This window comes from Macaca mulatta, chromosome 5, assembly GCF_049350105.2.
Source record: "Macaca mulatta isolate MMU2019108-1 chromosome 5, T2T-MMU8v2.0, whole genome shotgun sequence".
Taxonomy (NCBI): domain Eukaryota; kingdom Metazoa; phylum Chordata; class Mammalia; order Primates; family Cercopithecidae; genus Macaca; species Macaca mulatta.
The window spans coordinates 50,977,501-51,207,500 of NC_133410.1; the positions used below are offsets into that span (position 1 = coordinate 50,977,501).

General features: G+C 43.7%; 1 protein-coding gene and 1 pseudogene across 1 annotated transcript; one reads left to right on the forward strand and one right to left on the reverse strand.

The window, feature by feature from the left end:
• The first annotated feature begins 11,718 nt into the window (after positions 1-11,718).
• On the forward strand, positions 11,719-183,062 carry SCD5 (stearoyl-CoA desaturase 5). Its single transcript, NM_001193798.1, is given in 5 exon segments — positions 11,719-12,271; positions 107,323-107,453; positions 132,046-132,251; positions 177,131-177,363; positions 182,476-183,062. Coding segments are annotated over 5 exon segments (993 nt in total). The 5' UTR covers positions 11,719-12,039; the 3' UTR covers positions 182,667-183,062.
• Positions 118,509-121,588, reverse strand: LOC106998321 (solute carrier family 66 member 2-like; annotated as a pseudogene).
• Positions 183,063-230,000: the final 46,938 nt, after the last annotated feature.

Consider the following 230,000-nt stretch of genomic DNA (forward strand, 5'->3'; position numbering starts at 1 on the left):
GCTGGAATTACAGGCGCCCGCCACCACACCTGGCTAATTTTTTTTGTATTTTTAGTAGAGACAGAGTTTCACCATGTTAGCCAGAATAGTCTGGATCTTCTGACCTCATGATCCGCCCACCTCGGCCTCCCAAAGTGCTGGGATTACAGGCGTGAACCACCACGCCCGGCATATCTAACTATATTTTTGTACCCATTAACCATCCCCCTTTCTCCCCTGCCACACTTTCTTTCCCAACTACGCTTCCCTTCCCTGGTAACCATTGTCCTACTCTCTATCTCCATGAGTTCAGTCGTTTTAATTCTTAGCTCCCACAAATGCATGACAACATGTCAAGTTTGTCTTTCTGTGCCTGGCTTATGTCATTTAACATAATGACCTCAAGTTTCATTCATGTTATTGCAAAGGATAACATGAATGAAGGAAACTACGCTTCCCTTCCCTGGTAACCATTGTCCTACTCTCTATCTCCATGAGTTCAGTCGTTTTAATTCTTAGCTCCCACAAATGCATGACAACATGTCAAGTTTGTCTTTCTGTGCCTGGCTTATGTCATTTAACATAATGACCTCAAGTTTCATTCATGTTATTGCAAAGGATAGGATCCCATTCTTTTTTATGGCTGAATCGTACTCCATTGAGTGTATGTACCACATTTTCTTTTTTTTTTTTTTTTTTTTTTTGAGACGGAGTCTCGCTCTGTCGCCCAGGCTGGAGTGCAGTGGCTGGATCTCAGCTCACTGCAAGCTCCGCCTCCTGGGTTTACACCATTCTCCTGCCTCAGCCTCCCGAGTAGCTGGGACTACAGGTGCCCACCACCTCGCCCGGCTAGTTTTTTGTATTTTTTTTAGTAGAGACGGGGTTTCACCGTGTTAGCCAGGATGGTCTCGATCTCCTGACCTCGTGATCCGCCAGTCTCGGCCTCCCAAAGTGCTGGGATTACAGGCTTGAGCCACCGCGCCCGGCCCACATTTTCTTTATCCATGTGGACACTTAGGTTGCTTCTAAATCTTGGCTATTGTGACTAGTGCTGCAATAAACATGGGAGTACAGATACCTCTTCCGTAGACTGATTTCCTTTCTTTTGGGTATGTACCTAGCAGTGAGATTGCTGGGTCATATAAATATATTTATATTTTATATATTATATATTTATATTATATAAACATACTTATAAACATATATACAATAAATATTTCTGGAATATTCTATGAAGAAATGGGTGAATAAACCTTGAATACAATGCTTCAACCACTTCACATTTTTAATTAAACTATTAATTTTGAAGTAATTATTTATTCATATACAGTTGTAAGAAATCATAGAGAAATTGTACCTTTTACTCAGAGTCCTCAATGATATTATTAATAATTTCCATTTCCACCAACAGTGTATGAAGGTTCTCTTTTCTCCATATCCTCACCAGTATTCGTTATTGTCTGTCTTTTGGATAAAAGCCATTTTAACCAAGGTGAACTAATATGTCATTGTAGTTTTGATTTGCATTTCTCTGATGCTAATGATGTTCAGCATTGTATCATACACCTGTGGGTCATTTGTATGTCTTCTTTTGAGAAATGTCTGTTCAGATCTTTTGCCCATTTTATTTTATTTTATTTTTTTAATTTTATTTTTTTTGAGACGGAGTCTCGCTCTGTCGCCCAGGCTGGAGTGCAGTGGCCGGATCTCAGCTCACTGCAAGCTCCGCCTCCCGGGTTCACGCCATTCTCCTGCCTCAGCCTCCCGAGTAGCTGGGACTACAGGTGCCCGCCACCTTGCCCGGCTAGTTTTTTGTATTTTTTTTTTTAGTAGAGACGGGGTTTCACCATGTTAGCCAGGATGGTCTGGATCTCCTGACTTCGTGATCCGCCGGTCTCGGCCTCCCAAAGTGCTGGGATTACAGGCTTGAGCCCCCGCGCCCGGCCCTGCCCATTTTAAAATCAGATATTATATTTTTTTCCTGTAGCGTTTGAACTTCTTATATATTTTGGTTATTAATCACTTGCCAGATGGGTAGTTTGCAAATATTTTCTCCCATTCTGTGGGTTGCATATTCACTTTATTGACTGTTTCCTGTGCTGTGCATAAGTTTTTTAACTTGATGTGATCCCATTTGTCCACTTTTGCTTTGGTTGCCTGTGCTTGTGGGGTATTATTCAAGAAATCTGACTGGGCACAGTGGCTCACGCCTGTAATCCCAGCACTTTGGGAGGCCAAGGTGGGCAGATCACCTGAGGTCAGGAGTTTGAGACCAGCCTGGCCAACATGGTGAAACCCTGGACCCTACTAAAAATACAAAATTAGCCAGGTGTGGTGGAGCACACTTGTAATCCCAGCTACTGGGGAGGCTGAGGCAGGAGAATCGCTGGAACCCGGGAGGCAGAAGTTACAGTAAGCTGAGATTGTGCCATTGCACTCCAGCCTGGGTGACAAGAGTGAAACTCTGTCTCAAAAAAAAAAAGAAAAAAAGTCTTTGCCCAGTCCAATGTCCTGGAGAGTTTCTCCCAATGTTTTCTTATAGTACTTTGATAGTCTGAGGTCTTAGATTTAAGTCTGCAATCCATTTTGATTTTTTATACAGTAAGAGATAGGGGTCTAGTTTTGTTCTTCTGACTATGAATATCCAGTTTTCCCAGCACCATTTACTGAAGAGACTGTCCTTTATCTAATGTATGCCTTTGGCACCTTTGTCGAAAATGAGTTCACTGTAGATATATACATTTGTTTCTGGGTTCTCTATTCTGTTCCATTTGACTATATGTCTGTTTTTATGCCAGCATCATGCTGTGTTGGTTCCTATGGCTTTGTAAGTCAAGTAATGTGATTTCTCCAGTTTTATTCTTTTTGCTCCTGATAGCTTTGGCTACTCTGTGCCTTTTGTGGTTTCATATACATTTTAGGACTGTCTTTCTATTTTTGTGAAGAATGTCATTGGTATTTTGATGAGGATTGCATTGAACCTGTAGATTGCTTTGGGTAGTATGGACATTTTAACAGTATTGATTCTTCCAATCCATGTACATGCAAACCCAGGTTTTAGACTGCCAAGCCTAGATCATTTTCACAAGACTGTGATTTTGTCCTGTAGACAAAATCTACATTTTTTTTGAGAAATGCATAGATGTGAGAATCATCGTAAATTTTTAACTTCAAGAATGGACCTTTTCTGGCCGGGCGCGGTGGCTCAAGCCTGTAATCCCAGCACTTTAGGAGGCTGAGACGGGCGGATCACGAGGTCGGGAGATCGAGACCATCCTGGCTAACACAGTGAAACCCCGTCTCTACTAAAAATACAAAAACTTAGCCAGGCTAGGTGGCAGGTGCCTGTAGCCCAGCTACTCGGGAGGCTGAGGCAGGAGAATGGCGTAAACCCGGGAGGCGGAGCTTGCAGTGAGCTGAGATCCGGCCACTGCACTCCAGCCTGGGTGACAGAGCGAGACTCCGTCTCAAAAAAAAAAAAAAAAAAAAAAGAATGGACCTTTTCTTGCTCTTCCCTCCCTCCCTAAAACCTGCATTTTCTCCACAGGTTCTTGCTCTGTCACCCAGGCTGGAGTGCAGTGGCACAATCATGACTCAGGTGATCCTCCCACCTCAGCCTCCCAAGTAGCTGGGATTACAGGTGCACACCACCACACCCAGCTAATTTTTTGTATTTCTTGTAGAGACAGACAGGATTTTGCCATGTTGCCCGGGCTAATCTGAAAGTCTTGGGCTCAGGTGATCCACCCACCTCGGCCTTCCAAAGTGCTGGGATTACAGGCGTGAGACACTGTGCCTGGCCAAAATACAACCTTATCTAAGTGCTAGGTGTTTTGCTAGGCTCATCCCCATATCTAAGCTTTTTCTTAGGCTATTATCCAAGTGGGGGTCTCTGCAAAATCACCTATCTTCCAGGGCCTTGTTTGCTGCCACCTCCTCCATGAAGCCCTCCTGATCATACCAGACCACATGCCTCATCATGTTTCTCTCTCACACACACAGTTTTTGTAGGTAGCATTAACATATAATACTTTTTGTCTTATTTCTATCCTATCTACCAGAAGCAACTTCTACTCTAAGGTATGCACTACTGGCCAGAATCCAGGAATTCTGGCTGTGATGGTCTTGTCCTCATACATCTCAGAGCTGCTAGTTTGTATTTAGAATCTTCTAACTGTTCATTGACATTTGAAAGCTGTTACTTGTCTTTCTTTAGGAAGTCCCCTTGGGCACCCAGCTCACAATCTTCTCCAGCTAAATCCGGATGCAGCCCTATGATTTCAACCCCCTTTGGAGGTCCTGTCCATAATACTTCATCTTCCTCATTTCCAGGAACTGCCAACCCTCCACTATAATCCTGTGGCCTCACCTTGGAGCTTATCGTTGGAAACTCTTTCACAACCATAGGTCTCAAGTCTCGGATCCCACTCTTGGGGCACAATGGCCATTACTTCCTTTATTCTCATTCCCTAACAAATTTTCTCTTCAATTTCTTCAAAACCTTGGTTCCCTTGATTCCTCCACTATTTATAACATCTTAGCTTCCTTCTACTCATATTTCCATAAGTACCTGGATCCTTTGTCCTCCCATCAAACCCACCCTACAACTTCAATATGGATATTCCATCAGACCGCTGAAGGAGGCTGTGTAACCACAACAGTGCAGAGTAAGCCAGTTTAAACTTGTGGCAACCATTCTTAGTTGGGCCCTTAATTTGGCCAGGCAACCTTTTAAATGTTCTTCATCAGCTTCCTCTCTCATTTTCCTCAACAGCTCTTGGAGGCCTTCATCACTTTTTCCCAACTCTTTATCAAATTTCCACTCTGCTTGCCCAGCAGACACCTGATCTTCCCTTCAGAGCAAACAGGCCATCATGGCAACCTCCCTCACTTTATTGGCCCACGCTGCAAGCTCTCCTCATCCTCATTTCCTTCCAGTCTCCAAGGAAAAGCTGTTCCTCTGCTCTAAGTTAGCCCAACCATCCGTTCACCTGATCCCATCCAGCCCTAGAAAGCACACACTCAACTTTGTTTCTCTATCCCTCTCCTCTTTACTGCCAAGCACCTAGAAAAATTAACTTACATATGCATTCTATGCTTATCTCCTCCCTCTTTATCTTAAAGTCACCTCTGTGCAAGGTCTGTTCCCATCACTCGTTGAAAAGGCCTCAACAAATGTCAGCCATGACCTTTGTATACAGTGAGCTGTTCATTCCCCTTCTTTCCGGGCCTTTCCATAACATTTTCGACATTGTGAATCGTGCTCTCCCACACTCTGCTGATTCTTCCACTTCTCTCATTTTTCCTTTTCAGTTCACACCACTGGCTTCTTTTTCTTTGCTGTGTTCATAAATAGTGGTTCACTAGGATTCTATCCTGAGCCCTTTTCTCTTCTTACCTTTCCTGGCCAACTGTTTCTACTGACATGGATTTTACTATATTGAACCATGACTAAATTGTTATTTTCAGTCTAGACTTTTTGCCAAGCTCCAGGCACCTATATATTCAAACATCCACCCGAAGTTTCACTTGAATGTCTAAAACAGGAATTCCTTTTCTTCTTTAATTTACTTATTCAGTTCCTATCTCAAAAATGATTATAATGATTATGGTGATAATACTTACTAATTCCTTACTATGTGCCAGGCACTGTTCTAATCACTTCATGGATATTGACTTTAGTTGTCACAGGAATACTATAAGGTAGGTATTATTTTCACTTTACAAGAGAGGAAATAAACGCAAACTTAGTATTTCAGTGAGTGACACTGTTCTTCAGCTGAATACCCAGTCCAGAGACCCTAAAAGAATCTAGATTTTTCTTCCTCCTTTATGTTTAATCCAGCATCAAATCTCTTTGACTCTTCCATTTGAGTTTCTCTGGCTTGATTCCATCCTCTCTATCTATTGTTCTCCAGAATCTGTGCCCTTGCCTTAATTCAGGCCCTCATCATTACTCAACAGATTCTTAAAATAGTGTCCTAACTGAGCTTCACATCTTCAATCTTAGCTCTCTGCACCCCCAATGCAATCATTCCCCACTCTCTTCTAGAGTGGTCTTCCTGCAGTGCAAACTTGATCCCAGTACTGTGCTACATAAAGGCTTTCTGTGGCTCCCCTCACCTACCTCATAGCTCTGTCTGCACGGCACTCAAGACACCCACCTACCCTCATCTGCTGCCCACTGCATGGCATTTCAGTTTCATCTCCCACGCTTCCCTACTTTCACTTCAGATATTCCATATACCTCCCTGAATGCCAAGTGCAAAAACTTTACTCACGCTCTTTTCTCTGCCTGGAATATCCCTTACCCTTTCTTTGAACTATTCATACTTCAACAGTGCTGTCTTATATGACAGCCATTAGCCATATGTGGCTACAAGCACTTGTCGTTAATCTGAATTAAGGTGTGTTGTGTTGTAAGTGGAAACATGGACTTTTGAGACATAGTATGAAAAAAGTATAAAATGTGTCAATAATTTTATACTGATTTTACATTGAAAAGATAATATTTTGGATATATTGAGTTAAATAAAATATATCATTAAAGTTTTTTTTTTTGTTTCTTTCTACCTTTTTAATGTGGCTACATTAAAATTACACATGTGGCTTGAATTTGTGGCTCATGATATATTTTTATTAGACAACAATCTTTCAAAATCCTTACCCAGTAAATTTAACCAATAAGGCAAAAGACTTGTACACTGAAAACTACAAAATGCTGCTGAGAAATTAAGGAAGACATAAATAAGTGAAAAGACATGCTATGTTCATGGATTGGAAGACTTAATATCATTAACATGAAAATACTAATTAAAGTTATATACAGATTCACTGCAATCCCTATCAAAATCTCAATATCATTTTTTGCTGAACTAAAAAGATCCTGAAACTGGTATGGAATCTCAGTAAGCCCTGAATAGCCAAAACAATCTTGAAAAAAAAAAAAAAAAAAAAAAAGAGAACAAAATTGGAAGTCTCAAACTTCCTGATTTCAAAAGTTTTTACAAAGCTACAATAATTTAAACAATGTGGTACTGGCATAAAGACAGACATATAGACCAATGGAGTGAAATAGCCAAAAAAAAGAAAAAAAAAAAAACTCTCATATATACGGTCAACTGATCTTCAAACTTCCTAATATCAAAAGTTTTTACAAAGGTACAATAATTCAAACAATGTGGTACTGGCATAAAGACAGACATATAGACCAATGGAGTGATATAGCCAAAAAAAAAGAAAAAAAACCTCTCATATATGCGGTCAACTGATCTTCAACAGGGGTGCCAAGACCATCCAATGGGAAAAGGACAGTCTCTTCAACAAATGGTGCTAGGAAGACTAGATAACTACATGTAAAAGAATGAAGCTGGGCATTTACCTTATACAATACACAAAAATTAACTCAAAGTATATCGAATACCTAAATGTAAGTTGTATAGCTAAAACTATAAAGCTCTTAAAAGAAACTATAGAGGAAAAGCTTCATGACACTGGATTTGGCAATGATTTCTTGGATATGACATCAAAAGCACAAGCACAAACAATAAAAAGTAAAAATAGATAAACTGGACTACATCAGAATTTAAAATGTCAGTGCATCAAAGAACACAATCAACAGAGTGAAAAAGGAAACCTACAGAATGGAAGAAAATATTTGCAAATCATATATCTGATAGGTTGATATTCAGAATATGTAAAGAACTCCTACAACTCAACAACCACAACAACAAAAACCTTATTTAAAAATAGAGGACTTGAATAGACCTTTCTTCAAAGAGGGTATACAAATGACCAACAAGCACATGAAAAGATGCTCAATATCACTAATTATTAAGGAAAGGCCATCAAAACTACAATGAGATATCACTCCTTACTCACTAGGATGGCTATTACCTAAAAAACAGAAAAAGTGTCAGTGGGGATTTGGAGAAATTGGAACCCCTGGGCACTGTTGGTGGAAATATGAAATGGTGCAGCCACTATGGAAAACAGTATGACAGTTCCTCAAAAAATTAAACATAGAATTACCATAAGATCCAGCAATACCACTTCTGGATAAACATATATATCCAAAAGAATTGAAACCAGGGTCCTGAAGAGATCTTTGTACATCCATGTTCATAGCAACATTTATTTCCAGGAGCCAAAAGGTGGCGCAACCCAAATGTCCACTGATGGATGAATGGATAAATCAATAAAATTCATATCCATACAATAGAATATTATTCAGTCTTAAAAGGAAGGGAATTCTAATACATACAACCTGGATGAGCTTTGAAAACATTCTGCTAAATGCAATAAGTCAGTCACAGAAAGACAAATCCTCGGCCGGGCGCGGTGGCTCACGCCTGTAATCCCAGCACTTTGGGAGGCCGAGGTGGGTGGATCACGGGGTCAGGAGATCGAGACCATCCTGGCTAACATGGTGAAAACCCGTATTTACTAAAAATACAAAAAATTAGCCGGGCGTGGTGGCGGGCGCCTGTAGTCCCAGCTACTCAGGAGGCTGAGGCAGGAGAATGGTGTGAACCCGGGAGGAGGAGCTTGCAATGAGCCGAGATCGCGCCACTGCACTCCAGCCTGGATGACACAGCAAGACTCCATCTCAAAAAAAAAAAAAAAAAAAGACGCCGGGCGCGGTGGCTCACGCCTGTAATCCCAGCACTTTGGGAGGCCGAGACGGGCGGATCACAAGGTCAGGAGATCGAGACCATGGTGAAACCCCGTCTCTACTAAAAATACAAAAAATTAGCCGGGCGCGGTTGTGGGCGCCTTGTAGTCCCAGCTACTCGGGAGGCTGAGGCAGGAGAATGGCGTGAACCCGGGAGGCGGAGCTTGCAGTGAGCCGAGATCGCGCCACTGCACTCCAGCCTGGGCGACAGAGCGAGACTCCGTCTCAAAAAAAAAAAAAAAAAAAAAAGACAAATGCTCTATTATTTCACTTATGTGATGTATCTAGAGTAGTCAAACTAATTGAAACAAAGTAGCACAGTGGTTGCCAGGGTCTGGATGGAAATTGAAAGGGGAGTTTAATGAGAATAAAGTTTCAGTTTTGCAAGATGATAAAGTCCTGAAGATGGGTTGCACAATAATGTGCATATAGTTAACACTACTGAGCTGTACATTTAAAAATGGTTACAATGGTAAATTTTGTTACATATATTTTATGTTACATGTATTTTACCACAATTAAATATTTTTTAAAAATCCTTCCCCAGGTATCACTCCCCCTCCTCCCTGCTCCTGTGTGAATTAACAACTCCCTCCTTTGCACCTCTACATTATCTTGCGTATACCACCATTATGGCTCTTATCACACTTTTGGTAATTATGTGTTTGACAGGATAAGGGTTACTGTCCCATTTGCCCCCATCCTGGGACAGGTGAATACTCATTCACTCCTGGGGTCCTGACCAGAAGCTAAGAAAATATACTAGGGTCTTTGGCAAGACAGAGAAAAGAGGCAGTGACCCCGGTTGCATAATAGGCTAAAGGGGACCGTCATTATTAGCAAGAGTATATCTTGTATCTTGCAGATGTTTCACTCTGAGGCTGGACCTGGAGGGACCATTTTTCTTCAACAATCCTTTTATAGGCAGGCTCTGAAAAACCGAAATAACACTTCTTTCCTCCCTCAACACACAGAAACATCTTCTCCGTTATGAGGACAGCCAGCTGAAACGATTGGCCATACCTGGTCTGACCCACTGGAGGGAAGCAAGGAAGATGTTCATTCAAGATGGATTCAAGTTAGAGTAGCTGACCTAATAAACAAGGTTCGGGGTTGCGGGGTGAGGGGTGCAATAAAGAACTATTTTGCTGCTTCCCCTGGACTCTTTGTAAGTAAGTTTGATGCCTAATTAAATTTTTTTTTCTGATAATGGACTGTAACTTTCTGCCCTTCCAAGGTGATAGTCAAGAGGTTACATTTGTTTGATCCATCTTTGCTCCTAGATGGGAGCTCCTTTAGGGGCGGGACCATCATTCATCCTTGGATCCCCTGTGCCCACTAGTCCTGGCAAATAGCAGATGCCCAATAAATGTCAAATAAATGATTGAATGGTTAGAACAAGGGTCTTTACAGCATTGAGCCTTTCCAATAACCTGGAGAGAGGCTTTTGGCCGGGCAACTAGTCTACCACAGAGAAAAAGGACAGTCTGAACTAGAGAGCCACAGGGAGTACGAAGATCTGCTGGGTATGGGGAGCAGAGGGAGTATGAGAAGAAAAAGTGATTAATTACATAGCCCAGGTTGAGCAGGCTGATGAAATTCGCACCCTCCAGCTTCATGTTCCATTGTCTCACTGGTCATTATATAGCGCCGACATTTATCTGGTCTCCAGGCAAATTCTATAATTTCAGCTCCATCTGAAGCAACACAGTAACACCCACTCAGTGGCCTGGATTCCACAAGTGCCACATACCTTGCTTCAGCTTAAATCGGGCATTGTTTTGTCTGGCTGCTGGGACTGGCTCAGATCTGCTAACAATAAGATGCTTATACATGGCCCTTTCATGCAGTCAGTATTTAATTTTTTTTTCCCTCTCTTGAAATCCTGAAAATGATTCCTAACAACGGTTAATCTAAAAATCAGCAGGTTTTGGTCAACATAATGGCGCCCCTTCTAACTCACATTCATGGAATATGCAAGCTGGAAGTAAGAGTAGAAACTAGTTCTGCTTAGGTAAGGAAATCTGTGCCCAGAAAGTTGGGCTGGGTTCCAGCCAGTTAAAACTAGAACTCAGAGCTGCGGTCCTGAGCCCTTTTCCTTCTGCCGCCTGCCCGCAAGTGTGGTCACACCTGCTTCAGACACTTCCAGCTCAACCCTCCCTCCATTTTCTGTGCAACTAGGGTCCTCTCTGGAGAGTTCGTAAACCATCAGCTTTAGGAGAGAAGTGGGCAGACACAAATCTTTCACAGATTAATTTTCCTTGGAACGTTCTGGGTGATTTTTTGTAAAGCCCGATTCTCAATGGTGTTGATTTCAAGGTAGTGTTCCTCACTGGGAGCTAAGGAGACCGTGCAGAAGTGCGCTGATTAGCTAGAATTGACCATAAACAGAGTGGCGCGGCTGATGGGCCGAGCGGGTTGGCAGGGCACCGATGGCAGCGAACTGGCCTAAATCATCTGTGCATCACCTAACAAGCACCAACTGAGCACTTACTGTGTGTCTGGGTCATCCACAGCTGCCTAATTCAGAACCAGCAGCTGCCCTCCAACCCTCCCCTGGCCTGAGGAGCCCTCCTAACTGGCAGACTCAGGGACTTCTGATTCTCATCGTCTGCCTGGCCTTAACTAGTGTCGCGACTCCAAGCAAGTATTTAAAATTCTCCAACCCAGGTGGCCTGAGGCTTGAGAAGAAATAAAAGGCTTCTCAAAGGGATGATAGTTTCAGGAAGTTTTTTTGTTTTGTTTTGTTTTTTTGTCAGGGGGAGGGACTGGAAAAATACCATAAAAGGCATTTTGGGGGTCACACACACACAAAAGCAGAAGCGCTGTGAGCCGCCCTGCAGGCTCCCTGTCCCGGGAGCTACCTCCCACCCGCCCCCGGGCGGAGGCGGCCAACCCCAGCCTAATGGGCTCCCCAGTTCGGCCCAGAAGAGCCCGGCCGCGGAGGCCGGGAGGCGCCCTTCTCCTTAAGAGCCGCACGGGCGCTCCTGATTGGCTGTAGCTATGCAGGGTTTTCTTCCACGCTCCCTCGGAGCTCTCCCTCCCGCGTCACCGGTCCAGCTCCGTTTCCACAGCACCCCTCCCCGGCCGCGCGCCCTTCCCGCCCCGCGCGCGCCTGCTCTTTCTCGCCGCCGAGTTCAGCCCAGGCAGCCGTATGGGGGATACGCCAGCAACAGATGCCGGCCGCCAAGATCTGCATTCCTAGGCCACGCTAAGACCCTGGGGAAGAGTGCAGGAGTCCGGGAGAAGGGCTGGAAGGAGGGGACAGGACGTGCGGAGAATTCCCCCCTAAAAGGCAGAAGCCCCCGCCCCCACCCTCGATCTCCGCTCGGGCCGAGCGCCTGCCTGCCTGCTGCTGCTGCTGCGGGCGCCCACCTCGCCCAGCCATGCCAGGCCCGGCCACCGACGCGGGGAAGATCCCCTTCTGCGACGCCAAGGAAGAAATCCGTGCCGGGCTCGAAAGCTCGGAGGGCGGCGGCGGCCCGGAGAGGCCAGGCGCGCGCGGGCAGCGGCAGAACATCGTCTGGAGGAACGTCGTCCTGATGAGCCTGCTCCACTTGGGGGCCGTGTACTCCCTGGTGCTCATCCCCAAAGCCAAGCCGCTCACTCTGCTCTGGGGTAAGTCCCGCCGGCGCCCCCTGCGCCCTGGGCTCAGTGGCCAGGCCGCGCTGCGGCGCGCGAGGTCGCCGCTGGCCCCTCGGCTGCGGGAGGTGCGCAGCGACCGCGGGTCTCTCCTCGCCTCCCGCTGCGCGCCCCGGGCCCCCTTGGCATCCAGTTCTCCGTCCCTTGGGACGGGCAGGTGTTTTCGTTCCGGTATTTTCAACTTCCGCGCCCCCCTACCCCGCCGCGGTCTGCGTAAGGAAGCGCATTTGCCGGCTTCCCTATGGAGAGCCGAGGGGACCCGGAGTCCTGCGGCGCCACAGCTGGCGCAGAGGCGCGCGAAAGGAGAGGCTCGGCACAGGCTGAATCGGTTCTCAGTGAGAGAGGACGGGCGGGTGGTTGTTTAACCCGTGCAGTCCATGGGTCTCTCCTATCCCCGTCTCCCTCCCCCATCACCTCCGCGGGCCACGGACCTTGGGGGCTGAGATGAGGACAAGAAAGGGAGTTGGACCAGGGAGGAGAGACCCGGCACAGGATAGAATCTTGGTTTACGCGCACCAGATGGAAGATACCGGTTCCCCTCTTGCCTCTCCAAGGCCCCTGTCCCTGCTCCCACCGCAATCTTCTATGCCCATTTGCAGTTCTTCGGAAGTTTCTCAGTGAGCAAACCGAGCCCATGGCGAGAGCGGTCTGACCCTAGCACGAAGCTCCGACTGTGGCTGTGCAGAGCCTTCTCCAAACCCTGTTACCGTCTGGCCAGGGCGGGTCTGTTCCGCACCTGTGGCTCTCCTGGTACCCTCCTTCCGTACACCCCCACTCCTGCCAGTAGGGAAGGGAGCCCAGGCACCGACCACTATTCCCCTTCCCCTAGGCTCCAGGGGCTCCGTGCCCACCCTGCACGACCCCAGTCGTTGATCTTTGAACCACTTCGCAGCCGCCCTGGCCGCAATAACTGGTTTTGGCCTCCTTTACTGAAGCGGCAGTAGCCAGGACAAAAGGCACAGACATTGATATGCTGAGTGAGAATTTGACGAGGTAATTCAAGATGCCCTTCCAGCTCCCGTTTCCCTGATCTCTAAGAAACACAACCTACTTTTATTTCCATAGGGGAAGAAGAAGGAAGAAAATAAGACCTCTTTCTGCAAGGCTTTTTTGGCATGGTGCCAGCTGCAAATGCCTAGGTAGATAATGGGGCCACTATGGTTCCAAGCCTTCCTTTGAAACCCTGCAGTCCCTGCTCTTGGAAGCAAACCCATCCAGAAGTGGGTACCTCTTAGGGGGTGTGGCTCAGGGAGGGCACAGCAGAGTTGAGGGATGGTTAGAGAGGTAGGATCTTTCGGGATCCCTAAAGCCTTTAAAGTCTCCCCAAAGCTCTGGGAAATCTGCTGCTTTATCTTTCCTTCTCTCAGTGCACCTCCTCATTTCTGTGTCCTTTTTACCATCACCTTGTTGGTTTAATTCTTCAACTGACTAGACTATGAGGTTCTGCTGTTGCTTCATGAACACTCCCACGCTGCCAACCAAAGCCCTTATTGCCCAGAGTTCTCCAGCAAGCGCCCTCCCCCCCGCCCCAGGCAGGGCTGGGCTTGGTCCTCAGAGCCCCGCGGCCTCTAGGGGATTGAGGCTTATCTTTAATAGCTGTGGTGTTCAGAGAGTGCTCAGGGAACAGTGAGCACTTAAAATATTATCTTACATGCCTAGGGCTCACAGGCTCCACTCCTTACAGCCTCTGAGCCCCAAGACCCTGGCATGGGTCCAGGAACCACAAGGACAAAGCCCTTCTCTCCAAGTTTGCCAGGTCACCCCTTTCCAGACTGCACTCTGTGGTGAAGATAGTACCTTTGTTCTGAAAGACTGGCTTAGAGGACACCTCCCAGGCCCAGGTCTCCTCTAGCTTCCTTAGAGAAGTTAACAAACTGAAGGAATCCGGTTTCCCCTTTGTGATGCATGTCCCAAACCCCATCCCATACCTCCCTGGATAAATTCTGCCTTTGCTTCATCTGCTACTTCCTAAGTCTTTTTTTTTTTTTTTTTTTTTTTTTTTTTGAGACAGAGTCTCGCTCTGTTGCCCAGGCTGGAGTACAGTGATGTGATCTCGGCTCACTGCAAGCTCCCTCTCCTGGGTTCACGCCATTCTCCTGCCTCAGCCTCCCAAGTAGCTGGGACTACAGGCGCCCGCCACCACGCCTGGCTAATTTTTTGTATTTTTAGTACAGACAGGGTTTCACCATGTTAGCCAGGATGGTCTTGATCTCCTGACCTCGTGATCCGCCCTCCTTGGCCTCCCAAACTGCTGAGATTAAGGGCGTGAGCCACTGCGCCCAGCCCGTAAGTCTTAATTCTCTGCCCACCTTCATTGCCTCCCTAAAAAAAAAAGAAAAATAGCAGACAATGGTAGATATTAGAGTTTTAAGGTCCAAAATTGTGACTTAGAAACATTCCAAACAATGGGTCTTATCTGATGAATAGCTACTGCTTCTGCTGCCTTTTTTTTTTTTTTTTTTTTTTGGTGAGACAGGGTCTTGCTGGAGTGCAGTGGCACGATCATAGCTCACTGCAGTCTCAGTCTCCTGGGCTCAAGCAATGCTCCCACTGCAGCCTCCCAAGTAGCTGGGACTACAGATGTGCACCACCACACCTGGCTATTTTATTTTTCTTTTTTTTTTGGTAGCAGTGGGGTCTCACCATGTTGCCCAGGCCGGTCTTGAATTCCTGGGCTCAAGCAGTCCTCCCAAAGTACTGGGATTACAGGCGTGAGCCACTGTACCCAGTCTCATGAATAGCTCTGAGGGAAGGAATGAGGGACAATCAGAGACCAGCTAAGATCAGCTGTGCTCATGGCTAGGCTACATAGGGTAAGCAGAGGGACTAGGCAGACGACTGACTCAGGGTTATTTTCAGTGAAAGCCCTGGTGCCTTGATCCACAAATGTCCACCGCACTGAAGGCCCTTTTTCATCACCTCCCTACCAGTTATGTGTAGCATTAGGGCCAAGCTCATGCCCTAGTGGTCTGCTCATGCACTTCAAGGACCTGACTTGTAGAGGAAAGAGGTCAGCCTGTCCATTGCTTGCCACCCCCCACACCAGATGAAGTTGCGCTGGAAAGGGGAGGCCTCTATGCAGTGCACCCAGCAGGGGATGTGTTGGATGTGCAGTGTGCGGAGAGTAATTCGCGTGGTGGTAAAATGTCATCCGTGAAAGAGCCATCAAATTGTTAGTTCATCAAGTTGTTAGTTCTCCCTGGGGCCAGAGCATGTTGTTTTCCTTTTTTATCCTTTTCGTTTTATGAGTGGGCAGGCGGTCAGAACAGAATGCTCTTGGTGCCCCTAGGTCCTCAGCAATGAGTTCATGACTTTCAAGGACCGAAAGCAAACTCCAACTAGACGAAAAGCCTGCATCTGAAGGCTTGAGCTCACAAAAATGCCTGCTTGGGAGTTTCTTGCCAAAGAGACAGTTAGTCAATGCCCTGAATCCCAAGATGGGTAGAGCAGGGAGTGATGCCTTGCAGTTACCGTGTGGAGGTGTGAGTCCTGGGGCTGCTTCCCAGCGGAGCCTCCCCTGATGGCCTCCAGACATCTAGCTGATGCCTCCCAGAAACATCAGGGCCTTTTCTGTTTTTTCCCTAAATGTCATCCGAGTCCCCTAAATGTGTCCCATAGTGACATCATCACTATTTTCCTCATAACTTCAGTGACAGCACCAGGCATGCAAAGCAGTAATTTTCCCTGTTTCCTTTGATAGATCAGCCATCCTTCTATCCTGTCTTGGGGCAAACGTGACTATTGTTAAGGCAGATATAGGGTTCTCTGGTGCCCTGCTGGATTCTTGGAGCATCTGCACCATCCTATGTGGGATTCAGTATATGCCAAGGAAGCTGAGAAGTGGTGGAGATTAACAAGGCAGTGTGGGGTGATGAGGTGGTCAGTAGAAGCTGGGGCTTGGAAGGCGCTGGTCCACCAGTCACATTCTGAAATGTGCCCAAAGATGAGCTGTCTTCCGTTGGGTATCAGGTAACCTGTATCTGGTCCTGATGTCTTCACTGGGTTGTGCTTCTTTTCCATCAAGTCCCTCAGGTTGTTGAGGAGCCCCAAGAATGCATGGTCATGGACTTCTGTCTTGCCCCAAGGTTTTCTAGAGTAAGCAAGGCTCAGTAGACATGCAGATCTGAATGTGAATCCCTGCTCTTCTATTTACTTACCAGGTGAATGGCCTTGGACAAATTTACATCTCTGAAGCAGTTTTCTCACCTTTAAAATGGATATGTTAATACTGTTTGTTCCTAAAGTTGTGAGAATCAAATTAGATGATGTGTGTAAATCACTGAGCACAGTGCCTGGCTCTTGGTTGGTGTTAATTATTCACTGTCATTATTATTGGTCCTAATACTGGCCCTTTTTCTTTAGCAGAAGAAAAAAAACTCTTCCGGAAGCACAATAAATTCCACAACGCTGGCACAGAACTTGGCTTCAGTGCCTCTCTTGCATAGAAAAGATAGATTTGGCCTTGGAAATAAGGGCTCTTTCTCAACGTTCCAAAGAGAGATGAACACAAATCCCTTCTGTACTTCCTCCCTCCTTCATGCCCTTCTCTTTCATTCCATCTTCCTCCTATTTTCCTCCAAAAGATCATTGTTTTGTAGCTGGGATCTTTTTGTTCAGCTGACAACTCAGCTGGTCTTTAGCATTTTCTTTGGGATTTTTGAGCACAGCCAGTTACAATTGCTACAGAAACAGGGCCACATCATTTCTCTGAATCTCTTGGAGTCTCAGTTTTGACTTGTTTTTCTCCCTCCCTCTTCCTTTGACTCATCATTTTAAAAAATCTTTAATGCTCAATTAAACTACTAAAAATCTAAGAAAAGTGAATGACTCTTCCTTTCAAACCCTGTAATTCCAAGCCCATTGTTGTTACAACTCTTGCATTTTTAACAAATGGGCAAGCATTAAGAGCCTTACCCAAGCCTGGATTGCAGCTAGACCGCAGGGAATAGAGTGTGCTTTTGCTAATAGTCCCAACAAGTATGAACATAGATTGAGGTTAACATTATTGACTCAATTTTAAAACAAACAAACTGATCAAGGTCACTGCAGACGGCACTGTGACCATGAAATGAGAAAGAGAGCTGCAGAGTAGAAACTGGTGCGAAGCCTGACATTGCTAAGTTCAACTTCAGACTCGTTTCTTTACAGTTTGTGAGCCTCAGTTTCCTCATCTGTAAAATGGATACAGTAATACTGAGTTGACAGTTATTTGAGAATTGGGGCATGTGTATTTTCTTTGAGACAAGGTCTTGCTGTGTCACTTAGGTTGGAGGGCAGCGGTGCCATCATGGCTCACTGCAGTCTCAACCTCCTGGGTTCAAGTGATCCTCCCACCTCAGCCTCCCAAGTAGCCAGGGCTAGAAATGTGTGCCACTGCACCCAGCTTTTTTTTTTTTTTTTTGTAGAGATGGGGTCTCACTATGTTGCTAGTGCTGGTCTTGAACTCCTGGGCTCCAGCGATCCTCCTGCCTTGGCCTCCCAAAGTGCTGGGATTACAGGCATGAGCCACTGTGCCTGGATAGGGCATATGCTAAAGGCCCTGCTAAAGAGTAGATGCTCAATGCTATCTACTATTATTACCTCCCAAGGTAGGGGCCTGGTCATGAAACCTGCACTGGCTTACTGGTCTGTCTCAGACTTGGAGTACTTGTGACTCAAATGTAAGGCACAGCATTTTTTTTTCGAGATGGAGTTTCGTTCTTGTTGCCCAGGCTGGAGTGCAAGTGCAATGGCGTGATCTCAGCTCACTGTAACCTCTGCCTTCCGGGTTCAAGCGATTCTCCTGCCTCAGCCTCCCCAGTAGCTGGGATTACAGGCATGCACCACCATACCTGGCCAATTTTGTATTTTTAGTAGAGACAGGGTTTCTTCATGTTGGTCAGGCTGGTCTCAAACTCCTGACCTCAGGTGACTCGCACGCCTGGGCCTACCAAAGTGCTGGGATTACAGGTGTGAGCCACTGCCTGGCCAGGCACAGCTTTTAAATCCAAATATTTAATCATGACCTTGCTATTTTAGTTTTCACCTTACCTAGTTTTGTGTGTGGCATAAAATTATAATAGTTGCTTGGAAAAAGTCAGTGATAGATTTGCAAAAGGGTGACACAGCCGTGTTTTTTTTGTTTGTTTGTTTTTTGCTGTTGTTTTAAGGATCTATAAAAGTGTCTTTGAGTAGCATTTTTTTTTTCATTGAACATTTATTTTGAAATTCTGTATTCTCTGGAATGCAGTCTACCCATTCCTTTGTCCCATGTTTCTTTGGAAGTGCTACAACCTTGGGTGTAATAAGAGTACAACCAGCATTAGGCTGTACCTGGAATCAAATGAAACAGTGCAGTAAGTAGCTTGCCTGGAAGTCGGCACAGAGTAAATGTTAGCCTTCCTTTTCCATCCACACGTTTCCTTAGTGTTTCTCTTCGCTCATTCCCTCTGTTCAGCTCTCTTCCTTTGGAGGGCGAGACAGTCTAGCCAGCCCTCTGGAAGAAAGCTCCGTGGTTATCAGGAAACCCTGGTCCTGGGTAAAGGCAGGGTTTGTTTTTTTTTTTTTTTTTTTTGAGACGGAGTCTCGCTCCGTTGCCCAGGCTGGAGTGCAGTGGCCGGATCTCAGCTCACTGCAAGCTCCGCCTTCCGGGTTTACGCCATTCTCCTGCCTCAGCCTCCCGAGTAGCTGGGACTACAGGCGCCCACCACCTCGCCCGGCTAGTTTTTTTGTATTTTTAGTAGAGACGGGGTTTCACCATGTTAGCCAGGATGGTCTCGATCTCCTGACCTTGTGATCCGCCCGTCTCGGCCTCCCAAAGTGCTGGGATTACAGGCTTGAGCCACCGCGCCCAGCCTAAGGCAGGGTTTTTTGTTGTTGTTGTTGTTTTACCCCAGTTGTGTTTCCCCTGACAATGGATTGGTGGCCACAACAACAGGTACCAGCTGTTTTCCCTCACAAATGCCTGTTGTTTGTTCATTACATGTGTGAATGGTCACAAGAGAGATCCTCACAGTCGTGCCTGCAGGCACATATTCATTCATCCACTAATCTTTTTTTATTTCTTTTTTTTTTGAGACGGAGTCTTGCTCTGTCGCCTAGGCTGGAGTGCAGTGGCGCGATATCGGCTCACTGCAACCTCCGCCTCCCAGGTTCAAACGATTCTCCTGCTTCAGCCTCCTGAGTAGCTGGGACTACAGGTGCATGCCACCACAGCAGGCTAATTTTTGTATTTTTAGTAGAGATGGGGTTTCACTGTGTTGGCCAGGATGGTCTCAGTCTCCTGACCTCATGATCCACCCGCCTTGGCCTCCCAAAGTGCTGGGATTATGGGCGTGAACTACCACGCCCAGCCCACTAATCATTTTTTACATTCCAATGATTGTCAGAAATAGTGGCACATCAGAATCACTTGGGTAGCTTTTAAAATTATCAGAAGGCCGGGCCTTTCTTTACCTAGGCCTGATGAATTGGAATGTCTAAAAGAGATGCCCTGGCTTTTTCTTTATTTTAAGCTATTCAGGTGTTTCTAATGCACAGCGGGCTGAGAACCATTATTCAATTTCCTTATTCAACAATATTTCTTACTTACTCATTACCTGCCAAGCACTGGCACCGTCCTTGACTTCATGGCACTTACAGGGCAGTTGGAGAAACAGGTGCACAGGTGACACCCCTCAAGGCACCATCCATACTCGGGTGCTGTGGGACCGAGAAGCAGTGCCAGCTTAGGGGGAATTGGGAGGCTCCCCAAAGGTAGGAGCCAAGTGGAGCCTGGCAGGTACAGGGATGGTTGTGGGGAGGCTGGGTGAGCTGGCATCACAGCCTGAGCAAAGGTCCCGAGGAAAGAGAGACAGGGCAGGGCAGCTCAAGAACTCAGTTGTTCAGCATGGCTGGTGAGTAGAGTAGAGAGAGAGGAACATGACGTGGAGAGGGAGACGCGCTGGAGGTCTCTGCTCAGAGGTGAGAAGATTCAGCAGACCTCATCTGGTTTGTGGAAAGAGAGGCTGCCCAGGGCTCCCTGCAGCCTTCCCACCGGCTCTCACCTCCTCCTCTCAGCCTATTGTATGTACCCATGATTTCTAGTGTGGAGGAACAGTCTCAAGCCCAATTTCTAGACCAGCACTTGTCGGTGGGATGTGTGAAATTGTTCAGGAAAGACGCTGGGACAAACATCTCATTGGGTGCGAGTGTCCCTGACTCTTAAGTGGGCTTGAAGTGGGGCTGGTCGCCTGCCTCAGGCTGCATGGAGCTGAGGGGAGGCTTGGAATAAAATCTCAGTTGGGCATTTGATTTCACAGACTCAGACTCAGTCCTGGGGGAAAAATTACTAACAAACAAATACACTAACAACAACAACAACAACAACAACAAAACCCTAAGGCTATCACAAACTCAGACCAAACCCGAGCCCGTCCTCCTTCCCCTTCCTTCCTTTATCCTGTACTCTTTCTCCTGTTTCTAAAAGGTACATGTGTGGAGAGGGGGTTGTTCCCATTCCCCCTCATTCTTTCTTTGAAACTACCTTTTAGCAGCTGATTCCCACGAGCCCACGTTCCAGGGAAGAAGGATCTGTCCTTTTTCATCTCGCTCCCCATTTTTGCAGGTGTTGGGGCTACTGCAGGGCCTGCTGCTTACTAGGAAGGTTGGAGTACTCTGTGGGTCTTGGCACGTTGCTGGTTTCTCTCTGGAGACGTTCCAGAGCTTTAGAACAAACATGCAGACAGTCTTACAGCTGCAGTTGCCTGAGCCTTAAGGGCCTTGCTACTCAAAGTGTGGTCCTCGGACCACCAGCATCAGCATCACCTGGGAGCTTGTTAGAGAAAACAAATCCCAGACCTCACCGACCCCACAGAATCACTATCTGCATTTTAACGATATCTCCAGGTGATTCATCTGCACACGAGTTCAATCACAGGCTGACCATTTAGAGAAGCTGGACTTGAGTGGGATTTTGCAGTTTTTCCTTTTGATGGCCTCCTCCCCTTTGCTTCCCCTCCTACCCTTCTGACTCCTTGTAGCTTATTTTAGAACATGTCAGCATCCTGCTTCTCTGTCAACAAAAGGCTGTTGTTAAAATCTTTCAGCCGGCAGCAGCAATGTTTAATTCATGGACTAGAAAATTAATTTTGTTTTCACGAACAGAGCTGAGGAAAAATAGCAAGGAGACTGTGCATGGCCCTTGGGAATCCAGCTTGTCTATTTAACAGATGAACGGGCAACAGTGGAGAGGCCTGAGGGGAGGGCTGCCTTCTGCAAACTTGTGTAGCAAATTGTATTAGGATGCTTTTGGCTCCAGGTATCACAAAATTCAGCTTCAGATGGCTTAAAAGGAAAATTTCTAATTTCACTGATAAAAAATCTGGAGATAGGGCACTTTTAGGATGACCCAGCAATGCCATCAAATAGCCGGTTTGTTTTCGCCATGGTCGCTTGTCGCATTCAGTTTTCCTCATGGTTACAAGGTGGCTGCCAGAGTTCCGGGCAGCACGTGGAGTTGTAACAATGTCCTATGGAAGGAGAAAGAGGTGGCGGCCCCTTCCTGAAGTTTCATTTTATCAGAGACAAAATCTTTCCTGGTTACCTCACAGCTGATCCTCACAGCTGGTGTCCTCTTAAATCTCACTTGTGGCCAGGCACAATGGCTCATGCCTGAAACCCCACCACTTTGGGAGACAGAGATGGGTGGATCACTTGAGGCCAGGAGTTCCAGACCAGCCTGGCCAATATAACAAAACCCCATCTCTACTAAAAATACAAAAATTAGCTGGGAGTGATCATGAACACTTGTAATCCCAGTTACTCGGGAGGCTAAGGCACGAGAATTGCTTGAACCCAGGAGGCAGAGGTTACAGTGAGCCGAGATCATGCTACTGCATTCCAGCCTGGGTGACGGAGCAAGACTGTCAAAAAAAAGATTTTTTAAAAAAGTCTCACTTGTAGGATTGTGTCATGTGTCCCTTGTTAAACCAATTATTGGGAAGGGGATGGATTACTATGGGTGGTTCAGCCTGATTAGGGTTGGACACTTTCTTTATCTGTTCAGGACACTATATCATAATACCACAAACTGGGTGGCTTTTAAACAGAAGAAATTTATTTCTGAGTTCTGGAGGCTGGGAGGTCCACAAACAATGCATCGGTAGATTGGTGTCTGGTAAGGACCCACTTCCTTATTCATATATGGTGCCTTCTTGCTGTGTCTTCACATGGCAAGGGGTGAAGGGTCTCTTCTCTCTCCAGCCTTTTAAAAAGGATTGATTGATTGTTTGATTGATTGACAGGGTCTTGTTCTGTGGCCTAGGCTGGAGTACTGTGGTGTACTCACAGCTCACTCTAACCACAAACTCCTGGAATCAAGGGATCCTCCTACTCCAGCCTCCCAAGTAGCTAGGACTACAGGGGCACACTACCATACCTGGTTAATTTTTTACGTTATTATTTTTGTAGAGAATGGGGATCTTTTTATGTTGTCCAGGCTGGTCTCAAACTCCTAGCCTCAAGTGATCCTTCCACTTCAGCCTCCCAAAGTGTTCGACTTACAGGCATGAGTCACTGAGTCTAGCTCAGCAGCCTTTCCTTAGTGCCTTAGAGGGCACTAATCCCATTCCTGATGGTTCCATCCTCATGACCTAATCACCTCCCCAAAGCCCCACCTCCTAATACCACTACCTTGAAGGTAAGGATTTCAACATAGGAATTTTGGAGGGAAGACAAACATTCAGACCATAGCAGCCACTGAGTCACATGAGGCTAGGGCAAAAGAGCCAAACGAAACAGAGGTTCTGGCTTGAAGGAAGCGGAGGGTGTGGCTGTTGAGACAGCCAACACCTCTTCTCCATGGCCTTCCTTGGTGTTGCCTCCATTCCCTGGAAAGGTCTGGCTTCTGTGTTTTACATTTCAGTGTGCTTTTCTCAGTACAGTGGTAGGTTACTCTGGGCACAGGTAATTTTTAAACACCCTTGTAAGAGGGTTCCTGGAACTGAATTAGAAGAAAAAAAAACAAAAAAAAAAAGAGGGAAAACCAGTGACTTAGAATGGGTTCTTTACCAAGGTTCTCCATGGTGACATACTTTCCCCAGACTGATCATTTTCTTGGTTGGTCATTTTCCACGTCTTTCAAGTGACAAAGAATCTCACTGATGAAGTCACAACCAGATTTCTGTTCTCTTGCCTCAGATTTTGCTTAAAAAGGGAGTATTTATAAGGCCAGCACATCCTCACTTAACCTCACACAGCAGGTACTTTTTATTTGCACAAACAATCTAGGAACAAAGATCTTGCTTAGGAGGAGGGCGTAACTGTGTGAAACAAAACAATAGCTTTTGGCTGGAGAGGATGGAAAACTTTACTTTAAAGGGCAGATGTCAGAAAAAATGTGTAGAGCGGGAATGTGGCATAGCCATTGTATAAAACCTTTCAGTCAAACAAAGCATGTAAAGTGCCTACTTAAGGTAATGCTTGATCTGTGTTGCTCCTGGTGGCTGTTGGGTCTTCTGGGGTGGAAGTTTTTGAAGATTGCCTTTTTTTTTTTAAGGTGAAGTCTCGCTCTTGTCCCCCAGGCTGGAATGCAATGGTGTGATCTTGGTTCACTGCAACCTCCACCTTCCGGGTTCAAGTGATTCTACTGCCTCAGCCTTCCCAGTAACTGAGACTACAGGCAAGCACCACCAAGCCCGGCTAATTTTTGTATTTTTAGTAGAGATGGGGTTTCACCTGGTTGGCCAGGCTGGTCTCGAACTCCTGACCTCAGGTGATCCACCTGCCTTGGCCTCCCAAAGTGCTGGGATTACAAGCGTGAGCCACTGCGCCTGGCCAAAGATTGCCTCTTAAATAGAGAAAAAAATCAAATGCCAATGAGCTTGAAAATGAAACAAGACATGAATAGAGTTTAGAAATCAGGTTTAGGCTGGGCGTGGTGGCTCAAGCCTGTAATCCCAGCACTTTGGGAGGCCGAGACGGGCGGATCACGAGGTCAGGAGATCAAGACCATCCTGGCTAACACGGTGAAACCCCATCTCTACTAAAAAATACAAAAAAAAACTAGCCGGGCGAGGTGGCGGGCGCCTGTAGTCCCAGCTACTCGGGAGGCTGAGGCAAGAGAATGGCGTAAACCCGGGAGGTGGAGCTTGCAGTGAGCTGAGATCCGGCCACTGCACTCCAGCCTGGGCGACAGAGACAGACTCCCTCTCAAAAAAAAAAAAAAAAAAAAAAAAAAAAAAAAAAAAAAAAAAGAAATCAGGTTTAAATTTATTTTTTTCCTGTATCACTACCTATTCTATGAACATTGTCACACACTTGCTGTTTGGGCTGTGTTGGTTTTAGCTTGGTTCTCTGAAGAGACAATGGCTTACAAATGCAGCCTATGACCTAAGTTGGAAAGGCCATCTCTAACAGCACCCTCCTTTTTAACATCAAAAAGCATTTATTAAGCAAATATTTAATTACTTACAGCCTGGGGCACCCATTGTGTAAGAAAACAAAGATCAGGTCTCTACCCTTCTCCCTTTCATTACTGAAAGGAACAGCTGTAATTTCCCCCAGTACCCTAACCAACTTACTGTTCTTTAGGCAGAGGTAGATAATGGAAAATATTCTTACTTTCAAACTTCCATGCATGAAGTTAGAAATGAATTTCTAAAATGTAATTGTCCCGTGGAGTAGTTTATCAACCCACTCCTCTAATAGGTTCATAAGAAGCTTTTGCAGATGGTTACAATAAAGCTCATCTCTATTCTCAGCCTGTGACTCACTTGAGTGTCCCCAGAAACATTCGTTTTGCCCTGGAGTCTCTATTAGCCAAAGGAGATATTTATTAGTAAGTGTGAATAATGCGTACATATCTCCCCTCTTTCACCTCTCAACCCCAAATCCATTGTTTGGCTCTGTAGCAATTGAAAAGTGGGTGAGTCATTAGCATTTTTTAGCTATACTCAAGTTACTTTAGACTCTGTAGAGGGAGAAAAAATAATTTTCTATCCACCCTTTGTCATTTTTAGTGGGGACAGACCCCCTGTAGCAAAAGACAGACTAGCAAGAGAAAAACAAATGGAAGTTTATGGACATACATACCTCATCAGGTATACATGAGAGAGAACCAGGGAACGAGTAATTCTCAAGGAGGTGACTTTGCATTTAGGCTTACGTAACCATTTTCAACAAAGAACAGTAAATTTATAAAGAAGTGACAGGACAAACAAAAAGGACTTTGAGTCTGGAGGGAAGGCAAATTGATAAAGGGTAGTTAGTAAGGCTTGTTATGTAGATTCCTTTGATGTCTCAAGGCTGCTAGGGGTCTGACTTTGTCTTCCATGGTCATCCTTTGCTTTTCCCGGTAAAGAGGGGAGGAAGACCCTTTTGCCTTTGTAAATTTATGTCCCACTTTTAGGCAAATAAGGGGAGGGCAGAGAGCTCTTCTTGTATCTGCTTCTTTTCAGTTGCTTTCAGCTCAGAATAATCCTTATGCCAGAGTAGCATATTTTGGAGCGGCATATTCTGGTTTCCTACAGCGTCATCTGGAGCTGGGAGGGGGGTGGGGGGCGGCGAGAGAAGCCACTACCCTGTAAGTATAGATGGAATCTGCACTTAACTTGGCAGAGCTCCCATGAGAGTTGGAACAAGCCACAGCTATTAGAACTACTATTCCCTACGGACAGAGCTGTGCCACTGTGTGTGCACAGTGTGTGCCACTGTGGCCCTACTAGTTGTTAAAATATTGAAATAGTGAATAGCTGCTGCCTTCCCTGGTACTCCTGGAATCGTCAACAATCCAGGAGCTAAAGGGTTAATGCCTGGACCAGCTGCAGGGCTTAAATCTACATCTGTTCTGACTGTTTTTGATTGGCTGGTGCCCTGTGGGTTGTCAAATGTTTTTAATATCACCTCTGCATTTGCATCCTCTTCTTACATAATCCATATAATCTTCAGCTTCTATCCCTTTCACAGTTCTAATTTAATGAGAACTTAAAAAAATCAGTCTGTTATTCTGGCTTAAATTTATGTCCCAAAACCATGTAAAGAAAGGCATTAGAGCACTGTCTAAATTCTGGGGCTTTCACTCACTTGTCTTAATAGAAACTCCTTTTGTGATAGAGGCAATGTGTATCTAAAATGTGATTTTATTTTCTGGTTTACAATTGCCTTTGCATAAGATTTCCTCCCCCCAAAAAGAATTGATATTAATTTTATCATCAGAGAGAAGTAACATCGTAAAGATAAAATGGTGAAGCTATTTCTTTTTGGTGTTAGGGGTTGGGAATATGATGTGGAAGATGGCACTGCAGATTTAGGTGTACTCCTCACTCACAATTCATTTTCCCATGAGGCTGTAAATTGTGTCTAGGTTCTCCAGCTAGCCTGGGGTGAGCATCACTCAAACCATCACCTGAAGCCTGGTATAGGTAATTTTTTTTTTAATTATAGAAAGTGTTAAACATATACAAAATAAAGAGAATAAAGTCTGTTACCGCTGCCTCACATGCATCTGGGGATTTTTTTTCTTTGTAACTGTTTTACTTTGATGTGTAATTTCAAGCTCATAGAACAGTTGTTAAGAATAGTACCAGGAACTCCCGTAGACTCTATCCAGATTCACCAGTTGACATCTTGCCCCATGTGCTTTATCATTTCCTCTATGTATGTATATAGGTGTGTGTGTGTATATATATATATATATTTTTTCTGAACCATTTAAGAATAAGTTGGAGACATCTGTCCTTTTATCTCTAAATATTTTAGTGTATATTTTCTGAGAACAAGAATATAACCACAGCACAGTTATCAAAATCTGGACATTCTTTCTTTTTAAAATCTTTTTCCTTTATTTAATTTTAATTTTTTTCTTTTTTCTTTTTTTTTTTTTTTTTTGAGACGGAGTCTCGCTCTGTCGCCCAGGCTGGAGTGCAGTGGCCGGATCTCAGCTCACTGCAAACTCTGCCTCCCGGGTTTAAGCCATTCTCCTGCCTCAGCCTCCTGAGTAGCTGGGACTACAGGCATCCGCCACCTCGCCCGGCTAGTTTTTTTGTATTTTTAGTAGAGACGGGGTTTCACTGTGTTAGCCAGGATGGTCTCGATCTCCTGACCTCGTGATCCACCCGTCTCGGCCTCCCAAAGTGCTGGGATTACAGGCTTGAGCCACCGCGCCCGGCTTTTTTTTTTTTTTTTTTTTTGAGACAGAGTTTCGCTCTTGTTGCCCAAGCTGGAGTGCAATGGCGCAATCTTGGCTCATGGCAACCTCCGCCTCCCAGGTTCAAGCGATTCTCCTGCCTAGCCTCCCAAGTAGCTGGGATTACAGGCATACGCCACCATGCCTGGCTAATTTTGTATTTTTAATAGAGACGGGGTTTCTCCATGTTGGTTAGGCTGGTCTTGAACTCCCAACCTCAAGTGATCCATCCACCTCGGCCTCCCAAAGTGCTGGGATTACAGGTGTCAGCCACCGCGCCTGGCCAGTTTTTTTCCTTTTTAAATCTGGCCTTGCTGAGTAAAAAAATCTGGATATTTACTTTTGATATTCTCTACTGCACAGTGGAAAGTCTAATGCCATCAGGCATCTTTGCCATGTCCTCTTTAGCTATTTTTTTCAACCTTTGGATTCAATTGAAGCAAATTCCAGGCAATTGTATCTGTAAATTACTAAGTGTCAAGTATTGGCAGAGGTCATTCTGGCTACAGTGTCCACATGGAAAACTTTGGGGGCAACATCTTCCCTACTAACTCCCTGGTCCTGGGGATAAACAGCTGTGAGAGGCTGCAGATGGGTGGAAACAGAGAAGCAGGAATCGGTCATGACTGAGTCGTACTGAAGTGCACAGTGTGGTCTATGGCTGTCTGCATCGGAGTCATCTGAGTTGCATGTTGAATATGCAGATTTCAGGGCTCCATCCAGACCTACAGAATTAGTATCTCTGGGGGCCAGACCCAGGAATCTGCATTTTATCAAGTGTTGCTGGTGGTTCTTACACTTCTTACACCCAGGGGATTAGAGACATTCAGGCCCAGGAGCAGGTGGCCTGGGAGTGATGCTGTGTCCCCATCAGTTGGACATCACCCATCTCCCACCTCAGTGTTGTGTGGCTCTCCTTAGAGTGACTGAAATTCCAGCCCAGATTCCTTAGGGTTGACGAGAGGCACAATTTTAGGAATGTGAATAGCTGTGGGTGTGTTCCTTCCATAGGAATCCACACGTTGGTGTGAAGTGCTTTCAGCACCTATTTTCTTCCAAACACAGGGCTGACACCTTGAGGGAATGGGAGTTTCACAGGAGCAGGGAGAGTATTAGGACCTGGAATACTTTATAGGGGTGGAGTAACTTGTTTTCTGGGGGCGCATGGGGGTGGGGAAGGGAATAGGTACTTGGATCGTCCCTTAGATGTCTGGGGAAAAGCTGTTAGGAAGTAAGAGGTGAAAAAGGACCCTGGAGAAAGCCTCAAATAAGTAGCTTTGGGCAGAAAACTTAACCTGCACCTTGGGTGAGGAACAGGAAACCTTCTTTTCTAGGATTGGTGTGAGGACTAAATTAGGTGCAGCAGCTGCTTCCCAGGAAGGACCAGCCCTGCTATGGGAGCAGTTATTACCCCCAGAACCAGATAAGCACACTGGTGCTGTCATTCCACTGTATTTCTGGATTTCCGCTGTATTTCTGGATTTCTGCTGTATGTCTTTATTCTAACAAATTTGTTAATTCTAAATATGGAGGTTCATAGTGCTCTTCTCTAAGGTCCCTTTTTCTCTCTGGGGACTTGATAATCACCTCATTTGGAGAGGAGCAGACACTTCCCTCCATCAATCGTGCCCCTTTTTCAGGCAGGCCGGAGACACAGTGCAGTTCTTTAGAGAACTAAATTATCTTTAGGGGCATCCTAGAGCTAGTCTCCTCTGCGACCCAAGATACAAGGGCCCTTTGTAAACGTTTCTGCCACTGACAAATGGGCGGAAAGACAGCCAGGCTCTACATGTTAAATGCAACTGAGGGGTGGGGAGGACTTAATCCTCACCTGCATCCTGTCGACAGTGGCCACATGACATAGGTGATTTTGTTCACCCACAGGGTGATGAGGGCTGATGACCACCCTCACCTAGGACAGTAATCTGTCTTAGTCTGTTTTGTACTGCTATATCAGAATACTACTGGGTAACTTAAAATGAACAGAAATTTATTTTCCATAATACTGGAAGCTGGGAAGTCCAAGATTGAGGGGCTGATATTTGGTGAGGGCCTTCTTGTTGCATCATCCTATGGTGGAAGGGCAATGAGAGGGAGAGAGAGAGAGCAAGAGGGACCCCAACTCATCCTTTTATAACTAGTCCACTCCCGCAATAATGGCATTAATTCCGTCATAAGGGCAGTGGCCCAGTAACCCAAACACCTCCCATTAGGCCTACCTCCCAACACCGTGGCACTGGAAATCGAGTTTCCAACACATGAACTTAGGGAGATACATTCAAACCACAGCCTAACCCAAGTGGATGTTTCCATTCCTTCTGCTGTTGGATCTCTCCCCTCCCTTCTCTTGAAAAGGAGATGCACTTTCCAAGTCCTTTTTTCTTTCTTTCTTTCTTTCTTTTTTTTTTTTTTTTTGAGATGGAGTCTCACTCTGTTGCCCAGGCTGGAGTACAGTGGCGTGATCCTAGCTCACTGCAACCTCTGCCTCCTGGGTTCAAGTGATTCTCCTGCCTTGGCCTCCCGAGTAGCTGGGACTACAGGTGCATGCCACAGTGCCTGGTTAATTTTTTGTATTTTAGTAGAGACGGGGTTTCACCCTGTTGCCCAGGCTGATGTCGAACTCCTGAGCTCAGGCAATCCGCCTGCCTCGGCCTCCCAAAGTGCTGGAATTACAGGCATGAGCCACCGCACCAGCGCTCAAGTCTTTTTTTCTTTTAGTGTGAATGATTCCCAAGCCCTAGCTGGTACTTGTTTAAATTTTAAGGCTTTTCCAGCCTTCCTCTGGGGGGCCCTGCTCCATTTCTCTCCCTCTCAATTATGTGAGTGTGAGGAGGCTGGTGGGGGCCCTCTAGACTTAGCCAGGGTCCACCTCTAACTGTTGGTGTCTTCATAGGGAAGAGGAAATGCAAAGCACTGTGAAAGCAAAGCTGCCCCTTGGCCCTGTGCCCAGACCTCCCAGATGCTGTGGAAGCAGCAGGCCCTGGAGAAGCAGCGGTCCAGCCTGGCCCCCTGGGGCCTCCTGGGGTGGCCAGGTGTTTCTTCGGTCTAAGGGTTGAAGGGAGAGATTTTGGACTCAGATAAATTTTTGCTGAATAGCTAAAGTGTTAATTAATCTCCTAAGTCTCCCCTTGGCCAGGGCCATTTCTGGTGGATATTAATTGGGTTTATGAGACAGATGAAGTATTTAAGGTGCCAAAGAAGTTCTCCAGGCACTGTTGTGATGATGCTGAATATGCATATTGGTGTTTTAAATCTCTGTCAAGATTCAAGGGCAGCGAGGGAGCCGTTTTTGGGATGTGCTTTTCTGCACCTGCTTGGAGACTGGCAGGCTGAGAGATTTAGGTGTCTGATTAAATTCCATTTTCCACACATTTGTGGACATGTGGACATAGCACTTAGTGTGTGCTAAGTGCTAAGAATACACAGGTAAGCAAGCTATCATTGCTACCCACAAGATCTAGAAGGGGAGATGGACCTAGGCCGGTTATAATTCAGTGTGATGAATGCCAGCAGAGAAGTAGGCCTGGGGTGCAGGCATGACTAGAGGAGTGGTCAAGGACACCTGCATGGTGGGGGTGGCACTGAGTCACCTTTGAATAGGCAAATGGGAGTTCTCCAGGCAGAAACACCAGGGAAAATGCATTCCCAACAGTTGTAACAGCACATGCTACACAGAGAATGTAGAACTGTACAAGAAAATTGGCTACAGATGTTCCTAAACGTGCTTTCTGTGCATCAGGCATGGGCCTAAATGCTTCCTGTATTGTAACTCTTGTAATCCACATAATAACTCTATGAAGTAATTATCAGGCCACAGTATCCTTGCTGTAGTTATGAACAACAACAATAATTTTGAGAACAAAAGTTATTTTATAACTAATTTAGATTCACTTGACCCAGTGAATCCATTTAGTGGCAAAAACTGACCTATTTAGTCTGAATAGTCATATTGTGGTTGATGACAGACTCACTGTGGGCATTACTGTAGTGCAAATGCACTATCTAAAATCTGAAAAATTCTGCACCTTGAAGCACATCTGACCCCAAGGTTTTGGATGAGGAACTACGGCCTTGTCCTGGTGTCATCCACGTTTTACATTTGAGGAAACAAAAAGACAGGGAGGAGTGATTTGACCAAGGTCACAGAGCTGGTAAGGGTTTGCACAGAGGTAGTTCTGGTTCCTGAGCCCTGCCTAACTCCTTAGGCAACACAGCCCTGAAGGTTCTGACTTCCTACAGAGGAGTAATTTGAGCACTGCATGTGTGGGCAGCTCTGGGACAGCATTGCCCACTGATGCATTCCTCGTGGCTGAGCCCTGACAACTTTCAGCAGCACAAATTTATTATTTCCCACAGATTGGAAACCTGACCTAGGTTTCACTGGACTAAAATCAAAGTGTTGACATTCAGGAGGCCCTCGTGGGGAATCTGTTTCCTTGCCTTTTTCACCTGGTAGAGGCTGCATGCTGTCCTTGGCTGATGGGCCCTTCCTCCATCTTCAAAGCCAGCAAGAGCATGTTGAGTCCTTCTCACATGACATCACACTGGTCTCCTCCTCTGCTTCTCTTTCACTTTTAAGGACTCTCATTATTACATTAAGCACACCCACATAGTTGAGGATACTATTGGTAGTTTAAGATTAGCTAGTTGGCGGCCGATCGCGGTGATGGTGGGTGGATCACCTGAGGTCGGGAGTTCGAGACCAGCCTGACCAACATGGAGAAACCCCCATCTCTACTAAAAATACAAAATTAGCTGGGCGTGGTTTCACATGCCTGTAATCCCAGCTACTCAGGAGGCTGAGACAGGAGAATCACTTGAACCTGGGAGTCGGAGGTTGCCAAGAGCCAAGATTGCACCATTGCACTCTAGCCTGAGCAACAAGAGTGAAACTCTGTCTCAAAAAAACAAAAACAAAAACAAAAAAAAAGGCCGGGCGCGGTGGCTCAAGCCTGTAATCCCAGCACTTTGGGAGGCCAAGACGGGCGGATCACAAGGTCAGGAGATCGAGACCATCCTGGCTAACAAGGTGAAAACCCGTCTCTACTAAAAAATACAAAAAACTAGCCGGGCGAGGTGGCAGGCGCCTGTAGTCCCAGCTACTGGGGAGGCTGAGGCAGGAGAATGGCGTAAACCCAGGAGGCGGAGCTTGCAGTGAACTGAGATGGCCACTGCACTCCACCCTGGGCGACAGAGCCAGACTCCGTCTCAAAAAAAAAAAAAAAAGATTAGCTAGTTGGCAAACTTAATTCCACCAGTGAGCTTAATTACCTTCTCCTCTGTAATGTAATACATTCACAGATACCAGTATGTGGGCATCTCTGGGAGCTGTTATTCTGCTTACCATACCCAGACACTGAGGAAAGCTAATCTGCATTGGTTCCTGTAGTTATCATAGGTACTACCTGGACAGAAACGCTGTTATTTAAAGCCTTTCTCTGAGGAGAGCTTGTTCTTCTGAAGGGGACATCAAAGGGTCATCAGAGTGGCAAGTTTGCTGACCTTGTCCTCCCCTCCCTGGGGGATGGTCTGGCCAGCTCACAGATTGAGGCCCACTGGCCAGGAATAGCCTCCAGAGCATGCGGCCCTTGTAGGGACCTTCCAAAGGTCTACTAAAAATCCAAGGATCTACTAAAAATCCTTCTAAAGAATTGCAGCGCAGCCACACCTGGCTCAGGCTTCTAATCTGTAGAACTGTAATAATACATGTTTGTTGCTGTAAGTTACTAACTTTGTGACAGTTCATTACAGTAGCAATAGGTGTCAGTGTTTGAGCACAGGTCCCTGGGGTGACAGGTTTGCAAAATGTGGTTGGAGGCAGGGTGGGTTCTCGAGGCTGTTGACCTATTGACCCGTCCTCTGAGTTCCCTCCCTTCACCCCCCATCCTCCAACGGGCCCTGATGTGTGATGTTCCCCTCCCTGTGTTCTTGTGTTTTCATTGTCCAACTCCCACTTACGAGTGAGAACATGTGGTGTTTGATTTTCTGTTCCTGTGTTAGTTTGCTGAGGTTGATGGTTTCCAACTTCATCTATGTCCTTGCAAAGGACATGATCTCATTCCTTTTTTTGGCTGCATAGTATTCCATAGTACATATGTACCACATTTTCTTTATCCAGTCTATTATTGATGGGCATTTGGGTTGGTTCCATGACTTTGCTATTGTAAATAGGGGGCTAGGGTTTTGAGGGGGAAATGTCTCAAGGGCGCAGCATCAGCTTTCAAAGGGGGAGCGTTGCTCAGTGAGGAGACTTTATTGTTTAGTTGTATGAACTTGGGGCTTCTGTTTTTTTTTGTTTTTTTTTTTTTTTTTTTTTTTTTGAGACGGAGTCATGCTCTGTCGCCCAGGCTGGAGTGCAGTGGCCGGATCTCAGCTCACTGCAAGCTCCGCCTCCCGGGTTCACGCCATTCTCCTGCCTCAGCCTCCCAAGTAGCTGGGACTACAGGCGCCCGCCACTTCGCCCGGCTAGTTTTTTGTATTTTTTAGTAGAGACGGGGTTTCACCGTGTTAGCCAGGATGGTCTCGATCTCCTGACCTCGTGATCCGCCCGTCTCGGCCTCCCAAAGTGCTGGGATTACAGGCTTGAGCCACCGCGCCCGGCCGGGGCTTCTGTTTTGTTTCGGTTTCAAACACTGGCCGAGAAAACATCCCTTACTAAGACTCTATGGAGTCCTGGCCCCACAGGAAGCCCCGTGGTTGGGAATGGGGAATGCAGGGAGGCGACAAAGATACTTTCCCAGAAGCAGGACCAGCTACATAATTTATAGGGCCCAGTACAAAATGAAAATGTAGCACCCCTGTTGAATGATTATTAAGAATTTCAAGATGGTGCTGGCAGCACATTTAACCATGCATGAGGCCCTGCTAAGGATGGGGCCCTGTGTCACTACACCAGTCACACACCTATTAAGCTGTCCTTGACCAGAAATAATGTCCCCTGTGTGTGTCCTCAGCACTCTCCGATGTCATGAATGTTTTCAATGCTTGTTTCCCCGGGAATTGACTAAACCATAGGCCTCAGCCCTGAGGACTCACTTTCTTATCACAAAACTTGCGTTGATTGCACTGGATATCTGATGCTGTTTGAAAGATACTTTGCTCAATTCTTGGGGAGAAACCACATTCCAGGGTTGGGAAGGGAGAGGAGGCCGAGGAGGGGAAACTTGACACTTTCTCAGAGACTTTCTGGCTGTGTGACCTCGGACAAGCAACTTAGATTCTTGCCGTCTCAGTTCTTCATCTGTACAATGGAGATCATGTTGCTGACCCCAACGTGATGTCATGGGGCTAATTAAGGTGCTCAGAGAGAGGGCCACTGTCTGGCATGTAGGAGCTAAAAGGAGGGCTCTCTGGCTCCTCATCCATCCAGTTTTCTGCCCAGAACGAGTGGTCAGAAGTCTGCAGAAGAGCATGGGTGCAGCCTGTAGTTTAGCACAGCTCCCCAGATAAGTTTGGTTTTGTGTTTTTCAGCACAATGCATGTTGTTAAAATCTCCAAGCTACAGGGTTAGCTTTAGGAAACACATATAACCTGTGTGGCAAAGTCAGCCCCAACAATCCACTCCCAAATGGATTTCTCAGATTAACATAAATATGTATCCCTAGTTAACTTTCTTATTTCTGAATTCTAGAACACATAAAACATACCATTGTCACACAGACAAAATAAAGCGTAGACTTTTTCCATAGTTTGTGGAACTTCTTCCTCTTGTGAGACTCCCACAAAGTTTCTAGAAATGCCTCTGGTGTCTTGGACTTTTCTGTCCATAGAGAAGCACCAGAGAAAGATGCGCATTGGAAGAGGCTGGCTCACCGCAGGCCAACTCCAAGCAGGAGGTTGAGGATCTGCATATGAATCCTTGAGTATTCATGGCTCTTGGGTATGGCCTAGGAGGGCATTGGCATAGGTGTAGGTGAGGTGTGTGAGTGTTGAGGGCAGATAAGGGAAAGCGGGGGAGTAAGAACATCTGGGGCTCAAGTCCTCACTTGCAAGATGACAGAGAAAGAGGAAACAATGGTTGGCTCGGCGTGGTGGCTCACGCCTGTAATCGCAGCACTTTGGGAGGCCGAGACAGGCAGATCACGAGGTCAGGAGATCGAGACCATCCTGGCTAACACGGTGAAACCCCGTCTCTACTAAAATTGCAAAAAATTAGCCAGGCGTGGCGGTGGACGCCTGTAGTCCCAGCTACTTGGGAGGCTGAGGCAGGAGAATAGCACGAACCTGGGAGGCAGAGCTCGCAGTGAGCCGAGATCGCACCACTGCACTCCAGCCTGGGCGACTAAGCGAGACTCCGTCTCAAAAAAAAAAAAAAAAAAAGAAACAACAGTCATGCCCAAAAGGGCCATGCCATGTGCAACCTATTTGCTGCATGAACTGCACCTGATGCATGTTCAAGGATGAGGCTATTAGGAAGTTTGTGGCCAGGTGTGGTGGCTCATGTCTGTAATCCCAGCAGTTTGGGAGGCTGAGATAGGAGGATCACTTTAGGCCAGGAGTTTTGAAGCTGTCCAGGTCATGCATTTCCTAGGAAAGCCTCCAGCAGGGGTATGAACACCTCTAAGTCACTTCCTAATGTGCTCCTCACTCAACCATGTTCAGTTTTTCCCTAGTCTCCTAGACAATCTTCACCTATTTTTAGGATACTAACTTAAATTCGGTCAGGTCAAATTAACACAACATTCACAGATGCCTAAATGACCTTTTTTTCACACAGCTGTGCAAACTGGGGAGGTCAAGAATATATTGCAGAAGAGTTAAGGTTTAATGTTCGTGGATAAGCTTTCTTCCCCATGAAAACACTATGTGGCACTTTACGCTAGAGTGCTTGGTCTAACACACACAAACTCCCCACCATATCTGGCACAGATACGCTCCACATGCTATATTAAGTATAATTTCCATTTTTTTCTCCCAAAAATAGTTTTTCTTCATTCCTTAAGGACTCAGCTTCATCCCAGCACTTTGGGAGGCCGAGGTGGGTGGATCATGAGGTCAGGAGATCGAGACCATCCTGGCTAACACAGTGAAACTCTGTTTCTACTAAAAATACAAAAAATTAGCCGGGCGTGGTGGCAGGTGCCTGTAGTCCCAGTTACTCAGGAGGCTGAGGCAGGAGAATGGCATGAACCCAGGAGGCGGAGCTTGCAGTGAGCGGAGATCACAAAGCTGCACTCCAGCCTGGGTGACAGAGTCTCGCTCTGTCTCAAAAAAAAAAAAAAAAAAAGGACTCAGCTTCTTTTTTTTTTTTTTTTAATTTATTTATTATTATTATACTTTAAGTTGTAGGGTACATGTGCATAACGTGCAGGTTTGTTACATATGTATAAGGACTCAGCTTCTTACATGGGCTTTCATGGAGGTTGTGGAGCAGCACTTGCAGATGTAAATCGGGGTGGGGTGTTCGATTCTTGGTCCTTTCGGCCTTCATGAGATAAATTCTTGACTACCTTGCTGTGAATGGCACAATTGACACAGTGATGTAGCTTCACATACAACTTAGAAAGCACATAGGCGTCGAAGATGCTTGCTTCAGAAATGTCTCTGAAAGCTGCAGCCTCTACCATGTTTCAAATGATGAACTTTTTTTTTTTTTTTTTTTTTTTTGACGGGGCCTCTCTCTGTCACCCAGGCTGGAGTGCAGTGGCATGATCACAGCTCACTGCAGCCTCAACCTTCCAGACTCAAGTGATCCACCAGCCTCAGTCTCCTGAGTAACTGGGACCATCGACATGTGCTACCATGCCAGGCTAATTTTTAAATTTTTTCTAGAGACAGAGTCTCACTATGTTGCCCAGGCTGCTCTTGAACTCCTGACCTAAAGTGATCCTCCTGTCAGCCTCCTAAACTGCTGGGATTACAGACATGAGCCACCATACCTGGCCACAAACTTCTTAAGAGCTTCTTCCTTGAACATGCATCAGGTGCAGTTCGTGCAGCAAAGAGGTTGCACATGGCATGGCCCTTTTGGGCATGACCGTTGTTTCTTCTTTCTGTGTCATCTTGGAAGTGAGGACTTGAGCCCCAGATGTTCTTACTCCCCTGCTTTCCCTTATCTACCCTCAACACGCATACACCTCACCTACACCTATGCCGATGCCCTCCTAGGCCATACCCAAGAGCCACTGAACAAGCCATTGAACTGAGCTTCCATAGCCCCAGCCTTGCTCAGAATCCATGCCTACAAGCAGCTCCCAGCCAGGGTGTGAGTGAAATAAGGAGTGAACAGGGGAGGGAAGCAACTGTGGTCCAGTGAATCCAGGGGATATCCACAAACTCATCCTGACCAATGCTTGCCTCCTCTTTCCCAGCAGGCTGTTCGCTAGCAAAAGGCAGAAGCAATGGCTTTGCTTCTGTCCACCCTGTCCTGGCTGAGCTGGAGGTGCTAATTAGCAGTGAAGTGGCAGGCTGTAGGGAAGAGGAAGGGAGCCAATGGTCTGAACTCCCTGGCCTAGAGAATCTGGAACAAGCCAGAGGAAAGACTGGCCGCTGCAGAGAGTGGGCCGTTGGTGAGCTGAGGACAGTCAGGCAGGGCAGGGTTAGTTCCAGGGAATGGGTTTAAGGACTTCTCCTTCCCTGTTGGTGCCTCTAAAGCTTTGCTGATGGTCAAATTCCAAATTCCTCCATCAGTCTCAAAGCTGGTATCAGTCACTTTAATTGGAATCCGGGGAAGACAGAGTGGGTGGAAGAGAAGCGGGCAGGGTGGGAGAGAAACAGAACCAAGAGACTTTGGGTCTGTGTAACAGTTTTCTTCAGGCAGTAAGTTCCTCTTACATGCTGGGAGGAGCAAAGGCTGAGGGAAGAGGGAAGGCCACTTTTCTCCCAGGGAGAGGTGGTTTGTGGGTTTCTGTGCTCAAAACCTGGGGCTACTCTTTCTTTTCGAGGAATTTTATCTTACATTTTATAAATTAAGAAGTACTTGTTCATTGTTGACAGCCTAGGAAACACAAGCAAGCAAAAGAAAAAGAAAAAAGTTACTTGTATCTCTCCATTTTAGAGATTGCTATTATTAACAGTTTGGGCTATAGCCTTTCATGCTTTTTTCTCTATGCATAATTTGTCTCTCTGTCTGCAATTATACTATGATCTTGTTATCTGTTTTTTTATTTGTATGCATCGTAGACATCTTTTCATGTCCATAGATGTGGATCATGCGTTGTTTTTTTAATGGCAGTATCATATTCCAAGGTTTAGATATACTTAACCCCCTATTGTTGAAATTTTAGGATTTTTTTTGTTGTTGTTGCAGTGTTGATGTTATCAAGCTACATCCTTGTAGCTTCATCTTCATGCACATCCTTAATAATTTCCTCAGAATAAATTTCTAGATGCATTTCCATAGGATATATTTCTATGTGCTTTTTTTTTTTTTTTTTTTTTTTTTGAGATGCAGTCTCATTTTATTGCCCAGGCTGGAGTGCAGTGGCATGATCTTGGCTCACTGCAACCTCTGCTGCCTGGGTTCAAGCTATTCTTCTGCCTCAGCCTCCCGAGTAGCTGGGATTACAGGGATGTGCTACCATGCCAGGCTAATTTTTGTATTTTTAGTAGAGACAAGGTTTCACCATGTTGGCTAGGCTGGTCTCAAACTCCTGACCTCAAGTGATCCACCTGCCCCAGCCTCCCAAAGTGCTGGGATGAGCCACCATGCCCGGCCTCTATGTGCATTTTCAAGGCTTTATGCCAGTGCTGTCAACCAGGACTGAGCCCTCGCCCCCAAAAGGCATTTGGCAATGTCTAGAAATGTGTTTGAGTGTCACAACTGGAGGGGGAGGTTGCTGCTAGCATCTAGTGAATAGAAACTCCCCACATCAAGGAATTATCAAGTCCAAAATGTTAATAGTGCCATGGTTGAGAAACTTTGCTTAGACATGTGGGTATTTTAATTCTTTGAAATATATGTGGGGCTGGAGATTCTAAGCCTTGGAAGAACATGAGGTGGAGGTACTCAGTTTAGCTGGCTGAAGCTCAACCAAAACCAACCCAATCTCATCCTCCCCTCCACTTGCAGAAGGACTTGGGTGGCCCTGCTGATTTGGAGTAGGGAAATCATTGATGTGTGCTACTTGGAGCCTGTCCCTGCATCTATGAGACAAAAAGAGGCAGGATGCCCTGGGAGGAGGGTGCAGAAGTGAGAGAGGCAGAGAGAGAAGGAATGGGGAGGGTGTGTGGTGTGGTGCTGAACAATATAATTCTTGTTGCAATTAAAAGAGGATTGTATGTTGTCTTTAGGGACCTGAAGGCCAGTTCCCAGCACCGAGGACCCAGGCAGGGAGGACACATGCAATTGCGGAATGCAGGAGGAGGGAGTGACCAGAAAGACTCTATTGTCCCCCTTGAAGCTGGCATAGGGAGTGTGAAGTCCTGTGTCCTGGGGTGCTGGCCAGGGCCTGCAGGATCAGGAATGAAAAACACCATGCATTGTAGTTCTATGAGATCTGAAATGTTGCCCTATCCATCAAGTCTCCTTCGCAAGGAAACCTATGACTCGCTGAACTGGCCACTTTATTTGTTCATCTTTGGAATGCATCACAATCATTCATTCACAACCCATATAATTACTGAGCACCTACTAGATGCCAGGCACTATGAGAGGCAATGAATAAAATAGAAACGGTGTCTGCTGTCATGGAGGAAACAGTCTCTGACAGTTCATCAAGCAGCAAAAATTCTATGAAGAGGGCATACAGGGTTGAGGGGAGCTCAGTGGGGGAGCACCCCACCTAGGGTGCATGGGGTCCTACAAGAGGTGCTTCTGCTCTTGTCACAGGGAACCTTTCTGCCTCCATGTGAGAAAGCCCAGGCCAGCCAGTAGAGAGAGAGGCCCAGCCCTCTCAGCTGAGACTAGACATGTATGAGGCCATCCTAAACCATCCAACCATAGCTAGACCATTTCAGATGGGAACACCCACCCTGACAACCCATAGAATTGTCAGAAATGGTAAATTGTTGTTGCCTCAAGCCACTGAGTTTGGGATATGTTTGTAAACAAAGCTAACCAGTGCAAGTCATGTGGCTGCTCAAGAGGTATTGACAGAAGGGTGGGGTGCTATAATTGGCCAGACCTGGGTCAAATGCCCACTTATATGCCCAAGAGACTCTACTCTGTAACTGAAGACATGTTGGGAAAGCTTACCTGGCAGATCCAAAGGATACTTGTCACTGTCTGATGTAGTGATGCATGGACAAAAATGGCCTCAGCATCTTCCAGTCTGTTCTTTCTCCTGTATTCTCTTTTTTTTTTTTTTTTTTTTTGAGACGGAGTCTCGCTGTGTCTCCCAGGCTGGAGTGCAGTGGCGTGATCTCGGCTCACTGCAAGCTCCGCCTCCCAGGTTCACGCCATTCTCCCGCCTCAGCCTCCCAAGTAGCTGAGACTACAGGCGCCCGCCACCACGCCCGGCTAGTTTTTTTTGTATTTTTAGTAGAGACGGGGTTTCACCATGTTAGCCAGGATAGTCTCGATCTCCTGACCTCGTGATCCACCCGCCTCGGCCTCCCAAAGTGCTGGGATTACAGGCTTGAGCCACCGCGCCCGGCCAACTCTCCTGTATTCTCAGTCTTGGTTAGTAGCACTACCTTCCATCTGATTGCTTAAGCCAAAAGTCTCATTGTCATTCTGGACTCCTTTCTTTCCCTCAACTCACACATTTATTCAATCACTACCTTCTGCTGGAATTGCCATCAAAATTTTTTTTTTATTATATCCCTGGATATTCTTTGCCCTTTGAGACTCAGCCTGGGCTTTACTCCACCAGGAAACTTTCCTGAAACCCCAAGTTGGGCTAAATAACACTCTTGAATGCATATCCGTGCCTTACTTAACACATTCTATGGCTGCTTTTGATCATGGGTGTGGCTCCCTCACTGGACTGGAAGCTCCCTGAGGGTAGCGACTATTCACAAGATGTGGTTGGGAGTGATCATGCAACAGATGTGTGTGGAACTGAAACAAATTCCTCTGACACAGATGTCACCTTTTTTTTTTATTAACTTACGTTTCAGAAAAAAGGAATGAACTCAAAGCTTTTGTCCCTGAAGGATTTGAGGGGAAGTTGGTCCGTAGTGGCCTGCCAGGGTTAATGAAGGGATTCAGGAGGCAGGTGGAGAGGTAGGCATGGGACTGTGTGGCTGTAGATTTGAACACTACAGCCTCCCCAGCCTCCCCAAACTGTGTGATCTTAAGCGAAATATTACTTCTTTGAGTCACCTTCTCCTATCTGCGAGAATAGAGTAATTGTATTTTTCTAGTAGGGTTGCTGTGAAAGTTGAACAAAGATAACATAGGCATAGCATCCTACACCGTTGGTAGGTCCTTAATGAAATTAGTTTCTTTCTTTTCTTCTTGAAATACCCCCTATCTTGCAGCAGGTTCCCTCAGAATCAGAGCCTGAGAGAACACTTTAAGTAGTTTACCTGGGAGGTGATCCCTGAAAGCAATGAGAAGTGAGATGGAGATGAGAAAGAACCCAAGGTATGTTAATAAACCAGCTACCAGCCAGCTCAGTGGCTCGTGCCTGTACTCCCAACACTTTAGGAGGCTGAGGCAAGAGGATTGCTTGAACCCAGGAGTATGAGACCAGTCTGGGCAATATGGCAAAACCTGGTCTTTACAAAAAATGTGAAAACATTAGCCAGGCATGGTGGTGTGCACCTGTAGTTCCAGCTCCTCAGGAGGCTAAGGTGAGAGGATCACCTGAGCTCAGGGAGGTTGAGGCTGCAGTGAGCAGTGATTGTGCCACTGCACTCCAGCCTGGGCGACAGAGTGAGATCCTGTCTTGAAAAAAAAACAACAACAAACAAACAAAAAGACCAATAAACCAGCTATCACTGTGGGCGACTGGGACCATCTGTCTGGGGACATCTGGGCTGTTGTGTAGATTAGAACATGCCTCAGAGGACGAGAGAATAGGAGGCATTTATCCACCCAACTCTGTCCACCATTGGCTCATGGATGCTGTCAGGGCATTATCAGACCAGCTGTCTGTTTTGCCTCCTGTACTGGGAAAAGCTCTCAGGCGGCCGGGCGCGGTGGCTCACGCCTGTAATCCCAGCACTTTGGAAGGCCGAGGCGGGCGGATCACAAGGTCAGCAGATCGAGACCATGGTGAAACCCCGTCTCTACTAAAAATAGAAAAAAATTAGCCGGGCGCAATGGCGGGCGCCTGTAGTCCCAGCTACTCGGGAAGCTGAGGCCGGAGAATGGCGTGAACCCGGGAGGCGGAGCTTGCAGTGAGCCGAGATTGCGCCACTGCACTCCAGCCTGGGCGACAGAGCGAGACTCCGTCTCAAAAAAAAAAAAAAAAAAAAAAAAGAAAAGCTCTCAGGCAGAGAATCAGAAGAGCTTGCGGTAAGAAGCCATTGGCACAGATAGGAACGGTGAGAACCAAGGGGACATGTGCAGAGCCCTGGCAGCCTTGGCTACACTGCCTTTTTGCTGAAATGATATTCTTCATTCCCATACTTATTATTTCTTATACTTAACAAATATTTCCCTGCATAACGAGGATTAGAAATAAAATGCAAGTGGGCTGTTTTCTATTATCACTATGAATGGATGAAATCTCTAGAAATGCAACTGCTTGCTTACTGTACTCTGGAAGTATAGTAAGAGCAGCAGAACTGTCAGCAGTGGTTAAGCGGATGATCAGCTGCAACTCGTCAACCCTTAGGGCTTTCAGGTACTCCTGCTCTGACAATCACAGCTATCAAAGAGAAGGGAGATGGGGAAGGGAAAAATACGTGGGGAAAAATGTCATGAATATTCTCTTTTATATTGGGGTGTGACAGGAAGTTTACAGAAAGGGTGTGGGAGGGAAAAACAAATGCATTTCAGTTAGGTATTTTTCTGAGCATTTTTTGGTTTGTTTCTGTAAGTTTTTATTTTGATATAGTTTTAAACTTACAGAAAAGTTGCAAGAATAGTACAAGGAACTCTCTTATACCCAGAAACGTCCTTTATCTAGATTAACCATCTGTTTCCAATTGACCCCCTCCCTCCCTCTCACTCTGTAGTACTTAGGTATAAATACATATTTTTAAGTCATTCAGAGTAAGTTGGAGACAATGGTAAAGACCCTTTACCATTAAATACTTCCAGATGTATTTCCTAAGAGCAAGAATATTCTTTTATATAACCATATTCAGTTATTTCTGAGCATTTTTAACCACTTTGCAGTATTTTCAAGTGACTCTCAACTGCAGGAAATTCTTTACCAAAAAAGAAAAAAATGCATCAATATGGACTGAATCAGTACACTTGTCAAGTTTCCCCCAGTTCTATACTGAAAGGCAGGTTAAGGCTTATGGACTACCAAAATGTTACTGATTTTTGTATCAATTTATTTTTAAAAAATCTCTAATCCTCTGTAAATTGGTGAAACATTATGGACTCTGGAAAACACTACCTACTTGGCTAATTTTTTTTCCCCTAATAGTCTACTGCGATGTGATGGCCCTTTTTTAATTTATTAACCATCAGAGTCCTATTAAAGGACAGAGTATTATAGCTGGAGGGGCTCTTAGGGATTCCTCTAGTCCCACTTTATAGTTAAGCAAACTGAGGATCGCAAAGGCATTGCCCTCACAATCTCAGGGCAGTGGCTGGGAATGGAGTTCAGAGATCTTCACTCTAGACTCAGAAGACCCTTCAGGGAGAATCAGTCTAATGTGCTTGAGGGGAGACCATGGGGGCTCCTAGGGACCTGCTGAGACCCAGAGTGGGAGATGGTGAGTTGGGGAGAATGAGACCTCAGCCTCCAACCTCCAGCCCCCATCCGACAGTCCTCTTTTCTTCTCTGTTTCATATGTTGAACATAAGGTTTTCTGTGAAAAGGGGGCCTTACTACTTAAAAAAAAAAAAAAAAAAAAAAAAAAAAAAAAAAGAGTCTTAGGTTTCAAGACAGGCTCAGTATTACCTGAAAAGTTGATGCCAGACCGGGGCTCAGGCCTGAGCCTTCCACCTTCACACTACACCTCTCATAATCTGCCTGCACCTCGTCTTTCAAAGGACAAATCAATGCCCTGGGGGACAAGAGGCAAAAACTCATTTAAAAAATTCATCCTATCGGCTGGGCGCGGTGGCTCACGCCTGTAATCCCAGCACTTTGGGAGGCCAAGACGGGCGGATCACGAGGTCAGGAGACCGAGACCATCCTGGCTAACACGGTGAAACCCCGTCTCTACTAAAAAATACAAAACACTAGCCGGGCGAGGTGGCGGGCGCCTGTAGTCCCAGCTACTCGGGAGGCTGAGGTAGGAGAACGGCGTGAACCCGGGAGGCGGAGCTTGCAGTGAGCTGAGATGGCGCCACTGCACTCCAGCCTGGGCGACTAAGCGAGACTCCGTCTCAAAAAAAAAAAAAAATTTCATCCTATCAAAGGATGATTTCGTTTTTCTAAAGCCACCTCTCTACCATTCGTTCTTCTTTGACTCGCACCTTGACTTTACGCTCAGCAAGACGCCACACATAGCTCCACTGATGTTTTCCAGAGCCAGGACACTAATCTTACTCTCCCTAGATGATCAGTGTTCTTATAATTTTAATTGCAAATAATGCATTTCATTACAGATAATTCACATAACTCTAGCTCTGATTTGTAATGCCAAGATCATCAACTTTGCCTTACCTCCACCCTTCACTAACTCACTTAATAAAAGATGAGGTCTTATTTTCATTACTTTTTTCTTCCTAATTTTTGGTCAGACTTTTTTTTTAACTTACTAGAATATTGTTCACTATTTTGAAAATTATTATCCTATTAGTTATTTTAGGCCAATGTTATTTTTCCTCTGTCAGGCAACAGTGTTTTCAATTTATCAGATCACTCCTGTGTATAATGGAGTTTAGTGCCAAACAGACTTAGGTTTCTATTTCTGTCATAAGCCAGCAAGTGTCCGTTAATAAGTCTTCAATCTCAGTTCCCTCATCCATAAGTGGGAATGATAATTGTAGTATTTATTTTATGGGATTGCTTTGATTACTAAATTGTAATTTATACGAAGTACTGAGAATGAGTATCTGATATGTAATGAATATTTGCTAGTTATTATTTTTACATAGGAGAAATTTTTGATTAATTTCAGTTAGCCAAATAAATGAGACAGGTGTGATCTTTAAAATTTAGTTTTTTTTTTCTTGTAAGTTGACACTTGAGTCATATAATATGCATAAAATTATTATTATTTTCCTTCAAAAAGAGGACAAGTGGGAGTATGTTTATGCCTCATGCTGTGGGTAGCCCAGTAGAACCAGAGGGTCCTCTGTAGCATGCATGTGAACATGTCAGCCTGATCAAAGTGTCATTATTATCTTGTGATGTGGGTTTTTAGTGTGGCATTCCTTTCCATGTATCTTTAGTTTTTAGTATTTATCAAGAAATGTAGAGGAAAAGAAAATGTATCAAATTTTAATAAAAGAAGTTATTTTAAATAGAAGAAGTTAAGAGAAAAAGGGAAAAAGCCAGACACATGACAGAAAGTTGTAGAAACACTTTCCAGCAAAATTCTCTGGAGACAATATAGGTTTCTGCTTCCAGCCATGATGGAGTAACAGGGCCTGGATTTATCATTCTGTCTGAAACAATTAAAAAACTAGACAAAATATATGAAAGATGGGTTTTCAGATATTGGACATCAGGCAGAACAGGACAGAGATCTCCAAGAAAGGAGATGCAAACAAGGTGAGCCTACAGTTGCCCTGATTGACTTCCTAGAGAGAGTTTTCAGGCTGCAATGCCAAGCAGAGCTCAGCCATGTCCTTGGGTCGAGGAGACGGAGCTAGAAGTTTGGGGAGGCCAAAATGGCTAGAGTTCACAAAGAAGAGTTCCAGAGAGAAGACAGCTGCAGAGAGAGGTGGAGAAAAGAGCTGCAGCAGATAGAGTGAGCTACAAGAGGAGACACAGAGAGAGAGAGAGAGAGAGAGAGAGAAATGCTGTGGAGATGTGCAGAGAGTCTCCTTCAAGTATTTTAGGTAGTACTACTCAGTGCATGCATGTGAGAAAACTGCCCAATGTCAGGGAAATAACCATTCCAAAGGAACAGAGGGAACAACCCCACAGGACTGGGAAGATTGTATTCTCACTAGCCAGAATGGAAAACCTCATAATTCATGGGGCATTGGATAGAGTACTCAGAAGGATATTGCCTTAGTATTTGGGTAAAATTATCCCTAGAATTGGCCAGGCATGGTGGCTCATGCCTGTAATCCCAGCACTTTGGGAGGTTGAGGTGGGCAGATCGCCTGAGGTCAGGAGTTTGAGACCAGCCTGGCCAGCATGGTGAAACCCCGTCTCTACTAAAAATACAAAAGTTAGCTGGGTGTGGTGGCACATGCCTGTAGTCCCTGCTACTCTGGAGGCTGAAAAAACTTTTAAAATAAGCCTTGAGAGAATCAAACTATTTTCGAGTAACTTAACTGCATTCCAGAACAAAGCTCAACAGTCTTTATAGGAACACAAAAAACATGCAGCACTCAACCATGCAAAATTCACAGTGTCTGACATCCAATAAAAAATTACAAGGTATGCAAAGAAGCAGGAAGATACAACCCATATTGAAGAGAAAAAGCAGTCAATAGAAACAGAGTCAGAAATGACACTTATGAAAGAATTAGTGGACAAGACCACTAAAGCAATTAGGATAATTATATTTTATGTGTTAAGAAAGTAGAGGAAAATTGAGCATGAAAAGTAGAGACGTGGAAGTTATTAAAAAAAAAAAAGACCCAAATCAAGCTTCTAGAGATGGAAAATACAGTATCTGAGATGAAAATACATTGGATAGGATTTATTTACACACTGCAAAAAAAAAAAAAAAAGTTATTTTGAAGACAAAGCAATAGAAATTATCTATAAAAAGCACACAGAGGGGAAAACACTGGAAAAAGAAAAAAACAGCAAGTACCAGTGTGCTGTGAGACAACATCAAATGGCTTAATATGAGTGTAATGGAGTCCACAGAATGGTGGTGGGAAAAAAAATATTTGAAGAAACACTGGCCAAAATATTTTCAAATTAGATTTTTAAAATTCCACTTATTCAAGAAGCTCAACAAACTACAAATACAAGTAATATGAAGAAAACCACACCAATGTACACAAGAATAAAATTGCTTAAAGCCAGTGATAAAGAGAAAATCTTAAAATAACCAGAGAGAAAGGAACAGTATAGTTGGCCCTCTGTATTCATGGGTTCTGCATCCATGGATTCAGTCAACTACAGATCAAAAATATTTGGTGGGGACATGCACAGTGGCTCATCCCTGTAATCCCAGCACTTTGGGAGGCCAAGGCAGGCAGATCATTTGAGGCCAGGAGTATGAGACTAGTCTGGCCACCATGGTGAAACCCTGCCTCTACTAAAACTACAAAAATTAGCCAGGTGTGATGGCAGTGCACACCTGTAGTCCCAGCTACTCAGGCAGCTGAGGCATGAGAATCACTTGAACCTGGAAGGCAGAGGTTGCAGTGAGCCAAGATCACACTGCTGCACTCCAGCCTGGGTGACAGAGCAAGACTCTGTCTCAAAAAAAAAAAAAAGGAAAAATAACAATGAAACAATAAATAATATAAAAAGCAATATAGTATAACAATTATTTACATAGCATTTACATGGTATTAGGTATAAGTAATCGGGATAATTTAAAGTATATGGCAGGATGTCTGTAGGTTATATGCAAATACTATGCCATTTTATCTAAGGGATTTGAGTATCCTTATGGAGTCCTGGAACCGATTCACTGTGGATACTAAGGGAAGACTATACTGTAGACAGAGGAAAAAAACAAGGATGATGACAGCAGACTTCTTGTTGGAAACAATGCAAGCCAGAAGGCGGTGGAGTAATATCTTTAATGCACTGAAAGAAAAACATCCTATCAACTGAGAATTCTATATCCAACAAAAATATCTTCCAAAAATGAGGATAAAATCCTTTTCAGACATACAAAAATGGAAAGAATTCATTTCCAGTAGACATGTACTATAACAAACTTTAAAGGAAGTCCTTCAATTAAAAGGAAAATCTACCAGCTGAAAATCTTGATCAAAATAAAGAATTAAACAGCAACAGAAATGGTAAATTGTAGATAAATATAAAATAAATTTTCGTATTTTAAAAATATCTTAGCCAGGCATGGTGGTTCATGACTGTATTCCCAGCAATTTGGGAGGCCAAGGTGGGTGGATCACCTGAGATCAGGAGTTTGAGACTAGCCTGACCAACATGGTGAAACATTGTCTTTACTAAAAATACAAAAATTAGCCAGGCCTGGTGGCACATGCCTGTAATTCCTGCTACTTGGGAGGCTGAGGTAGGAGAATTCCTTGAACCCAGGAGGTGGAGGTTGCAGTGAGCCAAGATTGCACTATTGCACTGTAGCCTGGGCAACAAGAGTGAAAGTCCATCTCAAAAAAAAAAAAAAAAGAAAATCTTTAAAAGATAGTGTTTAAAGCAAAAATAGTAGCAGTGTATTTTGAGGTTTTTAGATATAAAATATTTGAAGTAATTTCACAAAGGCCAAGAAGGGGAAAATGAAGTAGATTGTTGTAAGATTCTTATATGATATATGAAGTAGTATAGTATTACTTGAAGGTAGATGATAATAAGTTAAAGATACATACTATGAGCCCTAAAACAACCACTAAAAACAAAGAGTTGTCATTAATAAGCCAATAAAGGCAATAAAATGGAATCATGAAAAATGCTCAACTAATTCACAGAAAGCAGAAAAGGATGAAGATATGAAAAAGAACAATTAGACAAAAAGAAAATATGTAGCAAAATGATAGATTTAAACAGCCATATTAATAATAGCACCAAATGTAAATGATCTAAACCAGGGCTGTCCAATAGAACTTCCTGTGATGATGTGACTGTTCTTTTTGTCTGTGTTCTTTTATACTTAGTCACATGTGGCTCTTGAGCACTTGAAGTATGGCTTGTGAAGTGAATTTTTAATTTTATTAAATTAATTTAAATTTACATAGTTGTAGGAGGCTAGTGATGTAATGGACAGTAGAGTTCTAATACCCCAGTTAAAAGGCAGAGATTGTCAGCTGGTTAAAAAAGCGAGACCCAATGATAAGTTGGCAAAAGAAACTCTCTTTAAACATAAAGACACAAACATTAAAAATAGGAGGATGGAAAAAGATACCACATGCAACATCAGTCAAAGAAGGCTGGAGTAGCTCTATTAATATCAAAGTAGATATCAAGAGGACATAACCACTCATCTGGAGATAAACATTTTATGTAGTCATCCTTGGGATTATATTGTTGCTGCTGGGGGCAGCTGAGGATAAAAGGGAATTGTATTGGTTTGCTAGGGCTGCTTTAACAAAATACCACAGACTGCATGGGTTAAATAAAGAGATGTGTCTCACAGTTCTGGAGGCTGGACGTCCAAGGTCAAGATGTGGGAAGGCTGGCTTGCTGGGAGGCCTCTCCTTGGCTTGCAGATGGCTGCCCTCTTGCTGCTGCTTCGTGTGGTCTTTCCTCTGTTCCTGCACACCCCTAGGTCTCTCTGTGTGTCCACATTTCTCCTCTTATGATGCCAGTCAGATTGGGTGAGATTTCACCTTAACATCTAATTTTAACTTTTTTTTTCTTTTTTTTTTTTTGAGATGGAGTCTCGCTTTGTCACCCAGGCTGGAGTGAAGTGGCGCGATCTCAGCTCACTGCAACCTCCGCCTCCTGGATTCAAAGGATTCTCCTGTCTCAGCCTCCTGAGTAGCTGGGACTACAGGCGTGCACCACCACGCCCGGCTAATTTTTGTATTTTTAGTAGAGACAGGGTTTCGCCATGTTGGCCAGGCCGGTCTTGAACCCCTGACCTCAGGTGATCCACCTGCCTTGGCCTCCCAAAGTGCTGGGATTACAGGTGTGAGTCACCACACCTGGCCACTTAATCACTTCTTAAAAGGCCCTATCTCCAAATACAAAACAGTCACATTCTGAGGTACTGAGGTTAGGCTTCAGCATATGAGTTGGGCGGGAACACAGTTCAGCCCGTAACAGATAGGGACATTGTCTATCACAGCTGTCCTCCCCAGGAACAGTGCCTTGGGGCTCCTGTGGTGTGCTGTAATTATTAGGCAGCAGGCTGTGCCTCCCCGACCTCATGATGACAGTGAGGCAATGGAGAGCCCTCAGAGAGGGACCAGGAAGGCTATGGGGCTGTGCTCCACTGCTTCGGAGAGGTGTGGAGGGAAGTAGAATGGGGAGGAAGGGAATCCGCGTTCACCCAGAATCCTGAGTTGCTGCTACTGTCTCTGTTGAAACTTCTGACAACACATTCGTGCCTCTCAGATATATCCTTTTTGTTAATTAAAGTGTCACTATATGTTGTTTTCCTTTTGAATTAATGAAAGATGAACTCCAAGTAAACAGTGTTGTTTCTTCAGATACCCAGGAGAACCACTGCCTGCAAACACTGACGCTTCCTCAAACCCACCAACTCGCTCCACCCACAAGTGGCCTCTTACTGTCATGGCAACATTTGTTTTTATCTAATGTGGAGGTCCTAGTCTGGCTTTGCTTTGCCGAACATTAGGAGACTGGACCTAAGTCATCAATTTAGCCCCTAGAGGCTGGATGCAATGGCTCGTGCCTGTAATCCCAGCACTTTGGGAGGCCGTGGCAGGTGGATCACCTAAGGTTGGGCGTTCGAGACCAACCTGGCCAACATGGTGAAACCTTGTCTCTACTAAAAATACAAAAATACCTGGATGTGGTGGGGCATGCCTGCAATCCCAGCTATTTGGGAGGCTGAGGCGGGAGAATCGCTTGAACTCAGGAGGCGGAGGTTGCAGTGAGCCGAGATCACACCACTGCACACCAGACTGGGTGACACAGTGAGACTCCATCTAAAAAAAAAAATTAGCCCTTAGAGTGTAAGGTCTCTCTCCTCCCCTCCCCTCCCTTCTCCTCCCCTCCCCTCCCCTCCCCTCCCCTCTCCTCTCCTCTTCTTTTGAGACAGGGTCTCACTCTCACCCAGGCTGGAGTGCAGTGGCGTGATCTTGGCTCACTGCAGCCTCCACTCCCCGGGCACAACCAATCCTATCACCTCAGTCCCCCATGTAGCTGGGACCACAGGCACATACCACTACTCCTGGCTAATTTTTGTATTTTTTTGTAGAGATGGGGCCTTGCCATGTTGCCCAGGCTAGTCTCAAACTCCTGAGCTCTAGCAATCTGCCCTTCTTGGCCTCCCAAAATGCTGGGATTACAGGCATGAGTCACTACACCTGGCCATGGAGTGTAAAGTTTCTAGGTGAGGTTTGGAATTTGGAAGAGAGATTAGAAATGAGGCTGGGAGAAGGTGCTGTGGAAATGGAGGCTTCAGGGGCCCTGAGCTACATGATCTGTAAAAGAAGTTAGGGTGAGTCTATAGAGCAATCTAAAACAGATGGCTTTCCTGAAATCACCACTGTCTCCATGGCAACAGCTCAGCTGGCTCTGTCAGTTGCTATGAAGTGTTCTCTCCTTGGTGTGGACAGAATCTTGGTGTTAGTGGAGGAAGAGGACCCAGGACAGAAGATATTGGACTAACCTTAGAAGGGAGAAGACAAGATTTGGGTTAGCTATTAGAGGCTTAGAAAGATTCTCCCAAGTGTTGGGGAGATGCCAGATGTTGCCTGGTCTAATGATTTTTTTTTTTTTTTTTTTTTTTGAGACGGAGTCTCGCTGTGTCACCCAGGCTGGAGTGCAGTGGCGCGATCTCGGCTCACTGCAAGCTCCGCCTCCCGGGTTTACGCCATTCTCCTGCCTCAGCCTCCGAGTAGCTGGGACTACAGGCGCCCGCCACCACGCCCGGCTAGTTTTTTGTATTTTTTTTTTTAGTAGAGACGGGGTTTCACCATGTTAGCCAGGATGGTCTCGATCTCCTGACTTCGTGATCCACCCGCCTCGGCCTCCCAAAGTACTGGGATTACAGGCTTGAGCCACCGCGCCCGGCCTAGGTCTAATGATTTTTATGAGAATAGTGGCAGCAGTCTTGAAGTTGGAAGGCTTTGGCACCTTTCTTCCTGCTGCTAGACTTTGATAACCAGAGGACACCTGCCAACCTGTAATTGATTCCTTTGATGAAACTTTTATAGCGTACCTAGCATTGGATTATGTCAAAAGCATCCATCATGCTGGTGAAATACATGCCTGTCCTTGTGAATGTCCATTCCTTATGTTTCCTGTGATAGATTTGCCACAAATAAAGGCTAATGTTCTGAATTATCCCAATGGCCAACTGCTTATTTTCACCCACACTCTTGTTATGTGTGTGCTATGCTCAGGGCACTGTGTTAGGTGTTGAAGTTATAAAAAGGAATGAACCAGGCACAGGCCCTTCCTTGGGAAGCTGATGGTCTAGATAGGGGTATGAACTGTGGTGTGTCAAGAACGAATGGCAATACAAGGTGGTCTATGCCCCAAATTAATGGTCCAGACCGTGAGCTCCACAGGAATCCAAAAGGGCAGGCTTGCTTCCAGGGATGGGGGAGGTTCTAATGGAGATCAGGCTTGAATGGGCTTGACTGAAGGCAGGACTTGGGTAGGGAGAGTGGTAGGGTCTTGAAAACAAGTGAGTTAGAGACCAGCCTGGGCAACATGGTGAAACCCTGTCTCTACAAAAAATACAAAAATTAGCTGGGTGTGGTGGTGCACCTGTAGAACCAGCTACTCGGGAGGCTGAGGTGGGAGAGTCACTTGAACCCGAGAGGCAAAGGTTGCAGTAGCCAAGATTGTGCCACTGCATTTCAGCCTGGGCAACAGACAGATTCCACCTCAAGACAAAACAAAACGAGTGAGAAGGAGAGTGGCAGGAGAAGTACAGTGACCGGAGTGAGTGTAGGTGGCTGTTCAGGGGAAAGGAGCAGACTTACTCAGGGGAAAGGAGAAGAAGGGTTCAGGGCATGGATAGTGGAAAGTCAAATCAGCAAGGGAAGGTAGGGGCTCAGGTTGTCAGGACTATGAAGGTTAACACAGGGAGTTTAGACGATCCTGTAGGCAGTGGAGGACCGAGAAAGGTTTTAGAGCAGACTACAGGTGTGCACCACCATGCCTGGCTACTTTTTTTTTAGTTTTTGGAGAGACAGGGATCTTGATATATTGCCCAGTCTGGCGTTCAACTCCTGGCCTCAAGTGATCTTCCCACCTTGTCCCCCCAAAGTGTTGGGATTACAAGCGTGAGACACAGCATCCCACTGGTTGTAGGGTTCTGTGGGCCTCCCACTGTCCCGGGAGGTGAACAGCTTGCTCTGGATTCACTGTCATCCTCTGAACATCTCCAGAGTCCTCCAGACTGTTTCCACCTGCTCCTTACAGAGATGCACGCACTAACCCAGTCCCTTGGGAATGGGGTGCAGTCACCCCACCAGCTGATCTGTTTTCTGTTGCTTACTTTTTTGACTTCTCCAGAGCAGCCAAATGAACATCATCTTCAAAATTATCTTGGCATAGCCATTAATGGATTCTGCACTGGAAAAGTGTTAAAGCCAGTGGCCATACTTAAAAAAATGCATCCTGTTGGTATTTTTCATTTGTTAGGACTCTCTTATCCTGAAGTTTATACAGGGCTTAGGATGTTCCAGGTACAAAGCTAAGGACCATATGTTAGTTTTGTTCATTCTTCATAATGCCTCTGATGGAGGTACTAAAATCATCCCCACTTTGCCGATGAGGCTCTACAAGATAAGTGAGTTGACCGAGGTCACATGACCAGTAAGTACGGGAGCCGGGATATGTGCCTAGCACTTTCACTCCAGAGTCCATGTTCTTAACCACCTCGCCCACAATAATAGACTTGGGTTTGAATACCAGTGCAGCTTACTAGCTGTGTGGCTTCAGGCAGTATAATTCCTGTCTCTGGATTTTGGCTTCCTCAGCTGTAAAATGAGACTAGAAAGACCTGCCCCACGGGGCGATTCAGTTCAGTTCAACAACCCACCACCTGTGCAGCGGCCCCATGCTAGGCAGTGAGGGTCTAAAGATGTGAGAGATGAGCCCCGCCCTTAAGGCCCACAGGGTCTCAGTGTGTTCGGGTGAGTGTGAAATGCACAGGGCTATGGGAACCCAGGGTAAAGAGCCTGCCTGGGTTTGGGGTCCTGGGAAGTCATCTGAAGGAAATTATGACTAGATTGGGACCTAAAGGACTTTTCCACAGAAGAACCACACAGATAAAGGCATAGAACTTTGCAACAGCAGTGTGGAGATGGATTGCAGCTCAGTGTAACCAGAGTGTGATGGGAAAGGAGAGGGGAGAGGAGGGACTGAAAGCGAGGTTGGAGAGAGGGTGGGAAAGGCTCCTTATGTGTCACACTAAGAAGTTTGGGTTTTAAACTCTGTGGAAGGTGAGGTGCCATGGAAGGGTTTTAAGAATGGGAGTGGGGTCACATGTAGTGGCTCACGCCTATAATCCCAGCACTTTGGGAGGACAAGGTGGGAGGATCACCTGAGCCCAGGAGCCAGAGGCTGTGGTGAGCCCAGATTGCGCCACAACACTCCAGCCTGGGTGACAGAGCGAGACCCTATCTCAACAACAACAACAACAACAACAACAACAACAACAACAACAACAACAGTTTGGTTTCATGTCTTGATACACTGTGGTGGCTCTGTGGAGGATGGATTTGAGAGGGGCAAGACTACAGACAAGGAGACCAAGGAGGGAGATGTTGTGTTGGTTCTAGTGAGAGATGGTGAGGGGCTACAAGTAGGAAAGAGCCTGGAATGGAGAGGACTTTGAACTTGACAGGTCCTGATAATTGCATGGACAGGAGTTGGTGGGGGGCGGGTGAGGAACAGGAAGTCTTAGCTAATGCTGCCTCAGCTTCCCGAGTAACTGGGATTACAGGCACACACCACCACACCCAGCTAATTTTGTATTTTTAGTAGAGATGGGGTTTCACCATGTTGGCCAGGCTAGTCTTGAACTCCTGACCTCAAGTGATCCACCTGCCTCAGCCTCCCAAAGTGCGGGGATTACAGGTGTGAGCCACCTTGCCTGGCCTAAAGAGGTTTTATAGATAAGAAAGTTGAGGCATAGAGAGGCTAAGTTACTTGGCCCAAGGGCACATGGCTAGCAAGTGACCAACTGGGACTCACAGCCATGTAGTTTAACTCCAGCGCCTGCTCTCATCATCACTGTGCCATGCCTGTCCTGACTGGTCCAGGGGGGCAGGAGAGGGAGTCTCGATGACCCACCTTCCCCACCACTGCTGCCACCAGTGGGAATTTTACTTGGGTGACCAAGTGAGTGATGGTGCCATTGACTGAGGATTCTAGAAGGGAGTGGAGAGAGATACTGGTTTACATATTACACCTGCTTGGTGTGAGGTGCCTGTGGACACCCAGAGGAAGAAGCTTCCTCAGGCTGTGCCCTTCCTCCTGGAGCCTCTTGTCACTGAGCCACAGGGCCTCTAAACCAACACTAAGTCACTATACTGCTTTCCATTTAGATGACAATTTGATTAAAACAAATTCTGGTGGTGCAAGGTCTAAAATTTTTCATAATCTGAAATGATTTTTCTCAGTTTTCAGTCCCCTGACTGGATGGCAGATTAAAATGTAAGGGTTTGACAAAAAAATAATGGAGCTGTGCCAACCTTGAGTGTTTCAGGCATAAAATTAAATTTAACATGCTATTATGCATTTGAAGACTTGTCATCATAAGGCTGGCCAGACAAATATGATTTAGAGGGTGAGGTTTTGAGAAATGAGTAGGAGAAATAAAATATGAAATATGATAATAGTGGAGACTAGACACATTTTGAAAAGCATTATCTGATGGTGTTAAGGCACGCTTTTTGAGTGCATTGTTTAATGCTGCCTTCTTTTCTGCTTATTTGACCAAGGGACGCTGATGTGTTGGACAGGTTCCACTACTGAAATATGCAAATTCAACATTCCCTCTCCCCACACCCACACCACCACTTTCTTTCTTTCTTTTTTGTTTTTTGAGACAGAGTCTTGGCTCTGTCACCCAGGCTGGAGTGCAGTGGTGTGATCTCAGATCACTGCAACCTCCATCTCCCAGGTTCAAATGATTCCCCCACCTAAGTCTCCCAAGTAGCTGGAATTACAGGCATGTACCACCACGCCTGGTTAATTTTTGTATTTTTAGTAGAGACTGGGTTTTCCCTTGTTGGCCAGGCTGGTCTCAAACTCCTGGCCTCAAGTGCTTTGCCCACCTCAGCCTCCCAAAGTGCTGGGATTACAGGCATGAGCCACCATGCCTGGCCCCTTTCTTTCATCTCTCCGAATTTTCTCGACATTCTCCTACCCATTTTCTCCTTTCCTGGGCTTTCAATTTGTACCCACCTCCACCCCCATCCTCATCCCCCATCTTGTTAGTTGCATAGTTTGACCTGGCTATAGACTTTCCAAGTTCTAAAGGTAAAACTAACATCGGGTTCTTCCCATCTGGTCTACCCGAGTGCACCCTGCACCCCTCGCCTAGGCACTCTGGCACCTTCTGTTTTAGCCGCTGTCTCTGTCCGTGGTGGGGGCTTGGTGTCTTGTTGCTTCTGTTGCTCTGAGTGAAGTGTTCAAAGCCTCAGACTCCTGAGGCTCAGCTCTGTGCCCTGGCCTTCGCGGCTTGTCACTTCTGTCGATAGAAGAAATGAAATATAGGTCAGCCTCACAGATCCCAGTGTTAAAAATGAAAGCTTCATCCCCAGGCTCTGCAGGTCTGTAGATTGGCATGGGTTCCCCCACTTCCCAGCAACCACCCTTCTAAATTGTTTCTTGGAGCTCAGTACTGATGCCATCCGCTCTGCAAGAGGGAACCTGAAAATAGAAGAGGAGCTGAGATGTCTCCCTTGGCAAACGCCATTCCAAAATGTGAAGAGTGCCTGAGTGGAAATTGTAAAGGGCAACACTGATCCGGCTTCCTCCCTGTCGGGTTAGGAGGGTGGGCTGCTGGTGAGGGGAGGGTGGGTCCTGGGGGAGCCTGGAAGGAGTCCCTCTCCCTCGTAGGACCACCCAGAGCCCCCTCCTGTGGCAGCCAAGTGAGCACAGACTGAGATTCCTCAATATTTTGATGAAAGGACCCCTCCTCCATCTCTCTGCTGTCCCGTTCCTAGTCCTTGCATTTGAGCTTTCTTAGAGGATTTAGCTGCTTTTCTGTGACATGAAAACCCAGGAGGGGAAAAGCAAGGCCTTTGAATTTATTTTTAATATCCGCACATTTCTCTCCTCCTGCATTCTCTCACTTTCTTCTCTCCCTTCTGCTTTCTCTTCTGATTTCCCGCTTTCTCTCCCTGCGCTGTCATTCCCTTTTGCCCTTCTTAACTCCTGCAAAACCGGGAGATAAGTTTTCCTCCACATAAGAAGCCAGGGCCTCTAAGAAGCTTGTCTTTGAACAGATGCCGCACCCTTGCCCCTTTCTCAGGTCTCACTTTTCGGGCGAGTCTGTACTTGACAAGAGACTGCGTTATCTTGTGGGAGGACCCTAAGGAGCCAGAGTACTGGACATTTAAAGCTTTTCATAAACAGTGTCTTCATTGCCTGGCAAACCTTGAACCCTCCCAGCTGGCAGCAGCGAGGCTTTCTCATCAGGACTGGCTCAGCCTCGGATGTGACATTTTCCCAGGGCCTCAAGGAAATGGAATATACCCTGTCTGCCTTTTAATCCCTCTCAGTTGGATTTTCACAGACTTCTGTCAGGGGGGTGTGTGCTGGCTGCTTTTCCTGTACACTGGAGTCAGGGGAAAGGGGGAAGATGGCTGAGCGGGGAGGCAAATATGGATGCATTTAATACACATTTGGCAGGTCAGGCAGAAATATCATTGGTTACATAGTTTTTTGACGCTATCCTCCAGGTCAAATTAAATGACTTCTTTGGGAGTAGAGAAGGGCTTAAAAACAGTGATTTGGGTGACCTCCTATGAACATTCTAACCCTTCCCCACAGGTGACTCGGCCCACAAAGAGCCACACTCCTGGCAGATGTGGCAAACGGACACTACCACTGTCAGAGTCCACCCGCGTGAAGGACCCTGGGGCACACTGCTTTGTGCCTTGAAATTCAGCCCTGCCACTGGCTTGTGTCATCACCTTGGGCTAGTTACTCAGGCTGTTTGCAAAATGGGCTAGTTGGACAGGAGCAGTGCCACTCAACTCTGGCCGTAAACAGAACCTCCCACCCCCACCCCAGGGAGCTTTTAACACACATCGACATCTAGAGAATGTGGATTAATTTGGTCTCAGGTGAGGCTTGGGTGGCTGTAAAAGCTCCCCAGGTGATTCTCACATGAAGCAGATGAGACATGCTCCCTAGACACATGTCTCTGAAACTGGAATGTGCACAGGAATCACATAGAATCTTGCTAAAATGCAGACTCCAGTCCTGTGGTTTTCAGTGGGGCTGGAGATTCTTCTCTTCCAATGTGCTCCTGGGCAAAGCTGATGGTGCGGGTCCCCAGAACACACTCTGCACAGCCAAAGCCTGGATGGTCGTTAAGGTCCCTGCAGTTCTGATATTATATGGTTCCTTACTGAGTTTTCTTGGTGAGCAGAGGGCAGGGAATTAAGTAAAAGATATATTTTAATGGTAGCAGAGAGGATACCTCCCTTTTATCCCTGGGGTAAAGTGATGTCATTTTTGGGAAAATGTGATGCAGTATTTGGTGGGTAGGGTTCAATTTGTATCCATTTTCAACCCTGGAGTAGGTTTATTTAGGGAGAAAAAGGGAAACAGATGTAGCTGTGTGTGTGAAGAGTGGGGAAGAGGAGAGCACGGAAGAACTGAGTGGATGTGTGTGCTCACAGGGTGAGGGTTCCATGCAGACAGATACATAGGCTTCTCCAGGTCCAGTTTTGGTGAGGAGACAGGAAAAGGGGCAGAATTTATTCAGCTAGGATTTAAGGTGAAGATCATGCTCCCTGGAACAACCCAAAGGCTGGAAGATTCCATCTCCTCAGCCCCATCTCATTCTGGAGCTAAGCAGCCATTTGCTCCAATTATCCGTGAATTATAGTGACAGCTTTTGGTTTATGCAGGCCTTCAAATCATCCTAACCTAGTAGAGGAAGAAAATGATGCCTTTCTCAGCCAGAACATTTCAGCTGGCTGCTTTTAAAAGACTCTCTTCTTCCCACCTATTCCCACGTCCCCACGCTTCCCCCTCACTAAAAGCCACAGACACCACTTTGGAGTGTTAAGATCTTACCTGATTCTGCATGTATATATAAATAATTTTTAAAAATTCAAGGTCAACTTTGAGAGATATTGCTTGTATTCTGCCTTCTGCTTTCCTTAATCCTTATAGAACTACAAATTCCCATACATGAGCAGATTCTCCTGGTTTAAAATTGTATTTAACTAAAGTTAAATACTTCAGGCCTTGTGGTAGTGATTCTCCTGCCCACAGACTTACGGGGATTTCTTTTGCTTTAAAGCAGGTCTTTCACAGGGCAGTATTTCTTGCTGAAATCCACAATCCAGGATTTTGTCACTGTTCGATTTTTAGAAATTCTTCCAATTTGTAGTCTAAAGGAGAGGAATGTTTTTCTAACAAAGATATTTTCCAATCTAGAGAAAAGAGGCCGGGTGCGGTGGCTCACGCCTGTAATTCCAGCACTTTGGGGGGCTGAGACTGGCGGATCACGAGGTCAGGAGATCAAGAGCAGCCTGGTCAACACGGTGAAACCCCGTCTCTACTAAAAATACAAAAATTAGCTTGGCGTGGTGGCACGTGCCTGTAATCCCAGCTACTCGGGAGGCTGAGGCAGGAGAATTGCTTGAACCAGGTAGTCAAAGGTTGCAGTGAGCCGAGATCACGCCAGTGAACTCCAGCCTGGTGACAGAGCAAGACTCCGTCTCAAAAAATAAATAACGAAATAAATAAAAGTAAAAGATTCAAAATATTTTAAAGTTACTAATCCTTGTGCTCTGAAACAGACATTTGTAATTTGAAAACAGCATATATAGGGACCTTACCTCCATAACTGATGTACATAGGGTTTGGCTTTTCTCAGTCCTAAGAGATTTAAAGATTTAGTGAAACATAAAGAACATATTTTAAGCAATATCAATACGCAGGCCCAATGTAAATGTCCCCATGAAATGTTGGACGCAAGTAGTCAGTCCTCAAACTCCTCTTCTCTTAGCCGGGTGTGGTGGTGCATGCCTGTAGTCCCAGCTACTAAGGAGGCTGATGTGAGAGGATTGCTTGAGGCCAGGAGTTAGAGGCTGCAGTGAGCTATGATCACACCACTGCACTCCAGCCTGAGCGATAGAGTGAGACTCTGTCTCTAAAATACAAGTTAAATGAAAAACTCCTGTTCTTTGTCACACATTTGTTGATTTTGTTCATTTATTTATTCCTCTGATATTTATTATGGGCTTATTGTATGCTTTATGATGGGTTTACACAGCTCTTTGTGAAGCTCTGGAGATATCCTGGAAAACAAAAACAGACCTTGTTCTCATGAAATTTGAAGACTGGGGAGGAAGACATAGTCACAGAGGTTAATATATAAGTGCTGTGAGAGGAGGGAACACGGATCTGAGAGCATATAACCAAGAAACCAGCCTAGCCTGGGCTGACTTGCTGAATGTTTCACTAGTCAGGGACCTCTGGGAAAGACAAGTTCTTTGGCGTTTGCTGCCCAAGGTTTAGAGGAACTCTGTGCTAGAGAGCCCTTGGCAAACAATTTCACTTTGGTCTTAAACATGAGATTCACTACATGTAAAATGGACTTCTGAGCCCTCCCTACCTGTCCACATAGCAGACCATTTTGTCAGAGCTTCGTCTTCTCCTACAGTGCTTTCTTTTAGACAGACATAATGAACTGCCTTTTGGTTTCACTTTTTTTTTTGCTACAAGCAGCTCTCTTCCGGCTGGCAAAAGTAAAGCCGTATTCTCAAGGACTCAAAAGACTCTCTATGACTTCCCTGGATCTTTAAGGACATTTTTCTGGAAGTAATTTTATTAGCCTGGGTGAACACTTACAGTCATTGTCACCATTACATTCTTTCTTCTTTTTTTTTTTAGACAGAGTCTCGCTCTGTTGCCCAGGCTGGAGTGCCGTGGCGCAGTCTTGGCTCACTGCAACCTCTGCCTCCTGGATTCCAGCAATTCTCCTGCCTCAGCCTCCTGAGTAGCTGGGATTACAGGCACATGCCACCACGCCCGGCTAATTTTTGTGTTTTTAGTAGAGATGGGGTTTCACCATGTTGGTCAGGCTGGTCTCAAACTCCTGACCTTGTGATCCACCCGCCTTGGTCTCCCAAAGTGCTGGGATTACAGGTGGAAGCCACCACACCCGGCCACCATTACATTCTTAATCTTTACACAGTGTGCTTATTTGCTTCTAATTTTGAATGTCTTTTTATTCCCTTTACCGCTTGCATGTGTGAAGAAGTCATTGTTACACAGATGTTTTGGAGAGAGTGTTTGGTCCTGTGTTACTCCTGCAGGGTGTAGGCAGCTCCTCCTCGTCCTCAGTCTGTTCACTCATTTACTTTAAACACAGAGGATGGGGAGATGGATCTCAAAATTATCAACGTGGGAAAACATGTCTGTAAGTGCCCCGGTCCTCCCAATGGCCATCCCATGCCAACTCTGGCTCTCAGCGTGCTTACTTGATAATATTAATGAAAGCAAATATTTTTGTGGGCAGACTGCATGCAATCTCTTGAGTTGTGTACTTTATGGACTATTTTGTATAATACCCACTACAATTGTTCACAGTAAATCCTCTTAATATTCCCACTTTTCTCAATAAGGAAATCAAGGCACAGGGAAGTAACTTGCTACAGTTATACAGCTAGTAAATGTAGAGCTGGGATTTGAACCCATGAAGTCTGATTCCAGAGTTCCTACTCTTAGCCATTATACTTAACATTGCCTCTGAAATAAATATAAAACGTGCTTGGGGTATAAAGCCTAAAGTCCTTTCAGATAAGTAACTCCCAAATCAGCATGAGACTAAAGTTGACAGCTTTAAACAGCATATAGTTCTTTAATGACTCTAAGGCAATGATTTCTAATGTGTTAGTATCACAACTGTCCTTCAATTGAATCTGTGAAATAGTTGGATGATTTAGAGTGAAGTTGTATAATGTTGGCATTTGAGACTATTTCTCTGAGTCTAGTATCATGATATGGTTTCTGTCCACCAAGTGGGGTGTGTGTTTTTGTAATATGAAGACACTAAGCTGTTTCTAAGAAGGAACATTGCCCATTTGGCCCAACTTGTGTTGTTGTTTACTTTTCTATTTATGTAAATGTTTTACTTCTTAAATAGTAAAGGAGTGAAGGATGTGTCACCTCCAAATATCCCATTTGGTGTATTCATTATTTTGATCTAAAAACATTGGAGAAATTGTAGTTTTTAAGAAAAGGCTAGCTGGCCTATATTTTCCTGCCTGTAGCCATAAAGATTCTTTTGGGAGGGGTACCTTTTCCCTGCCAGGGTGAGAGACTATTCCTAATCACCTGGGACTGGGATTTGGTGTTGCAACAGGCCTGAATAAATAGACTTTCTGAAGTAACCCCTGTATTCCACTAGCTCTACACCCTCCATATAGCTCCTAGTGACTCCCTAGAGCTTACTGTCTCTATCCAGAGCCCCTTGTCATTTCTTCACAAATGTATCATTCTTTGTCTCAGAAGTATAAAACTAGCTTGCCTTGGCCACTTCTTTGGACTTTGCTGTCTTGTGAAGAGCCTCATGTACAAGTAAAACTAATAAAAACTTGTATGCTTTTCTCGTTCACCTGCCCTGTGTCAGGCTGGTTCCCAGACCTAGATGAATTGCCCCCGTGAGAGCTCAGGGGCGGCGGAGGTGATCTTTTCCTCCCCCACAGTACACTGTAAGCTGCTTGAACGTGGTGTCATTCAGGGACTCACGCACTGTGGTGAAGAATACTCATTGGTAATGGTGGTGACAAAGATAGAGCCACTGCTGTCTTCTTCCCCTGGCCTTTTCCACTGAAGTTCAGAGTACGTGACTGGATGCCCCACTAAACCGGACCAGTTCTGCAGTCTCCTGATCAATGTAGCAAACTGAATTATTCGTTTCTCCCCATTTTGTTTTCTTCTTCCCCTAACTTCTGTAAACTCACTTGTACCGTTTCTTGGGCCTCAGGGTTGTTTAGGACCATCCATGGTGGGTAACCATCTGCAGACTTAAGAACATACTCTTTAATTCTACTTTTCTGGAGTAATAAAGATGCTTTGCAACTTTTTTGCCCTTGTGCCTCAGGGATTGCAGCAGATGTGTTAAGTCTCAGCTGGGCAGGTGTTAAGACTAAACACCATTGCCCATTGATTATTTAAACTTACATTTAAAATCCTGGCATGCTTGGCTTGGCTAAGTAGAAATAAACACAGCTGAATGTGATGTCCTCATCCAGCTGGTCCGAAGAAACACTGGGTAGAAATAATGAAGGTTCTTTGGAGTGTCCCCTCCCCCATGTCTCCCCTGTGCCCTGTGCTTGCTCAAAGTCGAGGCACGCTTAGGCCTGAGCCTGTCATTTCTCCCAGGGGCAAGTGTTTCCCTCTTGTTTCTGGACAGTGGATGGGCCCTTTCCATCGTTTCCCTATCCCTGCTTTGACTCTGTCGAGATTCTAGTTCCCATTTAAGACTTGAAATTAATTGATTCTCTTTTAGGTTAAAATGGGCTCAAGGAACTGATTAAATTCCTCCCAGCCCTAAGTCCTCTGCTCTTCTGTGGGACTACTGCTTCATACAGCAACATGAACAAACGCTTTCACTTAAATCCCCCAAGTAATTCATTTTTTCCTCAGCAGTAATCTTCCTGCCTTCCACAGTTGATTAAATTTGTCCTTTTTGAGAATAGCTCAACTGTGGTCTCAAAAATCAGCTCTTCCTCTCTCTTCCTGATTCCATAGGTCTGAATTGCAGCCTTTCCGTGGCTGCTGGTTTCCTTGTTTTAACCCTACTCTTCCAAGCTTTTGCCCTCTGTGATTCTTGTTTTCTCCTAGTGCCAATGGCAGGAATGAAGTACTATGGGAAATCCTTTTTAGAAAGAGAAGTGCAAAGACAGTTGGCCAATGGTGTATTGATGACTGCCTGGTCTGCTGATTGTAATCCATAATGTTTGCAATTATAGGAAGCCTTGCAAGGGATGGCATAACAAAAATAACAGCTGGTATCTATTTGATCACTTACTATGTGCCAGCCACAATTTTAAATACCTTAATAAATATCTCATTTAATTTTCACAAAATCCTGTGAGGAAGCTACTGTTATCACCCCCATTTTATGTAAGAGGACATAAGTGAGGTTTGGAGAAGTTAAGTAGTTAATATGTGGTAGAGCTGGAATTTAGACCCAATGGGTCTTGTTCTAAAACCTTTGTAGCAGTGGGTAAGAGAAAGAGATGAGCTTTGGAGCCAGGAGTCTAAGTCTGAGCGCTGGCTCTAACATTTATTAGCTGTGAGACTGAGGCAGGCTTTAACTTTCCCAAGTGCCAGTTTCCTCATTTGCATTTATAAAGAATATCATTGATCCTTCAGAGTCATTGTAGAAAGTATGGTTATAAAGTGCTTAGCACAGTGCCTGGTACATAGTAGGTGCTCAATATACATCTTTATAGTAATATTGAAATGGGGGAGTTCCCTTTTCCCCCTCACAGGGAGTGTGACAGGAGTGATGGACAGCGAGACGGATGGGGAGCCAGAAGCAGGAGATGGAGTGGGAAGGTGGTCTTCCCTGGAGTCGGGCTGCCCCCGGCCAAACTCTCCTTGGCACCTGTGTTATTCTGCCGTTGTTGGTCTGCTGGTATCTGTTGGTGTCTTCCTCTGTTCCTCTTGATGCCCAGCCTCTTGTGTCTGTGTCCACTTAAGGTCTCGGGTTTATATGGGCACAGGATTGGGGGTGTGGCAGGCCAGAGTGGTCTTGGAAAATGCAACTTTTGGGTGTAAGAACAGGAGTGCCTGTTCTCACTTGGGTCCGTGGGGCACAGGCCTGAGGGTGGAGCCCTTGCCAGGGACCCCGCTTTTCTCTACTCAGCACCTCCTTTGCTCTTTCTCGCATCAGTGTTACTTCTGCTTGGATATTGACTCTTTCCATTTACTTTATCATATCTTTTTCAAATGTCTTCAGAACCTTTAGTCTCTTGCCTCTACCTTATCAGTCACCTTTTGTTTGTCCAGACTTCTGTGGAATAGAGAAAAATATCTGAAGGAAGGGCTTGTGGTATGGGATGCAATAATCAATTGGTGCAGCTGATACGCTTCAAGAAATTAAGACAAGGACCTGATTGATCTGAAGAGAGAAAATTAAGGTTTAACTAGAGGACAAAAATATGTCATCATGGTCTCAGATGAAAGCCAAAGAGAGAAAAAAAGGCAAAGTGTACATCAGACAATGAGAATTCTCTCTGGGAAAGACATATTTATGGCGTCTCATCTCATCAAAAACACTTTTCCTCTTAATTGGCTGAAAACCACTCCTCAGCCTAAAAGGGCTCTGGCCTGGTCATCTGGGATGTCCTTTTGAATATTTTCCTCTGGTTCCCGTTTTCCTGCAATCTGGTATTGCTTCCATAATTTTTTAATTCAGTGACACTGGAAACCTTTCAGTCCTCCACTTTCTCTCCTGTACTGCTCAGCATGTGTGACTCCAGTTGTCATAGCATCTCAGTTCTGGTATTTTGGACTGTGGGTAACAGTTTCATAAAGCAATTTTTAAGAAAAATGAAAACTCATATAGCACTTATTGTGAGCCAGGCACTGCTCTACACCCTTTATAGATATTAAGTCATTTAATTTTTAGAACAACCCTAGGAGACGGGTACTATACTTTTTGCCATTTTGCAAACAAAGAAACTGAAGCATGGAGAGATTCAATAACTTGCCCAAGGTGATATGGCCAGTATTTGGCAAAGTGAGAATTTGACTCTATTTAGCCCGCATTTAGTGTCCAGTCTTTTAACCACCACTCTGTACTGCCTCTTGCCTACCTCAGTGATATGCCGTATTCTCTGATACTTTCTATTCTACTCTATACTTTTAATTTTAAAAATGGTATCTGGGTGTGATTCATGAAATGATCTCACCGCTTTATAATGGGTACCAACACAAAGTTTAAAAATCATTGGGCAGGAGTGGGAGGAGGGAGAGGATCGGGAAGGATAGCTAATGGGTGCTGGTCTTAATACTTAGGTGATGATCTGTGCAGCAGACCACCATGGCACACATTTTAACTATGTAACAAACCTGCACATCCTACACATGTACCCCTGAACTTAAAGTTGGGAGAAAACACACATTGGGTGAGACCCTCTCTGTTGTGAGATGGACACATCAGCCTGCCTTTGTCTAGTGCCTGAAACATTCCATTCATGTCTCTCCTTGTTCTGAGCCATGCTCACCCAGCAAGTCAGTGCTTAGGATTTGGCCTCGCACTGAGGACTGCCTGCAGGGTAATAATGCATTGGTTACATGGACTTTTGAGTCTCCTGGTGAATTTGAAAACCATCTCTCTAGTTTAGGCTGTGAGGCTGGATAATGTGAATCTTCCCCAAGAAATGGCTCCTTGAGAAATGGAGTCACCTGATCAGACATCATTGCCACTGAGGCTAAGGACTGTGAGGACCTTGAAGATTTTGTCAAGGTCCACCCTGTGACATCTTTTGTAGGATAGCTTGCAAGATTTCTTCCTGGGGTGGTGAATCCTAGCCCTGAGGACTGACTGTGGGAGCATGATTTAAATGACTACAGAACTTAGCATTTGCTCCGTAGCCAGAAATAGGGCTCAATATCCCTGTTTTTTCTCCCTGTCCTCGTTTACTCACATATCTTTCTACAGAATAGAAATTGGTGTTACTTTCCCACCTCAGCTTTATTATACTGCATGAATAAATGTAACACATCACCTCCAAATAATTGATTGAAATGCAATCCCTTTCCCTCTCACTCCAGCCAGTCTCTTTCCTAAGATGGTATCTAGTGGGGCCATGTCTTCATGCATTATGCATCTCTATGATTATGCATTAACTTCTCGAGAACTAGCAAGTGATACCTAAATTCTTCAAGCATGTTTGGTTATGCTAAATAATTGATTACATCTTTTATTTATAAAAATTTGCTTGCTGGAAGTTCAGACATAAGTTCTGCCAACGTATCTTCTCTATCAGATTTCAACTTCCCGGCATGAAGTCTGAAAACTCACCTACAGATTTCAGTCTATGAAAGCCCTTAGGCAGGCGGCCAGAATGAAGTTGGGCATTCCAGACAAGTGAGACTGGCTTTAAGCCAACAGGTACCTGTACTGACCTCTTCCCATGGTCGTGGGGATACAGCTTGCCAAGGCCTTAAGTGCCTGGGGAAACCTATTTCCAACTTCAAGGCCTTAGTAACTGCTGTGTCCTAAATGATGAGCAGTTAGGGACTTTTTGTACCCGAGTAAATGTAATCAGGTGATTGGAGAAGTTATTAAACCTTCCTAGTATGTATGAGTGGGAGGATAATATCAGTAAAAAGAATTATGGGTAACTGTCTGGGGAACAGACTGCACAATGAAAACATTTTGTTTTGTCTTTTAAAACATATTTGGGATAAATTACAAACAGACAAAATAAATGTAACTATCATGGTCAACAAATACAATTATTGATGTAATCAAGATATAACTTTTTTCAGCCAGGCGCCATGGCTCACACCTGTAATCTCAGCAATTTGGGAGGCTGAGGCAGGCGGATCAGTTGAGCTTAGAACTTTAAGACCAGCCTGGGCAACATGGAGAGACCCCATCTCTACTAAAAATAGAAAAATTAGCCAGGTGTGATGGTGCGTGCCTGTAGTTGCAGCTACTCAGGAGGCTGAAGTGGGAAGATGGCTTGAACCTGGGAGTGTTGCAGTGAGCCGAGGTGGTGCCACTGCAACCCAGCTTGGGTCACAGAGCCAGACCTTGTCTCAACAATGACAACAACAACAAAGAAGTTAGTGGCCGGGTGTGGTCATGCCTGTAATCTCAGCACTTTGGGAGACCAAGGCGGGGTATTGCTTGAGGCTAGGAGTTCAAGACCAGCCTGGGCAACATAGTGAGACCCTGTCTCTACATAAAAATTAAAAAATTAGCCAGGCATGGTGGCACGTGCCTGTAGTCCCAGCTACTTGGGAGGCTGAGGTGGGAGGGTCTCTCAAGCCTGGGAGGTAGAAGTTGCGGTGAGCCCATGATTGCACCACTGCACTCCAGCCTGGGTGACAGATTGAGACATATCTAAAAACTATATATATATAAAAAACTTGTTTCCTGTTGCCCTTTTATACTTTAATAGGCTGGAATGCAGTGGCATAATCACAGCTCACTGCAGCCTTGACCTCCTGGGCTTGAGAGATCCTCCTGCCTCACCCTTCTGAGTAGCTGGGACTACAGGTCTGAGCCACTATACCCCACTAATTTTTATTTTTTAATTTTTGTAGATACGGGCATCTCACTGTGTTGCCCAGGCTGGTCTTGAACCCCTGACTTCAAGCAGTCCTCCCACCTCGGCCTCCCAAAGTGCTGGGAGTGCAGGTGTGAGCCATTGAGCCTGGCTCAACTCATTTTTAGGAAGTAAACTATCCTCCTGTCACTCTAAGTTATAAGCTCAGTCTCAGTTCAGAAATTAGAATGACCAGCCCAAGCTGATAATCCAACCTTTGAACTTGATTTAATGTTTATCATCCCGTTTCTCATCTCAGGCCTGGATCCAACTGGGAGTCTCAGTGGGAAGGGCTGGGGGCTAGGTGGGAGGCTCTCTGTAGCTTCTCTCTGTTTATGCATGTTTCTCTCCTTACACATTCTCAGTGTGCTAGCTAGTTTCTGAATCCCCAGGATTCAGGTAGGTAGAGAGTTAGGGATAAGGGAACTAGAAAGGTTGGCTTTCCACTCCCTGAGCCCGGCCGGCGTTTGACATGTTGGACATTGTGGTGGGTTCTTCAGCTACCCCCATCATTGGTGATCTCTCGCCTGTGATTGTCTGGACATATAAAGATGCGTGTTGCATGTTTTTTTGTTTGTTTGTTTGTTTTGTGTTTTGTTTTGTTTTGTTTTGAGACAGAGTCTCACTGGAGTGCAGTGGCACAATCTCGGCTCACGGCAACCTCTGCCTCTCAGGTTCAAGCGATTCTCAAGCCTCAGCCACCTGAGTAGCTGGGATTACAGGCATGAGCCAGCACACCCAGCCGATTTTTGCATTTTTAGTAGAGGTGTGGTTTCACCATGTTGGCCAGGCTGTTCTCGAACTCCTGGCCTCAAGTGATCCACCCACCTTGGCCTCCCAAAGTGCTGGGATTACAGGTGCAAGGCACCATGCCCGGCCAGAAAGATGCATCTTTATTTCAGGTGGTCTCTGGGGATTTATTCTAAGACCCCAGCAATCCTGTGCCCACCTCTAATTTCTTGCTGCTGGGGTCTCTGCCCCTCCAGTAGGTGGCCCTGTGAGACAGGACCCAGTCTGACCTCACACAAGCTCTCTGTTCTGAGTGGCCACCTTTGGTCCCCACGGCACACTCAAGAAAACCCAGAAAGGCCTAGCTCCCGCATGCCCCTCTGTCCTGCTGTCATGGCCCACTCTGGGTGTCACAGGCATGCCTCTGGGACCTGTATGTCTGCTGGTTCCAGCTGTAGTGAAACTGCTTTAAAGCTCTCCAAGTGGTCCACACAAGCAGCCTGACTGGACTTGGAATGAAGAAGATACAACTCTTGCCCATCTTTCTTTTTTTTTTCTTTGAGATGGAGTCTCGCTCTGTCACCCAGGCTGGAGTGCAGTGGTGTGATCTTGGCTCACTGCAAGCTCCGCCTCCCGGGTTCATGCCATTCTCCCACCTCAGCCTCCCGAGTAGCTGGGACTACAGGCGCACCCATCTTTCTTTGGGGAATTTTAAGGGGGACACTACAGCTCATTAACGGCTCCCCCAACAAAAGCTCTTCGCCTATCTGCCCCCAACTCCCCACACTCTGACCACTTTTCATATCCTTGATCTGGAGGAGGCATCCAAGAGTGACGGAGCCAGGTCTCAATAATTTCCTTTGTGAATTCTGTGTAAGGGGGTCTGTTTCACAGTCATGTGGGTATCTGATATCTATCGTATTGGTGCCTCAATTGAAATGGAGGCAGAAAGAGTCCCATTCTAATATCTCATTCCATAAACAATAGAGAAAAAGGCAAAAGTGTGTGTTTTAGTTCTCTCTTGTTGCCTACCAGCCAGAAATGTGGAGTGGTTTAAAACAACATTGATAGACTATTTCTCATGATTCTTTGCTGGCTGGTCAGCTTCTCTGCTGGTCTCACCTAGTCTGGCTGGCGCAGCTGCCGTCACTCACACGGCTGGGGGTTGGCACTGACTGTTGGTTGGGCGCCTTGGTTTTCTTTCTCATTCCCTGGTAGGCAACAATGGTTTCCTTTCAGAACAAGCATGGCAGTGTTTCAAGGGACCAACGTGCAAGCTTCAAGGCCTCTCAAGGCCCAGGCTCTGAAAGTCACACAGCATCACTTTCATACAGTCTATCAGCCAAACAAAACCACAAGACCAGCCTATTTATAAGAAGTGGGAAAAGAGGCTGGGCGCAGTTGTTCATGCCTGTAATTCCAGCACTTTGGAAGCCAAGGCAGGCAGATTGCTTGGTCCCAGGAGTTTGAGACCAGCCTAGGCAACATGGCAAAACTCTATCTCTACAAAAAAAAAAAAAAAAAAAAAAAAAAAAAAAAAAAAAAAAAAATTAGCTGGCACACACCTGTAGTCCCAACTACTTGGGAGGTTGAGGTGGGAGGATCACTTGGGCCTGGGGCCTGGAAGGCAGAGGCTGCACCACTGCACTCCCGCCTGGGTGACAGAGACCCTGTCTCAAAAGATAAAGAAATAAAGAATTGGGAAAAGAGACTCCACCTTAGTCTTAAGTCTTTCACCCTCCCCTGTAGTTTACAACACAGAATTCTGCCTCTATCAGTTCTGGTTCTAGACTTTTTCTGAGCAGATTTGGGGTAAAGGATTAGGGGAAGAATTAAAAGTTATCTCTACATTGGTTTACATTTTGCTTACATTTGGAAGGGTAGAAGGAAGAGAAAAGAAAGTTTCAGAAGTTGAGAGGAGGGAGGAGAGAAAGTAGAGCCAACTGTGACTGACCTTGGAGAAGCACTCCAGGGGACAGCACAGATTGGGAACTGGGAGTCCTTGGTTTACAGAATAGGGTTCCAGGTCAGGCAGGTGCTTTCATTAATGAAGTTATGAGTAAGTCAATATGTCTGTCTGAGTTGGGTGAATGACACCCTCCAAAGCTTATTGTGAAAATGAACTTCACTATAGATTGGTTTCCCCCTTGGGGCCTCGCTAAAGCCACACTATAAGATGTTAGCCTGATACTGCTCCGTAATGCCCAAACCCAGCCTGAGATCCTCCCCGTCCACCTGCCCCAGCGGACAAACCTTGCACTCCCATCCTTTCTCCCCTCTGATATTTGTGCTCCTAGGGAAGGTGATCAACAGCAAGCAAGGTGCTGGGTGCTGGCAAAACAACCTTGCCTTCAGGTTCCAGGTTTTTGAAAGAGTGACAGAAGCAAGGGAATCAAGTTGATTATTTCCTCTATGTCTCTGCTCTGCTTTGGGCTCTACATTCAAAGCTTAGGTTTTTCATTTTAAAAATAATTGCTAAAGTCCTTAGGGGGTGGGTGCTTTATGTGTGTTTATCTCGAGTTTAAGTTGAAAGGACCTGTGTTTCCCATCAGATGCCCCCAGCAGGAATGGCATTGGAGGCTGGTGATATTGGAAGGGCAGGTCAGATTGCTGAAACATGAAGTGCCCGGGGCTGGTGTTGAGCCGATACAGGTGAGCAGGCTCAGGCTGCAGATTGTTGAAGCAGATAAGCACGTGGTGGGGATGGAGAGGGGTCGGGACCTGCGCTCACTTTAGATTTTAAACACATCAAGTCCAAGGAAGAATTTATTTTCTACTTTCAGAGAACAGATATATGCCTCTCTTTAAGAGAGTACTCTGTGCTAAAAAAATTATTAAGTTTTCATTGTGGCTTTTCATGATCAACATGGCTAAAGCAGTAGAAGGCTGTCCAGGCGTGTCTAACTCTATGTACTGTAATCCTCTTGTCTTCTTACAAGCCTTGGCCCATCTGAATCCTAGTGCATTTCTTTCAGCACACACATGGTAATAGATACTTTAGAACAGGGTTGGGGTGAGTTTGGTGTGCGTGGAAGCCTGTGCCCTGGCCTGGGCCACCCCCGCAGAGGACCAACAGGCGGAGTGCGGCTCTACCAGCCACGACCTCCTTCCAGGGCAGTGCAGGGAGGCCACCGGCAGGGGGTGCTGCGCCCACACCGCTGGCACCAGTACGTGGGCATTATCAGGCTTCATAAATTGCTGGAAATTTAAAGCTGGAGGGGATGTCAGAAACCGTATCATCCACTGGTTTCCATTTGCTCGTGAGGAACCTATGATCCCGAGAGTTGAGTTTGTGGTGGAAATGGAGCTAAAATAGAGCCCTCTCAGCTTCCAGGCCAGGACCTCCACCTTTCACATCCCCACTGCCTTCTCCTGGCGTGACTACAAATGTCTTACCAGTGTTGAGAGGGAAATGATTTGCATGTAGAAGAATCAGCAAGAACAAGAACAGGTACTTAGTGCTATTTGCCTGGAAAATCGCAGATTGAGGCTTTTTGCCTTTGGCCCCAAATAACAGTCAACTCACAACTAATAGGGGTAAGATGATTATTTTTTAATGATATTTAAAAATAGCACACTTGTGGAAAAAATTACAATTTGCTACAAATCATCAAAACATTAGCCCATCCTCTGAGAGGCCATATGTTGTAGTGTCAGTCCTCACCTCTGTTATTACTAACTGGGTGATCTTGGCCAAATTTCTAAACTTCATTTTGCCTCATCTGTAAAATGGGATTGGTGAAGATCAAATGAGATAAGACATAGAAAGTGCTTTTTTGGGTCACAGCATATCCTAAGTACTCAACAAGTGCCAACTGTAATACTAATAGGAGCCAATTGGCATTTATAACTTGGAACTGCCATGTAGTTGTATCTGCTACAATGGAGAAATGTTCTCTCTCACCAGTTGGATATGTAGCTGTTGGGTGTAGCTTCTCTACGGTCTACCAGGATCCTCTCCAGAGACCATAGTCGGGGTTTCACTATGTCGGCCAGGATGGTCAGTCTCCATCTCTTGACCTTGTGATCCACCCGCGTAGGCCTCCCAAAATACTGGGACTACAGGCGTGAGCCACTGGGCCCGGCTGTGATAACTTTTTTTAAGGTAGAAATCTTTTGGTTCTTTTTTTTTTACCAAGTATTTTATATGATGCTTACAGAATACGTTTATTAAGTATTTTGTATGGCTCTTATTTTTTGTTGTAGTTTTACAATTTGGGTGATGCATGCAAAAGGTAGATATAATTCTAGATAGTGGATTTTTTTTTTTTTAGCTAATTAGATTGGCCTCAGGTCCAATCTGTAATGTGTTTCAAATACTTAAGTTTTGTTTAGATTTGTTTAATCTTATCCATGACCTTTTTTGCCCCCCAGCCCTCCTAACTCATTGTGCCATTGATATCAACTTGACGTTGGTTTCTTCTCTTTTCATAGTTTGATCCAGTGGTTGTAAAATGCTTTCAGATCACGACATGAAACTCTGTCTTAACAGAAAGGCACAATATAAATCAGAGATGGCCAGAAAGGCAAGCATGAAAATAGTATCCCTGATTTTTTTTCCAGTAGCACATGATACAAAATTGAATAATTGCTGGGTATATTTGACAAATTGGGAATACAGTTCATTAGGGAGCTGGGGAACTTAAAAATCAGGCTGTCTTCAGGAAAATTGATGAGGGGATTACAGTGTGCAGCCACCAGAAAATGGGGCAGCAGGAAGCTCGGCTGGATTGATGATCTGCCTGAGTGGGAGCTGCATCCATTGAGCAAAACTTTCTTTAGTCAAAGTGACTTAGAAGGAAAATTGTGATCAATAGCATGAATGAAAAAAAATTAACATCCTGAATATCTAGAGAATGGAATTAAATCCACAAGGGCAATACTATTTCTACTGCATTAATAGGCAAAAAAAATCTGAACATGTTCTTCACATAAGCGACATTACAACTAGAAAACAAATCCTTGAAAAAGGACTCAGCCTCCTTAGTAATTATAAGAAGTTAAAACACAAAACCATGCAATGCCGTTAAACTGGCAAATTATAATTATAAAATCAAAACCTGGCAAGGCTTTTGAGAAATTTATATCCTCATACTAACATAAATTAGTACAATATTTCTGGAAAGCAACTGGAAAAGTGTAATAAACCATGAAACATCATATCTTTTGAGCTAGTATATGTTTGAGACTACATCCTGGAGAAACAAAGAAAGAAAAATGGAAAAAAAAAACCCTAAAAATTATTTTAAAAAATTAAAAACAAACTATGGTCTGGCATGGTGGCTTACACCTGTAATCCCAACACTTTGAAAGGCTGAGGTGGGAGGATCACTTGAGCCCAGGAGTTTTGAGACTAGCCTGGGCAACATGGCAAGACCCCATGTCTACAAAATTTTTTTAAAAAATTGGCTGGGCACGGTGGCATGCACCTGTAGTTCTAGCTACTCAGGAGGCTGAGGTGGGAAGATCTCTTGAGCCCAGAAGGTCGAGGCTACAGTGAGCTGAGGGTATCACTGCACTCCAGCCTGGGCAACAGAGCAAGACCGTGTCTCAGAAAAAACCCCCAAAATTATGGTGTAAAATGAACTATAATATTACTATTAAGAATGATTTTTTTTTTTTTGAGACAAAGTCTCACTCTTGTCCCCCAGGCTGGAGTGTAGTGGCACGATCTTGGCTCACTGCAACCTCTGCCTCCCGGGTTCAAGCGATTCTCCTGCCTCAGCCTCCTGAGTAGCTGGGATTACAGGCACTTGCCACCATGCCCGGCTAATTTTTGTATTTTCAGTAGAGACGGAGTTTCACCATGTTGACCAGGCTGGTCTTGTACTTCTTACCTCAGGTGATCCACCCACCTTGGCCTCCCAAAGTGCTGGGATTGTAGATGTGAGCCACTGCGTCCGGCTGAGAATGATAGTTGTTGTTGTTTTTTGTTTTTTTTTTCTTAGACAGAGTCTCACTTTGTCACCCAGGCTGGAGTGCAGTGACACAATCTCATCTCACTGCAACTCCTGCCTCCTGGGCTCAAGTGATCCTCCCACCTCAGCCTCCAGAGTAGCTGGGACTTCAGGTGCACACCACCACGCCCTGCTAATTTTTAAATATTTTTTGTAGAGATGGTGTTTCGCTATGTTGCCCAGGCTGGTCTCGAACTCCTGGGATCAAGTGATCTGCCCACCTTGGTCTCCTAAAGTGCTGGGATTACAGGCCTGAGCCACTGTGCATGGCCAAGAATGATAAATTTGTGTGTTAAAAAAACAAGTAGAAAGGTTGATATTGACAAGTTCTTGGAAACTGTGCCTTTAAGTGAAACGATGGATAGTGAAACCAGTTTAACGAAGGGCTAATTGATGTAAATACAGAAATAAATTCCTACGACTATTTCTAGTCAGGAAAACATCACCACATTTCTAGATTAAGACCCAAAACACTTCTATTAAAAATGGAAATAACTGTGAGCTATACATGCATTTCAGAAAGATTAATAAAAACAAGTAAGATAATTTTTTACCCAGTTTTTGGTGAATCAGTGAGTGACAGCAGTCACGTGGTGGATAAGTCAAGGAATAAGTGTTTGCGATGAGAAAACTGTCAGGAGCCCTCCTTCCACCATGCAGTTGAAAAACGAGCAGTAACAAATGTGGTGGCTCCTTGAGCACTTTCCCACTGCATCGTTTATTGTCGTGTATCTGTAGGATTATTCCCTACCTTACACATTTTTATTTTCCTGTAATTTGTATTCATTTATTACCCAACCAGCTTATTCCCACTTCAGGGTGGGAGGTAGGCAGAGCCTATCCCCAGAAACTCAAGGCACAAGGTGGTACCCAACCTTGGACAGGACGCCGTTCCACCATAGGGCCCACACACTCACACACACACAGTCGCTCAGATCTGGACCGTGAGACACGCCAACATGTACAACACACGTCTTTGGGATGTGGAAGGAAACCAGAATTCCCAGGGAAAGCCCACACAGACATGGGGAGAACTTGCAAACCACACAGACAGTGGCCCCGGCTGGGAATCAATTTTTTAAAATCTCATCAACATTATAACAAAACCATGTTGATCAAAATGACACTTTTTTGAGGACCTGCTATAATGCTAAATGAAAAATAGTTGAGCTCAGGCTGGGCGTGGTGGTTCACGCCTGTAATCCCAGCACTTTGGGAGGCTGAGGCGGGCGGATTGCCTGAGCTCAGGAGTTCGAGACCAGCCTGGGCAACATGATGAAGTCTCTACTAAAAAAAATACAAAAAATTAGCTGGGTATGGTGGCACACACCTGTAATCCCAGCACTTTGGGAGGCTGAGGCACAAGGATTGCTTGAGCCCGGGAGGCGGAGGTTGCAGTGAGCTGAGGTCATGCCACTGCACTCCAGCCTGGGCATTAAAGTGAGACCCTGCCTCAAAAAAAAAAAAAAAAAAAAAAAGTTGAGCTCAACTTTATAAATATTGACTATAGGTTTGTTTTAAAAAAAAAGCACAAGCAACAATACAGCTAAAAAGAGATAATTTGTTACATGGCAGGATGAGAGGTTAATTTGATTTTTCTGTTGCTTTCATGTTTTGTATTTATCTCTCATTACAAAATTGGTTAAAAGCACAGTTTTAAAGGCTGCACTATATATTGTTAAACATCAAGGACAGAAAAAAGGTAAACCCTTGCATCTTCATTGTGTGGTTTCTCACAGCTGTGCGGATCTGAAACACAAGCTAGAGCAGCACAAAAACTGCATCTCGGAGCTGCACAAATTTCCTCCCGATTATACTTAGAGGAAAAGTGTGATTACCAAGAGCTTTGAGTGGGTGTCGGAGAAAATCATGTCGGGTTAACTATCTGGTTGGCTCATCTGATGACAGAGCTTTACCCACTTGGATCTGATTCTGGGATTGTTTTGTTTTGTTTGGGTTTCTTTGGAAGTGAGGGAGGCCAGTATCGGATACAGGAAAGAGGCAAAGCATTGACTCCTTTCCACTAGGAAGCATTTACTTTCTTCATCAAGCCAATGCCACATTTCCACATCCTTCGGCTTCCTTCTTCTGGTCTGATCCTTCTTGCCCCATAAGCTTGGCATTCTCTGATTTTTTTTTTTTTTTTTGGCTGTGTTATCTACCTCTAACAGCAATAGTAATCTTAATAAAATATAGTCTCGCATTTCCTCCAAGTAGCTAGATGTTCTTAAGGCTCTAGACACAGCCTTCATTGTATGTAATAGTAGCCGTTTTTCTTTTTGTCCTTGCACCTGTGTAAGCAGAACACTAAATCTAGTAAGTCTCGCCCCGATCTGCCTCTTTACAGCAGCAAAGACACCTGAGTCTCTGTACTTTGACACAGATTTCTGCTTACATCGGGCAGTTGTGAGTCAGAGGGTGGTGGGCCTGAGTCAACACCATCTGCTTTCATCAACCATGTTCCCGAGACCCAGAGTGGGGAGCTTCCCATGGCCCCATTCGGGCACACACAGAGGCTTCATGAGCATGTGCTTCCCCAGCAGAGGTGAGAATGGCACAGGGACCCTTGTGAATTTTTACTGGAGAAACGGTTACAGAATTCGCAGGCTGTTGTTGCCGAATTCTTTCTTCCCTCTCTTCTCTTTCCCATATATTTCTTTGTTCCCCTCCAGACATTAGAAGGCTTCAAGATAATAAGGTAATATTCATTGGGCACATGATGTGTATCAGGCACACTTATGCATATTAACCTGTTTAATCTTCACAACCACCCTATGAGGTAGGTGGATACAGCTATTATCCTCATTTTACAGCCAGTGAAATAGGCAGAGAGGGTAACTTCTCCAAGCTCACCACATGGGAGGAGCAAGCTTCAAACCCAAGGAGTTGGCCCAGAGTGCAGGCTGTGGGCCACTGTGCTCTGTGCATCGTAACAGGGAACCAGGCCTAGCTTGCCTGTGCTCTGGGGAGGGCGCTGATGTGAAGGAGACCAAAGCTAGAGTGAAGAGTGAGGTGTGGGAGTGCGTGCTGGTGGTGTGTGGGGCATGTGCGTGGAGAGCCTGACCTGTTGTCCTGTCATCCTGTCATTTACTCTGTGAATATGCCCAGTTACTTAACCTCTTTGCTTCTCAGTTTCCTTGTTCGTAAAATTCCAGGAATATGAATAGCGCTTAACCCCTCATAGGGTTGTTGTGATGATTAAATGTGTTAATGAACCCCCTAGGACAGTGGCTGGTCCATGAATGTTAACCATTATCATCAGCATCATCATTAATTTGGGAACCACTCTACCTTCTCTTTCTCCTAGACTGGTAGTGACAAAAATAGCGTTTCTAGCAAGTTCCAGGTGGTGCCGATGCTTCCTGTCTGGGAATCACACTTTGAGAACCACTGAGGTGGAGGATCTGGAAGTTCTTCCTTTCTTAGCACCCCACATTCCATTTCTTTCCCTGAGCTCTGTACCTGGGTTATTTTCACTTTCTGTCTTTACCTAGAGTGGCCAGCTTGCATGGCAATCAATAACCAGTGAGAGGAACTTCCCTGGAACCTCGCATTGACTCCTTTCAATGAATACTGTAATTTGTATTCATTTATTACCCAACCCGCTTATTCCACTTCAGGGTGGGAGGTAGCCGGAGCCTGTCCCCAGCAACTCAGGGCACAAGGTGGTACCCAACCTTGGACAGGACACCGGCTTTCAGCAGGATCTGATGGGTAGGCCTGTTTCCACGAGAGAGAGATGCAAGCCAGTGAAAAGACAGAGGTTAGCAAGTGTTGAATGCGTAATAGGCACAGAAACATACCTGAGTGAGTGGATCCATGAATAAAGACAGCAGATGATTTTGAAAGTAATAGAAGGCCAGGCGTGGTGCCTCATGCCTGTAATCCAAGCACTTTGGGAGGTCAAGGTAGGCGGATTGCTTGAGGTTGGGAGTTTGAGACAGGTTTGGCCAATTTGATGAAACCCTGTCTAAAAAATACAAAAATTAGCCAAACATATAGTTGTAGTCCGAGCTACTCAGGAGGCTGAGGCAGGAGAATCACTTGAACTCAGGAGGCAGAAGTTGCATTGAGCTGAGATCACACCACTGCACTTCAGCCTGGGTGACAGAGCAAGACTCCATCTCAAAAAAAAAAAAAAAAAAAAAAAGTAATAGAAAAGTAGAGAAAAGAATCTTCCTCCCTGGAAGAAAGCAACCTTTGAGCAAAGGTAATGGAGGAAAGTGGGGAGAAGAGAGAAAGGGGCCCTAATGATCACGTTCATGGTTGGAATCGTGAGGTTGTAAGAAGCAAAGGCTACAGGCACCCTGGTCTGACCCAGACAGATGACAGCTTGCCTTTCACAAAGTAAAAGGTAATAGTGTATAAATGAGGACAAAGTATGAGTTCCAGTCACTTTACTACCTCTGGGGAGGGGAGGGAATGGGGAGCAGGCCTGGGGTTCAGTATTCGTGTGACTGCTGACTTCAGAGGTCTGAATTCTGTCCAGCTCACTTGCTGTCTCAGTGGGTGGGGTGTGAGGGGACTTCCCCTCCAGGACCCTAAACTCTAGAATCCATCCTCATTAAGAACTGTGCTGCCTCTGAGCACCTGGCCAAGCTCTGTGTGGGATGCAGGTACTCGGCGAAATAAGGGCTCTGCATCTTTTAGGCTGCAAGAGCAGAACTGGGATGTGAATTCAAGCCCAGGGCATTTTGCACCCTGGATCTGGTTTATGCTCTTACTTGCTGCAGCTGTGATGGTGGCTATTTCCCCGGGGTCTCCCAGCCCAATTCTGGTCCCGGAGACTTGCTCACACCAAGTCTCATTGCCCCGAGGCAGGAAGGCTGCAGAGAAAGTTACTCCTGGAGTAGGGAGAGAGGAGGGGAAGCCAGTGCTCTCTTCAAGTGGCCTGCTCTGTGTTCACAGGCCCGATGGGCTCCCCAAAGCTGTCCTAGCCAGGCTGGATCTGTGCCAGGCCTTGGTCCAGCAGCTGTGTTCCATACGTTGGATTCCTGACAAAGGCAAAATAATTGCTGCTTCCAGCTACAACCAGCTGGCTACCAGGAGAAGTCACCAGGGAGAGCTCTGCTGTATCCTCTCTGCCCCTACCCCCAGCTTGCTGTTCTCAAGAATGACACTTTGTTGGTCCTCTGCATGTCAGTCCCAGAGTTGGAAATGAAAACAGGAATTGAAAAAAACTAAAATATCATAATGAGGTGGTGCATTTCAGAATGGTTGTTGATGAGTCTGGGGGTTTCCTGTGCACCCCAAGCAGGAAGTTCCGACTTGAGACTGTCAGCTCGTGATTGGAGCCTTCCCTGGAAGAAGCAGTCGTTCAAGAGTGTGAGCTCTTTGTGTTTGTGGAAGAGAAAAAAATACGTATATTTTCCTTTGGGAGGCCAGAGTGGGCAGATCACAAGCAGGAGATTGAGACCATCTTGGCTAACACGGTGAAACCCCGTTTCTACTAAAAATACAAAAAATTAGCCGGGCATAGTGGCACGCACCTGTAATACCAGCTACTCGGGAGTCTGAGGCAGGAGAACTGCTTGAACCCGGGAGGTGGAGGTTGCAGTGAGCCAAGCCACTGGACTCCAGCCTGGGTGACAGAGTGAGACTCTGCCTCAAAAAATATATACATATAAATATATATTATTAATATAAAAATATAATATAATATATAAAATATATAACATATAAAATATATAATACATATATTATATTATATAAAATATATAAATATAATATTATATAAAATATATAACATATAAAATATATAATACATATTATATTATATTATATAAAATATATAAATATATATATTATATAAAATATATAAATATAATATATAATATTTAAAATATATAAATATATAAATATATAATATATATTATATTATATAAAATATATAAATATATAATATATATTATATAAAATATATAAATATATAATATATATTATATAAAATATATAAATATATAATATATATTATATAAAATATATAAATATATAATATAATATATATTATATAAAATATATAAAATATATAATATATAATATTATATAAAAATATATAATATATATATTTTCCCCTTATCCTCCTAGGTTCCTCAGCTGGGGTCCTGTAAATCAGATTGACAAAAGACAGATTAACAAGAGAAACATAAACAAGTTTATTAACATGCACATCACAAATACACACGGGGGCACTCAGAGATGAGTAACTCAAAGGGGTAGTTACACCTTGGCTTATATAGCATCTTAAAAGAACAGTAAAGTTTTAGAGAAATGACAAAGACAAAGGAAAAGGACTTTGAGTTTCTTTTTTTTTTTTTTTTTTTTTTTTTTTTGAGACGGAGTCTCGCTCTGTCACACAGGCTGGAGTGCAGTGGCCGGATCTCAGCTCACTGCAAGCTCCGCCTCCCGGGTTCCCGCCATTCTCCTGCCTCAGCCTCCCGAGTAGCTGGGACTACAGGCGCCCGCCACCTCGCCCGGCTAGCTTTTTGTATTTTTTTAGTAGAGACGGTGTTTCACCGTGTTAGCCAGGATGGTCTCGATCTCCTGACCTCGTGATCCGCCCGTCTCGGCCTCCCAAAGTGCTGGGATTACAGGCTTGAGCCACCGCGCCCAGCCAGGACTTTGAGTTTCTAAGGCAGCAAGTTGTGGGAAGGTAAATATGTGGGGGAGCTAATGGAAGATAAGGGCTAGTTGGGAAGGTTGGTTGTACAGATTCCTCTGGTGCCCTCTCTGGCTGATAAGGGTCTAGAGTTATCTCTGGTGATTCACTTCTGTCCTTCCTGGTAGAGAGGGGAGGACAGACACATTTACAGATTTATGTTCTGCTTTTAGGTAAATAGGGGGAGGGCTGAGAGCTCTTTTGTATCTGCTGCTGTGTAATTGCCTTCAGCTCAAAATAATCTTTATACTAAAAAGGCATATTTTGCGGTAGCATGTTCTGCTATCCTTCATGTTCAAGAAGATATGTTAAAAATTCTTTCTCTTAAACATATCCCTTCCCCCTTTTCCATCAATTCAGAAAATATTTACTATTCCATTGACAAACTTGTATTTGGTTAGACTTGTGGGATGCAGAGCTGTGTGCTGGGGGATGCTGTGGGGAGGGTGAAATCCAGAGCTTAGTGCTGCTTTCAGGAGGCTTATAGTTGAGCTTATCAGTCAAGGTGTAAACACAAGAAAGCATCACTGACTGTAATCCTCACCAGCCCAACCTCTAGCTCCAGGCCAGCCTCCCTTCTCCTCCAGAAGTCCTTGGCCCTCCTCACCACCATAGGTACAACCGCTCCTTCCTTCTGGGGAAACCGTTCCTGACCCTTCCATCCCAAAACGTTTGCCTTCTCAGCAACCTACTTGTCTTCACAGACTTTGTAGTTTACCACAAACCCTTGGAATGCCTCTTGGTGACTTGGAGTCTTTAATTTTGGTGTTGCCATTTCAACTTTTGGAGGCTCAAAGAAGGCTTCTTCAACTTGTGAGGTGGATTGGTGAGGCTGGCCACACATAGAACTTTTGTCCTTTCTCCAAATACTTCTATACCTTTCTCCCTCTCCTCTGCCTGGAAAATTCCTATTCCTTCTTAAAAATCCAGGTCAGAAATCACATCTTCTTTGCAGCCCTCCAGACTCCTTCAGAGAGGCAAAGTCACCATACCCTGTAGCCCTTCATTCTCCTGTAATTGGCTGGTGGGTTCTTCCTGCCCATTGCACAGACAAAATCAATCCACTGAGACAACGGCATTGCGGTAGAGAAGGAGTTTAATTGACATGAGGTAGCCCACATGGGAGAATCAGAGTTGTCATTCACATTGGTCTCCCTGAAGGCTTGGAGGTTAGGGTTTTTATGGGTAATTTGGTAAGCAGTGGTTGGGGGCTAGGGAATCGGCGCTGCTGTTGGTTGAGGATGAAATCATAGGGGAGTGGAAAATGATCCTTGTGCACTGAGTCTGCCTCTGGGTGGGGCCACAGGATCAGTTGAGTCATGAGTTGCGAGTCTGAATGGGGTCAGTCTGAAAGATATTTCTAAAAACCAATCTTAGGTCCTACAGTAGTGATGTTATCTATAGGAGCAATTGGGGAAGTTAGAAATCTTGTGACCTCTGGCCACATGACTCCTGAGCAGTAAGGGATTGTAGAAACTATGCTATCTTATCAGAATTCAGGCCCCTCTCATAATCCTAACCTTGTGACCTTTCCCTAGTTTTACAAAGACAATTTAGTTTTGGGAAGGGCCATTATCATCTTCGCTTTAAGATAAAACTAGAAACTAAATTCCTCCCAAAGTTAGCTTGGCCTACATGTGGCTGGGAATGACCAAGGATAGCTTGGAGGTCAGAAGCAAGATGGAATCAACTATGTCAGAATTATCTTTCTGTCATAACTTTGCAAAGGCAGTTTCGCTCCTTTATGACATCTTTATTTTTATTTTTAAATTACTTATTATTATTTTTAGAGACAGGGTTTCACTCTGTCACCCAGGCTGGAGAGCAGTGGCATACTCATAGCTCACTGAAGCCTTGAACTCTCGGGCTCAATTGATGCTTCTGCCTCAGCCTCCTGAGTAGCTGGAACTATAGGCTTGCACCACCATGCCTGGCTAATTTTTAAATATTTAAAATTTTAAATATTTTAAATACCAGCCTGTTCCTCAGGCTGGTATTGAATAACGGGGCTCAAGCAATCCTCTTGCCTCAGCCTCCCAAAGTGCTGGGATTGCAATTGTGAGCCACCACCCCCAATTTTGTTTAACATCTTAATCCTGGTGCCCTAAGGGTCTGGTCATCAGTGACAAAATCTCCTGGGTGCCAGAGCTTCCAATGCTGGAGCACAGGCTGGGTCCTCTTTGAGAGTGACATCTTCATGCTGAAAGTTGGAGCTTCTGCTGTCCCACTGGTTGCAGAAGTGTCTTAAACATGGAAACATATTCCGTAAATGGGAGTAATAATGGGTTTCAAGCTTGGCTGCATCTTGTAGTTACCTGGAGGGCTTTGAAAATAGCAACACTGGGCCCCCCTCCAAGAGGCCCTGATTTAATTGGTCCGAGAGCAGCCTGGGTTTAAAGCTCTCCAGGTGATTCTAATGTGCCACTCAGTTTGAGAACAGCTGCTTTGATGGGCTCCCTGACCACTGTCTGAGGAAAGGAAGAGACCCGTACTTGGTAATGCTGGGGAACATGCAATGTAAGAGAAGACTGTGAGAACTACAATATACTTGTTTAAAAAAAAAAACAAAGACAAAACCAAGACCTGCAGAAGTAAATTTAGGATGTAATTATAAAATGGCCTAACACATAGACTCACTTAAGACAGGAAAAGGATACAGAAGAGACAAGAGCTAGTCTTGCTCATTAAAAGGCTCAAGACTAGAGGCGGGCCATGGTGGCTCACGCCTGTAATCCCAACACTTTGGATGCCGAGGCGGGCAGATCACTTGAAGTCAGGAGTTCAAGACCAGCCTGGCCAAGATGGTAAAACCCCGTCTCTACTAAAAATACAAAAATTAGCTGGGTGTGGTGGTGTGTACCTGTAATCCCAGCTGCTCGGGGGGCTGAGGCATGAGAATCGCTTGAACTGGAGAGGCAGAGGTTGCAATGAGCTGAGATCGCGGTCACTGCACTCCAGTCTGGGCAACAGAGCGAGACACTGTCTCAAAAAACAAAATGAAACAACAAGGCTCAAGGCCAGAAAGGGGAGACCAGGAGAAGCTAGACTTTCCTAGAGTCAGGGAGACACGAGTTGTAAGGGATTTAGCTATGAAGTCAGAACATTTTGACTGCCTGTCAATGGGAGTGTCCAAGGAGAAGACAGGAAAGACCCTTGTTTCTGAAAAGACCTAAAGAGAACCAAAGCGTGGAGCAGCAGCTGTCTCTGGGAGACAAAGGGAAGAAACTTTACGGAGGCTGGGACTGATGGATGGACCATAACCTCTCATTTGGAGACGTAATTCCAGGAGTGGGACCTGTGTACTCACAGAGGGTGAGGATGAGTATGTTTCTGAATGTTTGAAATATGTTTAACTCCACAAGGGTAGGCCAGGGTACATACCTTTAAGGAGCATACATACTCTCAGTATAGTGTTCTATGCAGATGGCATCCCTTAGTGACCTTTTCCAGAGACAATGTAGGTGGTGCAGTTGTACAGGACCAAGGCCTTGTCCACTGCCTATCATTGTTACACCCGAATCCTTACATCCTAAAGTCAAGTTTGGGGTTTCATTTGAACCTGAGTGGAGGAGAAATGAATTCAGAATCTGATGGGCCTTTCTGGTGGGGAAATCTCTCCTTCCTTAGATATGAACGCAGGAGCCTCAAGATGTGAGATGGGGTGGCCTTTTCCGTAGCACACCTCTATATTATCCTGTGATGATTATTTTAAAAAGAAGCTTCATCCCATTAGAGGTGGAACAGCCCCCACTCTGCAGGATGAGCTTGGGCAGCAATTGACATGTGCCCTTCAGAACTTAGAAAATGTAAAGGAGAAAGGAGGTGTGTCTCCTTTTCTTGACCAATTAGGATAGCTTTGTGACAGCTCCAGGGGAAAGGAACACGACGAAGAGAACTGTGTATGAGACGGGAACGTGCCAAGAAGCGTAGGCTTTATGCAGTCCAGCGTGTCTCACACTGCACACTGTGGCCTCACAGGGCGTGTAGAACACTTCAGTTTGGATCGTGACCAACATTTAAAGTATAATAAAACAGAACAGAAAGTGTCAGTGCATTGAATTTAGTAAGGATTAAATATTGTTTATGAAAAGTGTAGTTCAGTCATATTTGTGTGTGTTCTAGGTTGCAACGTATATTATATTACTTAGTGCAGGTCTCTATTTAAAAAAAAAAAAACAAAAAACCAGCCGCTTCCTTAACAAGCAGAGTGAAAATAGTCTTTTAATCTCAATGTCCGGCTAACTCAAGTTTGCCTAGTTGATAAAGTTCCAATTCATCTTGCTGTAAAAATCCAAGGTTTTAAATTTATTTTATTTTATTTTTTTGAGACAGAATTTCGCTCTTGTTACCCAGGCTGGAGTGCAATGGTGCAATCTCGGCTCACCACAACCTCCGTCTCCCGGGTTCAAGCGATTCTCCTGCCTCAGCCTCCCAAGTAGCTGGGATTACAGGCACGAGCCACCATGCCCAGCTAATTTTGTATTTTTAGTAGAGATGGGATTTCTCCATGTTGGTCAGGCTGGTCTCGAACTCCCGACCTCAGGTGATCTGAGTGCCTTGGCCTCCCAAAGTGCTGGGATTACAGGTGTGAGCCTCTGCGCCTGACCCAAGGTTATTGTTTAGTAACAAACATTCTGGGAGCAAAAAGTTGTTGGATGTGCCTCTGTTTAACAGCCTTCTGGAAAGACAGTCTCCACTGGGCTAACACAGAGCCTCTGCAGCCTCTGCGGCCTGTCAGTGGAGACCCTCCAGGTGGTGTTTTCTCACTTAGGTTCCGTGACTCACCTTGTCACTTGAAATCCTGCTTCCTATGGGATTGGGCCAAAATCAAATGCTTCTTCCCAGAGCTTTCTTTCTTTTTTCTTTTCTTTTTTTTTTTTTTGAAACAGGCTGGAGTGCAGTGGCATGATCTCGGCTCACTGCAACCTCTGCCTCCCAGGTTTAACTGATCCTCCCACCTCAGCCTCCTGGGTAGCTGGGACTACAGGCAGATGCCAGCACGCCCAGCTAATTTTTGTATTTTTTTGTAGAGGTAGGGTTTCATCATGTTGCCTAGGCTAGTCCCGAACTCCTGGTCTCAAATGATCTGCCCCCCTCAGCTTCCCAGAGTGCTAGAATTACAGGCATGAGCCACCATGCCCGGTCCAGAGCTTTATTTTCGAAAGGTATCATGTTTTAGAATGTCCATGGGTGAGCTAATGCTGTGACAGTAACACATGGAAGAAAAAGTACACTCATGCTACCCATAGCTGTCATTTTTGTTTGTTTAGTGAGACAAGTGGAAGCTGCTGGTACAGTACTGTGAGTGGCTGATAGTGAAATGAAAATAAAACTCAGGTATGGCTTTTACCCTCTGGAAGTTAGTGTGGACGGTGCTGACAGAGTGATAGCTTTCTTTGGGCTTGAACTGAATTCACATTCAAAGTTTTATTCTAACCATCAGGAGCCTGTACCCTTGAGCCCCGTTAGCCCCCTTCTACATTGCATATCAGCTGGAAAGGTTCATTTCTGAAGTTCAGGGGAGTTATTTATGAAAGCCACAAAATATTCCGAGGATATAGATTACGGGAAAACTTTGGGCTCCTTACTCTGGAACTATTCCGACTTGGTTTTCCTTTTTTGTTGTATTTGGCCTTCAGAAAACCCTTCCTGAATTCTTCCTGTTATCATCCAGGTTGATAACCTTGTTGGTATTTAAGTGTGCAATTTGAAATATAATCAACATATGTCTACCATTTTCTTTGCGTGGGAGAGAGTGAAAATTGTTTCTTATTAATAGTTACCTTTATTATGCTCATTAGGAAAAACAAAATGCCATGTTTGCTTGCTCTCAGAGGCAGTGGAGGACGGGGCCTGGGGCCAAAATGTCTAGGTTCGTATCTTCCTACTGCCACTAGCAAGCCCCACTGCTCACAGGCACAACAACAGCAGTTTTCAGGGTATATATCACCTATCCACCACTTACCAGGCACTTGACATTTCTTATCTTTAATCCTAAAAACAGTTCTTCCAGCTTTGTTTTGTTCTTCCCATTGTACAGATGAGGAAACAGACTCAGAAAGCGTTAGGGAAGAGCTAATCACGGCTACCATGTGTATCTTTTTATATTATTCTTTTAATTTGATACTGTCTTTCCCACTTACTCTAGGGCCTACTTATTTGTGGGCAGGAAGAGGATGTATGCATGTATTTAAGTTTAATTAGTTTGATATTAGAAAGCCTGTACAACGCAAGGTCTATTTTATTTATTTATTTTTTCTAAAGATGGGGGTCTCACTATCTTGCCCAGGCTGGTCTCAAACTCCTGGGCTCCAAGCAATCCTCCTGCTTCGGACTCCCAAATTGTTGGGATTACAGGTGTGAGCCACCATGCCTGGCCCAAAACAAGGTTTAGCCCGTCCTTTCTCATGCTAGCCATCTATGTTCTGGTTCTGACATTTGTGTGGTTGGTGTTAATTTTAGACCTTAAAAGAGAAAGATGAAATTTGGTATTTGTTATCAACTGTTGGAGACACTTATTTTCCCCAAACTTTTATTTTCAAACATACAGAATTTTAAAGAGTAATACAGTAAACACCCACATATCCACCACTAGATTCAATAGTTATTAACATTCGCCATATTTGCTTTATCTACGTGTAACTTTTTTTCTCAGTCATTTGAAAGTAAGTTGCAGATGTTGTGGCCATTTACACCTAAATGATTCCATACGCATCCCCTAAAAATAAGGATATTATCGTAACCTAATCTAATATCTTGTCCATATTCAGATTTCTTGTGTCCTCAGACTATCTTTTGTAATTGTTTTTTGTTTTGAACTAGGAGCTAGTCAGGCTTATCACATTGTATTTGATTGTTATTTGTTTTCATTGTCTTTGAAACAGACCCTCACCTTTGACATTGACTTTTTGTTTTAGTTTTCTGTAGAATGTCCCACATTTTTGTGTGATTGTTTCCACCTTCCCTCTGTGTTCTGTAAGCTGCGAGGTCAGTCTTACCAGCATGCTTAGGTTGAAGTTAAGCTAATTTGGTAAGAATGCCTGAAGGGTGATGCTGTGTGCTTCCTATTCATCATCAGAAGGTGTCAATTGCCTGCTTGTTCCACTTTAAATTTTTTTTTTAAATTTTTAAGCTTTATCACTCTTATCAAACATATCGGCGCATCTTACGGTAATTGACAAAACTGAACAAGGTAATTTTGTTTACAGAAAAAAAATTTAGCAAAAAAGTATATAGTACAGTCAATTGAAATGCAGTGTTCATACTTCTTAGGTATACAAGAAAATAGAAAATAAAAGTTCTCTGCTGCCCAATAAGAAAAAACAAGTCTTTTAGAAGACTTGAATGGAAATCAGAAATTTAGGGATTTGGGAAAAGAACTTCTTGGTGTGGATCCACATCTATATTTAGAGTTCCACTTGGTTATTTTTAAAAATAAATAAACCTCACAAACAAGACATCACAAAGAACAGAGAGCCCTACTGCCAATAATTGCCAGGACCAATATGCTATTGAAACAACTGGTAGAAATGTTACAGACACCTCTTCACTATGTAATGTTCCTGTAGTTCTGAGGTGAAGGTAAACCAACAGGAGAGAATCCTTTATTTTTTTTTTTTTGAGACAGAGTTTCACTCTTGTCACCCAGGCTGGAGTACAATGGCGCGATCTCGGCTCACTGCCGAGGTTCAAGCGATTCTTCTGCCTCAGCCTCCTGAGTAGCTGGAATTACAGGTGCCTGCCACTACGCCCGGCTAGTTTTTGTAATTTTTGTATTTGTAGTGGTGACGGGGTTTCACTACGTTGGCCAAGCTGGCCTTGAACTCCTGACCTCAGGTGATTTGTCCACCTCGGCCTCCCAAAGTGCTGGGATTACAGGCATGAGCTACTGAGCCCGGCCAATAATACATTTTTTTTTTTTTTTTTTTTTGGAGATGGAGTTTCACTCTTGTCACCCATGCTGGAGTGCAATGGCACAATCTCAGCTCACTGCAATCTCCGCCTCCTGGGTTAAAGTGATTCTCTTGCCTCAGCCTCCCGAGTAGCTGGGATTAGAGGCACCTGCCACCACACCTGGCTAATTTTTGCATTTTTAGTAGAGACCCAGGATTTCACCACATTGGCCAGCCTGGTCTTGAACCCCTGACCTCAGGTGATCCTCCCACCTCGGCCTCCCAAAGTACTGGGATTACAGGAGTGAGCCACCACGCCCAGCTGGGAATACTTTTTTAAGTAGCTTTGGATTAAGTGATCTTTCACATTTTTTTCTAACTGTACCATCTTATCAAAAACATAATAATTACTTATTACTGAGTAAAAATAGTAGTAGGTTTTAATATTCACAACCAACCACTCTAGTGCTAACATAGGAGGGTACAAACTGTTAAAAATTTTTAATCATAACTAGATGATCAAGATGGAGCCCTTTTTGGCGGAAAAAATTCCTTCTACTCCAAATTTGACACTGTTGAGAGGATATAAAGGAAAGTTAAATTATTTAAGATTTTTCACAAAAGATTTAAGAACGAAAGAATAAATCCTGCTGAAAAAAATATGACAGCCATACCATCTGCAAAGTAAATCTTCTACAGAGGTGCAGCTTGACTCTTTTTGTTGTAATAAATAAACACTGCTTAGTTCCATAGGTGCTGTCACTGCAGCTAGTGCATGCTAGTGCCACCCACTGTCCCCAGTGTGCAAAGAGAAGGGTGGAGGTGTGTTCCAGTATTACTGACGCTAAGCTCCATCTCTTGGTTAAGTGGTGGCTTCCAGATGCTTCCTTTGTAAGATTCTATTTTCCCCTTTGCAGTTAGGAAGCAATTTAAGAGGTGATACTTCTCCCAAATCCTTTCATCTAATGATTTTAGCATTTGTATTCGTTTGCTGCTATAACAATGTACTACAGATGGGGTGGCTTAAGCAACAGAAATATGTTGTCACACAGTTCCAGAGGCTAGAAGTCCAAGATCCAGGTGTGGGGAGCTTCCTTTGAGGGCTGTGAGGGAAGGATCTGTTCTAGGCCTCTCTCCTTCACTTATAGATGGTTACCTTCTCCCTGTGTCTCTTCACAGTGTTTTCCCTTTGTGCATATCTGTGTCTACAGTTCCTCCTCCTATGAGGACACCAATCACGCTGGACTAGTCAACCCTTGCCTCCCCGTGACCTCATTTTAACTTGATTACCTCTGTAAAGACCCTACCTCCACGTCAAGTCACATTCTGGGGCACTGGGGGTTAGGATGTAAACTTTTAAATTTGGGGGGGACACAATTGTGATTCTTGCCTGAATCTGTTATTTATTGGGGTCTTTAGATTTCTGTGAAACAGATTCTGAGATGCAGATTTGTGTGCTGGCATATCTAGTACTGTGCTTGGAAACATCTGTGGGGGAATAAGAAGCAGAATTGGACAGAGGGAGAAGCTGAATTGCAGTGCAGTTGCAACAGAGGCCTCAGCCTATATGCTACAGGGAGCTGCGAAACTGGGCAGTCCTTTGAGTTTTTTTGTTTGTTTTTGTTTTTGTTTTAAGATGGGATCTCGCTCTGTCACCTAGACTGGAATGTAGTGCCATGGTCACAGCTCACTGCAACCTCAAAATCCTGGGCTCAAGAGATCCTCCTACCTCAGCCTCTCTGAGTAGCTGGAACTACAGGCATGTGCCACCACACCCAGCTTTTTTATTTTTAATCATTTTGTAGAGATGGGGTCTTGCCATTTTGCCCAGGTTGGCCTAGAACTCCTGAGCCCAAGAGATCCCCTCACCTCGGCATCCTGAAGTGCTGGGATTACAGGCATGAGTGACTGTGCCTGGCCTGGACTGCCCTTTGGAGATGTTCCAAATTGAGACAAAAGGCCAGATTTTGTACCCCTTTATCTACTAAGCATTGAATGCAGCCTGCCGCCAGGGAGGAGGCAAGTCAGGGGCTGTGCAGCTTCCCGGGTAGGGCAATGCCTCGGGAGAGACTCAGTTGTGAGCTGTTAGGCACCGACAGTCCCAGTAGTTGGGGAACGAGTGCCTGGACCTACAGAGGGTTGGGGCAGTGCTCAGCGGCATCAGACACAATTGGGGATTGCAGAAGCGTGGTTTTCCCCTCTAACCTGCATTAATTATTAGGTGGCACCTTTCTGAAAAGAAGCTCTTTCCTTCATCAACTAGGAATGGATTATAGTTCTAAAAGGACAGGATAAATAGTTCTTTGTCTTTTGCCTTTTTTTTTTTTTTTTTTTTTTTTTTGTATTTTTGCCTTTTTTGAGGCAGCATCTCACTCTGTCACCCAGGCTAGAGTTCATGATTACAACTCACTGCAGCCCCGACCTCCTGGGCTCAAGTGATCCTGCCACCTCAGCTTCCTGAGTAGCTGGGACTACAGGCATGCACCACGACACCCAACTAATTTTTAAAATTTTTTTTGTAGAGATGGTGTCTCACTATGTTGCCCAAGCTGGTCTCAAACCGGGACACAAGCGATCCTCCCTCCTAGGCCTCCCAAAGTGCTAGGATTACAGGCATGAGCCACTGTGCCTGGCCATTTCTCTTTTAATTACAATTTTCCAAGTCATGAACGATGTTAATTCATTTATACTCAGGGTTGCATTATGACTTTTGCCTTCGTAGGCCCCTTCTCTATGAAAATATATTAAAAATCATTTTACAACTACCAGCCTGGCCAACATGGCGAAACCCCATCTCTACTAAAAATACAAAAATTGGCCAGGCATGGTGGTGTGCACCTGTAATCCCAGCTACTCAGGAGGCTGAGGCATGAGAATTGCTTAAACCCAGGGGCTGAGGTTGCAGTAAACTGAGATTGCACCACTCCACTCCAGCCTGGGTGACAGAGCAAGACCTTGTCTCAAAAAAAAGAAAATCATATTTTACAACTGTATTGGTATAAAGACAACTATAATCTAGGCTAGATTCATGATTATGTACTTATTACTATATTCTCTTTTTTTCTTTTTGAAGAAAACATATTGTGGGCTGTCAGCACTGTGCCTACTGTGTCTAGTGGGTAAGTTAGCCCTGGTTATGCCCTAGATTGAGGCCAGGCAGGTAATACATGAAGAGGGTTGATTCAGAGTGCATGTACTACTGTATGGGGTAAGCAGAGGTGTCATGTGTAGCTGTCTCAGTGGAAGGGGTATGTAGTTCCTGGAAAAAGTTGCCATGCAAGAAAGAGAGGTGGCCTGATATTGCCAGATCTTTCCATGTTTCAGGAGAAGCCAGAAAAAGAGATTTTAAAATTTGAAATTCCCTATTTTTAATTGTTGGATCAGTTTTTTAAAAAATCCATGGGCTGGTTGTGGCCTGGGGGCTGCCAGTTTGGGAACTCAGCTAGCAGGAAGCCTCCTGGGAGGGAGGCTGCCCACCCTGATACTCCGAACCATGGAGGAAACTGGCACGTGGAAGGCGCTCGTACATGCTTGAGAAGGAATGAATGAATAATTGGATTTTGATAAGTCAACTCATTAAAATTAGGTTGGAATTTATGCATAAGAACCAAGTGAAGGTCAGAAAACCAAGCCCTGGAATATGCTGCAAAGAAAAAAAAAAAAAGTCTGCCTTGGGGTTATTCACAGCAACTTAGAGCGATTTGGCAAGAATAAAAATGTGTGAAGAAACCTCTTGAAACTGGAGTTTGTGAACTAGGTCAGGCTGCCTTAATGATGCAGTCCCTAATTAAAGAGTTGAAGGGGGTTTCTTGGTATCGTGAAAGAATATTGCATTACGAAATTTTATCTTTTATTTTTTTCTGTTTAAGCCAGAAACATTGTGATAACAACAACCTTGAAAAAAATGTGTTTCTTAACTTTTTGGTGGGGGAAGCAGCAAGTATACCTCGCTGCCAAATAATTCTTCATGTTTGTCCGTGGCCTGTGGCTGCCAGATAGAGGAGCGTTTGGTTGGAATCCACTGGGTTCACACCGATCACCGTGGTGAGGGAGGGTCTGAGTCAGAAAAAGGGATGAGAGGAGGATGAAGAAATCAGGACGGAGAGATGAGGATGGAGAGAAGAGTGCTTCCCAAGACGCTTTCCCGGACTTTTCACTTTAATTTTCAGCTCTTTTGGCTCAGAAATAAAAGCAACAGTGATGGCTAGGGCCTCTCTCCATAGAATGTTCCCAGAGATGTCCCTCCAGAGCGCAGCGCTCAGCCCCCTGAGGGTCTGGTTATTGTGGTCTTTATGCTTCATTGCTGCAAAGGTGCCTGCCAGCTCTTCTGTGAAACCTTGGATTCCTGGACTTTGACCAGCAACTGTCTTTACTCCCTTAGAGAGACTGCTTATTTGAAAACAAAAACAAAAACAAAAAAAGGTGATAATGACCCATAACTACTCAGTTCAGATGATGACAGCAGAAATTATTCTTTTTTTTTTTTTCCACTTCCCTGAAATTGACCAGTTTTGGTACTGTTTTTAATTTTTATCTTCCTTCAGAGGGACCAACTTTTTTTTTTTTTTTGAGAGGGAATCTCACTCTGTTGCCCAGGCTGCGGTGCGGTGGCACCATCTCGTCTCACTGCAACCTCTGCCTCCTGGGTTCAAGCGATTCTTGTGCCTCACCCTCCCAAGTATCTGGGATTACAGGTATGCACCATCACGCCAGGCTGACTTTTGTAGTTTTAGTAGAGATGGGGTTTCACCATGTTTGCCAGGCTGGTCTCGAACTCCTGACCTCAAGTGATCTGCCTGCCTCGGCCTCCCAAAGTGCTGGGATTACAGGCGTGAGCCACTGCACCAGGCCAGAGGACCAACATTTTTGATATTAGTTTCCTATTTAAAGGCAGAGATATTAATGAGCATGCAAATAGCTATTGCAATATAAAATGTATGCACATCTTCCTGTAACACACACAAACTTACTGCCCAAGATAAAATAAAAACTGAATAATTAATGAAAAGGAAATTCAGTGTGTCCGTAGTACAGTAAATTATTCACTTTGTTCTCAATTATCTTTAATTGTGATTTCGATAGTTGTATAAGATGGAGAGAGAGAGGTTGTGATGGGAGTTATCCTGAATCAGAAACAATGAATGTGTTTGCTCTTCCCCATTTCACCTCAGAGAACCTGAGCAGTCTGAGGACCAGGTTCAAAAAAAAGTCTCTGTTGAGATCTGGGTCATCTTTTCCCTAGAGCCTCTGCTTCCTAGTCACCCAGCCTCAACCTGGCAATGTCTGCCTAGTAATAAAAATAATGGTGTTTGCAGTAATATTTATTGAAATATTGTTATGTGCTAAATACCCTATACAGTGATCCTTCAGTATCTGTAGGGGGTTGGTTACAGGAACCCTCCATGGCTACTAAAATTCACAGATTCTTGAGTCCCTTATATGAAATGGCATAGTATTTGAATATAACCTTTGCACATCCTCCCATATACTTTAAATCATCTCTAGATTACTTATAATACCCAAAACAATGTAAATGCTATATAAGTAGTTGTTATAGTTATTGTTTAGGGAATAATGACAGGAAAAAAGGCCTGTACATATTTAGTGTAGACATAAATATCCATTTTACTTCCTCAGGTATTTTCTTTCTTTCTTTCTTTCTCTCTCTCTCTCTTTCTCTCTTTCTTTCTTTCTTTCTTTCTTTCTTTCTTTCTTTTTCTTTCTTTCTTTCTTTCTTTCTTTCTTTCTTTCTTTCTTTCTTTCTTTCTCTTTCTTTCTCTCTTTCTTTCTCTCTCTTTTTCTTTTCTTTCCTTTCTTTCTTTCCTTTCTTTCCTTTATTTTCTTTTCTTTTTCCTCCCTTCCCTCCCCTCCCCTCCCCTCCACTCCCCTCCCCTCCCCTCCCTCTGAGTCTAGCTCTGTTGCCCAGGCTGGAGTGCAGTGGCAAGATCTTGGCTCACTGCACCCTCTGCCACTCAGGTTCAAGTGATTCTCCTGCCTCAGCCTTTTGAGTAGCTGGGATTACAGGTGTGCACCACCGTGCCTGGCTAATTTTCGTAATTTTAGTAGAGACGGGGTTTCGCCATGTTGGCCAGGCTGGTCTTGAACTCCTGGCCTCAAGTGATCCGCCCGCCTCGGCCTCCCAAAGTGCTGGGATTACAGGCATGAGACACCGTGCCCAGCCTTCTTGCTAAAATATTGTCAGCCCACAGTTGAATCCACAGATGTGGAACTCATGGATAAGGAGGGCTGACCGTATGCATTTTCACTTTAGGCCCCCAACAACACTTTGACGTAGTCTTTTGTTTGTTTGTTTGTTTGTTTGTTTACAGATAAAAGAACTGAGACTAAGAGAGAGAGTAAGTTGGTATCACCCCAGCTGGGAAATGGCAGAGGCGCAGTTCCAGATTCCCTGTGAGCTCCCTCCCTTCTGTGTGGAAGGAGCTGACATTCTCCATGGGTTCTTCCAGGGAGCTTTGATTCCCATGCCTGGTAAATGATCTCCCCCACACCCGGAAGGGAAGCTTTGTGTTATTTGAGGGAAAGGAAGAGGCTTCGAAGAAGAAAGGAAGAAGCCACAGGGGAAATCATGGAAAGCTCTCAGGCTGAACTAGTTTATGCTATCAAATAGTTTTTTCTCAAGAGCTTGCCTTGGTATCATTGTACTGAACAAATATTAGCAGATTAAAAAAATAACATTGACCTTTTTTTTGTAAAATATTGCACCATTGACAGCTCCAAATATAGCTCTTCTTATACTTGCGTGGCCACAAGTACCAGTTGCCAAACATTTTCAAAAGTGGACTGGAAGCAGAACAGCCTTAGTCTTTGTCATTTTCTTAAAAACAAAAGAAAACACCCTTCTCCTGCCTTCCCCAAACCATTCAGTTGAGTCACCTTGTTTTACGTGCTGTTGGCCAAGAGCTGGGCTGTCAGCATCATCCTGTGACAACTAAGAGTTCTTAACTTTCTGGCCATCAGGTTTTTCCTCTCATCACTGCATCTCTTCTCCTTCACAAGACCTCATTTCCCACACCAAAGCGTGAAGGTACAAGCCAGAGTTATGACCCCTGTCTTGTCAGTATGAAGTTCTAGAATATATGTATGTATTTTAAAGCTCCTCAGGTAATTATGATACAGGTAACCTGGCGCCAGAATGGTGTTTGGGACATCCTTGTTTTTTTTATTAATGAGGAAATTGAGGCCCAGAGTGATAAGTAACTTGTCAAGGGCCTTCCAATTCCTAATCTAGGCTCTGGATGCTGAAAATAACCCAGATAGAAGCCAGAGGAAGCCCATCGGTTCGGCATAGGCCGGCCTCCTGGGGCACAGAGCAGCATGAGAAGGGAGGGTGTGTGTCTGCTGGGGGTGCGTGGAGAATACTCAGCCCAACGTCTTCTATTTCCGTTCATTATCACCCATCTTCCACAGCCTTCAGATCTGTCATAATCTGATCACATGATTTTTTTTTTTCGAATGGAATCGCGCTCTGTCACCCAGGCTGCAGTACAGTGGCGTGATCTTTGTGCATTGCAACTTCTGCCTCCTGGGTCCAAGCAATTCTCATGCCTCAGCCTCCCAAGTAGCTGGGATTACAGGCATGTGCCACCACACCCGGTTAATTTTTGCATTTTTGGTAGAGGCGGGGTTTCATCATGTTGGTCAGGCTGGTCTCGAACTCCTGACCTCAAGTGATCTGCCTGCCTCAGCCTCCCAAAGTGCTGGGATAACAGGTGTGAGCCACTGCGCCTAGCCTCACATGAAATTCTTTATGGTATCCTATTGTTCTCAAGATCAATTCTCTCTCTCTAGCATTATATACAGGTTGAGTATCCCTTATCCAAACTGCTTGGGTTCAGAGTGTTTTAGATTTTATGTTTTTTCAAATTTTGGAATATTTGCCATATACTTACTGGTTGAACATCCCTAATTCAAAAATCTGAAATCCAAAATGCTCCAGTGAGCATTTCCTTGAGCATCATGTGGATGCTCAGAAAATTTCAAATTTTAGAACATTTCAGATTTTCAGATTCAGGATACTCAACCTGTATGAGTCCCTTCCAGACCTGGCTCCTTGCCTGTTTTACTCCCTTCATTTTACCCCCACAGCCCCCCGCCCCGAAGCCAAACCAAACCACTTGCTCCTGCTTGAACACACACAGCCTTCACACCTCCATACCTTGCTCACAGCAGTCCCTCCTTCATGAGCTCATGCTTCAGGTGCTCCTGTAGTACCTGGGTCTCTTCTTTAGAGTCCCTGTCATCCAGTAATGATTTGTTCAGTGTTTACCTAGAGATTGCCCACAAGTAAAGGGGCTACACCTGTCTTGTCTGGACCTGGATAAGAGCAGTTTTGATTGGGTTAGCTATGAGGGAGAAAGACCAAAACCTGATTGAGTGGGTTTAAGAGAGAATGGAAAGAGAACTGCAACCAGTGATTAGAGACAATATTCAGTAAGTTTCACTGTAAAGGGGAACAGGGAAATGGAATAGGATCCAGATGGGGAAGTGGGGTCAAGAGAGGTTTTTAAATTTTGCTTTTTAACATAAGAGAAATAACAGCATGGCTGTAGGCTCGTGGGAATAATGTAAGTATGTGGAGCAGTGTTGATGATACAGATGGGAATTTCTGAGTAATGTATGAGTAGGAGGAGTGGATATGATGCACAAGGGAAGGGCCAGACTTAAAGAGAGTGTGGCTTGGCCATGTGCAGTCATGTAGCGATCATAGAGTACCCAGGCTCAGATGTTGGATGGTAGGTAGAGGTGGCGGAGCCTGGGGAAGTTCTGATATTCTTACTGAAATCAGAAGCAAAGTTACCAGGTGAGTAGGGGAGGGAGGTGTCAGGGGTGAGGTGATTGGAGCAGGTGTGAGGTCAATGTCTAGGACAGAGGGACCGCATATGGATCAGGGAAATGTAATATGGTTGCTGGGTAATATTAAAGCCCAAATGAGGTTAGTGGTCATGATTTTAAAGTGAGACCAATCAACATGGTTGAGTGTTTTTCTCTGGTTGAGTTAGTTGCACAGATGCCAGCTGAGAATACATGGAAACACAGACAGGCAAAATCCCTGCCCTCGTGGAGATTATGTTTCAGTAAGGGCAGATAGCACTGGACCAATAATTCCTTATTTAATAACAACATGATGATTGCTGTATTGGTCAACACAGAGGGTAACAGAGCATCTAACAGGGGTGCCTGTCTGAAGTGAGCCATGTATATACTGAATGAAGTCCTGGAACAATCCAAAATCTTGCCTTCTTTTTTGTTTGAATTTCAAACTGTGTGGTGCAGTAGCAGAGCAGTAACAACATATGCTATAATTTTGTGTTTCTTAGTGATCTGCTATGACTTTCATGCTTATTGCTATATAAGCTGTAAATCAACCAGGAAAAGTAGCAGTTGCCCAGTATGTGAGAACCATGTAAATGGACCTAACCCAAGGCAGGAAGGACACTTGAGGAAAGTAAGCAGTATGTATAAAAGGCATGAAATATATCCACTCTCTCTCCTGTTCTATCCCCTTGTCATTTAATCTTCCTAGATGTGGGCAGTTGCTTAAAGATTCATGCTGTGGGATGAGAGAACATATCTTTCTGCGGCTCATATGCAGCACAATAGATGGTGGCTTAGTGGAGGGAGGTAGATGGCAGAGAGGGGCTGCTGGTTATTTTAAGTGTAATAGAATTTAGAAGATTTTAATAGTAAGAAGAAACCCTTTGCTTCTCAGCTTGCAGTCTCCAACACCCTTGAAAATGTTCTGATTTTGAAAGAATTGTGGAAACAGTACCTACGTGGAAATCACCTCTGAATCTTGAACCTTGTATACCCAAACTTTTCAAGGGAAGATGTAAGATTTAACTGAGGTTCTTTGTGGTGCTATTCCATGAGATAAGTAGCCGTAGAGGTCCTTGCCCTGTCACTGGCAACCCTTAATCAGACACACACACATGTGCGCATGCACACACACATACACACATTCATTCCCTCTCTCTGTCTCTCTGATCTGGCTGGTCAGAGAAACACTCGGACTCTGGGCCAGCAGCATTAGCACCTGCCACAAGCTCGTTAGAAATACAAGTTGAGGTCAGGCGCGGTGGCTCATGCCTGTAATCCCAGCACTTTTGGAGGCCAAGGTGGGCAGCTCACAAGGTCAGGAGTTCGAGACCAGCCTGGCCAACATGGTGAAACCCAGTCTCTACTAAAAATACAAAAATTAGCTGGACATGGTGGCACACGCCTGTAATCCCAGCTACTCAGGAGGCTGGGGTGAGACAATGGCTTGAATCCCGGAGGCGGAGGTTGCAATAAGCTGAGATCACACCATTGCTTGTACTTCACCCTGGGCAACAGAGCAAGACTTCATCTCAAAAAAAAAAAAAAAAAAAAAAATTATGTATATAAAGTTAGTTGGTCCCTCCCCAGACCTATTGAATCAGAATCTCTTGGGCTGGGGTCCAAACTTTACTAAGATCCCCTTCCTTAGATTGTATCCTGGTTCTATCACTGTCAAGTTTTCTTCATCTATAAGATGGAGATCATAATGGTACCTACCCCCTACCTACACTTGTGGTGAGTATTAAATGAGTTACTGTGTATCAAGTGCTTAAAGAGGGCCTGGCACATAGAAAGCTCTTAGTCAATGGTAGCTCTTATTGTTATAGGGCACATGAAAATGTGAGAATCAGTGATGCTATTGATCTCACACCATAGTCCTTTGTTTCCAGCTTATTTGTGAAATAATATCAGAAATAAATTACTCCTGCTTCTGCAGCTCCCCATGAAACTAGAGAGGTGTGAAGAAGCAAGGACAGCTGCAGTCAAACCCAGAGAATGAACAAGGCTTGGTTTCAAGAAGAGCTTTCCTAAGAATTTAGAGATTCTCTACCTTGTCACTATTGACATGTTTGACATTTAGGGCTGGATTGTTTTTGTTTTTGTCTTTTTAAGGCAAGGTCTTACTTTATCACCCAGGCCGGAGAACAGTGGTGCGATCTTGGCTCACTGCAGCCTCCACCTCCTGGGCTCAAAAGATCTAGCTACCTCAGCCCCACAAGTAGCTGGAACTACAGGCACATGCTACCACGCTTGGCTAATTTTTTGTAGATACAGTGTTTTGCCTTGTCATCCAGGCTGGTCTCAAACTTCTGAGCTCAGGTTATCCACCTACCTTGGCCTTCCAAAGTGCTGGGATTACAGTCTTGAGCCACCGTGCCGTCTTGGATATTCTGTACATAGGCAGTTTCCGTGCATTGTAGGATGCTGAGCAGCATACCTGGCTTCCACCCACTAGATGCCAGTAACATCCTTCAAGTTTTGGGTTGCAACGCTCAATAATGTCTGAAAACATTGCCAAATGTAGGGGGTCAGAGTGGGGAGGGGAGGCAAAATCTCTACCTCCTCATCAGAACCACAAGTTTATAGTGATGAAAAGTGTGGGTGTCTTCAGAGGGGGTTATCAGGGAGGGGACCTTTTCAGAAACAGAGCATGGCATTCATGCATGGGGCAATAATATGTGCCAATGCTTACTGCTTGTCAGGCACAGTTCCAATTTTGCATGCAGTACCTCTTTTAATCTTTACAACAAACCTAGGGGGCAGGTACTATTTTCCCTACTTTATACATGAAGAAACCAAGCTTTAGAGAAATTGTCACAGTGGTAAGTGATTTAACAGGGAATCAGTCCCAGGGCCATTTTAGCCATTATGCTGTATTGCTGAGCCCTACATATATGTGCTTCTCTCTCTCTCTCTCTCTCTCTCTCTCTCTCATTTTTTCTCTCTCTCTCATTTTCTCTCTCCCTCTCATTCTCTCTCCCTCCCTCCCTCCCTCCCTCTCTCCCTCTCCATCAATGGGGCTGTAGGCCTTTCCCTATCTATCTTCAGAACCTGGGAAGGACTAGAGAGGAGAAACAGTCACTAATTGGCCAGAGCCCAGAACTGACTTTCAAAACACTTGAGCTGACTGCAAAAGCAGACATGAAAGCACAGTGCCTTCTTCCATGTTCTCTCTCCTCACCCCAGGTGTCACCCTCTCCCAAGAAGCCTTCACCCTGTGTTGGCTTCCCCCTCCTCTCCTCAGTTCCCTGGGGGAAAATCGCTCCCCACTGCACACCCTGAGCCACAGCCCAGCACCCAGATATCAGACTCTGCAGCTGAGAGACTAGGGGGCAGTTCTCACCATCAAAGGGAGCTGGTGGGGAGGTGGGGCAGGTGGAGTGTGAACAGGACTCTGAGTTCACTGACAGGATGACATTGTCTCCTGATCCGAGGGTCACTTTGCATTTACTGAGGCCCAATGGAGAGTCAGCAACTGGCGGTGGGTTGTAGAGAGCAGTGCTCTCTGGATCTCATCTCTCTGTTTGTAAATTGAGAGGGTGGGGCCACATGGTGTCTAAGAGAGGGTGTACCTTACGAGGCAGGAGTTTCTCAGCCTGGTGTTGCATCAGAATCATCTGCTGAGAGAGAGATGCCTGCTGTCTGGCCCCCATTTCTGATGCAGTCGGATGTTTAAGATCTCAGGTGACTGCAGTGCGCAGCCAGGGTGGAGAACCACTGCACTTGCCTGAAAGGGCTTGGGGTTGGACTGATCTGGTGTTGGAGTTCTGGCTTTATCACTTGGAGGTCCCAAGGCATTTATTTAATGTCTCTGGGTCTCAGTTTTGCAAATCTGTAAAATGGAAATTATGACATCTACCTCATAGGAGTAAAACAGGAAAATTAGGTACATTGGTAAAATGACACCCAGGGCAGGCTGTCAGTGAGTCTCCACTCCCTTCTGACTTTCTGTTAGGCAGGGATGTTCCTCACCTGTTGATGGACACGTGGATTATTTCTGCCTTCTGGCTATTGTGAATAATACTGCTATGAACATGGATATCTAAGTATCTGTTTGAGTCCTATCACTGCTCTCAATTCTTTTGGGTAAACACCTAGAAGTGGAATTGCTAGAACAAATAAGTTTATGTTTAATGTTTCCTTCTGTCCATCACATCCTCTTTTCCACCCACAGGGCTTTGCATCTGTGAGTCCCTCTGCCTGATCTTGCCTCCTCTGAACCTTGCTCAGTTGACTTCTCATCGTTTAAGTGTTAGCCTAAATTCTTGCTTCTTCTGCAAAGCCTTCTCTGGTCCCCCAAACTAAATTACCCACTTTTTAATCTCGCTTATATTATTGCGTTCATTTTCTCTGTAACACTTTCCATACTTTGTCATTGTATAGCAAGTAACTTACTTTTCAAATTCCTGTTAAACTCCCGGTTCTGAGCTCAGTGGCTGGTACATAATAGCAGCTCAATGAAACTGTCTCATAAAGTCTCGGCTCTCCTGACACTCATGTTTATGACAAGCCGAGGCTGAATGGGATGCAGAATGATGGTGTAGGTATTACAGGCAAAGGAGTAACTTGGAATGGCAGAAAGGAAAACCAGAGTTTTGACTTTCAGCTTGTGTTTCGAGCTGGCTAAAAGGACGTGATTCATTCAAGTTCCTCCTGATAGGATGAACTCTGCTTCCAGGGCACAGGCAGTCAGCAGGGGCATTTAGAATGTGGGCCCTTCCTGCCTTAGATTGTATCCTGGCTCTATCACTGTCTAGTTTTCTTCATCTGTAAGATGGAGATCATAATGGTACCTACCCCCTACACTTGTGGTGAGTATTAAATGAGTTACCATGTATAAAGTGCTTAAAGAGGGCCTGGCACATAGAAAGCTCTCAGTCAATGGTAGCTCTTATTATTATTATTTATTAACGTTCACTCTGATGCTATAGATATATAGATTATAAGCAAGGGTTAGAGAGCTCTGCCAAGTGCTTCCTTCTGTCGAGCACTCAGGGATGGCTCTTGAAGGGGGCTGTCCATCTCTGTCTCTGATCAGGTCCAGGATTAAGGGAGTTTTACTTTTTGCTTTTTAGCATCCTTCTAGGACTGTTCTCTGTCATATAGTTAGGAGGGGGTCACTATAATCATTATCAAAACAGTGTACCAAACAGGGAAATCAGGACAGATAGGAGGTTGTGTCTTCCACACAGAAGCCAAAGGAGCTCTGGACTCTGCCTCTTCCCATCCCTGGCTGCTGGAGCTTGGGTTTGTGATCTAAGCATGGGCAACAAGGTACTTCTGCCATGGAATCCTGGGTGGTCTTGATAGCTTCAGGCTTAGGTGTAGGGTCATATAGAGGTTCTTCTTGGCCTCTATGGAAGATTCAAGGGTCCAAGTTATGACACAAGTATCCAGGGGTGGTGATGCCTGTGGGAGCATCAAAAACCAATCAAAAACCATCACTAGGCCAATGGTTGGTTTTTGATTGCTTTGTTCTGTTTTGGGACGGGTCTATGTTATTTTACAGTAAGAAAATATATATAATAACAAAATCCAATAGGAATTCAGTAATTGTTTCTTTAAATAATGCATTTTTGAGCTCTAACTCATACTGTACAACTCACCTATTTTAAGGTATACAAGTCATTTGTTTTTAGTATATTTGCAGAATTGTGCAACTATCCCTAAAATAAATTTTAAAACATTTTTATTCATAGAACCCATTAGCAGTCACTCGCCTCTTCCCCTTGCCTCCACCCTCTACCCCATGCAACACCAGCCTGTTTACTTTCTCTATAGATGATAAACTATTCTGCAATCAGGATTTAAGATGTACCTTCCTTCCATGAACGAAAGGTTCCTGCTTATGTTTTGTATTCAGGTTATCTATTGTTGCATAACAAATGACCCCCAAATTTAGCAGTGTAAAACAAAACGTATTTATTTTCTTACAGTTTTTGTGGGGCAGGAGTCCAGGTACAGCTTAGCTGGATCCTCTGCCCCGAGATCTCTCACGAGGCTGCAGTGTGTTGGTCAGGGCTACGATCTTGCTTGAAGGCTCGACTGAGGAAGGATCTGCTTCCAAGCTCACTCATATAGTTGTTGGTAGAATTTGGCTCCTTGAGAGCTGTTGGACTGGGGGCCTCATTTCCTTACTGACTGTTGGCTGGAGGAATCCTCAATTCTTTGCCACGTGGACCTCCCCAACATGGCAGCTTGCTTTATCAAAGCCAGCTCAAGAGAGAATCTGCTAGCAAAACAGAAGTCACAATATTTTGTACACTAATCATGGAACTGACATTCCCTCAATATTGCTATATTCTTTTGGTTAGAAGCAAGTTACTAATAGGGAAGAGACTACACAAGGCCATGCATGCCAGAAGGTGGGGAGCACATGGACCATCTTGGAGGTGGCATAGCCTTTCCTGCAGGACCATCCCTGAGGCTTGTCCTGCAGGACCATCCCTGAGTTCTCTAGGCTGCTCCATATATTTTTTAATTCCTGCTTTTGTTTTTGTTTTTGGCTTGAGCTAACCAGAATCAATGACTCTTGTTTGCATCCAGACTGCCATACTTGTTTGTTGCTTATGATTCTGTCATCTTGTGATTCTGGTTTCTATTGATTTAGCACCTTTCTCTGTGAGGTATGAGCTACTTGGTAAAGTATTTGGCATTACCCATTACTCCTTTTATCCCCTTAAAGTCACCAGTTCTGTGTCTGAATATTTCATTACCTCAGAACCAGCTGGTAAGCATCCATCTGAACACTTGTTTGAATATGAGTCTTCACAAAGATCATAGAAGAAAAATTAAGAACAGAATTAGCACTGTCAAAATAGGAAAACTGAATCCTGTTAATGGGAGAGCCCATAAATCCTCACATTCATCCCAGAATGTGTTTTTGTGGTTTTTCCTCATTTAAGCCATGACCAGAGGGTTGGTTTCCTCCCCAGAGCTTCAGCAGAATTTAAGCATCAGAAATCCAGTGCAAGCTAGTTTAAGCAAGAAAATGAAGTCTGTTGGCTCGGGTAACTAGGACATACTGTGGAGGCTCCCAGGATCAAAAGAAGAATGACAGAGCTCCTAGGTCAGCAACCAGTGACTCAAGACAGGTTTAGCTCTTGTGGGCATCTTCATTGTCTTCATGTCTCACTTTCTTGGCCTCAAGATTTGCTGTTGTAATCAGGTTTTCTCAGCTTGGTAATATGTAATGTTTGGTAAACCCTAGCTTAGACTTTGAGCCACAAGAGAGAAAATCATTGGTTCAGGTGTTTATTCTCATGTCCCAGAAGACAGGGCACTATGCTAGGCAAGGGCCAGGTCACATGGCCAAATTCCAGTTGTTAGAAGAAGGACCATGGGAAACCAACAGCCACTACTGCACAGAACAGGCGCTGCTGTGAACCATTGTCGGTGCCATAGGGATAGACAGAGAACCATGCAAATGACCCCTAAATTATTGGAGATTCCCAAAAGGACAAGACAATGTCAGTGGTAAAGGCCTGACTGGCAAATGTAGATTAGAGTGATCCTTTTTTAGACAATTGTCTTCATGGAGTCTTGGAATTAATTTTATTGCACCCAAGGTCCAGCCTACTGGTGAAATAGAATCACACTGAATTTTTCCATTCTAGATTTTACTTGTTCCCTGACTACTTGATAGTTAAAACAGAGACAAGAAGGCCAGGGATGACAAGGAAAATGTCCATTTCATGGACTCATGACCAAGGTTAAATTACAGTAACAAAGGAGGCCAGAGCTTTTTATTTGCTGCTGCATTCTGTGATTCGTGGGCAGATTGTTGTTTGTTTTTTGCTTTTAACCTTTCAAGTAAGGAATGATTTGTCATGTTCATGAAACCCACATATATTCAGGGACCGCTTATTCTTAGAGTTAAGGGTAAACCTTGTTTTTAGAACCAAATCAATATAGATTGAGATCAAGATTGGTCAAACACTTCTGGAAGATGTAATATTGTGCTCTCTTTAAATATGTTTATTGACACCAATAATGGGCACTGCCACTTAGAAATATGCTCTTCATATATCTCTCACCCTTTAATGGGTGCCAATTAAGAGGTGACGTAGAGCTCAATCTCTGCCCTGCTGAGAGTGTACGTGTGAGATTGAATTGCGAATGTACATTGACATGGTTGTGACTTTGCATCAAGACTGGCAAGAAACATTAGCAAATAAAAGATTTGCTGTAGGGAAAAATATTCAAAGGTCAAAGTTTGCTGAAGAAAGTTCTCTGCTTATGCATGGTACTTGGATGCTACAAATCAAAAGGGCTGCCTCCTCTCAAGTTGTTGATTCTTCATGTCGCAGATTTCTCCCCTGACACCATTTCATGTGAGTCCCTGTTCAGGAGAGAAAAAGCATGGGGGATGTTTGAAAGCTCGGGGACCATTGTTGATGTTGTCCCTGCTTGTGTCTTGCAGCCTACTTCTGCTTCCTCCTGGCCGCTCTGGGTGTGACAGCTGGTGCCCATCGCTTGTGGAGCCACAGGTCCTACAAGGCCAAGCTGCCTCTGAGGATATTTCTGGCTGTCGCCAACTCCATGGCTTTCCAGGTGAGGATGGAGGGTCCTCTCTGTGTTGGGGGACCCAGTGCAGAAGGCAGTGTGGGAGGAGGGGAAAGATGGGTTGACACCCCTCCATCCCGTCCTAGACTCAGTGTTCAGGCCCCAAGCACGCCCAGTCTATCCCAAGTTTTTATCTCTTTGTAGCTTTTAGATACGGTAAAATGTCCCCTGGGGGGTTTTGTGCCCTAAGGCATGCTGAACTACTGAGGGGAAGGGAGACTCCTCTATCCAGAGCCCATGCTGTGAACATACCCTGAAAGCCTCAACATTTGTCCAGCCCTAACCAGGGGCCAAGTTCTGTGATAAGCACACTGGTACACATATAGTATTTGATCCACACAGTAGCCCTGTGAGCTAGATGCTACACATCTCCATTTTACAAATGAGGAGAATGAGGTTCAGTGAGGTAAAAGAACCTGCCCAAATCACATACCTAAAAAATAGTACATTCAGGGCTAGGCGAATGCAGGCCAGCCTGACTCCAAGTTATTGCTCTTCCAAAACCGAGTCCTGAGGTAGCCCTGCGAGGTCCTGGTGGAAAGACTATTCCATCTGAAGTTTGAAGACTCAGGGATTTTACTCTGATGGGTGCTAGCTGTGAATCACTTCCTCAACTTCAGTTTCTTTATCTGTAAAAATAAGAACAAAACTTCATTCTCAGGGTTGTTATAAACTCAATGAAAACTGCAAGGGGCTATAAAAATGTAAGAGACGGTCATCACTGTACTAGGATTGGGCCATATTCTTTAGGACTATTCCAGCCCTAGGCCATTCCCCACCTCCTTGGGTACTTTCCTTGGGTACTTTTGGTTTGGTCATGGATCTCTGTTTTCCCAATTCCTAATCTGAGTGAGAACAACTTGTTTTCAAAATTTCTGCCCACATATGAGTGTAGATGATTCTGGGCCCCATGCATTTTCACTCATTGGGAAGGAATCATGATTGCCAAAAGTGCTCTAGGGTCCAGGGAAACAGGTGACCCAGGAGCTTCCCTGTGGCCCTCAGACACACAGCTCACGTGGCCACGTCTGCCATGGGCTTCCCACTCCTACGAGACAACCTGATGTGGAATATTTCTCTAAGTGCTCTTGTAGCTCAGAATTCATTTCCTTATTTTAGGCTTCTCTCATACAGTTTGACTTTTCATAAGGTAAATAGGATATAACACAATAGGTCAATTAGGGAACACAATTGGTGATGTGTATATATACTGCTTGTAATTCAAGCACAGTCAGGAATTAGTACTGAGGTTCTAGGAAATAAGCTATTAAGCATAAGGGAGCAGTTGGCAGCTTCCTGGTTCCATGTCCATGTGTTCACCACTGGCAGTGTGAACTATGCTGCACTTTATTTTGACTTCAACCATCTTATTTCAGTGTTGTGCTTTCAAAATAATAATTGACTTAGGCCTTAGATGACGTTCAGGACCTAACTTGATAATTTTCATTTCTTGTGTTCAAGCAATCCTTTCTTAATAGCCTCCAATGACACACTCATGTAGTTATAAAACATTTCATTATTGGACTTTTTTTCCAAGATAAGTAACTTGTAGCTGAAGCTTAAAACTCTGATTTTTTTTTTTCTCATGAAACTATTTGTTTATAACTCAAAATTTGAAAACCTAAGTTTTCTTAACAAAACACCACATAACAGAATATTAGATTGTGATTTAAAATTTATTTTAAGGAGAAAGTACACTGTAGATGGAAGTACCCAGGTCCTAGAATAAATTCTTGGCTCTGCCATTTGCTAGATGTGAGCCTTTCTGCAAGTATCAGTTCCTTTATCTGCAAGGGGGGCAATAATAATATTTGCCTCACAGAGTTGCTGGGAAGATAAAATAATGAATAAAAAGTACCAAGCTTATGGTAGCACCTGGTGAATATTGTTCTCACTTTCTCTTTTATGAGAATTGATATATTGTTTAATTGGTTTCTGTATGCTAATGTCTGTCATATAGAAAACAATACATGATTGTTAGGTAAATAAAAAAAATGAACAGCTTTAAAATGTAGTTTTAGAAACTATCCGATTTGAACTATGCATACTTTTTCAAGGCCCACATTTGTAGTGGATTTTAAAAATTCATTCAACAAATACTTATTGAGCACCTACTATGTGGCAGGCACTGAGAAGGCACAGTGAGAATAACAATGAGCAAAGAGTCACAAGCCTCGCCTTCATGGAGCTTTTCTGTCTAGCAGGATACTAGAATCCCCACAGGTTCCCAGTGGAAATTTCAGTGTTTCATGGGCCTGGGGTTTTATAACAACGTCTCGTAGACCTAGGTGGAAGGTACCTCTGTAAGATCAGCATAGGGCCAGTTTCCATAACATGCAGAACTGTGTCAGTGGGAGAGCACCAGAACAGAACTAGAACTAGTCAGTGTCTAGAACAGTTTCTTTAAACCACTTAACCCTGTGAGGAGAACAACCTGGGGAAGTGAAAAAATGCTATGATTTGCCAGTGTAGGGTGGTGACTTATAACCCTGACTTAATGCAGTCATTGATTTAGTTGCCCTTTGATAATCCATGGGTTTTTAAAGATAGTTTCAAAGATTCTCTCTCTTCTCTCCTTCACCAGAATGGTCATGCCATTGGCCAAAATGGACAAGTCATGCCATAGCTGTCTCTGTTTGGGAGCAGCAGGGCTTTTGCTAGATGCTACAAACAAGACCTTGAGCATTAAGAACAGTGTTCTTAAAGTTGAGACTTAAACATTTTAAACTCCTTTTCTTTTTCTTCTGTAGAAGATGTATGTGTGGGGCTGAGAGGCAACAGTAGGAAAGGTGGAGATACTTTTAGTCTAAAAAGATGATGATGGGCTGGGCGTGGTGGCTCATGCCTGTAATCCCAGCACCTTGGGAGACCAAGGCGAGTGGATCACCTGAGATCAGGAGTTCAAGAGCAGCCTGGCCAACATGGCAAAACCTCGTCTCTACTAAATACAAAAGTTAGCCGGGCATGGTGGTGCATGCCTGTAGTCCCAGCTACTTGGGAGGCTGAAACAGGAGAATCACTTGAACTCAGGAGGCAGAGGTTGCAGTGAGATGAGATCATGCCACTGCACTCCAGCCTGGGTGACAGAGTGAGACTCCATCTCAAAAAAAGAAAAAAAAAAAGATGATGATGAGGCAGGAATGCCTGACAAGGAGCTATATAAAATCCTCTGTCCCCTCTGAACCCTTGTATTCAGCAAAGATCCCCTGAGTTCCTCTCTGGTCTATCCTCCTTCCTTGCCAGTAGGATGAAGTCAACCTAAAGACTGCTTGCAACTTCCTTATAATTTGCTCCAAGTCAAAGATGGACCCAGGTGACATATTCCTGTTCTCCAAGAGTTAAGTTTTCACAGGCAAGAGCCAGGATTCGGATTTGTGCTGTCACGCTCATGCATCTGCTCCTACTGGCTGCATCTGGGTCTCTCATGGATCCAGTCCAATCAAAAGCACCTACTAGATGCTTCAGCCCACTCCCTCATGGCTCATATTTCCTCATCAAGTCATGGTAATGAGGCATTGGATTGAGAGCTGGAAGAGAACTAAAGGGATTTAGCTTAAGTTCTGTATTTTGCAGAGGAGTAAACAGAGAATACCAATGACTTCTCAAAGTTCACACAGCTAATTAGTGGATAGACTGAAAGCCCACTCTCCTGATTCAGGCCACCCATTAGATATTCTTATATGCTGCCCTACAGCGTGATTTCTAAACAATACAGAATTGAGTCTTTTTTTTTTTTTTTAATCCTCTCTGACAGTCTGTCTTTTAATTGGTGTATTTAGACCATTCACACTTAAAGTAATTATTGATATAGTTGGAGTAATATCTACCAAGTTACCAATTATTGATATAGTTGGATCAATATCTACCAAGTTTCTGTTTTCCATTTGCTGCCCTTTTTCTTACTTTTAATTTGTGTATTCTACTCTTTTTCTATTTTTATGTGGTTTCAATGCACCATTTTGTATAAGTCTATTTTCTCTCTTCTCTTTTTTTTTTTTTTTTTTGAGACGGAGTCTCGCTCTGTCGCCCAGGCTGGAGTGCAGTGGCCAGATCTCAGCTCACTGCAAGCTCCGCCTCCTGGGTTTACGCCATTCTCCTGCCTCAGCCTCCCAAGTAACTGGGACTACAGGCGCCCGCCACATTGCCCGGCTAGTTTTTTTGTATTTTTTTTAGTAGAGACGGGGTTTCACCATGTTAGCCAGGATGGTCTCGATCTCCTGACCTCGTGATCCACCCGTCTCGGCCTCCCAAAGTGCTGGGATTACAGGCTTGAGCCACCGCGCCCGGCCTCTCCTCTCTTAACATATCAATTATACTTCTTTTTAAAAAAATTTTATGGATTGCCCTAGAATTTGTAATATACACTTACAGCTAATCTAAACCCACTTTCAAATAACACTATACCACTTCATAATAGTATCTGTAGTAACACAAGGACCTTATAACAGTCTATTCCCAATTTCTCCCTCCTGTCTTTTAAGACGTTGTTGTCATTCATTTTACATATCCATAAGCTATAATCACTAAACAAATTGTTACTATTCTTATTTTGAACAAATTGTTATGTGTTAGATTAAGAATAAGGAAAATAAAAGTTTCTATTTTACCTTCACTTATGTGGATCCGGGTTTCTGATATAATTTTCCTTCTCTCTGAAGAACTCCTTTTACCATTTTCTGCAAGGCAAGTATACTGGTGACAAATTCCCTCAATTTTGGTTTGTCTGAGAATGTCTTTTTTTTTTTTTTTTTTTTTAGAGACAGGATCCCACTCTGTCACCCAGGCTGGAGTGCAGTGGAGCAGTCATGGCTCACTGCAGCCTTGAACTCCTGGGCTTAACCACCCCTCCCACCTCAGCCTCCCTAGTAGCTAGGACTACAGGCACATAGCACCACACCCAGCTTGAGAAAGTCTTTATTTCTACTTCATTTTCAAAGAGTAATTTTGCTGAGTACAGAATTCTAGGTGGGTGGATTTTTCTGTTTTAATATTTAAATATTTTATTTCACTTTCTTCTTGCTTGCACGGTTTCTGAAGAGAAACCTAGTATAATTCTTCTCCTCTCTCCTCTATAGGTAAGGAGGGATTTTTTCCGCTCTGGCTTCTTTCAAGATTTTCTCTTTGTCTTTGATTTTCTGCAGTTTGAATATGATAATACCTAAGTACTAGCCAGGCATGGTATAAACCCTAAGTGTAGGGTTTTTTGGTGTGTATCCTGTTTGGGGTTTTCTGAGTTTCCTGCATCTATGGTTTGGTGCTTGTCACTAGTTTGGAAAATTCTCAGCCATTATTACTTAAATATCTTCTTTTTCTTTTTTATCTTTTTTGAGATGGAGTCCCACTCGGTTGCACATGCTGGAGTGCAGTGGTGTGATCTTGACTCACTGCAACCTCTGCCTCCTAGGTTCAAGCGATTCTCTTGCCTCAGCCTCCCAAGTAGCTGGGATTACAGGTGTGCGCCACCACACCCAACTTATTTTTGCATTTTTAGTAAAGACAAGGTTTCACCATGTTGACCAGGCTAGTCTCAAACTCCTTTCCTCAAGTGATCCACCTGCCTAGGCCTTCCAAAGTGCTGGGATTGGGCCAGGCGTGGTGGCTCAAGCCTGTAATCCCAGCAGTTTGGGAGGCTGAGGCCGGTGGATTATGAGGTCAAGAGGTCGAGACCATCCTGGTCAACATGGTGAAACCCCGTGTCTACTAAAAATACAAAAATTAGCCAGGCGTGGTGGTGCACACCTGTAGTCCCAGCTACCTGAGAGGCTGAGGCAGGAGAATTGCTTGAACCTGAGAGGCGGAGGTTGCAGTAAGCTGAGATCGTGCCACTGCACTCCAGCCTGGTGATAGAGCAAGACTCTGTCCCCAAAAAATAAAATAAAATACAAAGTGCTGGGATTACAGGCATGAGCCATTGGGCCATTGCACTCCAGCCTGGGGAACAAGACTGAAACTGTCTCAAAAAAAAAAAAAAAATTAGCCAGGCATGGTGGCATGTGCCTGTAGTCCCAGCTACTTGGGAGGCTGAGACATGATAATCGCTTGAACCTGGGAGGCTGAGGTTGCAGTGAGTTGAGATTGTGCCACTGCCCTCCAGCCTGGGCGACAGAGCAAGACTCCATCTCAAAAAAAAAAAAAAAAAGTCATTGATAATGCCCCTACAAAGTAGGTACTATTATTTTCCTCATTTGATAGGCTAGAAAACAGAAAAGTGGTTATGTAACCTGTCCAAGGACATTCGGATTTATGTGACAGAAGAGGGGTTGAAATGTAAGCATCTGGACTCCAGAAGTCACCCTGTTACTGCTGTGCTGTAATGCAATAGTCCTCAGCCTTTGTGGCACTAGGGACCAGTTTCATGAAAGACAATTTTTCCATAGATGGTGAGGTGTGGGGTTGGTTTCAAGATGATTCAAATACATAACATTCATCATTAGATTCTCATACCAGTCCATGGCCCGGGGATTGTGGACCCTGCTCTAATGCCTCTCCCAGTGTCCAAATACACATTTATCCTTTCATTCAGCAAATACGTGTGTTAAGCATTGTTCCAGGCACAGGAGAACAAGACAGACAAGGTCCCTGTCCTCATAACGTGTGTACTACAGTAGGAGAGAGCGCAAAAGAACATGTGAGCAAATGAACAAACAAATGTATTCAGAGAGAGAAGGATATAAAGAATTAAACAGAGTAACGTCACATGGAGGGCACCTTTAGAAAGTGTGATCAGAGAAGACCTTGCTGAGGAGGTGGCATTAGTGCTGAGACCTGAAGGAGAGGAGGTTAGAGGGAGAGCATCCAGAGGGAGGAGTCAAAGCAAATGCAGGAACTAGGATGCTGTGTTCAAGGAGCAGAAAGATGGCCAGCATGGCTGGTCCATGTGAGTGCAAGGCTGGAGTGGGTGACAGGGGCCACATCAGTGCAGGGCTTTGTCAGGCAGAGTTCAGATATTGTTCTACATATCACAGGAAGGCACTGCCAGGTCTTAGGCAGGGAGTGACATGGCCTCATGCATTTCCATGGCTTGAGTAAGCCTCAGACCACAGTCAGGAGACCCCAAAGAGTTTGTGCCAGGTTCAGGATCATAGGCCATACCCCAAGGCTGGGTCTCTGTGGGGTGTGCCTGTCAAGGAGGGAGACTTGTATGCGAGGCAGCATCCTCAAGTACAGCTCGTGCTGTTAGCAGCAGCATGCAGTGGCAGTTGTGTAGAAGAGAACAAAGCACCAGAACTTTAGTGCAGCTCAGGAATCCTTAACCTTATGTGGCTCTCTGTGGCTTCTAAGTCTCCCTTCAGAAATCCTGCTTCAGTGTTGCCACCTTTCCTAGCCATGAGCCCAAGCTTCAGAAGTGGTCCTGACCCGGATGTCCTGACAGGTTTTCCTGGTGTGATTTTGGAAGGTGATTTGCACATCATGCCTCACATTGTCTTCTTCCACAGCATTTCACCGTCCTAGGCACATTTGGGACATTTGGAAGTCATGTGCAAAGAGCAAATAGCTTGGTGGTCTCTAAGCAATGATGCCGTACGGTGATTTATCAGTTCATTAAAGCGTTGTCATTCCATGCATGCTGCATTGTAACCCCTTCCATCACGCGGAATACTCCGACAGCCAAAGTGGTGCAGGTGGGAGGTGGCCTAACGAGTGAGTGAGAGAGCAAGGAAGAGAGAGAGAAAGGAAACCAGGAAACTCTCCAGAGGCTGCTGAGTGGGGTACGGCATTTTCTTTCTGCACTTACCTGGTGGGATTAATTATACTTTCTACCAACAAAAATGAACCGATTTTTAAGGTGGAAAATAAAAAGTGAACCGATTTTTAAGGTGGAAAATAAAATTTCCCCACCCCTAAGATGCCTTACTTGCTTATTTGTTGGGGATCTAGGTCAGTGAAAGTAGGTGAGATGAGAGAAATCACCTAAGAAAATGAACCTCAAGGGGATGAAAATGTGACAGTCTGAGCAAGAGGGTGATTAGACAGATGGACAGACCAACCAACGGGGCTGGTCTGTTTCTCACAGCACCATCTCCAGATACGCTGGGAACTCTTTAATGCAGACCGTACCTGCTTTGTACAATGGGTATATTTCTAACCACTTTAAGGCGATTAGATTTTTGTAAACCAAAAAAACCACAATACTTTAAAGAGTTTTTATTTAAAGAAATATTTGGTAGAGATAATTTTTATAAACAAATACTATCAGATTTTATGTTAATTTAGCCTGGCATCTGTATTGGAAGAAAGATACTGTTGTTGGAGGTGAATTCCGCATGCTGTCCTGTCAATTGGGAATCTATTTGGAAACACATTTTCAAGCTTTGTGTTTCATTCTGTCTGCTCTTCCTGAAGATCTTTAGAAGTGCTGCACGCAGTGAACCTCCTTAATCATGTATTTTCTCCCAACCTTTCTTTGTCTTGGAACCACAGAAGGTTAGAGCTGGGATCACAGGCGGTTAGAATTGGGGAACCTTAGAAGCCACGAGTCTAATTCTTTTCCAACAGCTGAATAAACTAAGGACCAAATGTCTGAGCTTATTTTGTTTATTTTTCCCAAACCGTCTCCAAAAATGTTTATGGACATTGAAGAACACTGTATTGCAATGCAATTCTTTGACAGGTCATTTCTCCCTGTACCTGTCACTAGCCATTTGGGCTGAGACAGCACAATGTCATTGCATATTCTTTATTCCATTGCTAGCCTTCCAGACACTCTTACGTTGCTGCTTTCTAGATTTCCCAACCCACTGATTATTTTGCATTTTGGATGATTTCTCCCCCAGCTGCCTTCATTTGCATTTTTCCAAAATCAAATCTCATTGTGATAATTTCTATTCATACTTCTAACCTCTTTAGATCCATCTGTGTTATTCCTCTGTGCTCAATGATGTCTGCAGCACCTCCTAATTTAGTACCAATCAGAAATGTTATTAACAAAATGTGTAAGCTTTGTTCCCAGACATTAATGAAGATATGAAATGAAACAGATCTAACAGACACAGTGAGGCCTTCTGTTAGTGGCCTCTTCCCCACACCCTTATTAGATATTGAACTGTTTTTCATCATTGGTCCTTGTTTATCAAAGTTCAGGCTTTTCAATCATCGTGTTCCAATTCCTATTAATGCCAGCCAGCGCTCTTGTCACAGGATTATCTCAGGAATGCCGCCTCAATGCCTTATCAAGCTCCAAAGATACATGTCTACAGGAGTCATTGAATCAGCAATTTTAATTAATGATAATATTTATTGAGTTTCAGATGCCAAATGGAAATTTCTAGCTTTGTTTTTAAAAACTCTTTTAGAAGGCAGAAACATTTGATTATTTTTACCTTCTTCCATTTGAATCTTTCATAGCTTTTCATGTAAATCTGCTGTTTAATTACCATTACATTTAAAAGTGCGTAAGCCACTATGTGCTTGTGAGGAACACAAGTAATATCTAAGAAGTGGCCCTTGGATGAGGAGCTTATAATCTGAAAGAGCTGGCTAGACTTGTGTGCAATAAAGACTCATAAAAAGACAACGTAGAGTTAAATTGCTCAAAAGTGTCACACTGACTCTTAGGACTGCAGAAATTTGAATATGGGCTAGAATCGTTGGACAAAGCCTACTGCAGAAGGGGAGATTTGAGCTGCACGTGAAAACGATTTGTCTAGGCAGAGAAGAAGAGGAGGGTAGGGACACATCTGAGCAAAGGTAGGGAGAGAGGAATGATTAGAATATACTGTAGGAGGTCACAGCATAGTTAGAAAATCACCCAGATTGAAGAAGTAAGCTGACAGGGTATAGTGTGTTACAAATCTGGCTACCTGTGTGACGTGTCTCATTGGATGTCTCTTAGGCTTCTCAAACTCAGCATGCCCCAATTCAAAGTTGTGACTCTACCTTCTCCCCGAAACTGTTCTTCTGTTCTTCTCCTAGCTTTCCCACCAGAAGTCTGGGTGTCATCCATGATTTCTCCATTTCCCTAATTATCCCTCACCAATTTTTAAGCCATTCTCTTCAGTTCTACCACTAAATTACATCTTTAGTCTGCACACTTCTCATTTTTACCACCTTTTAGTTCAAGATCAACTTTTTCCTAGGCTACTGCAAAAGCCTCCTGAACTGGTCTTCCTGATTCAATGCTTGCCCCTCTCTATATTACAGCCAGAGAGAGCTTATTGGAAATTAAACGACTCTCCAGCTAAATAAATAAATAAATATTTCAGTGGCTTAGCATTGTATTTGGAATGAAATCCAACCTCATTATTATGTTCTATGGGGCCCTGCGTGATCAGGGCCTTGCACACCAGTTCTCTGTGTCCACCCCAAGTTGGTGTACTTCAGTGTAATTCTGACTATAACCACCCAGGGTGAACATCGGATCCCACAAGTTAAAGGCTGAGTGCTCCGCATGGCTGCCCCCGCTTCAGACGCCTGCTGCAAGGGTTGCAGGACAGTAGTGGGGTCCCCACGCTACCTGTACTTCTGAATGACCAGTGGTAAGTTTGGGGTTTCCACAATCTTCTCAGGTTTGATAATTCACTAGAACAACACACAGAACTCAAGAAAGTGCTATACTTACAAGTATAGTTAACCCTTGAACAGAATGGGTTTGAAACTGCGCAGCTTCACTTAAATGCATGGATTTTCTTCTGCCTCTGCCACCTCTGAGACAGCAGGACCAGCCCCTCTTCCTGTCAGCCTACTCAATGCGAAGATGATGACGATGAAGACCTTTATGATGACCCACTTCCACTTAATGAATAGGAAATATATTTTTTCTTCTTATGATTTGCTTTTTTTTTTTTTTCCTGGATCTGCAAAGAGTTATTGATTCAAAGTCGCCACATGGTGGGGGTACAAACATTCATCAGTCACTGCGCATGCAATTGGTGACATTTTCATGTGGAGGCAATTACCACCACAGATATCTTCTTTCATTAAAAAATAAAGTAAAATTTTCAAAGCCTCTTACAGGCCAGAGGGCTAAGAACAAGATCCTCACTCAAATACTCAAGAGTTTTCCTGAGGAAAACTCAGGAGTTGGAAACAGCTTTGAACATTTTCTCACCGGCCACAGCAAATAACGCTAAAGTCATAGAGCTTTGGCACCAACAGCATCAACATCTGCACAGGAAGTGGCCCCTCTGCCCAGCAGAAGGGAACATGATGCCTGTGGGAGCCGCGGGGAAGCATCTGAGAACTCCAGGGTCTGGAGTCAGCACAGAGCTGCTAAGCACGGTGTGGGCTTGTGTTAAACTGAAAAGGTGGGGAGTGGAGATTTGGGGTGACCAGTGGTTCCCACCACAGCCAGAGGCAGCAGACTCAGAACTGTGGGACCCAACATGCCTGGGTGGACAGTGGACAGAGGACGGTGGCAGAGGCGCCTGTGGCTAGGCTGCTGCCCATGCTCTGGAGGTTGCCTCGGACCCGAGACCCCAGGACAGCAGTAGCAGAGTGTGAGATGGGCCATCCCAGCAGCCAGACCCTGCATAGGGTGCCACGCACCCTGCCCTCCACATCCCGTCTTATGACTGGAGGACGCCTCTGTGTCCTGGACGATGGACATCAAAGCTGTGTCCGGCCAGTGTGTGCAATATCCAGAGGAAAAGGACTCTTCCCAAATGGAATCCTCCTCAGGAATGTGGCAGGGCTGTGTCTATACAGCCTCTGCCCTCAGCCCCCTCAGCCTTCCCACGCACCCAGGAGGACCTCTTTGTCTGTCTGGGGGACCCCTAGCACTCGAAGAGAACCAGAGGCTCTGGCTGGAACACCCCCAAGCATGCTCTGGACAATACCCAGCAAGCTCAGACATGGGCCTGCCTCTCACCCCAGGGGTGTTCCAACACAGGGCCCTGTAGAACATAATAATGGGGTTGGATTTCATTCTAAATATAATGCTAAGCCACTGATTTATTTATTTATTTTGCTGGAGAGTCGTTTAATTTCCAATAAGCTCTCTCTGGCTACAATATAGAGAGGGGCAAGCATTGAATCAGGAAGACCAGTTCAGGAGGCTTTTGCAGTAGCCTAGGAAAAAAGTTGATCTTGAACTAGAAGGTGGTAAAAATGAGAAGTGTGCAGATTCAAGATATAATTTAGTGGTAGAACTAAAGGCATTGGCTTAAGGATTGGTGAGGGATAATTAGGGAAATAGGGACACCCAATGAGAGATGTCACACCAGCATCTCCCAGGAAGAGGCCAGCCTAGAAGCTAGGCACGCAGATCCCACTGTTGGGCAAGGTCAGAGGCACCAGAGCCGAGTATCAGGAGGCACTCATTCTGCAGGCCCTTGAGATGCCAACTCTGGCCAGAAAACCCAGAGCACAGGTGCCACTGCATCCCTACAATCGGGAGCAGAGCAGACTCAGCCCTGCCCTCTGTGCCCACCCCACTGGGCAGCAGAGGCCATCCCCATCCTACCAGGGTGTCTGATCAGGGTCACACTGAGTCCAAAGTCTCTTCTCCCAGGACTTTCAGGGTCTCCTGATACCGGGTCTCCTGATACCAGGTCTCCTCCTCACTGCCCCAGCCCCAGCCCCAGCCTTGAGACTTGCCTGGGCCCCCCCGGCACGTGGATCCTACTTATCCCCAGCTGCAGCCTCTCCCCCAGGGAAGCCGTCTTGTGGGCTGAGGCAGATCTGAGAGGCTGGGACCAGGACTTGAATAAGATTGGAGAAGGTTCCTGAGGGCTGCTGCTCCTCAGCGGACTGGAGTTTGCCTTCTGGTGTGTTTATGAACACATCTCAGGTTCAGGCTGGGTGTCTTTTGAGAGGAAGTGGGAAAAGACATTTGCCTTTTCCATCACCTTAAAATCACTGGAGACCCAGCCCTTGGGTGTGAAATCCACTGTGGCCACCCCCAGCAGTGGTGAGCCAAGTGTCGGCCTGGCTGCCCTGAGAGCCCCACGCAGCCGCTGATGGAGAGCCTGACATGGGATACCGCCTCTCCACTCAGGGGCTGCGACGCCTGCTCTCCACATAGGGAGAACAGACGCCAGCCGGCAGTCACACATCTTTTTCCTCCCTGGCCAGCTCAGAAGTGCTTTGGCCATGGTGGGGTGTGTTGCGTGGAGCGCTGGCTTCTCAGGGTGGTGGGTGAAGGGTCCCAGGAACTAAGAAAAGGCCATTGTGTAGGTAGCATGGTGCTAGGACAAGCCTGGTACGAAATGAGGTCTGAGACACATGATGCTATAATAAAGAATATATCTGGTCTTCGTGCCTGGATGGCAGGTCCACCAGCACCTGCAGCAGGCGCAGTCCAAGAGCTGCATGGGCAGCTCTCAGCAGGAAGTAGGTGATCCTGAGGGCACTGCCCTTGTCCTCATGAGTGCTCTGGATGCTCATGTCCTCAGGACCCGTGGCAGTGGTTGCAATAGAGCTGGGGCAGGTCCATCATGGCCTCGGTCAGCACGGACAGGAAGCCCAGAGTCTCCACAAACAGGGCCCAGTCGATGGACGGGTCCTGATCTAGCCTGCCATGTCGGCAAAGGCCAAGACACACTCCACATAGTCCAGGAAACTGCTCCGGTGCCAGGAGTGGTGAAGATCCAAGGATTTTATGCTCAGCTCCTTTGCCATGTGGATCTCAGGGCAGAGTTTCACCATCAGCAACATGGACAACATGATTATGCTCTGCTACAAGAGAGGTGACTCAAAATGCCTTCCAAACCAGAAGAATGTCAGTAAAATATTAGCCACCAGTAGCACCAGACACACCTAGATAGAGAAGCCATCAGCATTCTGAGTCCTCTGGATGTGCCTGCACTGCAGGATCTACAGGACCACCCCTCCGAAGACCATGGCCCCAGCTTCCCCCCAGGAAACCAGCTGGTGCAGTGGCACTAGAAGCCAATCTAGGTCTCTGCTTCTATCCGCGACACTTGTGGTGCCCTGTTGGCTAGCCAGCGCCCACCTCTCTAATCACATGGCTGGTCTTTCTGGTGATCTGCTCCCATCCTGAGGCTATCTAGGGACCCATGAAAGTCACCACTAGCATAAGAGTGGAGGAATTTCCTATCACTCAGGAAATTCCAAGAGTTTTTAAAGCTCTGTGTCAAGAACCAGACACAAAGACCAGATACATTCTTTATTATAGCATAATGTGTCTTAGACCTCATCTCGTACCAGGCTTGTCCTAGCACCATGCTACCTACACAATGGCCTTTTCTTAGTTCCTCAATTGTTACAAGTCCTTCCCTCTACCTGGGACAATTCCCCTCTTCCTCCCACACCTCTGCCACCAACTCCTCTCAACCTGAAGATGACCCAGTTAAGAATGGCCTTGCTGGCCAGACGCAGTGACTCAGAGCTGTAATCCCAGCATTTTGGGAGGCCGAGGCAGGTGGATCACCTGAGGTCAGGAGTTCGAGACCAGCCTGACCAACATGATGAAACCCCCGTCTCTACTAAAAATACAAAAATTAGCCACACCTGGTGGCAGGTGCCTGTAATCCCAGCTACTCAGGAGGCCGAGGCAGGAGAATCACTTGAACCTGGGAGGCGGAGGTTGCAGTGAGCCGAGATCACACCACTGTGCTTCAGCCCGGATGACAAGAGTGAGACTCCGTCTCAAAAACAAAAACAAAAAACAAATGGCCTTGCCTATATTAAGGTCCTTTTTTGTTCAGCTCCTTTATTGGCTTCACAGCTCTAATCCCAGTCTAAAATTATTTCACTTATGTTGACTTGATTTACTTTATGTTAGTATTTGTCTCCTCCATAAACTATAAACTCTTTGAGGACACAGCCTCAATTGTCCTGTTTGTTCTTTATCTTCTAGTGCATACCGGTCAGTAAATATCAGTCAAATTAAGGATAAAATGTGGGAAAGATAAGGTTTCTTCCAGCCGAAGAAACCTGTCTGATTTTCAAGAAGAGGAAAAGTTTAGATTTTATAAGAAAAGTAATACACAGAGATTGTCAAATAATAAGCAAAAGAATGATAGATTTTGGGGAGCATGAATGGAAAGAGGATGTTACCAGTATGCCGAATGTATTGTGGAGAGGAAAATTACTGCAGGTGGGAGGCAGTTAGAAGGTTATTACAGAATCCAAGCAAATTGATACAAGCCTGAACAAGGGTGGTAAAGTAGAAATGGAGTGGAAGGGGAAAAGCTGAGATTGTAAAGAAGAGTGCCCATGAAATTTTTGTTTTTAGCTTTCACTTTTATTTTGAAATAATTTTTTCAGGTCTTTTATTTTGAAACTTAAAGAAAAGTTGCAAAAAATCATGAGCTTGTGTATAGCCTTCATGTAGATTCACCAACTCTTAGAGTACTGCTCATTTGCTTTATTCCCTTGCTCTTTCCTCTGTACATGCATGTGCATTTTTATGTATTCTTTTTTTACAAATCATTTGGGAGTAAGTTATAGATATCATGCCCCTTTATTCCCAAATACCTCAGTGTGTATTTCCTAATGACAAAGACACTTTCACATAGACAGAGTACACTTACCAAAGTCAGGGATTTAATGTTGATACCATGCTGTATCCAGGATTCTATAATAGTTCAGGGTCCATTTGAGGATTATGCATTACAATGAATTATAATGTCTCTTTAGATTCCATTCATTTGGAATAGTTCCTTGTTTTTTTAATTTTATGCCATCGATATTTTTGAAATGTACTGGCCAATTAAGTTGTAGAATGTTCCTCCATTTGGGTTTGCTCATGTGATTAGACTCAAACTCTGCGTTTTTGGTGGGAGTACATTAGCATTCTTGTGTCCTTCTCAGCATCGAAAAAGAGGTACATGACATCACTTTGTCACATTATTGGAGGTATGAACTTTGATTATTCGGTTAAGGTGGCATCTGCTAAGTTTCTCCACTATAAGATTGCAATTTTTATTTTGTAATTATTGAACTAATTTATGCAAAGATTATGAGCCTATATAAATATTTTATCTTCATCAAACTTTTACCCAATAGTTTTAGCAAACATTGGTGATTCTTGCCTGAATCAGTTATTGCCATGACAGCTGCAAAATGGTGATTTTGTAACTCTATTATTTCTTCTACATTTGTCAATTGGTATTTTACTGTAAAGAAAAGTGTTTGCTTCTTCCCATGTATTTATAACCCACGGACTCTTTTTTGATTACATGGATTATAATCCATTACTGTTATTATTCATTTTAATGCCCAAATTACCCCAGTTTGTTCAGTGGGAGGCATTACAAATGGACTCCTCTTTCTTTTTAGTATGATGTGTTGCTGTGTTGCCCAGGCTGGTCTTGAACTCCTCAGCCTCCTAAGTAGCTGGGATTACAGATGCACACCACCACACCTGGTTCCTCTGTCATTTCGACATGCTCCATCATTTTTTAAGCACTTCCTTTCCCGCACAACAAAATATACTGAGCTCCCTGTGTACTTTTCCTACCCCAGTCCTGGCACCAGCCATTTCTCCACAGTCCTGATTCCTTTTAGTGGAGAATGGTATTTTAAAAACAAGTTGTGGGAACTAAATATGTTCATTGCTATTGGGTCATCATTGTTTTCTAGGCCCTTTCTTCCCCCTCAATTTTTAACTCATGGAGTAAAGGAGATCTAGCTCAGGAGACTAGAATAATGGTCACATCACTGACCAAAAACCCTCCAAAGCCCAAGTTGAAAAGATTTCCAGAAGACCAACTTATTTACCAAGATTAATGTCTATGCCATTTTAAAAGTGTATGTTAAATGTATGTTTTTTTTAAAAGTGAAAAGTCTTATTTGAATACATTCTCATTGTTAAGAGATTTAAACAAAAGAGTAATAGAAGAAAATATTAAACACTTCTTTCCTTATTTTAAAACTTTAAGTTTTATTGGCACTTTTTAAACTACTAAGGTTGACTTTTCAACACTTACCCAGCTTCTAAGACCTATGTAGACCAAGTGCTACATGAAGGCAAGGCAGCAGGTGGCAACTTGTCCTCTCAAAGCCACAATTTGCCAGATGGTGTGAACTGCTGCCAGGCCACTCTTGGGGACTTTCTGGGCCATTCTTACAGATTAGCCTATTGTCTGGAGAGAAATAAGTACTGACCTAGTATCAACAATGGGGAAAGCACCCAACGTTGTTTTTCAGTCTGAATTGGCGTCTAAACAGGAGGAGATTAAGGTTAGGCCCCGGAGACAGAGATAAAGCCTATTTCTAATGAGCCTTACAGTTTCTAAGGAGTGGAGACATCAGTATCTTTTTCTGTTTGACCCTCTTGATAGAACAGCTCCTTTCCCAGAAAGGATGCCATTCAGACACACACATACCACATGCACGCACACACACATGCACATGTACATGCATATGCATGCACACACATATTTTCTACTCTAAAACCTGCCTGTTCAAGCTGACATGTTGACATGTTGGTCCTGGTTTCTTTTTCACTACTGACTGGAAACGAAGATGTGTTATGAATACAAGTGGAATTCCCTTTGACTTTGTTTTGAGACTGCTTGGGAAGTTTTTTGTTCTGGAACTTTAAACAGCCACAAAATTGAAATAACGGACAGAAAGACCATCTTGGTGTCTGGTTGGGAGCAAGCATCTGTTTCCAGCTAGGCTAGGGGAAAACCAATCAATGATTCTGGTTTCAGATCTGCTGAATGGGACAAGCTAAATGCTGTTTACATTTAGCCTTCATCTTGCTAACCAGTGGAAATTATGTGAACCTTAAAAGACAGTGTCCTCTATTGCCATTTAGATGACTGGATTCAAGAATTTATTTTGAGCATAAAAGGACGCTGGGGAGTAGTTCTGAGGGAGCAGGTTGCTTCATACCTCACTTCAGTGGACTCTTGAGATTGATGACTTTTGCTCAAGTCACAGATAACACTCAGGGGCTGCGCATGTGGAGAAAAATCACCTCATGATCAATTTCAATTTCTGCAGTCTCAGTGGAGACCCCGCTTAGGGACATTATCAGTGATGGATAGTGAAGTAATGGAGGCACAAAAGACAGAATGGGTTCAAGCGAGGGCACTGCCACACCACTTGAGGTCTGATTGGTTGATTAGTTGCTAATGAGAATAAAGATAGACGGGTGACATAAAGGTATATTAACAGACAGGATTGCCAGATGAATCTTACTGCTTCATCGAGCAGAAGCTGGGTTGTTTTCATTCAGGAATATAGAAATGTTTTCAAAAATAACTTGTTTATCCTGTATTGCAAAAGAATAATCTGTTTATTATAAAAATTTACAAAACACAGACAAAATAAAAAAGAGTCACCCACAGTTCCAATTCGTAGAGAGAACTACTGCAAACAGTTTGGCTAAGATATTTCCTTTGTTTTTCCCATGCTTAAACATACATTTTTTTAAAAATTAAAAATGGATTCATAGTGTTTTGAGAAGTACTTTTCTTTTCTCTTCTTCTTCTTCTTCTTCTTCTTTTTTTTTTTTTTTGCAGCAAGATCTCACTCTGTTGCTTAGGCTGGAGTGCAGTGACGCAATCTCAGCTCCCTGCAACCTACGCCTCCCAGGTTCAAGCGATTCTCCTGCCTCAGCCACCCAAGTAGCTGGGATTACAGGTGCCCACCACCACGCCCAGCTAATTTTTGTACCTTTAGTGGAGACAGGGTTTCACCATATTGGCCAGGCTGGTCTCAAACTCCTGATCTCAAGTGATCCTCCTGCCTTGGCCTCCCAAAGTGCTAGGATTACAGGCGTGAGCCACCACGCCCGGCCAAGTACTTTTCTTTTAACTACTTTTACCTTCATCTTTCTAGGTCAATACTACAATAGCCTTTTTTTGTTAATTAGTTTTTAATACAACACTAATAGAATTCTTTTTAATAGTTTCAGAGTATAGGATCAAGCATAAAAGTATTTCTCCTCATTCCTACCTTCCAATTTCACTCCCATGAGGTAACTCTAAGACTTTTTCTCTTACTATTTCTTTCATGCATATATAAACTTTTACTGTGTGTATTTACACACACAAGTAGTATTTAATTAATTTATCACAAAATATTTAATCAAATCCTGTTATGGGGAAATGCAGGGTCTTTCCAAGTTTTTATTGCGGTTAGCATCCTTGTGGTTAAATCTCTGCACACAACCATGATTTCCTTAAGATAAATTCCAGAAAATGAATTGTTAGATTAAAAGATATGCACAGTTTTAGGGTTTTTGATATGTAGTGCTCATTTGCGCTTCACAAACTTTCTGCCCATTTCACATTCTCACCAGTAGGCAGCACTGAATTCTTAATTCTTCAAACTTTTAAATTTGAAGTAAATGCACACATTGAAAAACGTACAAGTGGCTGGGTGCAGTGGCTTACGCCTGTAATCCCAGCATTTTGGGAGACTGAAGCAGGAGGATCCCTTGAGCCCAGAAGTTTGAGACCAGCCTGGGTAACATAGTGAGACCCCATCTCTACAAATAATAAAAAAATTAACTGGGCATAGTGGCATGTGCCTGTGGTCCCAGCTACTGGGGAGGCTGAGATGGGAGAATCGCTTGAGCCCAGGTGGCTGAGGCTGTAGTGAGTCATGATCACACCATTGCACTCCAGCCTGGGTGACAGAGAGAGACCCTGTCTCAAAAAAAAAAAAAAAAAAGTATGTGAGCCATGAGTTAGACTTGCACTGCTCAATGTGGTAGTCACTAGCTACATGTGGCTACTGAGCACCTGAAATGCAACTAGCCCATGGAGGTGTGCTGCAGGTGAAAAATTTCTAAGACTAGGTACAGAAAAAAAAATAATGTACAGCATCTCAGTAATTTTTGTACTGATTATACATTGAAATGATAATATTTGGGTATGTTACACTAAGTAAAATATATTATTAAAATTAATTTTACTTGTTTCTTTTCACTCTTTTTTTTTTTTTTGAGACAGAGTCTTGCTGTGTCACCTAGGCTGGAGTGCAGTGGTGTGATCTCAGCTCACTGCAACCTCTGCCTCGCAGGTTCAAGTGATTCTCGTGCCTCAGCCTCCCGAGCAGCTGGTATTACAGCCACAAACCACCATGTCCGGCTAATTTTTGTATTTTTAGTAGAAATGGGGTTTCACTATGTTGGCCAGGCTGGTCTCGAACCCTGTCCTCAGGTGGTCCGCCCATCTCGGCCTCTCAAAGTGCTGGGATTACAGGCATGAGACACCGCACCCAGCCTCTTTTCACTTTTTATTTTATTTATGTTTTTCTGTAGCCCAAGTTCAATCAAGGGTCATTTCACTTTTTTAGTGTGGCTACTAAGAAACTATTAGTTATATTATGTGGCTTGTGTTATATTTCTGTTGCAAAGTAGGACTACAGTATGGTGTCTCTGATAATGAAGCCTACCACCTGAGCTGTACACTCCGGATTTGTTCTGTTCCTACTCCTCTCTTGCTCGCCCACCTACCTGTGCCTCATTTATGCCCAGCGTTCTTAGAACTAATGTAGCTCCCTTCAACATTCCAATTTTTGATCAGGAATAATCAATTAACATGTGGCGAGAGTGCACTTTTGATGGATTGCTGAGTGAGACTGTGATCTACTGGAACCTACAATTCAGTATAAACTCTAAGTTGCAAATTTAATACAATAATTTGTTAATTGATTTGTTTGAATGTTTGAGTATTTGGCTTCAGGCATTACTGCTGATTTCAACATCATGTCCCTACCAGAATATGTACATGGAACATGAACAGACGGATTACCTATACTTGACAGTCAGTTCATGATGGGCATTTGTCATCTCTGTATGCCTCAATATTGTTTTTGTTAACTGTGCAGCAAAGGTGATGGAGTGGCACACATAGTTTTAGACAAGAGCTATCAGCATCTTGAAAACACTAAGAAGAAGAGAGATTATCAGATTATACCGATGGGGGTACAGCTTCCAGCACAGTCGATCTCCATTCACTCCCCGCCTCCTGAGGTTGAGACGGTTGGGCCATCTCTCCCTCCTCATTAATCCTCAGCTTTCCCTTCTGCTTGTTGCTAAAGCAGATACTGACTGTACGAAAATAAGCTCTAGGTCCCCACACCTTTTCAACACAAATATATTCACAGGTAGGTTCTTTCCCTTGCCCATCCACTCCCAATCACTCCAGAGCAGACAAAAGTGCAGGTAAGTAGGAAAGAAAGGTGATTGGGTAAGCAAATAAATGTTGCTCTCTTTCTGCTCTATTGTTGACACACATCTTGTTTTTTAATTTCTTTTTTAAAGAAATTATTGCCAAGTTCCCACGAACTAGAAAACACATCTTATTCTTTGAGTCACTTTTTCACTGGACTCAGCTTTACACTTGAAAACACAGCAATAACAAAGGATTAAAAAATACATCAAATTATTTTTGGCTTGATTACGTGCTTGATTATTTGGAATGTGGCCAAAACCCTTGCTGCATTCCACTATTGCAGTCAAGTGGCTTCTGTTGGAAACATATCCAGGTGAAAGGAATGAAAATAAATATCTCTGTTTCAACTCGTCTTCATCATCATGGGTCTTTTTGTTGTTGTATTATAATTAATTTTGTGAGAATAATGTTTCTAGCTATTTGAAACTCTTCACATAGAGTTTCTACAAGATTGCATGGCATTGAATTAAACAGCCATGTATTAGTTCATGATCACACTGCCATAAATAACTACCTGAGACTGAGTAATTTATAAAGAAAAGAGGTTTAATTGACTCACAGTTCCGCGTGGCTGGGGAGGGCTCAGGAAACTTCCAATCGTGGTGGAAGGGGAAGGAGAAGCAAGGTATGCCTTCCTATGGTGGAGCAAGAAAGAGAGTGAAGGGGAAACTGCCACACACTTTTAAACCATCAGATCTCGTGAGAACTCACTCACTATCATGAGAACAGCATGGAGGAAACTGACCCTATGATTCAGTCACCTCCCACCAGGTCCCTCCCTCAACACGTGGGGATTACAATTACAGATGAGATTTGGGTGGGGACACAGTGCCAAACCATATCAGGCCAATATAACCTTTTAACAAGATGAATGAAAGTTTTCTATAAAAGACCCCTCCCTGCAACATTTGGAGAATAAGGGAAATATCTTGTTGATAGGAATGTGAACTGAGAACCAAGGAAGTGCCATATTTATTCTATTATTGTTTTGATTTGTTATATGAGCTTGTATAAATGTCCTCTAAGCTTTAATTTTGCCATCTGTGAATAGGGGACAGAGTGTTCTTTCTATGTTATGTTCACATGGGCACTACAATAAAAGCAATAAACTAATGCAAAAGGAAGACATTATTTCTTAGACCACAGTAGTCTTGATTGACATCTGAAATTCTTTTACAGCTCCAAATTCTGTGATTCTAAATAATAAAATGTTTTCACTCTTTCCAACCACCATGTTTAAATACACTGCAAAATCTAAAGACCTCTTTCATATTACAGTAAGCCAGGGTATAATTTTTGATATACATAAACTGCCAGGCTCCTGTTTTCTCTCTTTAAAGTCAAAGCTGAACATATACTTCTTGGAACTTTCTGCCTCCTCTCTCTCTCCCCTAAAACCCAAGGATTAGGTGGATTTTTAAAATTTTCAACCAACCTGACCAATGTGGTGAAATCCCGTCTCCACTGAAAATGGAAAAATTAGCTGGGTTTGTTGGCGCATGCCTATAATCCCAGCTATTCAGGAGGCTGAGGCAGGAGAACTGCATGAACTCAGGAGGCGGAGGTTGCAGGGAGCGAAGATCACACCACTGTACTCCAGCCTGGGTGACAGAGCAAGACTCCATCTCAAAAAAACAAACAAACAAACAAAAAACGATTAGCTGGGCATGGTGGCATACACTTGTAGTCCCAGTTACTTGGGAGGCTGAGGTGGGAGGATCACTTGAGCCCAGAAGGTCAAGGCTACAGTGAGCTATGTGATTATACCACTGTACTCTAACCTGGGCAATAGAGCAAGACTGTCTCGAAAAACAAACAAAAACAAAACAATTTCTTCGCTTCTCATCAGAAGGATGATGCCAATCTCTATGAAATGGTAGACTCCTAATGAGAACATTACCCAGTATTGAATATTGTGGTATAGAACATTATTACTATTGTCATAAAAAGAAAAGGCTAATGCAATATAATACTTAAATTTATTTTTATTTTCAGATTTTCCTGTTGAAAGCACTACTTCCCAATTTAATTCGTCTTCTCAAAGCTTTGAAAGCATCATCAGATTAAAAAAAAATTAGTGTAAATTGAATGTCTGTTGATCTCACTGACCCATTGCTATAGCTAAGTTCTCATTAATTGTAACAGACTAAATGCCATCAATTCTTGCCCCTGACAGCTCAGCCCCCTGACACCTTCCCGTGTCTCCCATTACGAGAGGTCCAATAGGGTGTGCTCCCCACGTGCGCTGAGCCCTACTTCAGCTCTGTGGGCTGGGCAGACTCTGCTGCCTGTCCTTCTAGGGGTACCAGAGTCTGTCTTGGGGCTCCAGTGAGTGTTGTCCCGCTCCTCAGTCACTGCTGCCTCTCCACTTGGTGGATTGCCAATACACCCAAGGAGCCAAAGTTGTCCCCCTTCCGTTTCTGTTATACTCTGTTAGAGCAGTCCTAAAATGATGCCACTGGTGCCTTGGTATTTTGCAGAGATTTGGGGAAGTAGCCATTTGGTTTTTTTATCTGCTGGCTTCCTGACCTATGTGAGTCACACATGAAGAACATCAAAGTAGGGAGAGAGGCAGAGACATCTGGGCCAAAAACCGGCACCCTTCATACTCAGGACTGCCCCTCTCTTCTGACAACCAAGATTTCATCCTAAGAAGATGTCTCCCTCATTTTTTTAAATTTTTAACTTCAGGGGTACATGTGCAGGTTTGTTACATAGGTAAACATGTGTCATGGGGGTGTGTTGTACAGATTATTTCACCACCCAGGTATTACACCTAGTACCCATTGGATATTTTTCCTGATCTTTTCCCTCCTCCCACCCTCCACCCTTGATAGCCCCAGTATGTTTTTTTCCCCATGGGTCCGTGTGTTCTCATCATTTAGCTCCCACTTGTGAGAACAGTGGTATTTGGGTTCCTGCATTAGTTTGCTAAGGATAATGACCCCCAGCTCCATCCATGTCCCTGCAAAGATCTCGACAGAACTACAGTTCAACCCAGCGATCCTATTACTGGGTATATGCCTGAAGGAATATAAATCATTCTATTATAAAGACATAGGCACATGTATGTTCACTGCAGCACTATTCACAATAGCAACATGGAATCATCCTAAATGTCCATCAGTGATAGACTGGATAAAGAAAATGTGGTATATTTACACCATGTAATACGGTGCAGCCATAAAAAAAGATCTCTCTTTTCTTGACACAAATGATCTAGGGACTTCAGTCGCCCCCACCAGAGCTTTCCTTCAGGTCTCTGTACTAATTCACCCAACAAGCCTGAACTTCCTGCAGTGGTTACGTCCCACACATAAGCTGAGATCCCTGCTAAGTGAAGATTTACTCTTGTTCTGATGGAAACCACTCCAGACCACAGGGGATTGAACTTGAGGTTGAGGAACTGTGGGTTGAAGATAGGAGGAATGTGAAACCAGCAGTGAGGACTGGTGGGGGAGGGGAGGCTGGGAAGATTCCCAGGAGGACGCCTGGCGGTGCGGTTCGTCTCTTCACTCAGGCTCTCATTCTCTCTGCAGAATGACATCTTCGAGTGGTCCAGGGACCACCGAGCCCACCACAAGTACTCAGAGACGGATGCTGACCCCCACAATGCCCGCCGGGGCTTCTTCTTCTCCCATATCGGGTGGCTGTTTGTTCGCAAGCATCCGGATGTTATTGAGAAGGGGAGAAAGCTTGACGTCACTGACCTGCTTGCTGATCCTGTGGTCCGGATCCAGAGAAAGTAAGTGAATGGGCATGACAGAGAGCTGTCCCTCAGGGGCCAGGACATAGAAACAGCACAATGAGGTGGACTCATAACCCCATAGCAATCTTCTCAAGCATTTGCCCTAACAATTGGGCCATATTTATAAGATTTATCTCTATTAATTTCCTTTTGCTCATTAAATTTTGCCCATTGGCACATTTGTTTTGAGTTATAAGTTTCATTTGTAATGGATTTCCTTTAAGCCCAGTGTCATTACCTTCAGACTAATCTTGCATGGCTGATTTCATGGAATCTGTTTCTGTGTTTCCCCACTGCCCCATTCGTGATTCTCTGGAGTAGCAGAAGAGGGACTTGCTTCATTTTAGTGACACACTTGACTCTACTTGACTCCAAAAGGACTGGACTCTCTCCAGGTATCCTACTCCTGTTCTGAAATTCTCTTGTAGTGAAACCTCTCCCCCGCCCATCACTCATGGAAACGTTACACTAGTAGTTTCTGTGCAGAGAAAATGAGACCACTCAACAGAGGGCCTCAAAGCACTCATATGCCCTCATGGTGTCGGCTGAGCATATTGAGTTGGCCAGCATTTGCAGGATGAAACTGCTTTCTATAAGCACATGAAGAAAGAGTGCCTATAATCGTGCTGGCAAGTAGAGAGTGACCTTTGTTCTCAGGTTGGTCTGGGTCTGCAAAGTTTGGCTATGATGAGCTTTTAGCACCTAAAGCAATAGATTTATGTGCAAAGATGGGCAATATGTGAACCACGCTCTAATTAGAGCCTTGAGACAACATGTTGAATAAGTGGTTACTAGTGACCGTCTCCACTGATGGGTAGGAGTTGTCCGAGGACTTACCTAAACAGAATCTCCTTTTCAGTCTGAAAATAGACATGGAGGCCATGCCTTTGTTCAACACAAGAATCTTTGCGTGAAAGGAAAGATGGCTTAGGACTGTGCTCTTTTCCCCCAAAGCCTCTCCTTTTACACTGGGGGGAGCAGAGACATAGTGAGAAACTGGCAGACCATGGAGACAGACTGCTGGAATCAAAGTCTCTGACTCCTCCACTTACTAGCAATGAATTAACCACTCTAAGTCTCAGCTTCATCTATACAATGCAAGTGACAGTAATACCTATCTCCTACAGCTTTTATGAAGATATTTTAAAAATGTGTGGAAGATGCCTGGCATATAGTAAGAGCTTAGTGAATGTCAGCGATTATTATTATTACACAGGCAGTTGCTAGACTAGAGAATTCTCTGTGTTTCCATCACTGCTTTCTGTTGGTTTCACTGTAGGGTTTTCTCTATACATCTCAATACAGCTCTTTTAGGTGAAAACACCCAGTATCAATTCAGCTCTTTTAGGTGAAAATACCCAGTATCAAGTTTTAAAGCAGAAAATAACAAGATTTTTTTTTTTTTTTTCTGGAAATGGAGTCTTGCTCTGTCACCCAGGCTGCAGTGCAGTGGCGTGATCTTGGCTTACTGCAACCTCTGCCTCCTGAGTTCAAGCGATTCTCCTGCTTCAGGATCCCAAGTAGCTGGGACTACAGGCATGCACCACCATGCCTGGCTAATTTTTGTATTTTTAGTAGAGACAGGGTTTCACCATATTGGCCAGGCTGGTCTTGAACTCGTGACCTCAAGTGATCCGCCCTCCTTGGCCTCCCAAAGTGCTGGGATTACAGCCATGAGCCACCACGCCCAGCCAACAAAATGTTTTCAATTAACAATTCAATGATTTATTGATGTTGATTTTCATTGTGAGTGTAAAATATTAAAGATCATTAGAGAAAAAGCTGAAAAATTCAGAGAAGTAGAAAGAAAATCATTCACAGTCTTAACAGATAAACAGACACTATTAATATTCAGTAGTATCTCTTTCTATTTCATATATGTTGCATGATGGCAGTCATATCACATATATAATTTTATGTTTCACTCTTAACCTCAGATTGTATTGTAGACACCATTGTCAAAGGCTGCAGAAGATTCCATCTGTTGAGCATGTCATAGTTTATTTAACCATCACTCTGGTTAGCTATGTATGTCATTTCCAATTCTGTGATACAAATGATGTTGCTGTATATAGTAATGCTTTGGGACAATCAGACCTTAGATTAATTTGAAGAGCTCAGATGAGAAGGCAAAAGATTTTCTGTTTTATTAATGAGAAATGAGCCGGGTATAATAGTCTGGGTTTCTCTGACCATAAAAATGGAAGATTTTTTTCATCCTTTCTCATAAAAAAATGTAATCTGATTCATTATGTGTGTACTGGCAGCACATATGTCTAAAGACTATTTCTAAATGCAGGAAGAAGAACAAAGACTATTTCAGCAAGTTCCCTGAATAGTCATCTGAGAACATCTTTCATCACCAGTTCAGTGACTAAAGGAGGCTTTGGCTATCAGAAACCATTCATTCATATCATCATGTCACATATATCATTGAGCTCCTGCTGGGAATCAGTGCTAAGGATACAGCCTAAAATTTAGAACACGTTCTAAACTATAGAGGTCACCCCTAGTTGCCTGGTCTAGCCCCAGAATGATTAAGGTAGAGGAATACTGCTCTTTGAGAGTACAGGCCAAACAGGGGAGATATGGCTCTGGATCATGTAGTTTGCATGTTAAAAGCATGCTCCTGGCGGGACCCTTTATTATCTCTAAGAATTGCCTAGGCCCAGGAAGGCCAGGCTTTCCCCAGCCAGAAAGGTTTTTAAGATGTCAAAACGTCCTAATATGTATGTGTGTGTTTGTGTAATACATCCTGTGAGCAAACTAGTAAAATATAGATAGAAAGATGAAGCTAGAAGTACATGCATCTTAGATTATTCACTCAATGTTCTTGTGATTATACTTTACTGTTTGAAAGGGGCTCCAGCAGTCCTCAGATGTGTGGGTGAGCACTGAAGTCCTGTGGTAATTATACAGCATAGAGAACATAGAGATCTGTAATCCAAAATAAGGTTTAGAATCACTGAACTAAATGAAGCAAGTTTCCAAGATGCACAGAGGCAGTCAACTGTTCAGATATTTTCATGTTTGTGAAGCTGGCTTTACCGGTCCTATCAGTTAGGCGGTGGAGAAGAGAGAGTTCTCACAGGAATCAAAGTCATTATATGTGGGGATATGAGCTGAAGGGGTGGATCCTGGTGTCAGGCACTGTCACAGCAGATCTCAGTTCTTGCTACCCTGGGCTGAGTGGAGAGCTTCCTGAGTAACAGAAAAAGGTGTCCAGCTGCATTTGGGGCCCAGACTTGGGTCATTTCAGTGGCACACTTCTCATGGGCTGAATCTCCACCTGCTCCTGTATGATTTTCCTAGAGGAACCGTCCCTATTCCAGTTGGAGGCAATCAGAATTCATAGCTGACTCTACCACACTCCCAGGGCTCAATGCTTGTGCAGATCAATCAGCTAAGTGCCTCTTGGAGAGTTTACTCAAACAGGTGATAGAGACTGAGGATTTGGAGACTCCTCCTTCAGTCCACTCAGGACACTCACACTGATACTGTAGTTGATTGATAAACTTTTGCTGAGCCATCCTAATAACAACTTACTAAAGAAAAGCCTGGCAGAGAGTCATTCTTAATCAGCTTTCCATTGTACTGTCTTATGGAAGAGAGAAGGTAGGAGCAGGAAAACAACACATTTCAAACTATACTTCCAGACCCTAAAAGATAATCTTACCAAGGCTGTCATAACAAGTAGTTAACTGGACTAAACCACATTTTGCTGCACTGTCAATGTGTAAATTGTGTAAAGGCAGCCATTAGGAGGTGCAAGGGAGAGAAGCCAGTGGTATTGCCTCTAGGCTCTGACAACTAGGGCCCCTGTCCTAGGTCTTACGACTTAAAGGGCCACACTTCTTTCCACAGAGTGAGGAGATCACAGGGCCAAAGGAACATGCCACCTGCCTAAACCTTCCTTGACTTCTGGGCCATACCCTGGATTCCTAGGGTCCTCGATTCCTGCCTGAATGCTCTGAGCTCACTTCTAGAGCCTATAGCTGCCTCCTCCTGGGATGCGTCCTCCCAACAGGACATACATAGAGCCTAGGCCTGAAGAGTGGCCAAGGGGCAATGTTAGCACAGGGACTTAAGCTTAAAAGTGTGAGCTCAGATATCCACCTAATGGGACAGAGCAAAAGGGGAAAGGAAAAGGAATGAACCACAGGCTGGGGATTTCCACCTATACTCCTGGCCTGAACCCTGCAAATGTTGGGGTGAACCTATCAGTGAGCCATTCATAAGGTTGAGCGTGGATCCATCAAGAATTGTGTTTGGCTTAAACGAGACAGAAGGTTATTTCTCTTATATATAAAAGAATTCTGGAGACAGGCAGTCCCGGGAGGACATGGCAGCACTGCAGGGTCAGTAGAGAACTGAGATTCCTTTATCGTTCTGCTCTACCATCCTTAGCAGGGGACTTTCATTCTCAGTGTCATTTCATGGTGCAAACTGATCACTAAAGCTCCAACCAGAAGGGGAATCAGGGAGGCCAAAGGGAACACATTGCTGAGTTGAGTCGGTCGCCTTTAAGGAGTCTTCCTAGAAGATACAACCTATCCACGTGTCTCTCATTGACCGTATCTGTACCCAAGGAAAACAGGGAATGCATTGTCTTGGTTAATACATTGGACCCTTGAATAAAATCTTGGTTTTGTTTCTAAGGAAGGAAGGGTGAATAGATATGGGGTGAACAATTAGCAGTCTCTGCCATAGCCACACAGTTGTTCTGCCTTAAGCAAAGCAATTAGTCGTCTCATATTCCTCAGTCATATTTTGTGAACCAAGTGGGTAGCCTGCCTGTCTCCATTAATGAACAGAAACTGGAGTCTCAAATCATCTTTCTCAGATGGCAAAATGAAGATAAAATCCAGAGACTGTTTCTCCTAATGCTTTGCTTATTCCATTGAGTCCCATTTTAGGGAAGACATTCCTCTAGAGGTTACATGTAAACACTGTCATGCCTTTTTAAAGTAACCAGGGAGGATGCTAGTCCAGACACATAAAAACAAGGTCCTTGCCTCATTGCCATGGTGATGAGATAAACTGAGAGAAAATGGATGGAATGGTTCAAAAGAGCAAATCACTTCTGTCCTGGTGCCTTGGGAAGAGATCAAAATGTATAAATATTGCCATTCCAAGAAGAAAGGCACTCGAATATCTAGAATCTTTTTGAGGCCTGTTTCACCTCAATTCGTCCCCTAGTCTGTTACCACTAGTCCTCTCTCCTGCCTCCCAAGAATGAGCATCACATCTCTCAGTGATACCCTCTTTTTTGTTGTTTTTAAAGGCTCATTTTTTTAAAGAGCAGTTTTAGGTTCAATTTAGCAAAATTGAGAGGAAGGTTCAGAGATATCCCATGTACCTCCTGCCCACACACATGCATAGCCTCTCTCATTATCAGCATTCCTTACCAGAGTGAATATTTGTTACATCTGTTGAACCTACATTGACACCTCACTGTCACCCAAAGTCCATGGTTTCCATGAGGATTCACTGTTGATATTGTATAGTCCATGGGTTTGGACAAATGTATAATGACAAATGTATCCACGATTGTAGTATCATACCGAGTATTTTCACTGCCTAAAAATGCTCTGTTCTCTGTCTGTTCATCACTCCCTTGCCCCAAGCCCTGACAACCACTAATCTTTCCACTATCTCTATAGTTTTGCTTTTTCCAGAATGTCATATAGTTAGAATCATATTGTATGTAGCCTTTTCAGATTGGCTTCTTTCACTTAGCAATATGTATTTGTGCTTCTTCCATGTCTTTTCATGATTTCATAGCTCATTTCTTTTTAGTGCTGAATAATGACCAAAATGTGGTCTAGATCTATTGAAGTTTATTTATCCATTCACCCAGTGGAGGATATCTTGGTTGCTTCCCGGTTTGGTAATAATAAAGCTACAGTAAACATCCATGTGCAGGTTTTTGTGTGGACATAAGTTTTCAGCTCCTTTGTGTAAATACCAAGGAGCACAATTGTGGGATTGTAGAGTCAGAATATTTTCAGTTTTGTAAGAAACAGCCAAATTGTCTTCCAAAGTGGCTGTATCGTTTTGCATTCCCAGCAGCAATGAATGAGAATTTCTGTTGCTCCAAAACCTTGCCAACATTTGTTGTTGTCTGTGTTCTGGATTTTGGCCATTGTAATTAATATGTAGTGGTATCTCAATGTTGTTTTAGTTTGTATTTCCCTGATGACATACGCTTATTGTTCCATCTATATATTTTCTTTAGTAAGATGTTTGTCAAGATCTTTGGTCCATTTTTAAATCAGATGGCTTTCTTATTGTTAAGTTTTCAGAGTTCTTTGTATATTTTGGATAACAGTCTTTTATCAAATATGTCTTCTGCAAATATTTTATTCCTGTCTGTGGCTTGTCCTTTTGTTGTCTTGACAGTATCTTTTGCAAAGTAGAAATTTTAAATTTTAATGATGTACAGATTATCAATTCTTTCTCTCATGAATCATGCCCTTTGATGTCATATAGAAAGTCATTGTCAAACCTAGAGTCATCTAGATTTTCTATGTTATCTTCTAGAAGTTTTGCAGTTTTGTGTCTTACATTTAGAATTATGATACATTTTGAGTCACTTTTTGTGAGGTGTATGAAGTCTGTGTTTGAATTCATTTTTTTTTGCACGCAAATGTCCAGTTGTTCCAGCACCATTTGTTAAAAAGACTACCTTTTCTTCATTGTATTCCCTTAGTTCCTTTGTCAAAGATCAGTTGACTATATTTATGTGGGTCTGTTGCTAGGCTCTCTGTTATAATCCATTGATCAATTAGTCTGTTCTTGTGCCAGTACCACACTGTCTTGATTACTTTAGCTTTATAATAAGTCCTGAAGTCAAGTAGTGTCAGTCTTCCAACTTTGTTCTGCTCCTTCAATATTGTGTTGGCTATTTTGAGTCTTTTGCCTCCACGTATAAACCTTGCAATCAGTTTGTCAGTATCTGCAGAATAACTTGCTGGGATTTTGATTGGAATTGCATTGAATATAGATAAAGTTGAGAAAAGCAGACATTGACAATATTGAGTCTTCCTATTTACGAGCATGGGATAACTCTTCATCTATTTAGTTCTTCTTTGATTTCTTTCATTAGTGTTTTATGATTTTCCTCACACAGATCTTGTACATGTTTTGTTAGATTTACACTTGTTTCATTTTTATGGTGCTAACATAAATGGTATTGTGTTTTTAATTTCAAATGCCACTCGTTCATTGCTGGTATGTGGGAAAGCAAATCGACTATTGTATATAAACCTTGTACTGGCAACCTTATTATAATAGATTATTAGTTATAGGAATGGTTTTTTATTTTCAATTCTTTCAGATTTTCTACAAAGACAATCATGTCATCTGCAAACAAAGACAGTTTTATTTCTTCCTTCCCAATCAGTGTACCTTTTACTTCCTTTTCTTACCTTATTGCATTAGGTAGGACTTCCATATAATGTCAAAAGGGAATGATAAGAGGGTACATCCTTACTTTGTTCCTCATCTTAGGGGAAAAGCATATAGTCTCTCACCATTATGACATTAGCTGTATATTTTTTGTAAATATTCTTTATCATTGAGAATTTACTGAGAGATTTTATCATGAATGGGTGTTGCATTTTGTCAGATGCTTTTCCTGCATCTATTGATATGGTCATGTGATTTCTCTTCTTTAGCCTGTGATGTGGTAGGTGACATTAATTGACTTTCAAATTTTGGTGTTTTTGTTTGTTTGTTTGACTTTCAAATTTTTATTTATTATTTATTTATTTATTTATTTATTTATTTTTTGAGACGGAGTCTTGCGCTGTGGCCCAGGCTGGAGTGCAGTGACCGGATCTCGGCTCACTGCAAGCTCCGCCTCCCGGGTTCACGCCATTCTCCTGCCTCAGCCTCCCGAGTAGCTGGGACTACAGGCGCCTGCCACCTCGCCCGGCTAGGTTGACTTTCAAATTTTTAACCAGCCTTGCATACTGAGTATAAATCCAACTTAGTTGGAGTGTATAATTCTTTTTATACGTTGTTGGATTTAATTTGCTAACATTTTGCTGAAGATTTTTAGCATCTGGCTCATGAAAAATATTGGTTTGTTGTTTTCTTTTCTTATAATATCTTTGTCTTGTTTGGGTATTATGGTGATACCTCATAGAATGAGTTAGGAAGTATTCCCTCTGCTTTTATTTTCTAAAAAAGAGAGTTTCTCTTTTAGAAATTATACCAATTATCATAGAGAATTAAATATGTGGTCAGATTCACCAGTGAACCTATCCTGGCCTGGTTCTATTTTGGAAGGGTATTAATTATTGATTCAATGTACTTAATAAATATAGGCCTATTTAGATTGTCTGTTTTTTCTTGTGTGAGTTTTGGTAGATTGTGCCTTTCAATGATTTGGTCCATTTCATCTAGGTTATCAATTTTGTGGGCACAGAGTTGTTCATACTATTTCTTTATTATCCTTTTAGTATCCATGGGATCTGTAGGGGTGTCGCCTCTTTCGCTTATGATATTAGTAATTTGTGCCCTACCTCTTTTTTCTTAGTCTGGCTAGAGGTTTATCAATTTTATTAATTGATTCAAAGAACCAGTTTTTTGTTTCATTTATTTTTAAAATTGATTTCCTGTTTGTAATTTCATTGCTCTCTGCTCTAATTTTTATTATTTATTTTCTTCTTCTTACTTTGGATTTAGTTTGCTCTTCTTTTTTTAGTTTCCTAAGGTGGAAGCTTAGTTAATTGATTTTAGATGTTTTTTTCCTACGTATGTAGTTATGCTGTAAATTTTCCTCTAAGCACTGCTTTCATGGCATCCCACAAATTTTGATAAGTTTTGTTCTTATTTTAACTTAGTTAAAAATATTCTTAAATGTCTCTTGAGATTTTTTTCTTGGCCCATGTGTTATTTAGAAGTGTGTTGTTTGATTTCCATGTATTTTGGGGTTTTCCAGTAGTCTTTTTTTTTTTTTTTTTTTTTGAGACAGAGTCTTGCTCTGTTACCCAGGCTGGAGTGCAGTGGTGCAATCTCAGCTCACTGCAACCTCTGCCTCCCAGGTTCAAGTGATCCTCCTGCCTCAGCTTCCTGAGTAGCAGGGATTACAGGAGCACACTACCACGCATGGCTCACTTTTGTGTTTTTAGTAGAGACAGGGTTTCACTCTGTTGGCTACGCTGGTTTCGAACTCCTGATCTCAGGTGATCCGTCCACCTTGGCTTCCCAAAGTGCTGGGATAACAGGTGTAAGCCACTGCACCCGGCCTCCAGTTGTCTTTTATTATTGATTTCTGGTTTAATTCCATTGTGGTCTGAGAGCAAACATTGTATAATTTCTATTCTTTTAAATTTGTTAAGGTGTTTTTTATGGCCCAGAATGTGTTCTATCTTGGTGAATGTTCTATGTGAGCTTGAGCAGAATGCATATTCTGCTATTGCTGGATGAAGTAGCCTATAGATGTCAGTTATATCCTGTGGATTGATGATGTTGTTGAATTTAACTGTGTCCTTACTGATTTTCTACCTGCTGGGTCTGTTTGTTTCTGATAGCAGGCTGTTGACATCTCCATTTATAATTATGGATTCATCTATGACTCCTTGCAGTTTTATCAGTTTTTGCTTCGCATATTTTGACACTCTGTAGTTAGGTGCATACACATTAAGGATCATTATGTCTTCTTGGAGAATTAACCCCTATATCATTATGTAATGTCTCTCTATCCCTGATAACTTTTTTTGTTTTGAAGTCTGCTCTGTCTGAAATTAATATAGGTACTCCTACCTTCTTTTGATTATTATAAGAATGGTATATCTTTCTCCATTCATTTAGTTTTAATCTGTATGTATCTTTATATTTAAAGTGGGTCAGTTTCTTGTAGACAACATATAGTTGGGTCTTGTTTTTTGATCCACTCTGATAGTCTCTGTCTTTTAATGGATACATTTAGACCATTGATGGTCAAAGTTTTTATTGGTGGAAATAAATTGATATTTCCATCCAATTGATATTTACTGTATCAATTGATATGGAATTGATATTTACCATATCAATTGATATGGAATTGATATTCCATCCAGTTGATATTTACCATATTTGTTACTATTCCATTCAATTGATATTTACCATATTTGTTACTATTTTCTATTTGTTGCAATTTTTCCTTTTTTCTGTTTTTGTCTTTTATTCTTTTTCTGCCATTTGTGGTTTTATTTGAGTATTTCTTCTCATTGATTTTTAGTTTTGGAAGTTTCTATTCATATTTCCTCAAACTCAGATTCTTTCCTCAACCATGTCCAGTCTACTTATAAACCTATCAAAGGTATTTTTCACTTCTGTTACAGTATTTTTTATCTCTATCATTTCTTTGTGGTTCTGTCTTAGGATTTTCATCTTTCTGCTTATATTGCCCATATGTTCTTGCATGCTAACTACTGTATCCATTACAGACCTTAGCACATTAATCATAGTTATTTTAAATTCCTGTGTGACAATTCCAAGGTCCTTGCTGTGTCTCTTCAAGCTGTGTTTTGTTTTGCTTGGGTTTTTGCCTTTTATTATGCCTTGTAATTTTTTCTTGATATCTGGACATGATGTCCTGAGTAAAAGGAACTGCTGTATATAGGTCTTCAGTAGTGTGGTGGGAGGTGTGTCGGGGGAGGAGATGCATACTAGAGCCCTGTGATTAGGTCTCAGTTGGTTAATGAAGTTATGCCTCCAGACTGTGAACTTCACAAGTGTTTCTTAATTTCTTCTCTCCTCATTTAGGTGGAACAAGATGGCTAGAAAGGGGTGGAGTTGGGTATTTTCCCTCCCCCAGGTTGGTTAGGCTGTAAGTAAAACCCCAGCAGGTCAGGCTCTGGCCTACTAGTTTCTCCTGAAGGTAGATCTTGTTAAGAACAGAATACTCTGGTATATGTCGAAGTGGTTCTTTTCCCCTCCTCCTGGTGGAAATACAAGGGAATTTCTTTTTCTGGTATTTACTCTGAGAACCTGGTCAAGCTCCTGGAAGGAAAAGTCACAAAAGCATGGGGGACTCCCTATGACTAGATCCCCCTTGGTGATTTTAACCTTCAGACTTGTCCACACCTAGCCTCCAGCAATTCATCAATTAAGGTCAGGTTTTCCTAACACACCACTAGTTCCTGTGAAGGTTTCTGCTCCCTATGTTGTGATTCTCTGTATCTACCTGTCTGTCCAATTTTGGGAACAGTGGTTTTCCCTGTAATCTCACATCTCTTACTAATGTAAGAGTTGCTGACTTTTTTTCAGTTTGTTCAGCATTTTACTTCTTGTTAGAATGAGTGGCAACTTCTGAGCTCTTCATGTGGAACCAAACACTGGAAATTGATACTTTCCTTTTTTTTTTTTTTTTTTTTTTTTTTAAACTTTATGTAACCATGTCTGTCTAACCCCTAAGTGTATTTTTCCATTTTGAGCATCATATATCTATCCAGGGCAGGGTGGTTAGACAAGACAATATTTGACTCATCTTTGCTTCTCTACCCCACCTTCATCTTCCACTTTAGGGATTCTCAGTGAAGTGGGATGAATTGTCTGGGGCTTTGCAACCAACCTGACTCCATCTCCCTTGACTGAATCCATTGCTCTTTGATCATGGTTTTATGTAGGGCTTTGGGGAGTCTCTTTTTGTTCTGAGTCCATTTGCCATGAAGACCCCTCTACTTGTTGCTAATAGAACAATTCTTCCCTAGATGTTAGTGATGTTGAGCACATTCAAAGCCTTGGTTGGTTATTTGTATTTTGTGAAAAACTGTGTAGAAATCATCTCAAAGGAGAGACCCTAGATGATGAGACATTCAAACATCTAAACATGTGTTTGGAATTTGGGGAGAGACATGGAGACAGGGGCTTTTAAGTACAACCACGCTCAGCCACTCCCTTACTACTCAGTTACCCTGGGTTTGGTGACCGCCTGTTTTACTCAGGTTCTTTACTGGTCCTGCAACAGGGAAACCAAACTTGGCCCTAAGGTAAGCATCACTTGGCCATGCTATAAGCAGAGCTCAGTTCTTTGGTATCCTTTCTGCCAACTCACAGTTTAATAACAGATGCCATGAGGCATGTGGCATTTTCTCAGCTGACTCAGCTTCTTTCTCTTTTCTACATGTGTCACTTATTCATTTGACAAATATGTCAGGCAATGTTAGATGCTGGAGATTGAACAGTGAAAAAAAGAATAAGATTCTGGAGAGTGCTTGCCCTATCTTTCTAGAGCTCCCCAATTTGGGTCTGGGAATGTGGGAAGAGGAAACTCCAGCACACATCTGCCCACTACCTGACTGGGCCCCTCTCTCTACAGCCACCTTTGCTCCTCCCCATTCAATCTCTCCTGTTACTCAATCTCCTGTTCCATTGATCTGTTTTTTGGTTCACTCCCCCTTGTTTATTTGCCTCTTTCTCTCCCTATAGTCTTTGTCTTTTCACATGCCAGACAGCTTTGTTCCGTTTTTTGTCCCCTTCTCTGCATGGGGACACTTTGCCTCATGTATCACACTGTGTTCTTAATGCCATGATGTTCTTCTTCTCTCACAGTTTTATAAGAGAACAAAAGCTATTTAACATATCCCTCAGCAAGACTCTTTTTGTTGTTGTTTTTGGTGGGGAAGTGAGGAATTTTGTCCTCTTACATTCTCTCCTTACTTCATCATCCTGCTTTGATTTATTCTTTTCAAACATTCCTTGTGAATGTAAATATTTCCTCTCCTTGAATCTTACCTCCCATGTTTGAGAGGCAGTATATCTTTGGTTAACAGCTTGAGCCCTGGAGTCTGTTACTCTGCCCTCACCTCAAACCACTACATCTTATCCTGGCTCTGCAAAAATTTTGAGAGTGTCCCTGAAAATGAAAGCTACTGTTAAACAAACAAAAAAAAATTGAGAACAAATTATTTTTTTTCTTTGAATGATTCTCCCTGCCTCCAGCTGTAGTAGGCAAAAATTAAAATTCTGAATCTTCCAGTTTCAAGAACTTGGTAAAATCAACTAAAGAGGTGTGAGCCGTGTTTAATTTGATACCTTTTGTTAAAAGTAAATGCAAAAGGTAAAATATCCTTTAACTATTTTTATTACACTTTTGACCTTTCTAAAGAGACATGACTGTTGTAGCCAAACAGCTGAATTATATTCTGGGATACAAGACAGAGATGATTCAATATTGAGGTTACAGCATCAACACCAAAATTTCCCTAATGTAGTGGTTAAAATATTGGGTGGGGGAAAAATCAGTGTGGTACATAATTAAATAGCTTTTTATGACTTTTAAAAATTTTCCAAGTCAAAATGTCCATTTTTTTTGCCTCTGTAAGAGGTACTTTTCCTACTAGAACTTTAGGAGAATTTGCATGTGTGTGTGTGTGTGTGTGTGTGTGTGTGTGTGTGTGTGTATAAAAATACACCAACTGCATTAGCAGTCATTTTTCTTTCCCCACTTTGACCATCCCATTTCTATGTGCAAGAAATTCCCCTGGCAAGATGAGGAGACAGTTGCTCAAAGTGCTGGAACCTGAGTACTTCACTCACTAGTGTGGTAAACATGTTAGTAAACAGGTGTCAATGGATTCTGGCACTGCTGTTTGTAAAGTATTAACTTGTTGATGGCAATAAAGGTATCCTCATGCATCTTTGATTCACTTCAGTAGCCAATAATAGCTGTTATTTTAAAAATACATTTATTTATTTTCCCCAGATTGCTATAGTTGCTATTTATTAACTGCTTACTATGTACTTACATTATGTCTTTACACACATTGTCTCTTATCCTTTCAGTAACTGTCGTATAGATGGTGGTACCTGGATTCTGGACTTGAATTCTAAATCTTGGCTTCCCATAGCCTTGATTAACCAAGTCAAAAGAAGAACAGTATATGTTTGCGCTAAATTGTTCTTTCTGTAGTAAAATGCTACTTTACTACCAAAGCTAAGGAGAAAACCTAGCTAGTTTTTATGCAACATTTAAATATTTATGTAGAAGTTAAAGCAAGGTTAAATTTTACAAAAGAGATTTTGATGCAAATAGATACTGTTCTCACTAATATTTAGATATTGTCGAGTCCTGGTTCTCTTTCTAGGCTATGTAGAGAGTAATCTTTTAATCTACCCTGGACATTTTCTTAAAATAAAGAGACTTTCAAGAAAAGTTTATGGCTGTAGCTCCAGGGCATCACCCAGTAATCAACAGTACTATAAAAGGTTTTTATTCAGTCGTTATTCATGTTCTAAAGAATTCAATCTATTATTATTGGTTTATGCGTCAGAGAAAACAGCTCTTCTTATCTTTTTAGTGTCTCTTCTTCTTTCCCATATGGTAAGACATAAAAAGTAGAGAAAGCTTTTCATAACAGAAAATTCATTTTCTAGGTATTATTTCCTCTAACAATTAGCTTATAAAATTTCTGTAACCCCACAGCTCTTGAAATATGTATGATAGAAACAGAATGTAAGAATAAAATTAGACTTTTTAGCATAAAATGTAATATAGGTTCATTGTAGAAAAATTTTTAAATGCAAATCAGCATCAAGATTAAAATGAAATAATTTGCAATCCTTCTACTTAGAAAAAAGGTCAGTTAAAATGTTGCTGTATGTTTTTCTAAAGTTTTTTATGTATCATGCTAGCTTTTTAAAAAAGTATGCATATCCTATATACTATTTAAAAGTGATTAAAGAAATTTACATTTAATATTTACCTTTATGATTTCATTTCCAGCTTCTTTATTTTTGTATGTGTGTATCCTAATTTCCACTTGATATCTTCCTTCTGCCTGAAGAACTTCCTTTACGTTCCTTGTAACACAGGTTTATGGGCAATAAATTCTCAGCTTTTGTTGTCTGAAGGTCTTTATTTTACCTTCATTTTTGAAAGGTATTTTTACCAGGCATAAAATTCTGGGTTGTCAGGTTTTTTCTCTTGATATTTTAAAGATATCAGTACCTTGTCTCATGCTTTACATAGTTTTTGATTTGTATCACTGTGTGATTTGTATTATTGTCCCTCTGCACATAATGTTTCCTTTCTTCTCACTGACTTCAGTATATTTTCTTTATCTTCAGTTTTCAGCAGTTTGATTGTGATGTATCTAGATTCTTTTTTTTTTTTTTCCCAAGGAGAGAGGTATTCTTGAGACTCGGGGCTTCTTAGATCTGCAACTTGTTGTCTTTCATTAAGTTTGGAAAATTCTTAGCCATTATCTTTAATTTTTTTTAACCTGTTTCTCTTTTTCTTTGGAACTTTTTTTTTTTTTTTTTTGAGACAGGGTCTTATCACTCAGGCTTCAGTGCAGTGACATGATCATAGCTGCTTACTATAGCCTCAAACTCCTGGCTCAAATGATTCTCCTGCCTCAGCCTCCTGAGTCAGACTATAGGTACACACCACCATGCCTGGTTAATTTAAAATATATATATATATATATATATATATATATATATATATAGAGAGAGAGAGAGAGAGAGAGAGAGAGAGAGATGGGATCTTGCTGTGTTGCCCAGGCTGGTCTTGAACTCCTGCCCTCAAGTGATCCTCCTTCTTTGGCCTCCCAAAGTGCTGAGATTACAGGCATGAGCCACAATGCCTGGCTTCTTCTGGGACTCCAATTACATTTTATTTTATAGCATTTTATGTTATCCCACGGATACTGGATGTGCTTCACTCCTTTTTATTCTTTATGTTTTGGTTTGGATAATTTCTATTGGCATATCTTCGAGTTTACTAATTCTTTCCTCAGCTATATCTAGACTGCAAATGAACCCATCAAAGGTGCTCTTCATGTCTGATTTTGTTTTTATTTACCAGATTTGCATTAGACGTTGATAAAATCTCCCATCTGTTCATGCATGTTCACCTTTTCCATATCCCTTTAACATGTTCATTGTCGTTACTTTAAAGTCCCTACCTGATAGTTGTAATATCTGGGCCATTTCTGAGAATGGTTCTATTAATTACTTTATCTCTTGACAATGATTTTTGTTTCCCCCACTTTCACTTTTTTTTTTTTTTTTGAGACGGAGTCTGGCTCTGTTGCCCAGGCTGGAGTGCAGTGGCGCGATCTCAGCTCACTGCAAGCTCCGCCTCCTGGATTCACACCATTCTCCGGCCTCAGCCTCCTGAGTAGCTGCGACTATAGGCGCCCGCCACCACGCCCGGCTAATTTTTTCTATTTTTTAGTAGAAACGGGGTTTCACCATGTTAGGCAGGATGGTCTCGATCTCCTGACCTTGTGATCCGCCCGCCTTGGCCTCCCAAAGTGCTGGGATTACAGGCGTGAGCCACCGTGCCCGGCCCCCTTTCACTTTTGTGTGACTCAATTTTAATTGAATGCTAAACATTATTTCTGTAAGAACAGAAAGACCAAGGTAAATATTATGTATGCTTGAGAATAGGCACATCTCTTCTTCTTTCAGGCCTTCAGTATGTGTGGGTGGAAGAGGTTGGGGCTGGGTCAATTAATCAGAAGTTGAGCTGAGTTTAGATTTTACTGTTGCTATTACTATCCTTGGTGCACCACAGACTTCAGTGGATGACTGCCCTTGCTATGTGCTTAGAGCCTGATGTGCCAGAGGAGTTTTCTAAGTATTCATTCTGTACCCTCAGCTTTTAGCTGTCCCAGCACACCTGTGTCACAAAGTAGATCTTTCTCTATGCTCTTACTCCTACACTAAGGATGGACTTCTACTGCTTGTTTCTCTGTGCATGGCTGTTTATAAGAGTATGGGGTTTCTTCATTGTCCTGGTCCAGTATCAGTCTTAGGCAAGGCTCCTGTGCCTGAACCTTGGGGGGTCAAGGGTTTCTCAGCATTCCTGCAGTAGCTGACCTCTGCTTTTGAGCAGTGCAAGATCCTGGGCACAAGCAGGTTTCCTGCTCCTCGTCTAGGGGGCAGAAGATTTTTGCTTCTAGCTCTCCCTCAGCAGCAATGTTTCTTTGCCTATGTCTGGGGTGAGGGTTTCCCAACACCTCCCCCAGAGACAAACAGTTTTGCTTCAGTTGCCCTCCCAGAGCAATAGACTTTTGCCCAGTCCTAGGGGCCAGAAGGTGTTCTGTATTCCTCCAGCAGCTTAAACACATTTATGCCTCGTGTTCCATTATTGGAACGCTAAGCTTGTGGAAGTTATTTATATCCTACTGCTCAAGGTCATCACCAAGGTCTGATTGCAAAAATTCAAAAAATTACAACCTCAGGCATAAATGGGTTAAGACTTTGCTTTGTAAGAGAGGGTCTTGGGGAAGAAGGCAAGGCTTTGTTCTTGTTCCCAGTAGCAGCTGATCAACTCCTCCATGTCTATGTGGCAGAGAGGGTCCTGGGTCTCCTACCCTGTCCCCAGCCTTCCTTGTGAGCACCCAGTGAGGGGCCCTAAAGAAAAGCTTGAGAGTGAGTACAAACTCCTTTCTGTCTGAGGCTTGAGGCTATCCCATATTGACCTTCAAGGATTTGTTCAATTTTTAGCTGACTTCCTCTTATCTACTTGTGTGGTAGTCATCTCTTTCTCCTTGCTTTGACAAAATTGAAGCCATTCATATTCATGTGTACTGCCTCTCCTTGGATGGGTGTATGACTCTGTGGAATTCAGATTACTTAGTAGCTCTTGATGAGTTAAAGTAAAGTTATGGTTGTGTGTATTAATCAGCTTTTTCTCATTGTTGGGATGAGAGCAATATTCCCTAGTGACTCTGCATCTAAGCAGACACAGAGCTCTGCATCCTATTTTATAGTCTGCATTTTTGATCTAACAGAATACCGTAAAATCTTTCTAGTTTAATGGTTGCTTAATATTTCATTGTGAGGATGCATCATCATTATTTTTGATGGACATTGAAGGATTTCTACCTTTTTTTTTTTTCAAGACAGAGTTTTGCTCTTGTTGCCCAGGCTGGAGTGCAATGGCATGGTCTCGGCTCACTGCAATCTCTGTCTCCCACATTCAAGAGATTCTCCTGCCTCAGCCTCCCAAATAGCTGGGATTATAGGCACCCATCACCGTGCCCAGCTAATTTTTGTGTTTTTAGTAGAGACAGGGTTTCACCATGTTGGCCAGGCTGGTCTCGAACTTCTGACCTCAGGTGATCCACCTACCTCAGCCTCCCAAAGTGCTGGAATTATAGTCATGAGCCACCATACCCGGCCCCATCTTTTTTTTTTTTTTTTTTTTGATCATTATAATAGTGGTACGATGGTCAACTTTGTATATAAATCTTTGACCACAGCTATGATACTTTCCTTCAGCTAAAATCAGAATTGCCAAGTCAAATAATACATAAAACTCTTAGCTTTTGATACCTGTTTTCATATGAATTTCAAAATCTTTGATTACAGTTTTATGTTTTGGGCCATTTGTAGCATTGCCTTTTAAAACAGATAGCTGGGTGTGGAGGCTCATGCCTGTAATCCCAGCACTTTGGGAGGCCGAGTTGGGAGAATTGCTTTAAGCCAGGAGTTTGAGACCAGCCTCGGCAACAAAGAGAGCTCCTGTCTCTACCAAAAGTAAGAAAATTAGCTGAGCGTGATGGCATGTGCTTATAGTTCCAGCTACTTAGGAGGCTGAGGCAGGAGGATTGCCTCAGCTCAGGAGTTTGAGGCTGCAGTGAGCTGTGATTGAGCCACTGCACTGCAGCCTGGGTGAGTGACACAGGGAGACCCTGTTTCATAAATAAATTAATAAATAAATAAATAAGATACACTGTTCTATTCTATACCCATGGCCAAAGTCAAAGACACTGTCTCTTCATTTCCCTCCTTTTTTGTTGAAGAGAAAAATCTGACGTAGTGGAAACATCCCCACGTCCCTGTCCAGAATCCTCCCGCCTCTCAGTGGAAGAAGAAGGTAGAATGGTCACAAAATCTGGTGTCTACGTAGGTAAATTAACAGATGGGGTATGTTGCGTATTTCTCATGTTTACTCTCTCCAGCTCTCTGTGCTAGGACATATGACTCCATAATGCATGAATGTCATCTTAGTCCTGGTTTACAACATGACTCTTTTTCTAAAGAATCTAGTTAACGCTGGGCTAGAAAGAGAGTGGCGTAGGAGAAATATTTGTTTAAACAAGAGGCATCTGAAGCCATAAATGCATGTACTTAAGGCAAGACACGGAGTGATTAACTTGAAACACATCCATTACTTTTGCTGTCCAAATTGTTCTTTCCATAAGATGATTTGTGAGGTTGATGTCCTTGTGACAGCAATTTTCTGAAAATATTAAATAAGACTGAGTCCCTGTTAAAAATCGAGAGCATGATTCATACGTATTTGTGAAATGTGAGTATCTTTTCTCTCTTACTGCTGCAAACTGCTGACAGCGATGTATTATGGAGACCCCTTGTCAGTTGACAGTTGAGTGGAAATATTGTTGTAAGTAATGAATTTGTTGATAGCTGTTCCATTACCCAGAATGAATATTTAGATTAGTCATGTGCAGGCTGTCATGTCAGAACTACCAGGAGCTTTTCCTTTTATCTAATTTACTCTAATTCCTCAGTCCCCATCTCAGCATGTTATATCCTATTGAATGTGTCAAGGGATGATTAGATTGAGAGATGCGAGGTTTTGTTATCGACACAATTTCTACAGGAGCACTGGAGAAATTAAACCCTTGCTGAACAAACCTGGGTGGAACTCTCAGCCATTTTCTTTCTTTTTTTTTTTATCAGTACATAGCACATCCAGAGACAAGAAAGAGCCCTCAGTCGAGAGGCCGCATGTGAGATGCTTCGTGAATGGCACCAAGGGCATATATTGAAAGTCACCCTTCCCGGATTACACATTTTAGCTTTGTTACATACTCATTGAAACCACTCTGAAAAGTGCTGCTTGATGCTGCTTGCCCTTTCTGTGTCCCTGGAGGTATTCTGAAGGTCAGAAGAGAGATATACAACAGTGAGGCTTGGTGATACCATATAGAGTAACAGACGGGATTCCACACCCAGGCATTTTTTAACGGTGTGAAGCATAGACAGAACTGCAGTCTGTGCTAACATTAGATTATTTATTCATTCAGTCAGTTGACACAAGGAGGTAGCTACGGGGGGTAAAATATGGTCCTAAAATCAAAAAGATTTCCGTTTTGTCATTCTGTCCCTGAGATTCTGATTCCACATCTAGAGCAGGGTAATGATGATACCTACCTTACAAAATTATTGGGAAAATACATTAGTTAATATATGTGAAAGTACGGAGGAGATGTGCAATAAATATTTGTGTTATTAACTACACATACAGCACTCTATAGGAGCTATTCCATTTATAAAGACTTTAGGTTCTAAAAGGCTGTACAGGTGTTGATTATTTTTATAAGTCAAAAGTGACGGCCGGGCGCGGTGGCTCAAGCCTGTAATCCCAGCACTTTGGGAGGCCGAGACGGGTGGATCACGAGGTCAGGAGATCGAGACCATCCTGGCTAACACAATGAAACCCCGTCTCCACTAAAAATACAAAAAAATTAGCCGGGCGTGGTGGCGGCACCTGTAGTCCCAGCTACTCGGGAGGCTGAGGCAGAATGGCGGGAACCCGGGAGGCGGAGCTTGCAGTGAGCCGAGATCGCGCCACTGCACTCCAGCCTGGGTGACAGAGCAAGACTCCGCCTCAAAAAAAAAAAAAAAAAAAAAAAAGTCAAAAGTGACTAAGTGGAATTTAAGCTATCATTTCCAGATGCATTTCTATAAATAAAAACATAAGTATATTCTGTTTATTTGGGGTGGAGAGTTCCATAGATGTCTATTAGGTCCACTTGGTCCAGAGCTGAGTTCAAGTCCTGAATATCCTTGTCAATTTTCTCTTGTTGATCTGTCTAATATTGACAGTGGGGTATTAAAGTCTCCCACTATTATTATGTGAGAGTCTAAGTCTCCTTGTAGGTCTGTAAGAACTTGCTTTATAAATCTGGGTGCTCCTGTATTGGATGCATACATATTTAAGATAGTTAGCTCTTCTTGTGGCATTGATCCCATTACCATTATGCAATGCCCTTCTTTGTCTTTTTTGACCTTTGTTGATTTAAAGTCTGTTTTACTAGAGACTAGGATTGCAACCCCCCCTTTTTTTTTTTGCTTTCCATTTGCTTGATAAATATTCCTCCATCCTTTTATTTTGAGCCTATGTGTGTCTTTGCACATGAGATGGGTCTCCTGAATACAGCACACCGATGGGTTTTGACTCTATCTAATTTGCCAGTCTGTGTCTTTTAATTGCGGCATTTAACCCATTTACATTTAAGGTGAATATTGTTCTGTGTGAAAATCAACAATATACATTCTTCTCAGCACCACATCGCACTTATTCTAAAACTGACCACATAATTGGAAGTAAAACACTCCTCAGCAAATGCAAAAGAACAGAAATCATAACAAACAGTCTCTCAGACCACAGTGCAATCAAATTAGAACTCAGGATTAAGAAACTCACTCAAAACTGCACAACCACATGGAAACTGAACAACCTGCTCCTGAATGACCACTGGGTAACAAAATTGAGGCAGAAATAAGTAAGTTCTTTGAAACCAATGAGAACAAAGACACAACATACCAGAATCTGTGGGACACAGCTAAAGCAGTGTTTAGAGGGAAATCTATAGCACTAAATGCCCACAGAAGAAAGCAGGAAAGATCTAAAATCGACATCCTAACATCACAATTAAAAGAACTAGAGAAGCAAGAGCAAACAAATTCAAAAGCTAGCAGATGATAAGAAATAACTAAGATCAGAACAGAACTGAAGGAGATGGAGACACGAAAAACCCTTCAAAAAATCAATGAATCCAGGAGCTGTTTTTTTGAAAAGATTAACAAAATAGACCACTAGCCAGACTAATAAAGAAGAAAAGGGAGAAGAATAAAATAGACACAATAAAAAATGATAAAGGGGCTATCACACAGAAATACAAACTACCATCAGGGAATACTATACACAAATAAACTAGAAAATCTGGAAGAAATGGATAAATTCCTGGACAGATACACCCTCCCAAGACTAAACCAGGAAGAAGTCGAATCCCTGAATAGACCAATAACAAGTTCTGAAATTGAGGCAATAATTAATAGCCTACCAATCAAAAAAAGCCCCGAACCAGAGGGATTCATGGCTGAATTCTACCAGAGGTACAAAGAGGAGCTGGTACCATTCCTTCTGAAAGTATTCCAAGCAATAGAAAAAGAGGGACTCCTCCCTAACTCATTTGATGAGACCAGCATCATCCTGATACCAAAACCTGGCAGAGACACAACAAAAAAAGAAAATTTCAGGGCAATATCCCTGATGAACATCGATGCAAAAATCTTCAATAAAATGCTGGCAAACCAAATCCAGGAGCAGATCAGGAGATCGAGACCATCCTGGCCAACATGGTGAAACCCCATCTCTACTAAAATACAAAAAAAAAAAAAAAAAAATGCTGGGCGTGGTAGCGCGTGTCTGTAGTCCCAGCTACTCGGGAGGCTGAGATGGGTGAATCACTTGAGCCCGGGAGGCGGAGGTGGCAGTGAGCCGAGATGGCGCCACTGCACTCCAGCCTGGTGACACAGCAAGACTCCATCTAAAAAAAAAAAAAAAAAAGGCTTATCCACCATGATCAAGTCGGCTTCATCCCTGGGATGCAAGGCTGGTTCAACATATGCAAATCAATAAATGTAATCCATCACATAAACAGAACCAATGACAAAAACCACGTAACTATCTCAATAGATGCAGAAAAGGCCTTCAATAAAATTCAACACCTCTTCATGCTAAAAACTCTCAATAAAATAGGTATTGATGGAACATATCTTGAAATAATAAGAGCTATTTATGACAGACCCACAGTCAATATCATACTGAATGGGCAAAAGCTGGAAGCATTCCCTGTGAAAACCGGCACAAGACAAGGATGCCCTCTCTCACCACTCCTATTCTACATAGTATTGGAAGTTCTGGCCAGGGCAGTGAGGCAAGAGAAGAAATAAAGGGTATTCAAATAGGAAGAGAGGAAGTCAAATTGTCTCTGTTTGCAAATGACATGATGGTATATTTAGAAAACTGCATCGTCTTAGCCCAAAATCTCCTTAAGCTGATAAGCAACTTCAGCAATGTTTCAGGACACAAAATCAATGTGCAAAAATCACAAGCATTCCTGTACACCAATAATAGACAAACAGCCAAATGATGAGTGAACTCCCATTCACAACTGCTGCAAAGATAATGAAATACCTAGGAATAAAACTCACAAGGGATGTGAAGGACCCCTTCAAGGAGAACTACAAACCACTGTTCAAGGAAATAAGAGAGGACACAAACAAATGGAAAAACATTCCATGTTCATGGATAGAAAGAATCAATATCAGCCAGCCGTGGTGGCTCACGCCTGTAATCCCAGCACTTTGGGAGACCGGGGTGGATGGATCACAAGGTCAGGAGATCGAGACCATCCTGGCTAACATGGTGAAACCCTGTCTCTACTAAAAATACAAAAATTAACCTAGCGTGGTGGCAGGCACCTGTAGTCCCAGCTACTTGGGAGGCTGAGGCAGGAGAATGGTGTGAATCCGGGAGGCAGAGCTTGCAATAAGCCGAGATCGCACCACTGCACTCCAGCCTGGGTGACAGAGCAAGACTCTGTCTAAAAAAAAAAAAAAAAAAAAAAAAATCAATATCATTAAAATGGCCATACTGCCCAAAGTAATTTATAGATTCAGTGCTATTCCCATCAAGCTACCACTGACTTTCTTCACAGAATTAGAAAAAACTAGTTTAAATTTCATATGGAACCATAAAAGAGCCCATATAGCCAAGACAATCCTAAGCAAAAAGAACAAAGTTGGAGGCATCACACTACCTGACTTCAAACTATACTACAAGGCTACAGTAACTGAAACAGCATGATACTGGCACCAAAACAGACATACAGACCAGTGAAACAGAACAGAAGCCTCAGAAATAACGCCACACATCTACAACCATATGATCTTTGACAAACCTGACAAAAAACAAGCAATAGGGAAAGGATTCCCTGTTTAACAAATGGTGTTTAGAAAACTGGCTAACCAAATGCAGAAAACTGAAACTGGACCCCTTCCTTACACCTTATACAAAAATTAACTCAAGATGGATTAAAGACTTAAATGTAATACCTAAAACCATAAAAACCCTAGACGAAAACCTAGGCAATACCATTCAGGACATAGTCATGGGCAAAGACTTCATGACTAAAACACAAAAAGCAATGACAATTAAAGCCAAAATTGACAAATGGAATCTAATTAAACTAAAGAGCTTCTTCACAGCAAAAGAAACTATCATCAGAGTGAACAGGCAACCTACAGAATGGGAGAAAAATTTTGCAATCTATCCATCTGACAAAGGGCTAATATCCAGAATCTACAAAGAACTTAAACAAATTTATAAGAAAAAAACAACCCCATCAAAAAGTGGACAAAGGATATGAACAGACATTTCTCAAAAGAAGACATTTATGCGTCCAAGAAACATATGAAAAAACGCTCATTATCACTGGTCATTAGAGAAATGCAAATCAAAACCACAATGAGGTACCATCTCACGCCAGTTACAATGGTGATCATTAAAAACTCAGGAAACAACAGATGCTGGAGAGGGTGTGGAGAAATAGGAACGCTTTTACACTGTTAGTGGGAGTGTAAATTAGTTCAACCATTGTAGAAGACAGTGTGGTGATTCCTCAAGGATCTAAAATCAGAAATACCATTTGACCCAGCAATCCCATTACTGGGCATATACCCAAAGGATTAGAAATCATTCTACTATAAAGACACATGTACACGTGTGTTTATTGCAGCACTATTCACAATAGCAAAGACTTGGAACCATCCCAAATGCCCATCAATTATAGACTGGATAAAGAAAATGTGGCACATGTACACCATGGAATACAATGCAGCCATGAAAAAAGGATGGGTTCACGTCCTTTGCAGGGACATGGATGAAGCTGGAAGCCATCATTCTCGGCAATCTAACACAGGAACAGAAAACCAAACACTGCATGTTGTCCCTCATAAATGGGAGTTGAGCAATGAGAACACATGGACACAGGGAGGGGATCATCACATACCCTGGTCTGTCCGGGGGAGTGGGGGGGGTTAGGGGAGGGATAGCATTAGAAGAAATACCTAATGTAGATGACGGGTTGATGGGTGCAGCAAACCACCATGGCACATGTATACCTATGTAACAAATCTGCACGTTCTGCAATGTATCCCAGAACTTAAGGTATAATACTAAGTAATAATAATAATGATAATAATAATGAAAAAATACATAAGTAGTCTTTATCAAAGCTTTAAAACCAAGAGTACTCGTCTCTTCCTTACATTCTATTAAACATTTTCCCCCATTGTGGACCTCTGATGTCTAGTGTTTTCATTTGCCACCCACTGACCAGCTGATGTTCTGCTGATTTGGGTGGTCTCTGAACACAGCAACTTGGAACTCATGGAGCCACCCTTGGCTTACAGCAGACATGTCGGCAACAGCTGTTTCACTGTGCTTAGGCTTAAGTTCCCTCATAAACTCCTGGCCTTCACCAGCATTAACAAAGTGTAGGCCCAGAGGGTAATGATGATATCTATCTTACAAAATTATTGGGTGACTAAAGTAGTTAGTACATGTGAAAGTTAATTGTTGCTAACATTTAGCTCCAGTCTCAAAAAGTTTCCTTTTTCATTTTGCCAATCCCTGTTCCTTCCTCTTTGATCACTATTCACTCCTTAGCCTTAAGAATTCTTCCTGCTGTGCCATGAGCCCCCTGCAACACTTGGCATTCTGTCATGCTTTCAGTTTGAAAAACTATTTTTACTTTTGTTTTCATCCTAATTATGTGCCTCTTTTTAGCAGCATCTTAAAGACACTCACTACTTTTATACTCTTCTAACTGATGATGTTACTGCTGTTCATAAAATATCTCAGAACTTTAGCACAAACCTAGCTAACACACCCCTGACTAATGAACAAAACGGCCACATGCTTGCTTGTGGCCACTAATACCATCTACTGGTGATAGGTAAAAAGGTTGAAGCCTTTTTCCACCCTGCTTTGTTCATACCTCTGAACTTCCTTAAATGGAAAATTTATAAGTAGAGGCATTTCTATAATGAGGGGTATGGAAGATACAAAGGGAAAAAAAGAGAGTCCTTGCCTTTATATATCTTGTAATTTAATTGGGAAGAAAAGGCACACACTTATGAAACAGCCAGGGACTCCCAAATTTGTATATGAAAGTGATACTGTAGTAGATGAGGATATTAAGAACCAAAGGGGATTCACAATTTCGGAGGGAATGATAGGATGAGGTCCTACATGAAGTGATGGTTCTTTCTGACTGGCAGGGTGAGAGTCTTCTGACGGCTCTCATTCTTCAGGAACAGAGTTTATTCTCAGTTAAGACTTCTTTTATATATCTCAGTAAATGCTAAAAATTCTCTGTGTGTAGGTCTTACATGTTTCTTTTTTGGTTTATTTTTAGACATTCTGCAATTTTTGTCATTATCATCAACAGGAATCGCTGAATTTTTATCGCAGACAGTGAGAGGGACTGTGAGTGGATGCCCAGACATCCAACCTTCCCTCCCTAGGTATCCTAGGCTAACAGCGGGAAGTATCACGTTGACCAGACAAGTTTCAGAGTGCCACTGGGAGCCACCTACCTGGAGAGGACATTATCTCGGTTGTTGCCCACGGGCATGCTGGCCAGAGGCAGGGGGTCCTGATGGAGAGCCAATGTCCAGATATTTTATGTAATCCCACCTTGGAAATTAGAAGTTCACATTCTCCCCTTTTTGCTTTTCTTAAAGAAATGCTTTCATGGTTTCAAAAAAAAATTTTTTTTTAAAGTAAAGCATAGACTAGCTCCCGTCTTGTGGAAAGCTATCTAACTGCAAAGGGTGGTCTAAGAGTCAAATTCTTAATCTAAAATATGAAAATTACCAAGAGTAAAAGGAATGAATTCCCAGTGAAATAGAGACCAAAGAAATCATTGTCAACCTACCAGCCAAAGAAAATTCTTGTCAGAAATTGGCTTTGGACAGGCTCCCTGTCTGAGTCACTTACTTCTCTTCACACTGCCTGTTTTCCTATAAAACAATAAAAAAACTGTCACACCGATAAGATCCTAGTGCTGAGATAATGTGATTTGTCAAAACATGCTCATTCACTTTGGGAGGCCGAGGTGGGCGGATCACCTGAGGTCAGGAGTTCAAGACCAGCCTGACCAACATGGCGAAACCCCATCTCTACTAAAAATACAATAATTAGCCAGGGTGGTGGCAGACCCCTGTAATCCCAGCTACTTGGGAGGCTGAGGCAGGATAATTGCTTGAACTTGAGAGACAGAGGTTGCAGTGAGCCGAGATTGCGCCATTGCACTCCAGCCTGGGTGACAGAGCAGGACTCTGTCTCATTAAAAAAAAAAAAAAATGCTCATTGACTCAACTGAAATGTGCTGACTCTTCTGCCATTTGACTTTCTTTTATAAACCTACTGTTATTAGTCTTCCATTTTATTTTATTTTGTTTTATTTTATTTATTTATTTTTTTTTTTTTGAGAAGGAGTCTCACTTTGTCACCCAGGCTGGAGTGCGGTGGCGCTATCTCGGCTCACTGCAAGCTCCGCCTCCCGGGTTCACGCCATTCTCCTGCCTCAGCCTCCCAAGTAGCTGGGACTACAGGCGCCCGCCACCGAGCCCGGCTGATTTTTTGTATTTTTAGTAGAGATGGGGTTTCACCGTGTTAGCCAGGATGGTCTCGATCTCCTGACCTCGTGATCCACCCACCTCGGCCTCCCAAAGTGCTGGGATTACAAGCGTGAGCCACCATGCCTGGCCTAGTCTTCCATTTTAAAGAAGAGAAAAGCAATTACTCAGATGTCCTAACTGTCAAGAGATTTGGAGAAACTATATACATATATAGTTCTTAGCTGGGCATAATTTGGAAGCCTATCTATTATCTAGCTAGCTAGCTAGCTATCATCAACTTTCAAATTCTGTCCAACTAGTTCTGCCCCACTGAGAACATGGATTTCTGTGATAATGAAAACTTTCTCTTACAATCAGAGGGCCAACAATTGTTGTAAAGGACTGAGAGAGCTACATGTCATATGTGACTGTAATAACCAACATTTTAGGGGGAAAATGTGATGTTAAGAGTCTTAGAATCCCAGGTGGTGGTGAGGGGATTTCTGGATCCTGAAGGTCAAGTGTTTCCAGAAAAAAAGAGGAATAGAGATTAGGAAACACCTTCTAATGTGGGAGCTCGAGCAGGGAGAGATTCTACAACTGTGGTAGCTCTATTTAATATGATAATGCATTTCTTTTTCTTTGTGCCCTTTGTGTGTTTGCTGATTATTAACTGTACCAACTACCAGGAAAAGAGAAGAGGGTGTGGGGGACCAAGATTTAAACCATTCAAACTTCATATTGAAAGTCTGGGTACAAGTTATATTAGAAGAAGGGATGATTAACTTGAGGGGTCTGAGGTCTTTCTCTCTCTCTCTCTCTCTCTTTTTTTTTTTTTTTTTTTTGCGACAGGGTTTCACTTTGTTGCCAAGGGTGGAGTGCAGTGACATGAACAGTGCTCATTGGAGCCTCGACCTTCCGGGCTCAAGTGATCCTCCTGTCTCAGTCCTCCCAAGTAGCTGGGACTACAGGCACATACCACTACACCCAGCTAATTTTTGAATTTTTAGTAGAGACAGGATTTTGTCATGCTGCCCAGGCAGGTCTTGAACCCCTGAATTCAAGGGATCTGCCCACCTCAGCTGCCCAAAGTGTTGTGACTACAGGTGTGAGCATGCCTGACTGAAGTCTTTCTCTTCTAATTGTCACCAGCATCTAATGTGTCTCCATCTCCTCTGTTACTGTGGACAATTATGAGCTGACATTGCCTTGCATATACATAGGCAAAACATTTACTTTGAAGTGATCCCCCTCAGGTATTCTTTTTACTCTTGAAAATTTAAAATTCTAATAAGCCCAGTGTAAGTCTATATCTAGTCTTAGAATAACAATAACAGCTTCCAGTTGTTATTTTTTATAATTTCTATAGCATTCTTTATCATGTTGATGTTAGTGTATTGAGGACCTATTGTGCACCAGACACTTCCTTGTGCATATGAAATTCGTCTTCCTTATCTCTATGCATGGTAGACTCTGAGGCTCTGAGAAGTTGACTCAGTAATATTTTGTAAACGGTAGAATTGGAATCTGAACCCAACTCTGTCTTGGTCCAAAGTGCATGCTCTTTCTACTGAGTTACGCTGTCATAATATTTATAGGGAATAATGTCTTTCTTCTTCCTCCACTTCACCCTATTGCCTGCTTACTTTGCTGGTATGTTTTATATTTTATTTCATTTCTGAGTTATTCAGAATAAGAAACTGTGCTTGCTTAATTATGAGTCAGAGCTGTCTCCTGCATAAAACTTTTTAACAACTTCCTCTTGGGAAAAAAAAATTGCAACTGTTATGTCAATGCCATGGCCACGGTTACCCTATCTCTTGGTTTCTGTTTTGTACCTCACTTCCTACTAATGCCATTCCCCTCACACTTCAGGCTATTTCGTGACACTGTGCTTTTGCTCATGTTTCTTTGGCTTAGATCCTCACTCCTCGAAATGTAGTTCCAGGACCAGCAGCATCAATGTCACCCAGGAGCTTGTTAGAAAGGCAGGATCTCATGCCCCACTCCAGACCCCAGGTGATTCAAATGCACAGTAATGGTTTTGAGAAGCACTGACATAGAATATTCTTATTATGTTTTTCACCTAGTTAATTTTTTCTTACATTTTATTATATTTTGTTTTGTTTTCACTCTTGTTACCCAGGCTGAAGTGCAATGGCACAATCTCAGCTCATGCAACCTCCGCCTCCTAAGTTCAAGCGATTCTCCTGCGTCAGCCTCCCAAGTAGCTAGGACTACAGGCTTGTGACAACATGCCTGGCTAATTTTGTATTTTTTGTAGAGACGGGTTTTCACCATGTTGGCCAGGCTGGTCTCAAACTCCTGACCTCAGGTGATCTGCCCGCCTCAGCCTCCCAAAGTGCTGGGATTATAGGCGTGAGCCACCACACCTGGCCAATTTTTAAATTTTTTATTTCAATCGGTTTTTGGGAAACAGGTGGTGTTTGGTGACTTGAATAAGTTCTTTAGTGGTGGTGATTTCTGAGACTTTGGTGCACCCATCGCCCAAGTAGTGTACACTGTACTTAATGTGTGGTCTTTTATCCCTCACCACCCCCCACCCTTTCCCCCAAGTCCCCAAAGTCCAGTGTATCATTCTTATGCCTTTGTGTCCTCATAGCTTAGCATCCACATATAAGTGAGAACATATGATGTTTGGTTTTCCATTCCTGGGTAACTTCACTTAGAGTAATAGTCTCCAATTCCATCCAGGTTGCTGTGGATGCCATTCTTTCTTTTTTACACCTAGCCAACTCTTAATCGTTCTTCAAAACTCACCTCTAAGAAGCTAAGGTCAGTAGTTCTCAAAATATAGTCCAAAGACTCTTGGTCAGGGGGTCCCCAAGACGCTTTCAGAAGGTCTGTAAGGTCCTCTTGTCCAGCTACACATCTGTGCGAGACAGACTTTCTTCATAGACTTCAACCAAAACAACATATTGCAACAGACTGCCTGCAGCAGCAGAGGGGTGAATCCAGCTGCCTTTCATAAAGCCCGGCTTCCAGAAGATCTGCAAAGATACCACACAGTGTCATTCTTCACGCTGAATCTTTTTGTTGCATTGAAAAATACAGTTATTTTTCCTAAAAATATGTAATTTATTTAGCATGTAATAGGTTTATTATTTTAATGAATTGATATATTTAATATTAATTTTATATTAACAAATACACATATATTTTATATGTAATCTTTTAGATATAATTTTATATAATTAACATATTAACATTTGATATTTAATGAATTAATAAAACATTTCCCAGTTTTAATTTCCCATACAGTAAATAGCAATAGCTCTAACCCCCGTAAACAAAAGGTCTTTGGCATTCTCAATAATTTTTTTTTTTTTGACACAAGTTCTCACTCTGTCACCCAGACTGGAGTGCAGTGGCACACTCACGGCTCACTGTAGCCTCAACTTCCCCAGGCTCAGGTGATCTCCTACCTCAGCCTCCAGAATAGCTGGGACCACAGGTGTGTACCACATTCCTGGATAATTTTTGTATTTTTTGTGGAGACGCAGTTTTGCCATGTTGCCCAAGCTGGTCTTGAACTCCTGGGCTCAGGTAATCCACTGGCCTTGGCCTCCCAAAGTGCTGGGATTACAGGCATGAGCCACTGTGCCTGGCCTCAATATTTTTTTAATGTAAAAGGGTCCTGAGACCAAAGAGCTTTGGATCAATTTTCCGGGGGGTGAACGAAGTGCCTTCCTTAGCAGGTCTATGATATCATGGGCATAACTCACCGTTATGCTTATCATTTTATATTAAAATAATCTGCTCATAGAGCTCTCTCATTAGACAATAAGCTTCATGAGGACTATGTGCTATTCATCTTTCCATTTACTGAACCTGATGAACTACCTAACAACCCCTCCCACTCCCGTCCAAAAATAATTGAGGACCAAGGAGTATGTCCACTATCTAGTTTATAGAGAGCACTAGACAACCTACAGCTGAGACCTGCAGCTTTAGCAGGGATGAACTGTGCATGATGCTGAAGGAAGCAGCACATGGACATCACCACTCGTGGAGTTTCATCCCCTCAAAGTGTGTTTCACCAGCCTGGAGTTCTGTCTCCCGGGATGAGGCAGGGAAGCTCTGTGAGCATACTACCCATTCATGCACCGTCATGCCAGATGAACAGTAATCTCCAGTATTCATGGTGCCTTCAAAGGCCCAGTGACCCTCAAAGATGCAGGGAGAGGACTACCTACAAAGATGTGGATGTTTCAACAGGAGACCCGTTTGGCCATGTCTTCTGTCAATTACCTTGGCCAACTGCAGTGTGAGAGGAGGAAGGCATGGGTCTTCCCTACACCAGAATCCCATGTTGTCAGACCAAATTCTACCACAAGTAGCAGTGTGAGACTTGATGAAGACCTACCTCTGCCCTTTGGACACCCTGACAGCCCCTTGCATGGAAGTCATGATAACGGTAGTCTCCTGAAGGCACACACAGCTCACCTTCTATTCAGAATCCAGCCGCAGAATCCTGTCAGTGGTGGGGCACAGGATGGAGCAAGGCCCTAGGTAATGCCCCTCTGAAAAATGTTTGCTACTGGGAGGTACCCTTACAGTATTTTTAGCCAGTCCAAATATTTTGAACACCCTTTTTTACCAGTGAAAATTCATTTCCCTTATTCTAATTACAAATTATTTAGGGGTGATTGGAGATACAAATAGTTGGAGCCTTGTAACAGACCTCTGGTATGTGAACTGATTAGCTCGCCAGGTGCTCGCTAAGCATACCCGAAATATGGATTTTTTTGTTACAGTACTTCATATTTTAATGAATGCCACTAAGGTGAAAAATCACTCTCTCTCTCACACACACACACACACACACACACCCCTCTCACCCTATTTATGCTGGAGAATCTTCAAGTAAATCACAAGCAGTATAACAATGTCATTAAGTTCAAATACACATAGTGGAGCGAAAACTAAATAGTGTCTCACTACTCAGCTATCTAGGAGTTTCATTTAACTGGAATAAACCAAGGACCCGTAAATAAACGAAGAGAACCATTATTAGACACTATATGCCAGAATGATATACATTATTGCATGGAATCCTCGAAACTCCAAAGCACATGTTCCACCCTGCAGCTCCGTATAAAGAGATCTTCGAATCTATGTCACAATCCTCCTAGGTTTTCATTCTTAGTCTCGGCACGACCGACTCCTTCAGGTCGCACCCAGAACCCAGGTGTTCTTGATTTGCACACAAATTGAGTAGTCTTAGTTGTCTGGTTTACAAACCCTTCACAGATAAAGAGAAGTTAGAAGGAACAAAGAAGCAACTGCTGGTGGCAACACTGACAGAAATGACAGCTGCTCAGGGTAGACCTGAAATTAAGGGATGGGCCAGCAAAATTTAGTAAGTAAATATAAGAACCCAGTTCTTACAGTAACTGACTCATATATAATGACTCAGATAAGATCGAGACTCATACCTCAATAGACCCTGCTGGCAAAACACAGAGCATCCACTGTTGTTTCTCTAGATCATGCTCATGCCATGAGATACCTCTTAGGCACCACTGCAGACTCTCTCTGGACTTCCTCTGTCCTAAGGCATTTGGCCATTTGCTCTGAGCAGCTCTCTGTGCACTCCAACTGGCTTTGGTAGGTTCATCCCAAGACACCCTCTTCACACCTGCACATGTGGGCCTCCTGCCTTGGGACTCCTCTGTTGGTGCTGGAGCCTGAGGCACCTCTCAGCCTCCAGGTTTGCAATCCAGAAGTTTGCATGTGGTGGAGGGGCTGGGATGAAGGCGGGAGCCGGTGAGACATTCTTCCCCCAAACATCTCCCAAAGGGAATGTCCTGAGGTTCAGTGGCTCAGATGGCCTCTTGGAAGATGGTCCAGCCCGACTAAGATAGCAAATAGTGGCTAGTGCAGTAACACACTCTCCTGTTAGCTGCCCCACCTCCCCTGCCTCCCACACTCTTGCCCTGGACTTGAGCTTTGTTTATAAAATAATAGCACATAAGCTTTTGCCTCGAGTCCTGCTGTCTGGGGAACCCAGGTTAAGACGTTCCTCACTACCAAGGAAGGTCAAGTTTGTTTCATGATCTCTGATTAAGAAGGCAAAAAAATGAGTAATGATTTCCATATACAGTTTCTGTATTTATCTTCTCCTCTTACTATCATTCCCAATATGAACAGTTTTTCTTTAAGTCCAGGTAATCGAATATGTATATCTTCAACTAGGAAGAAAACTCAGCTACGTGAAATGATTATCTTCCTGAGTTTTTACAGCATGGTTGTACTGAAGGGACATCAAATGATGCGATAATCATAGTTGAGAGGAGATCTATCAGGGTAGGCGGACTGGAGAAAATCAATCTCGAGCTGATTTCTGAAGACTAGAGAGCATGAGGAGGACAATGCAGCTTGAACACAGGGAGGGAACCCGTGTAACCTTTAGAGCACATTGTTGTGCACAAGGGTCATATCTTTTACGTGAGAAACGAAGACGCTGTGTTATATCAGCCTGTCCATTTTTACCCTCAACAAGAAAACTGGTCAGCCCACCTAATCCATTCAGCTACCTCAGCTGATATTGATCGTGAAGGTGGCTAAAATAACTCCATTGGCTGTTTTCCCCAGTGGAGGCTGACTGGCTGCTGGTGTGTAGCTTATTATTGATAGTTGTTAGAGTTTTGGAATTAAACTTGCTCCCTTGAATGGGTTGGAGGATTGTACTCTGTCTGTTGTCCTTTCAGCAAAAGATCTACATATATGTAGGCTAAAACAATCAGGGGAGCACACCTGCACACATACATGAACACACAGGCACACATGCACATGTGTACAGGCACTACTATCTAGTGTCACTGTCATTCCTTTAAAATTTTCCTACCAAAAAAAGTAGAGATGGCTGGGTGTGGTGGCTCATGCCTGTAATCTTAGCACTTTGGGAAGCAAAGATGGATGGATCACTTGAGACCAGAAGTTCAAGACCAACCTGGCCAACATGGTGAAACTCTGTCTCTTCTAAAAATGCAAAAAAATTAACTGGGCATGGTGTTGCATGCCCATAATTCCAGCTAATGGGGAGGCTGAGGCAGGAGAATCACTTGAACCCAGAAAGCAGAGGCTGCAGTGAGCTGAGATTACACCACTGCACTCCAGCCTGGGTGACAGCGCAAGACTCCATCTGAAAAGGGGCAAAAAAAAAAAAGCCAAAGCCAGAGAAAAATATCTTTTCTCTGCTGCATTTCAAGGTTGTGAAGAAGATGCTTTTGTGAAGTAGTGGTCTGCCCTCTGCTTCCTCCACAGGGAAGGAGATGCATCCAGAAGATGCAGGCCATGCATCTGGATGATCCAAGTAAAAGGTTTTCTTCCACAGAACGCTTATCATAGAGTAGCACAGGGGAGGAGATGTCAAGACTAATTCAGAGTCAAAGCCAGCTCTGGAGTAGTTCGATTACAACTTTCAGAGAATACTTCAAGCATAGCAGTCCTAAGTGCTTTCGCTTAAAGACACTGCACACAGGAGAGACAAAACCCATTTTCAACTTAAACAATTCAAAAAGCTTGGAAGATTTTCGGCAAAATTCCATAGAGCTACCCCCAAAATGGGCTTCCATTTTCAGATGTGCATCCACGTGCATCGCATATTTCACCTCCCTGTGGGCAATGCCAGAGGAGACAAAGGAAGGGGGAGAGAATGTTCCATGCATTTGCAAACTGTCAAGGCATATCATTTGTCCTCTAAATAAGTGTTTACTAAGCATCCGCATGATTTTTCTTTGTCCCCTACAAGATGCAAAAATTGTAGGGAAAATGAATTTCTGGCCAGGCTTTACATGAAATAAAAAAACCAAACATGTTTAATCAAGATGCCAGTGACAGCTCATCGCTCATCATTACGGTGCATTTGTGGGGCTGTAATTTCTTTCTCACCCGTTGTGGTGTTTGCTTCTTTTCACATTTCCTCAGGCTGGCCCCCTTGGAAGTCGGCAGGTCATTTCCCCCGCTTCATGCTCTAATGGATTTCACTCTCAAGATCTCACACACCATCAGCTCTGGATTGCTATGTTTAGGGTTAGCAAAGCAGTAGGAAAACGCTTGCAGACAGAGAACGGTGATTCCTTTTTCATCCGAAGAAAAATGAGAGTTTGAAGATATTTATCACACCCAGATTTGGGGAAATAAAAAGAAATTCCAAATTCTTTCTTCTCTACAAAACACATTTTTTGTTTCAAGGCTATTCTTAGTGTTTCAGTGCTCTTTATCGATCCAGTTTATTGGAGTTGAAGAAATTGAAAGGTTAGCACCCATATCTGGATTTGTGTTCTGTGTCCAAGGCTTACTTGGATTGGGGTGCTGTTGTGTGCAATGCCTTTTGATTGTGTAAAAATGGACTCCTTGTCCAGAACTAAATGCTGAGGAACGTCTTCCCAATTGTGGTTTTGGTGCAATGAGAATTTGGGAGGGGTGGGCAGTGGAAAGGCTTTCAGCATCCGTTGTGGACCTGTCCTTATCAGTTGTCACCTTCAAGCTATAGAAAGCTGCTCTAGAAATACCTGTAAAGTAAGTTTGACTGCTTTTGCCTTTGTGTTTTTGACAAATATTTGGGTCTATGGTCTCAAATCTGTGGAGGAGAGCCAGTCTATTTTTTGGGTCACTCTTGGGTTGATCCCACCCCTTCCCTCTAGTTCTTCCTCTTTTTTTTTTTTTGAGACAGAGTCTTACTCTGTCACCCAGGCTGGAGTGCAGTGGTGCGATATTGGCTCACTGCAATCTCCACCTCCCAGGTTCAAGCGATCCTACTGCCTCAGCCTCTCTAGTACCTGATACTACAGATGTTCACCTCCACGCCCAGCTAGTTTTTGTATTTTTAGTAGACATGGGGTTTCACCATGTTGGCCAGGCTGGTCTTGAATTCCTGACCTCAAGTGATCCTTTCACCTTGGCCTCCCAAAGTGCTGGAATTATAGGTGTGAGCCACTGGCACCTGGCCACTCTTTTGCTGTCTTGATGAGTTTAGGCACCTTCTCCTATCCCAGGGTCTGAGTGTTCATAGGTAGGCAGAGAGGAAGTCGCTCACATTCCAAACCAAGACCGAACCTGTTAAAGTGGCTGTTAATCTTAAATATTGTCAAAATTTTACCATAATTGGAAGCTCAGGGAATGACGTAAAAGCTCAAGCTCAGAAATTGTTCATTTAAACTAGGGGTAGAAACCCTCACAGTGAAATCTGTTGCTACCTGGGAGTTGGGTCCTGATAAGCAAGAATGTCTTTAATTAAGTTCTTGGCTTTATGTACACAATCCTACATGGGCACCAATCCAAGAGGTAAGCATCTTATGAAGAACCTAAAAGCAGTCTGCACAGTTATCGCATGGTTGTGGTTTTTGGGAAACCTTGGGATTGTATCTCTCATACTCCTTGCCTTACTGAAATCACTGTAGTGTTTTTATTTTCTTGGGAAACCAAGACTCATCATTTGTTAACCAAAATATCATTCAGTTAGTTATTCTACAAATATTTAGGAGTGCTTGCCATGTGGGATTCTCTCTGTGAGACCTTGGGGAGTCGGCCTTTCTGCTGAATTCTGCCAGCCCAGCAGTGTATCCATGTCATAGGTCTGGTTACCCTAGAAACTGGCTCTGAGATGGATATTACACTGTAGAAAGTTTACTGGAGCAGGTCCTTGGGATCAATACCTGTGGAAGAAGGGGCAAAAGCAAGATGGGTAAAGGGAAGAAGCTGGGCTTTGAACAGTCTCAGTGGAGACATTAGTCAGCCCAGTGGGGACCAGGCCTGGACAATGGGCTCCTCTGGTCAGTCACCGATGTGCAGTCATTAGGGGAGGGGCATGACCTCGGGCAAGGCATCTGTCCACCAGAGGCGGCACTGCCAGCTACTGGGAGAGTAAGTCCTTTAATCCTAAGTGGCGACCTGGGTGGCACATCACAATGTCCACTACAGTGTGCTAAGATGCTTTTAGCTACTCTACAGAAAATCTTGACTCAACTGGCTTCAACAATAGGACATTCCTTGCATCTCAAAGTAAGACATCAGGGATAAAGCACCTCCAGGATTGGTTAGTTCCGTGGCTCACCAGCTTATCTAAGGAGCTCTCCATCCATCTGCTCTGTCAGCCTGAAGAGGCAACTTGGCTTCTCAGGCTTCTTCCTTTCATAGTCACAGATGGCTGTTGCCGGACTGGGTGTCACTGCAGGAAAGAGAAATGATTTCTGCCCTTGTGCTCTTTCTATTGTTGAGGAAGATATTTCCTTGTATTTCTCTTTCTTTATTGTGGTGAAATATACAAAACATAATATTCATAATTTTAACCATTCATAAGAGTGAAATTCTGTGGCATTAAGTACACTAATGATAATGTATAACCGTCACCACTATACACAAAACTTTGTTATCATTCCCAACAAAAACTCTGTTCTTATGAAATAATAACTTTCTCTTCACCCTCAGCTCCTGGTAATTTCTATTCTCTTTTCTGCCTCTATGAATTTTCCTATTGTAGGTGCCTCAAGTATAAGCATACAGTATTTGTCCTTTTGTCTGGTTTATTTTACTAATCTTAGTGTTTTCAAGCTCATCCATGTTGCAGCATATATGAAAATCTCATTCCTCTTCATGGCTGACTACTGTTCTATTGTGTATATGTACAACATTGTTTGTCTACTCATCCACTGAATAACGTTGCTACCAACATGGGCATACAGATATCTGTTCGTGTCCCTGCTTTTTATTCTTTTGGATACATACCTGGGAGTGAAAATCCTGTATCATATGATAACTTGACATTTAGCCTTTGGAGAAACCATCAAACCATTTCCTGCAGTGGCGGTGCCACTTCACATTCCTCCATCAGTGCATGAGGAGTCCAGGATTTCTACATCGTTGCTAACATTTACTTCCCTTTTATGAGGTACGGCCGTCCTTTCCCTCGAGTCTTATTGGCCTCTATTGTGTCACATGCCCACTCCTAAATTAATTATTTGCAAAGTGAAGGAGATTACCAAAATTGCTTTAAACCAATCAGGACCAGGGCCCTGGGTAGGGTCTACATTCCCCTAAAGGAGGACAGTTAGATACCTGAAGAAAATCCAGACATTCCAGCAAGAAAGAAAGGATGGGACAAGGAAGAATAAAGCGAAGCTACCATCAATGTTTGCAACAGGGTGGCTTTAAAAATAGAAACGCCCAGACCAGAGATTCTGATTCACTTGGTCTGCAGTGGGTGCTCAGCATCAGTCATTTTTAAATGTTCCCAATTGATTCTAATGTGCAGTCAGGGCTGTGAGCCCTGATCCAGCAGGTTAGGCTGCCCATTAAGCCAGCATGTGTGAATACTGAGAGATGAGAAGGACAACATGCTACAGGAACGCTGTGCAGTGCACCTTGCCTGGTCCAGGGGGACTGAGGAAAACCCCTGAGAGGAAGTGATGTTCAGACTAATACTTGGAAGAGGCAAGTCAGCCAGGGCTGGGGAAGAGTGTCATAGACACAGGGCAGCGTGTGGTCCAGTTTAAGAACAGGAAGAAGCTCAGTCTATCTAGAGTGTACACAGTGTCCACTTCTAACCTTGAGGGGACAATATTTTTACTCAAATATGTGCAACTCATGGGGCAAGGTCTATGTTCAACACTCTAGCTGCATTTATCTCTGGTAAGTTTCCCTCTCTCTGTGCCATGTTCTTGGTTGGCTGAGTGAGCAGCAGGTTATACTAGAGGCAGCAGACATTCAGGGTTTAAGAATTGAGTTTGAAACCTTCCCATGCTCTATACATCCGGTGTGGCTGTGGGGAAGGCCCATGACCTCTCTGGACCTCTGCACAGTTCCTGCAAAAGAGGTTATAAAAACTACGGCATAGGGCCATTATGGAACTCATTAAAAAATGTATGTGAGCGACATCATAAATATGCTGATGAGTTGCAAACTTCTACTCCCATCCCCACCTCTCTCTAGGGCACATCTCGACTCCAGACCTATATGTTGATATCCCCTACCTGGCAGCCCCATTTGGAAGTACATTGGGCATCTCCCGCTTACCGTGTCCAAGACGGAGCTCTTCATATGCCACTCCAAACCAGCTCCTCCTCCGTTCTCCCCTACATAGGCTTAGGGCATCTTCATCCTTGGTGTCATCCTTGACTCCACTCTTTCTCTCTAACATGGAGTCTGTTAACAAGTCCTACCACTCTACTTTAGAAATATACCCAGATTCTGACCATTTCTTACCACCTCCATGACTATCCAGGTTCAGGCCACCATATTCTTTAACCTGGATCATGTGACAGCCTCCTACAAGGCCCTCCAAACTTGATCCCCCATCATTCCTACTTTATCTCCTACAACCCTCCCTCTTGTTCATTTGCTCCAGCTCCAAGTCTCATGCAGCCCCAGTCTGCATGACTTCAGGGCCTTGCTATTTGTGGGTACCCTGCCCCCAATTAGCCAGATGGCTAACTTCTCACTTCCTCAAGCCTTTAGTCAAAAACCATAGTGTCGGCAAGCCCTCCCATAGACACACTATTTAAAATTTCGGTGCCTGCCCTTAATATGTCATATTCTCCTTCTCTGCTTTTTTTTTTCTTCCTGGTATTTACCACTAATGTGCGTTACAATTTGCTTACTTATATTGTTCATTGTCTGTGTTCCCTGCCAGAATATACCAGATATAGAGATCTCTGCCAGTATACCCCTGCTCCACAAAGCTGGGGATTGTCTGTTTTATTCACCTTCTTCTTTTTTTTCATGGAGTTTCGCTTCTTCGCCTGGGCTGGAGTGCAATGGCGTGATCTTGGCTCACTGCAACCTCTGCCTCCTGGGTTCAAGCAATTCTCCTGCCTCAGCCTCCCCAGTACCTGGAATTACAGACATAAGCCACCACGCCCGGCCTTGTTCACCTTCTGTCTCAGTTCTAGGGCAGTACCTGGCGTGTAGTAAGCACCCAATACATTTATTAGTACAGCATTTTATAGAAGAGAAACCTGAGGCTCAGTGCGATTAAATAATTCGTTCAAGGTCACACAGCTAGAAGGCATTGTGTAGTTAAATGTTCTGTGATGCTTTTCAACAATAACAAAAAACCCATTTAGCAAAAAGACAGGGCAGCATCAGTGACTCCTCTCCAGCCCTCCTCCCTAGCACCAGATGAAGAAAGGAAATCTAAAAGAGGGCGCTGTGGAGTTGCTCTGTGGCCCCTTGGCGAGACCATTCAGGTTTGAGTGTTACTAGATGAGGAAGCTGGGGAGCCATCTCAGCACTTCTTCTGAAGCACAAAGGCCAGTGACTGTTATTAAAAGGAGACCAGCTGCTGGAGGCTAAAAGTGCACAGGAGGAAGAGGTACTCCCTACTCAGGAAGGATTTGCTAAGTCGGCTTGAGATGGTCAGGGAGGATTTTTAGACCGTTTTCAGCATCAAGACCCATCTCACTGGCTATCCTACACAGACTTACTGTGCCCCCTAAAAATTCCTTCTTTCATCCATTCTACTGAACATACAAAGAGGAATCCTAGCCGATTACAGGGAGGACAATCAGGGAACAACTCTAGAAGTAGATCTCTGCAGCATCATTGGAATGAGGACAGGGATTATTATTTTTTTTTAAGAATGTCTTTTTTGAGGAAGAGGAAATGTGCCTGGACCATGGGAGTTCTAGTTGGGGAAGCCCGGGCCTTTTTCCTCCTTACCCTTGGGAAATCACATTGCTATTGCTCTCTGTTCACAGGGACCCACCCGCTTGGCAGGGTAGAGCTTCTAGAAGCAGAGCCAAGGCAGGCAGGAGGCTCTTCAAACAGTTCAGAGGGAGGAGGCAGGGGCAGGGTCTGAGTGGAAGCTGGGTGCTACAGGCTGGGGTCAGACTAGAGAAGGCCAGTTCCACAAGACTGGGGTCAGACAGCAGGAGCCAGAGCAGGGCCTCGGTCTCTCCCTGGGAGGCCACGGCATCTCCCTCCATCTGGGGCCTTCGTTACTCGAGGGTGTCTACTCCAAACCTGCTGCAAACATTCAGAGAGAGAAGTGCCCAGGGCCCGGCAGAGAGCAAGCCCTCCACACGTGTTTCTCCCTCTTCTTTCAGAAGCAAGATGGGAGTGGGGATAATGGCTCAGAGCAGGACTGGGAGAGGCTCCCTTGAAAGGCCTGGCTTGTAATCCAGAGAGCGGAGGAAGGAGAGGAAGCTGCTGGAGTTGCAAGATGGCTTCTGTTGCCATTGTTCAGTTGCTTTCTTTCCTCCTCAGAGGTGCGAACAAGAAGTAACAGAGCCAAGTCTCTGGGTACCTCTTCCATGTTCCCTCCGTAGCCCCTTCCTCCTTACATGCTCACCACCAGCTCCCAGGTCCTTGGCCTGTGCAGGGCCTGTGCACTCCACACAGACATCCTCTTCGATAATGCTCCCAGGTCTTGGCTGTGGTCCTTTCTGGAAATGGCCCTTGGCCACAGACAGCTGCCTCGCCCAAACATTTGCCCTCCCAGGGGCTCCCTGAGGCCAATGCCCAGATGATGCAAGGATAATACCTTTCAATTTCATACAGGTCTTAAGATCATCTGGCCCAGAACGCCCCATCGGATCTGCTGAAACTCACTGTGGGTGACCTCCCTCCGCCTAGTGCTGCCTTCCTCCCTTACTCACAGATCATCTGGAGAGAACTCCCTAAGAGCCTTCTGCCCATGACTCTAGAAAGCCAACTCTAAGGCGCTGAGTCCCTTAGTTGTCTTTGGTCTTTGCCCCTCCAAACACAGCCCCCTCATTTGACTTCCTTGGGCACCCACTATCCACTAAAATGCAGCCATCCTGTATCCCAGTGACTGGAAAATGGGTGCTGATGGGTTAATATGGTGCCCAGTAAAAATATTTACCATGATGGGAGCTGACACACGCACAGCTAGCAGTCTGCAAAGCACATTGAAGTACGTTATTTCAATTGCAAGGCAGAATAGCATGGTGGTCTCTGAAGTGACTCTGCCTGAATTTGAATTTCTGTCCCACTGCTTATGAGTCTTGCGACTTTGGGCCAGCTACCCCTTTCTGTTGCTCAATTTCCCTATCTGTAAAATGGGGATAATAGTCCCATCTTCAGAGAATGTTTGTTAGAATTAAATGAGTCAATACATATAAAGGTCTCAGAACTGCCGTAGCATATGGCAAGCACATAGTATGCCTTAGCGATTAGTATTTGATCATCACAACAACCCTGCGGTACTACAGTTTCTACCTGTGTTGGGTACGTCTCAAGACACTCATATTCTCCGCCCAGCTTTTCACTCCAGCTGTTTGTTCAGCCACCTGCTGGCACGGGTGTAACAGCACCTTACTGAGCTGTGCGGCTTCTCTTACTTCCTGCCTGAGATGCCTGCAGAGCCCACTTGGCTGTTCTGACTCAAGCAAACCTGGAAGTGTGAGGGAGCTAATATCCCATGTGACACCCCTTGATGCCAAGGAGGTATTGGAGCCAATGGAAAAACAGTCCCTTCTTTTATTCCCTGAGAGGATAATCTAGAGGTATATCGTGTCCCATCAAAATCCAAGTTCAGTTGCCCCAGCAGTAGCCACTCCAGTAATGCATGCAGTCACCGCCCTCCCCCATTCCCCATTCCTTGAGCCCATTTGCCCATCCATGCCTGTCAATGGAGCTCACATCCCAGAGTAAACTGCCCAGACACAGGCCATTGCCTCGTGGTCTGCTTTTTTTTGGGGGGGGGCGGGGGCAGGGCAGGGGGCGGGGCATCTAATTGTGCATAGGAGAAGAGTGAAAGAATAAAAAGAGGCATGTTCTAAACACCATGGAATACTATGCAGCCATAAAAGGAAACAAGATCATATCCTTTGCAGGGACATGGATGGAGCTAGAAGCCATTATCCTCAGCAAATTAACACAGGAACAGAAAACCAAACACCGCATGTTCTCACTTATAAGTGGGAGCTGAACAATGAGAACACATGGACACAGGAAGGGGAACAACACACACTGGGGCCTGTTGGTGGGGCAGGGAGGGGAAAGCATCAGGATAAATAGGCGATGGGTTGATAGGTGCAGCAAACCAGCATGGCACACGTTTCCCTATGTAACAAACCTGCACGTCCTGCACATGTGTCCTGGAACTTAAAATAAAAAATTTTAAAAAGAACCATACAATAGAAGAAAGAAAAAAAAAAAGGCATGTTCAACATACATCATCAGATCTGGACTCAAGTCAGAGTCTTCCACCTACCAAATTTCATGCCCTCACACTGTGCCGCACATCTGTTAAGATGCATAAGATACATATGCATCTTAACAGAGGCCTTCCAGAAGCTTGATTAGGCTGCTAGAGGCCGAGGAGGAACACACTGTGAACAGGTAGCTTCAGATACTTTCATGTTCCAGCCCTTCTCCTGTCCCTGCCTAGAGGCAATCCTGCATGGTAAGAGGGCAGTGAGCAGTGGCTCCACTTGGCTGAAGCCTGGGGTGGGGGCTGCACCTAACTTGTCTTTGTATTGCCAGCACTTAGCTCATGTATCAGTAACACTCAGGGTCTGGCACATAGCAGGTACTCAGTAAATGTTTGCTGGATGCATAGGTCCAGAACTCAAACTATGGGTGATTTGCTTCTTAATGATGACTTTCTATGTGGCCACGCCTGTTTCTATATTTATTTTTTTGTTGTTGTTTGTTTTTTTGTTTTTTGGGGTATTTTTGCTGGTTTGGAATGTATATCTCTGATGGACAGAGAACTTTTTTGGGGTGGAAGATTGTCTACCTTTTTACCAAGGTGAGTTAGTACAGAATTATGTACCTAAAATTATTTAAGAAGCATTAAATATTTCTCAAAATTATCTGAGAAAACCTGAATATCAGGTTGATTGATGAAAGAAATCTCTAGGTGCTATCCGAACTGGTGCCTGTGGGATAAATGTCGCTCTAAGATACATGGGTTTGGCCAGCACAGTGTTGATTATACTGAAATTCTTCTGAGGTATGCCACAGGGCCTACCACTTCCTATAGCATTCTACCTGTCCCAACTCTCAAATTTGTGTCGCCTGCTTAGCCCTTGCAGGTATATGAGTCCTGTGAGCCCCACACAACAGGCTTCCGTATATAGAAAGTGTTGAAGGAGCTGACTGGCACACTTCCCTCCTTGGGCTTTTTTCTGACTTTCCCTGTGACTTGCCCAGCCCATCCCCTGTCCCATCAGCGGGTCCTCGTGGTGATACAGTGTCTTGCCCTGTAGGTACTATAAGATCTCCGTGGTGCTCATGTGCTTTGCGGTCCCCACGCTGGTGCCCTGGTACATCTGGGGAGAGAGCCTGTGGAATTCCTACTTCTTGGCCTCTATTCTCCGCTATACCATCTCACTCAATGTCGCCTGGCTAGTCAACAGCGCCGCCCACATGTATGGAAACCGGCCCTATGACAAGCACATCAGCCCTCGGCAGAACCCACTCGTCGCTCTGGGTGCCATTGGTAAGTAGGGGTGGTGAGGGCCAGTGGGGAGAATGGTGGCCCAGGTTTTCTTGGCCTCTCAGTAGTTTTGTGGAATCAGTAAAGAGAACCAGTGGAGTGGAGTTCAGTGAACTTGAGCTTTTATTTTTTTCCGAAACGGAGTCTCACTCTGTTGCCCAGACTGGAGTGCAGTGGTACAATCTCGGCTGACTGCAGCCTCTGCTTCCTGGGTTCAAGCAATTCTCCTGCCCCAGCCTCCTGAGGAGCTGGGATTACAGGCATCCACCACTATCCCTGGCTAATTTTTTTTTTTTTTTTTTTTAGTAGAGACGGGGTTTCACTATGTTGGCCAGGATGGTCTCGAACTCCTGACCCCCAAGTAATCCGCCCTCCTTGGCCTGCCAGAGGAGCTTTGGCTTTAGGATCCTGACTCTTGGACAAGTCATATGATCTCTCTGATTTACAGTTGTCCTATCTGTGAAATGGGACTAGCAATGCTTCATAGGAATATGTAAACCGCTTAGTACAGTGCCTGGCATGTAGCAGGTAATCAGTAACTACTAGTTATTCATCATGACCATGGAAATGTTCTAAAGGAGAAGCAGCAGTTGACTCTTCTCTCAAACTGCCCTGACCATTCTGGCCTCAGCTGTCCAATCATTTGGCAGAGCTTAAGAAAAAAGGCCTTCAAGCAAAGACGTGGGAAGGAATGAGACTTGGCATTTCACAGGACCATAAAACAGTTACGAGCGAGGCCTCTGGAGTCGGTGACTTTGGTTGAGTCCTGTTTCCTCCACTTACTCTCTGGGAAAGTCACCTGTTCTTCTACCTTTTGCGTCCCCATCTATAAAGTGGGGGTAATATTAGCACTTACCTCCTCCTGGGGTCATTAGAGGGCTAGATGAGTTGATACAGAGATACAGAGTGTTCCTGCCAGTGCTTGTATGAAACAAGCCTTCATGATGTTACTTTTTTTTTTTTTTTTAAATGGAGTCTTGCTCTGTCGCCCAGGCTGGAGTGCAGTGGCACAATCTCAGCTCACTGCAAGCTCCGCCTCCCGGGTTCACGCCATTCTCCTGCCTCAGCCTCCCAAGTAGCTGGGACTACAGGTGCCCGCCACCGCGCCCGACTAATTTTTTGGTATTTTTTAGTAGAGACAGGGTTTCACCGTGTTAGCCAGGATGGTCTCGATCTCCTGACCTCGTGATCCGCCCGCCTCGGCCTCCCAAAGTGCTGGGATTACAGGCGTGAGCCACCGCGCCCAGCCCGTGATGTTGTTTTTATTGCCAGTCATGTGTTCTTAGGCACTTACTTGTCCCTTCTGTGCATTTAATGTCCTTGTTTTAATCATAGCAGGAATAATCATAGCAGTTACTTCGGAGACCTCAGGCTAGAAGGAGTTAACACCTGTTAAAGCACTTAGCACTGTGCCTGGCACATGACAGGTGATTAAGAAATATTAGCTCTACCTTTATAGAAGCAACTCAGACTTGTTGGTAAGCTGAGCCTTGAGCACAGAGATCAAACACAAGAAAGTTCCTACTGTTAAGTAGAAATGGTCTCTGTGTCACTCGGTGATGAGATGCTGCATCACTTCATTAGGGCCATCTGTTTTTCAGACCCCAGGGATCCCAAAGTTCTTGTCAACTTGCATTGATGGCAGCAATAGAAGGTGGAGCAAACACTACATTTAGCCAGGGAATAACTGCATAAGCAAGGAGAAAGTACCTTGGAAAACAGGAGGAGCGGTGCCCCGACCCTTTCTATAGCTTTCCCCTCCTCTTGCCCTACATCTTCTGAAAGGACTGTAATGCAGGGAGCTGTGGGCAGTGTTGATTCTGTGAGTAGACAGAAATGGGGACAAGATGGACCGTCATCATGTAGGGATGGGTGAGCCGGGAGACTCAAGCAGTGTGGCCATGACACAAGCCCAAAGGAGCTGGGCATTGGTTATAAGTCTATCCAGGTCAACACTGGACTCCCAGACAGTTTGCCTCCCAAGAGTCCTTAGAAAGCTCTTGCCATACCCAACTGTGCAGTAGAGTGGGGAATACATCATAGTGCCTATTTCTGAAAATAGGGTGAAGAAACTTTTCCATACTGCTCTTTAATCCAGGAAAAACACTAAAAATGATGAGGCAGGGAGGTGGTGTGCAGGGTAGGGATGTCCTAAATTTAAAAGAAAATTGCAGACCACGCATGGATCCATCTTGAGGTACTCATTATAGAACAAAATCTTCCAAACAGGGTCAATAGGAGAACTATATGATGACTAGTAGCCACTTAAGAAGTAAGAGAAGAGTCTGACAGTTTCTCAAACAGTTAAGAATAGTTACTGTATGATCCAGCAACTCTACCCCTACATTTATACCAAAGAGAAATGAAAACATATGTCCACACAAAGACTTGTCTATGAATGTTCATAGCAACATTATCCATAATAGCTGAAAGTGGAAACAACTCAAATGTCCATCACTGATGAATGGATACGCACGATGTTGTACATCCATATAATGAAATACTGTTTGGCAATAAAAAGAATGAAGAGCTGATACTTGATACAACATGAATGAACCTTGAAAACATTTTTTAAGTGACAGAAGCTAGTCACAAAGGACTACATATTGTATGATTTTATTTATATGAAATGTCCAAAATAGGCAAATCTACACAGATAGAAAACAGTACTGGGAGGGAGTAGGAGGCGGTTGGGGGTGATGGTTAAGGAATGTGGGTCTTTTTAGAGAGTAATGAAAATGTTGTAAAATTCATTGTGGTGATGGATGCATAACTGTGAATATATTAAAAGCCATTAAATTGTATACTTCAAGAGGGTGAATTATACAGTAAGTGAATTTTATCTCAATAAAGCTGTTTATGAAAATCAAATGAACTAATTCATTAGAGAAATGCAAATTAAAGCCACAATGAGATATTACCTCACACTTATTTGAATGACTATTATCAGGATAAAATATAACAAGTGTTGATGAGGATGTGAAAAAAGGGAACCCTTGCACACTGTTGGTTAGGATGTAAATTAGTATAGCCATTATGGAAAACAGTATGGAGGTTGCTCAAAAAATTAAAAATAGAGCTACCATATGATCTAACAGTCCTACTTCTGGGTATATATCCAAAGGAAATGAAATCAGGATGTTGAAGAGATATCTACACTCCCATGTTTAAACAGGATTATTCACAGTAGCCAAGATGTACAGTCAAATTAAGTGTCCATCAACAGATGAATGGATAAAGAAAATGTATCACATATGCATCATGGAATACTATTCAGCCTTAAAAAAGAGAGAATCCTGTTATTTGCAACAACTTGAATGAACCTGGAGAACATTACGCTAAGTGAAGTAAGCCAAGCACAGAAAGACAAACGCTGCACAATCTCACTTCTATGTGGAATCTAAAAAATTTGAACTCATAGAAGTAGAGTAGAATGGTGGTTACCAGAGACTGGGGCAGGGGGGTTGTTGAGAGAGATTGGTCAAAGGGTTGACACATTTACAGTCTGACTAGAGGAACAAGTTCAAGAGGTCTATTGTAAAACATGGCGATAGTGACTACAGTCAATAACAATGTATTGTATTATTGAAAATCACTGAGAGAGTAGATTTTAAGTGTTCTTACCACAAAAACATAAGTATGTGAGGTAATGCACATGTCACTTGGCTCAATTTAACTATTCCAAAATTGATACATATCTCAAAACCCCATGTTGTACATGATAAATATATACAAATTTTATTTGTCAATTAAAAAATAAGTAAAAGAAATTTTAAAAATCAAATCAGAGAAGCCATGAGAGCTCTCATGAGTACATCTTTTAAAAGAAGTGAGAGAGTAATGCAAATCAAAACCACAATGAGATACCATCTCACACCAGTTAGAATGGTGATCATTAAAAAGTCAGGAAACAACGGGAGCTGGAGAGGATGTGGAGAAATAGGAACACTTTTACACTGTTGGTGGGACTGAAAACTAGTTCAACCATTGCGGAAGACAGTGTGGCGATTCCTCAAGGATCTAGAACTAGAAATACCATTTGACCCAGCCATCCCATTACTGCGTATATACCCAAAGGATTATAAATCATGCTGCTATAAAGACAGATGCACACGTATGTTTATTGCGGCACTATTCACAATAGCAAAGACTTGGAACGAACCCAAATGTCCATTAATGATAGACTGGATTAAGAAAATGTGGCACATATACACCATGAAATACTATGCAGCCATTAAAAAAGATGAGTTCGTGTCCTTTGTAGCGACATAGATGAAGCTGGAAACCACCATTCTCAGCAAACTATCACAAGGACAGAAAACCAAACACCGCATGTTCTCACTCATAGGTGGGAACTGAACAATGAGAACACCTGGACACAGGGTAGGGAACATCACACACCGGGGCCTGTCATGGGGTGGGGGGAGTGGGGAGGGATAGCATTAGGAGATACACCTAATGTAAATGATGAGTTAATGGGTGCAGGTCACCAACATGGCACATGTATACACGTGTAACAAACCTGCATGTTGTGCACATGTACCCTAGAACTTCAAGTATAATAAATAAATAATAATAATAATAAAGAAAAGCTACATAAAAAAAAGCAAGAGGGTAAAAGCTGCCCACTGACCACTGGAAAGGGTAGAATAATATATAATTACATTCTAGATACTTAAAGATATTTAATTTAGTTACCTTTTTGAATGATTCTCATTTCTCTCTCCTAAGCTCTTCCAAAAAAGATTTTTAAATCACTCCAGCCCACAGAGATTATGTTTTAAAAACAATTGTACATCAAAATGATGATCTGTTATCAGCCATTTAGCATTTACCTTAAGAGGGATAGCTCTGAGGTCATAGCATCATGTCTACAGTTCACACAGGAAAGCTAATCTTGTGGCGATGTGCTAACTTTATTGCTATTTTTTCTGTTCATGTTGTTTGTCTAGCTAACTAAGTCAATGCCTTTGGAGGCAGTAACCAAGTCTTTTGCTCCTCACCGAGCCTGACACCATGTCCTGCACATGGTAAACCCTGAAAAAATAGGTGATGCAAAAAATCTATGCAGAGAGGTGGTGATTGAATTATTTCAATGCCCGCTTTGTCTTCCAGGTGAAGGCTTCCATAATTACCATCACACCTTTCCCTTTGACTACTCTGCGAGTGAATTTGGCTTAAATTTTAACCCAACCACCTGGTTCATTGATCTCATGTGCTGGCTGGGGCTGGCCACTGACCGCAAACGGGCAACCAAGCCGATGATCGAGGCCCGGAAGGCCAGGACTGGAGACAGCAGTGCTTGAACCTGGAACAGCCATCCCACATGTCTGCCATTGCACCCTCGGTTCATGGCTTTGGTTACAATAGTTCTCTTGTACATTGGATCGTGGGAGGGGCAGAGGGTGGGGAAGGAATGGAATTATGTGGCTTGGGAATTTTTTTGTTTCTCTCAAAATAATGTTGAAATACAATTATCAATGAAAAAACTTTTTTTTTTTTTTTTTTGAGACAGAGTCTCACTCTGTCACCCAGGCTGGAGTGCAGTGGCGCGATCTCAGCTCACTGCAGCCTCCACCTCCCTGGTTCAAGCAATTACCCTGCCTCAGCCTCCGGAGTAGCTGAGATTACAGGAGCCTGCCACCATGCCCAGCTAATTTTTTTGTATTTTTAGTAGAGACGGGGTTTCATCATGTTGGCCAGACTGGAGACCAGTCTGACCTCAGGCAATCCACCCGCCTCGGCCTCCCAAAGTGCTAGAATTACAGGCGTGAGCCACCGCACCCGTCCGAAAAACTTTTTCCTTTTTTTTTTTTTTTGAGACGGAGTCTCGCACTCTCACCTAAGCTGGAGTGGAGTGGCTGGATCTCCGCTCACTGCAAGCTCCACCTCCCGGGTTCACGCCATTCTCCTGCCTCAGCCTCCCAAGTAGCTGGGACTACAGGCACCCGCCACCACGCCCGGCTAATTTTTTGTATTTTTTTAGTAGAAACGGGGTTTCACCGTGTTAGCCAGGATGGTCTCGATCTCATGACCTTGTGATCCACCCGCCTCGGCCTCCCAAAGTGCTGGGATTACAGGCGTGAGCCACCGCGCCTGGCCGAAAAAACTTTATAAGTCAATATTACTATAGTTTAACATTAGAATGTGGACATGTGATTTAATCGCTGTAGCTAAAATACGTCACATATACATTGTCATGTGCTTAAACATGATGCTAACCCTGACAGGAGGAAGGAAAGTAATATTCTTTCAGTGTGGTTCCGGAGAGCGTTTCTTTTATTTTCTACCAATTAACCCAGCATTGCTTTTAAACAACCATCTGAAGGAGCAGAGAGGCAGGGTAGAAGACAGAAAGGGGGTCTATGTGGTAACTAAAGAATGTTTCTGTTTTGTAATTATTGTGTGTGTGCGTGTGGTTTTTTTTTTGTTGTTTGCTTAAGAGAATCAAAAACTGAAAAAAATGAGAATACAGGAAATGGCTCTTGTATATATTTTTTTGCCATGTTTACCACTTGTGAATGCTCTGCTGTCTTTGCTTCAAGAGAGATTTGTTCACTGCCCAGCTCGTTTTGTGTCCTGAGCCCTATGCCCAGCCCACCTTATAAATCATGCCTGTTTAGATGTTTGATTTTGTTCTGTGTGCCATTGTCATCTTAAGGGTGTATAACTCAGACATGCCAGACATCAAATTAAGCTCAAATTAAGCTCTCGTTTAAATGTTTAAACACCTAATTTATATTCTAATTGATCCCAGCCACTGATGCATGTACTTTAGCTACTTCTGCTAAATAAGCATATTAATTTTCCACATCAGACCATCAGATCTTAAGAACCAACAGTTATCTAGAATTCCGTGTCTACTAATGTTTCATCTGCATGCAGCCTTTATTGATTTTGTAGCAAAATATAAAGTGATCATTATGTAGCTTCTAGATTAAAAAATTTTGTGCGTGAAGTTGCTTTGTAAAGAGCATGTGAAATTAATGGGACAGCGTGTCCTTTGTGTTAGATGTTAGAGCAAAAGAAAGGGCTTATAGTATTAGTATTGGAGCACTTTGAAGATAGGTATTTTCAGAAACGATGTAGGAGTTAAAAGTTACATTTTAAATTTTAGAAAAAGATATGATGGCAATTGGAAATAGTCACAATGAAGTTCTTCATCCAGCAGGTGTTTAACAGTGTTATTTTGCCATTGATAATGTGTAAACTGTGAGTGATTTACAATAAATGATTAAGAATTCATTGGTGTTCTTGTCCAGATACTTCAATGCTGTTTAGAGGGTGTTCTTTCCAAGTGCTTGATGCGTTCTGATGATTGTATGACTCGCATTGGGATTTGGGCTCTGGGCTAACAACAGCCCCTGAGACCAGGCCTGTCCTATCCTATCGGCCTTAGGCAACAGCCAGGGGAAGCCAGCAAGTTTTATTTGGAATGTAGAACTCCTAGTGGTGGTGTTCCCCGATCCTCACTCACCAGCAGTCACTGGGAGTGCTTATAGATGATAAATGGGAATCTACTCCTATATGTCACCCAAAGGAGCGTGAAGGACACCTTCCCCTCTCCAGGCCCCACCAATAGTTACCAGAGCTGGGGGAGATGGACTCCTGTTTTCACTCTACTGCTGCCTCTCTCAACCTCACGTCTGCACCATCAAAGTCTCTACCCATCTTTTGCCCCAAAGCAGCTGTGGCCCTGCTGTCAGGTAGAACTTTCTTAACCTGTCTGCAGTTGAGTGGGATTCTAGCCATTGACAGGTACCAGGCCAGATTTCACCATGTAAGGACCCTTTGGATGTGACCATAGCATTTTTCAGCTGCTTCATATCCCAGTCACACATTGCTAAGATCCTGTATAGAGTGCAGGTGGAGGGTAGTCATATTCCAAGACAAGTTTGTATCAGCATGATGTGAAATGGCCCTTCATTGGGAATGTATATCTTTGACTCCTACAAGTACTAAACTTACTTACTTGTCCATTAGTCAAAAAGATGATATTTGGAACAGCTATTTGGAATCTTTTCACAAAAGGAGGGTATTTCCCGGCTAGACCAAATAAATCTAGAACCTCCCCGCTCTGAACCTGAGCGCCATCTTTTTTTTCTGCAGCAGAGCCCATGAATGACCTCGGATTGGAATGATTTGGAGGAAGAAGTGGACAAACGTTACATTACACTAGTGTCTTCCCTGTTAACGTTCCTTTCAGGTCTCAGCAGCATCTTAACAGAAAGTAACTCTGTTGTTATTTCCCAAACCTACCCAAGGTAGCCTTAGACTGATACACTGTTTGAAAGTTTCAGTTTAAGATAAGAAAATGATCCCCCCATGTCTAGTCTTTAATCTCCTCATCCCCACAAGGCTTATTTCAGAAGCACCCACCCCTGCATCTAGGTGAGGGGAGCCCAGGGAAAGCAGTTCCAATAGCATGTGTCCCACAGGCGTCATGGCAGACTCATGGAGCCAGCCTGGGACAGTAGAACCAACTCAGGTTCACCTGGAGTCCCCGGCTCTGCTACTGGCCAGCTCTGTGGCCTTGAGAAACATCAGCCTTTCTGGATTCAGATTCCTTCTCTGAAAAGAGAGGACTCTTCTCTAAGTTCCCCTTCAGCCCTAACATTCGACCACAGCAAGAGATGTGTGAATCCACCTCTCAAGTTAGCACTCATCCTTTCTGGACATAGAAGGTCAAAAATTGGGAGTGGGAGGGAATAAATGAATCTGAATGGGAGAACACAGACTGAGGCTGGAAGGATAGAATGTTCTTGGTTTTAAAAAATCTGCATGTATTTTGCACATTCCCAAAATGCAATGAAGCAATTAAATATAACCCATCATGAAAAACAATTTAATGAGATAAATTATTACAGAAAGCTCTATGGCTTAATGGGGTAGTAGAAATAGCACTGGACTTGGAGTCCTGAGACCTGGATTTGAACTCTAACTCTTGATCTGACTGGCTGTGTTACCGGGGACCCAGGTTAAGTCTGAAATATGACATATGAAATTGTCATTTACTAGCCTACAGAGCCTCTGTGAGCCTCAGTGTCCTTGTCTACACAACAGGAAGAGCAACATTTATGTGTATTAGATGAATCTAGAAGCCTCATCCCAGTGCCTGGGGCATTGCAGAGCCCCAGGAGACATCAGTTGAGGATGAGTAGCGTGCCCCGCACACAAGCCAGAGACTGCGATATGGTGTAGAGTGCCATAGACCAGAAGTGAGCCAGCTTCTGGGCCTGGTTTTGCTAACTAACCAGATGACTCTAACCTCTGGGAACTTTGGTTTCACTTTCCGTAAAGGAACCAACTGGATTGGATTAACCTGTCCAGCTCTGCCGTTCTGGGGAGTCTTTGCAACCGTGTGCCTCCCTCAGTTCCAGGCCTCTGCGTGGCCCTCTGCACCCCTGGCCTCCTTCTGCGCCTCGCACCTCTATCAAAGGACAGGTCTGGCCTGCAATGTCCCTACACTTCAGTCAGCTTATCAGGACCTGGAATAGAAGATTTGTGGAGGGGAAAGGTTGAAACTCATGGATGAGAGTAAGCTTTGGGGATTATCTGTGAGGTTCGTTTGTCCATTTCACTCCTGTCCCCAATTACAACGGGGACTGAAAGCCAGTTGTGTTGTCAGTGGCTGAAAGAAATCTCTTAACCTTTATAATCCTTTAAAAAATTTTCCCATTTTTGTCTGGGTGTGGTGGCTCACGCCTGTAATCCCAACACTTTGGGAGGCCAAGGTAGGTGGATCATGAGGTCAGGAGATCGAGACCATCCTGGCTAACACGGTGAAACTCCATCTCTACTAAAAATACAAAAAACTAGCCGGGCGTGGTGGTGGGTGCCTGTAGTCCCAGCTACTCTGGAGGCTGAGGCAGGAGAATCGCTTAAACCCAGGAGGTGGAGCTTGCAGTGAGTTGAGATTGTGCCGCTGCACTCCAGCCTGGGCAACAGAGTGAGACTCCGTCTCAAAAAAAACAAAAAAAACAAAAAAAAAACAAAAAAAAAACAAAAGACTCCCATTTTTAGCTTACGGTGTTAATCAAACTCCTTCCCCTTCCTCTACGTCAAGGATGTGCTATAAATGAACTAGAAACTCCTTTCCTTGTTCCCTCTGCTATTTCCCTGTGGACTGTAGAGGCCGAAGCCCCCATCCCACCCCAAGGATATTCCTGACTTCAACATTTGCAACAGGAGGGAAGACCTGTCTCAGGGCAACAAGCCTGGCTGCCCCAGCAGCTTCTGTGGGCTCCGACACAGCCTTCTTTCCCTCTCCTTTCACCGCCCCCCCACCACCACCACCCCGTGGTGCCACAACTTCGCATCTGGAAGAGCAGTCAGCCACATCCTGCCCGTGACTACTTCACACGATGCAAAAGGAAAATATCAGCCAACAGCAGCCTGGGCTAGCTGGGGCTGTGAAGGCTTCGCCCTGGAAAAGAGTACCCTTCCTTACAGCTCCTGGCCTACGTTTACTATGGAAAAAAGATGGCATTACCTTCAACCAGCCATCTGAATCCCTCACATAGCTGCCCTCTTCCCCACTTGTTCTCAATCCTCTGTGGAGCAACTCTCAATGTTACCATTGAGAGGAATCTCAGAAGTTGCTTGCTTGCTTTCTTTTCGTTCTTTCTTCCTTTCCTTTTTTCTTTCTTTCTTTCTTTCATATAAGGTCTCGCTCTGTCACCCAGGCTGAAGTGCAGTGGCGCGATCTCACCTCATTGCAACTTCCCCTCACTGTAACCTCCACCTCCCAGGTTCAAGCAATCCTCCCACCTCAGCCTCCCCAGTAGCTTGGATTATAGCTGCATGCCACCACACCTGGGTTTTTTTTTTTTTTTTCGGGTGGAGATGGGGTTTCACCATGTTGGCCAGGCTGGTCTTAAAACTCCTGACCTCAGGTGATCCGCCCGCCTTGGCCTCCCAAAATGTTGTGATTACAGGCGTGAGCCACCGCACCCAGCCAGAAGTCTCAGAAGTTGCTTTCTTCTAGAGGCCCCCACTGTGAGACAGAGGCAGCAGCCCCTGTGCTGCGGGTGGACAAAATGACTGGGCCCACCACAGCAAGGGTGTGTTTGTAGTTTTATGACCAGATTTCACATAAGCCTGTGCTCACAGCACATGTATCGCAAAACACAGGAGCTGTGTGTAAGGGTGCGTCCTTATTCTGAGCTGTGTGGCAAAACTGCTGCTGCGTGGGGTGGGGGGAGCTCCCTATAAGGTACATGATGTGAGCATTGGTGATGAACCAGGCTAACTGGGATCTCCGATGTCTCAAAGACAGATGGAATGGTCATGTAGGCAATGTCTTCCAGTTCCAGTAAACGGGTTCTGACACCCGAGGCAGAGGGATACGGAAGATTCACTTCAGCTCCTTCCTGGCCCTGCAGTTGCTGCCCATGAATCCAAGAACGACTCTGTTAGAACTGACTGAGTGCCTTCTATTTCCTCCTCGGAACTAAAGGGCACTTTCATTTCTAGCATCATAAAGTGCTTATTTCGGATGTACCAACCAATGAGCACATCTATTTGCACTGTTGTTCACAGCTCCGGCTGGACTGCACTATTTGCAACACACGGGATCCAAACTCTTAAAGTCAGTGTGTTAGAATGTGCACAAAACTGCACCATGGCCAACCAGCGGATGAAGGATCTCAATGTGAGCACTTTGGCCTGGATGATTTCAAATAATTAACAGTGAATTTTTTTTTTTTTTTTTTTTTTTTGAGGTGGAGTTTCGGTCTTGTTGCCCAGGCTGGAGTGCAATGGCACAATCTCGGCTCACCACAACCTCCGCCTCCTGGGTCCAAGCGATTCTCCTGCCTCAGCCTCTGGAGTAGCTGGGATTACAGGCATGCGCCACCATGCCCAGCTAATTTGGTATTTTTTGTAGAGACGGGGTTTCTCCATGTTCGTCAGACTGGTCTTGAACTCCCAACCTCAGGTGATCCGCCCGTCTCGGCCTCCCAAAGTGCTGAGATTACAGTCATGAGCCACCACGCCCGGCCAACAGTGACTATCTTGATTTTGCCTCTATGTAGAAAATCTTTAAGCAATGGCCCTTTTCACCACCTTTTCAATCCATTTGAAGTCAGAAGCTTGGGTCAGTCTTAAGACACTGAAATGGACAGGCCTTTTTGATGTGGTTTTATATATACATTACCCGATTCTTTGGCCTACCTCTATACCACAGAGGAATATTCAGATTGTTACCTTGTTGGGAGACAAACTGCCAAAGGAAAAATATTGAAAACCTCTGTTCCGTCATCTATATATGTAAGAACTAGAACCAGTGACTGCTTTGGTCTCTTCTATCAAAAACTATGGGAATCAGTAGCAAACAAGCTCAGAAAATGCAAGCTTCTGCTTTACCCAAGCAAAAGATATGGCCAGAGGCTATACTAGCGTTATATCCCATAAAAGAAAAAAACCGGCCAGGCGCAGTGGCTCACGCCTATAATCCCAGCACTTTGGGAGGCCAAGGCAGGTGGATCACTTGAGGCCAGGAGTTGGAGATCAGCCTGGCCAACATGGTGAAACCCCGTTTCTAGTAAAAATACAAAAATTAGCCGGGTGTGGTGGTGGGCACCTATAATCCCAGCCACTGGAGAGGCTAAGGATGGAGAATCACTTGAACTGGAAGGCAGAAGTTGCTGTGAGCCAAGATCACACCATTGCACTCCAGCCTGGGCAATAGAGTGAGACTCCATCTCAAAAAAAAAAAAGAAAAGAAAAGAAAAAAGAAAAAGAAAGAAAAGCAGGGAAGAGGCTCAAGGCCAGAGTGTTGAGGGTTGTTCCGCTAATCGGCCCCATGGTGAAGGTTTTCTTTATGTAAACAGCTGTAGGTTGACATATAATCATGAAGCTGGTAGATATTCATGGCATGCCATTTGGATGGCCAGATAGTTCTAAACAATGTCACCTATTTGTTTTTGTTTTGCTTTGTATTGTTTTGTTTCTTAAATTTCTATCTAAAAGATGTCCTTAAAATGAGCATTGCTATGTCCAAAAAGTTGCAGCATTATAATTCTTGGAAGTAATAATTTGCTTCAAAGTAAGGTCAGTCACCATCAGATGCCATAGTGATTTGTCTGCCAAAGTTCTATGCACCATGTTAGAACTTGGCTGAGTGTGCACAAAGCTCAGCTAATTAAAACCTTCCCAACAAACTTGTCTTGGTTAGTTTGTTTGATACAATATATTTTGTTGTAACATTCAGTCTGTTGTTTTTCCATTTGCTTTAAATTTAGCACTGCCACATAAAAAAGAGACAGAGAAAATAGGACAGCTTGAAGAGGTGTAAAAATATAATTACTCTTTTGAAAGTATGCATATTTATCTATTTTTTGCTAACCCCCATCTCACTTATCTTTCCACTTGGCTAAATAGACGAATGTTCCTGGCTCATGGATATATAGCACTTATGGGTTACTTCAAATTGAGAACATCCCTTACTGCAATTTCTATGCCACTGATTTTAGTACATTTTTAAAATTTATTTTGCATCAAAAAGGAAATCAAATGAAAGCATATCAGGCTTGAAAGACCACTGGTGGTACTGTAGAACTTCCACAAGCCAATCTGCAATAATAATCTGCAATCTGCAATAAGGAAGGAAGGAAGGAAGGGAGGGAGGGAGGGAAGGAAGAAACGAGGGAGATTCATCAAGAAGCATTTTCCCAAACTACACCTAGTTGTGACAATATTTGGCTCAATTTTATAAATCTATTACAGCTGCATCTACAAAACAATAGGCTAATAATTCACAACTCATATGTAAGAGCCATGCAGACCATGACTGTCTTCTTCACCAGTGTTTTCCCTGCCCACATGACAAGGCCTGAGAGGTGGGATGTGCTCACTAAAAATTTACTGAATGAGCCGGGTGCGGTGGCTCACGCCTGTAATCCCAGCACTTTGGGAGGCCGAGGCAGGTAGATCATGAAGTCAGGAGATCGAGACCATCCTGGCTAACACGGTGAAACCCCATCTCTACTAAAAAATACAAAAAATTAGCCGGACGTGGTGGCTGGCGTCTGTAGTCCCAGCTACTCGGGAGGCTGAGGCAGGAGAATGGCATGAACCCAGGAGGCAGAGCTTGCAGTGAGCCAAGACTGCGCCACTGCACTCCTGCCTGGGAGACAGAGCGAAACTCCGTCTCAAAAAAAAAAAAAAATTTACTGAATGAATGAATGAGTGAATGAATGGGTAGGTGCACTGTACTATAATGCAGAAAGAAAACTCTGCCAGTCCTGGTGGCTCACACCTGTAATCCTAGCACTTCAGGAGGCCAAGATGGGAGGATCACCTGAAGTCAAGAGTTCGAGACCAGCCTGGGCAACATAGCAAGACCCCATCTCTAAAAAAAAAGAAAAGAAAAGAAAGAAAATTCCATTTAGTATTTCTGTGTCACATCTTCTGTTTGCCCTGTTAAATATGAAACTGCAAGCAGGCAGGGCCCGCATTTGTCCTGTGCACAGTTGTATCCTAAGCTCCCAGCAGCAAGAGATTACCATGTAGCAAGACCTCCAAAATTTTTGTTGAGCTGTTGGTGTTTAGGAATATGGATAGGCCCTTCTCTTGGAAAATTGTTGACCCAAGCTGGGCACGGTGGCTCATGCCTATAATCCCAGCACTTTGGGAGGCCGAGGAGGGCGGATCACCTGAGGTTGGGAGCTCGAGACCAGCCTGACCAAAGTGGAGAAACCCCGTCTCTACTAAAAATACAACAGTAGCCAGGCGTGGTGGCTCATGTCTGTAATCCCAGCTACTCGGAAGGCTGAGGCAGGAGAATCGCTTGAACCTGGGAGGTGGAGGTTGCAGTGAGCCAAGATCGCGCCATTGCACTCCAGCCTGGGCAACAAGAGTGAAACTCCGTCTCAAAAAAAAAAAAAAAGAAAAGAAAAAAGAAAATTGTTGATCCAGAAATCTGAATTTACCAAAGTAAATAAATTAGAAGACAATTCTGAATTTTACAAAGTATTTATTACAGGTTTCCTTTCATAAGCAGGCCTTGAAAATATGCCTTAACTGTAAAGTCTTCATGTAACTTTTAAGAAGCACATGTGCCATAGGATACAAGATACGGCTGACTCTGCCAGGACTGTGCAGTCACAGCGCCACTTCCAGATGGTCAGAGTTAGAAGGCTGCGCCTCCCTGCCACTAGATCAACCACTAAGCCACAAACAAAAAACTGTGCTAAGAAGTGAAACAGGCAATGGCAGTGTTACGGGCTGGATTTTGTCCCCTCAAATTCTTATGCTGAAGTCCTAACCCCTGGTACCTCAGAATGTGAATGGAGATAAGGTATTTAAAGAGGTAATTAAGTTAAAAAGAGTTCATTAGGATGGGTGCTAATCCAATCTGACAGGTGACCTCACAAGAAAAGGAGATTAGGGCACAGATACACACACAGGGAAGAATGCATGAAGTCCCTAGAAGGCAGCCATTTACAAGCCAAGGGAAAGGCCTCAGGAGAAACCAGTCCTGCCGACAGCGTGATCTCTCGTCCTCAGAACTGGTAGGAAATACATCTGCGTTGTTTCAGCCGCTCAATTGGTGATCTCTATTATAGCAGTCCTTGGCAAACCGAGGTAGACAGATACGTGGAAATGTCTTCTTTTAGACTCCCTTCTACTGTTTTATAGACTAGAAGGATAATGCAGAGGTGTCCAAGTCCCAGACGAGACTATCAGAAGGCAAAAGCAAACGCTGCCTCCTGCTCTCTCCCCTCTCACTCCCCGGCCCTGTAACTGTCATCTCGGCTGGGTCTCTGTCTCCACTGTGACTGTATTAATTCTCCGTGGATGGGAGGTGGTGATTCTGCAGAGAGAGTTGCCTTACAGATGAGCATCACGTCAGTGTCCCAACAGAAAACAACACTGGAAAATGTTTTGCCTTTCCTTTTTACAATCAACAAGAATTCACTTAGCTTGAAGGCAGAGGACCGAACCTAGCAGGGAGCTGGGTATTGTTTCTGACCCTTAAGAAGGAAACCCATCTCCCTTCCCGTTGTCCGAATACACTCATGTCAATTGGACATTTTTCACCAATTACTTTTGCAAACATTGTGGCAAAATAAGTGACTTAGTAAGTCCTGAGCCTTCACTTAAGAAATTGGCCTGGGCCTCATTGAATAGCGGGTAGAAGAAGGAAATGATCCATGTATATACTCTTTCATAGACAAAAAGAGTTACATTCTTTCACTGAAAAAAGGCCAATCATCATCAAAACAATTTAATACATTCTACCTCTTTAATGGAAGCTCAAATCAAACGTCTCACTCAGTCAAACTGAGTTAGGAGAGAAGCCGTCTGCTGGCTCCCAGTTCAGCTCCAGCAGGCCTGTTTTGAACACCATCGGCTGAGTCCTGTTTGTATCATTAAAAAATTATCTTAACTGCTCGCTGCCAAAGGTAATTTGCCCAGCATTGTCCATTCCTCGGAAACAGAACTAATGTTTCCTGTGGCTGTGAATGGCTGTGAAACAAGATAAATGCCTACAGGCAGCTGGAGAAAGTAAGCTGCCATCAGAGAGGAGTCCTCTGTCGGAAGCGGTGAGACCTAAGGGTCATATGCACGGATGGCCACAGGCCACTCTGCAAAGCATTAAGACCCTGAAAGAGGGACAGTTCTGGGAAGTTTGGACTGCATAGGCAGGTGCATAAGGAGTCTCAGGAATGCTGCTGGCTTCAGATTCTGATCCCTGTGTCACCTCTCACCCTCATGTGTAAGACCCAGGAAAGTAGAATGTGGTGTGCGTGCATGTGTGTGGTGTATGTGAGTGGGCACTCCACTTTGAAGTGTCCCCTACCCTTCCCCCTTCCCTCCTCTCCCCTTCTCTCTCTCTGTGTGCAGTCATTCCTAAGGCCCCTGATTTGGCAGTGAACCTACTGAGGGGTGGAGAGTGATCCTTTGTTAGCTGGGCAGTGACTCTGGGATGCAGACAGCTGAGGAGAAGCTTGGCAAGACAAAGAAACATCTCTGCCTGCCTCAGGCCTTCCCCACCGCTGGATTCTCTCTCCCTGGGAGACTTTGCTCCTTCTCCAAGGCTGCGCTGTGTGCCACCTGTGTTTGCTGAGCCCCTCCACCCTGCTGTACACCCTGGGAGGCTGATGGGCATGCATTAGACCAACAAGCTGGTCGGGATGAAGAATGGAGAGCACTGGCAGGATGGAGGGAGGAGGGTGAGGCACAGGTGCTTATCCCCAACTCCCTCCCTTCAGGGTGGCTGCATCCCCACCCGACAGACTGTACTCAGGGCTGATGAGGCCAGTGGGGCCCCTCTCTGCCTCGTCTGCTCTGTGGCTTGGGTGCTCTACCCTCTACCTGTGCGTTCGGGAGGAGCCTGCGTGGCAGCCATGGAGGTGCACCTCTCAGATCTTCTTGCATGGAAGAACTTGCCATTCAGCTGCAAGGCTGCAGTGAATTGACTGCCTTCAGCCTTCAAGATCGATTTCATGGCTGTTCTTGCTGCTGCTGCTGCTGCTGCTATTTGCCAGGCTATTTCTGAACAGCCCCAGCTAATGACGGAACATGATGGGGATACCAGGGCCGGGGGTCCTGACCATTTCTGTGTGACAACAGAGACTCCTCTAACTGGCTGTCCTTGCTCCTGCTCCCGACTGGGTTGGTTAAGACTCAGTCAGATCAGACTCATGCTCTGAGCTTCCCTGGCCCAGTCCTGCTTTGTCCCTTCTTTTTTATTACAGGTGATTTGCATCGAGACTGAAGGTTTTCCCTGTTCATTCTTGCTTGCTGCTCCTTTTATCTTCCATAGACTATAACCCCTAATAAATCCTAACTTCTAACTCACTCCACACTCCTAACTCGGTCCCAGCATCTGCTTCCCAGAGAATCCAACTAGCACGTGGTTTGATTAAACTCTACTCAAATCACCCAATTTGATGGTACCGTCTTTCCCATCAGACCCCTGACTGACGCACCTGGACATTCACTTAGTGAAATTCCACATGGGTTAACATATTGACTTGGGGAGAAGACGCTCCTGAACCCTCCCAGGCTATCCTGTCATGCTTGTGGACAAAGAGGAATGGAGCTCCTGGACCACAGTTCCTGTGGGTTCCTGGCTTTCCTACCAGCCTTCCTCATCACCCACATCCAGACTCCCAGCCGGTTCCTCCAGGCCTGTGATGGGATCCTGAGATAACAGGCAATGCTGGAGAAAGGGGCAGAGGCTGCTGGACTGTGGGGAATGAGCAGTGACAGTAATGAGAACCACATGTCTCAACAGGAGCTTAGAAAAGCACATTTAATCCTAATCAATCAGAAGAAAATGTCCAAAGTCACTGAAGCAGTGAGGCAAAAATAGTATTGAGAAGGTTCAAAGTCCACTCAGAACCCCTGAAATCCAAACTTGTCACTCACTGGGAACTGGGCTTGCTGGCCTTCCCAGGCCTGATGTGTGCTCTGAAGAAGAGAAGATTAAGAAGCAGGCTCTCTGCAGGCAGGATGGCTGTGAATTGCTTGGCTTAGGACACGGGATGTCTAACGCACTTTTGGGAAATATCTAGGTTGATAATTCCCAAACCTAGTTTTGCAACACCCTGAGAATTTTCTAATTCTCACCGGCTGAGATGGGTGCCACAAAATCCTAAAAACGAAACTGACTTAGTTATAAAAAGTGAATATGTCCTAGAGAGTAGGAAGACAGCCTGCATTTTTGAGGGCTCTTCTAATTTCAAAAATGCTGGCCTGTTAACAAAAAATATACTTGTTATCAAACGGTATATCTTCTTTGAGGTTCAGAAAATTGGGTCCTATTGTCCATGCAGCATTTTTAGCAGAGATAAAGGGAGAAGGGGAAGTATGACTGAACTTGAAGTTCTCAAACTTCAAAAATGCTAAGATTCATTCCATTCATATTGGTTCTTGGTTCTTTCGTGTAACACATGAAACCCAATGATCTTCACTTAATGTCCCCCACCCCCAAATCCTTAGAGTTGTCATGATTTGTTGATTCCAGTGGGGAACATAGGGAAATGCCAAGTGGGGCAGAAACAGCTCCAGTCCTCAGACAGCAAAGCGAACCCTAATTACCAGGTACTTTGGCCCAGGCAGCTTTCAGACTCCGAGCTCCTTCACCTGGGAGCTTGTTTCTCACCTTCAAATGGAGCTGAACTGTAATTGTAACTGTATTTGAGTCAGGATCCACATTTGTGATGAGGACTCATTCCTGCCTTACGCAAATTTGTCCCTGAACAGCAGCAAAAACTTAGGAAATCTGCAGGCTGCACTGCTCTTCCCCCTCCCCACTCCCCTTCCATGGGACCTGGGTCTGCCACTGCAGGAGGCTCTGTCAGGGGCCGAAATGTGGGTGCAAGCCAATGCCTCCCGGCTTCTGCTCTCTGCAGTCTTTAGCCACCTCCCCAAAGGCAAAGCTCCACTCCCCACGGCACCCTCGCCTCTCTGCTTGCCTCAGTGTTCTTTTGTGATTTATTTCCTCTGACTCTTCCCTTCACTGAATACAGCTCCCCTGTCCATTTTGATTGTTTTCTAAACTCCCATTGGAAACAAACACTTTATTTCAGCCTTCCAGGGTAGAAGCTGCTCCACTCCATCACCCCACAATCATCTAGGGTCAGGGAGGGGAGATAAATATTCTCCTGCTGGCCACTTCTCATCCATATTTCTAATCTGGCACGTCTCCATTCTCAGGCGAGAACCTCTGCCCTTTGGCCCTCCTCCCCTGATGTGTACATGTTCGCATACATGGCATTTTCTTCTTGTTCCTCTCACCCTTAGCCTCCAAAATATTCCCCTTCGACACTATGCATCTTTCCATCTGACTTATATACATCCTCTCTACCTCAACCTCCAGGAGATAGTTATGTCTGCTCTTCTCCCTCCCCACTCCCCTTCCATGGGAGCTGGGCCTGACACTGCAGAAGGCCCTGTCAGGGGCTGAAACGTTGGTGCAATAGATTTATCTGTACCAGTTAGAATTGGTTTGACTGTACATGAAATACGCAGCAAAGTGGCTTAAATAATGCAAACCCTCTCATATAGTCGAATCAGGGCTAGAATGGTGACTCCATGTTGTTTAGGGATCCCTGTCTTTCTGCTCCACCATCCTAGCCTTGGTTTCTGTCCTTAAAGTGGTTCATGGTCCAAACTGGCTGAAAGGCTGGAAGAAGAAAGGAGAAGAAATGGCGAATGGGCACACCTTCTAGGTGATTGCTCACTTTTTTTTCTTGCGCCCCCCGCCCCTTCCCTAGCCAATGATTTTTACTTACACATTTTTGGCCACCCTTAACTGCAAAGAAAGCTGAGAATTGTCAACTGGGTCCACTGCTGTTCTGAATAAAATCAGGGTTCTATTAGTAATGAATAGGCAACTAACATTCTTGCCTTGTAGTTCCAGACCAGTATCATTGACCCTCATCTCTCCTCCAGCAACCTATTCCTACAGCCATTTTCTGCACTCTGCTCCCCCAAGCCCTTTTACATCCTGATCTGTCTAATCTTCTCTCCAGCCCTCACCACCAACCCTTGCAATTCCCATGCTCTCCTTCCCTCTACGTCTGTTCTTCCATCATACGGAGAAACCACACTGAGTCCCTTCAGCCTTCCATTTTCCCCTACTTATAAGATGTGGTATCAATTTGCGTCCTCTGAGAGGCAGACACCAAGCAGGAATTCTCTGTTCAAGAGGTTTGTTGAGGGAAATGCCTGTGAGGACAAAGGGCGAGGGAGCAGGGGTAATTAGGCAAAACCTTTTAACCACGGTGCAGGTCTACATCTGCGGAAGGAGAGCAGGAAGGGAAGGAGGGATGGAATGGGAAGAGCCTCAAACCTCAGCAGAAGTTCAAGAAAATCTCAGTCAGGTCTCTGGAGAGTCCCTGAGCTAAAGTTTCCCATTAGAGGAATGCTGTGTTGGGCAGAACTGGCCCAGATCCAATGCTCCCTCTGTGTTCCACATGTGGCCCTTTCTACCACCACCATGTTTACCTACATCACTGATCATCCACACAGCTCTCCTGCAGTCTCAGCAGAGGTTCTCTTGCCTTCCTGCCTGTATCCTTGATTGCCTGCTTCATATTTGCTCCAGGTCCTTACTTCATTAATTAGTCCATTTGCTCCTACTTCTTTCACTCTCTCAGGAAGGGGTAACAGCAGGCAGACGCAACAGTGTAATGGGCTCAGGGAATGACAAGGGCTTTGATAGGGCTCGAGCAAAATGTGGGAGGCACATAATAAATGCTCAGTAAATATGTATTGAATGAATAAATACATATTTTGTCTCTTCCAGAAGACCTCAAGCTTTTTGACTATGTCACATTCATCTCTATATTCTACCTAATAACTCACAGGTATTAATACAAACTTGTCAGGAAAGTCCATCTACTAATTTCTTACTGTATTAGAAACAAAATTATTTTTCCAAATTCCTCATTTCATTGACTGCCTGGTATGGAACCTATCAGACAATAGGTGCCTAATGAATAAACGTTTGTGTAATTAAGCTGAATGGGAAATAAATCTTTCACTCTCTGGGTATCACATGAATATTAGTGGCATTGGACAAAGGGAAATGAACAAGGGGAAGCCATGATTTTTGCTCCTAAACCTCTTCTCTACCTCTGGTATATCCACCTTTCAATACTTTATGATCTTGAACTGATCTTATCTATCCCATAAATACATTATGTCAGAACTGATTGTAACCAGCAGGATATTACTGAACTGCATGTCGTCAGATCACAGTGTTTCTCTCTTTGGATGATGATTTTCAGGGCTTTGGATGCCAACCAGAAGAAGCTGTAGGAATTGGCACAGATCCAGAGCATGGACAAAGACTTACACTTCTGCTGAAGGCAAAGGAGAAAGAGCATTATCTAAAAAGCAAGCAAGACTTCATGGGGGAGCAGTAAACGGGGCCAGAGTCAGGGACCCCTCTCCCTCAAACATGGAATAAGGAACACTTTTCAGAATCGAACTATAGAAATGCATCCTGCAAGGGTGGAACCAAAAGATTCTTTCAATCAAGTATCAGGGAATAGTTTTGGGTGAAATCAGGCTGGATTTGTGTGTAAAGTTGCAATAGACACTCTACAAGACATTAGTGTATCTGGCTAAGCGCACTGGCTCACGCCTGTAATCCCAGCGCTTTAGGAGGCCAAGGCAGGTGGATCACCTGAGATCAGGAGTTTGAGACCTGCCTGGCCGACATGGTGAAACCCTATCTCTACTAAAAATACAAAAACTAGCCAGGCATGGTGGCACATGCCTGTAGTTCCAGCTACTCGGGAGGCTGAGGCATAAGAATCTCTTGAACCTGGGAGGCAGAGGTTTCAGTGAGCCGATATCGTGCCACTGTACTCCAGCCTGGGGAGAGCAATACTCAGTCTAAAAAAAAAAGTTATTAGTGTATCCAAAGAGGGAAAGGCAAAGGGAGATTCATCAGAGGGAAGGTGGACAACATGAACTACAGGGTCTGCTATGCGGATCTTGTTTTATCTGTGTGGTGTATGTACACTAGCCTATGGCTTCCCTCTGCAGTCCCAGGGGCCATACTCCTATCCTAGATGTCCCCCATCAAACTCTCAGAACCTAATGCCAGTGGATATGTGGACTGTCATTTCCCTTGCTCTGATTCATGCTCAACATCCACTCTTGTCATTATAATTTGATTTCTCCTATAGGATGAGAACCCACTAAGTATTACAATCCATGTGTCAGTCGCATTTCTCATTGTGATTAACACCCCAGCCATTTGTCTTGCTCTTCAGTGTCTTGTGAGCAAGGCTACTGTGACTCTTTCCTCAGGAGTACAGATGGAGTCACGTTTCTGAGCCTACAGAGCTGAGGGCAAGACCTGAGAATGGTGATGTCAAAATGCCAACCAGCAAGACCTCTTGGTGGGCAGTTATCAGCCAGCCTTTTCTTGTGCCGTTCCACAGTCTTGATTGAGACCTTTTTTAGATGTCACCTTGAGATGAGCTGTGTGAATATCCAATTTAAAAAGGTGCAGAAGGAAACTCTGTGAGTATATGTGTGTGTGTGTGCATGCATGCGTGCTTGTGTGTATACACGCATGCCTGTCCAGAGAATTGTAGCTTCTTAACAACATTAGGAAGCTCAAATAGAATAGTTGTGATGGTTAATATGAGGTGTCAACTTGATTGGCTAGAGGGATGCCTGGATGGGTGGTGAAGGATGGTTTCTGAGTGTCCGTGAGGGCGTTGCCAGAGGAGATTGACAAATGAGTCTGTGGACTAGGAGAGGAAGACCCACCCTCAGTGTGGGAGGGCACCATCCAATCGCCTGCCGGCATGGCTAGATCAAGGCAGGTGGGAGAAGGTGGGATCGGTTTGCTTGCTGAGCCTTCTGGCTCTTTCTTCTTCCCATGCCAGGTGCTTGCTTGTGCTCCTCCTGTGCTTGGACATCAGACTCCAGGTTCTTCAGCCTTTGGACTCTAGGACTTGCACCAGCGGCTTCCTAAGGGCTCTCAGGCCTTAAGCCACAGACCGACGACTGTATTGTCAGCTTCCCTGGTTTGAGGCTTTTGGACTTGGACTGAGCTGCTACTGGCTTCTCTCTTTCCCAGCTTGCAGACAGTCTATCGTAGGACTTTGCCTTGTAATCGTGTGAGCCAATTCTTCCTAATAAACTTCCTTTTACATATACATATATCTTATTGGTTCTGTCCCTCTGGAGAACCCAGACTAATACAGTAGTCAATTCAACCTGATCTATCACATGGTCTTTCATTAAACTTACACCTTTTATTATTAGAGGTTTCCTCAAAGTAAATGTTGGGTGAATGAGTGGGATGGATGGAGAATGGAGAATGGATGGATGGAATGAAAACAAAGCTATTTAGTTTTGGTTTGAATTTAATAGCTCATGGGTATTAGTACAAGTTGCTGAGTTAGGACAGATAATATGCCAATTTCTTACAGTATTGGAAGCAAAATTATTTTTCCAAGCGCCTCATTTCATTTAAACGGTGATTTTAGAGAATAGCTAAATTTAAAATAGAGCCAAATAATAGACTCTCACGGATTTTCCCTAAACAAAACAAATGAGAAATTATCTCATTTGTCTACAACATCTCAGTGTTTACAACCCTTACACTAGAAGACAGTGGCTTAAGTAAAGGAAAATCTGAAAGCTGTGTTGAAGCATTTAAAGATTCAAACAGAGAGGGTGAGGATTCTCTTAATCCATGAGTCTTATGTTGATACCTGTAGGGAAATGGAGGCTAAGGATGATATTTAGACCTCAATTCACATTTTCACAGAATTGAAAGTCTAGGCAGTATTTATGGCTCACACTTGTGTTAGGACGTTATTTTAAACCCACATATAAAAGTATCTGGGGGTGGTAAATTGTACTCAATATTAGTGAATTTTGTTAGGAGGCACATCAGCTAAGCCCCAGTTGGAGAACAAAATGACAGCCACGTTTTTTTCAATTCTTCACCACAAGCTATAAAAAAATTTCTTCAAGTCACCAAGTGACTGATGATCATTCATATTAATCAAGATAAAACTAAAATAAGCTACAGAAAAGCCCACCGCACACCCATGCTGCAGAGTGGGGGACCCGCCGAATGAACTGGCAGAAGAGCCACGCTGTACACGTTTCCTTGACAACTGTTCCCATAGAGCCAGTGTTCAAAGAGCGGTTCGAGCAAAGCAGCTAGAAAGACGAATTGGTGATCATGCTCCAATATCTAAAGTGGATCGAGATTCGATGATATTGTGCGAGCTACTTCTACATTTTGGTAAGTGTGTTTTCTCCTTTCACTGTTATTTTTAGTGGAATTTCTCTTTCATTTGTTTCTTTCCAAATTAAGAAACCCCTTTTATAAAAGGATAACAACCACAGTTAAATTGCTACCTTGGAAAATATAACCTACAAAATAATTTTGTCTCACTTAAAAACATTTTTCTGAGATAGGGTCTCACTCTGTCACGCAGGCTGGATGGAGTGTAGTGGTGTGATCATAGCTCACTGCAGTTTCCAGCTCCTTGGCTCAAGTGACCCTCCCTCTTCAGCCTTCTGAGCAGCTGGTACTACAGGCACACATCACCACACCTAAAAGAATAGCACCATGCTAATTTTTTATTGTTTGTAGAGACAAGGCCTCATTATGTTGTCCACGCTGGCCTTGAACTCCTGGCCTCAAGAGATCCTCCCACCTCAGCCTCACAAAGCACTGGATTACAGGCTTGAGCCACTGCACCTGGCCCCTTTCTCATTTGATCCAGCAATCCCACTAAAGGGGCAACAGCTGAGCCACACAAAGGTGACTATAGATGGGAGGTAGTTCTTAGAGATTTGATCACAGCTTTTATAAAGTGTCCTTATGGATGTAGGTCTGAGGCACACCCCAGCAGTCCTAGTGTGCTGCCAAACACTAGGATGTGAATTCATAACCCAAACTGTCATGAAAATGCAAGGGCACTCTGAGAAAGAGAAGACACAATTCCACTGTGTCAGCCTCTTTCCCTTTTGCTGGCAGAAGAGAGACATCCTGGCAAGAAATTCCAGGTGAGAAAGGAAACCTGTCTGCAAACAGTGAAAAATTTGAAAAGGGCTGGGGATGGAGCAGTGAGCACAACAATGGGATAAACAAACCAAAAAAAAAACCACCCCATTATGTTGCAATAAAAGAAATCTGTGAGGTGTTCAAACAGCATTACTAAGCCAATTCTGGTCACCCAAATAAGAGAAATCAGAAATGCAATTACTCCAACCCTGAAGAGTAAATACATAAAGTAAGAAGCCGAAGCAAAAGCAATCAGAATAAAGACTGAAATTCATCAAAGCACCTTAAGAAAAATTGCCTTTTTCTTTTCTTATTTTCTTGGTGATATTTTAGATGCCTTTTCCCAAATGTGCAATTATCACAGCAGAGTGAAGTAAATAAATGAAATTGCAGTGTACACATACTAGAGTGGATGAAGGCAAACGCACAGATGGAGGACTGTCAGCAGTGGCTGGGCACAAACTTGGTCGGCCACCTGTGTGACCTCCAGTACAGAAAATCCTGCAAGTGCTTGAGATGCTGGGCCTAAGAAAGGCACTTAGGAATTATTTCATCTTGAGTAAAACAAACCACTGGGCCAGGTGCGGTGGCTCACACCTGTAATCTCAGCACTTTGGGAGGCTGAGGTGGGCGATCATTTGAGTCCAGGAGTTCGAGACCAGCCTAGCCAACATGGTGAAACCCCGTGTTGACTAAAAATGCAAAAATTAACCAGGCATGGTGGCACATGCCTGCAATCCCAGCTACTGGGGAGGCTGATCCAGGAGAATCACTTGAACCCTGGAGACGGAGGTTGCAGTGAACTGAGATAGCACTACTGCACTCCAGCCTGGGTGACAGAGTGAGACCCTGTCTCAAAAAAAGAAAAAGAAAAACAAACAAACAACTGCTCCCCAATTTCAGCAACAAAACAACAGCAAATCTACTAGAAGTTATACTCCTCTCATTGTAGGAAGAAGTGGCATGGCCAGGGTGGTGAGCCACTCCCACATTGTGATTTGACCCTGTCTCTTACCTAAGTGGTTTGGTATGATGATCAGACGTGTCTTCATACAATCGCCAACGTCAGCCTGGCTGTTCACCTGTCATGTTGTCCCTTTCTCAGCCAGAGGCACTTTCTCCTGATCTCAATAGAAGGATTTGTATATAGAAACAGATTCCAGCTCACGACCCCTCCCCTCTGAGAGAGGGATTCTCAACTCCAAGGCATGTCTTGTGTCAGTCACTACAGGAAATTATTTATTCCCTTAAAGAGAAATAATTAGAATTAACTTTTGTTTTTAACTAAGCAACTAAGTAGTACAGCCTTAGCCATGGCATTGACACCACTCTGTGAATTTTGAAGTATTACGATTTGTATATTCTTATGTATTGCTTTCATTAATTGTAAACTTTTTTTTCTTTTTTGAGACGGAGTCTTGCTCTGTTGCCCAGGCTGGAGTGCAGTGATATGATCTCGGTTCACTGCAACCTCCACCTTCTGGGCTCAAGCGATTCTCCTGCCTCAGCCTCCCGAAGAGCTGGGACTACAGGCGCCTGCTACCACGCCCTGCTAATTTTTGTATTTTTTGATGGAGACGGGGTTTCACCATGTTGCCCAGGCTGGTCTTGGACTTCTGATCTCAAGTGATACGCCTGCCTGGGCCTCCCAGAGTGCTGGGATTACAGGCGTGAGCCACCGCGCCTGGCCAATTGTAAACTTCTTAAGCCCAAAGTGTATGTGTGGTGGAGGGCGGTGAATCTGCTATTTCTCTTAGTCTGTCCGGCGGTCAGAAATTTAGTCAACAAATACTTCCGGGCTGTGTGCCGGACGCCCATTCAGCACGGTGGAGAAGATGGACTTCACACCAGAGCGGGGAGTGTTAGGAAGGAGGAGCAGGCAGGGCCCGGGGCTTGTGGAACGGAGGGACTAACCTCTCGGAGGCCCCCGGGCTGGCAAGGGTCAAGAAACAGCTAGGACCTGTGATTTCACTCTGGAGTTTTCCTGGCAAAGGCGATGGGGAAGGGAGGACCCCTCCGGCAGAGAGAACAGCACAGGCAGGAAAAGCCCCAAAGTAGCAGAAAGGATGACATGTTCCAGAAGCAGGAAGAAAGCCCTTAAGACCTGAAAGGTGGGCACAGTCTTGGAGCCCTTGCGAGGACAGTTAGACTAGATCCTCAGGGCACAGAAAGGCAATGAAGGGTTTTAAGTCAGGCATCGGTTTGATCCGTGTACTGTGATCAGTCACTGTAGCCTTTTGATTTTCAGACCATGTTGGAAATGGTCTGAAAATCAGACCATTGCCTAACTGCTGCACTGTTATGTAAGAGCAATTCCACGCTCCACTTCCAGGACCGTCAGGGAACCCATCACATCCATTTTACTTTCTCTCATGCTTGTTTGTGGGATATAAAATAGATTTTAAATAACAACTAAACAACATGAAGAGTAATTAGTAATTAATTTGTAATATTGTAATATTACAATATTGTATATCAATATTGTAACATCATTTGTAATATTTATACTGCTCCATATTCCCCTACCAGACTCAAAGGTGAGGCAGTATGGCCTAGTATCTTAAAGAGTGTGGACTCTGGGGCCTGGGTTCAAATCCCAGCTCTGGCACTTACTTCTTTGTGTGAACTTGGGCAGATTACTTATTTTCTCTATTCCTTGGTTTCCTCATTTGTAAAATGGGGAATAATAGTAGGACCTCAATAGGCAGAGTGATCACTTAATTTATCAGACAAAGCGGACATTTTGGAGATAGAAGGGGGTTCTAGCACAGGTTGATGTAAATAAAGTGCTTAGAATAGTGCCTGGCACATAGTAAGGGCTGCTTGCTATCATTATTAGGAAGCTTTCATTTACTCCTTAGAAGATGAGAACCACCACCAAGCTTTAAACATCAACATGGGCCAGGTGCAGTGGCTCACACCTATCATCCCAGCACTTTGGAACGCTGAGTGGGGGGGATCACCTGAGGGCAGGAGTTCGAGATCATCCTGGCCAACATGGTGAAACCCCATCGCTACTTAAAATACAAAAATTAGCCGGGTGTGGTGGTGGGTGCCTGTAATTCCAGCTACTAGGGAGACTGAGGCAGGAGAATCACTTGAACCTAGGAGGTGGAGGTTGCAGTGAGCCGAGATCGCACCACTGCACTCCAGCCTGGGCGACAGAGTGAGACTCTGTCTCGAGAAAAAAAAAATTTTTTTTAAATCAACATTGTTGGAAGAGAGAATTGAGAAATATATTTAGAACTCCATGGTACTGTAGCAAACTTGACAGTATTTTAATTTGATAAAGATTATCTTTTGACAGAAAACTAAGCAAAGAAGTAAAAAACTAAATAAAAACAAACCATAGGTGGGCTTGGAAAGACAAGTCCTTTTGGTGGGCGATACTGGTTTAATGCCAATGTAAGTACTTTTTCAAATAGGTTTACAACAATCTGATTTACAGATTTGGGTGTTAATCTGCCGGAAGCATCAACTAGATGAGCATTTAATTCAGTTCTGATTATTAAAATAATAAGCGCTAGTTATAGATAATTTGAAGAAGAAAATGAAAGTCATTCATTCCCCCACCACTAAAAACAACCAGCATTTACATTTAGCTGCATGCTCTAGTATGCAGCATGCCACTTTCTGCATGCTTTCCCCCATGCATTCATATATGTGTATATGTGTGTGCCTATGTCCATTAAAATTTTTTCAAAATCAAGATCACTCTATAAATGCATATACATTGGTTTGCTAGGGCTGCTATTAGCAAAGTACCACAAACTGGGTCACTTAAACAGCAGAAACAGAAACGTATTGTCTCATAGTTCTGGAGGCCAGAAGCCTGATAGCAAGTTGTCAGCAGGGCTATGCTCTCTCTGAAGGTTCTAGGGGAGGATCCTTCCATACCTCTTCTAGCTTCTGGTGGTTGCTGGCAATCGTTGATGTTACTTGGATTGTTGAAAACATCACTCCAACCTCTGCCTCTGTCTTTACATGGCCTTTCTCCCTGTGTATCTTTGTCTCTATATGTTCACAGGGCCTTCTTATGAGGACATCAGTCATTGGATTTAGGGCCCACCCTAATCCAGTATGACCTCATTAGCTTCACTAATTATAGGTGCAGATACCCTATTTCTAAACAGAGTCACATCCTGAGGCTCCAGGTGGACATGAATATTTGGGAGTCATCATTTAACCCAGTAGAGCATGTAATGAAGATTGCTGACGTCACAGTGTAAGATACTATACTATGCCTACAACCTAGAGTGCCCCGAAGTGTAGTATTTGAATCCCCTCTTGCTAAGAAGTACTGCTAATCTTTGAAAAGAGATTAAAAAACTGTACTTTGGGATACTCTAGGTTTTAGGGTATCCTGAAGTGAGCGGGGGCTTCTGACATCATCGGGGCCCCAGGGAGGAAAATCCAGTCTCCCTAGAATCACAGACACTACACCCCGGACTTGGCCACTTCACAGGGAAGCTACCTCAGTGTGAGCCACCATGCTGAGCAGGGCCATCGTAATGTCAGCACTCGCATAGCCACTGCCTGGGCACACACCTGCCTCCCGAGGTGCTGCCCTAGAGGAGACCAGTGTTTCCTCGCTCACGGACCACAGCGATTGCTGACACCATTTTTCCTTTTGACTCCAGGGTACAGCAGAGCACCAGTCCCATCTCTTTCCACACTCAAGATAATCATATTTTAAAAGACACTTTGCCTGATACTGTTGGTGAGCCTTATTAGGCCCTCTCAATCCACCCCAAAAAGTTATCCAACTTTGAGTTTCAGTGAGAGGTTACTGAGAGGCTCAGTCACTTCCCCCTCAGAAGGCCCCTGGGCTCCTTAGGCAAGTGAGACCACTTCCTCCCTAGAACAATTTGTACTAAGAAGCACTGGGAGCAATACCTTGGTTCAGCCCAGAAAAGGTACTGTCCTTCCCTTAGGCCACAGGTGCCTAACTGCCTCTGACATTTCAGAACAAGTACATAACTATTAAGGTGTTCTTCCCATGAGAAGGAAAGGAAGTTGGGAGGCTGGTAGTCTCCTCCTACAGACCTAGAGGTGTCTGGCATCATTTGAAAGTCCACTGGCCATGTCCTACTTTGAAATTTAGCATCATTGCCATAAGCTCCATAGCGTCCTATCACATGGATATAACATACTGTAACTTATTTAACTTTTCCCATATTTTGATACTTTTAGGTGATTTCCTACTATAAATTAACTGAGATAAAAATCCCCATTCAGGGCTAGGTGTGACGGCTCATACCTGTAATGCCAACACTTTGGAGGCTGAGGCAGGAGGATCACTTGAGGCTAGGAATTTGAGGCGGGCCTGGGCAACATAGGGAGACAGCATCTACAAAAAATTTTTTTAATTAACCAGGTGTGGTGATGTGCACCTGTGATCCCAGCTGCTGGGGAGGTTGAGGTGGGAGGATCACTTGGGCCCAGGAGGTTGAGGCTGCAGTGAGTCGTGATCATGCCACTGCACTCTAGCCTGGGTGACAGAGCAAGACCCTGTATCAAAAAAGGGGGAAAAAAATCTTCATTCATTCATTCATTCATTCATTCATTCATTCACTCTGTAAATATTTGTTAAGCATCTACTATATGCTAGTCATTGTGTTAGGTCCAGCAGGATCTAAAGGTCTTATTCTCAAAGAGCTTATGTTGTAGTGACAGGAAAAGAGGATTGCAAAAGACTGTAAAATGGAATGCCTTCATACTTACAAGGAAGAAAAATAAAATGGCGCAAGACTGTAGAGCTACAGGAGTTGCTATTCCAGATAGGGTGAGCAGGAGGGCTTGTGGAAAAGCTGATGTTTGATACAACCTATCCAATCTGGCAAATTGGGAAAGGTGTTCTATAAAGCACAACAGCATCCACATGAAGTTTTGTCTCTTTTGTTTTCTTTCATTGTTGTTTTGCTAATTGTATCACATATGAAAATAAATAAAACAAGAGATCGCTTGATTAAGTGACATTACCACCGAAATCAACACAAGTGCAGCTTGTACAAGTAAATGATGAGTCTACTGGATTTTTAAAAATCAGTGGCTGTTCAAAAAAAACACAATTAATATCATCTACTCTATGAAATATGTGTGCTTTTAAATGAAAGGACAACATTGAAAACTTTGAAAAGCAGCCATCAAAACATGCTCCCTTGAAATGTGACTGGATATGTTTGTAATGGTTTCTTTCTTCTTAAGAGATTTGAGGGTGTTTTGCCCCTCAATAGTTTTGTCAACAACTAAATTGGCACCAAATAAAGAGTACAAGACCTACTCAGACTCTGAAAGTAAATCTTTCACAACCTACTATTGCAATTTACTTTGTTAAAAAGACCCTCTCTGCCTTTAAAATACTGCCGTAAATTTCAAATACTTGAATATCTTTGTCCCACTGATAACCAAGTTCTTCATAATTTTATACTTTAGTTTTATCACACTGCAACATTTTAGGTAGCCAGATGTCCAAATGTTTTCAAACTAAATTCCTGCTGTTGCTGTTTAAAATGTGTATGTGTGCATGTGTATGTTTGTGCACGTGTGTGTGCATGTGTATGTGTGTGCATGTGTGTCTGGGTGTGTGTACACGTGCATGTGTGTGCATGTGTGTCTCAGTGTGTGTACATGCGTATGTGTGTGCACATGTGTGTACATGTGTGTGGGTGTGTGTATGTGAGTGTGTGCATGTGTGCACATGTGTGTGTGCAGCATGTGTATTCTGATTATCTATCTAATGCTGTGTAACAAACTATCCCAAAACTTGATGGCTTAAACATCAATCATTTTCCCATATTTACTGTCTGTGGGATGAGAACTTGGGCAGGGCTCTCCTGGACAATTGTTACACTCTGTATCACAACAATGAGGTCACTCTGTGGAGTTCAGCTGGTGGTGGGGCTGGGCTGGAGGGTCCAAGAAAGCTTTATTCACATGTGTGCCTCCTTGGCCAGAACGATGAGGAAGCCGGGCCCCTTTTTCTCTCTATGTAGTCTCAAGAGCCCCTTTCTGTGGTCTTTCTAGCAGTGTTGTCAAACTTCTTACCTGGTGGCTCAGGACTCCAGACCGTGTTCCAAGAGATGAGGGTAGAAGCTGCCAGTCTTTAAGGCTAAAGGGAGCCTGACACAGGGCCACTTGCACTGCGTTCTATTCGTCAGAACAGTCCCAAAACCTGCCGGATTGAGAGGAGGTGACATAGACTTCACCTCTCAGACAGGAAGAGTATCAGATAATTTTGAAGCCATGTTTAAGCTGCTACAATATATATTTAACTTTTTTTATGGAAATGTTAAATATATATAAAAGTTGACAATAAGTATGCAAACTTCCATGTACCCACCATTCAGCTTCAACAGTTGTCAACTCGTGGCTAATTTGTTTCATGTATACCCCACCCACTTTCTCTACCCCGATATTATTTTAAATCAAGCCCTAATACTAATTAATCCATTGCAGTTAACTTTTATAGTGCTGTGCTGAACAGAGGAGAGAACCTCTTTTAAAGGAATTATCTATTCATTTCATTTCACAGACTTTTCTTATTAATACCAACCTGCTCTTACCTCTTAGAAGATGTGTTTCTTCCAAGAAATCTCCATTTGAACAGACACAACAAGCGCTTTCCTGCATATGTTCTGGTGAAACACAGATGGGACTAGGAGTCAGGAGACCCGGGTTCTAGCATCCCAGCCACTGACCAGCTATGGTAGATGATAATCATAATGACAATAGTTAACTCTTACTCAGTCCTCACTTGACTCCACATTTATTGTTTCACTTCTATGATTATTTCCATTTTACAGATAGGGTTAGAAAAGTTAAGCAACTTGCCCAGGATCAAAGAATAGTAGAGGTGGGATCATATCTAAATCATCCTAAGTCCTATTTCCTCCTGGATCCAATGGGGTCAGTCATACAAACTCAGCCTACGTCACTGGTGAATCGTATATTAAATGCTCGATAAACCACGTTGACAATATTTCAATATCAAATCGCAAAATCTTTTGAAATAGGTAATATATTTTCATGGCTCAAAAATCGAAACAATATCAAACTGTGGCGGGTCCAGCTCCCCCTCCTCTTCCATTTATCTCATTCCACTTCCTGCTTTCTCTGTACAAGGAAGTATTTTTATTATTTATTTATGCAAATACAGCAAATGTGAATGTGTGTATTATTGCTCTTCCTTTTTCTCACACAAAAGGTAGCGCCTTTATGTGTTTAATCTGTATATTCCTGTAGCAGCAAATAGCTGTCTTGTCTTGTTTGATACCTGCCTAGAATCTCATCATGTGGACACACCATCATTTCTTTAACAAGTTCCCACTGATGGGCATTCGATTTTCCCCAACCTTTTGCTGCTACAGACAATGAAGCACAAAGGTTTATTTCTGTGGGAAAACAAAGATACAGGGTGTCTACGTGCATATATTACAGGAAGAACAGTCAGTAGCAGAACCTCTTAGTTCCCTGGTTTGTTCAGTGAAGTCATTTCTCTCCCACTTCTGATGTTTAATACAAGAAATTCATCAGGTTTGACTTAAAGAACTATTCCTTCTTTCGGAGTCTTCTGATCAGGGAACCCCCAGGCACCTAAGAATCTGAACCCACAAATGTATCATTATCATCACCACTCGTTACCAATCTTGTCTAGGTTTGCTTATTTTAAAACTCTGCTCTCCACTCCTAGGTTTGTGTGAGCTTGCTGGTCTAAGGTCTGATATCTTAGAAGAAGGACTTCTGGGAAAAGGTATCTTGAAGTGTGTGTTTTCTTTATCACAAATTTGTGCAATTGAAAACCCATGCTAGATACACTAAGGACATAACCCAGAGAGATATATGATTGTTGACATAAAGAGAGATGGGAGGCAAAATCCGAAGGGATGTATCTCATGACTTTAGGAGTTTCCCCTTGCTTTCCTCTCTACTCTTGAAGACAAGGAGTGATTCTTGAACTGACTTTAAGAAGACCGAGTTTGCTGTGGCCTATGTGGTGATGTCAAAGATGGCCCTGGATTTTCCTCATTTCTCTTCCTGTTGTCATTGCCTGAAATTCCACCAGTTACAGATTCAGTTGGGTTTAAAGTATCTCATTTGAAAGGTAAATATCTTCAGTCATTCATATCTTAACAAAAATTGCTGTTCTATATTACTCTATCCTAACACCCAGTACAGATCAGCCATGCTGAGCTAGAATGTACTGAGGGTTGGAGATCGTTTTGGAGCTAGTGGAGAGGTGAGTGGGAAGGGAGCCGAAGGGGGAACAAATCCAGGATGGTGGAGGCCGAGAACTCTTATCACCTCCTCCATAGAAGGAAAGGAAAGGGAAGCAGAGTGCAGAAGAGAATTGGGTGGGCCTGAAAGGAAACATTGCCCTCTTTGTAATCTTGCCCAAGAGCAGTTCTCCTTATTTGGACATGCTTACCAAGGATGTCTCCACTGCCTACGGTTTGTCAAGTCTTACTATTCCAACTGTAAATCGGAATCTAGAGATGGCAGAACGATGTCTAGCTCGAAAATACACGTTGGTCTATGTAGTTATTTGGATAGCAGTATCATTAGCACTGTGGTTTAACCACAGAACATTTTGTTTCATGGTCTGGATTTCAAAATTCTCAAACATATCATTATTCCCACACCAAAAGTAGGCCAACAACCTAGACTAGAGCCAAGATTTTTAAGAAAGGATGGAATGAGGGGAAGGAAAGCAATACTCACATTTTGAAAGAGCTAAGTTAATAATTTCTAAAACGTTTCAACAGAAAGGAATCTCAGCTTTATGGATATATCAGTCCTCCATCCTCTCCTCTGCAAAGACTCCCCAAGCAGCTGACATCTTTAATATAAGGTACCATGCCGTCCTGTAAATGGCAAAGTAGTCTAATGCAACATCTGTTTTTTCATAGATCAATCTCAAGGGATCAAAAAAATCCCATCATGCAACCATGTGTGCTGGACCCTTTGCGGGCTTGGCAGATATTAAGCAATAGTGTTCTACTTCCCAAGCTTCTGCCAGGATTGTCTTTTTGTTTATTTGCTTGTTTTGACACATGTATGTAGTTTCTGGGTCTCCTTTTGATTTTTTAGTTCATCCTCGTTCTTCCTCTCCTGGCCATGGTAAATACTATACATTGATCCCCTCCTCCCTTCTCTCGCTATGCATTGTATTCTGTATTATTTACTTTCTGTGACATAAATGCTATTATTTAAGCAATACAACAATATTAGTAATTAACAGTTGCAATTAGTAGTAATTAAGAGTAGGACTTATTAAATATGTGTTAGAAAAAACATAACAATGTTTTTCAAAATAAACTTTTTATTTCAAAATAGTTTTCTTCAGTTTTTTTTTTTTTTTTTTTTTTTTTTTTTAGAGACAGGGTCTAGCTCTGTTGCCCAGACTGGAGTACAGTGGTGCAATCCTGGCTCACTGCGACCTCCACCTCCTGGGCTTAAGCAATCCTCCTGCCTCAGCCTCCCAAGTATCAGCTTCTATTTTATATTTACATTGTACTTCATTCTTATCCCCTGTTGGAAGACCGCATTGCTGAGCTACAGGAAGCCAGATTGTGGGATGTGTTGAAGAATATTTCAAGTAGCACTAGTCACCTGTGAAGAACACAGGCCAACGAGGAAGAACACGTGGGTAAACTTTGATAACAACATTTAATTTTCCTGTGCCTTCATTTTTTCCCTCTGTGAAATGAAATTCTTTTTTAAAATCTTTTAAAATAGTACCTAGCATAAGCACTTTTGCATGCACTATCTCATTTGCCCCTCAAAACAACCTCATTAGGGTGGATATTCCTATCCACAGACCAATCTGACTTTGGTCACTGTTAGGTGCTGCAGACATTGTTGATTCCTATACACCCTTCCTTCTTTGTCAATAGGACAGTGATTTTCCAGATGTCCCTCCCTCAGGGAAGAGGACTCACCCAGCTCACTGGCGAGTCCTGAATAGCCCAAGTCAATCGTGATGATTTTCTTCTCTCAGCTGGTGGTTGTTTTGGGGGTGGGCAAATGACTCAGTTCTGACTAATGAAACAAGAGATGAAGGTAAGGGAGACGGGGAGGAGAAGCTTCCAGGAAAGTCTTCCAGGTCTTAGATGAGACAGTCCTTCTGGACCTCGTGCCTGCATCTGATGTCTAGAACTGCGGAAACCCTCTTGTGTCTGTGTGGGGAACTAGCCCAGGGGAACAACAAGTTCAGATGACAGAGGGAAAAGACGGAAGAATGCAGGTCCTTGACGAAGTCATTGAGCCAATGAATTAACCAAGCCTAGATCCATCCTGCTTTAGGACTTCGTATTACCTGTTACAGAAAGCAGTAAATCTGCCAGGCGCGGTGGCTCACGCCTGTAATCCCAGCACTTTGGGAGGCCAAGGCAAGTGGATCACAAGGTCAGGAGTTCGAGACCAGCCTGGCTAACATGGTGAAACTCTGTCTCTACTGAAGATATAAAAAATTAGCCAGACACGGTGGCACGCACCTGTAATCCCAGCTACTGGGGAGGCTGAGGCAGGAGAATTGCTTGAACCTGGGAGGCGGAGGTTGCAGTGAGCCGAGATGGCGCCACTGCACTCCAGCCTGGGCAACAGGGCGAGACACCGCCTCGATTAAAAACAAACGAACAACAACAACAAAAAAAAAACCCGGTAAATCTCCTTATTGATTGCCCGGGTTTTCTGCTCTTTGCAGTGAAAGACAACTTAGATAATGCGTCAAAGCTTAAGGTACATTTGAGTCTTGGCTCCAAAGGGACAAGTCGGCTCATGTGAGTCTAGGTACTGTCCCTGAGGCCTCGAACAGTGGTTCCTGACCTTGACTATACATTAAAGCCACCTGGGGGCACTCAAAACATGTTTATGCCGGGCTCTTACCCTCACAGGTGCTGATACAATTGACCTAGGCTGGGGTCTAGGGCTTGATAATTTTTTAAAACCTCCTCAGGCAATTTTAATATGAGAACCATTGGTCTAAAAGCACCAGAGGACACAAGAGATGTATTTTAGGACTCTTTTTCCTTCTCAATGCAGTCCTGCCTCCTCTCCCCGACGCCACCTCATGTTCTTAGCACCTCCCAAATATAGGGTGAGCATACATCCTGGTGTAGCTGGGACAGCCCCAGTTTATCACTATTGCTATGGCATAATTATCAATAGCAACCCCCTTTATTCTCAAAAGTGTCCCAATTTGGAGGATTGGTTGGCCTAACTAAAAGCCTTCATAGTGGTGCTCTCTTCATGAAGACTCTGCCCACCACCACTCCTTTATTTCAGATTGATGTGTGCCTAGCCCAGGGTTGATAGGAGGCTCAGGTGTGAAGAGAACCTATTCAGCTTTCTAGAGTGTTTTGTTTTGTTTTGTTTTGAGACAGAGTTTCATTCTTATTTCCCAGGCTGCAGTGCAATGGCACAGTCTCAACTCACTGCAACCTCCGCCTCCCAGGTTCAAGCGATTCTCCTACCTCAGCCTCCTAAGTAGCTGGGATTACAGGCACCTGCCACCACGTCCAGCTAATTTTTGTATTTTTAGTAGAGACGGGGTTTCACCATGTTGGCCAGGCTGGTCTCGAACTCCTGACCTCAGGTGATCCACCCACCTTGGCCTCCCAAAGTGCTGGGATTACAGGCGTGAGCCACCACACCCAGCCTAGAGTTTTTAGTAAGTGTTTCAGTCCCTACCTTAGAGATTTGAGAATTAGGGTAGAAGAGGGGTAGATTGGGAATTAGGAGAGAATCTCAGATGTCTTATAGAAAGTTAAGTGTTCCCTGAGCTATTTTTAGGTCCTAAATTCTTTGTTACCACTCTGGTGTGCACGCAGTCCTGCCTGAAGGCAGGGGAACATTTTAAATGTTTCCCCCAGGTTCTCCCCAACCCCAGGATTCTCTGATAATGCACATCCTGCTGCAGCTTTTCAGAACTGGAAGAGGAAATTGCACCACGGGCGCTGCTGAAGCAGAAGAGAGCTCTTGATTTAAGATGCTGGAGTGATACTCAAAGCAGACAGTTGAAGCATCCAGCAGGAGAAACTGAGAGGCCTGGAAAGCAAAAACCAAGAGAGAGGTATTGAGTTGCTTTACAACTAGCTAATGAAGGTTTAGGAAGTTTGCTTGGGGTTAATAAGGCACTCTGGATATCACGCAAGTAGCTAACATATGGACGTCAGAGGAAGCCAGCTCTGTCTACCAGGGCAGAGCAAGCGGGGTCTTACCTGAGAATCAGAGATCTGATGAATCTTTTGGGGGGAAAGAAGGCCTCCAGGAAGCTGTGATGAAGACTCCTAAACAAGAAGGAACCATCAAGGCCTCCCTCTTTCACTTTACTGGACAATGCCTTAGGTGTTTGGAGAGGTTACTCTGTAGGAAGGCAAAGTCGAAGGCCCTAAGAACTCTTCTAGAAACCCTGGTCAGTTGTTGAAAAACGGAAATTCTATAGAATGAGACATTTAAAAGTTGGAGAACTCAGGAGTTCTCTTATCCAAAACTCAGAAGAGATTAGAAACTGAAGAGTTTCCTGCTCTCGCCCTAGAGGCAAGAGAGCTCTCCCCTCCCTCCAGAAGAAAAGCAGGGTTAACTGCGGGACTGTTTCAGTTATGTATTGCTGTGTCACGAAATACTCCAGAACTTAACAGCTTAAAACAATCACCATTTATTTGGTTGCAGTTTTGACATTAGGTCAGGGTTAGGCTGGGACAACTCAGGTTTCTCCATATAGCATCTCCTGGGACAACTTGACTTTCATGGCCGGCCAGTTGGGGCTGGCTGTTAGCTGAGGCTGATAGACCTGGGCCTTGACTCTCTTCCGTGTTGGCCTCTCCAAGTGGCTGTTTGGGCTCCCTTATAGCATGGAAACTCGATTCCAAGAAGGAAAAAGAGGAAGCTGCTGGTCCCACTTAATGGCAAGGCTCAGAACCAGCATAGCATCACTTCCACTGTATTCTATTGGCCAAAGCCCAGATCATAAGCAGAGGGGTGGAGAAAGAGACTCCATCTCTCAGTAACTAAAGTGACAGAATTTGCTGCCATCTCTAATACTCTACATGGGCAACGACAAAAGTTAACCATTGAATGTCATGATAAATGGCTATGGAAGTATGACTTCAAGGCTGTCAATGAGAAAATGTCTGGCCCTCCAAATGGGAGGGAAAGAGAAATTTGGGGGATTCAGTGTTTCTGGTGATTCATTAGTAAGACAGCAGAAACAAAGGCCATTTTCATTATCACTGCTACTGTAATTCACACTCCTGGTCTTACTATTAAATTTGTGTAGCGAGGGGAACACAAAATACATATCTATACCCCGAAACTTTAACATTTAAAAGATTGACATGACTTGAATTATTTAATTTGAAAGCATTAGGTTAAAATATTTACTATGTGCAAGATAGTATAATAGGTCCTAAATCAAATATAAAGTGACTCAAAATGTGGTTTTCTGTCCTCTGGGAGCTTTTCCATTGACTTAGCAACTAAGAGCCAAACATGTGCCAAACACTGTACTGGGTATTACTAGCAGGGGGAGGCAAAGCTGGAAACACCAGTGCCTCCACCTCTTTCTAGAGAAAAATATGAACATAAAGATTATAAGGCCATCAGGCCGGGCACAGTGGCTCCCTCACGCCTGTAATCCCAGCACTTTGGGAGGCCGAGGTGGGCAGATTAAGAGGTCAGGAGATCAAGACCATCCTGGCCAACATGGTGAAACCCTGTCTCTACTAAAAATATAAAAATTAGCTGGATAAGGTGGCACGTGCTTGTAGTCCCAGCTACTTGGTAGGCTGAGGCAGGAGAATCACTTGAACCCGGGAGGCGGAGGTTGCAGTGAGCCAAGATCACGCCACTGCACTCCAGCCTGGTGACAGAATGGGACTCTGTCTCAAAAAAAAAAAGATTATAAGGCCATGTATGGCCAAGCTCCATACATGATAAGTTATGTATGTGTATAGTAGAAGAAAGAATAAAGATAAGCAACTCAAATATTAATGATGGGATTATGAGTGGGCTTTTGCTTTCTTCTTTACACTTAATACTTGACTATTTTCAAAAATGAATATTACTTTCAAGATAGAGCACATATTATTTTAAAATTCAATATAATGTTTTAATAGAGAAATGGCCAGAATGTTCTGCGATCCCAAAGAGAGTCCCTGGCTCCTCCTGGAAGGAGAGGAGAGAAGTTCACATCAGCCTCTTAAGAGTGACATCAAAGTCATGGCTTGAAGGGTGAACAGAAGTTGCGGTTGATATCTGTCTTTTTGGATGAACTTTTGTTTGCAGGAAAATTCTTCATTGTGTGTAGTACTGTTGACCCCCTCAAGGAAAGTCAGAGGGCTAAGAGGCTCCATTTCCTTCCTTCTTTCTTTGAAGCCAGGGCATGTACAGAAAAACTAAATTCAGCTGCGAGACCCCCTGCCCAGGGTGTTGAATCTGGTGTGAAAGGCAGAAAGAAGGGATGGGTAGAATTTATCTACAATAAAAGGGGGGCCGACAGCAACATTGCTGAGCAGAAGCAGTGGTGAAATCCTACTAAAAAATAGCTGTGGGCAGGCTATTTTAAAATTAGATATATATAATTTATATAATAATTTTTAGGTATATGCTGAGTTTATTAGCAAAGATGCAGTAGAAAAAAGTGGCATCAGCTAGATAGTTGGAGAAGAGAAAAGAATAGTTCTTCTAGACAGAAGGAAAGGTCTATATGGATTTAAGAGATCTGTGTGCGTTTAGGAAGCTGGTGGTACAGTATGGTTCAATGTAGCTGAACCATCATGAGTAGCAAAGGAACTTGCAAGGTTGGTGGGCACTAAATTCTAAGGATGCTGAAGGCTAGGACATAGAACTTGGACTTTATTTGGTAGTTAACGGGAGAACACAGAGGGTTGGTGAGCAGCGAGTGTCATCATGCAAGTGACGCTTAACGATGTGAAATCTGGTGGCCATGGATAGAATGGTCAGTTAGGAGCTGCTACAACGATATAGGAGGAGATGGTAATACCTTGAATTAGGCTGATGGCCATGGGAATGGAAAGGACTAATGTGCAAAAAACTTTATAAATAAGGATTGTAAACTGGCACCTCCTCTGTTAAGAAACAAAACAAAACAAAATGATTTTAGCCCAGGTGCAGTGGCTCACGCCTGTAATCACAGCACTTTGGGAGGCTGAAGTGGGCAGATCACCTGAGGTCAAGAGTTTGAGACTAACCTGGCCAATATGGTGAAACCTCATTACTACCAAAAAATACAAAAATTAGCCAGGCATAGTGGTGTGCACTTGTGGTCCCAGCTACTCAGGAGGCTGAGGCAGGAGAATCGCTTGAACCCAGGAGGCAGAGGTTGCAGTCAGCCAAGATCACACCACTGCACTGCAGCCTGAGCAACAGAGTGGGACCCTGTCTCAAAACAAACAAAACAACAACAAAAAAAAGAAAATGATTTTAGACATACATGTGTATACAATCACTGTTTATAAATGAGCTGTGTTTTCTTTTATACACAGACTATAACATACCACATAAGCCAGCTATAATTCTCTTCAAGTAATAGAGTGGTGAATTTATTCCATACGTTATGCAAAATACAAAGGATATAGAGAGCCAGGCAGAAATACAATGCATCATTCTGTGAAAGTGCTCGGTGTGTGTGCTTGTGTGTGCGTGTGTGTGTGAACTTGGAATGTGCTATGCAGCAGAAAACTTAAACTGTAGATGGATGTCTCAAATTCCTCTGAGGAATCAGACTGTTTCTTGTAACTCTGCTCTTACTGCAGTTGGAATTGCTGATGAATACAAGAGACCATTGCTGAGTAAGTGGGAGTTCATTGCGTTTGCCTATGGAAAAACTCTGATGGGTCCAATGACAGTGACATTTAAACAGCGCCTTAGCAAACAAGATGAGCCAAGGCAATTATGTGATACATTGAAATTCTATTTACAACCCTCCTTCTATCATGTATTGATCCTACTTCCTAATTATATTTGAAATTCACACCCTATTCTAGTCTAACCCCTCACTGTCACCCCAAAACTCAACTCAAAACCACCCCCTTAACCGCAACATCTGCAGTCAAAGTCAAATCCCTTGCTCTCCCGTGAAGGAGACTATCTGCTTTCGTGTTGCCCCTTCTCAGCAAGTCTGTGCTCATTGGCCTTGCTAAACAGGCAGCAGGCTTCATGACTCCTGCCCCCAACCACCTTTGGGCCTGACTCGGGACTGACCTATCAGATGATCTTTGTCGGTAATTTGGAATTGGGACCCACCGAGTCTAGTTAGCTGTAAGTGGTGGATCTGAAGATGATGTAGCGGCTGGAGCTTGTTGCCCTTTGGGGGAAGCCAAGGTGAGCCACATAAAAACAGAGCAATGGGACTAATCTGGAAACAGAGAGGAATAGAGCTGCCAAAGGAAATGGACGCAAAAGACTCCATTACCCCAGAAGGAATGAGAAAGACAGGGAGATAGAGACAGACTACTAGCTACTCTGGTTTCTGATATTTCAGGTTCCAGCTCCTGGGTCTTGTGAGGCCAGAATGCACTTTCTGCCTTAAATTCCACGACATTTCCCTACATCCTTATAATAAGCCCTCCTTGATTCCAGCCAGTTTGAAGTAATTCTTATTCTTTGCACCAAACATGCCCTAATTAACATCCCACAGCACTTGCTCCATGCTCTGTCTTAGCACTGACCATATTACACTGTAGCTGATTATTTGCTGTCTCCTTTACTTGTTGGGCTTTGAACCTCCTCGAGGGCAAGAACTTTGTCCTACTCGTCTTTTGTATCCTTAGCCCTTAGAAGAGTGACTGGCATATAGCAGATACTCAGTAAATGTTTAGAAAGTACTTTTAGAGTTAGGGGTCAACCCTTTCACAACTTGTATTGATTCTGCTTTAGTGTGGCTCTTATTTTTCCATTGGGTTTTGACAGCATAAATGTTAAGCATAAGCAATAGCTTCTGCACTGCTCTGGGAGTCTCAGAGCCCTATACTAGAAGCTGGTAAATGCCAGACGCCTGGGCTAGAAGGGACCTTGAGAGGCCATTGCTCTATAAAAACTAGACATAGCTCTGCAGTGAAAGATTGGCCACTCTCTTTTATTTAAAAACGTTACTTAACTTCCCCCACACAAATATTATAGCAATACTAATGGAAAGCTAAAATTTTTTTTTTAATTATCCACAGTGTTATCACTGCAATAAAATAACGTGTTTTCATAGTCCACATCCCCTGCTTGTCTCTGCCTATATACATTCATATAACTTTTACGGGGTTGTAGTCATTACTCAAATACAAATCTTTCTCTTATTTTCCGTTAACAATTCATTGTAATTATTTCCCCAAGTTGCTACAGAAACTTTCTAAGTTTTAATGGCTCTATAAAATCATCATTGATTAGATATGTATTAAATTACTTAAATTCTCCTGCTATGGGCATCTTTCTTAATTTGGTCTTGCTTTCTTTCTTTTATTCTTTTCTTTCTTTCTTTCTTTCTCTCTCCTTCCTTCCCTTCTTTTTCTTTCTTTCTTTCTTTCTTTCTTTCTTTCTGTTTCTTTCTTTCTTTCTTTTCTTTCTTCCTCTCTCCCTTTCTTTTTTCTATTACAAATATGATTGCATTAGGCATCTTTGCATAAATTCTTCTTTTCTTTTAGCTTGGTTCTTTTAGAATAATTCTGTCTAAGCACTGATACTGGCTTAAGGCTCTGCTTTTATTCAACAACAATAACTGAGCATCTACTGCTTCAGCTGCTAAATGCCGGAGACACAATCACAAAAATAGTGTCCTGGCCCTCAAAAAGCCCTCTTCTTGTTGATGGAGAGAGATATAGTGACAAATACATTAGAAAACACCATGGTAAACTATAAAACAGATAAAAGCAAATTGCTATAAAGCCCAGACTGACTTGTCTGGGAGGGTGTTTGATTTGCTATATTTCTTTTTAAAAGATGTGTATGTTCCCTGCCCCAGCAACATATGGGTATACCAGCTTCCTTGCAATCTCTCTGGCCCCAATGTCATTACTAGAGACAAGCAAAGAAGGAAATTCGAAGTTCCCCTAATTGTAATAATGATCATTTATTGAATTCTTATCATGTTCTAAGAGTTTATGTGTCTAATACAATTATCTTAATAACAATGTGAGGTACTTATTATTGTCTTGTTTTATAGAGTAAGAAATAGAAGCTCAAAGAGGTAAAATAACATACCAGGGTCACACAGCTCAAAAGTCATGGAACTGAGCTATAAATTCACCCAATTCAGCTACAGAACCAGACTCTCTTCTGTGGCTAATACACCACAATTAGGAGACTCTTTTACAAACTGAAATCCCTTTCTCACTGAGGATGGGCACAGCTGGGCTCTGTCCTCTGTCAATGTAACGCCTTCTTTCTGGCAAGGGGCTTATTGGAAAGCATTTTCTTGTTCTTGAAGCCTTGAAGACCCGGTTTTACATTTATTAAAATGTATTCTCTCTTTCCTCTTCCCACGTAACAGGCCCTCTTCCTAACCCTCATCCCCACCTTCAAGGGTTAAAGCAGTGTTTGTTCAACAGCCGGCATCTGGATAGCACCTGGAAGCCCATTCTGATATGGCTGTACTATGGAGTACTCCAGCGGACACGGGGACGAGCACATTCCCCAGCTCCTTCTTATGGCTCAGTGTGATCTTCATAGACGTCATATTTGTCCCTCCTTTGACCTTTCTATTTCCAGTCACTACAGTAATTGTATACAAAAAAATAAGTATATATGAGCTTACATATATAAAAACACATAAACATACTCACAAATGCTTCCTAGGTATGGAATAATAATAAGAATAGTTAGCAACCAATCTGCATCTAAATCGGAAAAAAAACATTGTCTTTGTTTGGGCTCCCAAGACTTAGTCCCTGAGACAGGGGCTCATGGGCAAGTGACTTACTAAGGAAATACTCCCAGGAGAAACCAGTAAGAGAGTGTGGGAATCAGGACAGGGAAATGGGAAAAGCTGAGCAAGGGTGTGATTTAAGGTGAAGCTTCTGCTTCAGCCTGATCCCCCCAGGGAAGCTCTGGAGTGGTAATTATACCCCAGAGTTTGTCTCAGTCTAGTCAAGGGAGCTGAACTTTGGTACTCCTGTGCCAGCCAGTCACCGGCTTTGGAAAGAGATGTACACTCAGGGCACATTTGGCTCTCCAGACTTGGGCAAAGCGAATCCAGTAGCGCTTGGGGACTCCTCTGAAAAAGATCACAGCTCCTAGAAGAAAAGCAGGAAGAAGTAGGGGGTGGGTGCGCCGAACCTTTTAAAAGGCATCCTGCTCAGGACAGTGTCCACTCTGAAGCCCTACTGCCTGCTGGTCAAGAACACAGCTCTGGAAGGGGGTCTAAATTTGCATTCAACTTCACTTTATGAGAGATACTAGCTACTAACCTGTCCCCCTCAGACTTGCTTTCCTCCTTTGTAAAATGGGAATAATGTCCTCTGGCAGGGGAGTGGTGCAAACATTTGAGATCTTTTTTTGGAAGGATTATTTTGATGACTGTCATAAGCAGGTGCTCAATAAATGGTAGCTATTAGTTCTGATTTGATATGAGGATAATTTTTTAAATGTAGTCCGTCCAACTCGTCATATACATTAAGAAAACCCTTTCTATATCGTGAAATGTGCATAAGCTATACAGAGAGATGCTATATTCTTCCTATTGCTTTGCCTATGTGGAGAACTCCTTACCTTAGAAAGAGCCATCGGTCTGGAAATGAAAAATAAGCTTCTTTTAAGCATGCAAGCCGGAAGGAATTTTATTCTTGCTCTCCAGTGCTGTTTATTTTTAACTTTTTATATTGAAAATCTTTGAACATACACAAAAAGAGAGAAGAGAGCATAATGAGCCCCTGGAGAGGATAATGAGTCTAGTTTTAACAATTACCAACTCATGGCCAATCTTGTTTCATATGTACCCAACATCTTCCTCCTTCCTGTATTATTTTGAAGTAAATACTAGATACTGTATCATTTCATCCATGAACATTTCAACATGTATCCCTAAAAGATAAGGGCATTTTTTATTTTAGTTTGTTAAATTAGCATGCCATAAAACTGCCTTTTTGGTGTGTACACATGAATTTTAACACATGTATAGGTTTGTGTACCATCATGATGATCAAAGTACAGATCAGTTCCGTTACCCCAGAGGACTCTATGTTATCTGCAGCCACAAAGTCATTATTACACCATTTAAAAATGGACAGCAACAAATAGAATTTTAAGAGTAAACATGATTCTATTTCTCTGCAATCATGGGCAGTCCCCCAACACACTCCAATTCATAGTATCCCTTTTATAAATGACGTGCTGATGTCTATATGTAAATATATATATACATAGAACACGTTCTAAACATGTTCTATGTTTACATTGTTCTAACATGTTCTAAACATTCTTCACCCTTGCTTCTGACAAGAGGTCCAAATAAACATGACCCTTTTGTAACAACTTATTCATTTCTTCTGCATATAATAACCTTCCTGACCAACACAGATCTCTGTATTTGATAGACATTTCATAACACCCTCAGTTCTCCTATTTAGTAGAATTGTACACCTTAAAAAATGACTCATTGTTTATATTTTTAGAAGCATGGAGTGGTCTTAAGTTTTTGCTAAATGATATAGTGTTTTATCTGAAATAACTCAAATACTGCTTTTATTTCTTGAAAAAACAGCTTAGAATCCAAGAAATGGAAGGGAGCTTAAAAATCATTCATTAGAATCTTCTCATTTCATGGATGAGGAAAATCAACTGAGAGAAGTTTAAAAATTTACAAAGGGCAAACAAGGGCCAGACGTGGTGGCTCACGCCTGTAATTCCAGTGCTTAGGAGGCCGAGGTAGGTGGGTTGCTTGAGCCCAGGAGTTGGAGACCAACCTGGGCAACATGGTGAGACTCCATCTCTACACAACACACACACACAATTAGCCAGGCATAGTAGCACATGCCTGTAGTCCCAGCTACTCTGGAGGCCAAGGTCGGAGGATTGCTTAAGCTCAGGAGTTCAAGGCTACAGTGAACCATATTCATACCACTACACTCCAGCCTGGGCAACAGAGCAAGACCCCATCTCCAAAAAAACAAAAGGTTAACAGCTGGTTAGGAGAATAGTTGAGACCAAAACTGGGTCTCCCAGACTTGAGGCTCTTTCCACTACAACATATTGTTGGCCATGATTTTTTCCTCACTCTTGCTGTTGCCTGAATGGATTCCATCAGCAGTTGCATATCCATATGCCATGAGTAACAGTTAAGAATACTTAAAGCTACCAAAAAAAAAATGCTTTATGAAATGTCCAGAAAAGGCAAATCTATAGAGACAGAAAGCAGACTAGTGGTTGCGTGAGGCTGTGAGTGAGAACAGGGATTCGCAGCAAACCAGCGTGAGGGATCTCTTTGGGGTGATGGAAAATGTTCTAAAACTGGATTGTTGTGATGGTTGCACAAGTCAGTGAATCTACTAAAACTGTACACTTAACAAATGAATTTTATGGTGCCTAAGTGTAATTATACCTCAATAAAGCTCTTTCTAAAAAACAGTTGCAGAGATATTTCATGATTTCTTGTAATGAGATGTCTAAAAGCAGCAATTCCCAGACTCATGTTCCTCCTGTTTCTGGTCTGCCATCCCAAGCGTGTTGGCCTGTTCTCCTCACGCGCCTACTCTCATGGTCCCTAGATGGCTGTTACAGCCCCAGGATCGGGTCCACATACCTGCCTAGAGGAAATATGGTATCAATGAGTTCTTAGCTCCTGCTGTCTTTGTAAGTCTCCCAGCTTACTTCTTCTGACCTTTTTTTGGGCAGAACCAGGGCACACGGCACCCACCCCTATATGCAAGAAGCCTGAGAAAGTGCGTAAATAGCAAATGAGAGCGAAGTTATCAAGATTGTTTTAACCCTGGAGCTGGTCACGTTGCCTCTCTGAACCAAAGTGAGGCTCTGTTGGCAAGAAAAAACGCGGAGGAGCAGAGATGGATATTGAATGGGCAGCTAAAAGTGGCTGCCACACTGGGAAACTCACAATGTGCTAAATATGTTCTAATTTGTTCAGAGTTTTTATAGCATAATGGTTAAATGCACAGACTCTGGAGAGAAGCTACCAAGGACTCAATCCCAGTCCCACTATTATGGGCTGAACTGTGTCCTCACCAAATTCACATGTTGAAGCTGTAACCCCCAGTATCTCAGACTGTGATTGTTCGGAGATAAGACCTTTAAGCAGGTGATTAAGTGAAAATGAAGCCATTACACTGGGTCCTAATCTAATCTGACTGGCGTCCTTATCAGAAGAGGAAATAGGACACACAGAGACACCAGGGGTGTGCATGCATGAAGGGATGGCCATGAGGAGAGACAGCAAGAGGGCGGCATCTGCATGGTGTGCATGCACGGAGGGATGCCATGAGGAGAGGCAGCAAGAGGGTGGCCATCTGCATGCCAAAGAGAGGCCTCAGAGGAAACCATTCCTGTTGGCACCTTGATCTTGGACATTCAGCCTCCAGAACTGTGAGAAAATAAATTTCTGTGTAAGCTGCCACTTAAGATAAATTTCTGTTTAAGCCATCTATGGTATGTTGTTATGGAAGCCCTAGCAAACAAATACATCCACCCAGCTCACAGTCTGACCATAGATGAGTTAATTAACCACTCTGGGACTCTGCCTCTTTCCCTGTAAACTGGGGATGATTAGAACCCTGCTTCATAGAGTTATGTGAGAACTAAATGAGTTAACCTGTAGAAAGTACTTGGAACAGTGGCAGGCACACAGTAAGCATAACAGGAATGATGGTATGATGTACACATGTGGCTACATTTAAATGTATTATCTTGGCACATCTTTTATTCGTCATCATTCTTTTATTGAACACATATCTATTGAATATTGAATACCGAATACGTGCCAGGCGTGAGCTAGACACTTGGAGACAACTATAAGCAAGGTAGGCTGTGTCCTGATATTGCTGAGCTTGTACTCTGATGGGAGAAACCAATAATAAATAAGTCAACAAGTATATACACAATGTAATTACAGATTATAAGAAATGCTGTGAAGAAAATAAACATAGTGATGAGACAGAAAAGAGAAGGAGCAACTGTCTTAGGTTGGGCAGGCAGGGAACAATTAACCTGAGATCTGACTGGTGAAAGGCAGCCTGCCATAGAAACAGCCAAGGGAAGAACTTCCCAGGCAGTGAGGATAGTTTGGGCAAAGACCGTAAGGAAGAGTTTGGCCTGTTCTAGACTGGTCTAGAAGGCTCACATTGCTGCAACATGGTGAGCCAGGGGAGTAGGGCCCCAACCATGCTGAAGAGGTGTCCAGGCCTCAGAGCACTCAGCACCCTATAGGTGGTGGGAAGGCACTCGGGTTGTATTCTTATGCAATAGAGCCCACTAAAGAGAGACATGGTCTGCATAATACACTTATTTTTAATTAGGGAGACCAGCTGTAAATACTAATAGGTTGAAAAAGAGGTGGTGGCAAGGAAAATGGAGAGGAGTCCAGGCAGCCATTTGCATGTGTGTTTGTGTATTTAATAAGGACCACGTATTCCACCATTACGCTGGCTTAGTGGAGCATTTCAGACTGTTCTACGTCTCCTCACCTGGGGCTTGGGCTGCCCTTTCACTCCACCGCCATTCCTAGAGGTGTCAAGATACCTGCCTTCACCTCTATGCGGTGCTTCTAGACAGTCTACAGGGTCCATGGCTGTTGTACAGGGAGTTATCCACATGAGGAGGTGAGAGGAAAGGCAAGCTCAGGTGACTGAAGGATGGACAGGTGTGTGCCGGCCACTGTCCACTGATAGACTTCAGTGAAGAAATAGGAATATGAGTATAGCTGTTTTTTATAGAACCAAAAATTGGTTCTATAAAATTGTTTCCATTATTTCAGTATGCAAACTTCAGGGTTGCAGAGAAGACAGGAGTGTCCCTACAATCCTGTGAAGGTGGTTTGGTTAGAGCTTCACAGGATGGCAATGGTCAGGAAAAGGGCCGCTGAGTGGTTCCATCAACTGCCGCTAAAAGAGACCTGAGCCAACTCCACCCCCTGCCAACAAGAATGGAGGCTGGTTGCCTGGCAACCGTGAGGCCCCTTCCTGTTTAGTATTAGAAGTTTTAATTAATCAAGCAAGGCTGCTCTTGATGTTATTCTCGTCTGGTTTCATCTGTCCAAACTTATTAATGCAGAAGGACAGGGGCTCCCACAGTGGCTTGCCTCAGTCCCATACTGCATGGGTGACCCTATCTCTAAAATCATAGCCTGTGATCACTGTTAGAGTATCTAAGGTCTGCGGCTTTAATTTTACAGCTGAGACCCAGAGAATTTGGCTGGCTCAAGGTGACACAATCAGTTAACGGCACAAGAACCCTCTTTGAACTATCGCAGTTCCCTGACAGGAGGTTGCTGGTTGGAATTTAACTGAACTGGCTTGACTTGACTTCCCACTGGGACCTTCTTCTTGCTAGGGTACTTGAAGGCCTGTCATGCCTGTTTGTAATGCAAAATGACCCCTTGCAAAGTTGTGGTTTTGGAATTAGTCTCACTAACTCACAATTAGGGGGAGAACAGACGGAACCAGTGGAAAGACTTTAGAACAAGGGCAGTTCTGTTACGTTCGGGTACTGTATCTATAGTGAAAAAAAAAAAACTTTTAATAAAGGGCAGCCAAGGAAAGGTCCAACCAGAATCCCCAGGGAAAAGATGGAGTCAGCTTGCCTTTCCAAGGCTCAGGGCTCTGTGGGCTTGAAAGGGCTGTCTGAGCGGGGATTGGAGGGCTGGCACCCTGGAGTTTGAATCTGTGGAGATCAGGGGCCGGGATTGCAGAAGGTAGTACTGGATGCCTACCTTTCAATTAGTGCATTCAAAAGGGCAAAAGGTGAGGGAGGCAATTCGGTACGGATATGCAGTTCTGAGTGACATATAAAAATCCGACAGGCTCGCATAGTGGCAGCTATGATCTGAGACTGCAGGACCTGGTTCTCAGGGACCTGTTTTTCAGAAACGAACAGCCCAAGGTTTATTCATCTTGTCCTAGGAGACAGGCGCCAGGTTTGGAATTTAGCATGCATCAGACCCTGTGCTTACCTGCCCTGCCTAATTTCTTTTACAGGTTGCCAAGGTTCAAATGAAGGCACAGGCAGCCTTGAAGAAGAAAGGGGCAGGAATAGGAAACAAATAGTTTAGGCAGTTGGGGAAATAAGATAGGACTTTGTTAGCCAGGAGGCAGACTCAGTTTTTTGAAGTGGGAAGAGGGGAGTACTTTGCAATTCAGTAATCACTGAGTGCCAACCTTAAGTGTCAGGAAGGGCACTAACATAACAGGCTACTAACGGGCAGAGCAGAGGTCCTCCTCTTCACAGCCCACATTCTTCACTCAGTGTAACTCTGAGGCCCACTTTCTTCTTAGCACCAATTGGTTCTACTCATCTCACTTCGATCTTCAGCAGCCTGGGGGCCTGTGGCAGTCCCAAAGTGAGTGTGCGTGCGTGTGTGTGTGTCGTGTTGGTAGAGGTGGGGGGAGGAGGGGGTTGTGCTGGCAAATTATGGAGTATTATAAAGTTGTTAAAAATGACTTAGTTCAATTCCTTTTTCAAGACCCCTATTACCCATGATACCAAAACCAGACAAAGACATCACAAGAAAAGAGCTATAAATTATTCTATTTTAAAAGGTCTTGTTTATTTCATGTTTGTAAGCATAATAAGTTCACTGCCTGATGCACACAGCAAGTCAATAGGCTGAGACACTGGGTTGCAGCAGAGAATGAAGTTTAACTGTAGGGCAGCCAAATAAGGAGACAGAAGGGAACCTCAAATCTGTCTCCCTGTGGAGTTTGAGGGTAGACTGTTTAAGGGTTTTGGGTTGACCATAGTGTGGAGATCACTGATCGGTCAAAGAGTGCAGAGTGAAGTCATGGGACAGGAAGATATAGAAACTGTATTCTCATGCTGATTCCAGTCCTCTGTGAGGGTCTTCAAACTTGTTGGCATCAGCTGTTTCACTGCAATTTCAGAGCTGAAAATCATCTTAAGCAATTCTTAAACAAAGGTCTTATGAATCTAGTGTGAGAGATCCTGTCTATTTTAAACAAAA